The sequence below is a fragment of the Gambusia affinis genome, linkage group LG22 (genome assembly GCF_019740435.1).
Source record: "Gambusia affinis linkage group LG22, SWU_Gaff_1.0, whole genome shotgun sequence".
In the NCBI taxonomy this organism is placed as follows: Eukaryota; Metazoa; Chordata; class Actinopteri; order Cyprinodontiformes; family Poeciliidae; genus Gambusia; species Gambusia affinis.
This window is the reverse complement of record NC_057889.1, coordinates 18,534,750-18,774,397: the sequence shown is the minus strand read 5'-3', so window position 1 is coordinate 18,774,397 and position 239,648 is coordinate 18,534,750. Positions and strand designations below refer to the sequence as shown.

The 239,648-nt window shown below is 39.8% G+C and overlaps 2 protein-coding genes and 3 long non-coding RNA genes across 6 annotated transcripts in view; 3 read left to right on the top strand and 2 right to left on the bottom strand.

Annotated features, from left to right (window-relative positions):
* Nucleotides 1–12,307: 12,307 nt before the first annotated feature.
* LOC122825864 lies at nt 12,308–14,008 on the bottom strand. Its single transcript, XM_044107444.1, has 4 exons — nt 13,638–14,008; nt 13,326–13,481; nt 13,065–13,088; nt 12,308–12,613 (listed from the first exon to the last, which is right to left on the bottom strand). Exons 1-4 carry the CDS (start codon nt 13,998–14,000, stop codon nt 12,308–12,310), a joined length of 849 nt encoding a protein of 282 aa, XP_043963379.1. The 5' UTR covers nt 14,001–14,008.
* Nucleotides 14,009–75,395: 61,387 nt separating this feature from the next.
* Nucleotides 75,396–233,418, top strand: LOC122825337. Its single transcript, XR_006369618.1, has 5 exons — nt 75,396–75,539; nt 77,000–77,161; nt 191,221–191,347; nt 215,989–216,117; nt 232,560–233,418. It is a non-coding gene; the product is annotated as an uncharacterized LOC122825337 (long non-coding RNA).
* On the top strand, nt 90,392–105,024 carry LOC122825338. Its single transcript, XR_006369619.1, has 3 exons — nt 90,392–90,751; nt 103,108–103,319; nt 104,909–105,024. It is a non-coding gene; the product is annotated as an uncharacterized LOC122825338 (long non-coding RNA).
* On the bottom strand, nt 232,888–236,593 carry LOC122825339. The gene is made up of 3 exons (XR_006369620.1): nt 236,343–236,593; nt 236,206–236,276; nt 232,888–232,900 (listed from the first exon to the last, which is right to left on the bottom strand). It is a non-coding gene; the product is annotated as an uncharacterized LOC122825339 (long non-coding RNA).
* A 2,554-nt stretch (nt 236,594–239,147) lies between these two features.
* Nucleotides 239,148–239,648, top strand: part of zgc:153383 (uncharacterized protein LOC751751 homolog) — a 3,277-nt gene continuing 2,776 nt past the window's right edge. For both annotated transcript variants that reach the window (XM_044106699.1, XM_044106700.1), the window contains exons 1-2: nt 239,148–239,327; nt 239,512–239,648. The exon at nt 239,512–239,648 is cut by the window's right edge. In XM_044106699.1, coding sequence (XP_043962634.1) covers nt 239,181–239,327; nt 239,512–239,648 — 284 coding nt within the window. In that variant the 5' untranslated portion in view covers nt 239,148–239,180. The remainder of the gene's footprint in view (nt 239,328–239,511) is intronic.

The window sequence follows — 239,648 nt, the reverse complement described above, 5'->3', positions numbered from 1 at the left end:
AAAATTGCTTTTGTTTATATAACTGCGGCTTTTCACATCAGCCTTTATTCGGGATGTGAATCTGTTCTGCCGCAGGACGTTTGTTTAATCAACAGGTTTGATAAAGGGTGATTAATTCAAAAACAATCAAAAGGTGGGGAGGTTACAGTTCTTCAGGGGCAGTTTTGTTTTTTCAAAGAAACATTTTACCTTGCGATCGCACTTTCGTCAAATAATAGAAAACAAATAATCAAGCAGTCGACAATTCATAACCGTTCATGAAGGTCAGGGTGTTTCAAAAAGTCCTACTAATAAATTAACTTGGTTAAATCGACTCTCAGTTTGATGATATTGACCTTCGTGGCAAAATGTGTGAAGACTACTTAGGATAGACATTTACTAGAGATGCACCAATCCAGTATCAATATGTGTATCGGTTCAGATATTGAAAAGAATTCTAGACTGGGTATCAGTGACAATTCATAAGGCCAGATCCATTCAGTCTAATTCTACACTATGTGCTCTGAGCGACGTCGTTCTTTATTATGTATTTTACATTATACTTTGAATCCCTAATTGTATGTTCTGAACCATTTTTAAAGATGATTTGTTGCAGGTTTTTTTTTTTTTTTTTTGCATGTTTGACCAACTATTGTATTTGTCAGTTTCTTTATGATTTATTTTACTGTTTTACTACTAAATGCCCTGACTGAACAAATTGAAGTTGATTTTACATGTCTGACCAACCAGTGGAGCTATTTGTTGATTTAAGTGTGCTGTACTGCTGCAGAGTTATCAGATACATTTGTAATAAAAAGAAACGTTTTAAGCACCGTTTTATCGGATCGGTATCGGCCGATACTAAACCTCAGATATCGATATTGGAAGGGAAAAAACGTGGAACAGTGCTTCCCTTCCATTTACCACACCGGCAAATTCAAGGTCAACTTCAGCTTTGTGCCGTTTCATGAATCTGTACTTAAATGTCTAGAAGGTAGCAAAAACAATTCTGAAGAGAAAAATTAGTGGGAACACTGATAGTGTTTTTACATCTGGGCTTCTTTTACACTGCTTGTTTGAAAAATCTATTGAATCTGTCCTGCAGAACAATTGTTTTAGATGGTAAATGTCAGCATATGTATCGATTTGGTTGGCTCTTATTCAAAACACAACTACTGATCTCCTTTCTAATTGTCTAATTCCTTTTTGTTTTGTGCTTTTTAGTTCACCAATAACAAAGGCAGTTGTCATAAGCAAATATTCCTGTAACAATATCTGACCGGAGAGGGTTAGAGTGAGACACTTCAAGAAAAACCTAACAAATTACAAAATTATTTGCACTTTTGTGAGACTAAACTCTGAATTCCTTTCATAAAGGTGACATAAATTGTATGGGAAACTGCTTTCTGACCAGCTTAATTATAACAGTGTTGTCTTTTTGTTTTGTCTTTGTTTTTTTTTTTGCTACCACCCAAACACAATCGTGATCAATACTTTATCTAGCAGCTCCCATTGTCTTTGTTGGAAGTAAGCAGCGATTCCCAAAGCAAATGGCTACAAATTGTAGATCGCAGGTCTGCTTCTGTATGAAAACAATCTGTTAGGCATTAAACTTAGTCATTAATCTTATGAATATATATACATCCACAGGGACTTTAATTTGGCCCCTTAGTTGCTAGACTACAAGCTATGAACTCGAGTTTTCTTGGAAGTTAGGGTATTTTTTGTAGTGTATACCGAGCCATGTCTCCTCATGTAGCTGTTTATACTATTTTCCAAAGAGTCAGACAGTTTTCTGCGTTTTTAAGAGCTACTGAGCAGAAGTTCTGCAGGCTTACTAAAGGTTGCCTGAATCTTTTGCTTCCTCTGGACAATGGCTGCTAATTAACAAATTTCTCACCCCAGCAACTGTGCCTGACCATTGTTCATTATGAGAAAAGCTCCTAACTCGCGAGGTTAAACGATGTTGAGTCTGCATGAAACAAAAAGAAATGATTAAAGAACCAATTTAAAATTGCACCTTCATACAATTTAATAGCAGCTTCCTGCAAAGACATTGTTCCCCAATATGAATTATCTTTCATCCTTTCAAAAATTCCTAAATAGATATAAGATAAAAAAGATATATTGAAAAAAAAAAACTTACTATACAGCAGATGATCAGCTGTGAATTGTCATATTTTATTTATGAATCAATCAGATTGTATTAATGCAGCACTACTATTTGTACGGTCTGTGAAGTGTTAAATGTTTTCAAGAAATCTCAAGGATGCACAGACAGCCACAGATGAGAGGCATTAGAGAAAAATTAAAAAAAACAACAGAACTTCTAAAACTCAGGAGCAGGAAAACGGGTTCTGAAATTTAGATACGTAGATGTGAATCAGAACATGAAAACAAAGAACAGTGAAAAATCAAAAGCCAACACTAATCTTTGGAAACAAAACTGAAATTCACGAAGAACAAAATGCAACGATGAACTAAGAAACTATTTTCAAACGTAATAAACCTATAGGACCTTCTGAGCAATAATTAATGTAGGAATATGAAAAGAATATGGTAAGATCTGAAATGAAATTTAAAAAAACCCCACAGAAGATCAAGATATGGGGAAAATCTAAAGCAAATATGTGGAACAGAAACAGACCAAGAAAGTATAAAAATAGACCTTAAGGGAAGAACTAATCAAACCTAAGGCCAAAAACCTAAGAACTGACAGCTGACAGTTTCAATTTGTATCATGAGTTTTTTTTTCTCTCTCTGTGAACCTGAATTCAATTTTTCTTTTTTTTTTTTTCCATCTATTAAACTCTCAGACAATAAATATCTACGATTTTGGTGTTATGTGTTTTCTGCGTAGCTTTGACTCTCCCCAAATGATAGGACACAAATTTGAAAAGGAATGGGACTTAACGTTGCGCCTTGCGGAACACCAAAAAATGTAAATCGTGAATATAACTTGTGGAGACATTTTGCTAGTTTTAGGAAGTAAATGTCCATGGATCCTCTTCAGATTGTTCTGTCATATGCATGTTTAATGTAACAACAATATCAATATCATCACCTTCTTAAGATAATTGGACAAAAAAATTATGCAGCCAATATTATAGCAAAGTGGCAATGTGGTAAATATTCTGTCTTATTCTATGAATAAGAGGAGGTACAACTTCTGTCTGAATCTCTATTGGTGTGAATCCAGAAACTCTTCAACAATTATACACACGCTGTAAGCAGTAAAGGCTTTTGCAGGCCTCCTAAACACATCAAGACCAGCTATAATACAACATAGGCCGTACAAACAAAAGTATCAGCGCTTGCTCAGAATGTTTCAACAAATAAATCTAAAGCAGTAAAGGGTCTGAAGTATTAAAGGAATACCAGAAAGACAAAGCAATGAATAAAAGACTTACTGTTAAGATGTGCTAAAAAGCATTGTAGGATTTCATTCTGTAAATCTGATCGTCGTACCTGCCAAATTAAACCAGCATGGAAATGTCACAAAGTCTCCGCAGCGCACAATACTTTACCTCCTCATAACTTGCCATCTTGAAATAACCACTTTTACAGGAAAATGCAATCTGAGCCAGTGAAGCTTGAGGTGAAAATGCCAGTGAGACTCTGGCCCTTGTGCCTTGTCTTAAGTTTCTCCGTCGTGAACTTTCAGCTCAATGGCCGGTCCCCGTCCACTTGACTGATGCCGGCTAAGGATTAACACTTTCATCAAGTGGCTAGCTGAGTACTTGAAACCTTGAGGACAAAAGACTTCTGTCCTCATGACTCGTACAGCTTCACCTTGGAGGAGTGGAAATCACCAATCACATTGCAGTTTTCCCAGCCTTAGCAATCCATTAACGACTGTTGAGTTAAAAATTTGTGTAAAAAAAGTTTATCGGCTCATAGAGGCGTAGGCTGAAATTCGTCTGGTTTTTAATGCCTAGTCCCACTTTCTAAATCTAAACTTAGGATGTGTCCACAACAGACATGTTTAGTCTGCTCTAGTTTGTTTGCAGAGGTGTGAATGCACAATCAAACTCAGACCAGGAAAGAGAACCGTAGTGCACCTACAAACTGTTTGGTTAAACGTTCTTGGTTCGATTAAAGCAGGGGTTTTCAAAGTATGAAAGGGTGAGCCCCCCTCCAAGGAGCACAATGCCTGCTGCGCCCCCCCTCCCCCCCTCCCGTGGAGGGGGGATGAGGGGGGTGGAGTTGTAAAAACTCCACCTTCAGCCCCGCTCTGGCCAAAACCAGTGTTGGCATAGTTACTTTGAAAAAGTAACTTTAATCGGACTACTGATTACTCCTTGAAAAAGTAACTTAGTTATATTACTGACTACTTGACTTGGAAAGTAACTAAGTTACATTAAAAGTAACTTTTTAGTTACTTTCAGCAGCTGCTAACAACAACAACGCTCCGCCTCCTGTGAAAATCACATTGATCTTTGCTAATATAATTGTAAGCTATTTTATAATGGTAACATCAACAATGTGTCTCCACTTATAAGGTTGAACTGAAGAGGAGATTGTACAAAAAACAGTACAAAAAATAAAAAACGTGAGTAATTTGTGTGGTCCACTGTTGTCTGGAAAACTCTTAAGAAGAATTTTAAAGCCCCCCTCCCCCCAGACTCCAGATTCTGCGTTACGCCCCTGAGTTTGATGTCGCAGCACAGATCTCCTCCTGCAGCTCCACAGCTCAGATGGCTGCGACACTTACCGTAATATTAATTATTATAACGGTGCTAACTTGCTATTATAACTATTGCCAACTACGGACACGTTTATTCGTGGCAGTTTTCACGTTTATTGCGCTGTTCATATTGGTCTCGATGTTTGCAGTTTTCTGGAGCGCAACGCGAAGCTTGACGTCATTCAGAGGTAATATATTAACTTGACATTAACAAAGATATAGCGGGACGGATCATCCGGGAAATGATGAATAGGGAGAGACTGATTAAAACTACCTTAATGACGGACAAATTCTGGGATTTATTATGAGTCTCTGCTTATTCCCAACCCCAAATGAGTAACTTCACGTTCAAAAACGAGCCCAAAAAGGCGCAACCAGCAACTCGTTAAATCTGCAAGCGACTTAAAAAAAATGAAGCCCAAAGCCGCTTGTAATAATCGGACTTGGCGACAGAAACTGAAAATAGTTCCAGTTTTTCCACCAACAAAATGCGCATCTCCCTCCATTGTTTACTTTTCTGTTGCATAGAGACGTCGGTCACTCGACCAGACACGTAGAGGAAATACGATTAAATAACAAAAGAAGATAGTAACGCAGTAACGCATAAATGATTTTGATAAGTAACTGTAGTCTGACTACTGGATTTGAAACAGCAACGCGTTAGATTACTCGTTACGGAAAAAAGTGGTCCGACATCAGTAACGTTACTGACATCATTGGCCAAAACATCCTCTAAGGTGGGAAACATTTCCACTGATCCCCACTCCACACGCGCACCCCACAGTACCAACTTTTTCCTAAATCCACAGAGTTGATCGGGTGCGTAAAAGACGTTTCTGTCAGCTTTTCCGGTTTACTTTTTCCCTCGCACCGCGCCTCCCCTAAAGTGCTCTGGCGCCCCCCAGGGGAGGCGCGCCTCACACTTTGAAAACCGCCGGATTAAAGTGAACCCTGGTTTGGTTTGAATGCATGTGAGAATGCAAGCGAGCCAGAGACCGCTCCAAAAGCAGGACATAGCGAGTCGAGACAGCAACAAAAAACCTGCCAGAGTAACATTTGAGGGAGAAGTGGCTTGAGGTGTTTTGACAAAGACAAAAGAGAAACCTTATAATGACGAAGCTCTGCTACTCCAAAAAATGTGACAAAGTAAGCTCCGCTCAGTGTCTTCTTCTGAGGTTTTCATGATGTTTCCTTTAGTAGTTCTTGGTGCAGCGCCACTACAGGTGAAGAGGGGAACAGATGTTTTAATAGTTTGTATCGTTTGACGAAGTGCAGCGTGAAATCAAACCACACCAGCTGAAAATGTAACATATGTTGCAATATTTCTCCCCAATCGAACCGAGTCTACCGGACCATCAGGTAAAAAAACATCTTTACTTCTGTTTCAGCTGAGATGGAACAACATTTACTCAACATAATATTTAAATCCAGGACTTTTTATGTGTGCCGGTCTTGGTTTTATCTTAGTCACTATAAATTTTTTTTTTTTTTTTTTTTTGTCAATACCAATTAAAACACCCCTCTTCATCTGGCTCCAAGATTATCGTACTGCTGCATCATCTCTGCATTAAAATATGGTGCCAGCGCTTTCCTTTTCCCTTTTTTTTTTTTTTTCTTGTTTTTCTTTAAAGGACCAGGACCATCAGTCATGGTTGGTTCCTGCTGACTTTTCTCCAGTCAGCCAGACCTGCAGCAGTGAAGCTGTGAGGCAGAGATTCCTGGTAGGAAACCTCACTACCTATATTATCCTATTTCAACATTATTCCTTCACATAGATGTTGCTATTAAAACTTTTGGGGGACATTTTTTCAGGTCAGGATCTCGAATCATTTAAGTAAAATAAAATAAATTGGTCACTAGTTAGATTCTACTTGCGTTTGAAAGAAGAACTACAAACCAAAAAACAGGGGCAATTCACTCAATTCCTGGTCTCTTTGGGCAGGATTGCTCTCGGGTGCGTTCAGGGCAATCTGCTTTGTGAATTCGAACTGACAAAATGTTGCAAAAGGGAATCTGCGCTGCTTTCTCGATTCCCGCCACGGTTTAGTTCCACACAATGATAATGTCACGACTGAAAGACGGATGAAGGAAGTTCGTTCAGACTGAGATTGTTTTCAATTTGTAGATTGAAAGCTTATGCTCCAGCTCAACCACAGACTTTTGTTTCATCTAAACGTAGACAACACAGCTTTGTCTAACTCATGTGCTCACTAACTCACTAACTCATGTCTGAATGTGGTCTTACATGGAGGCTAAACGCTAAAAACAGCTCTGTATCTGTTCAAAACTCATGCCTACTACCTGAAGTGGGGGAGGGCTTTGAGAGACGTTTTGAAGCCAGACCTGCAGATTTTGTTTTCTCTTTCCTCGTAGGAGCGCACCGCTGCTAACTGAGCCAGCTTTGCTAAGTGGGCTTTAAAAGCAGATCCACCTTCCAGCCGTGGAATAACTTACCACAGAGTGCAGAAACTTCTCTTGATGAGCTTCGTATTGATTACAGGTGGCCATCACCCTTCAGGGCTCCGTCTCGAAACAGGACCCCTCCTGCAGATTTATGCTCCTTTCCCTGAGGTTTATCTTGGCCTTAATGCCTCTTTGTTCAGCACTGTATTGGTGTTTCTGTCACGTTGTTGAAATCTATTGTGCAATATCGCTTGCTTGGAATGGGCTCGTGGAGGTGTCGGGCCTCACAGATCTATGGCTCAACACGGCGGAGGGGAAAAAGGTAAAAAGGAAGCCGTAAACTCGTAAATCCATATCTTCCTTCAGATTGATGGTGCTCGAGCTTTACACAACGAGCGCAAGCAGACAACAAACAGCTGACATTTCTTGATGAATCTCCGAAGTGTTCTGCGAAACAATATGATGATTGTTTGATGCTTGTAACCGGTGTTCCCATTTTCCTCCGACCTAAGCATTTTCCCGTGACACCTCCGGCTCGTGATACCACTCCTGATGGTACTCAGGAGTGATTGATGGGTTGTTGTTTTTTTTTATATATATCTCCACCATGCAGATGCTTTCAGACATGTGTCAGCTGCTCAAACCTGCTAACCATTTTTTGGCTGAGCTTGTTTGAGTCAGCTACTCTCTCGTTGATTGCAACACTAGACTGTGATTAAGGCAATCATCAAGCCACTCGTGCGGTTTGGTTATTCTTCCTCCAGCTGGCCCGTTTGGTTCCACTGCCTGAGTTTGGATTTAAATCAAGCAGACAAAATATTTTGGCTGGCATTTTGTGAGATGTTAACTCTGATGTACGTAGTTTGAAATAAACTACCCAGCATAGCAAAATGTCAACGAGGGGTGAAGTGTTATACTTTTAGAAGTATTGCTAACAAATATATTAGCTATGTGTTAATTGGAGGGTGTAACGCTCGGGTTGTTTAGGGGAAGAGAGGAGGCGGCAGACTCGTCAGAACAATCAAATACTCACAGCCACACTGGTACTGGGAATTCCACAGTGTTGCCCTTTAATAACACTCTCTTCATCCAACTTTACAAAGCCCGGTTGAACAGCTGCTATATTGTCAAACAGCAGAGTCCAAACAACCCGTAACGTTACTGAAAGTTAAGGAGCTAACATGTCCGTCTCGGTTCATGTGTCGATCTGAGACACATTTCTTCCACGCTCTCTACAGAGAAGCAGTGGCGCATACTTGTGACATCATTAGTGATGCTACACTATCTTAAAGAGACACAACAATTATGGCTGTTACAGGGGTCTGTAATTAATCAAACTTAATTGAGTTTTATCTAAAATGATCTGTGGATAAAATAAGCAACACTTTTAAATCAGGAATTCTTTTTGCTGTTAGATTATTGAGCAAATAGACATGAGAGTTCAACAACAAAGATATTAATGTACATGTTATTCAGGTTATCCGACCTCAACATTGACATTAACATTGGAGACGTCAACGCTTAACATATAGACAATATTTTAGTTTTGAAAAGCTTCGGTGATAGGCTAGCGCCTTTTAGCACAACTTCAACTCAATAGTAGTCTTTTTCGGTGTTCCCTCAGATTATTTATCGAAGCAAAAATTAACCCCAGTGGGCCGAGAGAAGCAGCTTTATTGTCCATCGCTGTTGTTCACAAGTGTTTTTTTTTTTTGTGCGCCAGAATTACGCATCAATACTATTCACGTTCCAACAGCAACACGTGAATAGTTACTTTTAAAACTCATGTTAATTTTTTCTGCATTCTTAGCTGTAAACATTTTTCAAAACACCAATGTAGCTTAAAATGTTTTAAGTACGCTTTATAAAGTTTAAAAAAGCATAAATGTAAGCCCCAAGAGAAATAAACACGTAAATACTGATCAGCAGTATGAGCAAGACTTGACACGAAAATGGAAAAATGCTGTTTCTTGTTTTGTAATTGCAGTGGAGGATTTCATCAGCTCTGCTGCATGCTAAAAAATTAAACACTAACACTTTCAAGAAATGTGCAAGTACAATGATGCCAGAAGTTATTATATAATGAAATGGTTCTCCAATTTGGGTTTTAGATTGTCCCTAAAAGGCCTCGGTAATCACAGAGGGTACATGAAGTTCTCTTTTGGACATTTGATTTACATTTGAGAGAAAGCAGTTTCATGGGCAGATGCTTGTAAAATTTATGAGCTTGCAGGGATGACATTCCCGAAACAGTAGTTTAAAACTCACCATGCTTGGAAAAAAAATAAATAAATAAAAAAGATAAAAAAAAAAAAGATTCCTAATGGAAATGTCTGATATGCTGTTTTTTTTTTTTTTCTTATTTCCAAAGACAAATGGTAGAAAACAATTCGCTTTGTAATCACACAAATAGCAGTAAAAAAAGGGGCATAATAAATCAGAGATGCTAAAAACGACAAGAACCCCTCGACTGAGAGACCTGGCTGTGCTTTCACAGCAGGATGAAAGAAAACAACTTTTATGATGTAATCACTGCGGTGACTGTTTCTATAACTTATCACAGTTGTAACAATGACTTCAGCTCACAAGAGGAAAAGAGTGTATAAGAGGATACACAACATCAGACTGAAGAGCACCAGAGGGAAAAAACAAACAAAAAAAAACAAAAACGTCTGAACATCCTCAAACTGTGTTTAAAAGGATTTTAGAATTTATCCAGTTTAGGTTAATAAATGTTGGAGCTGTAGATTTTGTATCAGAGAATGTCAAGTTCAGTGTAGAATCCTTAAAAGCCAGAGATACAGCCTGTTAGCTTCAAAGGAAGCTTTAAGATCATTAGCGGCTAGCCATGGAAGGGTTTCTAACAGCGCATTCATATCCTCTCTAGGTATTTTTGTTGCTCTCTGACAAATATCTAAAGCCATGTTACAAAAATTACTTAAACCAGACAGAGGTTTTTTCTTCTTCTTTTTTTTTTTTTTACCACAGTGTTGCTAGGCAGCCATGGAGCAGCCCTTATTAGCTGCTTCTGCTAACAGAACAGGAGAACACAAGATCCACTACTGTATTTTTTTTTTTTTTAAACGTGCTAGTAATAGTAGTTTTATTTGTTGTGTAGTTTGGACCCAAATGTAGACAATAATTGTGAAACGTGGCATTTCTCAGCGAAAGAAGCAAAAACTCTACTTACAGCAGTAATGGCCGGTTAACAGACACACTAGCTTGTTCATTGAGAGTCAACAACAACTTCTCTGGAAATGTTAGACCACACTAAAAAGAAAACAGGTGATCCATCTTAAATATATTGCATCAATTGCTCACAACTAATCAAATAAAGTTCATCCAAGTAAACTTATTACGTTTATTATCTTGATAAGTTAAACATAGATAAAGTAAGTTTGACAAACTTCATTAGATTACAGGTTACAAATAACAATTTTCTTACTTGGAACTCTGTTCTTTTTTTTTTTTCCATCGGAATTACACGTTAGTTGTCGGACACCACTGAAGAAAGACGTTCAGTTCAGATGATGAACTCACAAACCAGGGCTTGAAGAAAACGATGACATTGTCCTTTGCTGGCAGAGGGAGAATGAATTTTTCCGATTTTTTGGGACCTTGAGAAATGAAGGCGGCAGTGAATCCAAGACGATCATAAGAGCAACCAGGAGGAGCAACTACAAACAGGAACAACGACTGGATCAAAAAGATAGTGAGTGAAAGAGAGTAACTCACCAGAATGGTGGATCAACGAAGAGGTGAGTGTAATTACCCGAATGTGCAGCAGCATCAAGACAAGATCAACAGGACGTACTGAGGGAGGCTGACACCAAGTAAACGTTACACTGGTAGGAGGACGAGGCGACATGTTTTTGTTTTCTTTCTTTTCTTTTTTTTTAATGACTTGTCACGTTTGATTTCAGCTGCATTTCTTATTTAACGGAAATACTGCAATGGAAAAATTGTGCGGGGTTTTTTTTTTTCAACATTAAGCAAAATATCAACAAATGTTTTGCGCTCACTTGTATTGGAAACGCAGCAGGCGAAGCACAAGACTGCCGTGTTCACAGAAACAAACTGAGCTGTAAAACAACGTAGAAATCCTGAGAATAGTAAACAGGAATAATAATGCCGAAAATCAAACATCCCAGAGTTCTTGACTAATTTGGCCTTTCACCAGATATTAGCTGATATTAGCCTACACTGAAAGAAAAAAGCTGTTCATTTTACTTAATTTTATTGTGTACATCCGTCCCACACAATGCAAATAAGTAGAACCGACATATAACACCAGCTTATTTTTCATTGCCAGTATTACTCAATGAAATTGTGTTGGGCGAACACAATTCTGTCATGTTAATGGAACACATGTTACAGCTTTAAATCCTACTTAATTTTTTCAAGTTCTCTATATGCTGTTCTACTGTAAAAAATTAAAGACTGATATTTGACAAGAAAGACAAAGAAAGCGAGTGCTACTGAACAAATTAGTTTTATTTGAAAGAAAATTTAAATCACACCATTTTGTACTTAACATTTTAAATTGAAGAGACATAATTTTTTTAAATTTAGTAAATATAATTTTTATGAACATGAAGGAAAACCTGAGACATATTTCTATAAAAGATGTACAAGATTATGAAAAGTATGTCAAATTTCTACAAACTGTTTTTGAACATGTATTCAAATGACATTAATTAATGCTGCAGTACATAGCTTTACAGACTTTTTTAACATATTTGTTAAAACTATCAGTATGTTATGTCAATATGAGACAAAGCTAAACTTTTTACACCAATTATCTGTCACATGTCTTACTGATTACTATTTAATACCATAGTGATAGTCTAAACAAATGTGTAAAAACAAGAACATTTTTTTTACAAGGGAAACACTACAGCTTAAAAGTTTATCTTTAAGATATTAATATGAAAGACAAAATGATTTAGAAAAGTATGTCAAATTTCTAAAACAATTCTGAACATGTAATTTGCATGACAATAAATCCGTGTAATGTAACTTTTATCAAATTTCTTTAACATATTTGTAACACTAAGTAGCAGTAGAGTTATAAGTAGCACTACATACTGGAACGTAAAAGCTGCTGAAGCCCAGTCTTTCAGGTGAACGTTCCTCATTAAAAAAAAATACATTTGTGTCCTCCAATAAAGAATACAACAAGAAATACAAAAACTGAACATGAGAACATTACCAAATTAAACATGAGAAAATCTCTATTCACTCATAGAGGTGGTTTTTAAGGGACAATGCCTTGTTTGACAGTTTACCTCCATCCAGTTCCATTACTATTTTCTGTAATACCTCGAAAGTGTAGCGGAGGTCAGCAGGGTAGGCGAGCTTCATTGCATATATCAGTCCAAAAAGCATTGCAACAGCTGTTGGCACACTATCCAAATTGGACAACACTCTGATGCCTTCAAGAACGACCCCGATGTCTTCATCTGCTGAAGAACAGTCTTTAAGATGAAAAACACCGATGGTGGTGGCTCCAATACCCTCTTCAATATAAGCTTCATCCACACCCTATGTGAAGAAATGACAAATTAATCTCTTTCTCTAGACCTAGCTGTATCTAGTTCTTGATATATAGATATAGTTAACATAACATAGAGAAAGAAATAGATATATAGACAGATTTATATAGATCGACAGTTTTAGAGATAGATTTTGAGAAATAGATAGTTTTAGATAGATAGATATCTCTAGTCCTTTCTCTACAGATATCTCTAAGTATACCTACATGTAGATATAGACAGATCTATGTGTCTATTCATGTAAAGATAGATCTATCTCTAGATATCTAGAGACATCTAAGTCTATATAGATACAACTATATGCAGATCTAAATCTATTTCTATATTTAGATTGATTTATCTATCACTAGGTGTAAATACACATTAAGATACATACCACATATTTATGGATGAGCTTGGCTGGATCTTCTCCCATATATATGCAGACTCCTTAATGACACCCGTGCAACATCAACATCTTCACACTGAAGGAAATTCAGTATGAAAAAATTTGAATTTTTTTCAAGCCTTGTGCTTCACAATGAAGTTTAATAATGTACTTTACCCAAATGTTTTTTATGGTGAAGAGATAGAAACTAATAAAGTTAAAAGTAAAGTTTTAAATAAAAATAAGCAAGAGTAAAAGTCCAAGTTGACAACATTTAAAACAAGAAAAATGTAATTTTCTATATTATTAGTTGTGTTATGGCTACATCACTTACATCATCCATTTGTGCAACAATTTGTCTAAGCTTTTGTCCGAGCTGTCCTCCTCTTCTTTTGAAGAGCTTCCTCAGGTTGTCACAGTGGAGATCCAGTTGAGAGAAGAACTTTGAATGAAGCGGTATGGTCGTAGTTCTCTTAAACTCAGCATTTATCTGAAAAAATGGGCACAAAGGAATGATTTTCAAATTATAAACATCTGGAAGGAGGCCACAATCACTCGTGTTGCCAAAGTGAACAGTGAAGTAAATGTGCCTAGACATCTTAGATTAACGCAGTATCCAAAAAAACATGTATGAGACAGGTCATACCTCTCTAATGTCAAATAGACCAGGCCATCTTGACATGAAAGCCTCCACCATCGGTGCATCACGAACAACTTCATGTCTTCTGTATGCAAAAGTTTTTTTCATCTGGCGTTTCACCAAGTCTCTGTTGTTCCTCTTCTTTGTCTCCAAGAGTAAAGCATTCCGCATCGCCTCTAAACTTTCCTGAGTTTCTTCTGTTGGGTATGGTGGACAAAAATTCTCTTCTGCTCTCTTTGCCTTTTTGACACCAAAGGCTGAACTGCATCTTCCAGCAGGTTTGTTCTTTAAAGAGTTCACAGTCACTTCTGGGCATCCCAGTTTTCGTAGATGGGTTCGATAGTTGGAGAGCTTATATTTTAAGCTCATTTTCCATGCTCCATAACCAGTGCTGGATCCTTAAGGATCAGCGGAGATCCCATTTTGTACAGTTATTCTGTGGACAGAAAATAAAAATTAGACATCTAGAAAGGATAGTTTTAAAAATAAGACATTAATATAGCAAATTAATTATATGCATGTGATCAATTAATTGAATTACGAGTCATAACAACACACTTTCTGCATACCTTGTATTTCTATATGCCTTTTCAAAGTCACCATGCGGACTGACCCAATCTTGTAGTCAACAAGTGGATAAGTGTCAAGGAGTTCACTAAGTGAAACAAGAGTGAATACTCTTGTGGACACTGACTTGAGCTCAAAAGCTCTGAAATGTTCTCTGTACCAGCCACCCAGCTCTCTGACAATGTAGTATATGCTGTGGTTTACAATACAGATGTGTTTTATTTCACAGAATTCTGGCAATCCTCCTGTTGCCCTGTGAGAAAGTACCATTCCATTTCTGCAAATTATGCCCTTTATTGTCACACACTGTGCAAGGTTGACCTCTAGTATGTCTGGGAATCTATGCCTAATGATGTTTGCTATCTCTTCTTTAAGCAAATCCACTGGAAATGTTGTTATAGCTGAGACCTCAAGTTTAGACTTGCCAAGTGATGGGGAGCTTAGATGGTATGCTATCATCATGGATGCTTTGAGGCCAATGAGAGAGGTACATTTTTGAAGCAGCTTGTGTGTCTGATGACCTGCTTGAAAAAGCTATGCTTATCTTCAAAACGCATTGTGTTAGTGTTTCATAAGAAGGCTGTGACATCTAACAATTGCAGCACTTCTTAATGATTCAAAAGGCAAATCTTACTTCATCACATATAGAGTGCACTGAAATAAAGACTGATGTTTTTATTTTTTAAAGTAGCATTGGGCTGTGATGCAGACTCCTGTAGTTTAGCTAATTAGCCACATTTACTAGCAAGTGCAAATGGCTTTAAGATTCCTTTTCATACTTACTTTGAAGAACAGTGAATCTCTGATTTATAAATTATTACATAAAGAAGTACAATGAGACTTTGGTCTCTTTTTTTTTCTTTGTTTCTGTGCTCTGGCACTGTGAAACAAATGGGAAAAGAAGTGGCTGATATTTACCGTACCGGGAGAACAAGTGGGAAATTGGCTCAGAACTGATGGTTTGTAATTATCACCAGGCAAATATCACCCATCTGTGCTTTCGCGTGGCCTTCAATTTTTTTTTTTAAATTTATTTATTTATTTATTTTTCTCCCACCAAAGGGTAACATTTCTGAAAAAGACTGTAATTACTTTCTACTCAGCTGAAAATGTGGGTCCCATTAATTTTTTCTTTGGCTTCAATATCGCTTCCTGTATTCTCTCAGTGGCGCAGCTGAGATTTATTAAAGTTCGGCTGCTGCTGTTCAACAGTGATTATCATACTGGGATGGCAATTGTTAAGTTACAGTGTTTGCTTGGACAGAAATATTCTTTCACTATTACAATTATATATATATATATATATATATATATATATATATATATATATATATATATACCTAAAATGACTCGCTTTGAATTACTGCAAGGCTTCTGTAACATTGTAACACTGTGACAGAGACTCGAGCAGCTAAACAGGAAATTCAAACTTTTGTTTATTTTTTTAGTCTGGAAAACAGGTGATCCTGCCAAATTAGAATATTGTATTTATTGATTTTAACTTGATTATGAAATTGCAAAAAAAAAAAAAAAAAAAAGTCTCAGACACATATGATTGTAAAATTGATTAAATTAAACTTAAACTTATTGTACTTTTGGATAATTATTGATTAGTTTTTTTATCTTAAATATCTGAAATACATGATGTCACCTTTCTGGTTTTATCCACAGGTTTCTCCGTCCATCCATTTTCTGCACACCCTTGTCCCCTAGAGGGGTCAGGAGGTGCTGGTCCACACATACGCAGGGAGAACATGCAAACTCCATGCAGAAAGACCCCGGGCCGGGAATCGAACCCAGGACCTTCCAACAGTGCTTCCAACTGCGTCACTGTGCAGCCCTTCACAGTTTCCTGTCGAGTTGTATTCATTTTCTCCCGTCACTCCGCGCCATTTAAAAAAAAAAAAATTTTAAAGCAGCAGTGGAAAAAACTGTAACAGCTGCGCAAGTTATTCCACGGGTTGTTGCTAGGTAACCAAAGAGAGTGAGTTAGCTGATGCCATCGACTTTGGCTAGCTAGATATGAGAAGTTGAGAAGCTAACGCCTTCTCTCTGCCTACATCCCCCAGAATGCTGTGCGGCTCTAGCTGGGAGTTCAGTGAAAGTATTTCTATTGATGTCGATCACGTCTCTCTCAGTATATATTGTTATTGATTTATTGGGGTCACTTTGCATGTGCCAAACGTTTACACATTCTTGTGAGATGATAATCTGTAATAAAACTGAGATTTCTGGATTATTAGAAAACATTACATAAGTGTCACTAATACACACACTAATAATATGATTATGTTTCTGGTTACTAATAGTTCAGTTTGTGTGTCATGTAATAACATAATCAGAACAGAACTTGTTCTGTTTGTTCTTGGCCTAGCTTTGCTCCTTTATGCACAAAGCAGAGCAGCTTCAGTTTGCTACAAGCCGAAATACTAAACAGAGGATAAAGGATTAGGGTGACTGATAGAAGTATGGCATTATTACTGCCTATAGGAAAGTGGTGCATGTTAAAGCATATTGAGGAGGTTCAGCGGAGCATTCATTTTGAAATGCGAGGTGAGAGATGAACACCTTCTAGACTTTTTCTGGCAAGAAACCCCTACCGCGTCACTTTTCTTATTGATTTAAAAATCATTGTCTGACTTATAGGTGGAAGAAATGTTTTGCTGAAAGAGCAATCTTCTGTTTCCAGGCTGTTCTTTAGCTGAAATTCAACTGAACTCTTAAAATTTAATCTTTCAAGTTTTGGTATGTGGCAACAGTTACTGATCTAACTACTGCAACATGGTATATTGGTAACATTTAAATTTGGGCCCTGTGAGAGGTCCAAATTAATTAATTCAATTCTTTTCTGTTTGACAAAGCCTATGCAGAGGAAGATTTGAGCCTTAAATTGTGCAGAATCTGTCTTATGTAGCAGCGTTTAAATCACATACAGCCTTATCACTGTCAAACGTTTTCACCTTTTGTCACCAGGTGATCCACTGGGCTGCAGCCTGGTCTAGTTTTGAGCATTTTGGGTCAGAAAAAAAAGTGCAATTGAATTAATTTCTGTATTAAAAATGTCTTGGCTGCCAACGTCATGTGGCATTAGTCAAGGTTTAGCTCAGTCTGAGTCCAAATTTCCAGTTTACACGTTTTCTTACTAGCTAACTAGCGGTTAGCACCAACTGTTTTACCTGACAGACGTCCTCTAAAACGTTTTTTGACTTAATGATGAAGTTTAAAATACAGAAGATGGATGGTGAGGATCTACGCTCTGGAAGTGATTCTATCTGGCCCAATGACAGATGATAACGGTACAATATGACTTTGGTGTAATTTTTTTTTCTTTTTTAATTTAGAGGACAATCTTTCTCTGTCAATTGTTGCCGTTTTACACACTAGTTCTGGCTGCTATCAGATCATATCCATAAAATTAACCTTATAGTGCATTACATGGCACCAATACGGAAATACATCTAAAACAAAATTCTAATTTTTTTCATTTATCTTTTTTCACCACTCTTATTCAACGCTTACGACACAAGATAATTAATATTTTTACTGTTGCAAATTGGTTTTATTGAAATATAATCTTGACCAAAACCAAAGTCACTGCTGTACGTTTCAAAACATTTGCTGCATCGGCACTTTCTCACGAGTTTATTGGCAAATTCTGCCAATTTTGAGGGAACATCCCATTGCGGAGAAAAGATACCTGGAATGAATTTAAGTGTTTTTATTGGGTAGTAAGTGAAAACTACTTAGCAGATATTTAGAGAGAAGAGTTGGGTCATGTGTGCCTTCAAGCTGAAATGAGATTAAGCAAATTTGTAAAAATCCAGTAACATTCGAGATCCCAGAGACTGTAGAAAAAAAGAAACTAACTGTTGTTAGTCTTTGACTCAAGGATTAATTATTTTTTCCTGACCTTTTATTGGTAGACTATCAATCAATCAAATTTTATTTGTATAGCACATTTCAGCAGCAAGGCATTTCAAAGTGCTTTACATCGAATCAAACACAAAAACACAATGCAACGTAGAATCAACAATCAAAACACAACATTAAATCAGATTTCGTCAATAAATTTGCAATTGATTACGTTTCAAATAAACTCTAAATAAGAGGGTTTTTAGTTGAGATTTAAAGGAAGTCAGTGTTTCAGCTGTTTTACAGTTTTCTGGAAGTTTGTTCCAGATTTTTGGTGCATAGATGCTAAATGCCGCTTCTCCTCGTTTGGTTCTGGTTCTGGGGACGCAGAGCAGAACCAGAACCAGAACCAGAAGACCTGAGAGGTTCTGGAAGGTTGATACAAGAGCAACTATGAAAACATTCAATTGAAAGGACATTTTAGGACTTTTAATAGAGAGCTTTTATTGTTACTGCACTGAAATAGTACAAGAGGAATACAACCAAGGAGCGAAGTAAGACATTAAACAAATTAAAATAGCAAATAATGAAGAAAGAAATCACAGCAGATAAAATACATTCACTCAAGATGAATAAAATCAGTGGCTAATTACAACAGATGTGTCAAAAAAGCTCTTAGAGAATCTTAGATTTTAATGGCTGGCACAATGTAACAGTTTGAACAGGAAATAGCCAGGATGGATAATATCCTTGATGTGTTATTTGATTTATTTTTTATTTTTTCAACATTGAGAATGAAGTTGCTGACCTTCATTCACGCAGACAGGTTCTGGATTTCCTGTCTATACGGAGATTCGTTATCATCAGTAATAAGGCCAACCACAGCAAGCTTAATAATCAAAGAGTCTTTAACAACTCTGTCGGCAATAAAGACAGAAACCTTATAAGCAGTCTTGGTTTGTTGTGATTTGATCAATGCTTTTCTTCTTTTTTTTGTGGACTCTAGTGTCCCTTATTCGAAAGTAGGCTGACAGGAAGGAGGAAGGAAAGGGGGGAAGACATGCGGCAAACGTCAGCCGGGTCCGGGAATCGAACCCGCGACCGCCACGTCGAGGACTGTGGGCCACGCTTTCCCCTATGCCACCACAGCACGTCCTGATCAATGCTTTTCATATGTAGAATATAATTGTTAATACAGCTCTCACTCATACACCAGTTGCTGCTGGTGGGGTTTTCCTCCTGCATGCCTATCATGTCTTTTCCAATTCTCATTTTTCTTGCCTCTCTTGCTTTCCTCTCAACTTTTCATTCGCAAACGCGTTACATAATGGAATTATGTCAAAACACCGCCTACTGCCTTTGTCAAAGACCTCAAACAGGAGGACATAAAGAGCATCTAATAGAATCAGGCTCTCATTTTTGATTGTGTCAGGCAGGACATAGTTTGGGTACAATAAATCACCCACTGACACGCTATGTAATTGGCCATTTGATGCCATGAAGTACGCTGGAGTATCTGCCGGCCAGAGGGCCTGTTCTTAAGATAGTGTTCACATTGCTCCCCAGCATACCGTAATTACTCTGTTTCCCCACCGGCTTGCAATCCGTCTCCGTAGCGATCCGTCTTTTAACATTCAGGCAGCGCAGGTTCTTACATGTAGGTATGCACACACACGCGCACACACCCATTTATACAACATTCCTCCAAGCCTCCAATTAATCTCTGCAGTGGACCTCTCGCATCCCCCCATTTTGCCGGTGTTTGCATTCCCGCATATATTACAACACTAAACGCACATCAACTTCACACTCCACTTGTGTAAACGAAGCATTCGGAGGCAGGAGGAGGGAACACCACGAGGAGATTCATACTGAAAGATCTCTCGGCTTTCCGGCTTGCCGTGAACTTGAGTCCTCCTGGCTACCCTCAGACGTAGCGGCTGCTGGCGAGTTTTAATCCATTATGCATCGGCGCGTACTCCTGGTCCCTGTGATCGAATTAGATCCAATCACTCCCACTTGATGCATTTTGAATATTCAAGGGAAAGAAACGGTGTAATCATAACCTCATGATTTAAATAGAGCGCCATTACAACCTTTTACATCTCATTTACATTTCACAGCGAGATAACTTAAATGACGGCCTGGGGACAAGCTTAGCGCTTGTGTTCATCATTTATAAGACTGCGCAGACTTTTGAGGGAAACTTTTTTTCGAGTAATTTTCTTCATTTTAAAATTATTGCTCTAGGGTTTTGCCGTGCTTTTATTGTTCCGCTTTCTTGGAGAGGCCCTCTTTAATGATAGGTCATTTGCTGATATCCTGAGGATGTGGCTGTCAGGAGAAGCAGCAGTCTTTCAGCATCAGACTTGACTAATTTACTTGTAGCTAGGTAGAGCATCAAAGGAGGCTTTAACAAAAGGGGAACGGCAGGTACTGTCTTCAACCATTGGATCTAGTGGATATTATGAGAGTAAAGGGAGCTGAACCCAATATTCATGTGATTTTTTTTTGTAAACCATGTCTCCTTTTTCTTTTCCGTCACAATTTTCCATCTGTCCTTCATACAGACAATGTGGAGTGACCAATTAACTTAAAAGTCATGTTCTTGGACTGAGGGAGGATTTGCATGTGTAGGTGCTTCAAACAGATTGGTTTGGTTTTCAGTTGAATTGTGTAAGATGGAACATTACACTATTTGTGGAAAACCTTCTGAAATTAATTTTGGGTTCTAAAAATCTGGCATTTGTGCAAACATCTGAGAGCCACTCACAATTGCAACCTTTTAGGTCACCATGTCATCACAATAGCCATGGATTCTCTCTCTCAGTGCTGTCATGAGCTGCAGGGCCTCTGGAGTTCTGGCCCTAACATGCAGTGGTGGGACAACTTTGTTTCCGTCTTCGGACCCGCGCAGTGGGGTGGAAAATTTCTGCATGTTCGAACAGACTTTGGTGTATCTGTGCAACATACTACGTCCGGCTGTGGCACTCGTTTCAGAAGATGTGATTGGCCATAGCTGAATGGCAGCTAGGTACAGGACCGCTGGCCATCTTTTCGGTGTGAACATCTGCATACCGGAGTTTCCAGGAGTTTTGTGGCGCAGTCAATACTCGTATCGGACATTATGAATGTTCCATTCTGACATCAATACAGAAAGATGGCTGAAATATTTGAGAATCGATGAGGTCTCCCTTAGTGTTTGGGTGCTATTGATGGGTCCTACATACCCATCATTGCGCTACCGCAGTTTCTCACAAACTATTTCAATAGCAAAGGCTGGCATTCCATTATCCTCAAGGGTGTGGTTGATAGAAAGGGACAATTCTGGAATGTTTTTGCTGGACTACCAGAAAAGATTCACAATGTCATACTAGTGTCCACATTGTGGGAGCGAGCTGGCCAGAGCAACCTAATCCCACCTCACCACAGGGACATAGATCCTGTTTTTCCTGGCTACCATATCCTGGAAGACTCTGCCTACCCACAGAAAAACTGTTTGATAAAAACATTCACGGACACCGGACGACTGACAGATGAGCATCAGCGCTTCAAGCAACAAGTCAATAAAGTGAAGGTGGTGGTGGATCATGCTGAAAGAGAGATGGAGCTGCCTTTTAAAGTGAAATGACTTGACCTCAAACTGGCAAAGCGCATGGTCCTCACCTGCTGTGCTTTGCATAACTTGTGTGAGGACCATTATGCAGCCTATGAACCGTTTGGGCTGGACCAGCACTGGACCAAAATGTGCCATTGGCAGAGAGAAGAGGAGGAACAAAATGTAAGAGATGCACTTGTGCATTACCTTGCAGGAACTGCATACAATGTAAATAAAGCTATGAAACTTGTGAAATGTCTTGTTTTTCCATTAGCCATATGCTGATTAATATTCCAACTATATCTTAAGTTGCTGGCAAATGTCATCTTCTAGTGTCACGGCACTGTTTCGATGCATGCGTGTACCCTTGTTTGACCATCATTTCTTGGTAAATTTGTTTCATTTCAAGTGGCTTTGTCCAGTTGACGCTGGAATTGACCACGGAATAATATGTTTGGAGCTCGCCATCTCTCCTTTAACTCCTATCTCATCGTTGCCCTCTGTTACTGAAGGAGTTTATGGTCCTGCTGTCACTCTTACAGTAAGTGACATAAATCAAGGGCCAATCAGTGAATCACTTCAGTGTCATACCTCGCTTGGTCTTGTTAGTACTACACCTGACGCAGGTACTGAAATCTGAGAACAGCCACGCAGAATCTGGTTGGACCAGGATTCTTCCGATTAGAAGTTGTCTATAGTAGAAAAACACCTTCAGAGTAACGTCTTCACTTAACATGCATGGTTTTGTACTGCAGGAGGCCCTGGAGAAAATTTATACATGCTTATAGGGGAAGAACGCTGCACACAGAAATGTGGCAAACTCGTGGCTGTGAAACAAGTTCTTTCCACGCACAGTCTTAAAGAAAAGCAAACAATCTCGAAATAAATAAAAAATGTACATTTATCTTCAGCTGCTCATCCTCGACAAATAAAGCCAGTAGAATGTTACAAGATGTTACAAAGCAAACAGAGCAAAATATAACCTGGGACATTTTAAAGTGACTTAACGCAAAAGGATGTGTCAGTCATTAACGTCTAAGACAATTAAAACAGAAAGTATAGAAACATAAAGGGAAGTTATCTTCTTGGTGAGGTTTTGAGATTAGGTTTTTCTACTTTTGGAGGGGCATAAAATTGCATTCACATGATTTGATAAGAGTCCAAGCTTGACAGAGTTCTCGTCAAAGGAAGTGAATGACGCAGTAACGGGTGAAAAATGTCAGACGTTGCTCTTGACTCCTTGAGGCTTCTTATATGAGATTGCATTAGATCTACTCTTTTGTTCGTTTCAGCAGTTTTTGTATCCTAGGCTCAGATATGGTGCTCACGAAGAATATCAAATCCCTGAAGAGCAGGAGGCCCTGTGTGTTCTGGCAAACGCCGACAAGTTCGCTCTCCTTGTGGGGTCTTTGAGATGTGACAGTTTGACAAGAGGAAACCTCCTGGGGGCTGGGTGGATGTGAGGGGGGACGCTTCCCATAACCCACAAAGACATGAAATATGGCTTGTCAGGCAGGATCCAGGAAGGACGATGCTGACCAGACGCCACCGTCTGTGTGAGCGGGGAGAAATTAGTCGCTCAGCCTGAGACAGCAATGCATCCTGAATCTGCTGGTTTTATACATTTGTTCAGTGCAGTAAATGTTTGTGTTTACTCAGAACCCAGCTGAATAGACCACTCATGTAAGCCTTCAGCAGCAGCGGAGAGGACAAAGAGGCATTTAAAATGGCCATGCTTTCAAACTTAAAGCTTCTGTCCAAACACAATGTCACGAGGAAACTCTCAAACAGTATTTATAATTTATATTCAGTTCCTTTTTGAAGAGCAGATCAAAGGATGCCAAGGTAAGTCTTTGGACTCTGGTACAGACAGATGTATCTTGATGACCATCAACATGTAGAGTCCTTCCTCCAAAGGTGTGAATGTGCATTATCATCTGTCCTCGGTGTCGCTACATATAGGCACCAGTCACCCTGTGACCCTGCAAGGATGAGTAGGTGAAGAAAATGAACACACGGATGTCTGACCAACACAAAATAGTGAAACTTTGTGATGTTAAAGAAAAATTCTACATTAAAAAAAGAAAAATCTGTTGCCTATTCTTTACAAGCTCTGTCTGTTTAAACTGGGGGGAAGGGGAGGTTCTGTGATCTGTGATTTTCAGGGCTTGTCTCAGATTCTCAGCTGGATATAGGAATCCTCTTGGACTGGTTGAGTCCCAACTCTAATCCTGATGTAATAAAGACGACACTTAATGCCATCTTATAGTACAATCAAGTGACTATGTTGCTTTCAGTTGTTAGAAAATGCTAAATGTATCTAACAGAACTTAAAAGAAAACAAACGTCAATGTGACACATTGAAAATGACAGTCCGTCTCTCTAAAGGCCCCAACATACTCGGGCAGACTCGAAGTGGACATGTCCACGTACTCGGTGTCGCACAGTAAACTGCCCGGCGAGAAAACTGTGTTCACATCGAACTGTTTCGCATGCAACACCTACCGTTGTCAATAACGGCTGAGAATTGGCGACATCCTCTGGACAAAATGAGCGATGAAGAACGTCTCATTGAGGAAGTCAGAAAATATAGTAATCTGTATGACACGTCTTTGAGAGAAAAAAGATGAGGGGCAAAAGTGGGGATGGAGCAAAGGGAGGTGTCCCACCTATTTTTTATATGTTGTCCTGGTTGGACAACTTCGTAAAATGCCGGGAGACGGAAACTAATGTGCTTGTTGACGTGAGTATTTGCCAATTTTAAGATGGTTAAGAATTTAAATGGCTATCCAAAAGTTGTCATACAATTATTGATAAAGTAAATTGCATTTTTTTAAAATCAAAATTAATCAAACAATAATCCATTGATTTGATTTATTGTCTGCCATCAATATGTAATCATTCTACATTGTGTACATAATTAGGACGTCAGTAGCAGTTCCAATGGGGTGACTTCACCTGCTTGCTCCAGCATGAACACCACCCAAGGTGATCCATCTCCACCAGCCAGTGTGTCCGATGCCCAGGACAAAAACACTGCCAGCCTTCTCCATGGAGTCTGATGCCCCAAGAGAACCAACTCCCCGCTCTGCTCTGACCAGAAAAAAGAATGGAAACAAGAGGGATCGGAGGGATGATGGGGATGATTTGAAAAAGAGGCTGGAAGCCATTGATCAGCGTAGAGAGGAGAGAACCCGGAAAGAGGATTCTGAGGAGGCACGGTTTGCCTCCACGGTGACAGGAGTTATATGTCCATAGTAAGAATATGTCCATCAAAAAAAACTTACATTCATTGGAGCCACTGCAGTATAAATACTAAAAAATAAATGCTAAAAAAAATGTTTTACATCTGATATTACTGGATTCTACATAGTCAAATGTGATTTATCTAGACATTTTAAAGTGCGTTGTTATGCTTTTTCTGCTAAATGTATAGTTATTTTGCACATTGTTATGAAAGTAGGTGTAAATGTAAATAAATTTTGCCCCATGCAAATACGTATATATATATATATATATATACGTATATATATATATATATATATATGTATATATATATATATATATATATATATGTATATATATATATATAGATATATATATATATATATATATATATATATATATATATATATATGTATATATATATATATATACACAAAACAACCTGTATATATATATATATGTGGCTATGTTATAGGCATATAGACCATATGTATATATAGAAATATGTTCCTATATCCTGTCTTGCTTGTTCTTCTTAATGAAGATTGCAGATCATACATATGTCTCCATTCTCATAGAGCAATATATACATATATACAGCAAATGTTATAATGGCTTATACATATATATATATATATATATATATATATATATATATATACACACACACATATATATATACGCACATATATATATATATGTGTGTGTGTGTATATATTCATGCTCACTCTTTTCAATTCCCCTCTCTGTCGCTCCTCAGGCCTGAACATCCGGCATCCTGCACCTGCAGATAAAACACATTAACTCGGTGCACATCGTTTACTCCTCTCCCTCCACTCGGATTCCTCAGTTTCCCTGCTCTCTCGGATTCAGCTGGAAGGCGCCAGTGGTTTGTAGCGTGAGGAATGTTCGGCGACGACCCGCTTGCAGTGAGATAAGTGGCGTTTGCGTTTCCTCCCGTGCCTAATTATGCTATTTATAACGCGCTAACGGAGGAGACGCTCCGAGCCGGTGCACCAAGATTAGTGTTTTCTCTAACATTGCTTTAAGTGACGGTGGCGCACACTGCTAGCTTCAGGGAGTCGCAGCTGACGGAAATGTCACGCAGATAGACATTAATGCTTTCAGAGTTAAGTCAGTTGCTGGACCTTCTGTTGAACTTTAAATGTTTCGGCTCGTCTGAAGGAAAGAGACGAGAAGCTACATTTTTCTACAGGTTTCTAACTTGCGGTTTGAATGGAAATAAAGCTGCAAAATGTAACCCGTGCAGCGCTGCAGAAGACTTATTTACTAAATAAGTACTACGTCAATGATATGGAAAGTCCCAAAGTTTGAACCAAGTTGCTTTTAAAAGCCTGTTGTAGCTATTTTCTGCAAATTTGCAGAAATATTACCTGAAATGACCATTTCTTATTTTCAAAAGCAATCCAGTTTTTGGTTTTGAAAGAGCCCCAGTACAGGGGCAAATTTCTGATATTATTGTGCATATTTGTGAAGTGGAACAAAAATAATACATGGGGTTTTTTTTGTTTTTTTTAAACTAATTATCTAACTAGTGTGTTACTCTTTTGCTTTATTATCCCACCAACTTTACACATCCGGACACATTTTTTTCTTTGCAAAACGGCTGAAGATCAATCCAGCTGGACGGAGAGCCTCTGTGTACATCAAGTCTTGGAATCGGATTGAGGTGTGGACTTTGTTTAGGCCGTTCCATCACAGAAAAAAATGCTGGTTGTATGTTTATGGGCCAATTTATGCAACTTCTGGAATTCCACTGTAATTTATTTATAGGTGTCTGATTAAATCAGCTGCATACAAATGCACACAATGCTACTTCATTAAAAAAAAAGATAACATAAAGTCCTAATAAAATATACGTCATCATGACAAACTTAAAAATGTCAGCAGATATGAATACTTCTGTTGTCAAAAAAAATCTTTTACTTACCTCCCCCCCGTTCAGAATTTGCATAACATTCATGCATGTATGCAAAAGTCTGCTTAGTCTATTTGCTAATGCCGAGTTCACAGCCGTCATAAAAATGTGTCCGTCCCAATACTTGGCGGCGTGAGATTTAAATCCGCAGCAGGAGACGGTGCAGAGCGTCCTCGGCATGCAGATGTGACTCCTGGAAGACGCCCCGCTTCTTCAAGATAAAATCTTTGAGGTGCTTCTCCTCCCCGAGGTTGTGACGCATCGAAGTCGTTTCGGAGAGTGTTATTGGAAATCCGACTCCACTAAAAGAGCCGTAATAAAAATGAATGATAAAACAAAACAAACAAACAACAAAAAAAAAGATCATAACTCCTCTAGCCTCTCGCAGGTGTGTCGATCTGTGGTGGGAAAGAACTTCCTGCCGCACAGACAGGATGTGAGGCGTGTGAGGAACGTGGCTTCAGGCCATTCTAAATGAATATTTCATCTATGCTACATGTTATGACCATCTGAGGAATCCATTTTTTCCCTCTATTTCGACGCAATCAATATTGTTTCTTGTGAAAGTTGTATGTGTAACCTGGTTGTTATAATTACACAAAATGTCTTCTTTTTTTTTGGTTGTTTGTATTGTTCTCTACCTGACCGAAAAGCTGTCATTGTTTTGAACGTGTTACTTTAAGAACGGTAGCCCCTCCTTTTTATTTCTTCTTTTATGGTTTTGTCTTTAAAATGTTTTGCCCTTTGTCATGTTGTCCTGCGGGAGAGGTGTGTCCTATTTATTTCCTATCTAAATACTTCCAGTTTATTTATAGATTTATTAAGTTAATTTCTGTTATGTATTTTTGTTTGTGTAGGACTTGGAGCGGGCAGCTTGTTAAACGATTGCTTTTCTTTTTAATATTTGTCAGGTATGTTGTGTAAAGAAGGTTTATTTTGTTTAATGTTGTGAGACATGATCCCCCCTTTTGTCATGTTGTCCTGCGGGAGAGGACTTGGAGCGGGCAGCTTGTTAAACGATTGCTTTTCTTTTTAATATTTGTCAGAATAAATCGAAGAAAGCCAAACCGAGTCACGGCCTGACTAATTACCAATAACCAGCACAACGCAGAAGGGATCCGGTTACATATGTTTGTGCATTTCGTGGATATAATTGAAGCTAAAAGTGTTTAATTTGTCCAAATGCAGAAAAACTAAAACGGAAAACAGACATGTTATTTATGTTTGCCCTCAGGCCTCAGAAACGTACACATCAGAAATCGCACGTTATCAAAAAAAGCAGAGCAGAATAGAAAGTCAGAGAGCGATCCAGAACGTCAAAAGACGTTCAATATTATTTAATTTTAAGGAACACGTACTTAACGCTCAAACAAACAGACACTTATTGATATTTTAACAGTTTAATTGTTGTTATCAGCACATTCTGGGACAACCGGCCCTTTAAGAACGTTCAGATTTTTGAGATGGCCCAAAATGAAAATGAGATCCACTCCCATGTCCTCTGCATGGTCACCCATAGCAACAGTAATAAAGTTTGTAGCTTGAAATTGCGTTCAAACGTCGGTGTCCAAAACTTTAAGCCACGTAAACCAAAACCGCTCAGATCAAAACAGCTGAAGGCCACAAGAAACAAAAAAAGAGAGAGATATTTCTGTTAAAGACACAAAAATAGAGATTTAAAAAATATATATTTTTGCCAGGTTAACGGTCAAACAAACTTGCAACGTTTTAATGAGACAAAAAATGCTGAATGAATAATCTACCCACAAAATCCAGATATATTAGCCTATATTAATCTGTAAATTTTTTTCTAAATCTTGAGCTGTGGGAATAGATTCAGGACGGATTTATGCGTTTGTTGTTTTTTTTTTTATTTTCCCCCCACTATGATTTGTCCGAATAAGCGCTTCTCCTTCCTCTCCGTCTGCTGCCTTCACACTGCGATGTGCTCAGTATGAATCCGTGTTTCACAGCGTGACACATGGATGTGCAGTTCAGGAACATATGAACAGTGTCAGCCACTGAGTCTGGTTGGCACTCCTTAAAGTCGCATTACGTCCGCAAGAGTGAAAAACCTAATTCTGTCCGACACCGAGCGAACAATTCGTGTTCTGACAATTCCTAAATAAATCGCAGGACCTTTTGTGACAGGAATCCTGCTGGTTCATTTTTTTTGGTTAATCTCATAGCACCGAGAAGACGTTAATCAGGACGTAGAAACAGAGCAGTGGAAAAGTCAAGAGCTCATATGATCAGGTGAAGCACACGGAGATGATGAGGCAGCGCAGGTGAAGACTGCTGGTCTAAAGAAGCTAAAATGAAATGCACGTAGAGGAAAATGCAAGAATTAACTAAAAAACTTAATACAAAGCAAAAAAAAAAAAACATATGGAAAGACCTTTTGAGCAATAAGATGGCAAGATTGGAACTAAAATAAACATACAAACATCAACTTGAAATTGGAACCTGGTTAAATTGATGAAACCTCTTAACCAATCACAATCAAGAAGAGAAAACAAACCAGTGGGCCGCATGCAGTCAGCACAGATTCCTCTTTCCGGTTAAATAATAAAGCCTGGTTTGTAAACTTGATTGCTGAAACTTGTATCTAAAGCACCATCTGATATCCAAGTCCATGTCTTGGCAAAAGATACTAAGGTTCTGCATTTGGTCCATATGGGTTAAAGGGGCAGCATCATGTATTTTCCCAGACACTTGGAACACTTTCATAACACAATCAGGTAACTATTTTACCTTCAGGTGGCATCAAATATGACTTAAAATAAATTGTTCTTTGTAATTTAACGCTTTGAAAGAGGGCCTCTGTCTCTTTAAGAAACTCCTGCTCTTTCTGCAGGCTCCCGTATTAACCCTTTAAGAACGTTTTTACCAGTGTTGCACTAAGAAGTAGCTCCTACAAAGATGCAGTTTGCTAATTGCTGCTGGCTAGTCTGAAGGAACTGAGTGGGGGATGGTTGCTCTGTAAGGCGGAAGCTTGAAAAACTTGAAAATTCAGAGGAGGAGCTTCGTCTTCGAAGGTGGATCTAGGTCCACTGGAGATTGAAGGATTTCTCAAACGTGTGAAAGAATCAAAGCAAAACTCCAGGTTTGTTTTTGATGGGGGAATAACATTATAACATAACGTATAGCTGAAAAAGGTCAATTTTACGTGGTACTTCCTCTACCAGAAACTCTTGGTGTTTTTCCACCGTAGCTCCATTGAATACTGACAAACAGTTTCTGTGTGCAGTTCTCCAGAGGATCATCTCTGCGACCCAGAACAGTTCTGGACGCCCTCTTCCCTCTTCTGAACAGCCATTGCAGATCCTTATGTTTGGGGGAAGAAAAAAAAAAAACCTTCTACGGGATTCATCTGACGCTGAACATTTGGTGTTTGAACGTTTGCCCTGGAGCAGACGGTTCAAAGCCATTAAAGCCAGAACAAACAGACTCAAGAAGCAGCTTCTATCTCAGTGCCAGTGCTAATAAGGGAAGAAACAATGAACACAGTTTCTGAGAAAGTCAGTAACACAAATTTGAGATTGATCTGATCTGTTGTTTTGAGGGAGTTGATTTTTTTTGTTGTACTTTTTAACAAATTCATGCTGCTGCCTTTTTTTTTTTTTCACTTTTTTTTTTGCTCCAAACAATTTAAATATTGCATGATTTTATTGTGGTGGTAATGCAGTACGAAAGTGTTCATTAACACAGGCTATTATTGGTGAAAAATACACAAAAAAACATATTTTTAGCAGATTTTATTTTTAAAACTAAAGGACTGTACGAAGTTGAGGCCAAACTCCGGAGTCAAGTTCTCTTTGCTGTCGTTGTTTGACGAAAATTGTGTAATTTGGTTCGGAGAATCATGTCATTCATTCCATTTTGTCACAAAACCTGCGGCAAACTTTTAGCCCACCTTTTGTGCAAAACCTTTGTTTGACAAGTCAAGAGTTTAGTTCGTTTACGTGGAAAACGGCCCCAACTACGTGACGTCCAGAAGACGATTTTACAGCCAGAGGGAAGGATGGAACGTTTTGAGGACCAGTTTGTCGAGGCCAGAAGGAAATATTTACTGTTGGACCAACATGACAAAAGAACAAAAACTCAATTAGTACGGAAAGGAGCAAGTACTTTGATATAGTGCGCTAATTAGTTATACCAAAATCAAGCAGCTGTTGCCTTCAGTTGTTATATAAAAGCTGGATATGTCAAATAAGACTTTAAGAAAACTGACTTTGTGATTTTTGCACCTGGAAATTGGGCCTCTGTCTCTTTAAAAAAATAGTTTCTCTTACTGAAACTCTGCCTTCAGGAAGTCATCACAATCCCATTGCTGCCGGCTAGTCTGAAGGAGTTCAGGGAGGTGGAATCTCTGAATTTTGGAATCTGCGGCTCAGAGGAGGAGCTTCATCCTCAAAGGTTGAACTACGTCCGCCTCTCTGTTTTGGCCAGCTGAACGGTTGCCACGGGAGATTAAAGGATTTCTAAAACATGCACTAAAGAATCAAAGCAACATTCCAGGTATGTTTTGTGAGGGAGTAACATTATAACATGATGTAACGCTCAAAAAAGTCAATTTTACATGTGACTTCCCCTTTAAGTAAACCAGAACTGGCAAATTGTTTGATAATAGGAAACCATACCAGAGGATTTTCTCTCTGGAAATGAGCTTTTGCAATTTTCACACTCTTTAGTGCTTGTCTTTCTTTCATAAGTAGTCGAGTTTCAAATGAACAGTTACAGAAAATAAGGTGCTGTGAAACGGAGATTGTGACTCCTTTCTGGAGTAAATATCTCACTTTCTAACTCCAAAATAAGTAATTTTACCGTTCCAGTGTACACACAAACAGAAGAAAAAAGTACATATCCGATCCTTTTATAGAAAAAAAAACAGCGTCAATGCAAAGACGTCACCGCATCTTTCCACACAGCTGTGCAAAATCTACGTCTGAATTCGTAGCTCAGGACGGAGCAGGACAGTTTCCATCAAAATCAAATCTCCTTTAAGTTCTCCATCTCTCTTTTTTTTTTTTTCTCCCCATGGCTTCTCATTCTGTCAGAGGCTGTATTGAAGGAGCCAGATAATGGATTCTGCGGCAGCGTACTGTGATAAAGAAGAAACACAGCTGAGTCATGTGCTCTTATCAGCCGCGTTCGACGTTCAGAGCAGATCGTCTCGCCGCAGCAGGAGAAAGCCCCCATTGTCTCTTTCTGTCTGAAAGCAAATTCTGATCTCGAAGGTCCAGAACGGGTTAACTGGGACAATCTCGAAACAATATTCCCCATTTTTCTCAACAAATGAGAATCAGAAGAAAGTTTTAGTAGCTCTCCTCCGCCGGCCTTTCATCCAAACGTTACGGAAGAGTTGGGTTTTTCTGAATGCCTTTTTAAAAAAGAAAAAAGAAAAAAGAGGGAAACGTGACCGGGTCTGGCCGAAATTATAGCAACTCGTTCGTAAAATTAAAACTGTGACAATGCGGCGAACACAAATTAATTCTGTGTCAGGGCCATTAAACTGTGTCCCTCTGCTGAAAGAGCCGGGTTTGTTTTTAATCAATCATTGCAGGTGCAAAAAGAAAAACAAAAAGAGGCAGCGATGCTTAGGAAGACAAAGGCAAAAACACACAAATTGAGTTTTCTGTTTGCTTCTGCAATTAAACATTTGGGCTTCTGATTAACACTTTTCAATTTGCTCTCGACTGCAGCTGCTCTCGTGTGTCCGTCGCAACGTCTGGTTTGTAATCCACAATTATTGAGTCAGGATAAAAAAAAATAAAAAAATGGAGTGAAGTGAGACTCTGTCTGCGAACCATAAATCTCACAGCCTGATTTAAATGTCACATGTCTCGATGGTTACGGATCTGTGGCCATCACACCGCACGGCGGCTAAATTCCTGGAAAAGCTGCTCATCAAAACCACGTTAGAGCCGGGGATACTTTGGTTCTCACAGATTATCAGAAAACAGACCAGCTGCATCAGCTTCGAGTGTCTCAAGATGTGATGTCGGATGCAAAAAAAGAAGTTATCCCTTGAGTCAGTTTTCAGGTTTCATTTATTTATCAACAGTTTGTAGCTTTTATGTTGGAAAAAAAAGTTTTTTTACATAAGAGAAAAGACATAATCTGTGAAAAGGTCAATCTCCTCCAAGTCCTCCCTGAGCTTCTGTTGCCGTCTGAAGAACCTGATCAGAAACAACCAATCAGAGCCAGGAGGCGGGTCTTCGCGCTGTCAATCAACCCCACATACTCGTTGATAAATGTGCTAATGGCAGAAAAACAACTTGCAGTTACAGAAAAAAAACGTTTATGTGACTAGCCTGAGCATTCACAACAGGCTATGCTAGCTGCAGCATAGGACAGGGTGTGAGCAGCAACACGTGGAGGTTGATTAACAGCACGAAGACCCTCCTCCTGGCTCTGATTGGTTGTTTGTAGTCAGCATTCGAGAAGGTTGAGTAGCTCAATTTTTTTTCCACAGATTATCTTTCTCGTACTGTACCGTTACACGTTGACAGCTCCAACACATATGTAAAAAAAAAACACACATATTCTTTCTAAATGTTACATGCTGCAGCTTTGACCAGGTGAATTATTAAGAACAAATTCCTATTTACAATAACCAGCTGGCATTTTCAGACAGCATCTTCTTAAGAACATCTTAAGCTCCTATTAAAATCCGGCCTGTCTCTTTAAGAAGCTCCTACTCTTTCTGAGAAGTCATCATAACATGGCTCCTCTTTTAACCCTTCAACAACTTTTTTTTTTTTTACCAGCGTTCTGGGGCCAGATGTATTTTCTGCTGCTATTTTGTGTTTGGCAGCTGAAGAGTTAGGGAACCACAGATCTAATACTCGCTTACTTACAGAACGTGGAGGATTTGTAGTGAACCCTTAAATATTTAATAAATTCCCAAAGCTGACCCAGCTTTCTGTACTGATTAGAGCCATCATGCTGAGTGTAGAGGGCACTTAATACTGTTTGAGCTGTACAGCTCGCTATGTTCAGCATATTCCTTACACACACACACACACACACACATTCACCCATTCTCTTAGACAGCCGTCCTTACAATCTCCAGAGGTTGTACATGCACATCCACACACACTTATATCCAGCAGCTCAACGAAGGCTGCCAAGACACACACTCACACCCGCTTGGATTTTTATTTTTTTTTTGTCCAACTATGATAAGAATCTGGTGAAGGTCGTGAGAGGGATCTCATTCCTAGCAGAGATGAGCCTGCAGATAGCGTCAGCCCTGTGGGCAGATTAGCCCAGTTTGATTCCAGTGCCGCTTCAGTCGGCCCAGTGGTGTCACAGCCACAGCACCGATGCTATCGCGCCCAGCCAGCCAGTGATGACCCTCGAAGTCCATTAAAGATTCCATTTAAGTCAGCGCATGTACGGGAAGGGGGAGGCGCGCCTGTGTGTGTGTGTGTGCGCGTATGTATATATATATATATATTTCATCAGGCTTCTGGTTTCATGTGTGCTGGAGATCACGAGACTTTTTAAAACTCAACTAAAAGTTGTCAACAAAGAGCATTGAATTGTTCTGACGCAGAGGAAGAATAGCAAAAATAGTAATGTGTTGTTTTTTGTCTTTACATCATATTATAATGTTAATCCCTGATCAAAACCATACCTAGAGTGTTGCTGTGATTATTTTATGCATGTTTGAGAATTTTTTTTAATCTCCATGGCAACCATTCAGCTGTGCAAAACGCCTGGGTGGACATAGCTCCGCCTTCGAGGACGATGCTCCTCCTCAGACCTGCAGTCTCCAAGTTGTCAAGGCTGACTCCCCCACTCAGCTCCTTCAGACTAGCCAGCAGCAATTAGCAAACGCCTGGTGGAACTGCGCATCTGCTGAGCTCATTATGGGAGCCACTTCTCAATGCAACACTGACACAAACGTTGTTAAATAGAGGAATGGTGTAGAGACGACTTCCTGAAGGCGGGGTTTCAGAAAGAGTAGGAGTTTCTTAAAGAGACGGAGGCTCAATTTCAAGGCGATACATCAGGTACTAAATTGTTTTTTATCATATTTGTTAGAAAAATAAGTTCTATATAAAATATGTATAACAACTGAAAGTAACTATGTTACTTCACTTTGCTATAAAATGATACAAGAGGCCTGGAAAATACATAATCTACCGCCCCTTTAAGGTCAGAATTATTAAAATGGTGGAAACATTCTAGTGCCAGCGGTCCCTGCATCCATTTCTGTAGACTTTCCTGATTAAAATTGCATTCCTTTTTTCTTTACTTTGACATAAAGCCTGAAAAAGTCGTGCTTGAGAACATAACTTATTTCATTCAGACGAACGTGACAAAAAGCCAAGGCAATAGATGAAACGGTGGCTAGACGTTGCTCATTAGAAATGTTTCTACAGAAAAAGATCTGTTTCAATAACTCAGCTCTATCTCTCTCTCTCCCTTTCACAGCTTGTCAGTAATCAGACTGCATTCATCAGCCCAGTGGGCATTGATGTTCAGAATGGGGGAAAAAATTGCTTCTATTAAAAACAAGTGTTATGAAAAGACGTATGTAATATATAGGCTATATATTTTGATCCTTTAAGCAACCTTGGAAAAAGTATTACAGACGTTTGTGGACCGCTTGGATGAGTTTTCTGGTTTTAATAAGTTTATATTTTTATTCAGACGAATCCTTTAGTTCTGGCTGTATTATGCTTTTCTCTTTTCATCTTCATGAACACAAACATGTTAGCATTTAGGCTAAGCATTAACCGCCAATCAGAGCACAAAATGAATCCATATATGTACTTTGTGGTTGCTCAAGGTCACTGCAGCAGCATGGCTTAGCAACCGTTCACAAATGACATATAATTCATAAATTACTTAAAATACCCTGTAGTAGGAATCAGTTCCAATAATAATCATTTACAGAAAATGGCATAATGGGCATAGCTAGGAATAGTCCCACACCAGTTGTATTTTTTTTGTTTCCCCCTCCCCTTTAAGGACCTTTCCTCTCAGACATTAAACTTTTGAGTCAAGGCCTTTTCCTATCCTTAAGATCTCTGAAAGCCGCTTTGATCTTTCCACCTCTCTAATTAATCATTAGCTTGAATCTAAAGGAGGAACTGTGTAGCGTTTGTCCAACATGAGACTGATCTGCTGCAGAAATGTTATTAGCTGCTCTTAACCTCTTCATTTAAAAAAAAAAAAAGAAGTATCCCTTTAAGAAATAGAACTACATGTCTTACTGGGGTGAGGATCAGGAATTACATTCTTGTTGAATAGTAATAGTATTTCTGAAGTTTTAATTAAAATTACTAAGATTTTTTTTCCCCCAGTGATTAACTCAGAATACCCATAGAATTTCAAAAGCAGCTGATAAATCAGTGTACCTCTTTCCTTTTTATATATCCAGCTTTTCCTTTCAAGCTGTGAATAACTAAAGGAACATGTAAACATGTGACAGTCTGACGTAATTAGTTGCTGAAGAAAAGTAGTTAGTTAGTTACAGACTTCTGAAACAGAAAAGTGACCCTGACAGCAACTTTAATTAGGCTTTTGAATCTTGGTGCATTTGTGTTTACAGCAGCTGAGAACAATTATACAATCTATTGTTAATGCAACATTTACTCGATGTCAGAGTGCCAATATTTTTGCTGTCTTCAGAGAACCAGGTCAGTTTTATTTCTTTATAACAACTAAGAAAGTTAATTTCCCTCAGGAAACATGGAATCTTAAAGAAATACGCCGCGATGTCTCAAAAAAAAAAAAAAAGATTATGGTGCATAAATGTCTCATGAAGTTACACCATTCAATACTGTTCAAGTCAGCGATGAATGTTGTTTGACGACAAAAGCTGTGTCAAAGTATTGTAGATTTTCTCCAATCCACACAATGTTAAAATAGTATATACACGTGCCATACACAAACTCCTAGCATAAATCTGAATGGACACGGAAATGGTGGTGTCCAAGACTGAAACGTCTCCAGAAACAAAAGCTTCTTTTATCAACTCCAAAACCAGTTTTAATGTCTTTAGGATCGTCGTCTGGTTGGGACGGCCAAACACAGTAATGATTTTCAACCATTGTTTACATCTGGATTTACCGCGTCTGGCTTCTGCTGGTTCAGAATTATGATGCTCGTCTCTCGTCAGTAACATAAACAGTCGGATAAAATGCGACATGACTGCAAAGGTTTTGTCCCACCATTTGGAAGTGGCACACATTATTTTTTTGGTGGTGAAAACAAATCAAAATCTGACTGCTGTGACAAGATCAGACAGGTTGCTTATGGGTCGCGTTTGCCTGCTTTGTGAACGTAACCTCAGTTGCCCTCCTACGGTCTTGTTTTTATCTTTGCTTGTTATTTAAGAGACCTTTATTCAGTTACCGCACAGTTAACCTCTCCATACTGGAGTTACAGCAGTCGCATAAGGAGCTAAAGAACACTATGTCACACCGCCTTCAAAACCTAATCTAACTTTACTGCGTACATTAGCACTGGTGCTAAAGCATGTCCCGGTTTATGATAGTCTTGGAGGTTTTTGGGTTTTTCCTAAGCATCTGATTTCCATCTTAGAGTGACAGGTTAGGCCAGATAATTAAAACATGAAACAGTGATCCCTAACAGATGTTAAAACTGGTTTTGCTATGGATAAATCAAGCTAACATTAAGCAAAGCTGCATATCGTCACTTTCCCAAAATAATGGCCTAAGCCGATTTTTTTTGGCAAAAGTGATTGCCAAAAAAATGACTTAGGCCATTATTTTAGGAAAGTGACGATATGTTGTATTACTATCACAACTTGAAACAGAAATTGAAATAAAGAACTCAAATAGATAATTAAAAGCTACAAATAAATGTCTATCAAGCCGATGACGAGTGGATGTAAAATCCTAGATTTACATTTCAAAGTAAAACTCTTTCTTTAACCTTACAATCTGTATAAGTCTTCTTTACAATCTGCATCATAAGGTAAAGCATTTTTAGATATATCAACAAATAAATTGTAGAATTAAAACCATTTTTTCTGTCAGACATACAAGTTTGAACAAGCGCAGCTTTTCCTTGCTGCTGTATGAGACGTCACCTTCACAAGCAAAGCTGCTTTCAAAGGAAAGGTCATTTTGTTGAAAACGTGATCCTTTCCTAATTCTTTATTTCTGTGGGTTTTTCCTCTTTCAGTGAAACTTTTTCATTTTCAAAAAAAAAAAGGAGTCTTATATGTGTTTCCCTGAAGGGCGTACTGCCTCCGAAAGCATCTCATACCAACCAGTGTTGGCGGCGTGTCGGGCCTTCACGAAGAAAACAAATCTCTCACGAAACGCTGCCTCATGAAAACTTCCGTGCTTCATGAACACATGCAGGAACAGCGAGCAAGACTCTAGTGCAGCTTCATTTCTGAAGACTGAAAACGATAGGAAAACGCAGAATGCACTTATCCGTTGTTCGACAGCGCATGGTGAACGCCACTCCCAGACGTCTTTCTCATAACACGCATTTGTCTTCCCAACGGAACCCGCGAGTATTTCGCTAATTCACACGTAATTGGGCTTAAGCAACGTAAGCCATTTTGATGGAATAGTCGAGGCAAATTAATACTGTTTTGTGTTTCGTTGTGTGTATTATTTACTAGTGGTGTCGGAGTTTGACGTGATTGCGCAGGGGGTCAATATCACTCCGCCGTTGCTAGGAAACGACGGTTGTGGAACGGTAGTGGATGTGTTTTCTTTTCCAGCGGCTGTAAAAAAAACGATACCGCTAACGGAGTTACTTTGTAACAATTATTAACTTAAAATGTTGCGGACTCAATCTCAATATCTCTTTTGATTGTTTGGCACCGTTACACATGCAATCTAACAATGCCCACTTAGCATTATTAACAAGATCTCACCTAATGTGCCAACATCTTCAGTAATGTTAACCTTACATAATGACCGACAGGGTAAACGTTTCCCCTGCTGTTTTACCGTGGTAATGTTCTCAGAAGAGCAGAACTGCCTGTTCGGCTTTAAATGGTCTCTCTTTTTTTTCTCTTTCTTAATATCTCACTCTCTCTCTTTTTGCCTCTTGTCTGTTCTGCGGTGGTGATGCAAACCATACCAGCAAGCAACTCGTGAGAAGCTATTCAAAATATTGGGTCTGTGATGTCCGCTCCAATGTGTTCACTTATTAGTCACCGTTTCCAGAGTAACGTAAGCCGAGGTGCTGAATTATTGACTTTTGCGCGAGAACGCCGTCTGCAAAATACAAACGCAAACACACAGAAGACAACATTTACTTTGATTGTTGTTGGGTTTTGTTTTTTTCTTCTTCTTCACTTCAAATAATTTTCCGGTATGTAAGAGTTGAAACTCGGGGCAGAGTGTGCTTGTACAACATTTTCCCACTGAGGCGACAGAATGATTTGGTAAAGTAACGACACACGTTGAACTTTTACACGTTTTGTAACGTCGCAGACACAAACTTCAGCTTTATGTGACAGATGATCACAAAGCGGTGTTTAATTTTGAAGTTCAAACAGATACCGCCTACCCTTCGATGAGCGCAAAGAAGAAAACCATTAGACGTTTCTCTATTTCCAGTGTTCATCTAGTCTGTCGGGGCGCAAAGCAAACAACCAAAAACCTGTTGGCCGACACACAAAAGGCAACAAGAATTAGAAAACTGACGCTGCATATCACCCTACACCAGTGTTTCTCAATTCCGGTCCTCACGCCCCCCTGCCCTGCATGTTTTAGGTGTTTCCCTTCTGTCACACACCTGGATTGAATATGTGGGTGATTAACAGGCTTCTGCAGCACTTGATGGTCATGCAATCATTTGAATCAGCTGCTCTGGAGTAGAGGTACATCTAAAACATGCAGAGCAGGGGGGCCTGAGGACTGGGATTGAGAAGCGCTGCCCTAAACGAACATCATCATGCTGTGGTGAGTCTTTTCTCCAACGGGGAAATGAAGAAGGCCCAAACTCAAGGCCCGAGGGCCCAATCTGGCCCGCCGTAGGTTTTTATGTGGCCCTCTGTTGTCTAAGTGACATCAGTAAGTCCCTCCAGTTTTTCACAAATCCGCAAAATTCATACAAAGTCAACAGATTCTCACATTTTTCCTGATTTTACTGAAACTTTTCTCACAATTGGCCAAAACCATTGACTGCTGCCTCAGTTGTGGTCCATGACTGATATGACGATCAATTAAAAAGTCACATCTTAACATTATACATTTGCGCAAATATCATAAAGATTCCTTGCATTTGTTTCTAAATAAGCGCCACAAATTCTGTGATTTTGATTGGAAAAAAACCCACAAAAACAATCAGGGACTGATCAGTGTGAAAAGATGTTCAATGTCATTTAATTTTAAGGACCACTTATTGAATGCTTAAACAATAAATCAATAAATGCTTATTTATTGATATTTTTAGCAGCTTAGTGTGTTTGATCAAAACCGGCCCTTTAAGAACATTCAGATTTTCAATATCTTGCAAAATAAAAATGAGGTTGACACCCCAGACTTGGAACATTCAAGGTTTATCACGTAAAGTAATTTTTTATTTTTTATTTTATAAAACACGTTTGGTTCTTAGGGGCACTAATGGTCTTCATCTTCTAGTAGCTGAAGGGGAAGACATTCAGCAAATGACCTGAGGCTGGGAATCGAACCAGGGACCCACTGTGTTAGGGACTTTAACTGACTTGTGGCACCCCAGAGCAAAAGTTGTTCTCTACTGTAAAGTCATCAACTCATTGTAAAGCAACCTTTAGTATTTCCTGTTCCTTTCTATAGGCTAGTTGAGGGGTGCCCACAGTGGGTCCTGGAGGGCCGGCATCCTGCATGTTTTAGTTCTCTCCCTGGTTGTACCAACAACCTTTTCAGCATGTCAATGTTCTTCTTAGGCCTTCTAACGAGCCATCATTTGATCCAGGTGCGTTAAACCAGGGAGAGAACTAAAACATGGAGGATGCCGGCCCTCCAGGACCCCCTGGGCTGGTTCAAAGTGGAAATCTGGAGAATCTTAAACCCAACAAACTGGAACAAAATGTCTGACTCCACGTGTGACTTAAAAAGCTCAATATCTTTCCAAGTAGCATAAATTCAACACTTGGTCTTAGGAAAGTTGTTTTGAGCGTGCAGCAGCTGCAATAGCAACCTAAAGCTGAATGAAAAAGAGTTCCAGTCTGTCTCGGAGGCGTTCACTGACTCTACAGATGTTCCCGAAAGCCAGGTGTCAATTTGGGGGTTGTTTAATTCCCTCGGGTCAGTCGACTTCTGGACGCCACATAACAGAACTGCTAAAGTTTCTGGACACGGATGAATCGACTGGTCTGGAGCTTGATTTAGCTCTGAAGGAGGAAAGCTTAATGTAAATAATCCACTGATCCATTTAATTGGATTCTGAATCAGCAAGCGGGTTCAGCTGGACTCTAATCAGAAAAGCTCAGAGCATCCCAGTCCTTTGTTAGACTCACAGTGAAGCCCATTTATTGCCCCATATGGTAAACGGAACGACAAAATAAGAAGCACATGCTCTTTGTTGACAAGAATTAATGATGTTCTTTCATTTTTTCTTTTTCTTTTTTTTTTGTCCGTGCCCTTAAATACTGTGGAGTCCTGACAAGGCAACATCTTGTGCACTAAACTGTGAACTGAGCTACACAGTTGGAGCTGACGATGCACATTAGGAGAGAAGGAGAGAATGAACCTGCACTGTGGCTTCTAATAAAGTGGGCAGAAAAAAAAAGACATTACGAAATACAAGGACGAACAATGTATTGCTCCCGGCCGGGCGAACTGCACATCCCACTCCAACTGAGTTCTTCAGACGGGAAGATGGGGAACGGGTCAGGAATTGTTGATCAGCAGAATTCGAACGTAAGCCAGCGGAGGTAAGCTACTGTGTTTGTAGACGCACGTCGCAATCTGTCATTTAGTTACATTGACAGAAAAGAAAACAACATCCACCGAAGTCCCTCACGCGTGACGCATACTCACACTTTCCCTCGCATTCATCATCCTGACAGCGTTCAAATCCAGTACATTTATCATTAATAAAGTAGCTCGCAGTGGTGACGGGTAGACGGGCTGAGGGCCATGCGTCCATTCATGTGTGGTCTGTGGATTCCTTTATTTATTTTTTTTAAATTAATTATTTACCAGAGAATAGAAAAAGACAGAAGGACGGATTGGAACGTGTGTGTTTTTTCTGATTTTGTGTTTCGTTCAATCAACAGGAGCTACGTTCTCTGTGGGACACGGCTGACATTTTGAGAACAGCCGGTGGGACTCATTTTGCAGGCGTCGCCAAGCTTTCGTCCTGCGGTGTGTTTATCCGGGAGGTTGTTGGTGTCATGGCGGCCATCTGAGGAGGTGAGACCAATGAAGGGCCGGATCATAATTGTCGATCAGGCCCTTCATTGGTCTTGTATCATATCCCTCTTTAATTAGGGATGTGAAAAGAACATTGGGTGTGATGAATAAACTCTCTTCATGAATCACCGTGAGGATGTTTAAACGCTTGGTTTATAAAGGACCCATCCTTTATTTGTCTGTATTTTCCGTTCCAGGACCCAAACCTTCGCTTGTGGTTTAAATCTCATCACAGTATTGAGTATCTCTGGTAAGGCTTTCTGTGTTTGTGGGAATTTCTAACTATTCTTCCAGAATACCGCTGAATTTACTTGTCCTTATGTGGAATCTTTGTAGAACAGCTCCTTAGTATATAAAGTCCTCTCTGACATATAGTCAACTCGCAATTGGTAACAACTTAAAAATTTGACATGTTTTTAATTAATCCACTTTTTACCGACTACACTCATCCTACTTTTAAAATCATACGAAACAAAATTAGACAATCATAAACTTTGCAGACTTGGTAAATGAATTGTAGTCCTAATGCAAACTTTACGAAGCCCATCGCAACACATTCCTCTGCCAGTTAATCACCAGCTGCGAATGATTTATTAAGACATAAACAAAGGCACAAACCCCATTGTAGATGTGATGGCAATATTTAAGGTAACTCTGGGTTTTTGCTTAATTAAAATGCAACAATGTGACTGATGGAGAATAATAGCGGCGCTGTCTTTTCACCAGTTCCAAAAGCTGCGCCTCACGTTTGCATTCTCCAACCTCTATTAGCCTATAAAATGGAAAGAGCTCAAGGGAGAGGGAGAGATCCAGAGCTGCGTACGACAGCATTTTGACAGAGGACGCTCGCCGCGTTCCGGAGGGAGTCATTATTTATGCATTAGCGATGTGAAACTAATTGCATTCATCACCAGCTCACAGGAGCCCACAGAGCTGACATGCATTTTCACTTTAACATACAGTCATTTACACGTACCTGCCAAGTGTCCAACAAAACACACACACCGAAAAAAACACAAAAAAAAATGGACCTGGGGGAGTTAAGGTGTTTGAAATGAAATTCCAGAACTCTGCTTGTAGATTGTTTATTAGTGCGGCAACACTTTGCGCATTGAGCTTTTGGGGATTAAGGAATAAAAGCAAAAGGATTTACAGCCATTCATCAAAAATAAATTGCATTACACGGCCCTAATGCCTGTGAACAAAAGCAATCTTGGAATGCGAACGGCGCAGGCCTGTGTCTCTCTCTCTCTCGCTGTTTATCGTCGGGCTGTTTCGTTGGCCTTCGCAGGCGGCGGAACGTCAACACCAAGGTGGAAACGGTCGCCCCGCGTTTCACTCAAACCACGTAAAAAAAAAAAAAAGACAGCAAATTATTATTACAGTGGTGATTTTTTGGCAAAGTCGGTCATCGCAAAGGCTTGGCAGACGGGCGGGCGCTTTGCTGGAGCCGTATATCTCCAAACTAGTGGCCCAGAGCTTCATCTGGGCTGTGGACCGTGTCTGGCAGAGCGTGTTGGAAACAGGAGGGGGGGAGAGAGGAGAGACAATGGGATGAAATGTGTTGGCACCAGTCGGGGAGCAAGTTTGGCTCAGAGTTTCGTCCCCCCCCCCTGTTCTGCTTTCAGCTTCAGCACCCACCTCCTTCCCTCTGTCATCCCACTTGTTCCTCTCTCCTCATTTCTTTTCTTTTTTTTTTTTTTTTTTAACCCCCTTGATGACGTTTCTCCTCTTTCGCCACAGCACAATCTAATCTGAGCAGTTTCAGCGCCCTACGATTGGCTGAAGAGCATCGGCGCTCTTCCCCCCAGCACTACAAGCAGTCTGCTCAGCTGGAGTTGGACTCTGATCCCTTTAGAGGTTGGAGCTGTCTGGGTTCACTGCGACAGGCTGCGAGGGCCCGGGGACGAGCAGAAATGATCTCTTTTCTGTTAAAAACAGAAGGCGGGAAAAAAATAAAAAGTCAAAACCTACGCATCAACATTTTTAGCGCCGTCACTTTCAGAGGGGTGTTCGCTTGACGCTAGCTATAATCTAACACTACCTGACACTCTGTGGCAGGATGGGGCCGTTGAAAGTGTGTGTGTGTGTGTGTGTGGATAGAGAGGGATGTAAGCCACCCCCCACAATAACAGCGTCCTTTGAAGATTAGACTGACTGGGGAGCGTGGTAAATTGCTCTCTACGTGTTGCAACGGTTTGTGGAACATTTGTCAACAACCTTGTCTCCACGGTGAAATGTTGGGCCTTCTTATTGCTGGAATGAAACAGGAAAACCTGTTCAAGCTTTCATTTCCAGAAAATGTCCTGTCTTCCAGTCACAACAAGCAGGGCTGGAGCTGTTGATTATTTCAGTAATCATGAGTTCTGTCGATTATTCTGATCGATTAATTGTGTAACAATCGGCACATTCTGTAGGTTCTATATTGTGCAATATTAGAAACACAAACGTGCATAAATGGTTACATTTTTTTCTAAATAATAAAATAATTAGCTAACATGCAACAACACAGCATTCTATTAGGATATGCTTGATAATTATTTTATTGGAACTCTTAAGTCTCTATTTTGGTTTTAGTTCAAGTCTGTCCATGTAGCCTTGTTTATGTAGGGCTGTACTGATCATCCCAGTCTCAGTTTAATGTAAAGTTTCTCTTGTCAGAAGAATTTGCTCAGTTTAGCTAAAATTAATCAACGTATGCTCCTAAGTCTGCTCTTAAAGGGGATGTATTATGTAAAAGTCACATTTAGCACATTTTTGCACTTCCATGTGGGTTTTTTCTGCTAATAAAAAAAACAAAAACAACCCAGGCTCTTCAAAAACAAACACCCAGCCAGCATTGGTCAAAATGTTGATGTTTTTTTGGTGTCTGGAAAACGACCCACTTCACAAACGTCACAAATCAGCAACACAAGTGGCTCTTCAGCACGTTTGTTCAGCTGGTTTTACCGCTGTACAATGGCTGCTGGAAAACTCAAGTGTTTTGTTGCTTACTTACCATCTTACCAACCACTTGTTGCCTTCTTGTCGGTTCTGCAGGAGGTGCCACTTCTGCTTGTGCATCTCTTTGCAGCCATTTTCACACGTGACTGTAAACATCGAGTTAGGGGGCGTGGCCAGAAACGGCTTATTTGGATTTAAAGTGGCAAGACGCCCTAAAACAGTTCATGCTGAAAGGAGCAGAACGTTTTGTTCCTACGTATTCTGAAATTAAAATTAAGCATCGACATGGATGATAAAAGGCATATACTTTTAAACATTTAAGCTAAATAACAAAAAATTATTTGTTGGTGAAAATTTACCACTTTAGAAAATGTTAAAAATGTATTCTTTTCCATCAAATGCCTTTTTTTTTTTTTAAAACCATTCTTCAACTTGGGCCGGGGGCCGCACAAATTCACTTGAAATGGCCCTTAAATCACACTTTGGTTCTGTGAAGCTCTTGGTATCGGTACTCAACTCCTCGGTGCAGATAGTAAATAAATCCTTGGAGTGGTGGAAACAACCAAATTATTTAGATATGATGTTGCAAAAGTTGTTGGGTTTTTTTACCACGATGACTTCATCATTTTCTTTCTTGTTTTTGACTGTCATCTTGCACAGCTGTCTGCCTCCAGGCTAAATTTAATTTCAGTGTGTTGTGCTGCTCTGTTATGAGGTCGTAAAACAGATTGTCGCTTTTTTTGTTTTTAACATACTGCCTCCTTTCCAGAATTTTTTTTAATTTTTTTTTAAAATTCAATCACAGAAGCTATTTTACAACTTCTAATTTGTTTTCTCGTCACTCGTCTGCGTCGGCTATGAATTCACTGAAAGCAGAGATAAAACTCCTGGAATCGATAAATCTCCCCGGTTAAAACCAGCAAGAAGCAAAACGGTGGAGCCGTTTAGAGCGAGTCGGAGCTGGGAAAGCGTTGGCTCGACTTAAACGCGCTTCTTTTGTTTACCCCTTCAACGGGATCCAGCTAATTACAAATAATTAGTTCAACGCGCTCCTTCTGAGGCCGTAGAGATCACACAGCTCCATGTTAAGCATTCCTTTTGATACCAGCATAATTCTGGAATGACCCGATCCGAGATCCTTCCTATATTATGTTACTGCTGAAAGATGGGGAAAATATGTTGTTAACCTTATGATCATTAAACATGCTTAAAATGTAAAAAGGTAGGGTTAAAAACAATACACAATATTTAAATCGGGGACCTAAAATCACAGGTTCCATAGGATTAAATGCTCTCTTTTTGTTTCAAAAGCGGGTAAGCTCCAGCATGAGCGTGAAATCAGGACAGAACACGAACCAATTCATCCCCGGCTCCGACGCGTTGTTAACCTCTGTGGAAAATGCGGCTTACAGGAAATAAGCTGTAATATTGCAGCAGTGCAACAGCAGCACTATCCATGCTATAAAGCGATTTCCGCAAATCCACAGTTTTATCGCTGCAGCAGGAATCCACACTTTCAATGTATTCAAGTTAAAAGCAGTTCTTTCAACTTTCTTTCTTTTTTTTTTTTTACCTTGTGGAATAGATGCAGACACTGAACCAGTGTTGATCTGGCCTGAGGAAAATGCGTGTGGAGGAGAGGTGAAGATCTGGAGGCTCCTGCAAAAAAAAAAAAAAGTCTATTAAATTTGAAAATAAGCAGACGAGTTAAAAAAAAAAACTAGCTTCCATAGAATAGATATGGAGACGTTTGCAGGAAATGTGAAGCTGATTAATTCAGCGTGAATCACTCGGCTACTTTATGAGGCGGCGCACCTGTTGAATTGGTTGTTAATGTCGCGAATCTCCAGGTGAGCAACTCGAAGGTATTTAGGAATTAAGATACGGTGAAAGAGACTCAACAGACTGGAAAAAATGCTTCCTGCTTTGATGACTTTCAGCTGATTAATGTCAGAATTTGACATTAAAAACATAAAACCAGGAATTTACTTTGTCTTCCATCAACAATTTATCCCAGTGGGGTAAAATTTATTCTCGCACTTAGGCTATAATCACACAAAAGGAAAATGTTAACCCAAATCCGCTTATTTTGCCTGCATGCGAAGTTTGTCTGAGCAGTCCAATTTGGGTCATTTACGCCCTACCAAAAAAAAAAAAAAATATATATATATATATATATATATATATGCAGTGTTGGCATAGTTACTTTGAAAAAGTAACTTTAATCGGACTACTGATTACTCCTTGAAAAAGTAACTTAGTTATATTACTGACTACTTGATTTGGAAAGTAACTAAGTTACACTAAAAGTAACTTTTTAGTTACTTTCAGCAGCTGCTAACAACAACGCTCTGCCTCCTGTGAAAATCACATTGATCTTTGCCAAGACTTTTTTGTAAGCTATTTTATAATGGTAACATCAACAATGTGTCTCCACTGATTAGGTTGAACTGAAGAGGAGATTGTAGAAAAAACAGTACAAAAAAATAAAAAAAACGTGAGTAATTTGTGTGGTCCACTGTTGTCTGGAAAACTCCAAGAAGGATTTTAAATCCTCTACTACAAATCGATTGGCAATGAGTTGCTTCTACCTGCATTCACAGAAACAGATAGACGGCAGGATAGCTGCAGTGTGAGGGGGATGCCTGTCGCTGGGACTGGAGGAAAAAACTTATCCAGAACATCTAAAGATGATTGATTCATTCTGCGAGTCTTGGGCTAAAGAAGAGTGAGGTATTACTAAAGGTGCTTTGTGACTTGAGAAGTTGGAATTACCAAGAAGTGGGCAAATCCTCCTGTTGGTCTTGAGTTTTCTTCTTCATTTGGTAGTGAATAGTTTCAAATAATTCGTACAATTTGAACTTGTTAGTTCTGACCGGTATCTTTCTGAACATTGGGAACTTATCTATGAAAACCTGCTGGAAGAATCCGCCGGGCAGCTGGAGAAAACTCACATCAACTCGGCTCCTGTTTGTACAACTTTAATTTCTTTTAGTATCCATAGCTAAGACCTGTAAGTGCACATCCTGCAAGTAAAGCTCATAAAGTGTAATCTTTATGCATCACACATAAAAGCTTGATAATTAGTCTATCCAGTGTGCAGAAAAAAAAAATCCTGTTTGCTCTTTTTACTGCTTTTTCAAAGATTTAGCTGTTCGAAACAGAGATTATCCTACTGATGTAGCTGTCCTGCTTTCACAAAATGCTAGTTGGTTCCAAGCTCATTGCTTCTTTCTGTGTAGGTGGCTTACCACTGCTGACTAGTTTATGCAAAGTCACCTTTTTAGTATGGTTCAATGAAATGTTTTGGGTGTTTTTCTTCTTCATTCAACAGTAAAGGAAAAGTTATAAACATTTGTACTGTAATTAGATTTTATTGTAATGTTCCAGCATTTCAAAACGTGGCCTCTGATTTGGTTTCATTTCTAAATCTAAAAAAGATAAGTGGGCAAGACGATAAGGACTGTATCACCGTAGAACCGCTTAAAAATGGTCGTGTTCTTGTTTTAGGACTGCGTATTAGAATACGAAGTTAATAAAACGATGACAAGTCAACGCTGATTAGAAACGGTGTCAAAACAAGTAGGTCAATATATTGGCACATTATTTGTTGTAAACTGGAATCTGTTTTCCCTTGCATATACGCAAACACAATATACAAACTTTTCTGAAATCTTCACTTTGGAGTTTATAAAAACAATCATTTTTAGTGATATGAAACCAGAATACCAAAAGGTGTACAAATGTATTTCTTTTTCCATCTATCTGGCTTAATTGCTGTATACTTTATAGTATGTCACTCATGAATTATTGTCATTACCATTAACATTGGTTGTTTCCTGCTGAATAAAGGTTTCTTTTAAACAGGGCTTTTAATGTAAACCTACACCTCTATTAGACAGGTTCCCTTACTCACCACATCATGTCTCACCCAAATATGAAAATGTTAGCCTTTTGTGCTTGAGAGCCCGAGTTATCTCACCTTCTCTCCTTCCAGCTCAGTGGAGCAGGAGCAGAAGGTAATTGATAATCTCTGTGGTCTGGAGATATTTATATATTTACAAAATTCCCTCTCAGAGAGAACGAAGGCGAAAGGCAGTGGCCGATAAGAGGACATTGTTTGGCCTTGTCAGCTCTGTCAGAGGAACCTGTCGGTGTCGTTCTGCGGCTCATCGAGACACCAGGCGGGTTTGGATCCTTATCTGTAAAAAGAGGAGGGACGCGTCGAATTTCGCCGCCGTCAGCAGCAGGTTTATCACAGCAGACGGTGAGAGAAGCGCCGCGGCGTCGCGGGCATTAATAACTCGATGGGCTCAGTGTCTTCGCCTTAATGTGCGGTGGATAGTTAGCATGCTCCGGCTTCGCCCCAAGCCAGCTCGAACCGGGCCGGAGTTCAGGTCGCAAGGCATGAATAAAACATGCTCAGCAATATTCACCCCCAAGGGCATTATGTGTGAGATCCAAATTGCAGATACGTAACTTTTCACAGAGGGGAAACGTCTGATAAATGAGCTCTCGGAGGCCTCACTGTTTTTATGATCACCGCTCTAAATAAATGATGCTCTTTGTTCCACGCTGGCTTGATTTATTCGGCCGAGTAAAAAAATAAACGCTGGCAAGGACGCGAGTTTGCCCAACAGGAAGCGTTCAAGAGACGGGTGCAAATAAATGCTGACGCACTTGCACTTGTGCTCGTGCGGTGCCCGCGGGTTTTTAAAGCTGCATGTTCCCAGCGGCAAGGTGAGAAAAAAACAGAAAATGGCTACGTTATGGACGTATCGATTTCAAAGCCTGGCGGTGATGGAAGCGCTGCGCGCTCTCTACATTGAATGGACTAAAGAGTAATCTTCCAATTTAATCTGGCGGGTGGGTGGCGCAAATAGATTTAGCAGAGGAAAGAATTGCCAATGATTTTTTTTTGTTGTTGTTTAGGGTGGAGAGGGAGGAGCTGGATGTTGCATTGTGGTTGTTATTGGAGCAGAGATATGCATGAGTACGGGCAGTGCCCACATGGGTAATTTCTAAAGTGGGGGGGGAAAAAAGCACAGGGAGCCCATCATTTTCAGTTAATTCTGGCCGAGGGCGAGCGTAAATTATCTTTGTTGCACTATTACTACTGAGCCGGGAATAGCTGCTGTCAGCAAATACGCACTCTGATGCCTCACAGTGTTAAAGGCACGCACTAAATACTTATTTTATGGGATAAAAAATACTCCCATTTGCATCCCTCTAAGTGTGACACATGCGATAAATCCGATGTAATAAAAATCTATACTGGACTGTGCCCTTATTTTACCAATAATTACTCTGTCTGAGGCTAATGAGATATAAACGCACCCTAATAAATACAAACACATACACACACAAAGCTCTGCAGGCCAAGCTAAACTCTTCAGCCATTTAGCATGATCTCAAATGACTAAACAATCATGCGGTTTCTCTATGAAATAATCATCGTGGTAATTCCCGGAAACCTTTTGAACCTAAAATATACAAAGCAGTTGGTTTGTTTTTTTTTTGTTTTTTTTTAATTAAATCGCAGTAAGTCTACGTTTTATAAAATTACTACCTCAAACAGTTATGATTTATGTTTGGGTGCATAATTGTGATAGAAATTAGAGGATTTTCAAAATGTTTTACAAAAATAAAAAATCTAAAAAGTGTGGTATGTATTCATTCGTGTTGAGCCCCTTTCACTTCAAGATCCCTAAACAAAATCCAACTCAATCAACTTCCTGTTGAAGTCCCGGAGGTAATTCTTCAAAAGTAATCAGTGAATAGACCCCACCTGTGTGCTTCTAATTTTAAGTCAGTATAACACATTGCAGAGTGATGCCAACAGCAGTATTGCTACCCACCGATTCTTCCACTTGAGCTCAGTGCCTCTGTAGCTTCTCCAGAGTCACCATCCGCCTCTTGACCTACTTCTTCCCTGACCTACTGGTTATTTCAGAGGTAGCTGACGTCCTGCATAATCAATGTTTCCCTCCTTCACCACGTGATTAAAAAGCTAGTGAAGAACTTGGTGATTTACGAAGGAGATCTTTTAGTAATAAAGTTGACTAGATTTGATTGAGGACCAAAACTGCAACATTTTTTTTAAAGTTTTTATTGGCTCTAGTGGCCTTTATTAGAAAGTTAATTGACAGGAAAGTGGGCAATGAGAGAAGGGGGAAGACATGCGGCAAAGGTCGCCAGGCCGGGAATCGAACCCGCGACGGCCGCGTCGAGGACCAAGGCTTCCTTATATGGGTTGTGCTTAACCCCTGCGCCACCACAGCACATCCCAAAACTCCAACAGTTGTCTGGTGCGGTTCGCTTTCACACTGCATTGTGTCAAATGAACGAAACCCTTTGAAAAACTGGCTCACCTCCTCGCCTGCGGGGGCGCTGCTCCAAGAACCACTGCGACCGAGCGCCGCCTTCGAACACAAACAACGGTAAAAAAATGTCACTAAAGGGTTAATAGTGGAGCCATGTTGTGACAACTTCCTGAAGGTGGAGTTTCAGAAAGAGCAGGAGCTTCTTAAAGAGACAGACGCTCAATTTCAAGGTGTCAAATTTCTTTAAAGCCACATCTGGTATGTACAACATTGTTATAACAACTCTGTGTTGTTATAATATTTTTTGGTAGTTGGAATAATTAAAATAAAGTGTAGTAATACCACAGTTTGCATAATACACTATTTAAATATTTTCTAAGAGTCTGCCAGTGAGACACCCACGAGGAGTCACAATAAGTTTTCTGTACTCATCCAATTTACCAGACATTAGATCAACATCTCATTACACAGATCTCTTATGCGACCGCTAATTGTAGGTGCAAATATGAAAAAGTGACGTCTGTTTATTCCTGGTTTATTCTTTCCACATGCCAAACGGAAGCCAGTCCACTGCGTTGTTTCCAGTGCGTTTAAAGATGAATGTGAAAATGACGGGTGGCAAAAAGAAACCCTTCGAAGAGAAATTAAACATTAATATTTATGCCATGCAGGGGAGCAATATTGGATGTTTTCACTCAAGCAAAAAAACAAAACAAAAAAAAAAAAACGAGGCAATAAAAGTCAACAGCCAGGATCTCTTTTAGATCCTTGTGTTTTTTTTGTAGCAGGCAGAACAAACACCTAAAGGCTGCAGAGAGATTTAAAACGGATCTGTGAATTTTTCCTGTAAATAATCACTTTGGTTTTCTTTATCAAAAATTTTGGATTTCTATTGTAATAATAGAAGAGCACAGATTTTATTGCATGTTATGTTAATACAATATGTTGAGATTTTTTTTCTCTCTTTTTTTTTGCATTAAACAAAATCCATATAGATTTTACACAAACAAATGTGATGAAGGACATCAATAAAGTCGTCATAACCCTCGTGATTTTCCACTCCAGTCCAACAGATGGCGGTAATTCAACTGCCCGGCGAAACACGATGAATACAGTACAATCTCTGAGGGATAGTACTGTATTTAGTCTTGAAAAGCACTTTTCTTTTTTTCTTTGGAGCTTCTTTTTATTCCACATAATTATTTTAATTCTGGACTTTTGTGAATTCATCAGTAGCAGGAAAAGTGCAAACATTTATATCTGGTAGAAAGATATCAAACAGAAGTACATTTAATCCACAAATCTGACTATTGTTAAGAATTAATCTGATTCCTGTAGTAAAGGGATGTGTAAGTTATTGTAGATCTGGTTTCAGAATAAGAAAAATACACACACTCACGACAATACTCAAATTTTGGGGTTTATGGTTTTCTATCGTCTAAGTTTAGGTCGGTTGTGTTTTTTCAGTAACAAGAACATCATCTGGTCATACGAACCCATCATGTTTAATAAACAAAAGCTCAGCTTACGTTGTACCTCACATTTTTAGTTTGAAGCTGATTTTTATTTTTCTACATCTGTTTTTTGAAAGGTTCTGCATCGATGAAATTTTCAACCCAAAAATGCTTTTGGAACTGCATCTGCCATTCGTCAAACACATCGTGTCCTCCTTGGAATGAAAATGATTTCGACAGCCAAACTTGCAAAAGAAGAACCTGGAGCAGATTGAAGAAACAATTTTAAAGGATTCAAGAAACAAATTCCCTGACCTGTGTTAGTCCGGAAAAGGATTCAAAGCCGTTCCTAAGTCTTGGGGATTCCATTAAAAGATAGTGGAGAAAACATGGAACCGTGTTAAACCTTCCCAAATTACTTCAAAAAAGCACAGGACCAGTGATCCGTCTTTTGGGAAGATCTGTCACCTACATCTGGTTTAGTACAAACTGGATTTCAAAACAGGTACAACCTGACAGTCAAACACGGGGGTGGTAGTATAATGGCAGCTTTCGTCATACCTAACCGATGGAACCAGGTTAGTATTTCATCAGATTAGTTTTGTCTGGTGTTTAAGTTTGGCTGATGATCTGAAACATTTGCAGTGTGACAATCAGAGGAAACCTGTGACCAACTGTAAAGCACTGTGTGTATAATTCTGATTAGGGGGATATTCACCGATTTCTTAACACTTACGTAATCGTTCCACCCTAGAAAAATAACTGTTCGTGTTTAATCAACACGATACAGTATTCATATCATGATGAGTGGAGGCAGGAATAAGAGTAGAAACGGCCAGGCGAAGCTCTATGGCAACATGACCAATAACAGCCTCTGCTTTATCCTCCACAGCTGCCTGGGTATTTTGACAACATTAACCTTTGAATGTTCAAGAAGATGCCACACAAGTAAAGGCCGATTATTGTAGAGGGTTTCTTGAGGACTATTTGAACAAAACGAGATCACTCAACAAACCCGTTCTCTTCCTAGCACTGCATGACACGGATCTTCCCACGAGCGGCGGGCAGCCAGGCGAGAACAAAAACAAACGGGCACAGCCGCACTCCCTTATTGTCCACACGATCAAATAGCGTGTTCTCATGCTAGTTTAACACCTTCTTCTTCTCCTCCATATTAAGTTAATCTCAGGCATGCGAATTGTACGGAGTCGGTGTGTGGCCGGCGCACACCTCGTTTCCCCCAACAGAGAACGATGCTCACTTTTGTAAAAGTGCCATTTGCTTATGCGAGTGGTGTCTGGAGTCTGACTAAATCAAAGCCAGAAGGCAAAAAAGAAGGCATGCATAGCTTAAATCCCAACTTATTTAAGCGAAAGGACGCCAAGGAGAAAATGCGGCGGAGTTATCAACCATCTGCACACGTCTCACCCGCTGTGCCTCGTTGCACACTCCCTGCCCCTGCCCTCCCTTTGTGCACAGAGGCTGTCGTGTGATGCTTCGCCAACTCCATCCGATCGCACACATCCCCATCCAGGCAGAGCCAGATGTGACCCCGGCCCCCGTGCACGCAGGTTTGATCGCCACCGACAATGCCAAGGAAACCTCAGCATGTAAGTCTTGAGGAGGAGAAACCAGAATGGGCAGTGACACTCTTAGATCATTCTAAGACTTATTTGAAATGGTATGCGAGTGTGTGTGTGTGTGCGTGTGTCTGTGTGTGTAATCAGTGGTAACTTTTTGCAATCACGCCTTTACATTTCACAGGCAAATGGAGGAATCCCCTGGGTTAGTATGTAATAGGAAGCTTCATCCATCTCAGTCATTTTGACTGCTGGCCTTTAAAGCCGTGAAGTTTTGACCTTTAATAAGTGTCACCAAGAGAAAAATCTGTCTAAGATTTAAATGTTGGGGCAAAAATTCATCTTTCTCCAAGGTTCTTTGGGAATCAGCGGAGGTGTATCTTCTGACAGATCGACTCAAATCAACCTGTCGACTGTGCAGCATTCGTACGAGTTTCTAGAACGATCATTTTTAAGTTCATTCGACCGTGAACTTAGTTGTTAGCATCTATCTGTGACTTAAATGTGAATGTTATCTGCGTAGTGTAATGAGAATGTTTCCATATGTCTGGTGAAACATATTACTGAGAGCACACTTGAAAATATTTATAAACTGTTGATGTCTATTGACAGCCATCTGTTTTGAAAGAGTGAATAAATCCTTTTTCAATGCAACATGTTTTACACCAATTCTGTTCTAAGACAGAACATTTTATTAATCAACTGCTTTTAAAGTAAAGTAGAAGTGTACAAGTTGAAACTGATTTGACTGAATTAAAATGTTAAAAACATTTAATCAGCTCAAAATGTCTAGCATGCTTCATCTAAATGTTCCTGACAAACAAAAAAAGTACCACCTCCCTACCAGAGTCTTTTTTTTTACGGTAAATCTTTGGTTATCTTTTCTTTACACTAGTCAATAAATGTGAATAATAACGGCTGCTAAAAACTACACTGGTTCCAGGAACGACTTACTGTAAACAAAACAAGCTTCTTGACCACACTGAAGTAATAGTCATTATTTTTTTGTCTACTACTAAAATGTTAGCATTAGTGTGTTAGCATATAACATTGGTTATCTATTTGTCTGTTACTAAAATGTTAACATCCATGTGTTAGCATTTAACGTCTATCGTCTTTTTGCCTCATACTAAGATGTTAGCATCTGACTTTAGTTCAAATCAAATCAAACTTTATTTGTATAGCACATTTCAGCAGCAAGGCATTTCAAAGTGCTTTACACCAAATCAAACACAAAAACACAATGCAACATAGAATCAACAATAAAAACAACATCAAGTCAGATTCCGTCAATAAATTTGCAATTGATTACGTTTCAAATACAACTCTAAACAAGTGGGTTTTTAGTTGAGATTTAAAGGAAGTCAGTGTTTCAGCTCTTTTACAGTTTTCTGGAAGTTTGTTCCAGGTATTTGGTGCATAGATGCTAAATGCCGCTTCTCCTCGTTTGGTTCTGGTTCTGGGGACGCAGAACAGAACCAGAAGACCTGAGAGTTCTGGAAAAGTTGTCTTTTTGTGTTTTACTAAAACATTAGCGTTAGTGTGTTAGCCGCCAACATTAGTTGTCTTTTTGTCTCCAACTAAAACATTAGCGTTAGTGTGTTAGCATCCAACACTAGTTGTCTTTTTGTCTCCTACTAAAGTGCTAGCATTAGTGTGTTAGCATCTTACTAGTGAAGCAGCACCAAGTTTCTGAGTCACCTTGTCAGCTCCTTTATCAGTTCTCAGCATTAACTTGTCATTGCAGGAGAAATAGCTGGCTTTGACAAAGAAAGCTTCCCCAAGCCTGCCCAAATCCTTCATTTTTGTCCATTAAATTGCACCACATAACAGATTGGTGTTTAATAGGCAGTATGAAAAATGTAAGGGTTTTTTTTTCAAGCTTTGAGTCATGAAAAGCTATTCTAGTGTAGAGCCAGAATAAAATATAGAGTTGAAATGAGTGTAATATATCTGAGGATTTTACCAACCCTACGCAGCGCGCTTCCCTTCTCACTGCTTCAGAATTGCCTCAGGAGCGTTTCTGAGTATCTTGGCCATATCTATAACGCTTTATTTTTCTGTCCACGGCGTCCGTCCAACCACTGCTATCAACAGAGAGCACGTCCTCACTTCTAAGATGGAATAATCACTGCAGCTTGATTAACTATTCAACGATGACCTAATACAAGACTGCGCCATTATATCATTGTTCCTATAGCTGGCAAAGTTTGTCACAGAAAAACTAATTAAACCTCTGAAGGAGGCCATTAGCTTGCCAGCGTTGGCCAAAAGCCTAAATCTGACTATTCCCATTCTATGAGCCGCTCCCACACTAATCCTATGGATTGCGCAGTGTTCTCCGCGAGGGGTTTAGGCGGATCTCGAGCACCATATGTTGTGTTTCACCACCTTAACCAGAGGCATTTAAGTGTCTGATGGTGTGGAGCGCTGCTCATGTACAAGTGCACAGATGTGCTCGAGCGTGCACGTGCTTTCTGAGTGTTAGATGTTTGGAGGGATCGGTACTTCAAGGCTGGAACGGAGAAGGAGAACAGGTGGCCTTTTAATGACTCGCTTATGACTTGGTTCGTTGATGAAAGAAAGGAGCTCTCAATCCACTCCCTAGTGTCTGACAGGATCCTCCCCTGACTGACACTGTAGCAGTGACTGCTAAATGACCAGGGTGGTTGGGGGGGGAGGGCCTCTCTGCAAACCGCTGGCTTCAATCTACATCTCTTTGATTTGCTGTCCTGGGAGCAGTGTCAGCCACGCTCAGACCTCGCCGCTCACAGCCAAGGTGATTGGACCCCGGTAGGGTACAGGTAAGGCTGAATTTTGAACATCCCAAAGACGTGGCGAGAGAGAGAGAGAGAGCGAGCTGATTGTCACAGTGAATCAGCCCACACTTCAGTGTGATTGACCTCGGCAGGAAATCTCTAAGTCGCTCACGCATGGATGGAGAAGGAGAGACGGCGGCACATCAAAGCGTCAGGGATGCAGATTGCTCATGCATGCTAACGTGGCAGCTAAGGTCAGGAGGAGCTGCTAAGTGACTGCTCCTGATCCAGCTGCTGGGAATGAAAGTGGACACTTAGGTAATGCTTCTGTCGCAGATGTTACATCGTTACAGCTTTCATGCATTTCTTGTTTATTTTGGCTCGTTTAGCTCTTTTGTTTATGGTGCTGAACATTGAGATCAGTTGATCTCGCTAGTACAGGTCCAACTCTGTAAATTGTCACATTTAATGTCAGAATGTGCTGATTTTTAAGAAAGAAAGTCTAGGTCGTGGCCTATACAATCATGAGGATTGATGATCAATATGACCTTCTGCAAGGAGGTTAAGCTACAACTGGTCAGTGCTAAAGTAATTAGCTGCTCAAAAACATCCCACTAAACATAAATGGGATGTTTAGTGGAAGCAAAAAGTGTGGTAGGAAAATGTACAGAGGCAACAGGAATAACACCTGCTTTAAGATTGTGAAGGAAAATCCACTCAGGATTTTGGAAAACTTTCAAGGAAGGATGGCAGCTGATTTCGGAGCCAAATTCAAGACGTAGGATCCATTTGTCACGTTCCTTATGTTAAACATTCTTGAATCAGAGATGATGTCAGATGTTTCTTACCTGGTACAAGGAGGAAAAAAGGGATGAGATTGTTGATCAGTGGTGGTTTGGTTAAAAAAAAAAACAGACCCTTCTTATTCACTTTGCTTTGGTGTGGACCTTGAAGTTTGAAATGATCAGATCTGATTGTACAAACCGGAGGTTGTTGCGCTGTGAACAACCTCGTGGGCAGTGAGGCCATCACATCTTTGCCATGATGAAATTCTCTTAAATATTCCTCTTGCTGCGACTTTGATTGTCCAGTATTTGGAAGCATGACCGACATGGACTCAATGGTTTTCATTGACGTCCTCTGCTGCCATTACCAAAATACAAACCCACGTAGGCAGACTCCAATTCAAAACTGGAGGAACAACTGGAGGAAGAGTCTAGGCACATCTTGTTTCCTCAGCCAGTGGCGATTTGATGTTTTCATGCTCGAGTGGTTTAACGTAGATGCTGATTTCATTTTCCAGCAGGACTTGGCACCCTCCCACGCTCCAACCATATGTATCTTTTTTTTTTTTTAACTACACCTGGCCTGTTTGACCAGGAGCCAACTACAGGCTGGCAACCCAAGCAGATAACCTAATAAAGCGGCCATAACGTTCTTAGACTCGTCTCACTCTATAAGGAGCAGAACGGCAGAAACTGTTGGGATTCTGCTCGAGATGTAAACTATGTTTACATTTACTATAGTGCTGCCAACCGCGCCACCATGCAGCCTCCCTGATTATCAAAATATTTTAACTTCATCAATAATTATTGGTGTAATGTTTCAGCATAAATATAAATAATTGTTGTTTTTCTATAATAATTTAAAAACTGGTTCACAGTGGACTTTAAATAAAAGATAAAAAAATAAAGATTTTCATGTAAACACACTCAAGGTAAGACTATATCCACTATAGTGACTATCAAATTATCTAACTCCTCCTTATTTATACCAGTTTCTAAGGATTCTTGTCTTAGCTTTAGGAAAAAGACAAAGGAAGAGCGTCTGGAAGCAGCAAGAGAGCCAAGATTTGGAGAAAGCCGCCAGACTCCAGGTGGGAGGAGGTGATAAAAATGCTGATTTGTTCATCCAGGTCACCTTTACGTATTACATAGCTTTCAGTAATTAGGTTTTACAAGGAGCAGTCTGTGATTTACAGATTTTTCTGCTCGCAGTCTCACCTCCGAGGTGAAGCCACCACTCGACCTACACGAAGAGAGTTATGCCGCGGCAGCCTCCGAGGAATATCTGCAGACGGTGCTCAGGACTACCAGACTGTGAAAAGGCTCTTCTGCAGCCTCTGTCAGAACAGGAAAAACACATTACTCTATAATTAAGTCATTCAAGTACAAAATCTAACTATGCACGTAGGGAGATTTTAGATTCTGCATAGGATTTGTCTCCTGGGATGTTGAACAACATCGTTAATGAGAAATTGTACAGTATACAATCCTACGTCTGTGCGGCCTTTGGGCTGGTACCGTGGTGTTTGTGGAATACAGCATCTTATCCAATTTACTGGATGATCGCATAACCAGTAATTCAAGGGTAAGCACTCTTACCAGTCAATACCATCATACGGTACAGCTGAGAGTCCTATTCATCAGAAAACATTCAGTTCAGTCTTCAGATCAGATGAAAGCACCACCGTGGATAGCGCTTCACCACTGCAGTGATTCCCCTCTGTGGCCGGGTGAGTCCAACATCATCTGACGGGAGGCTTCGGAAGACGTCGTCTGCGGATCGACGCTCGCAGAATTCACTTCACTGTAAGTTATTGTTGTAAATTTATAGAACGCGAGACTTTTTCTCTTTATGAAAGTAAGATCAGCAACTCCCGAGTCGGAGTGAGCCTGCCACTAGCGGTGGCCTACATGAGACGAACTGCTCAAATGCTCGAGGAAGCCAATACTCCCTTACTCAAGTCCTAACATTTCTGGGAACATTATCACTGAAAGTGTAGTGAACGTTTTCGTGACATAAACATAATCAGGGTACCCACATCTGTCACAGACAGTGATGTAACGCATTTGAAGAGGCCTTTTAGAAACTACGACAGAACTGTATGCACTTGTATGTCTGATCCTGACCGTTCCCATGTCTACTGCGTCCATGGAGCGTTCACTCTTAACTCCCAAACGGATAAAAACCCATGCAAGGAACACCAGTGGACAAGCGCGACTCTCTGTGGCATCCAGTGTTGGCATAGTTACTTTGAAAAAGTAACTTTAATCGGACTACTGATTACTCCTTGAAAAAGTAACTTAGTTATATTACTGACTACTTGATTTGGAAAGTAACTAAGTTACACTAAAAGTAACTTTTTAGTTACTTTCAGCAGCTGCTAACAACAACACTCCGCCTCCTGTGAAAATCACATTGATCTTTGCCAATACTTTTTTGTAAGCTATTTTATAATGGTAACATCAACAATGTGTCTCCACTGATAAGGTTGAACTGAAGAGGAGATTGTAGAAAAAACAGTACAAAAAAATAAAAAACCTGAGTAATTTGTGTGGTCCACTGTTGTCTGGAAAACTCTAAGAAGGATTGTAAAGCCCCCTCCCCCCTACCCCCCCACCCCCTCACCTCCAGGTTCTGCGTTACGGCCCTGCGTTTGGTCTCAAAGCTCAGCGCACAGATCTCCTCCTGCAGCTCCACAACTCGGATGGCTGCACAGATTTGTGACACTTATCGTAATATTAATAATTATAGTGGCGTTAAATTGCCATTATAATTATTGCCAACTCCGCACACGTTCATTCGTGGCTGTTTTCACGTTTATTGCGCTGTTCAAATTGGTCTCAATGTTTGCAGTTTTCTGAAGCGCAACGTGAAGCTCGACGTCATTCAGAGGTAATATATTAACTTGACATTAACAAAGACACAGCGGGACGGATCATCCGGGAAATGATGCAGGGAGAGACTGACTAAAACTACCTTAATGACGAACAAATTCTGGGATTTATTATGAGTCTCTGCTTATTTCCAAGCCCAAATGAGCAACTTCACGTTCAAAAACGAGCCCAAAAAGGCGCAACCCGCCACTCATTAAATCTGCAAGCGACTTTAAAAAAAAATGAAGGCCAAAGCCGTTTATAATTATCGGACTTGGCGACAGAAACTCAAAATAGTTCCAGTTTTTCCACCAACAAAATGCTCATCTCCCTCCATTGTTTACATCTCTGTCGCATAGAGACGTCGGTCACTCGACAAGACGAGTAGAGGAAATATGATTAAATAACAAAAGAAGATAGTAACGCACAGTGATTTTCATAAGTAACTGTAGTCTGACTACTCGATTTGAAATAGCAACGCGTTATATTACTCGTTACTGAAAAAAGTGGTCCGACGTCAGTAACGTGTTACAAATTAACGCGTTACTGACATCACTGGTGGCATCTCTGTCTATTGAGAAGGAACTGAAGCAACAAGGCTTCATCCAAAACGACAGACGCATGGATTTTATTTTTAAGCAATGGGTCAGTGTTACTTTTCTATTACATTCTCATACTAACTTTGCTTATTATTGTTTCTTTTAGTTGTTTGCGCGTGCTATTTGAACAGTATGGATTGATGTGGAGCTAAACTGGAGAACAAAGAAAAGTTTTGCTAATGGCTGGCTGTTCAATTATGTGCGCTGTTGCCTGTATAATTTGTTAAAATACTGATTGCTTGATATATGCATTGTTAGGCTGCATTGTTGCTTTACTTGGCGTATTTTTATTTATTTGTACATTATTGGATACCTGTGACTTGGTGTGGTGCATAGTTTCTGCATTGTCCAGCGCAACGTGTGTATAGTTCAGGTATAGCTGACATCTATAGGAGGCCCTGACCCAACCGCACACCACTGCAACATGGCAACGTCTTCGGCCGACGATATTCTGAGAAGTTTGGTTTTAAAATGACCTAACTAATGACGTTAAAAAAAATAAAAAAAATCTATGTCCTAGAGAAGTAATTATGAATTGCGTGTTACTGCGTTCAGATCAGTGGCTTATCTGATGTTAGCTTTTGTGACAGGTGCTTAATAAATAATGAATTGTTGCTATGCATTCTGGGTTTCTCCTTTTGTGTTCTGAATCAACAAAAATTGATTTTTCAGCACCGGTCCCCTATCTAATCATGTTAGGTGTTTCTGATAAATAGAGTGCTCTCTCTGTGTGTGTGTGTGTGTGTGTGTGTGTGTGTGTGTGCTAAGTGTGTTTGGAGTGAGCTGGTTGGTTAACAATTTGCATTTTGAATGCTTTCTACCCCAACGGGTTTTAATATCAACCATAAATGAAGAGGTGGCGAGGAAAGCTGGGGATTGAAGGAGACCTGTATTTGCCATGACCAGACACAATTAATGTATTCATTACCTTTTAAACATCCGTGATAATAAACATTGCAGGCTGTACATACTAATGGGTCCTGTTTTTGCTTTTGGGGTTTATACTTAAAGCCAAGATAATGGTGAAAAACACAAAAGGTGTAGGATTTTACCTTCAGTGCCTGGCAAGTGGAAGGAAAATTAATGTTTATACAACTTTTTTATTTTTTTTATTTCAAAGCTTCAAAATATTGCTATTAAACTTCTGGGTCAACACTGTCAACAGCAGCTTCGCATGAGAGACAAATTTTGTAAAAAAAAATTAATTTATTCTGATGATTCCTCTGTTAATGTTAATTTACAAATTCTGTCAGATTCTCATTTGACTTAAGATGTAGACATTCGTAGGAGGTTGAAAACGCAACAGCCAGGAAATAGCTGAAATCCTCAAATACTTAAGATCCTCTCTCTTAATGCGCTTAAGAGTTAACAGTTCAAACTACAAATATATTTTAATGTACATCCATGTGCACAGTGGGAACTGTTTGGCATTTCCCAAGTTTATAAATTTTCAATAGTTTAGTTATGCTCTACAGACAAATCTGTGAATGGGGAGTTCAGCTGAACTGAATTGAATTGAGATGATTTCAGACCAGATGATTTTGGCCCGAAGCCCATTGCCTGATTATAAACTCTGGTCCCAGAACCAGAGTGCTAAACCCAAAATCGTTGCTTTGGAGTGATTGACTGTTTTATGGAAGTTCTCTTCTGAGGGAGAAATCACACAACGGTGCCTGAAAAATACAATTCTCATTTATTTACTGGAATTACAGTACATATATAGTGGCACAAAAACCTTCCCTCTCCCAAATAGGGGAACGGTTTACAATCTAGTGGTAAATCACAAACAGTTGTGTCTCGGCGGATTCCACACAGCGTCACGTTGGAGAGTCACATCCTGTTGACTTTCTAATATCAAAGAGATTGGACTGACCACCCGTGGGCATCTGCAACATTACCAATTGGCTGTGGGGGGTGAAAGCAGGATACAACATTCTTTAACACTCCATTTTGGAGTTACGTTCCCCAGAAAAATCAATAAAGAAGTGCAAAGATTTGAACAAAAAAGCGTCTATTTCCATCTACCTCACAGTTATGCACTCCTTTGCGTCAGCCTGCCACAAATTGCCAATAAAACACAATGAAGGTTGTAAATATTACGTGACAAGACGGGACAAGGTTAACGTCACTGTTTGTGCTAGTTGTATATATGATGCTTCACATGAGGATCTCGTTTTTCTATCCTCAGCTTCAGCAAGGATGAAGCTGAGGATAGACGACTGTTCAACCACCCATCGTGTCATTGAACGGTGTCTCTGCATGATTGGCTCCACATGCCTTTGCCTCGTGACACAGCGATTTCCTCTACTGTCGCCTTTCCCTGGAACTCCCTCTGCAGTTGTTTCTCCAAATGAATATTCCTGTTGTTCCTCCCTCACATCTTCAGGAGCCCTCAACCCTGAACACAGAGCTCCTTGAGTTTACTTCAAGTTGCGCTACCAATCTCTACTGGGTGGGTGCGTGGGGGGGTGTTAAGGGTTTTATTTCATATCATGCTTCATAAACCAGCACTAAACCTGGAAGGGTGGGCAATCAGGAGGTGAACACATTGTGGACCTGTGGGGACTCTCCAACATGGCTGTACCGCCGACTCCCCCACCCGCGCGATTCACGCCAAGCGTTAAATCAAAGATGGGGGAGCCGGTTATATGCAGAGCTGTGAGATTAGTTCTAGAGAAATGACTCCACACTAATTGGAAAAAGAAACCCGACGACACTATATAAGCACAAAACCTATTATGCGGCATCCAGGAGCGGAGAGGGAGGAAGAAACTGAAGGAATACAAATGACGACAGGGTTTAAAAGGCGAGCCCTGTGAACTTGTGACGGACGGATCAGAGTAATAGGAGATGAAAGTGTTCGGAATGGAAACTACAGAAGGAGCTGCATTTGGAAGAACAGTATATTGCTAAGGGATTAAAGGTTAGCCCCGCCAAACCTGATGGATGCTATACCCCACCTGTTCTGTGATTCCAAAGGCTGACACTAAAGGACAAATGATTTCAACATTTCACATTGTGGCCTTCCGCGGCGACCGTGGGTGAAAAGGAGTGGACAGAATGTACTGAATTGGGGGTGGGGAGCAGGAGCTGAGAGGGGCTTCTGGGAAAATAGAGAACCATACCGACAGTGTCGCAGCTCGTAATGGGGCCGAGGTTCAGCTGAAAGGTTGGGGTTGTGTACAGCTAATTCCATCTGACAATATAAGGAATAAAAATGGGTTTCTCCTGCGCAGCCAACTAGAGGGCACAACCCCGGTCCAATCTCGGTGATAGAGTGGGGTATGCGCCAGCCCACTTCCCCTCCCCATACCTGGGAAAGGATGAAGCAGAGGCAGGGAGGAGGTGCTTTATTGAAGGTGAGAAGTTGCAATGTTTTCTGACTGGACACCCTCAAGGGCAGCTGGCAAGAGATTAGAGGATGTTATTAGAAAGCAATAGGCTGTACCTTCCACTCATAATCCTCCCACACAGGCTGTGCACCTGCCTGCCCAATTTTCATCTATGGCAACTGCTACTGAAAACATTTTTTGTCATAATTCATTGGACGACACCCATCAAAGGGGTAGTATTATTTAAAATCAACTTTTTTGAGCTGTACATGTTATGCTACAGGGCTGCACAGTGGCGCAGTTGGTAGAGCTGTTGCCTTGCAGCAAGAAGGTCCTGGGTTCGATTCCCGGCCCAGGGTCTTTCTGCATGGAGTTTGCATGTTCTCCCTGTGCATGGTGGGTTCTCTCCGGGTTCTCCGGCTTCCTCCCACAGTCCAAAAACATGACTGTCAGGTTAATTGGTCTCTAAATTCTCCCTAGGTGTGAGTGTGTGAATGGTTGTTTGTCTTGTATGTCTCTGTGTTGCCCTGCGACAGACTGGCCACCTGTCCAGGGTGAACCCGCCTCTCGCCTGGAACGTTAGTTGGGGATAGAAACCAGCAACCCTCCTGACCCCATTAGGGACAAAGGGTGAATAGAAAATGAATGGCTGGATGGATGTTATGCTAATCCCCCTTTAAAAACATACCTGGATTGTTGTATTGATTATTTCATCTGTGTTTCAGAAGTCCTTTAATCTCTCATGGCAACCATTCAGCTGTGGACCTAGCTCCATCTTCAAGGACCCAGCACTTATTCGGAGCTGCAGTTTCCAAACTTCCTCACTCAGCTCCTTCAGACTAGCCAGCAGTAATTAGCAAACATCTGGTGGATCTACGCATCTGAGCTCATTATACAAACTATTAACGTCGTTAATGTGAAAAGTAATGGCACCCTAATTTTAATTACCAAATCTTGTGTGGAATTTTGTACATAAATACAGAACTTTATAGAGTAGAAAATTAAATTTAACACAAAAAGTTTCAGAATGCAATGAATCCAAAATGTCTTCATGTGGATATGTTTAGAATTATGCTCACTGTTGCCCTATTAGGTGTGAACAAGAGGAAAGACTTCCACATTCTCCAAGCAAAAGCGGAGGTATAGATGTTACATTTCTATCAATCCTGAATTACATCTCTGCTTCTGTTACCTGTCCCAAGGTGTGACCAGCTTCCTTCTCATTCTTCCTCTTCAGTTTACACAAAATTGAAAAACTACAATTATTAGACTTAGAGCACAAGAGAAATGCTTATTTTTTTAAAATAGATTTAGCTTACTTAATTTGATATAGTTTTACAATTACATACTCTTTTGTAGTACGTTAGTTACAGATGGTTGCATAGCCGGGTTTGAATAGCTTATATTAGGATACTATTCAACCTAATATATCCTATTAAGTGTTCTTGTCCTCATATGAAGTGAACTTGGAAATTAAAAATTTAAGCCACAGACCAACCCAATGCAAAGTTAACTGCGATTTGCAGAAGTAGTTTTCATTTTAAGTTATACATTGCATTGAGTAACAACACCTTTCATCTTGATTTCCTATAGTAGAATTTTGATTGTCACTCTGGACCAACCAAAGCTCCTTCTGTTCATATTAAAGTGCTACATCTAAACATCTAAAATATTTCAATTCATTTTGCACGGAGCGCCTTGGTGCATTGAAAACAACTTCACCTTCAACGTTTTAAAAGTCCTAGCAGGTATTTAATGTATAGATGTAGCTGTTCTAGTGTTTTTGTGTCCCACACAAAAGAGGGAAAGCATCATTGGAACAGCCCTGGGTGTTACATAAACCAAATGAGGTGTATTTTTTCCATCTCTAACAGTGTTGTGAAAAAGGACAGTTGATGACACTGTGAGAATGAGGTCAGCTGGTACTCGGTTTTGTGCACCATGGAACAGCTGCCTTGAATATCTACTATATTTTGCTTACATATTGCATAACCATGGCTGGTTCTACTTTTGTGTCATTGTAACGGCTTTTAAGTTTGAAAACATGTTTTGTTGTGATGTGTAAAGAACTTGTCATTGAATAGAATGACACCTAAAGTAGACAGAGGTTAACGCACTTAAATCACTTGGAGAAACCAAGATTTATGACAGAATGCTATATGAATGTAGTAGACAAACGTCTTCACTTAACCAGTAGTCTTTTAGAGTTAATTCAAACAAACATCACAACAAGCTGCAAGATTTAGTGAGCAGATGAGAGACAGCTGGGGACAGTTGTCGGCTGAAAACACCGAGGACAAAATATAAGGAACATCAGGGAAAACCAGTAATATAACAATGGCAAACACAAAGAAGATGAAGTGTGATGTGTCCTTGTGTCATTTTTGTGAATGAGCACCTCATTCATTGTTGTGCTTTCTCCTTGTAGCTGATTGGCTGGAAGGGGTTTAAAAGGAACAAGCTCCACCCATCAGGCGAGTGAGGGAGTTCAGACGAACATCTCCCTATTCGCATTGCGCTGAGCCTCGCTCCTGCTCCTGCTCCAGTTTTAATTAATGTCATCTTTTGTTCTTGAAAGCTAACTTGTTTGACGTTTTGGTGTGGGAGATTATGCTTTTAACAGAGGAGTTAAAAGCATAATCTGGTCTGAACTCTGTATGTTGTGTGTCCTGTGTGTTCACATAAAGACCGTAGCATATTGGGGGCTCGTCCGGTACAATAAGATTATCCAGAAACTCTAAATACTACAGATTGTGACATTCACATGTTTAACAGAATATACCAGGACCTGGGGAAAGGGATCTAGAAAAATTTACAAACCAAAAATAATACAACTCAATGCAACAATAAATCAAGATTTTGTTAAAAAGGTGATGCATATATATTCAAGAGCAGGAACAAACAAGAACTATGGTCCAATGAGAACTGAGATATTTATTTATATAAAAAGTAATTGAAAACAGTCATCAGTTTCCTTTCATTTCAAATTTAAGCGCTAGTTTGTGTTTTCACATAAAAACCTCCAAAGAAATTGTACTGTGACAAATTCAGTTGAATTGGGTGAAATAGATATTTCTAAAGTATTCAAATATGTAATTCTCTGCCACATTAATCGGAACCTAGTTGATTCACTAACTAAAATTTTTCAAATTTCCTCTGCAAATACATTGTACAATCTGGAGCTTTGCCCTTCTAAGTTGCATATTAAAGGTCACTTGAGCATAATTCAGATATCCATTCCAGTTACCTCCATAATTCTCGTAAAGGAGCTTCAATTGCTCTTGATGAAGTGGCTATATTTAATATCTTGTGGGGGTAAAGAAAGTTTATCACACATATTCAAACTGGGGTTTCTGTAACATTACAGAAACATAAGGTTTCTGTAATTAAAACACATCAATATCCTAGCAATAAAGATTAGCATAGATTTTCTTCCTGCATGTATGGAAATCTGTATTGCTGCCCCTGAAGATCGGTTCTCCACTCTGTATTCTTTGCCGCTATGCCAGGCAATACTTCCAAAATGCAATAAAAATACTGCAGCTGATGATCTCCCTTCATCCATAATACACCACCAACGTGTCGACACGGTGATAATTATAAGTAATTTAAGTGGAAGGCTGTATGGGGAGTGGGTGGCCGTTTTTGCAGCTATCATAAATGCTCGCTTTATTACCATTCTAAAGTATTCATGCGCCGCCGAATGTTTCACGACAGAATCGCTGGCGTACGGCGTGACGGATCAGAGCAATAAAACCCCGGCGCAGAGAAGAAAAGCAGCATGATTCGAAGAGATTCGGCTCAGCCACAACCCGTCAGACTTACGAGAGAGTCGTTGTGAACGCTGAGACTTTACCTCTTCGCCGTCTGAAGTTGGAACAAGGAGATGTTTGTCTTGTTGGAGTGTTTGTGGCTGCGAATGGAGAAAACACAATTAGCGGGAAATCAAACAGAATTTTCAAAGCTTGTTCCTACTCTTTCAAGGCAGATACATTTCCTCTGTATTTCTTTTTATCACTTTACCTTTTTTGTGTGTTTGTTTTTTAACAGGGCAACCTGAAATCTAAATCAGGTTGATTTCAAGTTGCCTGAAATCAAAAGAAGAACATTCAGGAAATGACAAGAATATCTATAAAAACATTTTTTTTAGTTGTGATTCCCTAAATGTATGTGCTGCAGCAGTTTTGGTGACTATAATAAAATACAGTAATATAATAAATTTGGCACTCCGTCAAACATGTTGAGCGCATTTGGTGCTTTTCTGCATATTTTCACTGTTGCTTGCAGTTTAAATTGTATAATTTTCAACAGTATATGGAAATATTCCTAGTTTAGTTTTTACAATCTGATTCTAAATCAGACTAAACCTTCCCAGTTTTAGGTCAGTCAGGATCACTGTCATTACAGTTCACTAAAACTAATGAAATAACAAAAATTGAAACTGAGAAAACATTTTTGTTAACTGAAAGAAATAAAAGAGGATTAACTATAACTAACTAGAGCCATGATAAGTATGGGAAAAAAAACTAAAATTGCTATTATAAGTAATAAAAAGTCAAACGAAACGATATTTAACAATGACTGATAAAAACAACCAAACATTCTCTAAAAACTACCTGAATAATACAAACAAGAAGTCAAAACCTAAAACTACTACAACCCTTGTTTGGATTAACAAAACTAAATTTAGTTTGAGAAAACTCTGAGCTCATGCTGATATGAACCATTATTAGCCCACATCTGTAGATCAGAAACACTAAGTGTGTCCCATCCAGTGCTTTGGCCTGTGGCATGGCTACCAGATTACTTTTTTCCTCAATTACTTGAAATAACAAGTTACTTGGACTTGACGTCTCACTAAAAATATTAGTCTTTAGAGCGTGGTTGCGAAAAAAAGGGATTTTGATTTTGGTGTTTTTGTGTTTTTAGACTTGAACTCGACATATTCCCAAATCACAACCCCTTCGCCCTAATGAGGTGGGAGGTGAGAGTCCCACACTGACAGGTATGGAAAACGACGTAACTACAGACTCATGAAGCAGTTTTCAAAAAAAGGTGTTTTTTTTTTCTACACAAGCTTTGTTTTGGTATCTGGTTTTATTTGTCACTTTTTCCGCACTGACTGACATCAGACCCGACACGCATTCCAGTGGGACCTCGGATATGCTAAAGTTGTTTTCTCGTCTTCCTCCGACATGCTATCCACTCGCTCGCCGGCACAGACTGATCGACGGATCGAGTGCGGTATCTGGTTCGGTCTGTTGCTCAAGGACGCTTTGACATATGAAGTGGGGAAGCAGGAATCCAACCCTAATCTTCTAACTGCCAGATGGCCGCTCTTCCTCCTGAGCAGCAGCCACCCCAAAAACCGCAAAAAAAACCTCTGAAGGCAGACAAGAAGGCTGTGAGTCAGAGAGGTAAAGTAGAGGCCATGGGCTCAAGGAGCTTCGGCAGGGGAACATTCCCCGTCTGCACAGGCAAGAAAACCCTTTTTCTTTTTCTTTAGGGACTTGAGATATTTGGAGGAAAGCAAAGCGGTGAGAACATGCAGCTAAAGCTGGACTTTTACGATACTTGAGAAAGTACAAATGCTTGCACATTTCTAAATATGGAAGTGGGTGACTAGAGAAAAGAGAGTGCTTGTAGACATCAAGAAGAGCAAACTACAACAAGAGATGTGGAAAGGTTTCTGAAACCCACAGAAAAAAGAAGTAAAGTGCTGGTTGGTTGTTCAAAGTTAGTTGTGTCAGAAATCTCAGGTAAAATGTGAAGGGAAACGTCGAGGCAGGAAAGGAAACGCAACAAGGCATCAGATCAGAAAACCCAAAGCCTCAAACAAAACGGAAACGAAAGCCATGTGTGCAGAAACCGAACTCATTAGAGGAGCTTCCATCCAAATTTTGCGGATGTTCCGCTAATGTCGAAAAAAAAATACAGTTATAATCACAGTTAAAAACGTTGTTAAAGGGTGAATAGAGAAGCGATGGGATGGTTTCCTGAACGCTTCAGAAAGGGCAGGAATTTTTTTAGAGACAGAGGCCCAATTTTGAGGGGTTAAATTACAAAGTCAAATTCCTTTTCAAGTCACACTTGACATGTATGGAATTTTTATTTAAAAAAAAACTGGATAGAAGTGCACCAACAAATCAGCACTGATTTTCTTAGTTTTGGGAGATCAGTGAAGCCGATCTTATGCTGTGATCTTATCTAACTCAAGAGAGAGTAGTGCTCTTTCTTCACATTGCTTCTGAATAGTTTGGAGTTATGGATTGAGAAATGAGGGCATTTACAGTAGAGGTAATGAGTTTCTAGACCTTTGGCGAGGAAGGTCCAGATCAGCTCAGTGACAGGACTAGCAAACATTTGGGATCTCAATCCGGGTGGAAGATCTGTGTTAGAAAGTGCAAAAAAAAAAGAAGAAAGACAGAAAATTACTTTCTGAACATCCTCCAAGAGTGGTGGTTAACAACATATACATGTGGTAAACACATGCAGAATGAATCATATATTTGTAATGTAATTGATATAAAATACTAATACTTCTGTCTCTTAGAGAAAACAACAAGTTGATATAATTCAGCGCCATTATTTTGTGTATCCTGTGTCAGAAAAGGACAACAAAGTTCAAGATAATAAAAAGCAACAGATGATAGTTAGACATGGTAGAAGCAATGCCATCGAGATTGAAGTGTAACATCACAAAGAGCCGACTCATTTAGTTTACCACCAGAAAAGTCTCTATTGGCTCCTGTGTGTGTGTGTGTGCGTGTGTGTGTGTGGGTTTGTATTGGTTTTTTTGTTTGTTTTTTTAGCTTCTCTGCCAGGGAAAAAACACCGTCATCAAATCTGACGCAACCACACCCACCCAGCGAGCGTTAGAAATGAAGCAGCTGACTGTTGATAAAAGTTACTGTGTGAAAATGTTGTTTTCTGTCAAAAGGCTCAGTTTTTCTGCATCATTTATGGGAGAGTTTCAGATTAAATTGCACGTTGATAAGTGGGTTGTTTAGTTTTTTTTGTCCCACCACATTTACATCCAGGATATAACACTTTTCAGGACAGTTATTTTCAAAACATTGCCACAACAACATGCTAATTTTCCTTTAATGCATGTTATTTTAAAGCCACACTGTAAACCAAAAACAGTTTGTTTTTTTGTTTGTTTTTTACGCCCAGACAGTTTCATCCTATTGTCAGAAACATTGGAGATGCTGATTGAAAACTCTGAATTTCCCCCGAAAAGCCTCAGCAGCACATCCCCCCGGCGCTCCTGAGGCTTTTCCATTTTAAACGGCTGCATATCGTTCAGACTTGACTTTACGGCTGAGTTTGGACCTGAATGGAAATGTTACAGGTCAGAACTAGCGAGACTGCTGCGGTGGCTTTTACACAAAAGTGGCCCGGGCTTCCTGTTGAGAACAGCCAGATTGGCATTGGATTGATGCGAAGTTGCGTCCTGCTTGGGTTCCTGTTGGTCTCCACAGAAAACCTGAGATTTAAAACCAGGTGTGTATCTCTAAAAGTCTGTCAGAATGTGAACATGTAATGTAGCCGTGCATATAGGCGATCTATGAACTCCATGACAGCGATGTTGAAAAGGTGCTTGTCGTACTTTTCAACATTGCTCTTCAATGGATGAAGAGCAGGAATTATTGCCGCGTTGCAAAAGATATCAGTTTCTTTCGATGTTAAGGAAAAAAGTAATCACAGGTAATGTTTGTGGATACGTCCATGAGAGATACCTAGCTAAACACAGGTACTCTGAACCAGGCTTATAAACGAAGGTAATAAAACCAAAATTACCCTCATTAGCTCCTTCAATGGCTTTGTCAAATAAGAACAGGCTAAACACTGTATGATATGGCTGAAATAGAGAGAAAAGCAGTGTTAGCCTCCTAGCCAGGAAGCCACCTCAGCTAAACAGAAAAAATAAACCCAAACATTTCATGTGGTACTTCTTTGGAAAAAATCCAGAATTTAACCTTGTGCTATTCAACGCAGACACTCTGTCTGCACTAATGAAAAGTCACTCAGATAAATACGTTGAATGCTTGAGGCAGCTTCCATTGACCGTAGCACAACTAATTTGTCCAGCTAATTTGACCGCTAACTAATGTGCTGATACCGTAAAATATTGAATTATATTCACAGTACCCAATAAATGTTTAAAAACATTGGCTAAAATCAATCATTCATTCATGTCTTCATTTGCTTAAGGTTGGAGTGAAATGACAACACATGTGGATGACAAAAAGGGCCTTATTTTACAAATGTGTAATTGTTTTATTAGTATTTTGTACTTTTCTTTGTGCTATTATTTGCTTATTGTTCTGTTTTACTAACCTTGCTCTGTTTTTGACTTTGTGTCCTGCTTAAAAACTAAATTTTCCATGTGTGGCATCAAGAAAGTCATCTTCTTTTATGTTAAATACATAAGCAAGTCTAACCTTTTGGATCATGTCCTTATTTGCACACCTGGCGATTAAAGAGTTTGCAAAATATCTTTAACTCAGACAGTAAATGACACTTTTTGCAATTAGATATCAGCCTGGTCTTTGACTGGGCCAATCTACTATCAAATATGCATTGATGCAAGCCTTTCCAGTGTATTTTAAGCTACAAATTGAATTTAATCACATTTTATATCAAAATGCAAAGCATGTCACACTTTTCAGACTGTTTGTAAAATAAAAAATATAGATTTTTTTTTTTTTGCATTATATCAAGGTGAAGTTTGTGGTTACAACATGACATCATGTTACAAAGCTCAAGAAGTCTGAATCATTTTGTAAATCACAGCATTTTCCTTGATGCAACATAACAGTTTTGGGACAATATAAAATGACCTGAGATATGCAACCAAGTTTCTTATGGACCAAACAAAGTACTAAGGTCTTGTAGCCTCAGTGTTTTGGCTCTCTTAAAAACAAGAGCCTATTTCTCTTTTCTAGCCCCAATTATTGCTTAGTGAACACGAGCGCACAAGGGCTACCAATCTCGAGATTATTCACATTACTAAATCAAAGGGAAACCAACACACAGTGTTGCGGTTCGATGAAAGGAGGTGAAGAAGTGACCCCTTCATGTGCCGTCGGGGTTTACGGCGCTTGTCTTCGCTGCCTCTGACAGCGAACAGAATTAAAAATGCATCAATCAAGGAGCCGTTCAAACAGCCGCCGCTCTGATCTGGTGCATAATTTGGAGGTTATCTGTCCTGCCGGAGTTTTAAACATCGGCGAAACGCTTTACGCCTCTAAAGCCACCGGGAGGGAGAAACGACGAGACGCGGCAATTTGGGGGAATCACACGGAGCCAGAAAACGTCTCATTAGGTTGTTGTGAAAGTGCCGGTGTGATAAACACATGCGCTAATAATTTACCGGGCCTCGACTTATTCTTCCGTACATTCAGCTGGGCCTGCGTTTATACATATATACACATGATGTGAGCAAGACGTACCCGAATGACCACAAAGTTAGACACAGATGGAGTCGGCCTGCGGTGTAAATAATTTAGCCGTTTTTGGAGAATTTCATTTTAAAAATAAATAAAAAAATAATGTGATGAGGACCAAGAGGGTAGATTAGCAATCACCGATGAAGTTCCTGCGCTCGCTAAGTGCTGCTTGGTGATTTGATTAATTGGTAATTTTCTGCACTGAGGGCCACATCATCAACCACAGCAGGTCCATCTGTAGAACATAAAAAGACCTTGTCCTCCAGTGGAACTCAATAAACCGGGGCTTAAGTGCTGCGATGTGTGCTGCTTGCTTTTTTTTTTCTTTTTTTTTTTTTTATATCAGCTGCTTTCTCGTTGAGTTTTCAAATGAATTCAGAACATGAGCTTAATTGAAGCTGATGCTAATCAGCCTGATTCAGCTTTCTCTGTACTTTTGTTTTGTCTGGATCGCTAATGCACGTAGGAAGCACAGCAGTTTTGTTGAGCGGGCGCTTTTATTTCTAACTCATATGCCAAAGTGCTGTAGATGAATTTCAGTTCTTAAAAAGAAGTTGCCTTCAAGTTCCTTTCAGTTTTTAGTTTAGTTTTTAGTGACTTATTCTCTTTTATATACAGCAAGTCCCATTGATCCTTCATATACAGTAAATACGAGCAATGAAATGCAACTCCTATTCTGTTGTTTGGGGATGGGGGGGGCTTTTAATTCCTCTTGAACTACCTAAACAAAGTAGTATGTACATTAATTGCATGGAAGGAAAATGATAACACGCCTCTTTATGACACCAGTCACAGCAATAAGTGTGATTTGAATCACCAAGCTTCACTCAGTTTACTTTCTAAATTATTTATATTGAAATTCTCATTGAACAAACAGTGGAGGAAGTAGCAAACCAACCAAGGCCCGTCACAATAACAGGCCTAGTCTAATTAATCTTCCTCAGGAAAACAGTAGTTCTCTATGACATAGTCATGATAGTCACGGTTTCCTCTGTCTAGTCAGAATTTTTTGTTTTTGTTTTTAGGGGTTTGCATCAAATACATGCAATATGAGAAATCAATACAGATGTTAAAAGTCCGTCCGTTCGTTTAGCACTACATTACCCAGGATGCATCTGTTCACTTTCTAGTTCCAATTTCGCGTAGGTGAGCAGGTTGTTTTCTGTGCTTCTGTGTGGCTCTGTGGCATGAAAGTAGCATCCACGGACCGCATCCGCCATCAATTCTTCCTTAATCCTGTGTGTATGAAGCCTGTGCGCGTTTTTATTATGTAAGTAAACATGTCCGATATTTGTGTTTATGTCAGTTATTAGCCCAGGAGGTGAAGCCGTCCTCGTGTTTTTCTGGCTACCGATAATGCAAGAGTTTACTTATAATAACTCAAGTTCTGTGCTATACTTGCTAGATATATTATCATTCTAGTGGCATATAAGGAAATTTACCGTTAATTCATATTTTCTGACGGTTTTTGTCATTTGTATGTTTATTGCGTTTGATCGATAATTCATGTGTGGTGTTGTGGTGCCCTCTATTGGATTTCTGTGATACTACAGGTCATTTTCATCCTATGTGTCGCCGATTTTGCCCGCATGGCTATTAATATGCACCTTTATTGCTTCTTCTGTTTCAGATAACCACACACACACACACACGCACACACACATACATATACATACAAAACCAAATATAAGCGCCTCATTACTATCTCTACCTCATCATCATCCGTACCTTCATCTCACATGTACCTGCTATTATTCCATCAATAAACCTTCTAAGCTGCACCGGTGGAGTTGACCTATTCCTTCTGACCGAGGAAGATTCAGTTGATTAGAAATCTGAAATTAGCGCATGTCAGTCTTCTACAACAGAAATAAATCTTATTCTAACAGCCCTCCATAGTTCCTGGTTCTGCATTACATGTCATTCATCGTTCTTTTTTTCCACCGACTTAAAGTAAACGCTTCGGCAAATACTGAATCATTGTTCGTTTCCGGGAGACTCCGCCACAAAAACATTTGGGAGAAATAGAGAGGTAGGTGCTCCACTTGCTCCTGGTAGATGCCTACTTTATTTTGTGCCCTTCAATTAACCCAAGAAAGCAGCACACTTACCTGAGGAAACACTTAAAACATGCTGGCATTATATAATTCCTAATAGTCGCCTTCCATTAATACAGAAATAAACATGTCTGTTTGAGGGGAAGAAGCGGTCTGACCGACGACAATGTGGCTCTCAAATATGACGAGTCGCTTCTGACCCAGACAGAATAATTATTTCTCTTTTAGAGTAAAATTATTACGATTAGCTCTTATCTCCCATTTTGCTGCCGTCCCTCTTTGTTACGTATTTAAATCTCACCTAAAAACCCACTTGTTTAGAGTTGTATTTGAAACGTAATCAATTGCAAATTTATTGACGGAATCTGACTTGATGTCGTGTTTTTATTGTTGATTCTATGTTGCATTGTGTTTTTGTGTTTGATTTGATGTGAAGCACTTTGAAATGCCTTGCTGCTGAAATGTGCTATACAAATAAAGTTTGATTGATTTGATTGATGATGGAGGAGAAAAAAAAAAACATTCTCGGTATCAACCAAAGCGAGAGTCAGTCTGTGTAAAACCTTGAGTCGCTTCATGAAACGAGGTCACAGACTTCCTCCTCGGATTCTAATGTCCGTTATTGATGTCTTTAATAAGTTTTGCCCTCTCTCTCTTCCTCTCTGTCTCTCAGCCGAGTATAAATGTACGGCGTGATTCCGGGCGGGGCCACGAGAAACTCAACAGGACGGAGAGAGAAAGAGAAAGAGAGGGAGCGTGCGAGACGGGCAGGGATTGAAAGAATGTGGAAGCGATCCCAAGAGTTCTATCATACTAATCCCTTCGGCCATGAGCTGTGAGTCAATTATTCTTCATTTGTCTTTTATCCTGGCACTGCTGTGTCTGAGAATGAAGCTCCTCTGAGGACTGTCAGGCGCTTATTGATGCCGTCTGGCCTGAAGGGCTCACACTATTCTGGAGACAGAATCGGAGATGTGCAGGGTCCAAGAGTGTGATTGTGTCAGGAATAAAGGGTTGATCACGGAATGGATTCCTTTCTCTGCTGCGGCACTCGGCATGAAACGAAGCTACGTCTCGAAGGCTAATGTTTGCTAGGCGGAGTTTGAAAGAGCTGAAATGAGTTTGGTGAAGTTTGAATCTGTTACTCAAGGAGCAGCCTAGTGTAACCAGCATCCCAGACTCTTTGTTGCTTTTTGTCATGTAAATTGTGAAAAAGTTTAATGTATTTTGCATTTTCTTCAGCTGGACCATAACCAGGTTTTAACTAAAGCTTCAAAAATTACACAGATCCAGTATTTATACAGTTGAACTTCTTGAAATTTCATGAATTGACAGAAAATTGAAAATCACGACGGTGAAGCGATATGGCAGTGAATAAGCTGATGTTTTGTTCTGTATATTTTGCTTATTTTTGTGTATTTGAATGTCTGTAATAGTTCTTCTGAACTGAATTACGGAGAAATTTGCTTTGAAAGGAGAATTTAATTTCTTTGTCCTCAAAACTTGTAATACTTCCACTCAGATCTTCTGCTTTTTCAAATATTCCCTGCTCTCTCTCAAATCTTTGTGCTCACGCTCAGATTTTCTCCCCGCATGCAAAACGTCCCTCCGCATGGAATACCTCTCCTCTCGCAAACATCTCTGTTCACAGGCAAATTCTTTTCTGCTCTCTCTCGAAAGAAAAAAGTACTGTCGCCTGGCAACGTCCCAGCCAATTGAATGAAAGTGTTATCCTGGGCTGTGGGAGCTTCCTTGAAGGTCTATCTATATTGATGTGATTTTGTTGTGTTTCCTTAATGTCATTAAAGATTTCAGTTGTTCAACTGTCTGTCTCAACATGTGGGTCCTCTGCAAATCCAAAATATCACTTTTCTTGTTAGTTTTACAGTCTCTGCAGTGTTTATCTTGAATAAAACCCTGTTTCTGTTTAAGGAAATCAGCTGACAAAATCTTGAATCATCTAAATTAAAGACATTTATGCTGTTTTTTCCAGTTGCTTACCTGTAAGGGCAAAAAAAAAAAAAAAAAGCTTTAGTTTTTGATGGTATGTATTTAATCTCTTAGTTGAATTTTTCGCACTTCAAGTGAAGCTGAATGCAGACTCAAATTTAAAGTAATGGGAGAAGGATGCTGGATCAACGTTGGGTTCCCATGAAGATCGCAAAAGTGTCAGCAAAAGCTGAACTGCATGCACAGATGCAGAGCAATGACCTTGAGGGGGAAAATTTTGTTGCTCTTTTCTGCATTAAATACCCAAAGTTTTCCCCTGAAAAAATCCAAATGGAGCAACTTGCACTAACCTTTGGTTGAGCTGCACAAAGGATTTACTCTTCCACACCAATGTAAACATGTAAAAAAGAATTTGATATTTTCTCCAAACCAAGCAATAATCATAATGCTTCGGCTCGCAGCTAAGCAGTTGTCAAGAGTGAAGATGGATCGCTTTGACTTGTAATGGTTCAAGTTGAATTGGACCCATAACGCCGACAAACAAAATAAATTTATTTAGAAGCTTGAGAACATGCTAAGTGATCGGCAGCTTCTCTTTTGATCCGCTTTGTGGTTGAACAAAACCCTCTTTGGTGTTGCTGCAGCATATGAGACAAATCTCAGTTCATGACCAGCAGTTTTTGCTTATTGAAAACAAAATGCACAGTAGAATCCTCTCTGTTTCTTTTACATGTTCGTCTGACCAAAAAACATGGCTGGATTGTGGTATTGCTTTGCTTTAGAAGCTGTTATTGTTACCCATCTTAAAATGTCTGGGACTCGGCGTTTTGACTTCTCGCTTGTTCACGGTGTGCAAAATAAGCGGACAAAGTAAGCATGAGTAGTTTGGATTTTAACATGACATATTTTCGGCTCAGCAGACTGCTGGCTCAGGTGGATATACCTCTACAGAGCATGTAGAGGTATATCCTGCACAAAAACAAAACATGCCTCAGGCTTCGCTCACACGCCATGCAAGACTCGGGCAAAGCAGTGGGAGCAACTTTGCTTTGTGCTAAGACATCTCTGCATGTGGAGTGCCCTTGGGACTGAAGTGCTGATCCAAGGATTCAGCCAGCAGGATGAAATGTTGGTATTTTACCTTCTGGGAAAGCTGGGACATGTGTAAGCTAAACATACAGAGCCTTCAGAGAGTGTCTGTAACCTCTTGAAGATTTTTTCCACATTTTGTCACAATCACAGGCATTAGTTTATTCTATTGAGAGGTTTCTTACTTTCTTTCTTTTTTCTTTTTTTGGTGCACGTAACTCTTAGTTGTGCACTGCACAAATCTGACTTTTGGGGGGAAATGACAGTATTTTTTTTTAACTATAAGAAGTTTTGTTTGTGTTGTGGCACCATATTTGTGACATGTGGCAAAAATAAAATAAAAAAGGTGCTCTGGTTAGATAACTGTCTACCACTTAGTGTTGTTGGTCTTTCTCATTACATTCCAATAAAAGGTATATTTATGTTTGTGGTTGCAACACGACAAGATACGGAAAATACAAAAGGGAAAATACAAATACTTTTGCAAGCCACTGTATGTTGCAGAACAAAGCTGGTGTCAGTGGGTGGCACAGTCTGCCAGCCAGGGCCTGGAGGTTTAGAACGAGGCTTTAAATGATGCAGTTTTGTCCCAACCTAGCCTTGTTTCTGCTACATGTTCAGTTATAATAGATGTATTAAACCAGTATGTAAACTGTGGAGCTTCCAAGATCCGTACTGGGTGACGTGTAGGTCTTCAGTAGCCCCTCCCCCCGTGTGCGCTCGTCAAATCCTACATGCATTTGACAACACATGAGCAGACGTGAAGCTAAAAAGAAGCTATGCTGACAGACAACCAACAGAATGATTGGAGGAGGGCAACAAAAAAAAAGAAATTTGAGTAAAAGAGGTACCCCAATATGAAATATCTCTTTGATGCCACAGTACATCCTGAGATGAGAAGCCTGGCCTTTCAGCAGCGTTTTGACAGAAATATAGATGAAAAGTCTCCATCTTTTGAAATCGATACAAGTGTATGTTTTTGACGTCAATTAGAGGCTGTGGAGAGAATGTCGGGGAACCCCCAGACTTCAAATGTTGACGCTGAGAACCCAGTGAGTACATCACAATGCCTTATCTTGATGTCAGCTGCCAACTTGTTAATTCTTCCGAATGTACAACTGTGATGCTTCAAATCCGATGTCTGTCCACAGGCGGGACGAGCAATGCTGACCGACAGCGAAGTTAGCCAGCTACAGGAACAAGATGGATTATTTACTTTGACCTTAGTGGGGAAAAACTGCTCATCAACACTCAACAGCAGTGGAGCAAAAAAATACCTATGGGGTATCCAGACTGTAACAGTTACCCACTCAAGCTAAATGTTAGTTGGCTGACAAGTAACTGGCGACAATTTTGGAGCACAACATCCATAGTTTCCAAAGAATTTACTAAGTTTGGCAAATATTTTCTCACTGCGAATAAATGTACGCTATGTATACTATCTGTTACTGCTGCCACCAACTGCTTTGGAGGGGAACTGCTGTTGAGTTACCGCCCCATGGGAACAACCATGGCCACCCCTTTGCTCCGCCCCTGCGACAGTATTAGAGCCAGCAACAATTAGCAAACACCTGATGGAACTGCGCATCAGATGAGCTCATTATACATACTACCTCACAGTGAAACGCTGGTAAAAATGTTGCTATCGGGTTAATAGAGGAGCCATGTTGTGATGACTTCCTGAAGGTGGAGTATTAAGAGAGCAGGAGTTTTTAAAGAGTCAGAGGCCCAACTTCAAGGCGTTGAATTACAAATTAAAATTTCTTTCAAGTAATTTGAAATGTAAAGCATTTTCATAACAGCTGAAGTTGACATAGCTACTTGCTTGTGCTCTAAAGTGACACTATATGCCTGGAAAATACAAAATATTCCCCCTTTAACACCATAATGGTTTATTTTTTTATTTGTTTTTTAAAGGTTTTGTTGATTCTATTGGCCTTTATTCAAAAGTAGTTCAACAGGCAACAGTGTAATCAGAGAGGGGAAGACATGAGGCAAATGTTGCAAGGCCGGGAATCGAACCAGTGACCACCGGCATGAGGACTCAATACACAGGTCGTGTTTTGTCCCTGCGCCGCCACAGCACCCCAAATGCTGTATCTTTTGACAAAACTTGTTTTTCATCCTTTTTTCCTTTCTTGTGCATCCTCTCTAGACGAGCCCTTGTGTTCTGAAGCCGTCCTACGGGAAGACGTTTGTTACTATTATCGTTAAAAGGTGTTTTTCAAAGCTGGTGCTAACAGCAGTTGAAACTGGAGGCAAATTTGGCTGGTTTTTTTGCTTTGTATGAAGACTCTCTTCACAAAATGACACCAAATGTCATATCCACTCATGTTTCCATGCCAACAGCCGAACTACTCCATCAAGCCCCAGTGCACCGGAGAGTTTCCCCCCACCCCCCAGCTGTTCCTCTTTGGAGGTAGCCAGCTACTTCATGAGCTTGTATGGCTTCAAATGACTCATGACTGAAGAAGGAACCAGGTAAGATGTCACTATGACCGATATCATTTCATAGCAAGTCTTTGAAGGTAGTTTTTTTACCAGGTGGATACCCAGATACTTCTGAGTTATGTAGAACTACGGAAGCGTAAAAGGATCCACTGGTATAATATCTCAGTAGATCACAATATTTCTCACTAAGGAGAACCCCGTCTTGTGAAGCACTATTTGACACATGGATATTTATTCCTTTTATAATGTTTTTTTTTCACGTTTTCAATTCAAATCCTCTTTTTAAAATCTGTTTACTTGCAGTGAGATGCTAACACAAAATCCTTATAAACTGAAGTCTGTCTTGAAGAGAGCTGTTAAGTTGTAACTTGCTCAAGCAATCCCTTTTTGTCATAAACCTCCAGATATGTAGTTAATTTCTACAACCTCTCCTACCCCCCCCCCAAAAAAAAAAAAAAAGCTAAACGTAAATACAGTTTTGTGTGAATTTGTAGCACTCATTCAATATGTTGTACTTTTATTCTCTCAGATGAGACATTTTGTTTTCGTGAGGCGTCTCCTCAAAAGAGGTTTCCAACTTTTGGGCGTAGATCACTTTTCGTGAAAAGTGTAAAAAAATAAACAAAAGACTTGTTAAAAGAGTTGTTGAGAATAGACTAATTTTATGATTGGATATTGTCATTATTTTAGTCACCTCTACAGCTTTTCCTTTTCAAGATTTTGACTTGAAATCTTCTTCTTCTTCACTGCTTCTGTTCTCTGGCGCCCCCTTGTTTCATTTTTCACAATCTCCCACATTGCCATTAGCATGATTTTTCTTTTTTTTCCCAATTAACAGTTATTTTTGTCTGTTTACAATCAAGATGATATGAAGCAATCCTGACAAAATGTATGACTAGAAATGTTCATATTTCCTATCAGAATAATAAACTGAGTATGAATTGAAATGGAATCTTTGTAATTACCTTTGAGTCTGTCTGTATGATTGGATTGGATTAAATATTTCTGTGTATAAGACGGATTTTCTTTTCTCTCTCTCTTTGAACTGGATCTTATTTATGTATAGGATTAAACTTCATGTGCAGATAAAACTAAACTGAATGGTTCACTGTGACATGCTGTTGATTCCAATAAAACAGTAAAACAACGTGGAAGTGAATTTTTAAAAAAGTACTTTTTGTTGCCAAACAAGACGGAAAGGTAGAATCGTGGCATTTCAAAGGGAAAAGTAGAAATAAAGACACGATGACAATATTTTTCTCTCTGTAGCATCCACTACAACTGGACGCACGTGCAATATTCTGGACTGAGGTAGCGGCATCATTAGGAGACTTCTGCTGACAGTTTTGGACATTCCCCAGGCTACACTCAGCCGCACTGAGTGTAGCCTGTCTAATTTTCAATATTTCTTGCCATTAGGATGTAGAATTAGTCAGCCCAGAGGACTTCACCGTGGATTTTTACCAAACCTCGGATTATTTTACACTCATTACAGATTCTTTTGAACCCAGGTGGGGATTTTTTTCCCCCTGTTTTTGTGAAAAGATCAAAATGGAGACTTTTAGCTCTCCCATTAATATTCCATGTCTTTTCTTGTGAGTTGGATGTATTGTAAGTTAAATCTGTCCAAACTTCTCTTGTTTTAGGTCACTTAAAATTTCTATATTTTGAAGACATTGAATGAATCTGACATATTCTTTCATTAGTGTGGCACTCAACAGAAATAATTTTTGTAATTCTGACCAACTGGAAGAAAAAAGTAGTCTGATTTAACTTAATAGATTAAAAAAAAATAGAAGAAGTAGAAAATTAGGGGTATGTAAACTTCTGGTTTCAACTGTGCTTAAAAACTTTATGGAAATCCTGTTAACATTGATATGTCTAATATACCAGAAGGTGCCGGAAGGCGTTTCTAAAAATGAACGATCCTCTAAGAAGCGATACCAACTTTCCACTGTCAGAGAAGTTTGGTTTTTTTTTCTTTCTACATATTTAATAAGCAGGCAGCTGAAACTCCAGACGCCAGACTTTTGCTTTTGTGAATTAAAAAATAATACTTTTTGCTCTACTGTTTCCCTCCGTGTTGCATTCCTTAATGAAGTATTGATTTCTCTGGGATTCAGAGGAATACCCCTCAGTCGATTCGGGAGCTCGCTCCGAGGTAAATCTTTGCTGTTGTTGGGTCTTTATGTGTGACCCTGTTCTCCATTGTGTTAAAACAAAAAAACAAAAAAATGAAGAAAGCGCTCAGACAGGTATTATTTATTATGTAAGAAATCTCACATTTCTCGATCAATAAGTTAAAAAGCTCTCTGTTTACAAACTCCACCTTATCCATTATGTGGTGGCCTGTTTGATTTATTCTGCTACAGTAAAAAACAAAAAAAAAACTTTCAAAAAGTCCAGTGGCTACAAGGAACGATTTTATGCTGCATAATTAAAATTCTGGAACCTGTGCAGCCAACAATGGCTTCCCAAGAGGTAATGTCAGTCTCCCACAATTGCAGCATGTGATAACACTCAACCAATTAGTGTCTCTAAACTCTGCCGTTTCCTGCTGCTAATTGTCTGTCCTCCTCAGAGTCTACCTGGCGGTTCTGGATGTTCTTTTCACACTTTTATATAAGATAAGCAGAACAAGTGGAGAAGTAATGATTTGAAACTGAGTAACGATTAATTGGTTTCAAAAAGGCTAATTCGGGGTTAAGCATAGCAGCGTATTTAAAGCCAGCCTGTCAATTAGGCAGTCAGTTAAACACGACCTGTGTGATAATGTGTTTCGGATCATTAGAGGTTTGTGCTGAAGGGTCGAAAATCTATTTACTATAAACAATATTCAACCTCCTGGGTATTTTATCTTTTTATTCATTTCACAAATCAACAAATTTGGCTTTTTGACAGGCAGTGATTGTAGCATAAAGACACGTGTCTGCAAGTCCATTCGCTGGTTAGTTAGTATTCCTGGCTACCAGGAAAAACAATCCAAGCAAATTAGAGAGAAAAGTCATGGAACGGTATCAGTCAGGGGAAGGATATCAAAAACATTCCTAAAGCCCTGAACACAGCCCGGAGTTAAGTTAAATTCGTCATCAAGACATGGAAGAAATGTGTAAATCTGCCTCGAGGTCGTCCTCACACACTGAGTGACGGTGCAGGAAGGAGATTAGTGAGAGAGGATGACAGGTTACCATGACTACACTCAACTTTCAGCAGCTGAGATGGGAGAGACTCCAGACAACTGTTGCCGTCGTTGCTCTCACTATTCAGACCAATGAGAAAGTCACTGTTGAAGGAAACTCAGGTCAAGGCTGGACTAGGGTTTGTCAAAAGACTCCATGATCAGGTCCAGTGAAAGAAGTTCTTTGGTTGGACAAGACTAAAATGGAGCTTTTGGCCATTAGACAAGATGCCATGTTTGGCGAAGAACAAACACCACAAGCACACCAGGTACTTCGTCGTAGGCCTTGGAAGGGTGGTAAAGATAGAACGTAAAAAGAAACCAGCAAAATGTGTTTATGGAAATCCTGGAGGACAATTTCTTCAAGAGAACAACATCTTTATTTTCCATCAAGATAACGACCCGAAGCATCCAGGTAAAGCTTCAGAAATGGCTTGAAGAAAACCAGATGGACATTTTGCAGTGGGCCAGACCTCAACGCCACAAAAAATTTGTGGCTGGACTTTAAAAGATGCAGTTCACAGCTCATCCCTGGCCAATCTGACAGAGCTTAAACAGTTTTTCAAGAAAGAATGGAGGAAAATTGTCTAGATGCACTATCCGCCCAGACTCTGGGATGCCTATCTTCAGCAGTGGTGGGGCACAGCCTGGTCAGGTCGCAGGTCCATCATAGGGCAATATATATTTAATGGCCTGTTCTTGTTTAGCCCCTTGTCAAGGCCTAGGACTCCAAAGTGCTTTACACCACAATCTCTCATTCCTACACACATTCATACACCGAAGCTACAGTCTTGTCCCTGGGGCAGACAGACAGAAGTGAGGTTGCTATTTAATTGGGACCACTGGGCCCTCTGATCACCAAGACAGGACAAACAGCCATGCTCATACTGAACTGCAATTTTTGGACTGTGGGAGGCCGGTGTCTCCAGAGAGACGTTAACACAGGCATGGGAAGAACATACTTACTCCATGCAGAAAGGCAGGAAGGACTTGAACCCACAGCTTTCCTGTTTCAAGGCAATAGTTCTACCAGCAGAACCACTGTGCAGAACAAGGATCGTACAGAAACGTACTTTTTACCCTCCCTAATGCTAATGTTTTTTCCACTTTCTGTAGACTCAGAGCAAACATACGTTTTCCTAATATTTCGATTTGGATTACAACGTGCATACTTCTAATAAATTTGCATGCATAGAATTGAAAGGTATAAGGTAATTTGCTTCACCTTAGACACACTGCTATCATATGGATTACGGAACTAAACTGTATATTTTAAAGGAGATAGCATCTTTCTGTCAACCTCAAGTTGCTTGACCGCATTGTGTTCATTCATTGTTTTAATCTTATTTTTGAAATATTGCGTTAAAGGAGCTCTATTATGTGTTTTCCAGCCACATAGTGCCATTTTATAGCAGAATCAGATGACTGTTACATTCAGATATTATGAAAAATGCTGTTGTGACATTAATTATCACTTAAATCTTTTTGACTTTGTAATTTAACACCGTGAAATTGGGGATCTGTCCCTTTAAGAAACTCTTGTTCTATCTGAAATGCCGCCTTTATGAAGTCCTCACAACGTGGCTCCTCTATAAACAGCATCAGTAACGTTTACATCAGTGTTGCACTGAGACGTAGCTCCTGTAATGAGCTCAGCAGATGCGCAGTTTCACCGGGTGTTTGATAATTGCTGCTGGCTAGTCTGAAGGAGCTGAGTGGGCGGCATTGCCTCACAAAGATTCATCCTCAAAAGCAGCGTTAGGTCCACTCAGGTGTTTTACACCGCTGAACAGTTGCCATGGGAGATTCAAGGATTTCTCAAACACGCATACAAGAATCAAAGCAACTCTCCAGGTTTGATTTTGATAAAGGAATGTCATTATAGTATGATGCGAAGCTTTAAAAAACATGATTTTACATAACACCGCCTATGTGCTTAATCAATGTAATCCTGGGCTGAGGCATTGATAACATGCGATTTGGCATTTTCCTAAATGTGCCAGTTTCCAAGAATTGTGAGCAAAAAGAAAAAACTGGCAAAGAAAGGAAACATAAGGGCTGTGAATATGCTAGTGTGTTAGCCACCCTTATGTCCAGTATCAATTCAAAATGCAGCTGGCTGGGAAGATGTGAGAGCCACACTGCCTGCTTTCTGGGCTTCATCTCACTTCGCGTACATCTGCAGTCACGCACACCTCCAAGCGCTGGAACGCAACTCATAATGAGAAAAAGATTAAATTGGACTTATGGAGGAGGCAGCGGCGTTTCCAGCCAAGTGTGTCTCTTAAAAATGCATCAACACTCATTACATTGTGCTTAATGGGCTTCAGAGAAATTTGTCCCTTTGCCATTTGGTCACAGCCAAGGGAAAGCGGTCATAATAGATACAAATTAAGTCATGAGAAAAGCTGGCCTCACAAGCTGAAAGACACACACACCGACACACGCACACCCACACACACAGTCTGGGATTTTGCTTCCGGGGAACTGTGCAGTTCCTCATCCATCATCCGCAGTTTGATGAAAATGTTGCTGTTACATGATTCAGTGGAAACAGCAATAAGTAATAATTAAAAACGGCTGTCTCCCCGTTAGATTGGACCCTTTTTGAAAATGCTGGATGGGACTCTCTGCAGCGCTGATGTTCCAGACATATGTGACCGAAACGCGACGAGCCAAGACTCGGGACACTGAGGCAGCGTGAGCCGGTTCTGTGTTGCTGTTGGATTCAGACTCATGTTTAGCAAAGTCAACTTTTAATCGCCAGGAATAAAAGGGGAGAAAAGAAAAAGAAAAAAAAAAAAACTTCAGTTCTGCACAAAGACTTCTGTTCAAGCTACTCTACTCAACCCCATTCAGTCAGAGTTCAGTATTAAACTCATTTTAGAAGCAATCCAATGAAGCCACAAAGTGACAAAAGCTGGTTAGTGAATCTAATGAACAAAACTATAATCATCTACTTTTCCATCTGGCCATTCGGCCTCCTGGGCCAGGAGAGAACACTCTGCTGTGTGTCGCCTCAGCGCGGCCAAACACTCGTATGCTTCTGTAACGAGGGCAGCCGAGGTTTGGGCCGTCTTACCAAGATGATCTGCAGTCTTCAGCTGGATTGATGCTAGCTGCAGTGCCATGGATAAGTGTTTATATTCCTGGAACCTTTACAAATAGGCCGATGTTTTCAACACCAGTTTCTATGGATTTTATTGGAATTTGGTGCAATAAAGCAACACAGTCAAGTCTGTTGTTACCTCCACCGGGTTTTTGTTGAATACAGTCCTGTATTAATGTGTTCAGATCAACTCTGACCAAGCTAATTTCCCTTTGGGCCATCTGAAGAGGATGAATGTTCTCAAGGGGCATTTAAAGCAAAATTAACAAATTTCTAAAATGTGAATAAATAGTTATCTCTCCATTCAATGAGTACTACTTAAAATATAATACTGTTGAACATCTTGCCGCATTGTTAAGTCCCTACAGGATTTAATTGTTAATTTATTAATTTATGTGGTGTTCATTTTTAAGTATTTGTGAAGAATTTTGCAATATTTGTGCTTATGTGTGACAGTAAGTGTGACTTTTTGTTACTCGCTATATCGATTATGGACTACAACTTAACATCAAGTGAGGCTGAGGCAGATGTGTCTTAAAAGAAAGAACACTGCCACCTGCAGTTGGGAGGTCGCAGTCACTTACACCCAATGTTTTACCTTTTCTGCTGAAAATATGCAGTACACTGAGTTTTTTTTTTTTTTTAAAGTCATGATCTGTTGATTTTGTCCAAATATTCGTAAAAATAAGTCTATAAAACTAGTCAAAAAAGTTACGGCGAGATGGCTGTGAGCCTTGAGGAAGTCATAACATTAATAAAATTTTCACCAGTGTTTCACTGAGAAGTATCTCGTGTAATACAGGTTGTATTTCATGTTTTGACGAGCATTTGTGTCACATCATTGAGAAACAAAAAAGCTTTATGTCTGATCAGCGTAGCTCAAACATTCTTTTTTTCTTTCTCTAAACGTTCACCCTTTAGTCTTAAAATATTTTCCTAGATCTCTACCAAGAAACGTCAGGGCTACTGTACAATCACAAAGTGCTGCAGTCTCTCTGAACAGGCAGCTTGTCCCACCCCGGCTCTTGTGGATTTTGCTTGAGGCGATGGCCTGGCCTCCAAATTCCCCAGATCCATATCAAAGCAATGGGCTGGAAAAAGTCAAATTCACAGCGGCCGACTGGACAACTCCGGAGATCCCCCAGGAGGCACACGTCCACGTCTGTCAACTAAGACTACATAAAGTGTACATGACTTACATAACACTAGATTGGAAGCTTTTATCGCTGTGGAATCTCTTGCTAGATTTGTTTAAAGCTGATAACTACAGGAATGTATATCCAAAGTGGTATAGAGCGCTAAAATGGGGTAACGTAAAGTTAGGTGGAAATAGTAAGGGTTGAGCAGACTTTCCTCCATGTCACTTTCAGAGCCTATTGTTCAGATGAAGTCCCAATGCAGATGCAGCAGAAGCAGCGCTTTGTCACTGTTTGAACTGCTTTTCTAGTGGAGGAGCTGTGCAGGTCTCTGAAGCTTTGGAAAAGGAAAATCCCTGATGACCAAAAGCAGAGGTGAGTGAGAAACTCATTGTTCATCGTCCTTCTGCAATATTTTTTATTCAGGGTAGCTTCAGGTGTAGTTGTTGCATCAGATCTGGCTTAAACCTTTACTGTTTTCAACTGCAATGTGTTGGGAATCAACATTTTCCTCAATGTGACTTATGGGATAACATCTTTCTCTAACTACTGATGTGGATGTGGCTACCAATGGAGACGGCAACAAGAATGTATACTCGATAATAGACAAACTATAATATGAAATTAAATTATGGAAAATAACTCAAAAATTAATTAATTAACTGAACAAGACACACAAGTGAGAAAAGTTAGCATAAACTATATCGGAGGCATATGAGGATGAAAAGGGGGCACAGAGAATGGATGGATGGACATGGACCTGAGATGATGTCCAGATTTTGTGAAAAACACAATTTTGCAATTCTGGTGTTTCCATTAAATAAGAAATGAAATTCAAATCACGCATATTCATGCTTATTACACGCCTGTTCACACGTTAAATTCTGGTTCTGGTTCTTCTCTGCATCCCCAGAACCAAACATGGGAGAAGCAGCGTTCAACTTCTATGCACCACAAATCTGGAACAAACTTCCAGAAAACTACAAAACAGCTGAAACACCGAGTTCCTCTGTTACCAAATGGGTTATTTAAGTATTTCAAGAGGAAGAAGTATTGTTAGTATACTAGTATGCAATAAGCCAAACGCATCGTGCTTTATTTTTGTCTCGTCATTTGGTCGCTGAGACGGACTGTCCGGCGGGCTAGCGGGGATTGGTTGTGAGGTGTGTGGGGGAGGGACAAGATAACACGGAAGAAGTTTTGCGCAAACAGGGAGCGGTAAAGAAAGAGGAGAGAAAACATTTTGAGCCGAGCTCCTTATATCAGTAGGTGGCGATTTGCCAACCGCCAATAAATTTCAAGAAGAAGAAGAAAGAGCAAAGAGCTGGGAAGAGGTACAGAGAGAGAGACTCGGTTGGATGGAGTGGCCAAGACGAGAGGCTAAGCTAAGCTAAGCTAGCTGGCAGATTTTAGCGCACTCAGTGTTTTCCTTGGTGACTCTCAGCGCATTCAATGTTTTCGGGATATTTCAACGCTCTCAATGTTTCCCCCCTGCGCCCCTATTGAGGTCTTGTGAGTACAAAACTTTCACACGTTTCTTGCTTTTATTTGAGTTGACACTAAAGTTGCACCTTCGCTAAACGGCAAGGAGTTTCAATTCAGAATACATTTATTGATTCTGCCTGGTTTAATGAGGTACTTGTTCTTCCGAGTTGTTATTTCCGGGGCTTTCGACTTTAAAGTTTGGTGATGAATAAAAAAAAAAAGAGGACGGAAAATACAAATTCAGTCATAAATTGTTAGACATAGATTTTTTTTAGTACCTCCTTCTTTAATTGATTTGTTAGCAACTTAAAAATAACATTATTATTATTATAAAATAATGCAAATGAATTTTTGTAAATATAGTCCCCTGCTGCAGCAGGTGAAATTGATAAGACCATAGTCAAACCAGGAAATCGTATAGAACTAACAGCAGGTGAAGCAATCAAGTAATAGAGAACACCTGTTGGAGGAAGCGAAACCAGGGTTTCGCTTCCTCCAAAGAGGACTGAGGAAGGGAGATTAATTACAGTTTTAAGGTTTTGTTTTATGGCTATCGTGGTCTTTATTCGATAGTGGTTACACAGAACAACGGGTTGAGAGGGGGAAGACGTGCGTGACAGGTCTCGGGTCTCGGACTGGTCACGGCTGTGTTGAGGACCGATGCCTCCGTAAATGGGTCGCGCATCGCAGGTGTAACGGAAGTGAGCGATGGCGTCATTAATGGCGCTGAACACACAGGAAAGGCTAGCATAAACAGGAAGCAGAAACTAAATCCAAATGCAAGAATAACAAGATGAATAAAAACTATTTTGTTTACTTTTGCTTATAGTTGATTTTAATGACTGGTCTTTATTAATGACAAATTATTATTATTTTTTAAGATTTTGTAATAAATCTTGTTCCAACTTCCCAAAGCTAATATATATAGGCTATATATATATATATTTTTACATCTGACTTTTTTTTTTGACAAATCTTTTGCAGTTCAGATAACTGATCATTTAATAGATTAAATCTAAGGAGCCTGTTGTAAGAAGGATCATGCACTCTGATGCACTTTATGATTTAAGTAGAAATCAGACAAAGGTAACGGATCAAAGAACTGGCACACATTTTTTCCCTCCACTACCAACAACCCAAAGGTTCCAGAATTTGAATTGACAAGGCTGTCCTCAAAGAAAATCGAAAATTAGTTCCCAGCATAAAACAAAAACCCTGATTGATGCTTTTTTATTTTTTTTTTATTTTACTTTGTTTGTTTGTTTTTTCATTTAAAATGTGTGAGAACAAAAAAAGGTTTTAGTAGTATTTGACTAATTTTAATTAAATCCCACTGCTGATTCTTTTTTTGGAAGTCTGGTAATGGAAGCTGAAACTTTGTTGGTGCCTGTTTGGTTTTCGCCTGTTTTAGTTTTAGTAAATTTTCTTGAACCCGTATTGTGCGTGGGTGTGACAGTTGACCTGATGACACACGCCTCTCCCTCCAGGAGCTGCTTCCTGAGCACTCTGCTGTGACATTTCCAGGCTGTTTACATGCCGCACCATAACGCATCGATTCCATAAGATCAATCCATCTGTATTTTGCTCGCTGCCGGCGCTGAAATGAAAACAAGACTTCAGCTGGTCTCAGGCTCGATAGCATTTCCTCTGGTTAAACGATTCCCCCGTGAGGGTCTTGTTTCATTTGCACACCGCTGTCAATGCTACGAGCTATTACGAGCTGACCACGCACGTAGCGATGGCATCAGATAACTCGCCGTTGTTTTCTCCTCCGGAGATGTAAAGCATTTATGAATGCGTAAAAGATTCAGTTCGTCAGCCAGTCAGTCGTTCACTCCGTTCAAACAGTCCGCCCCACCCTCCCTTCATCCACACTGTCCAAACATGTTAATCCACCTACTTCATCCTTATTCCCATGGATTCTGGCGGCTGGCCGCCACGTTGCTCCTGGATCATCCCCAGGGAAGCGCCAGCACTTCCAGCCAGCCTCTAGGAACAAATAATATTTTTTTTATCCACTAACGCCATGGGGGTCTTTGAATGATATGGGAGTGGGAGGGAAAATATGGGTGGATTTGTTCTTTGGAAACTAAATAGACACGGCTGTTGGGAGGCATGCTTGCATGTCTCTTTGTGAAATCACCAACTTAAGCTAGAGATGTGCCGATCGGCCTGTGACGACAAATTTTGATGGGTGATAAATTGTCTCAGAAGTTATTGCAATAATTGGTACCGTTGTTTTTCAGACTATTTCCAAGTAATATAATGCCAGACCACATTCTCAAAGATCAACAAAGTTTAAATTCTAATGATCATTTAACACTGGGAAAGGTAGACATTTTAAATATCCAAAATTGGCTATCAGTCACAATGTGCCCGATTGATGAGGGCAGATCTATTCAGTCTAATTCTATGCTTTGTCCTCTGAGTGACATCATGCTTAATTTATTTTATGCATATAATTTATGTATTTCATGGGAATTCTGAACTATTTCAGTAGTTCACATTCTTTGACAGTTTTTGTTATATTTACATATTTGACCAAAGTAGTCAACCTAATGTTTTTGTCAGGTTTAGTTATACACCTAATTGCACTTCCTGAACAAATTAAAGTTGTGTTTTTACATGTTTCACCAAGCTGGTGAAGCTATTGGTGAATAAAGTGTTCTGTACTGGTTTAGAGTAGTCAGATAAATTAGCAATGAAAGAAATGTTTTCAGTCAATTCAGCACTGCTTTCCTGCATGGGGTTGGTATCGGCCTATATTTAACCTCAAATATCGGTAACGAAAGTGATGTCGATCGGTGCATCTCTACCTCAACAGCAGGTATGTACAGTGTTGTGACTGTGCTGAATAATATGCTTATTTTTTCCCCCTCACTGATGTCCCGCTGGTGCAGAAGTCAGTGCTCGGTTCAGACCGCCGCCATCTGTTGTAGTGATGCTGATGTTTGAATATGCAGCCAGATGTATAGTTAGTCATTTGAAGTGTTTCTGGAGAGCCCTTTGTACGGCCCTGTCGTAAAAGAGGCAGCTCCCTTTTGATGCCACACTCTCTGCGAGGAATCGATGAACTTTACTGGATCTGCATTTCATATTGATTGTTGCGGCATGTTATATTTACTGTACTTTAAGAGAGTTGTGTTTAATAGTTGCCGGGGGTCAGTAATATCTCACATCTTGGCTACAATAAAAATACTGGCGCTCATTCTCGAAATGCCCGCCCCCCCTTTTCTTCAGAGTGTGGTTTAGTTTTAGTCTGTATTTGTCCTGGGGGCCCAGCTACTGTAGATGTGGGTATTTTTGTGTCCTTTTGAATGTTTTACTTTATGTTATTAGATTTGTTTAACTTATTTCTTTAGCCTTTGCATTCAGACAGTGCTTGTGGGTATTGTTGCACACATATTAATGTGGGCAGTGTGTTAAATAAATGAAAGTGCTGGTAATTTTTCATTTGATACGACATGTAGTGATGATTCTTGCAGAAACAGCATTTCCTCAGTATTTGGTAGCATTGCCTGTGAACGTCATGTCTTGGGTCAAAGCTTCTGGGTTTTCCTCCACAAGTTTGACATTCTGGCTCATTCCTCCTGACAACACTGCTGGAACTGAGTCAGGTCTGTCTTTGCAGATGCCCTCAAACTCATTAAATTAGCAACACTGAATTTGTCGTATACTTGGGTCATTGTTCATTGGGAAGACCCATTTTCACCTGATCTTTAACCACCTGGCTGATGTGTTGCTCCGATATTTCCACTTTGTGTTGCTTTCTCTTGATGCCATCTGTTTTATTAAGTGTACCAGTTCCTCCTGCTGCAAAATAGGTTGAAAACATTGATGGCGCTCTTATACTTTAGAGTTGGGATGGCGTTCCCAGGTTTTCAAGTTCACTCTTTTCCCTCCAAAAGAAACGATTATCATCATGGCCAAACAATCCCAGTTTAGTTTCATTGGACCAATAGACATGTCCCTAAAAATGAAAGCAAATGCAGGCCAGTGTGTGATTTACAAACTTTTCTTTCTTTTTCTTTTTTTTTTTTTTTTTGACGTCTCTTTTGGAATAAAGCCTTCATCGTCACTCTTCAGCTCGAACGGGACGCGTTTCTTATGCCTGGTTCTCATGGTAAGATATTAAAATTGTCAGCTGATTTCTTAAAAAATGAGAGACCACATAAATAATGACTAAAAACCCTCGGGTCTAACCTGGTCTGGTTGTGGTTTTGAGCCACACATGAACCGATTTCACTCGCCAACATTGTCGGATGAGAAATCTCTCAAAACCTCTTGAGACCCAGCATGAGTTCAGAGTGTACAAATATGGCTGACTGGGAGGAAGCAATGGCAATAGTTTGTGGACTATATTTAACAGAGAAAAAAAATAATATTAAGACGTCTAAAATGTTTTTGGGACGCCATGGCAATTGCTTTGTCTTCTATGTATTTTGGATTTCCCTCCGTGTTTCTGTCACCTCGCTTTCTGACTGACAATGCACCACATTCAACAGGCTGCATTCTTGCTTCTCCTTGGGGAACACCACACATGCTGCAATATCAAACCAAGACAATCCAATCCTTAAGAATATTCTCAGTTTGAATTCAGAAGTGTTGCTGCACCAAGAAGAAACGTCTACAGGGATTATCTTGCCATCTTATGCATGCTCATGCACATCTACAAGAACTGTAAGGAAAAAAGCCCCTAACAGCCATCCATAAATGTATACTTTTCATGAATCATACATCACATCTGTATTCCCAGGCACCACTTAGCAAGAGTATTTTGAGCAATTCTGTAATGTTCTAAGTGAGGGCTCTTTGCTTAAAAACCCACGGTGGTACTTAAACGACATGACGCCAGGCTAGTCCTTTTACAAAGAAGTCTAACTTTACCTTTTATTATAGTAAAGTAGTGTGTGTTCACATGGAGAGCAGTTTCTGTAATTTTAATGTAATGTTCCTAATGCCCAAAGGTTTAGTTTGCAGATTTGCCTCAGAGCCATTAAGAAAAGCAAACAGCTCTGACTGATGTAGTTTCAGCCAGCAAAGGAATTTGCCTCTGCATACATGAGAGCTGGGACTCAACAAACAGCATAATTGTTACAAATAAAGAGCTGGAAAGAAATCTCAGTTCCTCCAAATCTACACTTTGTAGAATCATCTTTTACTGCAATTAAGGTGCAAGTCATTTGGAGTACGTCTCTACCAAATTTTGTACGTTTAGAGATGGAAATTTTCCCCATTGTTCTTTGTAAAACGCCTCAGCTCACTTTGTAGCAGCTTTTCTTTCTGAATTGAATTTAGCTTAATTTGTCAAATCAACTCTGACCAGCATGCAGAAATGACAATTCATAAGTATGAACGTGTGTATACGAGACACTTGTTCAGCTAAAGAGCTGCTCGGATTAGGCTATGAAGGCACTCAACATTTCCACTAAAATCAATTTTACATCCAACAACTCCAGAACATGCAGACGAGTTGTTGCCAGCACAACATGCTACGGTAGCATTGGTGATATTTATTTCACTAATGCTAGTGGTTTTGAAACCGCAACTTTTTCATATTGTGGTATACATTGAAACCTGTAACCGGCCCATTCCTAGTCCTGAGTATTCACACATTTTACCTAATTTCAGGCTACTGTGGTGCCTAATCCATGAACCTTTGCCTTCATTGGATTCCTAACCCATGAACTACAGTGACCCTCGTCCACTGTAGTCAAGTTTAGTCTTATCTGACCAGGGAATCTTGTTCCACCTACATTAGTTTGGCCAAACTGTTTTGTGACTGAACGACTGACTGTCCTCTTGACAGTTTCTCCTACTTAACTTGTGGCTCTCCTCTTTACTTGGACTTGTTGGCTTCTTCCCTGAATAAAGCCTGCCCAGACTATCGGTGCAGGTGGACTGTAATTTTTCTGTTATGCTTTACATTTTCCATTTCATATGACTGAACGGTTCTGTCAGTAGGAATACTTTCATAGCAAACCAAAATGTCCTTGATCTTTGCTGTGGGTGGTGACACTTTGCGGCAACATTTTCTTTCTATATGAATTTTTAGACTCCGGACAGGAAGTGAAAAACGAGCACTGGGGCGAATTACACTGTCCTCGGGTCTACGGTGTTGTTGGGTAGGTTTTTATCTTTGTCTCCCCGTGTGCAAATAAAAAAAACAACCTTTGGTCAGCATCCAGCTTGCACTGCACACCTCTAAAGCCGAGGATTTCATACTTGCTGATGGAAATAGGTGAGGGAGAGAAAATACAGTAGAAGTGAAGTGGGCAAGAAGGAGCCAACTCACTGGTTTTTATATTATCAATAAAAACCAGTGAGGTTTCTTGCTGTGTGACCTTGTGGGTATTAGCAGATTTTTTTTTTTCTTCTCCCTGTGGTTTGGTTTTCTGCGGCCCCTGCCACCAGGAAGAATTATTACAGTGACTTCACAAAGTTTGGCAGCTCTCCCTGACATGCAGAGAAATCACTGATCTTACTGATGAAAAGGAAGGGGGAAAGTGTTCTCCCATTGATCCCCTCAGGTGTAAACAAAAGCTGTAATTGCTGTGGCTGGTTTTGATGGGTTCCACTGATTTCCAAGAAACAGAGTTTGAACTTTATCAGGAGCTTTCTGAAAGCCTGTTGTTCTTTAATTAAATGTCCGCGTGTATTCACAGCGAAAGAAATTTGATGTTATTTGTTATCGGCTTATCGTAAAGTAACACTGTTTCCTCAGTGCTTACTGGAGCAAAAGGTGGAGTATGTAAATATTTTTAAAGGTTTCTCACTGCCCCCCAGATTTTTCTAAGGAAAAACAGGTGAAATTGAAACTTTGGAAAGAACGAAAATGAATACAGGCCTCTTTCCGAATTTCCTCCAGATGAAACACGCTAAGCCCTGTGGATAGTCATCCAGTGACCCACAGCGTTTCTGAATTAAAAAATGTTTAAAGTTGACGCTAAATATGTCGTAGTAATTATGTGTTTTTGGATGACATTATTAAGAAAACCCAAACACCAACTGCAAGGTCTTAAAAAAAGGCAAACATAAAAACACATACTGACCATACTATCCTGCCATTGTGTGTCCAACCATTTCACCAGAGACTTTGTAACCCGTCTTTGCTGTCAGTTACTGGTATGAAAAAAAAATCCTACAATAAATATTTTTTAAAAATGCTTAGCCTGGTGGGGTCACAAGTACAACCTGGTAGCCCGCCAGGCTGAGAATACTCTGAGGGAAACCTCGCTCTTCTCTCATTCATGTTGCAAAGACAATTTTATTTTTGTAACAATGGTACCTAAATTTCAAAAGCCATAGTTACTTAATGTAAGATTGATCCTTTTAGAGAAGGATCTTGGAAACTGTCAGCGTGCTGAATTTATTTATTTTTCTAAAGCTTCAGCATTTTAAACTGAACACCCATCAGTCACATACACAAGCTTATCCTTGCAAGGTCGCTGGGGGTTGTTGCCTATCTGTAGCAGCTGTTGGGTGAAAGGCAGAGAAAAAACCCCGGACAGTTCGCCAGTTCATCAGAGACGCTCACAACAAGTGCCTCTGATGTTTATGAGCTGGATTAGGTTGCACATTAGGTTAGGTTTTTCTTATTTTTATTTTTTTATCCGGCTATCCACGGCATGTAGAAAGAAACTTTCTCTGAGCCTGTTTTTGTGCTCTCTTTGTGTCCTCAATCTGCATGATGGAAGTGTAGAGAAGCAGAGGTTCCTTAGACGTGAGAGATCTTCTTGGATGCTTTTTGCCCGATTATCCAAATGGACTGAACAGATGTCGTCTATCTTCGACAATGGGGATCTAAATTATCCATTAGGGCATTTTTACCACCTGCGGCAGGTTTTGCCTCTTCGCTGTGTGTACTTTTAGTACCACACTGTACAACAATAAGTTGGCGTGAACTGAATCGCACCCTGGTAAAACCTGGTCAGCTGCTATTTTTTTGCCTGAAGGTCCTAAAGTAGAGCCTCGGCTTGGCTTTTTTTAATTCCACATGTTGAGGTGGGGGAAGGAAAAGGTGAAAACAAAAATGGACCTGTAAATTGAGATCTTCACTTTTTTAACACAAAAGGCCATCCGAAGCATTACCGGACTTGAGGCACTATTTCAGCAATCTATTCTCCATCACTCATGAATGAGAAATCAGAAGACTGATCCCAACCTGCCAGAAGAAGAGTTGCCAAACCTTGTCTGGATTGGGACACCAACCTCAGGCCAGGCCTGGGGGACAAACTCAGTAGTGAATTTGGTGGTCAAAGCCTAGCTTCTGAAGCACAACTGAGTCAGAAAAAGCAGGAGAAAAACTCCTCAAAGGAGCTCACCACCTGAAGGGATGCATGTGAGTCGGGTGGAGGGCGGGGAACTGGACCATGCTGATCCGATACAGAAAAACACTGTTTAAAATTGTTTTGTTTTATTTATTTTTCAAACAGACATAAATGTACTGAATTACAGATTTATTTGATAACTATTCACCAGTACGGTACACTTGCATACACCAACACCTTCACAAGCTTGAATTTTTTTATTTTTTTATTTTAGAATGATGCAAATCTCAAATCAGTGCATCTCTACTAATTACTAACAGTTTTAAGTGCTCTCCCATTTAGAAATATGCTACTATTAATTCATCTCATCTGCATTTAAGATTTAGTAGTCTTGTAGATTTAATAGTAGCTTTAAAAAGTTAACATCCAACACTCTGCACCATGTGATAGTTTCATGGACACAGTTGAGAGTAAAATAATTATCGCTGAAGTTAATGTTTCTGTAAAATATCTAACTCCAAAAAAATGGTTGACTTTTTCTGATCTGGTTAGCAAACATGAGGTCCAGAACCCAAACCTTATGGGAACGTCTGTAGCACAGTAATGTACAACAAGAATTAAACCCTGATGTAAAAGCAAGAGAGTACATGTCAATAAATCTAAATAAGTACAATTTCAAATGTGTTCAAGCATTCCTTTCACATCGGGGAAACATTTATATTAAAGTACAGATTTCAGCCGATAAGAGATGATTTTAATCAGCTACTAAGATGAGCGCGGCTAACCTCAAGTTCTCGTCTTGACCTTTTCCGAGACTCAAATGAACTTTTATTAGATGTTGATGATATGAGCTGTCTGGGGCCAGAGGCAGAGATCGACGGAGAAACTGAGAGGAAAGAGAGAGAAAAACACTCTGAGCGAAAAGTTAAGCTCAGAGAAAATGAGAGTGGAATGAGAAAAGGGCAAAATGGAGATTATTAAAAAGAGAAAGTCCAAGTGGGGGGGGGAGGACTCTAATCAGTGCAGATATCTGGCACAGAGAAGTACTTTGTCCTCACCTGCTCTTCACTCTCAAAGTGATGGGTGGAACCTCGTCTGGTCAAGCCTAACATTAATCCACACTTATTCCTTCTGTGGAATTACAGCCTGTTCGCTGCCGGTGGTTGTCCCGCGTCACGAAAGCATCCAAAGCGTTTTCTTCAGTCAGGCCTGGGCAAGCAGATGACTGAGCAACTGGGGTCATTATTTAAATCTAACAGGGTTTGATAATGTAGGAGGAGGAGAGTGATATGACAGCTATATTTGATATTTAAAGTGCAAATAACAGTTTCAAGTACATTTTTGAAACGTCACTAAATACAAATATGTAATATTAGCAAGATTAAGAATAGGTCATAAGTCTGAACAGCAGAGGGAAACGCGACTCTGGACGTTGTGAGTTTTGTCAGAGTATAGAGACTGTGACTGACTCTAGTATCAGTCATTGTTTGAAGAGCGTATTGGATTGGGGATCCAAATATTTTCTGTCTTTCCTGTGGGTAGCATGACTATGAAGCTTTGAGCAGTCATAGGCTCTCGTCCCGATAGGTGGCGATAATACACCTGATGTTATGGACATAAGTTGCCGTTAAGCTCCACAGAAGAAGAAGGAGAAACGGAAAGCGTTGAGTCGATTGGTCAGATTTGCGTAAAAGTTGTGATGCAAAAAATTGGAAGTCGGTGCAAAATTTGCAAATGAGTGAATTTGCATTAATGGTTGAGAACGCAACATTACAAGGACTGATTATTGCTCTTTTCAAAGACATTAATCTAAATTAACCTGTAGTCACTTTAGAATGAACAGGCGTTAACCAGATGAAGCTCAGCAAGGAATATTTGCATTCTTGCACTAAAGTTGCTCAAATATATTTGAACCAGATTACCAATATACAGAGCTTATACTACATCAAGCTATGCTAATGTACGTAAATAATCAGTGTCATTACGAGCCTCTTATATTTTAATATATGTTTTAAGAAATAAGGAAGCTCTTTGTCTTCCATTAAATTAATTTAGGATTACTGAAATTATTACAGTATTATTCAAGCAGAAATAATTGTACCATGTAACTTGGGTTGTTGAAATAATCGGTGTTGGAGTGTAAACGCTGACAAAAAAAATGTTTGAAAGAAATGAAATTAAAGTGTGTCCTTTGTCCCAGCTGCATGAATAAGTCACAGTTGTCTTCAGGCTCTGGAAACCTGCAGTGTTTGGCCACGATGGATTCAAGTCTTGAAATTCAAGGACTAAATGTGATGCCGTCTGTGAGGAAACTGAAGTTCGGACATCACTAGACCTTCAAAAAGGACAATGACCCAAATCACATTGGAAAGCTCACAAAGGTGGGGCATGCTGTGGTGGCGTAGGGGATGGTGCAACCCACATTTGGAGGCCTTGAGTCCTTGACGTGGCCGTCACGGGTTCGATTCCCGGACCTGACTGACCTTTGCCGCATGTCTCCCCCCCTCTCCTTCCCCCTTTCCTGTCAGCCTGCTGTCATATAAGGGACACTAGAGCCCACAAAAAAAAAAGACCCCCTGGTGGGGGGAAAAAGAAAAAGCTCACAAAGACATTTTAGAGGAAATAACGGGAGATTCTAGAGTGGTCATCATGGTCTGAGTTTTCATTGACCATATGGTTGAGCAAATTAGAATTACAAAATTAAATTTGTTAATGGAAACATGTCAATTTTGAAAAAGGAAAAAAAAACACATTTGCACTAGGACGAGGTGGTTTTTCGGCTGTCCTGAAACTGCAATGGAAATGCTCTTTTTGCATCGCACCAGTCATGTGATTGTCAAACGGGTGGAAAAGATGAAGAATATGACGGAACGTGGTAGAAAGGCCTGTTTTTAAAAGACTTACTGCATGAACAAATTTATTCATGTGTGATTTTAACTGTTACACAATAGGAACACCACAGTGGTGAAAAAGGTTTTATATTTTTATTATTACTTCTTTTTACATTAGCAGAATATTGACAAAGTTTGTAATAGAAATGCAGCTATAGTCAACTGAGTATAACTCTACTTATGTTACTAGAGGAGTTTGTCCATGAAGATCAGGCAAGGCAGCCACAAGCTGCAGTTTCACTATTATTCAGGTCTGAGGTCGGCCAGAAGAGTGAAAGACTTTTCTTCAAAGTACAAAAGATGATCGTCATGAAGTGGTTAATTTGGAAAAAAATCACTGGAATTATTGGGTTTTCTAATCTATTTGAATTATTCCTGCTTGGTGTGTTAATTTGGATTTTTTTATATATATATATATTTTTTTTTACCAAAAATCTAAATTGCAGAGGAGGTTAAAGAAGTTGAACAGAAACTATATTGCAACGAGTGAAACTGGATAGCTTGTTAAATTCTGGAAGATAAATTGTCATTTCAATGTCATGCAGAAGGTGAATAATCTGAAGTCGTTACCAAACCACTTTTAATTGGCGGTGAAATAACCAAGACCTTGGTCACCTAACTAAACGCCTCTACTTGTTGGAGTCCAAATGTTTTCATGCTTCCTCCTCATTAGTCGCCACTCTACTGATCTCAGCTGGATAAATTTATTTGGTTCTGACAAATGCTTTCTTACTAGTCACCTATAAAAAGCTAATGAGTTTCTGGACCAAGCACAACTATTTATGGTACACTTGAGATAATAAACGGCAAAAAAAAAAAAAAAAAAAAGGTTGGCAGGAAAGTTTCCCCTACTAGCTAAATGATGCATTTTACCTGACAAAAAGAATTTAAATATAGCTCCATGGCACCATATAACTGTAGATCATTTTTAGTAGGAGTTGCCGTCTCTTTAATTTCTTTTGCAGCTCTAGTCTCCATAAATCTGTGTTGGAGCTCAGATGGACTCCAAAAGCCAACTAGCGCAACAGGACACCATTAGTCCTTTTGTATGCTTTCTTTAGAGCAGTATCCCTGGCAACTGCACTACCTGGGAGGCACTGATTAAACTTGTCTTCCTCACTGCCAAGCTTATGAGAGCTCAACATTAGCAGGCATTGGGGTTACATTGTCAGCCCACTAATGAAGCCAGCATGCTTTTTTTTTTCTTTTTTCTTTTTCTAAGTGTCATTCTGGATTATGGCCATGGTAGGGAGGTAAGAGTGGATCTGTATAAGCGACTCTGCTGGACGTAGCAGCGTGTGTCCTACACTCTTCACTCCGCCATGTTTTCCACAAACACGCCACCGACGCATGTGGCCCTGGGCGCCTGGACGGCCGTGGACCCCCGCCGTCGCCTCCTCAGGCAGCGGGCGCTGCAGTAATATCATCTGACAGGTGACTTAACAAAGCTTTGGTCCATGGTGGGCGGTGCACCAAAGGCTGGTGGGTATATGTTGGGCAGGTCAGCCTTGTTTTCTACTGCAAGCAGCATGATTTGATAGTCTTGAGATTTGCAGCCAAAACTTCTTCTCGATTATGAATCACAAAAATATACCAATCATCCTCTACATCCCCTCAATAAATAGTCTCATGTAGTGCCTTGCATGAATGTTTACAATTATTAATGTTCTTAGTACTTTGTCACATTATAACCAGGGATTTAAGTTGTCGATTACCGAGTTAAATCAATCTTGATAAGCAGCCATTTTCCTCTTGGATCAAGAGAGCTGACCGTCTTTCCATAACGAAAGGGCTACATTCTTCATAATGATAAACAAAAACATCCTTTAATTTTTTATATTATTTTGTGTTATCTGAATTGAATGCTGCCTGAACAAACAGAAAATTGCGGTTTTCTAACATTACTACGCTTACACTTTTATAAACCATTACAAAAAGTTCTTGGGTTTCTAAATAGAAGAAATAAAAAATTAAAAGAATAAAATGCGTGAAGCACTTAATTTCCCCCAAACCTCTGAATGTGAACAGCTAGTAGAGACTTACCTTAAAATATCTGCAGCTGTAATCACAGCATATGAGAGCACTTCACTTTTACTATGTTTTTAAAGACTAGTGAAAACCTTTTGCTCTCTCCTGCATGCAGCGCTCTGGCTTAGCCTGTCACGTAAAACTCTGATCAATCAAAATTTTGTCCCAAAATATGAAAAATGTAGCAAGTATACATTTCTTTTGGAAGACATTCTCTTTCTAAAGACGCCAACTTCTCAAACGGGCCAAAGTAGGAGAAGTCGTAACATCCTGATTTGCTCTGTTTGAGACGGGACGAACAATAGGCTGCGGACGCTCGTCATGACAACAGATGAGATTTCCACTCTGACATTAAATGCGTGTTTAGTGGGCCTGGAAAAATGAAAATATTGATGGATTTAGCTCCAGTAGCGCAGACTGAAGGAGAGACGGGTCACCTCAACAACCCTGACGCCGCGGAGTGCAGAAGAACACGTCAAGAGTCCTAACCAGTTCTGTCACCATACAACCGTCTCATTACGCCTCCAACAGGAGCAAGTAATCATATGGCAGGTGTTGGTAATTACATGACAGCAACACAGCCAGTGAGCACTGTTTGTGGCGGCGCGGCCAACCGGCAGGGAGCGCGTGAAATGTCATAAAATGTAATGAAAGGAAATGAGTTTTCCCCTCACGTGCCGCTTCGACAATGCGCCCGACATCCGTTTACAAATTCCACTCAGTCAGGGATGAGATGCTTCCCTCTCTGGAAGCTGTGCTCCATCACCATAAAATATGATTTTAGCGTTTCAGAAATATTCATTTCCATTCATTTGCTATGCAGATGTCTTCTTTGTCTTTTAATTTGTTTGCCAAAAAGTGCAAAAGCCCAAGCAATACCCAATTTAAACAAAAAACAACAACTCGCAAGTGGAAAATTGATAGCTGACATTTAGCTGGTCCCCCCCACATTCAGTGTTATTGTTTGTGTTGCATTTTTTCTCTTCATTTGACAGATGACTGCAGAAATTGAAAGACAGAACTAGATGGATGACATATCAAACCAAGGACAACATGTGAACATTGGAGGTGACGGGATAAATTGGATCAATCTTCACATATTCCCTTCACAATAGAGGATTGTATTTGTTTTTAAACTAACCCAAACAGAAACCAGAACTTTGCCACCGCTCCTAATGATGCACTCAGCTTACGCGTGTCTTGCAAACTGTTTCATAATCTGTCGACGTTTTTGACACATTATTGAGATTTCATGCGACAGATCAACACAAAGTAGATCATCATTAGCTGCGTTTTGATTACAAATATTCGCTAGACTTTATCGATATTCAACCAATGTTGAAAAAATGCAGTTTAGCAATAGTTTCCGTTAAATAAAATCTGTTAAAATCACACGTGAATGTGGTCGTTCACACAATAATTTATGAAAAAACATGCCACGCCATCATTCTCCCACCACTTCCTGTTGTCTTTGTCATTTCCATCAGTGGTAACATCTGGTTGTTCATTTACAAAGTGCTTCCATTGCAGTTTTGCAAAAATACACTAATTTCAACACAGCTGAAAACCCACCTCATGCTATGACAAAAACTTATGAAAACGTACATTTCTTTGAATTTGGTGCGTTTCCATTAAGCGGATTTATTTTTGTAATTCCAATTTGTGCAATTATGTGCTAAATGGAAAGGCAGAGACTATGAAGTGGAGGAAAAAAAACAAGTAGTTTTCAAATAGCTTTAGTAGTGATTTCTGCCCGCTTGGCATTCAGATATGGATTCGAACTGCACCAGAGTTCACTTCCTCTGAACATGGATGTAGGTTTGTAGGCGGACCCGAGTTCACTGTCTTGGTCTGCATCAGAGTTTGATTGCGCATTTACACCACTCCAGGCGAACCGGACTTTCTATGCCAACGAGCTGGAGACAATGCACCTTAAATTAAACGATAGCTCCTTAGCATTCCTTTGCAGAACGTTGTGAGGGAGTTGGACCGTGTGAATCAGCTGAACTGGAGCAGAGGCACGTCTAAGCCAGCAGGAAATATCTCCTTCAGGACTGGAGTTGGACTCCTGTGCTGTAGGGGTTTTCAGGGCTGAACGGTTACTGAAAACTGTGACTTTTCCAGCTAATAATGGGAACAAGCTTTATAGGTAAGATTAGCAGTCTTTTGAATCAACCACAGGACTTTGATGGAACTATTTTTGAAAGGTTTTTTTTTTTTACCAGGGTTTTTTTTTCTCTTTTTTCCCCCCCATATTAGGTCTGATTGGTACATTCTTGTTTTGAATCAGCCTTCAGCTGTAGCAGATGAGGGATCCACAGTGTGAAACTGAGCTGCACACAAGTTCAGCCCAATGTTTTGGGACAAACAAATCAACTATTTCAGTCCGACTCCCAGGCTTGGTGCAAATACCTTTTTGTATTAAGAAAAAGGTATGTGTGCTACAGAGTGCTAAAGTATTGCTTCTAACACACAATGGGATTGTACAAAATCAGGTTGTTTTTTTTGTTATTACAGAGGAATCAATGCTTTACTACAAGAGAGGTGTTACTGCATTTCAGCCAGAGGGATTAGACGCTTCTGCGGCGCTGACACAACTCACGGAGCACACAGAGCCCGCCGGCGTAGAAATGGGGGTTGGGATGGAGGTTGGTGACGAGCGCTGGGGTATAAATCAATAGTCGGCATGCAGTGATAAATCCCCCCAGCTCCAGTGACCGACTGGCCCTCACACTCTCGCACACAAAACAATCTCGGTCCCCCATGTCACACCAGCCAAAAGTTATCACTGCCATGGATCACCGGCTGGCTGATGTGTCAGCTGAAAGTCGGTTTAAAGTGAGGCTAAAAGAGATAGTAGGTCCTGGGGGCGGATTGAACCATTTGGAGTAGATATTTAAGGAAAACAAGTGAAACTGGTCGATGCACAGCCCACATACCGACCTGGCTTGTTGGCTACCTTTGTAGTCTAAAAAAACACGCGTAGAGAAGCATCAAAATGATAGGTGATGATTTAAAATGAGGGTTTATTGAAAGGATGTTAAACATTTAGAACCTATTTGAATGAATCTTTGGCTTTTCTATCTGTATGGTGGATCCCACACATTTTTGGTTCCGTATAGGTGGATGTTTCTGTAGAACTTCACTCAATTATTTGTGAAAATTCAAGCAATATTCCAGGGCATATCTAAATTATTCAAAAAGTATTTTGGAAAGCTGAAATATCTCAGCTCAACACACCTTTACCCTAAAAACACTTTCCATGCTTAACGCCTCTAGTGTGGCTGAATGAAAACTACTTTATTTTGTATTCAGTCTGGTTGTCTTTCTCTGATATTAAGTTTGTTTCATGAAACACTGAAGTGTGATTAAAAAGAAAATAAAGGAAGAGCAGAAGAAATCTCTAAGGGAGAAACCCCCTTTTTCACAGTACAGTACCTCACATAGCCTATAGCTAACTCTCACTTCCAAAATCTCCTGAACTTCCCCTTTAAATCATCCTTTTTGCCTCCAGTCACACGGCTCACACTTGCACAGTTCAGAGCTTCCACTCCGTTAACGTTGACGCCGAGTGACAGGGTGAAGAAGCCATGTAACGGGAGCGGCGTTTAGGTCCGGCGACAGTGACGAGTCGATCTGTCCAAACGCGTTTTTCTTTTCCCACCCGGCCTTCAACCGGAGACACTTTTATTAAACCAGACGAGATCTGACATCATTCCTCTTCTGTGCGTCCCATCGCTCAGAGACAAGACTAAAGCCCACCTAACCGGCCCAGTGTCGTTGGCGTCAGGAATGCGTGGGAGCGTCAACGCAACCCGGGCTTCATCATTCACACAGCGTGTGGGTTTATGGTGCAAGGCCACACCACCGGCAGCCGTTTGAGAAACTCAATAGGAGCCAAGTCATTTATTTGTGTCTGAAAGGACGAGATCTGCTGCGGACGGTTTCTGCTGAGGCCGGGAGCATTTAGTTTTCGGCGCACAGATTGGAGAGATCCGACCAGCGGCATAAACTACAGAGGAAATACAGCGCCGTGTGTATTTTTACAAACGGAAAAGCTCACGGCCATTAATTTGGACGTTATGTCCAAACGCAGGGCGCTTGGCCCGCTGCCTCCCATCGAGCCTGGCTAAGCCGGCCCCAATGGAGGCTGCGGCGTTTTTTTTTTTTTTCAGCTGAGTGATATACTATTCTACATTCGCACAGCTGATGCATTTTTTATGTTCCAAACCAGAGGGGCTTTCTCACCTTCAATTTTAAAACTGTTTACTCAGCAGCGGTCCTGAGAGCTGATAAAATAAGTTAGGGCGGCTGAATTAAAAATGATTCTTCTGCGAGGAATCTGAATCCTCACAGCGGTTCGTTTCAGGTCATAATGTGATTGAGGAACAACAGAAGGAAAAAATGGGTCTAGGCTTGACAAAAACACTGGCCTAGGATCTCTGACTTTTATTCTGTCTCCATATTCCTCATGTTTTTCTCTCTTTGTGTATTTTGGCTTCTTTTCTGTAAACACAGATTAACCATAACATTATCTCAGAGTCTCTCTGTTGGTAAAACTAGCTCTATGAACAAACTAACTCCTGTATGGATCTACAAATGACAACACTGTCTTCTTTCAACTGATTTCCTGGTAAATACAGTAATTTCACTTTTATTTAGATTTATTTATTTATTTTATTTTATTTTTTTTAATTCATCAGACCATTTCTGACTTCTGATCTTGATAAATTAGTGAGTCATCCCTAAAGCTCAAATGACAGAAATAAACTCCACTGACATTTTAAACCTAGTTCAATAAATATTTATTCTCTCAGGGTTTTGGCAGCACATAAGCAAGTAGTATTTTACAATTTAATTTTATTGCTCTTTATGGCTCCCGTTTTGATTTGCTTCAGTGGTGATTTAAATTAGTCAAGTCTGTCATAAAATCTCCTTTTCGGTCTGGAATCCTGTGGGATAGGAACTTTATCAATTTAGTCGCCTTTTCTCGTTTGTGGAAGCCTAATCTGGATTTCTCGACGAGTTTATCAACAAGCGCGTGTCTAACCTAACGTTTTTGTCAAAGACGGCTGAAGAGGTTTTTCGTCACCACCCTCCAAGGAAGATTTCATATCGTATCAGAGCACAGAAGGGGGCACTTTTTAAAGTTTTAAATGACATGTCTTCACAGTGAGGTATCAAAAATGTACGTCTTACTATTTCTGAATGCGTTTGGCAGAGTTCATCATAACACCCCATTTTCAAACGATGTTAGACCTTCGGAAAATCTGTCCTAAGGTCTAACATGGAGGATTTGCTTGTACGCATCCTGTTTATCTCAGCAAGAAGCTTAATGTCTTCAATCAATCACTCAACTGAAAGTCATCTGAAACGTTGCCGCCTCGTATTGCAGCAGAAATGGCTTTTTAGAGTTTTGTTGTCGGTCTATATCGGACTGAGTGGTCCGGAGCCTGATTACATTTCAGGACCGCTGGTCAGATCTGGAGCATAAAAACACCCTCCGCTCATCAGAGAACGGTTTACTCCGACCGGAGCCAAAGACAGAGAGGCAGCATTTAGTTTCTGTTTTTCAGCACCAACTAACTCCTCTAAATCAGGAGGACAACTATTAATATTTGCAGCAGGAAATAATTTTATCACTCACCAGTTTTTTTTGTGTCTTTTAATTTCATGTGTCTTTTAATATTTGATGATACTTGTTTAACGTAGCCTTACGGTGTGGATGTGGTGTGACTTAAAATTGGCGCAATTAATGAAAATACAGAAATGCACCTGGGGGCGGGGGAAGCACACATAAAGCTTCACTTAAAGAAACTTATTGATAATGATAGTGAGCTAGTGGTGTGAAACAAAAACTAATTATCTTTCAAAATATGTGAGACAATAACAACCAAAGTCTGTTTACGTAGTAGGATCATTTATATTGTGGAACTTTTTTCTTTTTTTTCAGCTTTAGCAAAATTGTCTTATTGGGACAAATGAAACGAACAAGAGGATTTTATCCCGAAGGGAATAGGAAACATGAAACAATCACTCATGTTGCTGTCAGTTGTCTGTCTCTTATTTGGGGCAAAAAGCTCTGAAATATTAGCATTCAGATCGTTAGCAACAAATTCTGGGCAGATGAATTAGTTTGGAGCATTAATCTGCATTTTGTCCTGTAACTCCTGAAGACAGAACTCGTTTTGTTAGAGCAGCAAAGTGCTAAAATCACAGACATCAATCAGAATTTCTTCCACCGGCTTCGACATTTCTTTATATGGCTGCTGCAGCATTATTGCAGCCATTGTTCTGGATTTGTTGATTCTTCCAAATCTTACTTTATTTTGCGTTTGCGTAATTTTAATCACATGTTTGTATTTAAGAAAATAATAATTAGGATTCCAGAAATGAAGCTGTTTTAATCTGAAATAAATTAACCAGAACCGAACTAGATGAAGTGTGATTGAGATAATAATAATAATAATAAAACACTTGACATTTCTTTCATTGAATCTAACTGAACTGGTTCTCAACTGGATGAAACAAAAAGCAAATTGAACTGAAGTTATTGAAGTTAACTTGAACTGAATCAAATCAAATCAACAGTTAGACTGAACTGAAGTTGTATTGATATATATATTTTTAAAATCTTCATAAGTGTAGCTGACATGAGTTGAATTGAACATAACTGAGCCAAGTAGAGTTGATGAAAATTAAAGTCAAATGAATATTTAATTGAATCAACACAGAATGGATTTAAATCAACTAAATAAAAAAAATAACAAATCATGAAAGTCAATTACTATAAATAATTTTGTGTTAATATGATGTCTTGTAGATTTTTATGACTTTTGCTTTTCACAGCGACTAAAATAAATTTGTATAGAGTAAATCTGACATAGAGGCCTCCTTTTTTTAATGAGACTGAGTTTACCTTCCTGTTGATGTATATGTGACATTTTTAACAATCCAACTAGCTGTAAACCCAGTGAGCCCAACATAATACTGTGAACAGATCTGATGGACATCCAGGGCTTGTAGTCAGAGGTGTCGGGTTCACAGGAGCGACTGACAGCTCAGTTCACACCTCACTGCACTGAATGGCAGCAGCTATAAATAGCTCCGTGTGTACGAATGATCCCAAACACTGGAAGTCTGTGTGTGTGTGCGTGTGTGTGTGTGTGTGTGTGCGTGTGCAGTTTTACAAGCTTACTTTAGCTCCAGCCTCAGGCCACTCAGAAACAGCAAATACAGATCTGCATGTAAATGTAGTGTAACATTTTTCCGTTATTGCGGTATCCGAGGCAGACCCGTTCTCAACAGTCTTTTGACTTCAGTGCTAAAGTCAAACAAACTTTTCAGCGAAATGAAACTTTGTGTTTAGAAAAATAAAAAAAAAGAAGAAAGGAGCAGAAAATCCCATTTACCCGTCACTTTTGGCACCTAATAAAACTCCATTTGGAAGACGAGGAGTGATGTTCTTCAGTTGGAACCTGTCCCCAAGATGGCTGCCTCAGGTCAATGCGACACCTTTGGGGAATTTCACAGTGAGCAAGATGAATCGCATGTTAGCCCGGGCTCGCACGGGCCCCAGGAAAGTAGCTTTACTTGTGTGAATTATTTACGATGATGTATGGTCCTCGCTGCTGGGAAGCCATTCTGTTTTTGGCCACTACCTCATCTCTGTTTTCCAAGACGTATCCGTCACTTGGAGAAATTGTGAAGAAGGAGGGGGTGGAATGGTGGACTTGATGTATGTTTTTGTCTGCTTTTATTGTACAGGACACTGAAAGTCTTGAAATAAAGAAGCTCAGGCAGGATTTCATAATACTCTTAGGAGGATTAGGGAAGTAATGCATTGACTCCTGAACTCAGCCAGACAGGAAACAGAAGAAGAAGAAGAAAAGAGAACTGAATGAAAACTTGTGTGTTTCTGTCAGAGAATTGCTGCCTTTATGTGCATTAACAAGCTGCTTTTAGGACAAAAAGATTCTTGATCCGTGAGCGTCACACTCAAACAAAGTTATTATTCTACACTTATAACATTACATTTTATTACACTGTCTAGTGTAATACACAAATTAGAATATTTACACAGATTTATTTCAAACCTTTATTTCTGGAAAAAGTTATATTTGTGGCTTACAGATAATGAAAATTTACAGTTAGTATCTCAAAATTAGAAAATTGCATCACATCAATAAAAAAGCATATTTTGCAGAAAAACATCAGGACTGAAAAGTTGTGTTCATTTCACCCCCTCTTTGTATACAGTCAGTTAAGACACTCTAGCTACCTGTTCACGTAGCTTTCTGTCTAGATATCTGTCTAGCTATTTAGCCATCTCTCTAACTATAGGTAGCTTCATAGCTATCTATAGATGGCTAGCTATGTAAATAGCTAGACATGACTAGCTATTTACATAGCTATTTGGCTAACTGTCTAGCTATCTAGGTACTTGTCTAGATATTTATATAAAGTATCTAACTATCCAGCTATTAATCTAGCTATCTGGCCAGCTAGACAGCTATTTATATAAAGTGTTTAGCTGTCTAGCTACCTTTTTTTTTTTTTTTTAAACCAGTTATTTGTTTTTTTTCTCCAGGGGGTCTTTTTGTGGGCTCCAGTGTCCCTTATATGACAGTAGGCTGACAGGGGGAAGGACATGCGGCAAATGTCAGTCGGGTCCGGGAATCGAACCTGCGACGGCCGCGTCGAGGACTCAAAGCCTCCAAATGTGGGTTGCGCTATCCCCTATGCCACCACAGCACACCAGCTGTCAAGCTACCTAGCGATGTATCTATTGAGCTAGCTCAGTACGTTATGTTTAAGGTAAACTTCTCCACAGGACCAGTTTATTACAGTTCATCCTCTTCCCCCACCATGTACTGGTATCCACTGAACAAATCCTTCATGTTTACTTACAATCAACTCTAGTAAATGACATTAATCGAAACAGATCTTGACTACAATGTCTGACTCTGGTTGAAACTAGCTATGACTTGCAATTTTGCGCCACCTGGTAGCTCAACTCTTAATTTGCAACTGCATTGGCAAAGACTATCGCATAATGGATACATTACCTAAAATTCACTTAATTCACTGGAAGCATGCCAGTGAACGTATCGCACAGAATATTTGCATATCTCACAGTAAGTTCTTAGTTTTATGTTTTGCCTAACAATGTTTGCTAGCTTCTGGCTAATCTTTCTACATTTCAAGCAAGGTTTTAGTTGGAGTTTTTCAGTTTTTTTTCTAGTTGCTTCGTTCTATCAGAGATGTTACAGCAACAAAGTTTTTCTACAGTTTCTCATGCGACTCCATAAAGTATTGTGTTCATTCTAACAGTGTTGGACCGTTTGGTCGTTGACGGTTTGAAAAGGGAAAGCAGGTCACAGAAATTTGGAACACGAGCTGTTCCCAGAACTTAAAAAAGGCAATTTCTAGCTTTACAGGTTTATCTTCCAGCTTGTTTGAAGTTGGGCTTTCAGGTCATTGGCATTCAAGCACTGGTGGGCAACAGAGATGGTTATTTAGTGTCTGAAGGTGACTGGCGGTCCCAATTAAATTTAATTTTGAAAGTTAAATTTAGGCGGTGGATACCATTGATCTTGTGATTGAAACGGCTCGACGGCCCCTGGTTTCCTGGCCCAAACCATTTAAGCTCCCTGAAGAAAAATGTACTGGTTTGAAGCCGAGATCAAGTAAACGGCAGAATAAAAATACCATGCACAAAAAAAAATAAAAATTCGCACTGAACCGTTTCCCGGCGTTTCTATAGCGATTGATTGCGAGTTGAAGGAATGAACAGATTGCTTCAGTTCTTGGTGGAACAATAGAACAAAGGTTTGCCTGGAACAATAACGTGAAGGTTTTTAATTAAGGCAGTTTGTCCGGATTAGCTTATTTCAGTCCAACTTCTATATATATTTACAGTAAAAATGTTCAAACTTACCCGTTGTGCAGAGGGCTAAAATTATTTTTACGCTACTTAAAAAAGATTGTAGAAATACAGCAGTGTGGTTAACCTATTACCTATAACTGGAAACGTCTAACTATCCGTAAAGTTTTATCCAGGCACAAATTTTCATCCTAGTCATGTTTGACAATCCCCTTGTGGACTGCCGTCATAGCTGCACTTCAATACTACTGCCATGGTTTTGTTTCACGTTGATCAATAGTTTCTTTATATTTTTGTGGGAAGTTTCTAAAAGCTCCTGGATTTTTAAATGCGACATTTCTCGGTATTTCATATGACTATTTTTTTAAACATTTGTAGTTGGACTTTGGCCCTTTTCCAAACTCCAATAGCTTTGCTCCAACTCCTGCCTTCTTCTAGTTGTCCACTTTCCTATAGTTTTTATAACGAAAAAGGAATGGACTTAAATTATGTAAATAAGGTCATAAAAGGTATTCAAAAAGCTAGTAAAAGATGGATATTGGCGTAGAAGAGGATAGCTAGCACTGCCGTGATAAGAACGTTTTTTTCTTTTCTTTTACGTCTCTTCTTCTGTGAACGCACCTGCTTTGTTGTTACAATTTGTAGCGACATCTACTGTTTAGGAAGAAAACAGCAAAGACTGTAGCAAACAGGAGAGGAAGGTTAACCAAGAAGTATTTGGGATCTCATCACTTCTGTTCACCTTGCTTAATTTCGATTAGCATTTCTCAATCAATCAATAGATTTATTCACTCAACAAAACCCATTACATCACCAGTGTACAAAAACATTGCCTAGCAACAATTTATCTACATGAGTGAAAAGGAGCGGGAAGAAGAAAGGCCTTATGAAAACCTGCATCTTTCTCAGTAATTACAAAATAACCCTTTTTGTTTTCATGGACTTAAATTATGCAAATAATTTAATAGGTACTTAAAATGAAGATTAGAACTTGCAAACAATATATCTTTCTCCTCATTAAGTCAAAAGTGTGTAAGACATAATTTTTTTTCTTATAAAGAATTTTGAATTGGTTTAATGTAGGACATTTTTTCAAATCCTCATCCAAACTAGTCCATAATTTGACTCCTTGCACCGAAATGCACATTTGTTTTAAAGTAATCTGCACAATTTTACTTTTGAAATCATAACTTCCTTCAGTTATATCCATCACTTGTGCTTAAGTAAAACAAAAAACCTTTTGTAAATTAAATGGCAATATCTTTCTAGCTTTAAACATAACTGATAAAATATTTTTAAAGAACCAAATCCCTTAATTTCCAAATATGTGATTGAATAGACAATTTGTTTGTTTGTTTTGCAGGATTCACTTTGTGCACTCCGTTGGTTAAAGTGGAAACATAAATAAGTAATTTTATCTAAACTGTTTTAATTTCATACAAGGGGATTTACTTTTTTTAATTTCTGTTTTTATTTAAATTCTCACTACAGCTGAGCAGTTGTGTTTAATTTAGTGATGTAAGTGAGGTTATCTTCATCACTATGTACATGTCTCTAAATATGCATTTATTCCACTTACAAACAGTTGGAAAGACCCCTCTGTGAAAGCTTGTCAGTTTTTATTGTTCCCTCCCTAAATATTTTCTTTCTCACTGCTCCGATGCTGACAAACCGATATGCAAGTCTGCTTCATGGGAGATTTTTATTATTGCACTGTGTGGTTGTGATATTAACTCAGGTGTTATGAAAATGTGCAGGAGTTATGAGACGAGTTGTTCTTGTAAATTATATTGAGTCAAGAAATGATGATCTTCATTCGCTGCATTGTGCCATGAGAATATTTTGTCTTAAGATACTGGACTTTTAACTGGGTTGTACACATTTCTTACTGGTGGTAGGGGTGCTGGGGCAGTCCACCATGTTTTAGTGTTAAAAAATGTAAAGTTGGGGCGTGCTCCGGTGGTGTAGAGGTTAGCGCGCCCCACGTTTGGAGGCCTTCAGTCCTCGACGCGGCCGTCGCGTGTTCGATTCCCGGACCCGACGACATTTGCCGCATGTCTTCCCCCCCTCTCCTTCCCCCTTTCCTGTCAGCCTACTGTGGTATAAGGGACACTAGAGCCCACAAAAAGGGCCCCCTGTTGGGGAACAAAAAAAAAAAAAAAAAAGTAAAGTTATAAAAATCTGGAGCAAGCCTCATAATTTGGGATGGCTTGTGAAGCCAACAGACAAGTACAGCCTGGTGGCCTGCCAGGCTTATAATACACTGGGGAGACCCTGCTCTGTATCTATACTGACCTCTCAAAACATAGGGTTATTTTATAGTGTGTGTTTTACTCACTATTCGGACCAACATGTCAGATGTCCTAAATTTGGTCTGCAAACAAGTGTGAAGATGTCTTTGACTGTTTTTTTTTTTTTTCTTCTGTCGTATTGTTGTTTTGCTCCTGGGGGATAACAAAGATAACTTGAGGCCTTGAACTTTGACCTGTGTGTGAGCTGCCTACATGATGGCCTGCTGTGACCTCTCCAGGATGCATTCTGCCTCTACCCCAGTGGTGAGGCATCGAGAGATTCTGCTTTTGGTCTTTACCAACATCTCCAGATTCAATCACTGCTTGCTTTTCCTGCCTCTAATCCATCTGAGATTTGATCCTGCACCTCTTGGGTTCTATCTGTTTCATCTACGAAAAAAATATTTTATCCATGGTCGTCTTCACCCAAATTAAACCCAAACATCAATGGCTGTTTTCAAAATTACAGTTGCCCTAAATTGCTAATGTCAGCTGAGAAAATGTATCTTGAATGTTACAGTTCTTCTCAGAAAATATATTCTTGATTAGGTTGTTGATCTGGAATTCACACAAGATGTTAACAAGTAATCAATATACACAAAAAAGGATAGAAATGAGTCTATAAGTTGTGTGTAATAGTGTTAAGATTCCAGCTGGAACAGTTATAGCCTGTGAAACAGACGTGTGTAAATCAGATCCCAGACTTTGTGCCTGACTTTCTAAATGTACGACCAGACAGAAATTTAAAGAGGAGCAGCAAAAGCAAATGAGGTGGACCAGCAGTGCTTGCCAGCAACTGATGGCGTCGTCCAGGACATTTTGCTGTGGAGTATCGTCTGTGCTGCCCAGAAATTGAGTGTTGGCGTGTCATGACCATTAACAGTCTGGTCACTGGCCTCTGATTGAACCCTGTTGCTTTATGAGTGAAATCCTTCCTGCCCTCGGCAGCAAAATCCACATCTGCTCTTTGAGGAAACGTTGACGATACGATTTACGACAGCATTTAATTCCCCTTTGCGGACAAATTACGTATTTTTGAATTTATTTTGTTCTGATTACTTTGGCTGTTGGCTAGAAGAAGATTTAACAAAAACACAGGTGGCACGTTTTACCCGCTGCGCTAACAGCAATCTATCAAGTCATCAAAATTTTAAGGAGAACTCAAATTTTCTAAGCTTTGCTTCCCACCAGCTGAAACAGACTTCTACTGTTTTTCTGTCTTTTTAAGACATTACTCAAGGTGATTTCTCCGGATCGCTCATCCCGAGCCCCGCTCCCTGCTGTGCTGTAAAGAAGCATCTGAAAGGAGTAGCGGGGCGCCCTCATTGAAGCGTTATGAGAAGATAATGCGAGGAGATGGAGCAATCCGGCAAGCATGACTCCGCCTCTGGCTGTTCTTCTTGATTACCAATCGTTTTAGGCCGCTTCTTTGGCCTCGGCGGACCCTTCGCCATGGAAACTACTTGTTTCTCGCTTCACCCCTCGTGGCTCATTATTGAGCGACCGCCTCAAGCGCTGGTCCAGGATCAGCTCGCCAGAGCTTTAACACGCTGGCACACGCAAGTCACCTGTCATCCTTGGCTGATCGGAGGTCAGGCAATTGAAAGCACGCCTGTTTGACAGCAGGTCGTCTTCTGGTCAAGGTGAAATCGAATAGAGTTCCTGGCGTTATTGGATCATCTTTGTAAATGGATCATCTTGGATTGTACAATCACAAGGCTTATGTCGGAGCAGTACAGCCGTGTCACAGACATGATCTTGTTAGCGGTCTGCTGCGTGGTTGATTCATTACACGTTTAGACCAACAGCCAGAACTGTGAAGGCAATGCCAACAGAAGTAAAGGAGGTTCTGAGCTTTCATCTCGTTTTCAATCCACATGACGGTCATAACGCCTTTGGTTTGTCACAACTTCCTAATTTCACATCAAAATGTAGATGTGTTTGGGTTTTTTTGTGTGTGTGTGTTTTTGGTAATTCTGAGGAATATGAAAAGATACACAGTCCTATACAAAAGTCTAAACGCCGCTGGATTTAGTTTTACAGATGATAAAATTAAATGAATTTCATCCATCAGTCAAGTTTGTTTGTGTTGCACATCTCAGCAACAAGGCAGTTCAAACTGCTTTACATCATGGAAACATAAAATATGTATATATGTTTTACGTTTGTAATGTAATAAACATTATAGTTTGTTGCCTTCCATCAAAATCGTCAATACACATCAAATATGTTGATTAATTTTCCAGCTATTCTGGTTCAAAAGCAACTCAAAACAAGTGGATCAAAAAAAACTCGGTGTTTCAGTTGTTTTGCTGTTTTCTGGAAGTTTGTTCAAGATGTGTGGTGCATAGAAGCTGAAAACTGCTTCCATTCACACACAATATAACCTGATTGCTAACATATACTTATTCATTTATTTTTTTTCTAATTTTCACTGATTCTGAATAATTGTTTCTGAGCAACAAGACAAAGTTCACTCTAATGGAATGAATAATATGCTTTCGATTTACTTCATCCTCTAAAAGGAATAAAGAATGAGTGTGTTCGGGTCAGTAAGCCAACCAGAAGTGATTTTGTATAAACAGCCTGTTTAACAGGTTTAAGGTTTTCAATATGAACCGCTGAGTGAATGCTCTCTGGACATGCCTGACTTCACAGGTCACAAAGAAAGGGGAAACAAGTTGATTCCTTTATTGCTGTGCTGTTGAAATGAGCTCACAGAGCCTGTGGGCAAAAGCAAAGAAGACGATGAGGGCAAAACACGTCTGGATCCCAGACGACTGCTCGTGTTGCCTATGGGTGACTGGTGCTGCCGAGGTTCACCTTCCGCCCCAGCAGCGTCTCCCAGCTGCGACACAAACCGCCCGAGGTGCTGATTTGTCTCTGCAGCCGTCTTGTTGTTTCCTTCCTTCTGCATGCGACTACATCTTTATTCATCCGCAAGGCAGCAGAGACGGGCAGTGGACCCGCATTGATTTACAGAAGCGCCAGTGCAATCCATACAGGATCGGCTTGCTAATTCAAACACTTATTAATTTGTTGCATCACTGGAAAAGATGAGTGAGATTGATTAGTTTGATCCTTGAGCCTCATGTAAGAGTGTAAATAATTGACTGAACAGTGCCGATTTCCTTAATTTTGGGAGATCGGTGATCAGCCACTACTCACATGTGAAGCCAATCTTATTCTCCGATCTTATTTACTTCATCAAAGAGCTGAAAATCAACCACTGTCCTCTTCTGCTCTCCTGTTAGAGAGGTTGGATTTACAGTCCCACCCACCAGGTCATGTCTGCACCTTTGCAATTAACAATAGTTGCCATCTCTGTGACTTTCTTGCTGCATTTAGCGACATTTCGGACAAAAAAAATAAAATTGGTCTAGGCCAGGGGTGTCAAACTCCAGTCCTCGAGGGCCGCTGTCCTGCAACTTTTAGATGTGCCTCTGCTGCAGCACACCTGAATAGAATAATTAAGGCTCTGGAGAACTGATCTACTCAAGGTGGAGGTAATTAAGCCATTTCATTCCAGTGTTTTGTACCTGTGGCACATCTAAAAACTGCAGGACTGCGGCCCTCGAGGACTGGAGTTTGACACCCCTGGTCTAGGCCATAATCTCATTCGGCAGGTTAGGCTTTTTAAACCTGCCGATTACCTTTGTAATCGGTGCACCCGTAAAATAAATTCATAGGCTGGTGTGAAGGTGTAAATTAATATATTGCTGGCAAAAAAAGAAGCTAGATGAAGTAAAAAGTGTAAAAAATAAACACCTTAATACCTCAAACTAGCACATGTGTCAAGTGGTATAAATAAACCCCTAATGCCTGTTGATGCAAATAGGACACAAACCAAGGATCATGTTCGTTTTTCAATATAATTTATTAAAAATTGGCTATTTTTAACGATCAATATAGGAGTCTAACAGCATTAAAGCAAATCCTGACCAGCTGTTTGTATGTTTCAGCTGACATTTTGACGATTAATCTTTGGTGAGGAGTTAACAAGTCTTTAAATCCCGGAAGGTCTCTTTGCAATCACCCTAATGTTTGACTCAAACCAGATTCATGTCAGAACTCTGGCTGAGCTACTCCAAAACGTAAACAGTGCTTCCAGAAGGAAAAACGTATTTCATAAAACTGAGTTTAAACTTAAACCTGCCAGAAGTATGAAAATGTTTGTCCTTAACGTTACATAAATTCAGGCCATAAGGGGGAGGCAAGGAGCGGCTTGCAAAATTATCCACACCCTAGTACATTTGAAATCACAAATTGTCAATGTATTTTTTCCACACAGTTTTCCCAGTTTACCGTTTGTACATTTTGGTTTTAACTTCATCAGAGTCCTGCTTCATTTGGACCATCTCGGTCTTCCTCCCTTCAGTTTGCCCCCTCAGCTGTTTTATTACTTTAGGTCTCCAAACTGTTTTCCTGTGCGTCCCATTAACACCAGGGTGTTTGACCACGTTCAACGTGTTCAGCATCGCAGAAGAGCGACGAGCGGATGCGGCCCGGGTTGCGCTTTAGCATTTCCGACACAACTTGAGCGCAGATGTACCTCATAATTAAGAGCCGAGAATTCTCAGTTGAGAGTGACATAAATAAACGGGAGCGGGATACACCGCAACGCATGACTAAACCGCAGGTAATGGACAGCTTGAGGACGCCGGTTCTGGCTGAAAACAGGTTGAGATTAACATCATCCGTCTTCATAACACCGACATGAAAATTAATGATCAAAATGTGATTTAACTTTTCTTTCTTTTTTTTTTGCTGTGCAAAAAACGTGACTGTTGCTAATCAATGCCTAAAGTCCATAAAAATGATGAATATTTGAGGATTTCAAACCAAACCAACGGTTTTGAACTTGTAACGTGCCAAAGAAAGAAATGCATCTTCGCTTATTTTGCAATATATAATAAGATATATATATCTTACATATGGCTTCATACACATTTTTCAAATAGGAAAAATATGCAAGTCAGCACACATACATGCATCGGGATTGCATTTTCTCCAAAACCTATTATAAATGGCAGTAGTGAATGGAAGAAGCTGAAAGTCCCATTTTTTTTTTTAAATGTATTTTTCTTCACAAAATCAGGCCATGTTCTCACATTAAGGTCAAACCTCTTTCTACCCGAATTCATGACTATATTTTATTGTGTTACACAAACATCACACAATTATTTAAAATGTACTGGTGTGTTTGCTTTCGAACCAGCTAATTTATCTACAGAATGTCATTTGAATGCAGCACGTACATTATTGGGATAAAAAATGGCATCTTTACCACATCAGGACTGGAAACACTCTTTAGCGAATTCACCATAATAATATACAAGAGGTTATCTGCACAACAGTGATATTCCAAAACAATTATTTGATGTCTGCAGATATTTTTTTTCAGAGAAAGAGAGCATATAAAAGTTAAAACATGAATAAAAGTTTCTCACTTGAAACACTTTATGCTCACAAACAAGAGCATAGATGCCCTTAATGCTGGCTGCTGATTTGCTGCCATAGCTCTCCTTCAACCCTGAAGGCTTTGGTTTCTTCAAGCAAAGTTTCAAATTCTTTCACAAGAAAAAAAAAAAAAGCAAAAGTTTTGAATAGAGGCTCAGAAAAAATAATCTGTTTTCTCCTGTTCTACTACTACAAACCTCACCCACGTTTTGGAAGTAAACACACACAATATATTTCCATTTTAGTGAAGCATGGCTTCAGACACTTACATGGTACAAAAGTGTGTACTGAAGTACTTATCTGCTTTCCGTGGTAAATGAAGAAGCAACCCAATACAAGAGCTGCAGCAGGTTGCCAGTATTCAGACTTTCCTGTGTAAAAACATGATAAAGGTATTTATTGCCCAACAATTCTTTCTATATAGTTATATTAAAAATGTGAAGCCAAAGTCAAATGTCTTATTGGTTTGCACAAACCTGGCCATTAAAGCTGACTCTTATTCCTTGAAAATAGAAAAGCTGACAGTAAATTATTTTATACTTTCAAGGTTTCTAGATTTTCTGGCTCTAAAACCTCCTGAAAGTTTCCCCTGTAACTCCATTTCATGCTCCTCATCTCTCCTTTCATGTCCTTTAGCTTTAGCCTCCAGCTACCATCCATAACTTCATAGCAGTTTGTGTTTTATACAGTAGATTTCATATGAAATGTCTTAAAAATAGATTCTATTGAAGCAGAACCTTTACTTCTAGGAATCCAAAATAATTTTTTGGGGGATTGGAAATAAAATTCAGATTGCCTTTACAGCACAAATATGACCTGTTAAAGCAAGAACTGAAATCAAACTGGAGGTTGGGGTTTGTTTGTTAATCAAGGAGTGTCTGAGAGGGATAATCAGTCAAATGTCAAATGTAATTTTCATCTGCATTCCCTGATCAAATAACAACTTCCTGAAAATACAACAGGATAAAGTGCTAGAAGAAAGAGTCTCTTCCCTCCTTTTGTTTTTTGTTGTTTGCAGGAGGCTAATTAGCTTCTCACTTCTCCCGGGGAAATTTGAAAGCGCTTGTACTTCAACACAGAGTGCGGTTTAAGAATGGACACGATGAGAGGGGCTGAAAATGAGTCCCAGCCCCGTTATTGACTGTGATTAATTTTCCCTCTTGCTGAACCGAGCCCGCTTAAAGTCAAATTGTTGAGAATCCAGAATTCAATAAGATGCTCAAAAGCATTTCTGCTCGCGATGAATTCCAATTAGTTACAACTAGACTTCTCGGGAACGTGGGGTACCTTTTTTTTTTTTCCTCCTCCATCCCTCCCAGCTGAATGTTTTGCTGAGGTTGCCCCGTCTGTCTCTCTGGGAGCCTGCGGTTCCTGCTCAAGTAAACTGGTGTGCCCTCACAAGCATATTCCCATTTTCTGCTTCACTGAACTGGCGGTCCCCAATAATCCTAACACCATCATTTAGTTAGGCAGGCTGTGGAGTGTTTTTCCCCCCCCCTTTTTTCTCTCCCCTTCTATTTTCTCCATCACACACAGTTGGCTTGGATTCCCTGCGCCTAGCAGAGGAGAATTAATGTGTATAGTTTGCTGGCCCTCTTCTTTCAGCCTTCTTGAAAAGAAGGGAGAAAAGAAAAAAGTAGAATCAACTCAAGTAAATGTGTTTTAAATTTATTTGGAAGCTGAATACTTTTATTCTGTTCTGGTTTCCTCTTGACTCTGCCAGTATTCTGCCGAAGCTGCTAGACGGAGCTGGTCGGTCTTCCTAAAAAAGCCGAAAAAAAAGAAAAAGGCTTTCACACACAGGAGCCAGGGTGAAGAAGTGCTTTTCCATCATCTCTCTGGTGCTCTGTCATGCGGACAAGCAGCTTGGAGCAGAACAGCCGCTGTGCTTTTATACCGGAGAGAAAACCAAGAGTGAAAAGAGTGGGAGCGATTGAACGAGGCCCAGCGACGGAGAAAAGGAACACGGCAAGGAAGGAATTGGCAGAGTTGAGCGTTGCTTTGACACTGGCACTCAGTCAGGTGTGTTTTTTTTTTTTTTTCTCAATGTAAAGCGAAGAAATGAAAGGGGAGTACAATGACTTCATAGCAGCTTAAACGCTGAGAGAAAGAGATGACCTCAAAAAGACAGTAAGTACTCAACGAAGACAATGTGGAAGCAGGAGAAATAATAGTTAAGCCTCTTCGCTTGTCCTTTGCTCCATGTCCTTTAAGACAGCAGAATTTTTCCTCCTTGGAGATAAGGATTTGATTATCTAGGACGAGCTTTGCTTAAACTCAGACCTCTTCATTCCACAGGCGGGAAAACGTCACATATGAAACAATATGCTTAGGATATAAATCAAAAAGGAATCTTGCACAGTTGGAAGAGTGAAACAAGCATCTTTTCAGAGGTCGGCGAAGAACAAAGGCAGCCGGGGCTTAAGATGATGGACGCAAATCCTGAGTCCTGGTAGCTACGTGCTCCGGCTTCCATCTTAAGTACGGCTGACAAGAACTTTGATCTCACACACCCAGTCACCTGGCTCTCCTCCACCAGCCTGGATAAGTCTAGACAGATAACGCACACTAGTTTGTTCCCAGAATTTCAACGGTTTGCACTGTCAGACTCCTTCTCTCTGAGGTAGTCCAACCTTCCACATCAATTTAGGGTACCGGACGGAAAAATAGTACGTACCTGAGCTGGTTTTCTCAGATCGCTCGAAAAGCTTAACTTAAACTGATGCAAGCACAGTCAAGTGGAAGGTATTAAATGTTAAAGAGGGAGTTCTTTAACGTTGAGGTTATGTGAGGTGATTAATGGTGATCATTCTCCAGAACACAATGTCAACACAATGTGTTATTTGTTGCAACAAAAAAAACAGTTCTGGGAGTATTTTGAAAAGAAGGAGAAATTATGTCCCATATAAACTGCAGGGTTTACAGACACCGTCTCTGTTGGGGGTTTGGGGTGTTTGGCTCCGGTTTTCAAATGAATAGTGACAGTATGATCTGTGGCATGGGGGTTTTGAGCATTTAAGAGCAGATGTAAATAATTTTAGAACATCATAAAGACTAGCCTTGACAGAGTGCACTGTTTTTGTTGTTTTTTGTTTGTTTGTTTGTTTTAACCTTAGCTCCTAGGTCCTGCTTATCTAGATTAGGAAGTGGGTTATATGCTGCATCTGTGAGACAGACAGTAAATTCCCAACAATCCAGGCATTTGTTCTGAGACTGTAGTCCTCCTTAAAACTTCACGTTTGACTGGATTCACAGCTCAAGAAAACATATACAGCAAGCAAGAAAAAAACGTCAAGGACCAGAGAGGACGGTCTGTTATAGTTTGTGTTTGTGTGTGTAGCAGCTTGCTGGATGGAAGATATTGATTTTAGTGTTTTACATCCAGCGCCTCTGACCTCCTGTGCTTTCTCCCCTCTAATATCTTGTCATGTATGTAGGCAGAGCTTCTCCAGCAGTCTGACACAACACAGACCTGTAATTAATGTCAAAATATCTTCCTCCTTCAAAGTGAAAGTTGAAACCAGAAGTTTATTTTATACTGAGCAGAAAGACATGCACTTTTTAAATTTTTTTGCTTTTCTCCATTGTCTAAAGTAAAATCAGACCAGACTCCTCTTGCTTTAGGTCAGTTTTCTAACTGACCACTCTATGCAAAAATTATTTCCATTTGCTAAATGCAACAATGTTGTACCAGACGTACTGGTAAGCATAGTTTAGAAACATTTGAGCTACTGGGATTTTCACACACCAATGTCTCTAGGGTCTGCATCAAATGGTCTGGAAGAAGATAAAACTTCCAATGCGTAGAAACTTCAGTAGTTGTGTGGATGAAAACGACTTGCTAATGTACTGTGTTGAAATCAACAGTTCAAACAGGCAATGTAATGACGTACAGCGAAGGTGTTCAACTGTAGTCCAGTGGGCCGGAGTCATGTAACTTTTAGATGTCCTTGATCCAAGAGACCCGAATCAAATGGATGAATTACCTCCTCAGTAGGGAATCAATTCCACCAGAGTCCTGCTAATGACCTGATTATTTGACTCGGGTGTGTTGAAGCAGAGACTGATCTAAAAGTTGTACAACACCGGCTTTCAAGGCCTGGCGTCGAAGACTCGTAATGCAGAGGATATTTTCTTGGCATAATGATCTTGACCAGGTCCATCTCCTTTCAGTCTGTGTACCTATCTTTTTTTTTTTTTTTTTCCCTCCAGGGGGTCTTTTTGTGGGCTCTAGTGTCCCTTATATGACAGTAGGCTGACAGGAAAGGGGGAAGGAGAGGGAGGAAGACATGCGGGAAATGTCTGTCAGGTCCGGGAATCAAACCCTCGACGGCCGCGTCGAGGACTCAAGGCCTCCAAATGTGGGTTGCGGTATCCCCTACGCCACCACAGCACGCCCCATGTGTCCCTGTCTTGAGGTGGCTACCCCTAATTGAATAATGTACTTAATTGAATAAGTACATAATTCAATCACATATTACATTATGGAGAAGGTATGCATCTCATCAGTAATGACCATGGATAGAATGGCTCACCATCATGTAAGCATCTAGACTCTTGTACGCTTTTAAGTCTGCTCCGGTGTAAGAGGAAATGCCATTTATAACATAGTCGTATAAAACGTGGTTTCGATTCAGAGAAAGTCAGCAATTTGATCAATGCATCAGGAGGGAAGACATATAGGTTGAGTTCTAAGCTAGCTTTACTTGAACAAGTAGAAGCCATGGCTATATTGGCAACATGGGAAAACAATCGCAGTTGTCCTTTCAATACTCCCGTTCTTACTTTCGACATCCGTCATGATGCTTTAACACGATTAGGTGATGTAGCTGCAAAAGGTCATTAGCTAACGCTTCTGCAGGAACTGTATATCAGTATGGCCTAAGGCAGTGGTCTCCAACCTTTTTAGTACAGCGGACCGGGCCAAGCCTTCGTAAATTTCCTAGAACGGACATATTTAATTATTTCTTGCGCGGCCCGGTGGTTGGGGACCACTGGCCTAAGGGATGTACTCTGAAGGAGATCCAAGCCACTTTTTAGGCTGGTAAAAAGAAGCTGGTGTAGTTTGTGTTTATGCTGTCCTGGAATGTTCTAGATGAAAAGGTAAATTGTCTCAAGCCTTTTTTTGTTCAAAGCATACCTCTACAGGAGTTCATGGGAGGTTGTGGTTATTCCATACATCATATGTAGGCGAGTCGGATGCTGTTTACCGAAACCAGGTTAGTTTGCTGCTCCAGGTTCCGTCACGTCTCATGGAGTTTACTTTAAGGATGGAAGAACTTAATTTGACATGTGTTCAAAGTTTATTTAGCTTTCAGTAAATCTTGTAAGGAATATAGAAATACAAGTATTACATAAAATCAATTTATGTTAATCAATTTGGTACCCACATTTCTTGGAAAATGCCTTGAAACCGCAGTATTTGTGCTCAAGCCGTTTATAATGTGAGAATTTCTACAACAGCCTTGTTTAAGATTAATCTGCAAATATCGTGTGAGAAGTTTTGGTTTTAAAATGTGATTTATTTCCAATGGCAAAGTCAAACTTTAGATGGCAGGTGGCAAAAATGTGGTAAAGGAACGAGTTTATCTGAAAAGAAGCACATTTCATTGGAAATCTCTATTGAATTATTTATATGTTTGAAATTCTTACAGCATTTAACCAATGTTTTCTTGCGAGAAACAAGTAAAAAGAATATATCTGAAGAAAAGCAAATAATTTACCAATGCCTACCTGTCTAATGTGTTGTTGTAGAGTAGATGAATAGCAGGCACTGGGTTTACTTTCAGACCACATTGATTACCACTAAAAAGACATGCTGCAATCTGGCTGGAAAGTTTGTGAAAAGTTTTGTTTGGTCAAGAGCCCAACATATGAAACTAAATAAATACCAGTCTGTTCAAATCCCCGAGCAAATCTCTACATCACATATGTCAGAGTCAAGGCCCGCGGGCCACATCCGGCCCGTGAGAAGATTTTTTACGGCCCCTGGGATGATCTTGATTTATTATTAGAACCGGCCCGCAGACCGCAAGCTGGCACCCCGTCTGGAAAAAAATATCTTCCTTATTTGAACTGTAAGTAGTTTTTTAAATGTTCTGTGAGATGATGTACTTCCCCATGTATTCATAACAACCGGAACTTTCAATATCCACCAAGTTATTGCCGAAATATACCGTCTATTAAACGAGTGCCCCCCGGATTAATTACACTCTCTGCAGCTGCAGCTGCGAAGTTACCGTATTAACCCAATACTTGCTGGAAAGTGCAACGCCTCCCCTTTCAGAAACCGTTGAATTTTTCCACTTAGCGCTACGTGTGGCGGAATTACGGTACTGCAAATGTAGATGTGTCGCCGGCGACGCGTCCGGTCTAGAAGGGTTATTAGCACAGCAGTGTCAGCATAACTGTAAAATTAACTTTCAGATACCCATCAAAAATGGCAAAAAGGAAGGTGGACACTGAGAACTGGGGATTTCCTCAGCTCAGTGCCTTACCCCGAACATTGATGAACTTGTGGAAAAGATGGGACACCACCAAGTATCACCCTCAACCTCAAACAAGTGAACATTACTGTGCAATCACATATTTAGAGTTTTTACTCAGTTCAAGTTTAAAAGTTAAAGTTTAATATTTGTTTTCACTGCATGTTACTTCTCCTTGATGAAAGTGTTGTTTTTGATTAATAGATTTTTGCACTTTATTTTATTGTATTTCAATCCAATTATATTTTAAAAATATTTCAGTTGTGTCTGTTGAAAATTAAAGATTACTGACAGAGCCATAAGAAAATATTGCTTTATTTATCTGATCATATTGGAATATATTTGTTAGGTTTTCAGTAGGTTCAATTAGGTTCACTAGACTATATGCGTCATTTAAAAAAATTTCAATGAACATTCGATCAGTCCGGCCCTCGGCTTGTAGCTAAATTTTTTATTTGGCCCTACGTCCATTTGACTTTGACACCCCTGCTCTACATCAACAAGTCCAAAAAATGTCAGAACAGTCAATTTATAAACCACACTGCCACTGCTAACGATGTTATCTTGATTAAAATTCACTGATAATTTGTCTAAGAAATAAATGGGCCAACTTAATATCAGTTGTATTTGTTAAGCTTGGAGAAGAATCATATTGCAATGAATAATAAAACCACAAACTGTATCTGCAGTTCTTCTCAAACTGCTTCTTTGCATGGTTTATATCGGAAATGTCAGAAATAATTGAGTGACATGCATCTGGAGAACCGAAATTAGTAGAGGCTAAATTGCCTTCAGGCCTGAATCAGTTTATATAATCCATTTCCTGGCCTTTAAAGCAGAAATATGGCAGATCATAGAAAGTTTAAGCTGATTTCCTCTTTATTTCTGGCATTTCCTTCCAAAAGGTTTTGATGATGTCATTACTGAGAAATCTGGATCTGAGATTTCATCTGTTGCTAGCTAGCTAAAAATAATTCAGGCTCTTCCATAGGTAAAAAAAACTATTTTATTTTTTTGCTCGCCATGCATCCCTGTTGTACAAAATGAAACCTGGGAATGTAGGTGTTATTAATTTAGGGCAGTGCGCCACAGTAAAAGGAAAATAACACGCTGAACAACTCAAACCCACTTGTCTTAATTTTTCTCGTTCTCTCTGTCAGCTACGCTACACACACTTATTGGCATCGCAGCTGACTGACAACGGCTCTAATTTATCAGGATTTGACACTAAAACAGGCAACCATTTCCCACACGAAGAAGGGAACATTCAGCAAGTTGCAGTGTTATGTTTTCCAGCTTTGATGTTTATTTTGCAATTATCAAGTGATCGTCTTAACACAGCTGTGGTTGATTAGTCAATTTAAACACCTGTTCTACTGATCAGTTCCAGTGTTAAATGTTCTTTTCAAAATAAAGTGTATCTTTCTTTGGCAGGAAATCGCATGCATCATTACGTCATTTCCATTAAATCAGTGTAAAAGGTCTTCAAACAATATTATTCTTTGTTGCAATAATTTTTGAGACAATTAATTGCTCAGTAAAATTTATGGTGACAGGCCTACGCTTGACAGCTAACATCAGTGGTAGTTATCGTCAGTGAGCAGGTTTTTTTGCCCATGTGTGTTTGATATCACGTTGCAACATGTCTACACACGAGACGTGAGAGGTGTGACGCTCATCTCCAAAAAAATCAATATCAAGCTATTTTATGCTGTGATCAAATGAATGGCAGTGTTAAAAAGAGTAAGAAAGCAATTTGGAAGTGCTATTTCTGTATGGCCAAACAAAAGATCATGTTACCTAAAGTAACTGAGGTATTAAAGTTAAAGAAAAACATGAAAAATCTACAGCTTGGTTGTTCTCCATAAGAGAACGTGGAAAAGAAACCTTAAACTAAAGAATGTGGTAGAGTGGGGGAAAAAAATCAAAAAGACGTCAAAAATACTGTGATCAAAAGCTTAATAAAGGCCTCCATCATCAAACACAAATGAGTAAGCTGTGTAAGCAGCGGTTTGAGAAGTGATCAAATAAAAGTAATTGCAGCCATTCCTGCACCTTCTTAATCATTCTTTCACTTGCGGGGTCAGATGGGTTAGTAGGATTCGAGATTTCCTCTTTTATCGTCCCTTTGTCACTGAAGTCAGCTAAATGGAATGAGGAATCCACCAAGTTAATTTAGAGACCTGCAATAAACGAGAGCCGGCGTGGACGTCCCCCGCAGTTTAATTAATTAGATCGAGTGCGTATTTGGAAAAAACCAGTGAGACGGAGAAAAGCTGATGTCACGTCTTCAGTGGAAAGTCGGTTACTTGGTTAGCTCTGCCGACGCTTGTATTGGAGTTTAGGGAGCTTTGGTTTTATATGCAAACATCAGGCTGATAAAGGTGGAATAACCATGCAGTGCTGAAAGTGTGGTGCAGTTTATGTCGTTGTGTAAAAGCCAGTTAACATAATTGATGCCCCACTGAGACATTAAAGTTTTATATCCCTGCATAACAGACTTGGTCAAACTTTGTACTGTAAGCCTTTGGGAAACTGCACTGGAGCAGAAATGTTGATATCGGATCATTTTCAGAGATCTTATACCTTTCCCAATATAATTTTTGAGCAGTTTCCCTGCATTTTATTGAAAGGTTTTTGTGAGATTTTACTACACCTTAACGTGTGTACAGTGTGAATAAATTGTCGTCTTAATTGCATACTTTAAAAAGAAATGTGCTTTAATCAGCTAAAACTATGTTGCGCGAGAGTAAAAAGTACAATTTAGTCCTTTTATCCTCCAAAATCTTGTCCTATTATGACTTTTACTCTCAAATTTGATTTTCCTTTAACCAGATTTAGTTCAGTTATGTCTGCAGATTGAATCATTGAAAGTGAATAATGAAAGCACAAGTTTGAGAAAAGTAGTTTATTTTTTGAGGATTTCAATTCATTTTTGTTGCTGAAGTGAGATAAGGTCCTTCCTTTGTTGAAATTTAATTAATTGATAAAATGATGAAAAAGCTAATAAAAAAAAAGAGCCATATCTGAAATAAAAATATGGCCATTTACAGACTTGGTCAAACTTTTTACAGAGCCATTTACTAAGTGTTTCTAAGTAAATGATCTTTGGGCACTCTTCTACACAAACACAACGCCAGAGTCAATTCATGAAACATAATCCCTGAGACAATATTAAAATAGGGAAGAGAAGCTTAACACATAAAGCAATCATTAAGAGAAATGGTTGTAATAAAATGAAATTCCACACATGGAGGAGCATCGATTTTTAAAACTCCCAGCACCTGTAGGGGAGTTCAGTCCAACATCAAACGCCCCACAAGATAAAACGCTTCCAAGTGTAAAGTGCATTAAAAAGCATCTGCCTTTCTACGCAATTAGTCAAACACAGCAGGCGGCCTGCAGCGCCAACATTAGGGTTTTGAGGAGGAGGACAGCTTTAGAAAATGAGCAGCTCCACTCCCGCTGCCTTTCACCGAGTTGAAATGGAAGGAAATGAAGTGGGTTGTTAGCCAGGTGAGGGGAGGATCCTTCACAACTCCAAGGCTTCTCTTTCACAAACTCGTCTCAGACTCGGCGTTTAATAAAAAAACCAGAAGAACCATTTGGTGTACTTGTTTCTTAAAGGGGCAGTGTTGTGTAAAACTGACTTTCTTTGAGCTTTACGTGTTATGATGTCTTCCCTTCATCAAACCAAACCTGGAGTGTTGCCTTGATTCTTTCATGCATATTTTAGAAATCTTTTAATCTCCCTTAGCAAGCGTTCAGTTGTGCCTGAGATGACCTAGCATTTCTATAACTCCCCCCACTCAGCTCCTTCAGACTAGCCAGCAGCAATTAGCAAACACCCGGTGGAACTGAACTCGTTATACGAGCTACTTCTGAGTGAAACGCTGGTAAAACTTTGTTAAAGGGTTAATAGAGGAGCCACATTGTGACAGATTCCTGTAGGTGGAGTTTTAGAAAGAGCAGGAGTTTCTTAAAGAGACTGAGGCTCAATTTCAAGGCGTTAAATTACAAAGTCAAATTTCTTTAGTCATGTTTGATATAGACAGCATTTTTGTGGCAACTGAAGTTAACGTAGTTAGCTGGCAGTCATTTTATACAATGTGTCGGGAGAAAGGCATAATACTGCCCCTTTAAGCTGACATGTTGCCCAACCATACAGTTCCTATGCAGATCTGAAGGATTTCAGGCACAGGTCAACAAAACTACACCATCTAGCAATATGATTGCCAAAAAAATGTTCCCATCTTTGAATTTCCTTGTAATATCTTGGGGACATCTAGGATGCGTGGCACTACAGTGTTTCTGTGGGAAGTTTGAGTTTTATTTTCTGACATTTGAAAGGCAACACATGTTGGGGTAACCGATGGTACTAAATTACCATCTTATACGTATGCAGGTTAACCTTGTCATGGACTGGTGACGGGTTCCAGGAAGTGCTTAGCCGCCCTACTAACCTTAGACACATCTAATATTATATAATACACACTTCAGTTGTGTGAAAACTGTCCCTAATACACTTTTCCATTTGTTGCATATGAGCGGCCCACTGCAAAACTACTTGGACCTCTTTCACACATTCTGCCACATTACAGCTACAACCTTGTTTGTATTTTTGAAGGCTTTTCTGTCATAGACCAGAATTATTACTCTACCGGTTTTGCACATAAAAATGTTGCGGTGTTTGTCCATTCTTCTTTTTTGTACAAAAGGACCATTTTCAAAAAAAATTATTTCAGAAATATCAAAGTAGATCAAGTCATTGCAATTCTCTGATTTGATTCGTCACAAAAAACACATTCAATATTGCGGTTTGAAAATAAATAATTAAAAAGTTGGAGGTATGAGTACTTTAAGATTTTTAGATATTTTTTTTTCTTGTTTTAGCTTCTCTAGTGAACAAAGCAAATGAATAAAATGAGGGTGTATGTTACCAGTATGCTGTGAGCACATCATAAAATTAGAACCCTGTTCTTTATCGAGCACAAAGATTACACACACACACACCCACACACACAAACTACAATTAGAGTAATATTCATGGCTCCCTGGAAAACATGAAAAACTTCTTTAATATCTCTGGATTTTTCTCAGAGGCTGTCTTAACTGTTCTTAGATGTGACCCCCAACTTGGAGGTGCAATTTTTAATAACCACTTTAACTACAACACAAGGGAAAAAAAAACAAAAAACTGTCAGCCTTAAACAAATGAGCACAGTGTCTTTTTGGAAGCATTATCTCATGTTGTGTGCTGAGTAAAAACGCCTGTGGGCCAAAAGTTCCTCATTTGCGGCTATCAAAGGAAACACCTTGTCTAACTGCAGGCTGCAGCGCGCGCACACACACACACACACACACACACACACACACACACACACACCCACCATGCATCTTTCAAAGCAAATCAAGAGAATGGCGGAATAAGGAGAGATAAAGAGCCAAAGTCACTTTTGCGCTCTCAGCAGCAAGGCGCTGGTACAAACCCAGAAAATAATCAATTATTTTCCAGCACCATGTTTGTCCAATTGTAGCCGGCATCAAAACCTGATTGGGCTGAGGACGGTGTATTTGGTTTCATGTGAATAATAAATAATAATTAAAAAAAAACAACTTTGATTTTTACCATGCGTTTCAGCTGCAGAAGCTCCTGTCTTTATCTGAGGACACAAGCACCTCGTCTTGAGGGAGGGGGGAAAAACAAAAAAAGAATAAAGCGGCTCAGCTGCTTCTGTAAGAACAACTTTGTTTACGTCGTTACTACCTCAGACTTTGCAGATAAATTTGCTTTACGCCTTGAGCCGTTTGGTGTGCTCATTCTATCACTTTCAAGTCTTGTCAACGGAAACTTCAAACTGTCAAGCTTTGACGGCTTCAGACTCCGCAAGTTGCAGGCAAACAAAACGAACCCGGGCGTTCTCGTCCAAGATGTCATTTAGCTTGAATATCAATTAGAGCGAATGCAAACCCCTCAGTCTCAGACGATGAACTAAAATTACTGTAAAGACGTCTTTATTTACGAGGCAACAGTGCACGTCCATGTCGCAGCACTTTGTTGTTGTGCTTCCATCTCATTCCAGCGGCCCGTCATGCGCTGCATGAATTGCGTTTGTGGACTTCCACACCGGCACTTTCACACTTAAACAATCTCTGACAGAGCAAATGCATATGAAAACAATCATGTAACATGAAATGTTGCTATTTAATCCAAGTAATGGAATCTCAAGTGGAACTCTATCTTTCAAGATTGGGAGAATGACTCTGGTTCGGTATGCCACTAATGGTTCATGTTTATTTTTGATTGAAACAGTGAGTAAGATGTACAGTACAATGACGAATTGACAAATCATTGAATTAATTTTGTGAAATGTAGCATTTTGATAAGGGGTCAGTATAGAACAAAACACAAAACAACTCAAATAGATAAAAAAAAAGTTAGGGGTGTACATGTATATAAAAACCCAAAATAACCCTGTTTTTCTCATTGTTTGACATTGAATTAATTTGAATGCTTCCTTTTTCAGGTTGCTTTGGACCAAATATATTTGCCAAATTCCGGAAGAAGTAAACTGTGAATCATAATCCTAGGACTTTTGTGTTTTGAGTTTATTTCGGATTGTTGATTTTTGTTAGTGTTCTGTTAACAGCTCATTTGTGTCCAGACTCTTAGTCCCGTCTTGTATTCTAATCTTTGCTTAGATGCTCACTTTAGTATTAGTTTAGTTTTTTATTTGTTTACCTCAGCGGTTCTCAATACTGGTCCACAAGACTGGCCTGCACCTATTGTGTGTTTCCCTGAGGAGGCAGTAGACTGATTTCAATCAGGTGTGCTGGAGCATCTAAAACCTGAACATCTGTGAGAGCTGAGGACCACTGAGTTGGATTTGTTGACTTTGTGTTATCTTGTGACGAACTGGCAACCTGTCCAGGTTGCACTCTCCTCCCATTTCTCCAGTTTTGTGGCCTGTCTCTCTTAATGCTGGGTTTTTTCTAGTTGCTTGTTCCTGGATTTTTATGCTCCTAATAATAATTTGCTGAACGTACAAGATTACTGTGCTTTTACTCAATTTGGGGAAGGCCAGATGCTTGCGCTTATGGTTAATTCACAACAGAAGCACGCCTGTGGGTGCATTTTAAGGCACCACCTAAAACGTTCTGCTGTTTTGATGTCATTGAAAAATCTAGAGAAATCAATGTGGGAGAGAAATATGGACTTCAGCAAGTATGGTCCAGAAGAGATAGCTGCAGCTGCTGCATTCAATTGTTCAACATAAAAAAAATTTTCAGCCATGATTGTATTTGGTAGAAAAACAAATTTGGTGAATATGATTGGGTGTGAAATGTGTGTATAAATCACAGAACAAAAGCAAAAACCTTGTGAAGACGTCTGCAGTCACAAAGAAGGCGAGTCCTGGGATGAGAGGCTCTGTTAAAGAAGAAGCCCTTATTTAAAGGGGCAGTGTTATTTAAAGGGGCAGTGTTATGTAAAACTGCCTTTTTTGAACTTTACATTATGTTGTAATGTTATTCCCTCATCAAAAGCATATCTAGAGTGTTGCTTTAATTCTTTTATGCATGTTTGAGAAATCCTTTAATCTCCTTGGCAACCATTCAGCTGTTCAAAACGCCTGGCTGGACCTAGCTCCGCCTTTGAGGACGAAGCTCCTCCTCAGTGCTACAGTTTGCAAGCTTCTGAATTTCTGCCTGCCAGAGCAGGCCTCCCCTCCATTCAGCTCCTTCAGACTAGCCAGCAGCAATTAGCAAACACCTGGTGGAACTGAGCGTCTGCTGAGCTCGTTATGGGAGCTACTTCACAGTGAAATGTTGGTAAACGTGTTGCTAAAGGGTTAATAGAGGAACAAAGTTGAAATAAAATGACTTCCTGAAGGCGGAGTTTCAGAAAGAGCTTGAGTTTTTGAAAGGGCCAGAGGCCCAATTTACAAAGACAAATTTTCGTTTAAGTCATATTTGATAAATGCAGCATTTTTATAACAACTAAAGTTAACATAGCTACTTGATTGTGCTATAAAATAGTTTTATATGCTTGGAAAACACATAATACCGCCCCTTTAAAAGCAACACAAAAAGTCAAATTACAGTTTGCAAAAGCAATCAGGAAGCCTATAATCTTGACTCAGTTACAACAGCTCTCTCAGGAGAAATGAAGCATATAGTAAAGGCTGTAAAACAGGGTAAAGTCCTTATCAAGACCCCACACAGATACTTTGAGTCGCGTAGGGAGATTCCTGATTACCAGGGCGAAGGCTCTCCTTCTAAAAACAATTAAAAAGCAACAGCAACCTTTGACCTCTCTTTCAGACAGTAATTGCATCCTAATTACACCCTGGTTGTAGATTTCCAAACGTCTGCCTGCATCTTTAATGACGATCTTGTGAAGTGTTAATGGCCTGTTTGCTTTGGCCAAGCAGGAGACCAAATTAATGAAATATGATTTCAGGACCAGGAAGTAACAGTTGAGAGTATTGATTTTAAAAAAAAAATATATATAATACTGCAGAGAAAAGTGCTAGCATAATGTACAGCTGCTTCCCCGTTGCATGAAAAATCAAGGATGAGCCTTGAGGAAAATAAGCCAGGAGGAACTGTACTGTAAACAAGTCTGCACATCGTTTATATTGAGAATATGTGCAATGAAGAAAAAAAAAAAAGCCACACTCACAGGTGGATTGGAAATGTTGAGCAAATGTCAAAGGTGTCCACATGGCAGCCGGAGCTCCTGTGGAAAAGAACACTGTGGATTTGCAGATGGATTTCTGTGCCCAAATAGATGATGGGAAGTCCACTGCATACGTCTCTCCATATCTCCCATTCCCAGGGATATGAGACGAAACAAATTCATTGTGTGCTTAACCAACAAGAGATGATTCTCGAGGGACGTTTACGCTTTTTTAAATTTTTATTAAGTAGAATAATAACACAAAATCAGGCATGTCTCTCCGAAATAATTCAAGTCACGGGGGAGAAACGCAAACAATGTTTTAACACGTCCCCGCATGACGACTTGCAAATATCATATGGAAAATTGAAAATTCATAAGTAAGCCCAGACTTACTTATGATTTACGGTATTTCCCAAAAGGTCACTTTTAACTGAAAATCACTTAGCAACTATTTCCTCTTCAATTTTCTGAATAGTTCCTGTGTTTTTTTTTCCCCTCTCGTCCAATAATTTCAATAACAAAGCCTCACAGGCTGCCAAGGGTGAAGGAGGAAGATTTGGCACAAAGCCGCATTCTCTCCCGTTCTGCTCCCGTTCTGCTCCATCCAATGCTTATGCTAATGCTTAAAGTCAGAGTTGGTTGCATAACTTAAATCATAAAGCATATTAGTGGTAAATATATTCAAACTGGTGTTGTTAGCAAAGCACAGCAAATGTCCAGGAAAGTTGTCTTGTTTGTAAAGCTCCGGTTACTCGACACGCACTCGGAAAGACATGGACCATCTTGTCTTTAAATGTGTAAAATAAATATTAATGATAACAGAACTTGTATAATGAACTCTTCTCGGTGAGATCGCATCTCTGCAGTTTATTTTCACTGCAGAGATCAAAGTAAACAAGCACGATGGATATATTTTTAATTAGCATCTGGAATGAAAGGGAACATTACATTATGAACTGTTCAAACTCGTAAGAAGTCATGAATTAATTACAGAAGCTGCTTTGCCTAAAATTAAAGCTGGAAAAGATGAATTTGAGCAAAGAGTCTTAAAAATATTGCCAGTAAAGATTCAATATGTGGTGCTATAATTTATTGACTGCTTATGTGTCTAGCAGAGATGTTCTCACTTTCCTGTGAACACCAGCTGCATATCTTACTTGTAACACTTTAGCTATTGAGGCTTTCATAGCTTCGCTTTTACTATTTAGCTTCTAATGTCATTTTTGAACCAAAAATCCTCCAACTAAAACTTCATAAATGTTTTTTCCATAGAAACAGATTAATACTAAAAACCTTTAAATGAAAAATGTGAAAGTGTTTACTTTTCTAACTTCCAAAGAAAGTTTGTTAACCAGTGTCATTAAATAAATTTTAAAAAAAAACACGCCTCACCATAATCCTACAATCACTTCCTGTTGTCTTCTTTGTGGTTTTCGCCAGCAGTAACATCCTGTTGATTATGTGACTATTGTGATGTGAAAAGAAATGTTTCCATTGCAGTTTTGTGGAATGAACCAAACGACCACTTCATCTGAGCACCAAAACTTTACCAAGAATAACTTTATTTTCAAATTTGCCGTGTTTCCATTCAGCAAATTTATTTTTGAAATGTCAAATTGCACAATGACATGGTCAATGGAAGCACAACTAGAGATAGAAAACAAACCAAAAAAAAAAACCCCACACTTGTAAAATTAAGGCTAAACTGCAGTAAATGACATCAAAATTTTTGGTAGTTTGCTGTATACTGATGTGTTGGTGAAAAGACAAGGAGAAAATACAACAAAAACTACTTTAGAGAAGTAAGAGTTGCTGCCCGTTTATTCAGTAGGGTGTGTAGGACCAATTCTTAGCCAGCTGAAATCTATTATTCACAAACCAGCCACATTTAGTCCACTTTAGTCCAACTCTAGTTTGTTTGTTCAGTTGCATAGGTGTGGAGGTGCAATTGTACTCTGATGTAGACTAAAAAAAACCAAACTCTGGCCAACCTGCAAACCTTGGTCTCGGATCAGTTGAAGTGAACTCTGGTGCTGTTCATATGCATATGTGAACGCCAAGCGGACCGGAGACCGATCCAAAGGCAGGAAGCGGACTATAGCACAGGGCATTCTGGGTAAATCCAACCAAAACAAACTCAAAAGTCCTAATGCTAGCAAGAGAAATTAATTGTGGTCTTTTTCCCAAAAACAAGAGAAATCTTCCAGCTGCTGACGTCTGACGCTACTCTACTTTTGTTTACATTTTGTGAAGAAGGAAGTTGTGGCGTGTCTTCTTCAGAGGTTTTTGTGTCATTTCCTTCCGTGATTCTTGGTGCAGCGCCTCCACAGGCGGAAGAGGGAATATGTTTTTTGAAGGATTTGGTTCATTTGACAGTGTGAAAGCGAACCGCATCAGCAGAAAATGTTAACAAACGTCACAATTTTGGTTCCCGATCAAACTGAGTCTGCCGAGCTGTGAGCTTCCGCACCAGTGTGGAAAGGATTATTCACTCATGGAAAACACGTTAGTGCTTTGTATTTTTCTTGCGGAAATCTCATGACACTAACTTCAAGTTGAGAGAAAAAGATGAGGGACACCATCTCGGACTGAGCAGGTTGTAATTAGCAGATTGAATGTTAAAGTTTTGTGACAACAAATTCGGAAGAGTTGTTACAGTGATCCAAACACAGCATATCTCACACCAACTGTCAGGCACTCTGGTGATAGCGGATGTTTTTGACCACAAATTCACTAGTAATAATCTGGAGCCTTATGTCAAGGAAGCAATTTGGTCATTTAGATAATGACCCTAGCAGACCAGCACATGTCCAACAAAATAAGCAAAAAGATAAAGCCATCAACACCCGCAAGTCCAAACCCCAACTTTCAATTAATTGAAGCAACGGTATGAGAAACATTCACAAGTTATTTCTGCTAATAATATATCTATAAACTACCGAGTTATGAGATGTACATAGTTTCTACTCTGACTATAATGATGGTCTTTTACCCATGACTGGCACTTTAAAGACACTGCAGAAAAGTGACGTTACTGTAATCCTGGTGTATTTTAAATAAATTCATTGCAGACACTCCATGAAAACCTCTGAACATTATCATGAAATCGGAACATAATTCATCTCCTTTCTAAAGCACACCCAAACGGCTCTGAAGGACGTTATCCGCAGTTACAGTTTAGTAAATGTACGTCTCGTGTTGCCATGGAAGCCCACTTGTGTGCCTGATTTCACATGTCAGCTCTGTAAGATATGGATTCATAAACTCCTGGACGAGGACAAATGTTTGATCGGGAACATGAGCAAACATGCTTGTGTATGGTTTAATTAGTGAGAAATACATTTTTGACCTGATTCTGCAGCTACATGTCATTTCTTTTGCTAAATATTATATTGAATGATTATGTTTTGACCTGGTTGAAAACCAAAAAGCTTTCTGGAAACACATCCAGTTAAACGTTTCAGAAGCTGTGGGAAGGAATGACCAGTAAATATAGCAGTTTAAGTTTTACACCACTTAATTTTCTGCTGATTTTCTCTTATTTCTTGCAATTGGATTACACTTTAATGCAATATTTTTGGCGTATTGTTCAGTGCTGGCGTGAGTACAGTCAAAACTCTTATTCAGAAGATGGCAAAACATGTGAATGGGACATTGTTTTAAGATTAAGTTCAAATTTGTGTTGATCAAACAGATCTTAGTTCACTCCAGAATTCAACAGGCTTCTTTGTGGTTGCGTTCACACAACAATTACCCTTAAATAATGTTAAAGAGGCCATATGTTGCTCTTTTTGTAATTTGTACATGTCAAGCAGCAGCAGCAGCTCAGGGACAGAACAGCTTGTGTTAGCTCTCCACCAGCTGGATAATCTGAGTGACAACGGCATTGTTGGTTGGAGCGTTGCGCTGCGCTCGCTGTCGCCCACATGGAAACCACCAGTCGATTAACTTTGACTTTTTTATATTGCCTCTGTAGGAAAAGAAAAGTACAAAAACGTGTTTAAAATGTCCAAATGCGACCATACAAAGACATATTTTTTAAAGAGTTTTCTCATTAAGATGAAACGATTGACTGGAATTTTGTACTAAGAGTTAAATCGGACATTTTCAACAGTGTGACTTTTTTTTTGTTTGTTTGGGGTTTTTTTTCCCCTCTGGGGGTTCTTTTGTGGGCTCTAGTGTCTCTTATCTTACAGTAGTCTGACAGGAAAGGGGGGAAGACATGCGGCAAATGTCGTTGGGTCCGGGAATCGAACCCGGCGTGATCGCAGTGTTGAGGACTCAAGGCCTCCAAACGTGGGTCGCGCTATCCCCTATGCCACCGCACCACGTCCCAACAGTGTGACTTTTTGTGATTTTTTTTTTTTTGTGTCCTTATTCTTCCTGATCAATACAAAGGAGCCTGTAAACCTGGTCAAATTTAAAACTTCACTATCTGCGTAGAATTACACCACACATGATCTCTTGATTTAAAAAAAAAAAAAAATCCAATCGTGAGTTTACATACTGTCGTAATATTCTTAGACTCGTGTTGATTTAAACATTTCTTTGAATCCTGGATTATTAACACAACAAATGACTTCTACTATTTTCTTGTTGCAAGAACTATTAGCATATGTTGGAATCTGTTTTAGAATTTTACTCATTCACACTGAGTGAAAATTATACAATCAGGCTGAAATCAATGCCAGCATTCTCACACACCCCTATTGATATTTGGTTAAATTTCTCTTACTAGGTTGCAGAGACCCCACATGCCATTAAAAAGATCCTGCTGTATCAGATTTGGTCACTCTTATATAAATTGGTACATGCTACATTATATGTAGTACAAACAACCTTTTGAGAAAATATTTATTTTTTTTATAAATAAACAACGGTTCTGGTTTGAACCTTTATATTTAGGTGTTTCTGGTATGCATGTAAATCTGACACACAAATGGCAGTGGATGACAAAACCACCTGTCTTGGCCCACTGGGGCTAAATTTCTATGTCATAAAATGATCTTTTGGGATCCTGGAAAAAACTAAAGTTGTGTTCAGTTTGTGCTGAAAGGAGTTGGCTTATCAGTGAATCTACTAATGCTAAACATGTAGCAACACCACATATGCTAATATCGATGTCAACATTTCTAAAGGAAATTTTTTCAAAGATGTTACATGAATGGGTTTCTGAAACACTTGAAAGCTGAATATATAACAGCACTTTACACCAACCTGTTGGTTGAAGGTTTGAAATAAACAATAAACATATTTGTTGTTGAGTTTCTACGTTCATTTATCTAGCAGCAACATGTCAGTAAATTTCTTCCCACTGAGGACCTGAAACCGCTTTGCTCATGCAGCATTGTGTGTTTCAGCCGGTCAATATCCAATGATGATTATGATCCTTTTTTTTTTTTTTTCCCCCTGAAAGATCTGGCCTGTCTCAGCCAACCAACAAATTCACAGGAGCTCTATTATTTGTGTTATTCCAAGTTGTCAAATGTCCATCCAGAATTATACCAAAACCTTGTTGATGGCTACAACAACAATATATTTCATCATCCTAACGCCCCAAACTTGCATCATGCTATGATGCTGCATGTCAGGTTCTGACTGGACCTGTACTGCACATCATGTTTAGTTAAGTTCTTTTTGTAGGAGCCTGACTGACAGCATCAGGTTTTTTTTCTTCCTGTACGGTGCCATTATATCCATTTTGTGAACACTTGCAGCATGAGAACGTTTCAGTAATAAATCTGAAAGCTTTTCAGTCGAGTCTGTGTGGTAACACGCGTAAGAGAGCTGTCATGTTTTCAGAATAGCCTGGAAAATGTTTTATATTAAATGTGAGGCACATTTCAATTGTATTTATGAAACCTTTTCAGATTTATTTGAAGCATGTATGCTAGGTTTTCAGTGGTTGCATCCATTTGTGAAAAGGTACCTATTCATGGAGGTAATTGTCAGAAATGTCCCCCAAGTATTTCCTAGAAATGCTACATGAATGTACTGATTTTACAACATTCTGTCTTCTGTGATGGAGGAAAACAAGCAACGTGTCTACATTTAATTTTAAGTTGATGAGCATGAATAAAGTGCCACAAGTTCCTATGAACCATAAAACTGAGATGTTACAGTAGCCTATTGCCACAATCACAGCATCTAATCATGTAATCACAATGAGTAAGACATGGCTTCACTCATATTTGTTAAATTTCATAAGCATTAACTAATTTGATCTGCTGTCTTGTAAACTGCAATCTACTAAAGTCTTTATTGCTGTATTTGTCTTGAGATTCCCTCCAAACTCCTCTGTTGTCTGTCATGACTGTTGAGATGACATGAATAGTGGATTGACATAAGGAGAGACTCGCTCTGAGTCAGAATTTGTCAAAGTCATCGCAATTTGTTTCATAGCTGCATGTAAATTGAGCTGATGTTTTCCTTAATAAAAAAAACATTCTGTCATGGTAACCGCACCTCACCCGTGTCACTCTTTCTCCTTTTTAGCTCAACATTAAATAATTATTATTCTGTAACATCACAGATACTTTAACTACGCTACTGTTCAGACAAGAACAAACCTTTGTTTCAGCTGAGTCGCATTTTTTCGACTTCACGTTGTTTCGAAGCTCATTCATGCTAGAAATTAGCTCGCTAGTTTTCCGGAAAAGTAGCGAGCTAGGTAGTTGCGTCCCTCACAATTTATCCTTCCTTGAAAACTTGCTAGCCATCTAGTTTTCAAAAGAATTGGCAAACTAATGGAGATTCAAGGGCTAGAAAACTAGCTAGCTAACTAATGTAGATACTAGGGCCTTCTCTCACTGTGGTCTGTGGAAAACTGTTCTCAGTACATCTTTAGTGTGTTCTGACAGTGTGTATCTAAGGTCGTCCAGACAGCAATGAGTCACTCAGAGTAAATGTAATTGCAAGGTGTGAACAGGGCTTTAGACTCAGCAGTACCGAACAACAGCGCACCACAAGCAGCTGATACAAACTTGTAAGCCAAGTGTGTGATGCCCCTTTCCTACTGCTGCTAGCTTCAGGGTAATCAGCCAAGAGTCACCCCTGACTAATATCATCACTCCCTTAATCCTGGAACAACTCAAGACTGGTTGAGCATCACTGAGGACGTCTCCTAACTAGCTGCTGCAGATGTCCCATTAATCCCCGCTTCTTCTCTCGCAACTTATCCTTCCTTGAAGCCAGAGCTAAGGCAATGAAGAGCTAAAGAACTGCAACGTCAGCGACATTCATGTGGAATAAAATAATGAATCAAACCAGTTCAAGCACACCATGTTCCTAACCTTAAGATTTCCTTTACCCTGCAACTAAACCAGATTCAATTTTGACAATTCTAATATTGGACAAAAGAAATCCGTTTCTTTGAAAAACCCACATGCAATGATTGAAGTACTGAGGTTTTTATTTTTTTATTTGACCTTCATTCATACAGGTTGTGTTACTGAAAGCCAAAATCTGATTTATAAGAAACCAGTTTGGAATAAAACTAACAAACAAAATTAGAAATACTGCAGCAAAACAAGCATTTCAAAATGACTGGATTCTACAAGCTAATCAAATATGAGCTAAAAACAAGCAAGTTTCATAACATTTCACTTTTTGCTATAAAAGTATGAAATAGTATGTTATATGCTATTTTATAGCCCAGACCATCTTAAAGAGACAATGACATTCTCCGTAACAGGATAAGCCCAAAAAGTTCAATACTAAAGAAGCTAGCTGTTCACAGATGAGCACAGATATAGTAACAGAAAATTTAGAGGAAAAACTGTTGCATGAAAATATGCATAATTAACAGGGCTAACAGAAGCCTTTAGAGCACAGAGAAGCAAAGCTCATTTATTTGTTTAGGGAGGATTGACGAGGTGTGGACTGCATCTGGAGACCTTCATGAGCCAGCACACAGAGACATGTCTGGAAGAAAAGTTACAGCAGCTGTGTTGTGTCAAGCCACTCTTGAACCACAGATGGCATCAAAAGCATTTTTATCTGCACTAAGGAGAAAGAGGACTGGACTGACGCTCAGCGGTCCTGTTTTAGGACAAAAGAAAACTTGGAAATCAAGGTTTCAGAGTCTGGATTACGAGTGGGGAGGTACTGAGTGCAATCTGAAGTCCAGTAAGATTTGGGAAGCCATGTCAAGTGCACAGCCAACTACCTGGAAACCTTAGATCACTTCTTGACAGGCATGAGTTCTTCTCCCAGGTGGAGATATTTGGTATTTCCCAACTCTCACAAAAGTGCCAGTACTTGCTTTAATGACCACCGTCTGACTTAAACCCCACGCAGAATCTTTTGAGTATTGTCCAGAGGAAGATTAGATTCACCAAGGGTTCTGTTGACCTTGGTGAATCCGGACCCTAACCCCAACCCACCTCAGCAGAGCCACAGATTGATTACCTCCATGAATGTATGTACTGTACATTACATGCATAGACTGACATTTCTTTATCAAAACTTCTTTTTTGACTGCATAACAATTTTTTTTCCCCTTTTATTAGCTGTAAATCATATTTGTTATACAGCAAACTTGCATCTGCTATGCAAATATAAGTTCATTTGTATAGTAGATTTCAGTGACAAAGCAGTTCAAAGTGTTTTACACCATTAAAACATCAATTATGAAACAAGCGAACATTACATTTTTACAAAAACTCATCAAGCAAACGTACATGAAATATATTGCTCAATACTCCAATTGCTATTAATCAAAGGCAACTCAGGACAGGTGGGCTTTTAGCTTTGATTTAAAGGAACACAGTGTTTCAGCTGGTTTGAAGTTTTCTGAAAGTTTATTCCAGATTTGTGGTGCATAGAAGCTGAATGCTTACACTAAATTATGTGATAGACATGAATTATATCAATCTGTCTATAAATATATAAATTTTTTTTAGATCGTATTCCTGAAATAATCCAAACTTTTAGTTGAGTTTCTAATTTATTTAAATCCACCTTGATGTCGGTTTGTTTCAGATACTAAGCCAAAGAAATTCATCCAATTGCTTTGTAATGAAAGGTAATTTTTAGCTTCCACACCTTTTATTGCAACTCTGTGAAGTTTATAAAATGATCATAAAATGTCTTTCTTTTTTTTTATCCTCCTGTTTCTGTTTACCTGAGTGTTGTGTTCCTCCACAGACTTGTTTAGCTAGTTTCACTCCATCACACGACATCAATCATGGAGCTAGACTGAAATCTCCGATTGTTTCCCCCTTTTAATTAAGGCTCATTTGTTCGAACATTATTCCTGTATCTGCGGCAGCCATGAAACCAAGTCACCTGCGCGCGTCAAATCAGAAACGATCGTCTGCTGGCGACGGATCTCTGCCAGCTCTACATTGAGTTTGTAATCTAAAGCCAACCACGATTTATTCCACTACAGCCAAATAAATTACTTTGAAGATCAGATGTGGAAATAGGTCGGACAAGTCCTTTTAAATTGCTGTCAGTATCGTCATGGTGACTTCAGATCCATGTTTGCATCTTTGATAAATGGGTATTATTAATTAAAATATTTCAAAGTTGTGTGTGTTTGCTTTGAACCTAAATGAACAATAGGAAGCAGACGCCCGGAGAACATCAGTACTGATTCCTAATTGAAAACATTTACATATCAAAGGCTTCAAATGTGATTGCTGACAGTAATTCAACAAACTCCTTTGGCATAATTATGTTGATATGTTGTACTATGGGTTAAGAGGCTGATGACATACAACCAGACTGTAGCTGTTAATGTTCTACAGATAACGCCGAATGCAAACAAAATACAAAAAAAAAAAAAACAGCCTTGAAGGGAAAAATGAAAGGAAATATTAAATTTCTCTTTGTTTGAATTCATTATTTCCTCTTTGTGCATTGCCCCCCCTAATATAGAAATATGTTTATTGTGTTTCCAATGGTTTCAATCTGGAAGCGAAATGAACAGAAACAAACCTGCCTGCAGTCTGCCTTCATCACCATGTGCTTCATGCAAAATTCACAAGAACTTCCAATTGATTTGCTGAAATTAGTTAATTTCTTTAGCTAAGCTTTCGTAAAGGCCATTCCCAAATTTCTCATCTTGACCTTGTTGAAAGTTCATGGACGTGTTTGGGTTCATGCCAGGAAACCATCCAATTAAAGCAAACCAATTGTGCCAAGAAGAGAGTTCAAACATCCTACCAGAATAACGGCAGCTTGCTTAGGGACTAAAACAGTTCCATGGTTTAACACTGCAGTTATATTGGTTCCAGTTCTTGACCTCATTCGACTCCAATTCATGGTAAAGAAAAACCTTTCAACTAGAAATGAGACGCGACAAACTCTGAAATCATGTTAGAATATTTTCTAGAACAATTTCTCTTATTCTGTTCCCAGAGGGATGTGATACTTATTTTTCCTACTTCTCGGTCAAAGCTGTTAGGATTCGGCTCGACCGCCTTTTGGCAGAAGCGAAGCAGCAGATCTGCATGTCTTGGCTGGATATCATCTTTTTCAACCAGCTTCTCAAAGCAACCCGTAGATCACGCCGTATGGATTTGATTAAAAAAAAACTTGGCTTATGATTGCCACGCTTCTTCAGTGGTGGTGTCTGGCCAACACCGTCTGCAACGGTTCACTTTACAAACCACTTTCATGTGTAAATGGTCCTGGAATCCAAGCATTCTTCTCATACACACCAGACTTCAAGTCAACATCTCTAAAAGATTAATGGAACCAAAAATAAATACTTTGAACAATCAATGAATAATTTAAACCAACGTGGTAAAATAAATGCAAAGATTGACAATGGAGTGCAGCTGTTTAAGTTAAAAACTACATCAGTAGCCTCCCTAACGTAGGCCTGAAGGGGAAAACATAACATCTCTCTGTTTAGAGATTAAATACATCATTGGGAATTTTGTATGTATAATAAATAAGATTGTATTAATCTGGAAAAAAGGTTAGAACTTCACAGTAAACTACTTGAATATTGAATAACAATGACCCTTCAGTGTGATTGTACATTGATACACACGTAGAATGTCTCCCTTGTCTCTGCTCTGAGATGTACAGCTAACCCTGCCAATGCTAGCCGACGGTGTGTCAAGTCTCATTGCACCACCTTCTTCCCAAGTTTCAATATTTTGTTTTTAATATGTTTGTGATGGACTGTATGGAAAAAAAAAAAACAAATCTTCAAATAATTGAATTTTCCACAAATAATGGGTTAATTTCAACAGAAAAATCAGTAAATATCAAAGCGCAAAAATGATTAACAATTAACTGGACTTGGGGCGTGCTGTGGTGGTGCAGGGGGTTAGCACGCCCCACGATTGGAGGCCTTAGTCCTCTACGCGAACGTCGCGGGTTTGACTCCCGGTCCCGACGACCCTTGCCTCATGTCCTCTCCTCGCCCTCTTTCCTGTCTGCCTACTGTCGCAAAAAATACAAGCCACTAGCGCCGCAAAAACTCTTCGGAGAAAAAAAAGAAGAAACAATTAACTGGACTTGCTGATTGGGAAGGGCTTTAAAATAGATGGCTTTGAACATCTTCATGAGATCACAGAAGCCCACAAACCAAACTATTCCTCTGAACTACACTTTTATAAGTATACACTTAAATTTTTTTTGGCCTCCCCAAAAAATTTGGAGTTGGTAGTTTTGTCCTCTGGACTGACAAAACTGCCGCGTCATTTCAGAATTTGTCAAACTTGGAGATGCCTCCAGGGTCACAGAGAACGCATATTTTCCCCCCTTCCCTACAGGCTGTTTTAAAAAAAGATGAATACGGTGAATTTTATGTGCATAACTGGAGCAACTGGGAGTGTTCGGATGGGAAGTGCTGCTCTTTTCTGCAGGTTTTCCCCGTTGTTGTAATGCAACTGCCAGCATTTCGGCTTTGATCCAGTGTGATACTGAATCCTCTCAGCAAGTTTCTCCAAGGTTAGCACAGGTACACACACCCCCACACACAAAGGCACAGCTATTTTTTTTTTATTAGTTACCTTCAGCCTTAAGCCGTTTCTACCTTTCAAAGGTGTTTGGGCCTGTCAGTTGTATTAAGGCTCTGCATTAGAAATAGGAGTCATTCTATTGCAGTGAATAGAAAATGAACAGGAACACCACAGAGTAAGGTGTGATGATGTGAAGGATATATAGGAAATGTAAATGGTTATATTAAACACTACGTGGCTACAGATGATGATTAAGTAGTAACTAAAGCTGCTTTTGGAATTTTTCCTCATCATGATCCTCTCTTCGTTTAGCCAGTTTTCTCCATTTCTCCTCTCTTGCCCTGCCTTTCTTTGAACTATCCCTCCACAACTGACTTTGACAGATTCTCGTCATTATTCCAGTAATGACTTTCAACATATTATCCAAAACAAAGAAATACCAAAAGAGTTTAACCCATGATTTCTTCGGATTTTTTTGGCTGGTCACAAAGTTGTGATTGTGTCTCCCATAATCTGCAAACAGGACTTCTTCTGTTAAGAGTAACTTCTAAAAACCTTGAATTAGGTCGTGTTCAAACATTTTTGCAACATGTGTCAGAATCCCAAAGTTAAAAGTATTTGGGAAGTGGGGGTCAAATGGTGTTTCCAATTTAAAACATAAAATAGTTTTGATGTGAATTTTTTCTTAATCTACTAATTTTTTTTCTCCTCCCCACCAGGGGGGTCTTTTTGTGGGCTCTAGTGTCCCTTATATGACAGTGGGCTGACAGGAAAGGTGGAAGAAGAGGGGGGAAGACATACGGCAAATGTCGGCCGGGTCCGGGAATCGAACCCGCGACGGCCGCGTCGAGGACTGAAGGCCTCCAAATGTGGGTTGCGCTATCCACTACGCCACCACAGCATGCCCCTTAATCTACTAATTTTTAAAGTAAACGTACAATATCGTAATGAAACAAGAGACACTGTTAAAGGTAGACACTTTTCTAATAATTGGGGTATTTCATTTTTCACTTTTCTTGGTCTAGAACATTTTTGAGTCTATTCCCAGCAACAAATTGGAAACTTTCTTCATAAAGCCATTCTATCAACATTTAGTGGAAGAATTAATGTCTACCATTTTTTTGTTTTGTTTGTAAAAGACACCGGATGTTTATAATCCCACTTTCTATGAAAGTAAAATAAAAGTAGCTTGTGCCTAGCATTTTCTGATACGCTGGTTTTAGAGGGGAGATGAGACTGGTTGCCGTAGAGAGGAAAGTCCTAGCGAGCGGCGCCGACGCCCAGCCCTGTCTCAGAGGTGGAGTGGTGGAAAGGGTTATCTCTTTCCTTTTCAACTTTATCTCTTGCAACATATTGCGCCCGAGTCCAATCCTCCCCTTTTCAACTTTGTGATAAAATCTTTCTTTCTTTCCTTTTTCAAGACGGGAGAAAAAAAAAAGTGCTTCAGCCTTAAGGGGTTTTGTTAAACATAAGTCATTACATTTCTCAGACGTTCTTCTTTCTGGTTACAGGGTTGTCCAAAAATGACCAAACCATGAGTAGGAAGTAAATGACATGCTACACACTCCTCTTGCAGCATTTCTACCCATTTCCCACATTTTGTCAAGAAAGTGTTCCTGTTGGTGTTTAATGTGATATCCAATACTAGATTATGCTTAATTGTGAGTTGGAATAAAATAATGCATAGCTTTCTTTCTATTTCAAATGACATGAAAAGCGTGATATTTCTTTGGATCCAGACGTCCCAAGTCGATGCTTGTGCTGACATTTTGTTGCAGTTGCACCTCAAAGTCTCTGGGAGTACGTCTCTTCCAGCTTCACACATCGAAGTCATGTTGTTTTACTAAACCTTATTTGTAAAACAACTTAAATTCAGCCTGGTTGGATGGAAAACACCTATGAACATCAATTTAAAAGTCTTGCCACAAAGCACCATTCGGTTTCCGGTCTGGACTTTGACATCTGCTTCGGTCTAAAGCAGGTATGGGCACTCCTGGTCCTCGAGGGCCGGTGTCCTGCAAATTTTAGATGCATCTCCACTTCAACACACCTGAGTCAAATAATGAGGTCATTAGCATGACTCTGGAGAACCTGACTGCACTTGGGAGGTGATTGAACCAAGTGCAGTCAGGTGTGTTGAAGCAGGGAGCCATCTAAGAGTTACAGGACACCGGCCCTCCAGGACCAGGAGGGCCCACCCCTGGTCTAAAGCATTGTATTGTAGCTCTGGCTGTAGAATTTATGCTGCAAATACTTCAGACTCAAGTCTTTTGCAACATCTAAAGGGTTTTCTTTCAGGATCTCTTTGTATTTAGCTCCAAGCGTACTTCCCTTTCTATCAACTTTGCTGTAAAATGTTACGTTCCATTCAGACCGTAGCACCTTCTTCCACGTATTTGTTTCATCGAACGCCAAATAGAACTTATGATGATCTTAGCAAAAGCTTTTTTTCTTGCAACACTTCCATAAAGACACAATGCACAACAAGTAGCTAACAGATTCTCCCACCCTATGCCTGTATGCTCCATGTCTTGGATGGTGTCCAGTTGTGTTGCACAGTGAACAGACCACAACGGTCCACCACGGTCCAACGCTAGTCATCAGGAGTAGCATTCACTTTGTGTCAGTCGGTCACATGAAATAACAGTAAAACACAAAGAATACAGTGATTGACACAAGAAAACATACCTTAGCGAACACAGATTTTCAAAAAATGAATAATAATGTAAAACCGATTTTGAGTCATTCTCAATAAAAGGAATCCAGAACAAACCTCCAGAAAATGCAGTTCCTGTTTTGTTTAGAGTTAATTCATAACTGTAACAATGATCAATAAATTTGCCTGATGATTCTGACGATAGCATTTGACACACTGCTTGATTCCCACTGGGCTACTGTATTTTATGTTGAACTCCCTAGTTGCTGAAGTTTTCTGCACAAATAAACTCGACTACATTCCTCTCTTCACTCCAGACGCAGCAGTCCAAGCATGTAGCAATATGTTTGTTTTGAGCCGGTCAATTGCATCACAAAATCTCATTAAGCAAAAGCAACTCGCACTAGCCGAATGTCCGCTGCCAACCAGAAGCAGAAGATTGGAAACCAAGACTGCTTCCCATGGACGAGAAGGAAGAGGGGAGCAAATGAAAAGTGGAAGACAGCAAGGCTGTTCATAATTAATTCGGCAGAGTTTTGGTCCTGGGAGGCCAGGGGAAAATGTATTGACGTTGGGGTGGTGGGGGGAAATGCTAATTAAAGAAAGCCGAACTCCTTGGTTTGGAAGACATCCGTCTGCCCAGGCAGTTTGAAATCTCACTGCAGCCCAGGCTAATGGTGCTAGTAATGCCTTGGGGGAAACACAGCATCAAACACAGAGGCGGGCGCTAATGAGTCTCGTGGACCTCTCTGGCACGCACGATGAATGAGCGCAATGGAGAGAATGTGCTGAAAGGCTAGAAGGAGCCGCGCTCGGCACGAGACGTTTCATATTTTTTCTTTTCTTTTTTTTTTTTCTTAATTGCACGGCAAATGAGGGAAGAGGGGATCCTTGGTGGGGGGGTAAAACTGGACGCAGCCGATATTGAGTCATTCCGAAAAATGAGATCGGCACGAAACGCACAATGAGCAACACGCGCTCCCGCCACAGGTTTTTCACACAACCGAACCGACAGAGACGGTCAAATTACTGGCATTTGACAGTAACTCGTACTCTAATATCCGCTTCTTCAATTCATGTGGGTGAACAGTAAGTTGCCGTTTTTATTTTTTTTTAAAACCGCTTTTACAGTTAAACACAGAGGACGAAAGCGACCGCTGAGTTTCTGGCAACTCCATAAGGGTTTTTTGCGAATGAAGGGGAAACGTATCGTCTTGGCATCGCTTTCTTAGTCTATTTTTCATGCACCCTTTACTTATATTTAGTAGCAGAGCCTTTGGCAACGGTGACAGTCTCCACATGTTTCCTGTGCCTGTCAAGGAGCCTCTTGTTGGTTATTTCTGCCAATCTTCTGCCAGCACAGGTTGGATGTATTTTAAATTTGCAGGAGTCCAATTTCCAAGGGAGGATTTTCATGGCCGTCTCCAGAGGTTTTTAATAGGATTTGGGTCAGGGTTCGCTGCTGGCCGGTTTAAAAACAGTACATCTGTTCAGGTTGCCTTATGTGCTGCTGGATATGTGTGTTATGCCTTTCTCCAGTTTCAGGACACAGCAACTTTACTTCAAATCCAGCTTTCTGACACTGTGTCTTGTCCTTATTTATTTATACCCAAAGTAATGATCAGTGTTTCTATACATTATTTTGTAGATTTTTCCTAACTCAACTTTTTAAAATGCTGAAAGTTTACTTCAAATTTAAGGCTAGTGTTTTAGACTGTAGGTAGGCTTTATATATATATATATATATATATATATATATATATATATATAAAGTTGGTTATAATCATATATATATGATTATAACCAACAAGGAGGCAAGGAAAGAAGTTTTATTGTAAAGGAAGGGTGGATGCAAGGAAAAAGGCTAAGAAAAAGCATAAGTAATAATGGAAAGACAAAAGGGGAGAAAGACATAAGAGCATCAAGGACAAAAGGACACCAGTAAAAGAAGGATAATATAGACAAAAACGTGAGGAAAGAAGGTCTTTTCTATTTACCATCTTCTCCATAATATCTCCATATCTCCACTTACATGTTGCATTTAAAATTGTTTTGTTTTGTTTGTTTTTTTTAGTTCCCATAATCTCCAACAACTTTGCGCAAATCAACCTTCAAAAAACATCAAAGCAGCACAGTTAAAAAAATAAATACATAATAAAATAAAAAAATAAACGTGAAGGTCAATGAGAGATGATGTAGGGTCTGTTTGCTTACTAAGGGGACCAGTTGACTCACCTCAGATTACATTTTACACCTGATTTTATGAAGTTTCTTCTTCTTTTTATTATTATTGAATTGTAGAAAATGTGTGGAAGGAGCTGAAGCTCAAACACTAAGTAGCAGCTAAGCTAAGCCTTAGGCTAAACAAATGGACCAAAATCTTGAAGTGCTAAAAGAAAATGTTCCTCACCGCAGTTGAAAGTTTCACGTTTAGCTTGAAGGACATGTAGTTTCAGTCACATGCATTGTTTTTTAGCGTTTAGAGACGGTTCTTTTGGGATTTTGCTGGTATTGTGTTCCTCTCCATTACAATGAAGCTCCACAGATGCTAATTTCTAAACAAAGTAAAGAAACAAAACCAAATATTAAATAATGATTCCATTCAGTAGCTGTAAGGGCTGTATTGACTCGACACATATTTAAACGAACACAAACAGAACATTCAGTTCACACGCTTGTTTTCTCCCATTTATCACAAGTGTGCGTTTCAGTTCCGCACCACTAAATACCCCCCACACCTGTGTACGTCCCATGATAACTGCAGAATAGCAAATAAATGACAGTCATTAAGTATTAATTTTCCAGGCTTGTGTGCTCTCTTGATATTTGCCCCGAGCAAATAAAGTGCAGTGAACACACAGAAGCTAATTAAGCGTCGCTGCATATGTTTCTCACGCGCTGTGGGTGTGTGTGTGTGCGTGTGTGTGTGTGTACACAAACTCAGACACGAGATGTAAACATGACCCGTGGTTCCTTTTGAAACCCAAAACAATCCAATCCTCAAGGAAGTTTGCACAACACTCGAAAGGCTTATTTCTGTTGATCGCTTTCATTTCCTTTCATCTTTTTTCAAAAGGCCTTCTGTTTTCTAATATTGTGTGAATTAATTAAGGCCGGGTAAGCTGACGGTAAATTCTCCAGCAGCGTGTTGCATGTACACTGCTGTTATCTTGTTTGTTAATAAAGGTGTTTTTAAGAGTTTCATGCAAGGGTGATCTTTAAAGTATAATGCAACTTTCACCCTCTGATTTTCTTCTTTTTTAAATGTGCTTTATACCTTTTCCTGCATTATGCTTCTGTTACATCGGAGATAGAAATCTGAGGTCGGAAGGGGAGATTCTCTCTTTGTAGCGGTGTAAAGTCAGAGAGCCGAGATCCAATCTTTCTGCCGTTCCCTCTCAGCTGGGGAAACACACCGCAGGTTTCACACATGTGGTCTCACCAAGCGCCCCCTTTCTGCAAAAAAAGAAAAAAAAAAAAAACTCATACTAGATTCACGTACGCGATAAGGTTTCCAGCCATGCTTATCCGGGTTGATATCTCATAACCAAGCTCACAACTTCTGGCAAAGATTAGAGTTTAAGTAGACTCCGAGATGTTCTATTGATCTGCGCGCTCCCATCCGTTCTGATAAGATCGTCAATTTTTGCGTTTCCCATTAAACATGGTAACCTCGCTGCTTAATGTGGAAATTCTCACTCGAGCACCATGCGTTATGCTGTTGGGTATTACTGCCACGTACATGAGGTTTTACTTATCATAAGAGTGCTGAAAATTTTTACTTTCATTCAGTTACTAAAAACAAGTGGGCTGTCAGATCAGACGTATTCATTTCACGGGGAGATATGGAAAAATTAGCATTTCCGTTTCAAAAATGTGCAAAACTTTGACAATATTATGCAAATGCAAAACCAAAAACACTATTTTGCAATTGCGGTGTTGTTAAATAAGAAAATAAATTAAAATCACACGTGAATAAGTGTGATTTCGTCCTCCCACCACTTCCTGTCGTCGTCTTCATCTTTTCTGCCAGTAGCGACATCCCACTGTTTACTACATGACTTATGTGATGCAAAAAAAGTGTTTCCACTGCAGTTTTGAGAAATACATCTATTTTAATAAGGCTGAAAAACACGTAATCCTAGCACAAAAAAAAATAAAATAAAATTTCTTTTTCTCAAAATTGGCAAATTTTAAAAATGTCAAATTGCTCAGTTTTATGTTTAATGGAAGTGGAGCTAATGTTGTGTCCACTGTCAATTACTCCAACATGTTTTTGGCAGAGAGCCATGTCTTCCATGAACAATAATGCACTGGGGAAACCCATAGCGATTTCAGTTTGAGATTGGACCAAAACGCGACCAGAACTTGGCAGGATCATATTGCGAAGACTTTTTAATGATGATAAACATGATAGTCACAAGCAGGCACAACAGAATCGGGTAGGAACAAAACAACGTGGAAAAACCCCTATAAAAAAACAAGTAGGAACAATAGAGCCAACAGAAGAATCCAGCAGGGAGTGAACAAAAGAGAGGAGCTGATCTACGGGGAGCCAATAGGCTGATTGGAAACAGGGTGCAGCTGTGAGGGGAGACCGGGCAGGCAGGCTGAGGAGTTGACTCCTCATGATGGCACATGAGGAGTCAACATAAACTTGAGAAGAAACCGTACATAAATCTAACAACAAACAGCAATAAAGATTCAACTAGATACCAAAGAATGATAAAACAGAAAAATCTAAACATAAAGAAAAGACTGATCTAAAATAGCAAAAGACGAAACCAATAACTGTGGCAGAACACACACAAACAATGATCAAAAAGACAACCCAAGAGAAACCAAAACGACCCGGAAACCTGACATCTTGAAGTCGGAGCCCCTCTGTATGTGGCAGACGCTAACCGCCACTCCACCCTGATGCCCTGGGAAAGTTTCAGTCCAAAAACATCATCACTGTTCCAGCACACATCGAAATACGATGGCTACATTCGATAAATGACAGGAACCTGTAGCTCTTTTCACCATGCCCCTTAACCCATCTCCACAATTTTTGTCTCTTTTCTTTCGTCTCTCGGTTGTTAGTTGAGCCAGTCATCAGTATTCAATCTGTGCCTCCTCCTGCCATCAGTCCCACTTCATCAGTTAAACAGGAAGCTTCTAATCGGCGCTGTGTTCGCTGGGAGCGTCCATGTCTGATAAGGGGCCCCTGTGATATGTCTGACATCATTAATCTGAGCGCAGTGGGGGGGCCCGGTTGAGAGCTGGAAGTATCACCATATTTCACCCGGGGAGCCTTTTCATCTCCAGCTTTTCTCACCGCTAATAGAGCCGGACACCTCTTCGAAAGCTGGAGCACCAAATGTACGCGGGGCTTGAAGTAAATAATGGTTTGGGAGCGCTTTAATCTCGTACAGAAAGAGGAAATCAGTATGCGATGTGCTTTTAGATGGAGGGAAAACCAATTAAAGTATGGGGAGGGGAGAAAGTGCAACTGCAAATGTCAGCACCCATTGGTAATTCCACCATGTTGATTTGCGTCCGTTAGAGGCAGTAAACACCGTGCTTGTCATATCGAACGGCAGTCTGGTGTGCATGTTTTAAAAATAAATGCGTCTTTTATCCAGCTAGTATGATCCCACAATGCTCAGTAAAAGGAGGAAACAATTCCACATCAGGAAATGATTGTTTTTAATTAAATCCCTTGTAGCCCAATGACAGAAAGAATGAAGACATTTGGATGAAAATAATGTTATTTTTAAAATCTTTCTATTCTCGCAGTAAAAGACACTGAAGTCAAAAGAAGAGAACCTTCAAGAAAAACCCCCAGTAAAATCAGAATGTTGTTTTACATGAGACTTTATGTTCCCAGTGCCACACACACACACAAAAAAGGCAAAAACTAATAAGTTAATCTAGAAAAATCCAGAAAATTATCTCACTTAATGATGGATTGTGGGGGTTTTTGTTTGGTTTTTAGTTTTTTTTCCACTAGTTGTTTTATCTATCTGATCTGTTTTGAGGTTTCTGGTGAAATCCAGATCCTTGTTTGAGGTTGTTCGCCATTAAAAGGCTCTCATGGCCTTTTGAGAGGGAAAAAGCAATACTCTTTCCCACACATTCATTCTTTTCTTCTTGTCAAACCCACCAGAAATGTCTGCTGCCTAAAATATACTGAAGACAAAACAGAGTTTAGCAAAAATCCAGTTTTACGTTTGTGAAAGTAGGACAAATCTTCTTAACTTTTTTTGTGGTGTGACTTTTAAGCAACCAATTAGCATGTAACTAGCTGCTAATGTTTTTTAATATTATTGTGACTGCAATGTACCAATCTTGCTTGCAGTTGTCTTATATTGACCTTTGGAGGATATTCTGACCTCCCTTAACTTCCTGCTTTCTGTGTATATTGGCAAGAAAAATGTGTCTTCACCAAATAGACATATTTATGCAGCAGGAAACAATTAACTGGATTACAAATCAAATGTTCCAATAAAAAGTTGCATAAATAAAAAGCAAGAACGGAGATGAGAAGAGTTGATTCGGTTACAATAATCATACAGAGGCACAATCTGTAATTGTGCCATTGGTTATTAATTGATTACCATAGGTTTTGTTCTTCACTGGACATGCCAACAACAGTCGTGTTTGAAACTTGGCTTCACACAGCACTTTAAATAGGATGTGATAACTTAAAAATGGAGTCTTTTCTGGTGGAAGCTGTACTTATTATTGTAATTCGCTGCTGGATTTTGGTTGTTTTTGTTTGATTCTGTATATTTGCATAGTGATAAAACACAGGAGAGATGCTCTGATTGCATAGGAGTAAATGCAAATTGTTTTTGCGCAGGTGAGATAATGGGGGTCCGGGGGAGGGGGGGAGTTATCCTCTATGCCACATTAGGCAAATAAAGAAAGCAGCCAGAAGAAAAAAATGTGTGCAAATAGGAAGAAAATTGTTATTTAGCTTTGTGAAAGTTAAGGCCTCATATCTCAGCACTAAACTGTAACCATAGCTGCTTGTGTCTCTCTTCATTTTTGGGGAAATAGTTAATAAGCACCACCACTAAAACAATTATGAGATGGATTTTTACAGAGTTGCATCAGCCAGAACAAAAAAAGAGCTCCTCATTATTTTTGACTTGGCAGTAATTTCCCCTCTGATAGATTTTTTTTTTCTCTAATATGCATCACATATTTAAGCTAATTTTCTTTTTTTTCTTTTTTTTTTTTCCCCCACCAGGGGGTCCTTTTTGTGGGCTCTAGTGTCCCTTATACCACAGTAGGCTGACAGGAAAGGGAGGAAGACATGCGGCAAATGTCGTCGGGTCCGGGAATCAAACCCGCGACAGCCGCGTCAAGGACTGAAGGCCTCCAAACGTGGGGCGCGCTAACCTCTACGCCACCGGAGCACGCCCCTTAAGCTAACTTTAATACCAGACATACATCAAGTTAATACAAAAGGATTTATTTTTTTTTTATGAGAAAGGTAAAGAAAAAAAGAAAAAACAAGTCAGACCCTTTTTCCAAGTGTCTATCAGGAAGTTGGTGAAAAGATGTCAAGAAGAAGCACATCATAGCCCAATCTAAAGGGATTGGGGAACAGATCTATGTTGCAGCTGATCGAACGGTGCATCCCGCACAAAACTCTGACGGATAACATTGAGTTCATCAACACATGACCTTAAGATCTAAAGCAACTTGGTTTCTGCAGCAGGATAGTGATTTCAAGCTTACCGTGACGTTCATCTCTGAGTGACTTGATAGGAAAACAGAGCCGATGGAGAGGCCTAGTCAAAGTCTGGGCTTCAGTCAAAATGTGATGCTGCTAATGAACTTTTCATAGCAACATACTAACTTAAAAAAAAATCACAATTTTGCAATTATGATTAAATAAGAAACTCAATTAAAATCACACGTGAATACGTTTGTTCATGCAATAAGTCATTAACAAACCTCCGCCAACTACCTCTTCCTGTTGTCGTCTTTGTCGTTTTTGCCAGTAGTGACATCCAGTTGTTGATCACGTAACTTGAGTGATGTGTACGAAGTGTTTCCATTGCAGTGTTTTTGAAATACACCAAGTTTGCTACAGCCGAAAAACACCACAAAAAGTTTTTATTGAAAAATGTGTGGGGGCTTTGTATTGGCGTGCTTCCATTAAGCACATTTATTTTTGTAATTCCAATTTCTGCAGTTCATGGGCAATGCAAAGTCTTAAAGCATTGAAAGCATTGAAAGCCCTACTTCTTCACTTAGAGACAGATTGGTTTGGATAGTTACATTCCCCTAATGAATGAACTCAACATTGGAACTTGCTCTTTCTATTTCTACTGATTATCTTGAGATGTTGCAGTTTTATGAGCTGTAACATTTGGCAAGAAACAAAACAAAAATATTTCTAAGGGCACAAATACTCATTCACTGCATGTTTCTCAGAACAAGAATGTTGGAGACAGAACAGATCTGGAAATAATAATAAGATATTATTTATTATCATTTACAGCGTCCTTTTAGACATTTCTAAAAGTTAAGCAACAGAAACTGAAGGTCAATACAGAGTAAAAGTTAATCAATTTGATTCATTTTGCCTTTATGATTCTGTTTTTTCCCACATCTAAAAAGTTTACACATCAGAACAACCCCAGGCACAGACTAGCAACAAATTAGTCCAAAGACTGTGAAGGTTTTGCAGTAAATAATGATAATAATGATAAAAACCCTGAAATTAAAATTGTTTCAACAACAATCTGATATGAAATGTTTCAAATATATATTTTCTTACATCTACTGCAACTTGAAGCTTTTTCTTTGGGAGCTCAGCCAGTTAGATGACTTGCCTAGGCTTTAGAGAGAATAAAATAAAAGGTCGATATTGAGCAAAGTGTGTCAGTCAGCCTGACTTTTCTCTTTTATTATAGTACAACCACACTATTGGGCAGTCCAGATATCCCATCTCTCTGGCGTTCTTACTCAGAACCAGGGAGCGCGCCATCTGGACTGAACCTCAAAACGAGTCTTAGAAATGCAGCACAGTGACTCATCACTACAGTCATTTGCATTATAAATCACCTTCCTCTGTTGTCAGAAAAGTTTGAGTTTACGTTGAGATGAGAATTTATTTTTTCTTTTACTACTACTACTCTTCAAGCTTAGTATAAAAATCTGGTTGTCATAGCAATGTGGCTTTATGACCAGGTGGTGAAAATGTTAATACCAGTGGTAGAAGACATCTTGTTAGTAGCAGGTCTGCTGCTGATGTTTCTTAAACCAGCAGTTTCCTTAAATTTGATCTTAAGAGACGGGATCTGTTGGATCCCGCAAGCTTTTTGTGCTGGTCCAGTGCTGTCACACCGACCTCCTGTTGACCTTTTGTTTGTGTGGTTTCGGGAACCGACGGTCTGATGGGACAACCGCCGTCCTACCATGACATCTGCTGCGCTCTTCCTCAGCACTAAGATTACAAGATGGTTAAACTGCTAAGCTGTCGAATTCAGATGAAGTTGAAGATTTTAGAGGTAGTCTTCCTACTTTATTCTCCAACCCACTTTTTTCCAAAGCACTGGTTCAACTGGGACAATGGGCTTTCACTATGGCATGCTGCCACCACCATACTTAACAAATTATAGTGTTCTTAGATTTGAAGGCCTAACCTTGAACCTAAAAAATAAAGCCCTTGTGATTTGTGACCAAGATTCATTTATCTTGACAATGCTAACGAACCACCAGTAGTGTGCCCAAATCTATTTGATCCAATAATGGAACCATTGCAATCTAGTCAGATTCTAGCTGCACAGCCAAAACATTGTGGAAACAACCATCATTTTCTCTGTGTAACTATCCTAATTAATTTGGGTTGAAATCTTCTCTGGCAGCCTTGAGGGTTGTAAAAGGCCTTGCAAGCCAAATGATCAATTCCCGTGCATGTATGCGCGTAAGATTAAAGGAGACAGTGATGAAACGAATCCCATCTACAAGTTAGCATGCCGAGAGAAAACAGACAGCAGAACGTTTGACATCTGAAACCTCCGCGCTGGTATCTCACCATGGGAGGGCACTTCGTCAGGAGTGAGTAATTGCATGTGCAAGTGCTTGCCGGCCTGTAACTTGTGAGAATTGCTGCCATAATTATTCTACACGCACGCATCCGGGCACCAAAACCTCATACTCGTATTGTTTCGATCTGTCTTTCATGCGTCCCAATTACTGGAATCTTGAACTGATTCGGATGTGCTGTAACATCTCCGTGGGCTGGTCTCGTGTTTCAACAAACAAGATGACCTTCTCTGGGTTTATAGGGTGATAGTTCCAGTATACACGCTTACACAAGGTATTGCTCCATCAATCTTTTTCAACTCTCAAACAAACGGCCTCTTATCCACTGCCGTTTGTAAATGAGAACGGGGTGTGGTTTGAGCGAACCATTCTCAAATTGCCTTGTAAGATTAACTGCAACAGAACGGGGCGCAATCGCGTCGCCCTCATTTCCAGTTCAACGCAATCAAATCCACAATAGCAGTCTCTGCTTTTAAACCTCCAACGTCCAACAAGGACGTCGTGTCCTGTTTTAACTGTCATGCTAAACAATCAAATTCAATTAGCGGGTCTTGAAAAGACAAGCTAAATCCGGCTGCTCTTGCATTAGGGATGGCGGCACTTCCAGTGAACAGAGAGGAAACTATGGAGGATGGGGGCTAGGCCGGGGGCAAAGCGGTATCGATCCATATGCATTGTCTCATTAATTTTGCCAGAGGTGTGGATTGCCGGTGATCAATATCCGACGAGTGCATCTTTATTCTTCTGTGTAACCTATTACTGTCTGTGAAATATGAGGACCTCACCACAATTAGACATGTGGAGCAGGCAAGGCCAATCAATAGCAGAGATGTATGATCCGTTCAGCAGGAAGCAATAACTAGTCAAAGGTACAGCGAGTGTTCTTCCAAGGCTAAAGGCTAGATTGGTTTAGTGACTCTGTCTATGTGAGAAGCTTCCATGGTTTCCATTATAAAAACACAGGACATCGAGGACCTCAGACTCCATGGCCGTTTCCATCCATCTACTGCTATTATGAAAGCTAACCTTGTTTTCTATGGCCAGATTCAGCGAACAACACAAGAAAAATCTGTTCTTATGAGCAAATTTATAGTTCTGATGTCTAAAATGTATCAATTTGTATTCATGTATGAGGGGGGGAAAAAAACATCGATTTGAAAAGAAACTCCAGTTTTTTTTTTTGAAGCATAGTCTGAGTTTACTTTGCCTTTGCAATTGCAAATATTCTGTAAGACCTTTGATGAAGTGAACATGAACTACATCACATTCTCTGACCGTAGCTAAAGCAGCGTAAGGCAATCCAGTTACAATATAATTGGAGTTGAAATGTCAAATAGTAGACAGCATTTTTGTGGCCGACTATCTTTAAAAAAACCTGACCTGCTAATTCCAATTTTGGCCGCATTTCAGACCAATATTTCTTGTCTGAAATGTCACTAAATACAGCAAGAAAGTCCAGTTTAGTATTTTGCAGAGGTAGATAAGATAAGGGGATAAAATTGGCTTCAAATGTAAGTATCTGCTGATCACCAAGCTCCTAAAATGAAGTTGGCGCTGATCAATCAGTGCCCCCATTGATTAGGATTGATCCACATTTTTCTCACTGAAAAATCAGATTAATTCTAAAAACTGAATGACCACCTCATCCTAGCGCAGAATTATTTTAGAAAAGTTTGTTTGCTTTTTCAAAATTGCCGCGTTTCCATGAAGTGAAGTTATTTTTGTAATTCCAGTTCATGCATACGGTCAATGGAAATGCAGCTAGTGTCTTTTGCTGGTTTATTTCTTGAACGTTTCCCACTGTCTGTGTCGTTTTCAGTCTGTCTTTTAAACATCTACTCCTTCCTGATCACGCCTGCCTGCCTCCTGCCTTCATTTCGGTCCAATTCGAGGCTAAAACCAGTTTTGGATGAGAAAAACAGATACGTCAATGTCATCGCGAAACTTATGAGCCATTAAAATGTGATTCTTGGTTTTTCGACCGGCAATCCCCTCTTATTTTCAATAAATTTGACTTTTTTTCGTTTTCCAAATGGAGTCCCAACCGCCACACCGTAGAGGGGCCAAAGTGCAGAAAGTATTTGACTAATTTCATTTAGCTGACAAGGTGAAAGCTCCTAACTAATGATGACGGATATAATGATAATACTGGCAGCGAAGGAGATTATTAGAGCAGAAGCACCATCTTTCTTTTCACCCTTCAGTGATGTAAATGTGTTCTTGTCATTTGTCGCCAATGACAGGGTGGCGCCGCAACTCGGGGGTGGGGGGCCTCGTCGGGGGCCAGCTGTGCTCCATCGGCACTACGCCGACGGTTAGCGTATCAGCCTGTCCTTCTCTGCCAGTTCTCTTCCGTGGTTTACAAGTAAACGGAACGACTATAAATCACTGCTAAACTCAAGCGTAAGATTATGTTTAGAATAATGACACAGCTATAAATCTTCCGAGCTGCCGACTGCAACGAGACAAAAAGCGGAGTTTATTCTGGGCCTGGTAATAAAATTTCCAATTCAGATTTCCCTGACGTTGATGGATTGTATCGTCATCCCGTTAAAAAATGCAATGTGACTGCTTTTGTTGACAGACTGACAATTTGACATCAGTTTATTGTGCGGGTGGGAGGCTCTGTCAATAGCCTGTGGAGGGGCGGGGATATAAATAAATAAAATCAATTAGCGTGTCATGCTAAGAAGTTTTGTATTAAATCCAAAAGTTTGGCTGTGAAACTTTTGGCCGCCTGTCGTATGAGCACGGCGTTCTCGGCGTCCCGTTCCCGGGGTAATAACACAAAGCAGCTTATGGGGGAACTGCATGTCTAACAGCATCTTCTCTTTCTCCTTCAGAGTACAGAGAACGGTGATGGCCGCTGGTCATTTGTGTGTGGATTTCACTGACACATTTGAGAAGCTGCTGCTATCAGGCAGTCACTGCAGCATGAAAAGTCATAAATAGCAGAGCTATCTCACTGTTAAAGTCCACCTACCTCCTGAGGGCCCAGTGCTTTACATGTAAATGAGACCACACACACACACACACATATTAACTCCCTCATTTTGACTGAGGCGCACACACTGATTAGTAAAGTGATTCCGACGGTGTTTGGCCTCAAAATCCTCAACGAAGTCCTTTCCTCCAGTGAGTTGGACACGAGGTGACTGCGTCCGCCAACGTTTTAGACGTGTTTTTTTTGTTGTTTTTTTCCGCCAGCCCCCGTCCTCCCGCTCACATTCAGAAACAAACAAATTAATCAGCCAAGTTCACAATCACTCGACGCCGCGGCGGTCTTTGTTTGTTGGGAGTCCACGTTTGTTTGTTCAAAGTGTTTTCTTTCTTTGAGCTTTCGGCTCCAATATTCGACGGGGGAGATGAAAGCCCCGCCGGCTCCACCCGTCTGAGGTTTGGGACGGACCTCAGGAAGTCGGGGCGTACCACCAGCTAATCGCACACATCAGTCAAACTAAAGAGAAAGGCGCCGCTGACCCGGCGTGACCGCAGCGCATTCCCGTGGCGTCGTTATGACACGGAGGGCCGGGGCGAGGAAAAACAAACTTCAGAATTGACTGGCTATTTAATTAACCATGACAACTTAGTTGGCTTAACGAGCATTTCTTCCCCGACGCAAGTCTGCCAACAATCCTCTACAGCTTCCCTCAGTTGCTCGGGGCAACTTGACATCTTTGCCAGTTAGCCACAAAAAAAAAAAGAAGGAAAAAAAAAAAGCGGGAAGCTTGCCAACACTGTAAATATACACAGAGATTAGACAGCACTTCCAACAACCCTCTGGAACAACATGGATAAAGGTTTATTGTAGACTTTTCCACGCCAACCATTTTTAATGGAATCATTCAGAAATTATTCATCATTCAGAGAAACATGTTCTGATCATCTTGCTTCCGTTTAGTATTGACCGATTTTAGCCTTGCGTAATTTGTGAAAATGGGGGAAGCGAAGAAGAAATAATAATAAGAGTTGGGTTGGGTTTTTTTGTTGTTTTTTTTCCAGTTCTTTCCAAAAGTACGGAAGCATTTAACTGCCAGAACTTGGAAACAAATTCAGGATTCGTATCTTGATAAAATGAGGGAGGTTTCTCATTTTAACAATGTAAAAAAAAAAAAAATTGATTTAAATCTCATTGAAACCAAAGTATCTACTCTTTTAAATAGGATAACAGTAAAGCAGCAACACCGTTTGCAATTTTTTAGATGTTGTCTGTAAGATACCGTGAGGAGAGCCACAGGACCTATTTATAAGTGTATAAATATTTTTGGGCAAAGTTTTTATACTTTCCGGCTTGTGTGCATATTTCCGAAGCCTCTTGGAGAAAATTCCTATGAAATTCTGAGTTGGTTTTATATTCTACGGTTGAAAAAATATTAAAGATTTTTAAAAAAAGAGAGTGGTTCAAATGCATGATTGTTTAACCCAGACCCAGAGTTAATCACACTGAGTAAGTAGATGTAAACTTCTGGCTAAAAATGTAAAATGTGCTTCAGCACCAACATACAACTAATTCTGAATACTTATATAATATCAATATCTCAGGGTTTATAATGTTGTAGATCAAAGGTTATTTTCTTTTGTCTGTGAGTTATTATTCATAAAAGTTATAGTTTTTTTTCCCCCCTTAGGCAGATCATTTTCCAGAAATAATCGGCCATATTTCCAGTAGCTAGCTGTTCAATAATAACAAAAAGAAGAAACAACCCTCAGTGGTTTTAGTAGTTACTGTTGAATTGCTATTGTAGAAGAAGCAATCCCCTCGAAGGTTAAATTATTAATCCTTTTTTCTTTCTTTTCAACCTTCTGGCAATTCCACTTGATAGTATTCTCAAGTGGAGCGTTTTATCTCCATGCAGCACTCTTAAGATACAACAATGTCAATGGAAAACACAGAAGGATGTGAAAAAAGTCCTCGCTCTAAGTGTTGCTTGAGGAGGTCAATTGAGCAAGATCAGATATTGTCTTGAGACGCTTTCTGGTTTCAGAACGAGGCCGTTCATTTTCCACAAATCAAAATGTGTGAAACGTTGCAGTTAAAGGCAGGCCTCAAACTCATGCTAGGTGCTAATGCTAACAGCATATAGCTTCAACATGATACTGATGCTGATTCTCCTCCGTCTTGCTCCATCAACATTTTTTACTAAATACAAAAAGGTTTAACAGTTTTTCTGCAGCTGTTTCTTTCCCCCCCCCGCAAAGTGAAAATCTTGCCTGCGGATATTCACACGGACAACAGAAACGCCTCTCTTCTGAAAACACAGATGTAGTAGCCCAAGCTTTAACCTGACCTATAACCCCGAACTTGGCTTACATAACAATGATGGTAGATTACATGTTTGTCTTGTGACGTGTGATTCCACGTTAAAGAGGACGTGCGTTTTGTCGTTTGTCACTCTTGTTTTCTTGTTGCATTTAGCGCTAACTGAAACATAGTCAATTTTTTCTAAATAATAAAATGTTGGAAACATTTGGTTTGTGTCATATAAAATCAATTATAGTTTGACTTGCAGTTGAACAGGAAGTGGAGAACTGCTCACTGTAGATAAGAAGGTGGATGTAGGAAATGCACTGAAATCCTGGAAGAAAACCTGCAAAAGACGGGAAACGAGTGCAGAGAATCCGGCCCCGTCCACTTGAGAACGTCTTTTTTTTTTTTCTAAAACGGCTTGTCTGTTTCAAAAACTACTGTTTCTTGAAATATTTTCATCAAACGGTAAGACAGAGAACACACCAACACACTGCTTTTACTCCCGCAGACCTGTTGGTGGCGCTAAACAGAGTTAAAAGTTAGTTAAAAAAGGAAAAAACAATAACACGTTTCCCCTTCATAGTTATTCACTATTACGTATGCATACACACATGCATACAGTTAAATTAATTGAAAATATAACATGATTTTTTTTTCTTTCAATTCTTTATTTGGCAAAGGTACACAAATTTCCTTTTTGTGGTTCTAATTTACCTATTGTAGATTACGAGTAAATTATAGTATATTTCCACTAGAACTAGTCTTAATGTCTGTAAGACGCTGTTTACATGAAACTTTAAAAACCACAGAAGGTGAAATAAAAAAAAAATGCTTAAAATTCCCTCAACCAAAACAGAATTTATTTTTCTTCCGTCACATGCCAAGTTGAAAAATGGATTTTCAGCATAGATTTAAGTTTCCAGCCAAGGTCATGGTCCGTTTGAGAGGGTAAACTATGGAGCAGACATGGTCAAGGCCAGATCACCTTTACTGTTACGTTTCAATCTCTGCTACTTTCACCACTCGAGAAGGATCCCATACTAGTTTATCATTCCATTCTACATTAATCTAATACGTCTGAAGCTCACATGTAAGAAAAATTAGCACCAAAATTCATTAAAAAAAACTATTTGCCTTACACATTTTCAAATATCTTGTGGTTGATGCATTTTTTAAAAAAATGACTGAAACTGCTGAAAAGGTAAGGCGCCCTCTGCTGTTTTTCAAGGACATCAGTTTGGCATTGATGTCGCACGCTGAGCCTCACCTGTGTCTCTAATCAGTAACTTTGTTTTTTTAATCAAGGACCAACAGCAGGAGCTCATTACCAAGACCAAATCTTACTGTGTTCCAAAGCAGAGATCATTAAAATATCCTGAAATGCTTGTTGTCTTTTTGAAAAAGAAAATAAAAGAAAGAAAATGCTCTGATGAATAAAGTGATTTGTTGTCTTAGAAAGGTTGATGAAAGTGTGAATTGTGACAAACTTGGTTTAATTTTAGAACATTTTCATACTAAACTTCAAGTAGATGCAGCCTATATTTTTGTTTGAATGAAATCATGTTTGCATCCAATTGTGATCCAAATTTTTGAAAAATCTTGCAAAAGAGAGACAAATTGTTTCAATCTAGAAGTTTGAAGTGACTGAAATAGCCGCCACGGGCTTCACCATTCTCATCCTAGTGTATAACAGTGCAGTTTTAACTAAAGCAGAGCTATGCTAAACCAGTTCTTAACTAAAGCAGAGCTATGCTAAACCAGTTCTTAACTAAAGCAGAGCTATGCTAAACCAGTTCTTAACTAAAGCAGAGCTATGCTAAACCAGTTCTTAACTAAAGCAGAGCTATGCTAAACCAGTTCTTAACTAAAGCAGTGCTATGCTAAACCAGTTTTTAACTAAAGCTGTGCTATGCTAAACCAGTTCTTAACTAAAGCAGAGCTATGCTAAACCAGTTTTTAACTAAAGCTGTGCTATGCTAAACCAGTTCTTAACTAAAGCAGAGCTATGCTAAACCAGTTTTTAACTAAAGCTGTGCTATGCTAAACCAGTTCTTAACTAAAGCAGAGCTATGCTAAACCAGTTCTTAACTAAAGCAGAGCTATGCTAAACCAGTTTTTAACTAAAGCTGTGCTATGCTAAACCAGTTCTTAACTAAAGCAGAGCTATGCTATACCAGTTTTTAACTAAAGCTGTGCTATGCTAAACCAGTTCTTAACTAAAGCAGAGCTATGCTAAACCAGTTTTTAACTAAAGCTGTGCTATGCTAAACCAGTTCTTAACTAAAGCAGAGCTATGCTAAACCAGTTCTTAACTAAAGCAGAGCTATGCTAAACCAGTTCTTAACTAAAGCAGAGCTATGCTAAACCAGTTTTTAACTAAAGCTGTGCTATGCTAAACCAGTTCTTAACTAAAGCAGTGCTATGCTAAACCAGGTTTTAACTAAAGCTGTGCCGTGCTAAACCAGTTCTTAACTAAAGTAGAGCTATGCTAAACCAGGTTTTAACTAAAGCAGTGCTATGCTAAACCAGTTCTTAACTAAAGCAGAGCTATGCTAAACCAGTTCTTAACTAAAGCAGAGCTATGCTAAACCAGTTTTTAACTAAAGCTGTGCTATGCTAAACCAGTTCTTAACTAAAGCAGCTATGCTAAACCAGGTTCTTAACTAAAGCAGAGCTATGCTAAACCAGTTTTTAACTAAAGCTGTGCTATGCTAAACCAGTTCTTAACTAAAGCAGTGCTATGCTAAACCAGGTTTTAACTAAAGCTGTGCTATGCTAAACCAGTTCTTAACTAAAGCAGTGCTATGCTAAACCAGGTTTTAACTAAAGCTGTGCTATGCTAAACCAGGTTTTAACTAAAGCTGTGCTATGCTAAACCAGTTTTTAACTAAAGCTGTGCTATGCTAAACCAGTTCTTAACTAAAGCAGAGCTATGCTAAACCAGTTCTTAACTAAAGCAGAGCTATGCTAAACCAGTTTTTAACTAAAGCTGTGCTATGCTAAACCAGTTCTTAACTAAAGCAGTGCTATGCTATACCAGTTTTTAACTAAAGCTGTGCTATGCTAAACCAGTTCTTAACTAAAGCAGAGCTATGCTAAACCAGTTTTTAACTAAAGCTGTGCTATGCTAAACCAGTTCTTAACTAAAGCAGAGCTATGCTAAACCAGTTCTTAACTAAAGCAGAGCTATGCTAAACCAGTTTTTAACTAAAGCAGAGCTATGCTAAACCAGTTTTTAACTAAAGCTGTGCTATGCTAAACCAGTTCTTAACTAAAGCAGAGCTATGCTATACCAGTTTTTAACTAAAGCTGTGCTATGCTAAACCAGTTCTTAACTAAAGCAGAGCTATGCTAAACCAGTTTTTAACTAAAGCTGTGCTATGCTAAACCAGTTCTTAACTAAAGCAGAGCTATGCTAAACCAGTTCTTAACTAAAGCAGAGCTATGCTAAACCAGTTCTTAACTAAAGCAGAGCTATGCTAAACCAGTTTTTAACTAAAGCTGTGCTATGCTAAACCAGTTCTTAACTAAAGCAGTGCTATGCTAAACCAGGTTTTAACTAAAGCTGTGCCGTGCTAAACCAGTTCTTAACTAAAGTAGAGCTATGCTAAACCAGTTCTTAACTAAAGTAGAGCTATGCTAAACCAGGTTTTAACTAAAGCAGTGCTATGCTAAACCAGTTCTTAACTAAAGCAGAGCTATGCTAAACCAGTTCTTAACTAAAGCAGAGCTATGCTAAACCAGTTTTTAACTAAAGCTGTGCTATGCTAAACCAGTTCTTAACTAAAGCAGAGCTATGCTAAACCAGGTTTTAACTAAAGCTGTGCTATGCTAAACCAGTTCTTAACTAAAGCAGTGCTATGCTAAACCAGGTTTTAACTAAAGCTGTGCTATGCTAAACCAGGTTTTAACTAAAGCTGTGCTATGCTAAACCAGTTCTTAACTAAAGCAGTGCTATGCTAAACCAGGTTTTAACTAAAGCTGTGCTATGCTAAACCAGTTCTTAACTAAAGCAGTGCTATGCTAAACCAGGTTTTAACTAAAGCTGTGCCATGCTAAACCAGTTCTTAACTAAAGTAGAGCTATGCTAAACCAGGTTTTAACTAAAGCAGAGCTATGCTAAACCAGGTTTTAACTAAAGCAGAGCTATGCTATATCAGTGCTAGTCTAAAGACGTCCTAGGTGAAAACATTGTTAGTCTACATTAGTGCTTAGCTCAAGCAGTGCTAGCCTAAAGCAGTTCTTAGCTACATTAGTGCTGGGCTAAATCAGTGCTAGGCTCAAACAGTGCATAGCTAAAGCAATGCTATGCTAAAGCATTGATGAAAACACAATTTATGAGAAACAGAATCAGTTTCATTTATCTCTACTCTACTTTGTGGACGATGCTGGTGACAGGAATCCACTCTGGAGCCAGTGGGTTGCCAGTTCCCTTCCTTCTCCGTCGTTGTGTCCAGACACTTCACCTGCCTTTCCTGCTGGTGTTGGTGAGAAGGGCTGATGGCGCAATACGGCACCATCATCAGCATATGAATGTGTGTGCGAGTGGAAATGATGGATTTCGTTGTACAGTGTCTGTGAGGGTCTGTTGTCGCATCATTTCACATCTTACTGACCAATAGAGTTGTTGAGCGCTTTTAGAGCAGCCTACCAACCCCTCCTAAGCCTGTCCTGTTGCCGTAAAGGAGTGCATTAGAATCGCAGCTCATGGCCAGCTCCATCATAAATGAAAGTGACTTTGAGAGCAAGCAAACAAACGGAGCTTAAGCGAATCAGTTAGGCAGAAAGAGGCATGTGGCAGGCAGGCAGGTGATGGATGGCGGCGCTTAGGAGCCATGACTTTTGGGTAAGTGACAATGACACACATAAAGGCCACCATTACCCGTTTTAAGACGCGGTTAAAATCCTTATCGACCCGACCGCCTCACTTGCCAATATGCCAGAGCATCACGCCAGCTGGAGCTCGGCGGCAGGCGGGGAGTGATTTGCATTGACGAGAACCAACCCGCCTCCGCCCCCACACTGCCTATAACACTCAAGCGCACGTTTAATAGACAGCCGAGGCCTCCCTCCGAGCGGGCGGGGGACCCAGAAATGGAAGAAGACCAGCGGCATCGAATCGTTGATGGATTCCAAAACGCTGCACTTTGCAAATTCGTCACAAGCGCACTTCAGAGCGAACGGTGCGCCGGCGGAGTCAAATGAATACCTGACACCAATTCGGTCGAGGGCGGCTTTCTTCCACGTCCCTCAACTCTGCCAGAGACACTCACATGTGGCGAATAATTGCGTGAAATTGCCGCCTCTTTTCACACTTTACAATCTGCGCTCACGCCAGGTTTAATCATCACATAACACATCAATACATCCAGCAAAATGATGTCTTTTTTTCTTTTTTTTTCTTCCTATTTCCAAGTGAAAACGCACATCTGTTCACCTGCTGCAGCTTGGGTCCATCAAACACTCTCTGGATTCACTCACAGGTTGACAGACACACCTGTCCCACATATTTGCATGGGATGTTTTGCTTATTTACTGAAAATTACAGCTGTATGTTTCTCTCTGTTTTTTTGTCAAACAGGATCCAAATCAGAAAACTAGAAAGTCAGTCTAATCCCCCCAGCAGTTGTATTTTATTCTGTTTTGTTACCTCTGCGGGGTCTTCTAAACACTCTCTCTCTCTCTCTCTGGCCTAAAAACTGTTTCTGTCAACAAGCCGCCTGCTTACTTGATGATCATGCAAATTTTGTTTTCCGCTCCGACAGCTGGTGGAACATTTGGGGCAGCTAAGTACTGAAAATACATCACAAAGTCGGGGAGTTTGAAAATTACAGATGTACGTGTCGAGGAACACGCGCACTTCTTGTTTTAATTGCAGCACTTTGAATTAACGTGTTTTTATTCCCGATGAATAAACTTTACTCCTTCCAGCTATGAAAGCCTTTTTTTTTTTTTTTTTTTTTTTTTTTACGCTAATGGTGACAATAGATGAAGGAGAAGCTACAACTGCTGCTTTGTGACGTATTTCAAGAATAACTCTGGGATGGTTCTCATGGGATCCGTCAGAAGTGGCTGAGCTACTCAGAATGTGTTACTGTCGATTTACATTTCCTGCTTTTCGTGGTTGCCTTGTGAGGCTTCCTAAAGCAAACAAAAACTAAAACAATGATTGTTGTTTGTGTTTGGACAAATAAAAGCCTTTATACATCTCAAACTGAAAGTACTTTAATGTTTGATCAGTCCAACTGGTTTTAACCATTGTGGTCCAACTGACTAAAAATAACATCACTGGAGTCTGTTTGAAGTGCCTTTATTTCAAGATTCAAATCATCCCCACATTTTCTTAAATATGCAGTATGCAACTTTTATTTTTAAAAATATATATATGTATTTAAAAAAATATATTTGTTAAAACTGTCATGTCTTGAGAGAATGATATGAGATCATCTGTGAAAAAATGTAGCTCCTCCTCCTCCTGTGGTCTTATTGCCATCTGCAGAAACACACCGCTCTGCCAGAAACAACCAATCACATCGAGGAGGAGGGACTTAGCGCTGTTAATCAAGCTTGTGTATTCTTGCTTATTCAGTGGAAACGCCGCAATTGTGAAATTGTAGGTTTTCGACGTTCGCAGAATATCGACAAAGATTTGCGCACGTTTGTAACGAAAACGCAACTTGTTACAAATTCCATCTATAACGGAACATTTCTTCTGGATGTTTAACTTTGTTGCCATCGGTTATTTATTACATTTTTGTAGACCTTTAATTGACACTCTGAAACAGAAATAACATTACTGCCTCTTTTTGAATTCATTAAGAGCACCACCACTTTCCTCCTCAGCAAATCATTTCAGAGGGAGTAGGACCGGGCCCAAAGGCCCTCGGTCAACACCGATGTGGGGATGAAATGGATAAAGACGATGAATATGATCCCATTTCTCCCAAGTGAGAGCATGACACGAAGGCGCCGTGGGGAGCGAGGAGGGGGGAGACCCGGAGAAAATCCATAAATGCAAATGGTGCTTTGGATGCGCTGCGGTGGCTGCAGGACACGAGGAACTTCATATTACAGCCCGACGGGCTCACTGGTTCATGAAGGGGGCTGAGCGGGAGCCGCATCGATTTCCAGCAAGAGTCGTGATGTTCATTTACACATTTTTATTTATTTATTTATTTTTTTCAGTTCTATTCATTTGACTAGGCTCTGGCTCACCTTGTCCTCTCTCGCTGACGCGGATCGTGCTTTTTGTTTTGCCACAATAAGCTGCCGGGAATTTACATGCGGGATGCGGAAAATTCTGCCGCCGATAATCTCATCATACCTTGGTATTTCAATTTTCCATCGCGGCCCGTGGGACAATATTACAACTCGGAAAAATTGGATGAGTCATCTTTAAAGTCTTGTACGATCCAGAAAATGATGTATCAAAATTATGAGAGAGGATATTATTCTCAGCGTGCACGCCTGCAGGGACAGGTGATGAAATGCTGCATTCTAACTTTTGTGCCGCATATGCATATAAAAAGTGTGGTAATAAAATAAATTAGAGTTCCTTTGAATAGGGATCATATTTCTCCTATTATCGGATTACATCCACAAACTATAAAGTATCTCGTTGGGATTTAGTGTAATAAATATCACATTTCTGAGAAGTGTCAGGTAAAGGATTAATTGTTTTAACATCCAATTGTCCCATTGGAAGGCATTTATCCTCTGGCGTCTGAAATCTTTTGGCAGTCTCTGATATTTTGTCCTGTATTTGCCACCGTTCATCTTCCCATCAACTCCGAGCAGCTTTCATGTCACTGCAGAAGTAAAGTATTCCCACAGCCTATCGCCGTGATCGCCATCTTTCACCGGTCGGACGGTTTGTTCAGGGTGATGTACATGTAACCGGTGTATACTACTAGTGGTGTATACTACTAGTGTTCTTCACCGATAACCTAGTAGTATACACCGGTTACATACAGCATCAGCTTTCTGCCAACAATCGACAAATGACATTGTGGTTACATTAGACCAGAGCACCTTCTTCCACTTTATTGCCTTGTTCCCTTCATAGTCCTTGCCAGTCTAACACAGAGTGTCTCTATCTTTTGTCTTGGCGCTCTTCCATGCCGTCTGATGCAAGGCTCTCCTTGTCCAGCCTGTCAGGTTAGGTGGGTGATTATGCCATGGTAGGTTTGAAAATGCATCACCCTCTTTCCGTTCGCAGAATATTGACTGAACATTGCTCCGTGAGATGTCTGAAGTTGAGGATATTGCTTTTGAATATAACTCTGATGAAAACTTCTCCAAAACTTTCTCCCTGACCTCTCTGCTTTGCTTTTTGGTCTTTATGATGTAGTTTGTTCCCTAATGTTCTCAGTAAAGGTGGCTCTCTCTTTGTGATAACTTTTAATAGATCAATACTGGTTGTTTTTTTTTGTGTGGTTTTTTTGGGGGGTTTTTTTGTTTTTTTTTTACACTGAAAACTTTGATTTAGGACAGGTGATCCTAAGGTCAATAAATGATCTATTCAGGAGTAAACAAAATACATAATCTGCATTTTTCAGCTACAGAAACCTTTGGTGCTTCATGTGGAAATGTACCACAACATTTTTCCCTCTCTGGTAAGTGCAGGGTGACTGATGTGTATTTATCAAAAGGACAGGCAAACCCATGGTTCAATTGTTATGAACACACAGACGGTCTCCAAGGTAACTGAGGGGACACAATGTTAATGAATGCCGCTACTATAGTTTTGCTTTAAATGTTAGCTTGCCTTCTTTTTCCTTTGGACAAAAAGTTTATGGTTTCTAGGCAGGAAATGTGGCAGAAAAATGAAACTACAGCTTAATGTTTTCTGTCACTCCTTTGACTTAGCTAAACATTTTCTCATTGTACGTAGGGTGCAGTCAAGATGTTAATTTCTGTCAAAATTCTAGACTTATCTTGGTTTTTGACATCATTGATGCGTTTTTGTGTTAGAAATTCAGCAACAATAAAAGTTTAGGAGAGTAAAGATAAGAGACTAAGGGATATACCGTATGCAAGCCAGCAAAGATGGACATTAAGATGCTAGCATGCGGATTACTTCATCACCTAGTAAATGACTTCATGATGTTCAAAGACCTTGAACGACCTCTGTGTTGGGTTGGACTCAGTCATATTGTTCTCGGGAATAAATAAAATGAATACCATCCATCTATTTCCTTCCCCCTTCAGATTAATGCACTGAATTATCTTCCACATAGCATATAGTATAATATATTGTCACCTTCGTAAAATAATTACTTAAATCAGTTTTTGCCAAGTGATTTTGGTGAGGGAAGCGGGGGAAAGAATCACCTTTTTTTTTTTTTTTTGCCAAAAGACGATTTAAGCAAAAGAACAAAAAATGCCTTCGGCCATTATTTTCATGAGGTCACAATATTCAAGTCTGAAGTTTTTAACAAAATGTGGCCTGTGAATACATTTTGAAGGCTCTGTAAACGTCTGCGACCGGCTTTTCAGCTGTCAGCCGTACTGAAGAAACATTCAGAGATACTTCTATGAATAGAGTGTTCTCCTACTCCAAGCAAAGCGTTTGACACATGGAGAGACGCGGCCAGGAGAAAATCCATACATGCAAATAAAGCTCCGCTCATCCACAATGCAAAAGAAAGAGGTTCTGGGGAGACAGGGTCTTGAAATCGAACTGTGATATACTAACCGGTTGCTGCACACTTCAGTGGCTTCCATATTGATTCAGCTAAGATATCCTTTGTGGATGCAGATGATCTCATTCCAGCTCGTTTTTAAGTAAACTCTGAACAATTTCCACTCCCACACCAAGATTTCAAATACCTGCCTCGGCTGGCATAAAAACCCTGACAACTTTGGAGAGAGTCTCGCAAGACTAAGCAGCCACAGCTGAAAGATTAAATAACAGACACGACAGACGACCGGCTATAAACCCGCTCTCGGAAACATCACACCACCGCTTATTTCCTATTTTTATTATACGCCGCGCTCGGCACGTCCCGTCTTGTCGGGATGCGTTTTCCCTCTGTTTGCTTCCTTAAGTGCGATGAAGATGTGGCCCTGCGCTGACGGCTGCAGGGATCACTCCTTCTGCAATCTTACCCCTTGTCCACACCTCGGTCACATGTGCTTAGAGACTTCTTTATCACGCACGCTGAATTACAGGTTGCGACGTCCGACGAAATTACGTCCTTGGAGTCGCTTGCCGTTGCTCTCACATGAAAAGAAAAATAAATAACCGCTGAGCCGCCAGAGATGAGAGATATGGAATGAAGTTATCTGAGTGGCTGCAGGTGGAGAAATTCAAAAGGAACGGTGATGGAGGTGACTGTACTGGTGAAATAAGTAATAATGTACACAATACTGTTGTTTACTGCTGGGTGGGTTGTTCTGTATTTCTGCAGTATGGATTTTAATCTGAATTACTTGAAATTCTAAGAATTGTGTTATGAAGAAAGTGACATTTCTACTTTCTCTGTCTGTTTGGTGAATATATGTACATACACGTATTCACATCCGGCCTGTGTTATCATGTATGAAAAATTAAAATGTATTCTAACAGAATAAATGGAGGTCAGAATTCTATGTCATACCAATGCATTGCATTTTTCATTGTAGCTATGCACAGTTAAAACTGGAAATTTACATACACCAAAAATAAAAACATACAATTTTTTTCTGACTGAAATTAAATGAGACCAAACAGCTAGTTAAAGCAGTACCAGGCTAAAGGTACTGCCTGGCAGAGCTAGATTAAAATAGTGCTAAAACGGTGCTTAGCTAGAACAGTGCTAGGTTAAAGCAGTGCATTGCTAAAGCAGTGCTAGGCTAAATTATTGCTAGGCTAAAACAGTTCTTAGCTAAAGCAATGCTAGGTTACAACAATGCTATGCTAAAACTATCATTAGCTAAATCAGTTCTAAACTCAAAAATTGCAACTTCTATTGTCAGTGATGCTGCTCACTATTTCTTTCCGCTCACTTACTAATTCAGAAAACAAATGAAGTTCAGTGGAAACAACCAGGAAGAAATTGATGGAAGAAAATGTTTTAAAATTATTTCACTGTTGTGGCTTCTAGCACTAAGTGGGACAGCGTGCATCCACAGAGTTACATTATGTCATTGCTTTTATTCATCTCCAGGTATCCAGTCGACATATTTTTTTTTTTAACTCAACTGTACTTAATATTATTTTGTGCCAAAAAACCTCTTAACACAGCAAGTGGACATAAAGTGTAAAATCACAGCAGAGAATCTCCATTTTCCAAAGATATCCATGTTGGTTAATCCAGGTTTAGATAGAAAATGATCAAAACCTACAGTGTTAGCATCACTCTGTAGGTGGTGAAAAGGTGGGTTAACACCACCTGTCTAGGTGGTGTTAACCCCACCCGTAAATCCTTACATGCAAATAAAGCTCTGCTCATCCACTATGCAAAAGAAAGAGGTTCTGCTAACATGGAACATGTTTAGCCTCACTTAAACAAGTTCCATGTTAGCAGCATGCAAATATGTGCTCATCATCTCACCACTGGATCATTTACATTTAATATACACTCACAAACACACACTCTGTGCACTTAGTGTCTGCTGTCACCGACTTGCTGCAGCACACCACGGTGACAGGCAACAGATCCCACCCACGCTCAGGAGATACTGTCTGCAGTGGAAAAGCAAAAGGGAGAAATGAAGCCAAATTGAGCTCTTCCATGCAGAAGAAAAGCTTCTATAGATAGTGGATCATGCTGGACAGGTGACCAGTCAATCTCAAACACATTCAAGGACAACAAAGTGTTATTTTAGTAAGAGTACAGGTATTACCCTGTCTTTCTAGGGTAAAGAAAAACAGTCAGAGACCAAGCCAAAGTTATTTCTTTCAAGGTTGGAGGACAAAACTAAATATTATCCTTGTGTCCGTTCAGCAGTCCATTGTCTGTACCTGCAAGGTCAGGCAGGGTCGACCAGGTGACTGGTGCCGTTAATAAGGCGAAGGGCGTTGTAGACCAGCTGGTCCATCACAGGGCATCAAGGAGACAAACGGAACTAGAAATTCTTCCACTCTCTCCTAACTGTAATTTATATCAACTGGTAGCCTAACATACCTGTCTTTAGGTGGAAACTAGAGTCTCTTAGGAAACCTACAGAGACACGGAAAGAACATAGAAACTCAGAAGTCACCGGCTATGATCTTGCTCCAAGAGATTCTTGCTGCAAGGAAACAATGCCATTACGTTTGCGTTTTAGTAGGAGGAAGTTCTCTGATTCAGACACTCAATTGCAGTGAGTTTGTTCCACTCATTCGAAAATTCCTTGTCTTCAGGACGGTTCGCCTAAACGAGGTTGGCGTTGTGAACCTTACATGCACAAGAGACATTATAGCTAAGTTTTGATTCATTAGCGCCTAAAATTTCCACTGGGGAGAATTACTGCTGCGTTCTAGTTGTAATTGGAACTGGGAAATTCTGACCACCCGGTTGAAACATCAACTAGAACGCCCTCCAAACTCAGATTTCCTTCCAACTAACTGAGAGCAACTCTGACTATCCCCAGTTATGTCTTGTAAGGGCCGCTCCTCGCATCAACAATGGTAAGATGCGGCGGAGACATTTATTTTAACGACACACATGGAAGAAAGCGTCTCATATCAATTTTGAGCGTAGCACCAGCAACTTAAAAGTATGTTTGTAGGAAAACATGCCAGGACTGATGAAGCGTTTGCATAATATTTTTTTAAACATAATCTTCAAAATGCCAAGTTATTCTGGTAATGAAAAATCAGTCTGATCACTCTGGCCCAAAATGTTCAGGCACACAAACAGAGAGGATTACTTTTTCCACCTTTTGATGCATGAAAGCAAAACAGATGCAATTATGGGAAGCATCAATCTCCTAATTGAGGTAAACAACTACGCCTTAATTTTGCACTCGACAAGAACAAAGAGGAATAATAACCACAGGACCACTGGGCCTGCAATTATAAATTTACTGAATAAAGTATTTTTAAAAAAACATGCTAACGAAGGGAAAGTGATTCAAAGCAGATTGTAAATTGGTTCAAAACCGCAGTTAGCAAACAGCTTCAGGCAGAAAAGAATCCATCTGGATTGTATGAGAGATGAGATTGAAGTGTGAACAGATGCAACGGGTGCAGGAGGATGCTGATTCAGTGATTCGGGTGTTTTTTACTTCAGACTGTAGATTCTACTTAAAGATGTAGTTGCTCACTGTACTTTCCAATTGTCATCAGCATGTGGTTGTTTAATGGAAGCACTGGTGTGTATTAACATGGCTGCCAGCTTTCACTTGCTCCCTGCAAACGCTATTGTTGGTATGCTACTATAGTTACCTGTTAAGTTGCTTAGTAACACTTTTTCCAGTGTGCTAGTATTGTCACTTTTATCACTTTGGAGTTAAGTGGCTACACTTTTGCCTTTGTGTTACCATGGTTGCCAGTCTGCGGCTTCTTTTTGGTAGCTCTGTTGCCGGTGTGGTATCAGGTCAACAAATTGCAATTGATAATTGGTAGTGGTGCTGCACGTGTTCTTATTATTGTTACTTGTTTTGGAAATTTACTGACAGTTACTGGCACTGTTGCTAATGGTCGCTAATTTTAAACTTCTTACTAGCATGTTGCGGACGTGTCACCATGGTTGCTTGTTCAAAGTTGCTCTTTGGCAAAGCTTTTTTTAGGTGGGTTCCTATGGCAACCCGCATGTAGTTTTGTATGAGCACTGTCGCCTTGTGCCAGTTTGTTTTGTTGTACCGTTATTATTCGTTTGTTATACTGACAATACTGTTGCTAAGCATGGTTGCTTGGTTACGATTGCTTACTAACAAGGTTGTTGCCAGTGTGTTACCATGGTTTCCACTTTGAAGTTACATATTGTCTACACTGTTGCGGACATGTTACCATGGTTGCAGTGGTTCACTGCTGTTTTGGGTGGGTTTCTATGGTTACCCGTTTGTGGTTGTGTAGGAGCTGTCGACTTTGTGTTAGCATTGTTGCCAGTTTGTTGTTTTCTTGTCAAAGTTGGACTCTTGCTGATATGTTAGCGTTGCTATTGGTTATGTTTACTGACGGTACTTTTGCTAATGGTTGCCAGTTGTAAGCTACTTACTGGTAAATGGTTGAAAATGCACCACAATGGTTGCTTGGTTTTGATTGCTTGCTAAGAGTATTGTTGCTAGTGTATTACCTTAGTTACCAGTTTGAAGTTATGTATTGTCCAAACAAACCCTGGAACATGTTAATATCATATCCATGCTGACACATATCTGGAATCTGCTTTTACAACATGTCGTTACCTGCACTGGAAATCACGCCATCTTTAACCACAAGCAGCATCTTCAGCAGGTTGTGGGGAAACGTTAGCTTGTCGGAGCAGGACTCTGGTGTACTTTCCAGTTCAGTTCTTCCTGTAGTTTCCAGTTTATGATTTATCAAGGCTTTCCACAAGGTTAAAAAGTTATAGCTGAGCTGCCACTTGTCTTCCATATTAATTACATAAACGGAAAACTGTGGGAGGCAGCGACGGGCAGCAGTTTTCATTTCTTTTCCCCCCCTGATGCTCCACAAATCAATCAATATTGATCAGCTATACCTTGATGTATGGCAACTTCTCAAGCCGAAGACCTTGGGTAGCTTGAGTGATGATGGCATCCAGAAATAGCGCTGCGTCTAAAACAATTGCCCCAAAACAGATGGGTGTAACCGAGAGCTAAGAAACACACACCTACACACACTGCTTTCAGTGGTTCATCCAAGTTCTTATTCTCTCAGAAATTCCCTCGCATGGAGCCTCCTTTTTAAAATGTACGTGATGAATGCAAATCAAACCGGATGTTTTTGTCAATAATGATGCCCACCATCTCAGATCTGCAGACATTTTAAGAGCGAGCTAAAGCTGACGAATAGCACAAGCAACCAAAGCGGAACGTTACCTTATAGGTATGCACTTTAAATGAACAAACATGAGTCGGACTGTGCAGGACAGTGATGTTTACTCATAAGAACTCCTGCTTCGCTTAAACACGTTTTCACCCTGACACTTCAATTTAACCGGGTGGCTTTTATTTAAGTCAAATCAGGGAGGAGGAAATGGAAGGAAAATGAGTGAGAAAGAAATGGTCGGGAGTGAAGAAATGCACACAAGCACACGCATCTATTTCAGTTCAGGCTCACACACACACACACACACACACACACCCAGTCAAGGACAGAGGGGAATTAACAGCAGGCGGAGGCAGGCCTCTCTCCCTGGATGCTTCAGGCTATTTCAGGAGGATGTTTAAGGTCTTCTGTCTTCTTCCAGTGTCTCCTCTCTCCACATATCCATCTCGCTGCAGCTGTGGGAGGGCAAAGGAGTATTTTTACAGCTTTGTCAACAGCTCTGGTTTTTTTCTTTCTTGTACGTTTGCTCTCAGTTTACCGCTTTCTGTGCAACAAAATGGCAATAAGGGCTCCCTAGCATTTAGCTGCAAAAATAGTAACTTTTGGCCAGCACCGACGCAAAAAAAATCGGACAGGGAGAAGTTCTGGTTTTACACGAATTAGGACAACATAAAGTAAATTTGTGTCAATTAGGACAGAGAGTTAGCTTAAACAGTTTTTTGACAAAAGACTTGTGCTACACAATTGAACGCAGTAGAACCCCTGGAGAAGTCACCTACCAAGAAGTAGAACTGATTCGTTTGGTAGTTTCATCTTGGTATTAAGAGCTTTGAACGTCTTTCAGAGCATTTTTCAATCTACCGTCAAAAAATATGCAGATTCTTGAACAAAAGCGAACCAAGACATGTCAACGAAGAAGTAAAAGACAAAGAGACTGTGATGAAGATTCACTTTCTAGGATGACATTGGCCCTAAACGAGCAGCCAGAGCTACAGTCCAAACAAGAATGTGCAGTAACACCTGAAAATTGGTGCTCAAACATCCTCTATCTCCAATCTGACTGAAAGGATAGTTTGTAATGGTGAATAGGCAAAATTACAAATGTGTAAGTTAATTTTAACCATTTAACAACGTTTTTACCAGCGTTGCACTGAGAAGTAGCTCCTGTAATGAGCTCAGCTGATGCTCAGTTCCACCGGGTGTTTGCTAATAGCTACTGGCTAGTCTGAAGGAGCTTGAGTGGGGGAGACACTGCTACACAAACAACTTGAACTATTTTGCTGTAAAAATTGGAAATATTTTAGTCTCCAAATGGACAAAAACTTGAAAATAATTTAGGACTCTCCTTCCAGATCACAGCAATGACCTTCTTTGTCTTTGTTCATCTCATGAAATTCTAATGAAATACATAAAAGTCTGAGTTTATAGCATTAAAAGCGTAGAACAACTTGAACTGTTGAAAGACACAGGCAGGTGCATCTTATTCATCAATTTGGCGGCGCAGGTTTCTGCCCAATCAAGTTTAGTTTGGTGCACGCCTCACGAAATGCACGAGTCTGTTTTTCATGTTTAAAAAATGTGATACTGTCTGGGGAAAAACATGAAATAAAATTCAATAATCTGAAAACTCTGTAAATACCTGATGACAAAACCACCACTCGCGGTAAAGCCATTAATTGATTTTGCTCCATGTTAGCGGTGTCGGTCGATGTCGCTCTCTTGGTCCATCGCTTCAGCCCACATTGGATGATGCCATGGAATACCACAGAGGATGAACCTTCGACTGTAGCTGGCATTTATGGGATTTATTTTTGAGTTATATGACCAGATAACTCCTGACGTCCATATGTTTAGGGCTTTGCTGTTCATTCCATCTGTGGTACGTCCGTGTTTCTGGGTTATTCTTAGAAAGGCGGATGGGTTTTTGTATCCAAGCTGCCATTTCATTTGTGGGTCAACCCCAGAGAGGATTGAGGTATCACACATGAACTATCTCCTTCTTATAATGTAATTGTCAGCTTGGTGGGGGGTTTCTATTCTGTTTTGGGCTCAAGTTCCACCAAGGAAGTTTTCCAGTGCTGTGTAAAGTATGTTATCCGTTTGGGATTTTCTTTCTTTCATTTCCTTTTATCGCAAATAAATGCTTCAAATCAGATTTCTTGAAAGGAACAAAGTTAATCTAAGACATTATGGTTCAATACGAACTTGCAACCCTTCGCCTGATTAAATATTGAATTGACGGTGATTAATTTGACCGAGATTTTTTATTTCAATTTTAATAGCCAAACCCTGACCTACCTAAAGAAACTCAAAAAGCGACATTTCATGCATCAATCTGAAGAAATTTAACAGGTGAGGAAAAACAATGAAATCTATCACCCTGGATATGGCTGCAGAACCTTTCCCAAGAATGCCTTCCCACCAGTCCGGTTTAGTCCGCTTTAGCTAAACTCTAGTTCGTTTGCTCAGAACGTCTGGTTCATTTGAGGAGGTGTTAACGTTCAACTCTGATGCGGAACAAAAAAATTAACTCTGGTCTGTTTAAAAACCTCGGTGTAGGTTCAGTGAACTCTAGTGCCGTTCAAATGCATATGTGAACGCCAGGCAGGCTGGAGACCAGAATCGGACTATAGTGCAGGGCATTCTGGGTAAATACGACTAAAACAAAGGTTTTAGTTTAGCACTAGAGGGAGAAACTGCTTGTTGTCTAAAGACAAAAGAAAAAATCCTGCAACGCTAAAATCTGACGCCAGTGTCGTCGTCTTCAGAGGTTTTTGTGTCGTTTTATTTAGGGGTTCTTGGTGCAGCGCCACCACAGGTAAGGGGTGGGAACAGGTGGCACAAAGGGTTTGGTGCACTTGACACAGTGCAACTGAAAACGTAACAAATATTATAATCTTGGTCCCCAATCTAAGAAAAAAAAAAAAACGTCTACCGGACTATAAGGAGTGAAAATACCCTGTGGCCTTGGGACTACAGGAACCATTATCCATAGAGGAAGAAAATACGGTATGCAACGTTCCGAAGTGAACCCAGCAAGGGTTGTCTTACATTTACTAAAAAAAAACAATAAAACTTGAGCTTAAAGACTTTAGAGCAGCATTCTGTTGACTGACCAGAAAACTGTAAAACATTCCGAAGATGAACATCATACCGAAAGTCGAACATTGTTGTGGTAGACCTGGATTGCTTAAAGTAAGGACATCATGAATTATCCTCTCTACCATAAAATCCTAAAGTACCAGAGCCTCTTTTCCATACATATCTCAGGAACTACAAGGTGTATTCGAATGGTTCAGGTATCAAAATAAAGTTAATATTCCAGAGTATACTAGAGGTATAAAAATCAACATTTGTATTACTGAGAAAGAACAAAAATAAATGGCAGACAGCGGAAAAAAAATACAAAATAAAAATGTGCCATTTTTGAGATTTTGGCACCATGAGTGCAATCACAAATTTCTCTCTCATTTATTTATTTTTTTCCCCCCAACCTATATCTTGCTAATATTATTTGCAATTAATAACAGTGATTTTTTTTAGACAATATAAAATGAATTGCTACTAAAAAGCACAGTCCTGGGCGCTCTGGTATTAAAAGCATTGACCATTGAGTCGGAAATCCAAACCCACAGGGGAGATTTTCTGCAGCCCATTGGTTGATTTGGGTGATTGACACATCCAACATGGATTATGAACGTGACACACAAAAAAGGTAGGACTGAATTTATGGTTTTAGCTTCTTGAAATTAGCTACGAAATTACGTAGCTGTTTTTTGTCTTCTTTGGCTGCTGGTTCAGTGCGTTTTGCACATAGCATGTTGATTCTGGTATTGCTGGAAACAGCAGAGTCTGGGTTTTAATCTGATTGGTACGAACAAAGGCAATTGTGGGTTATCTTCTGTTAAGCGGACAGCAATTTTTTCAGAGTTTGGAGGTCTTATTAGGGTTAATCAATAAAATCATCATTTAAAAAATGCTTTTTGTGAATTGACTTGGCTCATATTTGACTAATTTCTTTTTTTAATTATTATTCTGTTTGATGATGTGAGCTATTCAGAAGGGGCAAATACAATTCCTCACCCCTCAACCGCCAAAGACCTCACGGGATCCGTGTTGTCGCCGAGGTAACAAGCGTTTGACTGAGGCATACTTCACATCGCCCAGTTTCAGGCTTTCCAAAACAAACAATATAACCTGTGGGATTCGGAGAGTATCCGTCAGCGACGACAACACGCGCGAGAAGTCCTCTGTGCTGCGGACCAAGCTGTAGTGGAAGCTGGAACCTCTCGCCAGGAGAGAACCCTGAATCAACGTGTCCCAGACCTCGTTTAAAGGACTGCCTACTCAACTTTTCTGGTTTTGCTAAAAAGCTTGCGACACCGTGGGATCCAGTTCATTTGTCTGTGCCAAACAACTGGGACAAGGTTGTGAAGTTTGCAGCAGAGGCAAAGCGCTACACCTTCTCTGCCAGCTGTACAGCCAAGTGCATGCTGGGGGTTTTCTCTCTTTTTACCTCTACTCTATTTTGCAGCTGCTGCATTTTCGCATGTTAAGCAAAGTGATCAGATTTCACTCGAAAGCAACCTGAGATGTGTTGTGATGCCAGGTGTGAACTAAATGGACAGAATCAAATGCTATCTGCATGCAAAAAAATACCAAAATGAAACACAAAGGACTTCGCCTTGGATGCCTGCGTTTTTCCTCATCTTCTCCCTATACGCTCGCTATTCATCATTAAATCATTTCGTCTAATTATTTCACAGCAAGTGTAATAAAATGCCCCATTGGGTGGGGGCGGCGGGGAGCTTCACTTATCTCGGCGTGTCACACAGTCATGTTGCGACTCCACTGTGACAGTCTGATGTCTTTGAGGACGATTATCGCTCATTTTCTTGCGTCGGATCACAATTTGGTTCAACTTAGGCGGCGTAATGCCGCTGAACGGCAGAGCGAGTCGTACTGTCACTTTTTGTTTCTGCTGTAATTTTTCGGTGAAACGTCATAATTAGCAAAGGAAAGTCCACAGCTCCACATTAGAGATATTATAGTTAGAGGAGAAAAAGAGTTTGTGTTCTAAACTTGCAATTTTATCAAAATCATATGAGGAGTAATTCTTGTCTTCACTTTAAGAAGAGTCTTTCTAAAGATATACCTTGTGCTAAACCTTAATGTTCAATGTATGTTACTGAAAAATCAGCTATAATAGAAACAATCTATTTAAAACAAACTATACCGCAGTCAGTTCCCACTTTGTTGGATTACCTTTGTTTTAATACTTTTAGGGAGTGGCTCTAGCAGCACTTCTACTAGTTGTGTTTCCATTGACATTTCCAAAATAAATTTGCTTAATAGAAAAACGCCAACTTAAACAAATGAATTTTTTGATAAACATTTTGGCGCTGGGATGAGATGGTTGTTTTTGGCCGCATCAAAATTGGTTTATTTAGCAAAACTGCAAGGGAAACCTTTTTTTTTTGCAGATGTTACCGGTTGTTAATCAGGTTTTTCACTAGTACATACCGCAAAGAAGAAGACAGGAAGTAGTTGGTGGGGGTGATTGGGCAGTATGTTTTTTTTAAATGACTTATCGTGTGAACAAACGTATTCATGAGATTTTATTTGGGTTTCTTATTCAACTGAAACGCCGCAATTGCAAAATTGTGTTTTTTCAGCATTAGCGAAATATTAAAAGAGAGGTGTAGTGAAGACTTCCTGAAGGAGGAGTTTTTAAAAGAGCAAGAGTTTTTAAAGAGACAGAGGCCCAATTTTGAGGTGTGAAATTACCAAGTCAGATTTCTTTTAAGTCATATTTGATATATGCAGCTTTTGAACTGAAAGTAACATAGTTGCCACTATATGCCTGGAAAATACTGACTTAAAACAAGCTCGTATTTCTGGCATAAATACGAGCTTGTTTATGCAAGCTAGTAACTTTGTAACTTACTAAGTTACTTGTAAGTAGTAAGATATTTCCACCAGATCTAGACCAAAAATAATTTGTAAGATTCTGTGTTTTTGCAGTGTATTCAGGTGAGACTAAAGAGTACAGTTATTTGGTTGCATTAATTTTCTTTTGGGGTATGCCCATAAAAGGGGTTGCATACATCCCCTTCTTTCATTTACTAAAAAACAAAATAGTAAATTAAAACATCTATTACTGCTTTGTCTCTTTACAGCCATCCTTGTGTTGATCACATAAAATCACCTTAAAAATACTGAAGTATGTAACAAGACATTTAAATGGTGCGGATGTTTTTAGGAGGCGCCGTACCTAGACAGTCTTTGCACTGGTTAGTTTCCTTGTGTTAAATAAAGATTTCCATAGTTCAATATTTGAGAACACAGACATTGGGTGGAAGAGGCAGGCAGCTGATGGATGAGGACGGAGTCTGCGCTTGTACAGCTGCTTCATGGAGCTCTGCCATTTCTTCACATTTCCCCACGGACCTGGTGACAAGCTGACCAGAAAAGAGCAGAATAGAACATATTGATCACCAGCTAAGAGCAGAACAGAGCCACTCAGGGCATCAAACCCCCAAAGAAGAGAGGATGGAATTGGCACCTTTCCCCCGAGAGCATGAAGGACTCCAAGGAGGGGCTTTTGTCTCCGATCTGACAGGGCCCCTTGGTACCTCATTACAGCCTCCCTGTCCCCCATCTCAAGTTTTTCACAAGACTCTTCTGCCTTTACTCGAGCCTCCCAAACAGTTATACCGTTGAGGGATTTGGGAGTCTGTAAAAAATCTTCGACACGAACGCTTCGCCCTTTTTCTCGGTTGAATCTGTTCGGTGGATCAGGAACGGAGGCGACCGCGTTCGCTTTTGGAAGGTAATCGGCGTGTCTGCGCTGATGGGAACCACGGAAGGACGAAAATAATTTTCGTCTTCATAGCAGCACCTCGCTTCGGCGGGCACTGCCCTCAGAGAGGTGCCAGGAGGAGCGACGGCGCGCCAGATTAGCTGTGTGTGGTTTGTCTCTCACCTTGGCCCACCTTGTAATTCGGCCCGACACTGGCACAGGCCCGCACCATCCGCCAGGATCCTGGGCTTGGAGGCCTCTGTTACTTTCTTGTTGTAAGAAAAGAAAAAAAGATTATTCCAGCACAGAGGAATGGAAAGGTAACCAGTGAAAGGATTAAACATTCTTTTGTGGGCTCTAGTGTCCCTTAAATGACAGTAGGCTGACAGGAAAGGAGAGGGGGGAAGACATGCGGCAAATGTTGGTCGGTCCGGGAATCGAACCCGCGACGGCCGCGTCGAGGACTCAAGGCCTCTAAATGTGGGTTGTGCTATCCCCTACGCCACCACAGTACACCACAACCAGTGAAAGGATTAATAAAGACTTTAAATGCTGGAAATTTATCAGGACGTACATTTAATACTCAAGAAAAAGCTCTTGAACGAACAATCGTCAACGGGATCATTTCAGCGCCTTAACTCTCATCCTTGTAATCCATACACAGTTCATGCACACATCAACAATAGAGATGCAACTAAACTGTGGAAAATCCCGAATGCCAGTCGGTGCATATTCATGTGAGTGTTACGCCCGTTGAGTAAATTGTATCTGAAAAGTCCTAAAGAACATGCAATTGTGATAGAAAGCCGAAAGTTGATATAATCATCTCAATAAAAACATTTACTGAAATCTAAATGTGTTTGAAAGGTTAACAGCACTGATCAAATGGGCCAAACAGGCCTGACTTTGATTCCCTGGATGCAAAATTCGAATTTGATTCATGGTCAGATAAAAAAAGGCAATTTTTTCCTGCTTATTTCTTGAATGATCAACAGCAAGAACCAGGCAACCTTATGTAACTACAGTGTAAGAAAAATAAATCAATAAAAATAGGAATCATTTTCATAGATGTCCAACGTTTGCATTATGGATTGTTCACATCCCCCCCCAGCAGGAAGTGCGAAATGCACGACTGCTGGTTTCAAGAACTCTCTTTTCCCACTGCCGTAAGACTGTATAACTGCTACATTGTGAACTAACTCATTTCCATTTGCACTGGAACCAAAAATGTTCTTTTATATCATTGTTGTAAATTATCAGGTGTTGTTTTACATCGGGCACCTTGTTGGGCAGCTAAAGGGATCTTCAGTTGTTAACAATTAATCGTCTGTTACGTTGATACCCGTCTGCGTTTGTAAAGAGGTGGATTACACCCACTCATTAATGATCACTTTGATATGCAAATGAGGCGCTAATTTTAGATAACGTTCCCTTCTAACTTGTTGCTCTCATAAGCAAGGGTTCCCTTGGTAACAGTGTGTTTAGTGTTAATGGGCTAGCCTTCCAATTCTTATTTTTCAGGTGAAGCTAATTAAATTTAGCACCAGCTTCTGAATTCTGCTTTGCCTTTATTTTTAATCACTCTATTTATTGTCGAAAATGTATATTACTTTCGTCTTGGTATTGGTACTTGTAGATGATATGTTGCTATTTTTATATTTTTATTTTTAAGTGTCATTCTTGCTGACAGTAAAGTTCATTTTTCATCACAAAAATGTGTTTCTACTGCGCATAAGGCAAGTAAATATTGAACTTGTTCTGAGAGTTGGGTCTGGTTTATGACCAAACACAAATATTATTGCCACTTCTGGACAACCAAAGATGTTGTTCCAGGCATTTCCCCATTAAAATGTTGACAGTGGCTCGAATTATAACTGAGCACAATGCACATTTTATTTGTTGTGCATTGCACAATGCATTTTACTGACGAGAGTCGTGTAGCACTCGGCAGAAGGAAACATGAAAATGAGCTTTTGGTAGATTTCCAGTCAGAGTCAATAGACCCACCACAACTGAATTGCTGCAGCATAGCTGTGGGTTTAATAAGAGAGTCTGCCAGAATAGTCTTGTTAGAAAGCCTGATCTTTGAGGGCCTGGTCCTGCCAGGGGAGCCGGTAGAGTCTACTGAACCTCTGGGCTGGTCTGGAGTTAATCGCTCCTGGCAAAGTTGGAAAAGGAAAGGGAGGATCTGTGATCAAATCAAATCAAATCAGGCCGGAGGGTAAGTTTTACCTGCGGGGCCTTGGCCTGCTGCATTACCCAGAGTTCAGTCAGACTCATAAACAGTAACATGGAACGGTCCAGCTCTCGGGATCCAAACCAGGAAGTTGGTCAAGTCTCTAAACCCAGTCCCACCACCAGGATACATTACACACGAAGGTTAAAAACTGAGAATTTAAAGAAAGTGTAATCCATTAAAAGTGGACTGTGTTGCACATATGTATTCCTAGGTTTAGCACTATAATTGTCGATTTAATCCTGTTGTTGTTTAATAATATCTAAACCAAACTTGTGTACGTTATCGACATTTCAAAAGTGAAGAGGGAAATTGTTAAAAACTGTTGGATTTCAATGAAAAAGTCGTGGAAGAACCCAAAACCCAAAAAAACGTTTAGCAGGTGTTTCTTTTCTGTATTTTCTAGCTCACGTCAATGTTTGTGAGATATACTGTAAATAATACAGAACATTTGCATTTTCAATAACAGAAACGCTTGTAAAAATGCCAGCAGACTTGCTGTAGAAATATGGAAAGTTTCAGATTTGGACTAGCAGAAATGAGAAAAAAGTAAACATGAAAAAATTTAAATCAGTGTAAAAATCCGTTTCAGAGTTGAGGGAAATGTTTGTACAATTAACTGAAAACGTCCTGGTAATTTCCTGTCTGGACATTTCCTGTTTTTTATTTAATTTTTTCTTACAGCGCTGACCTTCAAGCCTGATTAATACCCTTGGTGACGCTGACTGCAGCCCAACAACCATACTAGGAAAACAGTGACAGATGGGTTAAACGAACAAAACGTCCACGTCGAAGAAGACGACAGGAAGTGGTAGGATGGTGGCTTGTTTTTGTTTTATTCTGACAATTTCCAGCTGGCTCCACCAGAACTGTCACAGCATTACACAGTTCATAAAAAGTTCCGTGTGATTTTAAAGTGTTGAATCCAAAACGCTAATGTAAAATCGGCAACTGCAATTTTCCCAAAATGCCGCATACATTTTGGGGAACGTTTTGTTGCTCGCCAATATCTCCTCTGATTGGCCAATAGTTGATGTCTAACACCGTGGCTCAACCATGAATGTAACTCATGTAACCGTTTACATCCGTCGGTATTATGGTTTATAATGATCTATCTTATTAGGCTCTTTCACGTGACTTTAATTTCATTTCTTACTTAATGGAAACAACGCAATTGCAAAACAGTTAGTTGTTGGGTTTTTTGGACATTTGCGGAATATAGACAACGATTTGCGCATTTTTGAAATAGAAACGCAGCTACTGTTTCACAGAGGTCTAACAAACAAGTTCCCTTTTCCGCAATTGCCGGTCTGCAGGGAGGGGCCACCTCTGACTTCCAATCAATACACACACTCGTATAAACATACAGAAGTGCCGCTCTCTCAACCTCTGGTCCCCTACCTCCTACGTTGCACCAGAAAGCACCTTTCAGAAGAGCTCGCCTTGCTTGTCAGAGAAAGCCACAGCTTGCAGCCACTGGTGCAGATGGATGGCCATGGACATGCTGGGGAGAGGAGAGGAGTGGTGTCAGGGAAGAGAGGGTAGGGGGGGGGTGGGGGGGAAGCGTGTCGCCACGGTGATGTACATGGTGCAGAGCTGCCCTTCAGAGCAGCGTTTGACAGTCCACATTTCACAGACACTGACATCAAACAAAGCCAGGTTGATGTGGGAAGTCTTCATTTGTCACTTGGGCGCTCTCCTTTCAGCCGCTCCAACTTTTTAACGGTGCACCTCCAGGAGTTAACGTTCTCGCTTTTTAAATCAGCATTTCAAAAAAAAAAAAAAAAAGAGCACCGTAGTTCTTATTCTTATTTGCATGTCATATTGATTGTGGTCTTTTTTTCTTATCAGTAGTATAAAGTAGCTTTAAGCTCTTATTAACCATAAAAGAGCCTAAATCAGTACTTTCTCAGGCTGCAGCATAATGCGCAACATATTTTAGATGGAAGTCAAAGCATTATTGCTGATATTAAAGTAAGTTGCTGCTCTTATTTAATTAATGTTGAATTCAACGTTGACATTTTGTCTTGACACATTAACCAAAATGTTCATATAATATATGCTCCCGGGTCACTTGGTATCCCATAATGCACTCGCTATTTCCTCTATAATCCATCAAACATGTTTCATCAGACCTGTGTACAAACACTGAGTCTTTCCCTGGGAGGTGACCTTTGCCAAGTTAAAACTAGAGCACCTATTTATGTTCGAGTGTAAACATCTCGCTATTATTTTGTTGTTATACTGGTATTGTAATGGGAATAAGAACGGCAGGTTTGCTTTAAAACCTTTTTAATTAGACATTTTGGTTTTCTCTTTGCTGTCCTTTGAAAACTTCCAGAAAGTCAGAATCCACTCCAGGAAGTTTGGTGATCTACATCTTCTAAAGTAGCGTGTGTTATACTCTGTTGCTGTGTACGTTAGCTTCCACAAAGGAAATGGGAAATATCCAGTGAGCAGTAATTGTGGGAACAAGATATTTTTTGCTAATGTCAGAGGAGAATAGGACAACCAGTTCAAGATGATGGAAAGACTGCAGAAGATCTTAGGGAGCGTTCTCATGCTATCTCAGAACAAGCTACCGTTCACACAGGCTAACATAAGTACAACAGATTCACATACATGATGTGAATCTGTTGTAAATCTGCATCAACAACATGATGTTGTCGTGTCAACATCTTCTAAATAATGTTTCTGAAACCTTGTCGGATATTTGCCATAATGAATGAAAGCATAACGGGTCTAAATTGGTGCTACGAAGGTTCACGTAACGCGACCAGGACGTTTGTCTTTAATTTTCCCCAGAATTCAGAGCTGTGTCGGATTCAAGAGCTAAAAACACAACAAAGCTTTACAACACAGACTAATAGCTGGCAGCAAAATCTTCTGGAAAACATCTTCAACCACCTATGTTGACATTTGCATCCGTTTCTCATTCCTCTCCACTCCTTCCCTACATTTCCCTCAATAAATATGAACGACTACCAGTTGCAATTTTGAGTTTGCAGCGTTAGTGTGAAGGTGGTTTATTTTTTTAATCATTCAAAAGTTCAAACACGCAGTAAAAAGGAGGCCTTTATTTATATTTTCCCGGGAGGTCACACGGTTGGCAGCGTTTGTGTGCTCTTGTTTCCATAATTACTCAAAAAGGCTGCAGACAGATCGGCGTGAGATGTTTACCAGATGTGAGGCGGGTTTCGGTCGCGAGGCTCACGTCGGCCCGCGAGTTTAGCCGCTCCGCGTCGGTCGAGGCCTGATGTATGCGGCCTTCGACTTCTGTTTGCAGTGCGGTCGACGCAGCTCACCTGCAGTTTCTGGGAGGCACAACCGCGATGATGGCCTGTTTTTATTAAGAGATCACTCCAAGACGAGCCTCGGTTTGTAAAAACACACAACCCGGCCGACCGGTTCCTCGTGCGAGGCTTTATGCAGAATGATACAGCCATTAAAAAGCTATTTGACTTGGCGCTTCCCGACTGATGGATTTAATCAGAGGCAATTGGAGGGTAACCTTATTCACAAGGTTGTTTGACTATGAGAGTGCATTTTTATCAAGCTGCCGGTCCAATGAAGCAAACAGCATAACAGTTTGCTCATGTAAAAACCTCTCGCCCGATCATGTGGGGATGCTTCTCGACTGGAGAGGGAAGCAGCAGTCAAACGAAGTGAATTTAGCCTGGCTTTTATGCTGTTAGCGACAGAGTACGGCCTCATCCAGTTCCACTTCACCTCCGAATGCTGTTTATTGATGCAATCTTCCTATGTCCTCGCCAGCTGCTTTCGTAAATATCTATTTGGATAAATTCAAACATGGCCTTTATAGCCTTGAAACGTTTCCCCATTTTGTCACATTTCAACAAACCGAAACGTTTTATTGGGATGTTTTGTTTGTCTCAAGTCTTTTCCAGGATTTGTTGGGGTATTGTCTTGGATTTAGCTCCATCCATCTTCCCATCAGCTCTGACCAACGTCCTGTGAGAAGATAGCAGCATGAGGCTGGTGTGTTCAGAGTGTTTTCCTGCCCTACATTTCGCACATGGGCCAAAAAGTTTAACTTTTGGTTTCATTATTTTTTTTTTCAGTTTAATGTGTTGAAGCCCAACAGATTTACTTTCACAAGTGGAGCGTTACAGCTATTGCTAATAGGGTTCGCATTTTAAGCACAAACTATATATCAACAAATTAAGCAACATTTTTAGTTCAAAAACGCTTCTAGCTGCTGAATTAATGAATAAATAGACACTTGATAATTTAGGTTATTTATGTTATTCAACCATCATATTGGTGTAAATTGCTATTATAGCCATTTAGCTTTCAAGTGTTTCACTCATGGAATATCTTTGAAAAAGCTTTAGAAATGTGGACTGTAGATGCTAACATTAGCTTTGGGGGATATTAGCTTTGTACTACAGCAACATGTTTAGCATTGAGATGCTTGAATAGTTGCTGTGATAGGCTAATTGATTTTTACATACTACAATAGGCTTTACCAGTATTCAATCAGATGGTTTTCCAAAAATTAACCCCCAGTGGGCTTTCTCACCAATCAGTGTTTGTGGATGTTCCTTGTGCGTCAGATTTATGGGCGTACCAGAAACACACCAATACAAAGGTTCTGGTCGGACATTTTGTATTTTTTAATGTGTAAATTAAGATTTACACTGCTCCGACTGCTTAATGGAAATTGCATTAATTTTAAATGCAATGGAAACTAAAGCAAAAGGAAGAGAGGTGGGGTAAAAAGTTAAAAAGGGAGAGTGGCCGATTAAAAGAGGGGAAGGATAGAGAGGATAAAAACATTATAAATCTGCTTCTACATCTGCTGAAAGAAAGAAAAAACAAAGAAGTGAGGAACCACAGCTTGTATATATTTATATATATATATATATGTATATATATATATATATATATATATATATATATATATATATATATATATATATATATATATAAATAACAATGTTTAGTGCTTTTTCCCAACTCCTACACACAGGTTTACTGGATTTTAAGCAGAGATGAATACAAAAAATACTGAAATTCAGTCAGTATTTCCTTTTACCTAATTATGCACCACTTTGTGTTAGTCTGGCATAAGAAAAATCTTTAATAAAATGTATAGAAATTTGTTGTTGTAACACAAAGAGAACACTTCTGTAAGACATTGGACGTATGTTTTGACAATATTTGGAAAGTAATGATTTGATTTGGGTTTTTGTGCCTTCCTCTTCCCACTGATGTTCAGTCCAAGGACTGCTTTGATGGATATTGACGTTCAGAATTTATTCATGGAGACTAAAGCTACAAAAGATTGTATTCCGAGGAAGAAAATTGAAGCACGCACGTCCATTGTGCTGTGCTGTATTTGCTTTCTTCTCTTCCGGAGCCCAGTAAAAAAAAGTTTACTAGGGGAGGGCGGGGCGGTTCGGCTCCCTTCTGCTTTCATCAGCATATCACTTTGAGCTCCTATTATGCAAATGAAATCACAGCTCTATAAACCATATGTAAATGGAAAACACAAGCATGTCCGCGCAAAATTACAGCCGTAAATTTGATCAGCGGCACACTAATAATCAGAACAGTAAGTGAAGCCTTCCCGCGCCGCACTGCTCACTGAGATCCTTTTTCCATTCATCAGCGAGATGCGCCAGCCGAGACGTGTCAAATTGCCGGAGTCTTGAAGGCCCGATTGTCAGGAAATTTGTCGCAGACGTTCCGATTGTTTGCTGCATCTCCAAATGGGCTTTCAGAAAGCTCAAAGTGTTATTAAAGCTTGGCCCACAGAAGATAAAAAAAATCTCTCAAATACATCGACCATGCTTGATTCGGTTCTTTGGCGTTTTTGCTTAATCTAAAGGCGCGCGTGCAAATTCGCCCCCGTGTAACAAGTTTATAGCGTATCAGCTGGATGCAAAACGTGCGTCAGCTCGCGTATGAAATATTAATTCTTCACAGCGGACGGCGATAGGAAGGCGGCACATGAAAAGCAAAGAGCAGAAGGAGACGAAGAGCCTGATTTAAAGCCATGTGGACTGAGTTGGATCCCATCAGCATCTGATGCCCGACGACGTTATGAAAAAAAATAGTCGGGAGTTGCCATTAGTGGAGGTCCAAGCCCGTGAAGTGAGCGCTTTGACAGCAGGACCGTAAAACAGATTCATTTTGCATAAGTGCAACATCTCTGATGTAGGAAACCATGCGTGATGGCGGCTAACAGATAACCGTTTAAAAACTTGCCAACTTTCCTCCTGGATGCAACCAAATGCAAACAGACACACGTTTAGGGCCCTCAGAGAAACATTAAGCAGTGCTAAATTATGCAGCAGCTTCTCTCCAGGTGCTTTAATTTAGTGTGTGTTCCACTGTAGGTCCCTGTGAGAAGTGTTACATGAAACAGTTTGGAACATTATGAGTAGTTGTAAAAAAAAAAAAAAAACCTGATAAATTATAGTGAAATAAACATGCTAAAAAAATTTACCGTGTTTTTTTTTCTTCAAAATTGTTCAAATGAAATGTAGCTACTGCAGTTGTCACTGATGGAGTCAGTTCTCCCATTCAACTAGGGGGCTCTACGGTTTTGTTTTTTCACATTGGTTCAGGTGACAATGGACCTTACCAAGCTCCGCCCACAACCGACCCACGTGACCGCAAGTCTCACAAGCAAAGCCTCGTAGCGCATTGTTTCTATGTAAACATGACTCCATTAGTGCATCATTTCTACCGGATTTTCACAATTTATCAGCTACTACAATGGACAGAGGAACTATCAAGTTCATGTCATCATCTGGGAGGAGGTTACTGGTTTTTCAGTCACAAGCTGGTTGCAAACCTGAGGCCAGCAGGTGTCAGTCAGTCAGTTATGGTAGATCTGAAATTTGGTTTGATGGCCTCAATATGAGAAGCTACAGACTGTTAAGAGGAACCAAAGAGCTCTGTTAAGGTAAAGAAGCCATTTGTTTGTTAAAAGTTTATGAAATCTATTTGTTCTATTTGATGTTTGTTATGAATGACGTATAATCACAAACGAACGAGGTAATTAGTCCAACGTTTAGAAACTACAGCGGCTGTAATGCGCCACAGCAAAGGTAAACAAAGGTAAAATAACCCGAACAGGTGATCAACTCAAAACCACTCGTACCTTTTTACTCTCTCTCTCTCTTTGTAGTTTAAGCACACCTGTTACCGTATCAACCGCCTGCGCCCCGCAAGACGAGCAAAGATTACGTTAAAAACATAACATTCAGTCCGTTACGATATCAAGTTTCCAGGCTTGATATTTATTTCTGGATTATTAATCAGCGCTTCCCTGAACACAGCGATGGTTGATTGACCAGCTGTACTTGGTGCTAGAGTGGCTAACACGAGTAACAGTTTAGTCCAAAGCCTTTTCTGCTAAAATAAAATCTTTAGTGTGTGTCAGATACAGTACACGTTGCATATTGATCTGTTTAGCTAACGTAAGACTGTGTAGCAGACAGTCTTCAAGGTGTAGAAGTTGTATCAGAACTGCTATTATGCTGTACTTAGCTAACGAGAAGCGTGTGTTTGTGAGACGGCCACCCACGTGACCACGTAGAATGTGCATCAGCCAATGAAAAGCGGCCCCTCTGGTAAGGTCCATGCCGAAAGCAGGAAGTGAGTTGACGGCAGACCGGAAGTAGTGAACAAGCTAAAACAAGTAACCTTTAAAATGCTTATTACATATATTCTCTAACGTTGCCCAAAGTGGCGAGTTAATTTTGAATGTTATAACCCATTGAGAAATGTGTTATTGTCCTACGAGTGTGTTAGTAGATTAGCTTTTGGCTAATGCTTGTGATTTTCATGGGTTATTTGTACATTAGCAGCTAGCTAGCACAGTGCTAGCTCCTGTTTATTTCTCTCTTTCCTTCATATTTGGCTGAACTTCAGCTATTTTGTGAAGAATTCCAGTTAAGAAGAGTCATAAATGAAAGACTTGGAGCTGTAATTTCAGAGTAAATTTGGCTCTACATAGTACTGAATCAGAGGGAAAAAAAATCATGTATGCCACAACTTTCCACTTCAAGGACAATTTTTTGGAGGGGCGTAGTTTTTGAGCCCTCTTCCAAAAAATGCATGCAGTTGTGTGGTTGATGTTTGGATAAGAAATATTTTACATTTGTAACGTCTAAAAAAATACTTTGTTGTCGTGCCATTTTGTGCTGTGGCAAGGTTTCCTCAACAGCAACACCTGCTGTCTAGGACGAGTACTGCAGTTACGTGTTGCGCCTCCCAAGCGTTTGCTGTAAAGACTATAGCTGTACAACTGTGTATAAAGCAGCGAGACGTCAGAGAAGTTACATCATCATAAAACGGTTTTGTCAACATCATAAGTGATGTTCACAGACCAGAGGAGCGTAAAGTGCTCTCGCGTGTGGCACCGAACAGAGGGAAAATTATCAACTGTTACTCAGACTCTGTGTTTGGGCCCCTTGCTGCGCTAATGGGCTCGGCTCCACGTCTAAAGCGCGACCAGCCCAGCATGAGTCCTGCTCTGTTAGCGCTCACAGAGACGGTGACCCTGTCACCTCCGCAGAAGCTTCACATGTCACTGACCACCGTGTTTTTGTGCGGTTTTAGGCAAAAGGAGAGTGCTTTTGTCTTCCTCCTGGTAATTACACATGCAGCGTTAGCCAAGGCGTGCTCTCCTGAGGAGAGGCGGGAACTGTGGGTGTGCTTTGGATGGTTTCTACATATTTCTCTCTTAGTGTGCAACAACCATGGGGAAATAAAAAAAAAAACTAATATATTCATTTAATAATTTATTCAACATTTAGGATGCGATTATGGCATTTTAATTGGTTTTATCAAACAAAGATTGTGAATAAATGAATAGTTAGAAGGTCCATTTTCTCCTGTGGATTATCAGCACGGAATAGTGGGTGTTTTTTTTTTTTTTAAATAATTGACTAATAAGAGTAGCTTTACACAGTTTTTGTGGGTTTTTTTGTTGTTTTTTTATTTGCACGGAGAATTCTAGCTCCTTTTTAAGTAGTGGTTGATTAAAATAAGTTTGCATAAGCTATTAAGAGAGAGTTTTAAACAAACACTTAAAAGCTGTAATTGGTTCAATGACAAATGTTTCATTAAGCCTTCCATTAAAAAGAAAATTCTCTAAAACAGTTTCAATTATTGTCACTTTTTTTATTCGTTGACTGACAAAATAAAGGGTCATTACACAGAAGTCTTAAGTAATTCAATTGCTTTGAATTACTTACACGGGTTAATGGATTTTCCAGGGTTTTTTTTTTCTTTCTGGCATATAAAAGCCTCATAAAATAAACTTTCCTTTTTTCTTCCTTATATTGGCATGGAAACGCTTCCAATTTATTTATAATGACACTTCACGTCGATGAAATGAGAAGTTATTTAAACCGTTGGCGTGTTAATGCTGCTGAATGCAGCCGCCTGACGTCGATTCTGATGCCACTGCATGGGGCCTGCGGTACGTTAGCAGTCGTAGTTATGAGATGTGAACAACGTAGCAGCTGTTTAAACCTCGTTGTCAGTGTTGGGTAAGTTACTTTAAAAATGTAATCCGTTACAGTTACAAGTTACCTTGTTTAAAATGTAATTGTAGTGTAACTTTTTTGATTACTTTTAAAAAGTAATGTAACTAATTACTTTTGATTACTTTTTGATTACTTTAAGGTTTTAATGAGTATTGACCCATGTTCAACATTTTATTTTTCTTAGTGCACTGCAGGTTAGTGCACCGCCACAGGCAGTGCAATAATATGATTCTGCATTATCTGTTTCTATCAGGTTAGGGAACTGCACAGCAAGGCAGTTTATTAGCATTAGCCTTTTAGCTAAATAAGCTATTACCTATTTTTCTGACTTAATAGCCATGTTTAGTATACTGAATGGAGTAAGTAAATTATAGAGAACATTCTAATGATACCCCACATGCTGCTGAAAGTATTTAGGCTTACATTAGCATTTCGGCTAATTTCAGCTTATACACTCATTTTAACAGACTCCAGCTTACTTAACATACTTGTGACTTTCCACAAGCTAATGACTACTATTCAGCTAAGCTTAGCATTGATGCTAATTTTTAGCATCAGAACCCTGGGTCCAAACCGACAGGCACACTTTGGCAGGCCCCAGTTAAATTTCTTCAAGAATTTTCTAGTTTACTTTATGTTCATGAAAACCATAACACTAGCACATTGCATACAATGTCTCATGATTCCAACGTTTGTCATGCATCAACACCAAACAGTCAAATATTTGTAAAACAATACGCTTCGTCTATCAGTGAGCTGCAATTACCTCTAAATGTTTTCTCAGGTTTGACATAGATTGCTTCGACGTGGACAAGTTCTTGATAGCTGGCAAACACTTATTGCACTGCACGGTTAAATTTGAGCCATTTTCACAGATGTAAATGTAAAGCAGTGCATAAATGTTACAGAAGAGGGTACTATTGTTTTCTGTAATTGCTGGTATTACCACAATTCCGAGATGTTTGTCCTGTCGGGGACACCGTAGTGCAGGGGATTTTTGCGCGCGAGCTGCTGTATTCCTTACAGTGTGTTTACTGCCTGTAATGTAAGTAGCAGCTCCGCTAGCCCGGTGTAAAATATACATTGCGTTGGTATGCCGATCTTTTTTTCTGTTTGCTCAGTGTGCCAGTTGTCTGCAGATTGCATCTTGTTTTGCACCGAACACACCCCACTTTCACGAAAAGAAACACAACGCAGAGCCCATAGGGTGTCTTCCACCAGCTGCAGGTCTGAAGAGGGAGAGCCTGGGTTACATAAATGAAATGCTCCTTAAATTTCCAGTGATGGAAGGCTGTCATTTTTGATGCGCTGCTTGAGCTGAAATGGAACCGTCCGCTCGCTTGCTGTTCCTCCAGGAGGCTCCGCCAGCACAGGATGGAACATCAGAGTGGCATTGCGGCTATGAGAGAGACAAGGAGCCGTAGCGGGAAACGGCGATAAAGGGCGCAAAGCAATAAAAATATCATTACATATTTCGCAAAGGTTTTTGTTTATATATTTTCTTTAAATGTAACTAAATTTGTAATTCTTAATATTTTCGGAAGTAACTGTAACTGGATTACATATTTTCTCATTGTAACTGTAACGAATTACAGTTACTCTTCTTTTGTAATTAAATTACGTAACGTCGTTACTTGTAATCCGTTACTACCCAACACTGCTCGTTGTACTCTTCTATGACAAAAGACAACATCAGCCATATTTAACTATAACTTCTTCATAACACCCAATATCTCTCAAACTACTCCTGACTGAGCAGAAAGTAAAATCTAACTAGATCATATTGGCTCGTCTCAGCTTTCCTCTTCTCACTAATAGAGCTACTGCTGCTGTCAATTTTAGCACAAGACAGATGTGCCCTCAAGGGCATTTCCAAAATATCATCTGCTTGTTATTTTGAAACCTTCACCTATTATGCGCCGTGAAACTCTGCTGTTGTATTGAGAGGATTCCTCCTTTTGGTCTGAGAGGGAGACTGCTGTTGTGGAAAAAATTAGGGTGTGGAAAAGAACCGCTTGTAGTTTGTGTTGACCATTAGTCAGACGCAGGCTGCTGCTCATCTGAAAATTAATTTCAAACATGTGTGTCGAGCATAAAATGACACCATGTGTCAGTGACAACTCAAAGTAATCAAAACAAATGAATCCATGAAAAAGAGTTGCGTGTAATAAAGCGATACGGAACAAGGATTTGGTGTGGTTTTTAGTGCCCGAAATTAAAACTGTTGCTGTGGCTGCATCCTTGTCGCAGGTGGCTACATCGAAGTTCAACAAAGAACCATATTTATGAGTTCACAAGTCAATTAAAGGTTTTGCAAACCACAAACTAGGTTTAATATTCTGATTTTAGTGTGAAATAATTTAGTCTGTGTGTGAAAAGAACATTAAAGTTTTTAAACTAGAGCAAATGGAAAGTTTGTCTCTTTTCACCCACTCTTTATCATCAGTATTCTGATATTTTAGCTTAACTTAGCAAATACGAATGTCTAAATCCTTTTACATTTAGTGTTTTTATGAGAGGCCTTACACTTGCCTAATTTTATGTTTTATTAACACCTAATAAAAGCAGGTGTTACTTTTGTGTAATATTTTCATCAAACATTTTTTTTATTTATATGTAACAAAAAAAAACCAACAAATTAACAAGTCACCGCTAGCAAATCTACCAAGCAGAATCATAAGAGTAACAGAACCAAACTCAGTAACTGTAGTATTTCCTTAGTGCAGAATACAAAAAACTTAATGCCTCAGGTTAGACAGACTGATGCGGTTAGTTTTTCACTGCTTAACAGTTCTGAGCAGGGCGGAGCCACTGAGAGTGAGAGCTGAGCAGCGAAAGGGAAACAAAAGTTGGAAGCCGGCTCTATCGCTGAAAGGTAGTGAATAAAAGTTTTTTGGAATCACCGGTTAGCCATTTGTCAAATCGGAAACCTACTTCCCCTCCATATTATGAAGTACGTTTAAGCTTGTTGTCACGTTGAACTACAGTAAACTGTCAAAAAAAAACACGTGAATACATCTAATGAATGTCGGTTATAGATTTTGTATGCCAACCATTTTTCTTACTAAAGCTTTCATTAAACAAAAAGGACTCAAGTGAGTAGCCTAGACATGCCAGATGTCAGCATATTAAAGGCTAATATTGGCCTATCTGTGCTAATGAACAGTAGAGGAAGTGGGCAATCCAGTGAGCGACCAGCCTAGGAATGCTAGTCGTTAGCCTTTCCAAAGCTATCACAAGTGAATTGTGTTCTTTTCCTTTGCCAGCACCAGCAACTCATTTAGCAGTTCTGACGTATCATTAATCAGATCAGTGCCTGGATACAGCCTCCTGCGACAAGGCATAGCCAACGCTGGCTGTGCAACAGTCTTCAATTTGGCACTAAAAACTGTACCATGAAAGGAATGAGCTCAGATCAAATATGAGTGAAGGATGAGTGAAACGACACAATGCAAAGAAACCAGTTGAAGTCTGTCGTTAATTAGAAAACACTCTTGTTATGTGAAAATAAACGTGCTGATTTAGCATTAAGTGATAGCCAATGCTAACCAGAAAAGGAATTAGACCAGAAGATACTTACTTATACTTATCTACCAACTCTGAATAGCTGTATCTAGTTTATTTATTTTGGATCAACATGATCAGCTTTGGCTCTTTCTTTTGGTTTATTTTGTTTGCATTTCCTTTAAAATTCCTGTAAAAAACTTTGTACTCCCCTGTTGCTGAAAATGTGCTATATAAGTAAAATCACCTTTACCTTTTGACCTTCAGCCAATGAAACTGTTGTGCTACGATTGATAAAAAGCAGTGAGACCTTCATAACAAAGTCACTGGAGAAAAAAAATTGAACAAAGGTCTTGAACTCCAGTCCTCCATGGCCGCTGTCCTGCTTCTTTTAAATGTGTTTCTGCTTCAACACACCTGAGTCAAATAATGAGGTCATTTAACAGAATGACCTCATTCTGTTAATGAATGTTCTGAGTTTGGAGAACTTGACTGCAAACTGAGAAGGTAATTCAGTCATTTCTTTCAGGCATGTTGGACCAGGGTCACATCTAAAAGTTGCAGGTCAACGACCCTTAAGGACTAGAGTTGAAGACTCTTGGCATAGAACATCACTTAACCATAAACCAGCTGTTACCAGGTGGCCCCAACACAAGAGTCAGAAGAACAACTTAAATAGTTGACCAAAAGGCCAAGGAACTCTCGCAAAGTGCTTCGGAAAATCTTTGATTTAGCAGGTACAGTTTTCCCACAAAACAAGTCATGGCCAGACAACCGCCATTGGCCGTTACGCACACTCTGCACAACACTTGATCTCTTTTATAAAATCCTAATAAAATACATTGAGGCTCATGGTCGTAACGCGACAAAAATGTGGAATAAGTTCAAGGGCCTGTAATTAAAGGCAAATAAAACAGTTTGAAGCAGATGTTTAAGGAAAGTTGACAGGAAAATTTAGAAAATATCCACCATTAGACGCATGAAAAAAAAAAAAAAGCTAGCATTAGTAGCTTTCTTTTTCGTACGAGAAGCGCGCACACGCTCAGTCACATGAGAGTTAAACACGGGGAAACACACTGTCCTCCGCCACATGCCAATCTCCTCACACACTCTGCTCTTTCCACTCAGTTTCTGTCTAGCCTGAGGGCTGATCAAAACCGCTACACAGAACTTGTATTGGTTCCCAGAACACAGACTCGCTCGGTCTGCGTCCTCCGAAGCCCCTGAACTATCCTGGCCTGCCATCCTCCACATCTGAGGCAGCCCACAGATGAAACAATAATTACTCACATATTGGGGTTACATGTCACATATCAAACAATGCGGATCTGGCAGGTGGAGAGTGATCAGATATTGGCATCCTGATAGAAGTCCCTCTCCCTCCTCTTCACCTCACATCGAGTCGCTGATCTCTCAAACACCCCCCTGCACCCCGACTGCCGTAGTGGAAAATTACAGCTTTAAGATTTCCCCACATCGTATCAGACTGCATCTTCTCTACAAGCCAGGCTTTCTGTCTTTATTTTTTTTTTCTGTAATCCTTCAATGCCCGTCCTTTCTTCATCACAGAAAATGATTTAGTCTTTTTTGCAAATGTGGTGTCTTTTCGGCAGAAGTAAATTTGATCAAACATCCAGTAATGAAACTGAACCCCGCCGGGGTTATTTGGCTGCCATCGCAATGCAATTTCAGATACATCAAAGCGAGGATGACTCTGTCCTCCTCGGGATGAGGACAAGAAGAAGAATAAAACGTCAACCTCAGAGCACATCACACACAAAGGCGCAGAATTCACTCCGAGTGAAAATAAAACTCGGGCCAGCAGTTACAAACAAACTCGTCGCTTTTACTCCCGTCTGGTTTCTGTTATTAATACGACACCCTGGAAGCAATAACTTCAGAGACAATACCCTGCAGATAATTTGAAGGTATGGGTTTAGAGTAATTGAAAAGTGATTCCATTTAAACTGCAGAACAGATATTGCATCAGTCGCATACAAGAATTTGAAATCCGCAAAAGTTCAAAAGTTGTTTTTTTTAAACCATTTTTTTTACAACTTCAGTGCACTCCACCTAATAAATAACTAGTTTTTAATTTAGCACTTTTAAAGATCGTACACACGAGCTTTGGAAAGTGTTTAGACAAGTTTATTAGTGTCTCACATTTCAGCAACAATGCCCTTTATGCCACAACCAATTATCAAGCAAGAAATAAACATCACATTTAGTCGAATGTCATCATTGCACCATTTCTGTCATCTTCCCATCATTTTGGGCCAGCTTTGCTGTCCACTCTGTGGAAAAAACGTCTGAACTGAGCATAATTCAGCCACCAACATGTTTCGCCATGGGGTGTGGTGTGTGATGGCATTTTAAACAATTTATTCTTAAAATAATAAAAATGTCCCAGCGTTTTTGGCAGATCTTGAGTTCCAGTGAAAAATATTGACATGAAATCTCTGGAAAAGAATGAAGTACGCAGAACATTGTGATACTTGTGGTCTGTAGAGAATCCTGGGTGGTGGGAGAATGGGCGATCAAAGGATGATGAAGCAATGGAAAGGGGAAAATTGTAAGTATTTGGTGTTTGTTTCCATTGCAGATTGGCGGCGTGACAGGTGGAAGGATGTGGACGTGGTGTAACTGTGGTGTGAAATGGTGATATCTTTGACTCTGTGTAGGTCTATGACATGAAATCCCAACTGAATCCCTCAACAATTCGGTTTGTAACGATATAAAGTCTAAGAAAATCCAAAGGCTGTGAATATTTTTTATATTGGATTAAATCCTGAATGTTTTTGTCAGAGAGAAAGCAAAGGCTTGTTACGACGTCCGACTCCCAAAAGGTTTAAACAAAACCCGTCCCTCTGTATCACACACACACACACACACACACACAAAAATGCTCCCAACCAGCCAAACCCACTGACAGGCTGTTTAAGGGTTCCATGATTTATGTCGGGATGTAATTCTTCCTGTCTGCACGTCGCGCCACACTGCCAGGAAAAATCAGAGCCAATTGTGCGTCTTGTATAATGTCCAGTTAAAAACAATAAATAAAAAAAGGTAAATAAAGCTCAGGTAAAGTCGGTCCCATCGGGGTTGGCAGCCTGGGAATTGCTGGCACAGATCCGCGTGTCATTTCTTCTCGCGGTAGTTCGGTTTTCAACCATCTGCTGAAATTGCGATTGAAAGCAGCGTTTTACTCCCAGCAGAGATCGGGCCGAGCTTCCGTCGACGTATGGATGGCGGCTGGGCCGACTCATAAATAAATCAGAAACATCTGTGACTTCTCCAAGAGACGTCTCCCACCCTGTGTTGGTGAGGCAGTTATTTCTGGGGGAAATGATTGCAAGTCTTTGTCAATCGGACCAATGATCTGCTGTGAAAATGTCAGATTCTTAATTCCTGGTTTACAAATGTAGGTATGTGGGAATATGAAAGCTCTAAAAATATGTCTGATATTATATTTCTGAGAATATGCAGCTCCAGTTAAGGATATAGAAACACCTTTTTTTTTTTTTCCCAATATGAATGACTAGATGTGGGTTGAAGAGAGCAGCACATCTGCGGTTTGGCTTTAGCATCACAGCGGCACTAATTCACCACTCGTTATGTATGTGGCTCCACATCATCCACTCATGAGCCGAATTGTTCTTCACAGCCAATTTTTAAGAAATAAGAAAATACAAGAATCCACACCAGGTTCACTAAAGAGCATAAGAATCAGAAGGAAACTTGTGGTCCGAGTCAAAATGGACTGGAAGGGCAGACCATTTTGACCCGCTGAGGACCGTGAAGACGTAAAGTAGCCGACCCCGTCGGGAACAAAGCCGGAGCTTTTACTCCGGCGGTCCCACCGGCGCCGTCGTCGAGAGTGAAACCAAAATTTGTTCCGTCTTCTCCTTCTTTGCCCTTGAGTTAGTTTCAGGAAAGAAACATGCACTTTGATCTTGTTAAAGAAAAAATAAATGCTTTCTGTTCTTTTCCCCTCCAGCAGTCACCTGCTCTATGATCTCCTTTTCATGCAGCAACCTTCCTTAAACACAAAGCAAAATCTGCCAAAAGCAAATCTTTTTTTTTTGCTCATACTTCTTTTTCCTCTTCTCTGCTATATTTTACTGTAAAGTTAAGGCCAAAATTATTCTGACTTCTGGCAGATCTAGATTTAAGATCATTTTCGTTCAAACAAGAAGTTTGTTTGCGATAGGAAATTAGTTAGGCAAGTTGTAGAAATGAGTTGAAGAATAAAGTTATATTCGACTTTATTCTCTTATTATTTAAACTTTATTCTTATAATATTGATTTTGTTTTTGTAATACTATGATTTAATTCTCGTATTTGCTCTTGTAAGACTTTATTCTCACAATATGACTTTATTCTCATAATTTTATGCCTATTTTCATATTTTTATTTTTTCATATAATGGCCCTAACACTCTGTTGTGTAAAAATAAAAATTCTAAAACTCAATTCACGGGAAACTTTTGGCCTTCCAGGTTGGCTTTTGATGATTTCTATGTTTCTACAAGTGGAGAAACTCCGTTCTTCAACATTTAGCAAATTCAAACAGTAATTCCTTATTGGGAACTGTGTTAAAGGGATCATTTATATTTACTTAAATGGCTCTCTGCTGGGGTTATGACTAGTTAGTGTCAAGCAAAGACATACAAGACCAACAGCTAACTTGTATGTTCCTGGACTTTGGGAGGATTTTGCAGTACCTGGAGAGAATCAGTGCATGCAGAAAGATCCTAGGCAAAAATCATAACCACCAAGTCCTCCTGTTCGCTGATTGGCCCGGTTGGAATACTACCAGGAGAAATCTTCGTCTGATCTGTGATGCGAGATTAGAATCCGTTGTGTAGGAAGGCACTGGCCAGGCTATCAGTAACCCAACCCTTTGCCAAAATGTAACCTTCACTTCTGTCCATCACCTTAAACACAAACTACTTTTGTAAGTCAACAAAACTCATATTGCTTACTCTCCAGAAAAAGAGTTAGCCACTTAAAATCTTGGAGGGGGTTTTCTATGCTCATGCGTCAACCAGAAAGACCCTCATCCCGTAGACAGGAAGTGGTTTGGGCCTGCTGGGTTGAGTTTCTGCTGCCCTATAATGTTTCCATTCTAACTTCTTGTTCGCAAACAGCAACAGTTTGAACTTTTTTCTCTTTCTCAAGGAGATTTTAAAGAAGCTACCTTCTGCCACTCCTTACCTTTCCATAAAACCTTCCTTCAAACATCAGAACCATCCTTTTATGCCAACAACTGTTTGATTGGTGCCAAGAGAAATGCTTGAGCATCACAGTCCTGTGTGCTCTTGTGATTACGAATATGTGCTTATTACGCCATAAACTATTCTTTTTGCCTCCCTTGCGTTGATTCCCTATATTCATACGTTCCACTTTTCACAAGTGTGAGAGCCCTGAGACGCATTTAACTCCACACAGGCCCGCCGCCAAACGGCAAACTCGAAGCAGATGCCTTTATAAGTTCCTCTGCTGCTGTTCCCGTCAGACTGTGACAGCAGCTCCAAGAGATAATCGCAGCCTGTCGAGATCAAATGGCGAGACATTAATGTTTGAGTGTTTCAATTGGTGAGAAAAGAGAACTCCAGAGGAATCGGCGGTAAAGCCCGGAAGGACCCCCCGCTGCAGCGGCCTCGATCAGATTAGTTTTCTTTTGAACGCGTCATCAAACCGTCAAACCTAACTATTGTCAATTTCAAATCCTCCCATTTTATTTGAACTGCTTTTCTTAAAATAAACAGTTTTATGAATTATTCCCCTGAAAACATTTGTGGGTTTAATACAGTCTCTAGTGATATCACTGATGTAAGAACTACCGCTGCAGTTTGTCTCAAGAAATGGCAGCTTGAAGAATAAAAATCTTTTGATTGGACTAGTTTTGTTCCTTTTCAAGCCCCCGCAGTTCCTCCATCCCTTCAGTCTGCTTGTTCTACCACGGTGCGCCATCATGCTTGCCATGCAAATTGTGGTTTTTACTTAATGCAGTGCTTAATTGCAGGCACATGCTCCAGTGGTTGTGGTGCCCCATCAGAGGCACAACCCCCCACCTCCCCAAAAAAAACCCAAGCCACAGCAGCACAAACCTAGATTATTCTGGAATCGGCAGCAGCAGTGCCTGGCTTCGACTTTAAGCTCCGCAAAGCAGAGCTGAGTCCATCTCTCGGGCATCGGCACCAGATGGCAGTTCCAGTTACAGAGCAACGGGACGGGAGGCTGATGGTGAGGAGGGGTGGGGGGAGAAATGGAAAAGGATGAATGTGGAACTGAGAGAGGAAATGAGAGAAAAGACAGAGATTGGGGGGAAAAAAGAACTCGCATTCAATCTGATGGTTAGATTTCTAAACTCAGACGGCTGCGGATGGATTTGCATAGCCTTGGGTTGGCAGTGGCCCACTTTTCCCCTCTTGCTGTCTTTCTGAACCACTGCCAGCACATTCCGTTATGTGTGTCAAGGCGGGTTTTGTGATGAAGAAAATAGCGGCGCTGGCAAGCAGTCAGAGTTTACGGCCTCTTCCCCTCCCTCCACCCTGTCTTTAACTGTGACTGGCTGATTCCTGAACGCATCCCAGCGTCACCGCTGAGGAGGGGAAGGCCCGGCACCTAGTGAGGGTTAGGGGGAGAGAAAGAGGAGACAGTGGGAGATTGTGGGTGTAGGAGAGATGAGGGGGGAGGATAAACGAGATCGGAGACATCAGAACTCGAGGCCCGGCTCACTCCGTTGACTGAGGAACCCTGCTGGCAGACGGCTCCCGCAGTTCAGTTGGCTTTCTGATACTGTCCTTCCTTGTTGCTCTTGTGTAAACAGAAACAGAAGTACACAAACCCACCCGTGCTTGAAAAGAACGACGGACAACAGCAAGAGCCTCTGCAAAGCGATGAATTAAAACGATTTGTGAGCTTTTGTTATGTGTAACAATGGTTTGTGCAGTGTTGGTCCAGCTAAGGCATCGTGAGACAGCATTTATTTCTGCATCCAGTGCAAATTAGTCAGATTATGGTGGCTTTGTTTATCCAATGCAGCGAGGTGTATTAGATTAGAAAAAAAGCTTCTCACTTTACATGCCTAGACCCTGAGCACTGCCTCGTGGACACTGGATCTGCTCTGCCTTCCCTACCTGATTGTCTCTCTGACCTTTGTTAATTGGATTGTGGACATTAAAACCCCCGTTTTCCCTGTGATAAGCTTTAATCGTTGGATTAGTTTGTGTAAACCCTACTATTGGCGTTTCCACACTCCGTGATGTCATCATTTCTGTTTCCTAGCATATGCAGGATTTTCTCTATCTGGTCCCGCAGGTGAAACAATCCCCAGTAACAGGCCAATCTCCTATCGTAATTTCACAGAGGATTCAAGTCAAGTTTATTTGTATAGCACATTTGAGCAGCAAGGTGTTGCAGCATAAAAACATAATATGGTAACCAATTATAAAACAAGCTATAAACATCACATTTTCTCAAATGCCATCATCAAAATCATCATCAAGCAAATATACATCAAATATGTTTACCAATGTTCCAGTTATTAACCAAAGGCAGCTCTAAACAGGTGAGGTTTTTAGCCTTGATTTAAAGTATCTCAGCGTTTCAAATCAGTCTAGGTTCGAGTCTACCAAGAGGGTCGCCATGGAAACCACCTTTCCTGAGGAACTCAGCATTTCTCAGTTCCGCAATGCTTTACATTTGCGCCATCAGTCGCTCAACGTGTCTCCTTCACGGAGTCTGACCTGAACACAGCTTCAACGAGACTCATCACTCACATTTTGATTATTGTGGACAAACTGTAGCAATTAATACCAACATTGACATATTTTTGGACACGAGAACAAGAACACACAACAGTTTTGTTCAGTCAGTCATGAAACACACACCATATGATGGTCCTTTTTTTTTCAAGCAATAAAGTGTAGACATACTAAAAAAAAATTCAAGTGACATAAATGAACAAAAAGATGAAAAATGTCAAGTAGAAAGTGAGCTGTTGTGGGAAAACAGTATAAATCTACACCTGCTAAAATGTTAGCTTCCAGCTAACTACATTATCTTGAAGGTAATAGGTGCTTGTGGTATACAAATCCTTTGTAGTTTTCTGTGTGTGTGCATGTTTTTGGAGATGGTGTGTTCAAGGGGATGTGTAGTTTTATTTCTGATAAATGTTCTAGTTCTCTCTTAGTTATTCTCTTGAGCAAACTGACAAATGTTAGCAACAAGTGAACTCTGCTAATCAGTGACGTCTAAAGGCAATAGTTGGCACTGGATTTTATTCCTCACTTTTCAGATTTTGTAAAAAAAAATTTAAAAAACAACCTTGTATCATTTTCCTCACTCTTCAGTCAATAATACAATCCTAATTCTTAGACGAGTAGAAGAAAAATGAAGACAATAGCAACAATAAAACCCTTTCCCATCTTTTATTTTGCTTATAAAATTTCAGGTTTTTGAGTAATTTTTAAAAAAAAAACAAAAAAACTAAAAGTCTTCTGACATTTGTATGTATGACAATGAAGTTTCTTGCGAGTGTGAACAAATACGTCTGCGTGCATTATGTCCACACATGGCTGACGAGTCCAACTCGTTGTCCTAATCGCATTGCGGGTTCTAAGCAGAGCGGGTTGGAGCCTCTTCCCTGGATCTTGTCGAGTGTACTCCACACGGGAGGCGTTTTGTTCCAGCCTATTGTTATTCATAAACAAGGTGTTTTCACCATCTCCGCATATTTCCAGGAATTTAAATAACCGTCCTCCCGTGGGCTCGGATCTGCTGACCTAATGAGCCAACCTGACTGATTGACACAGGAGAGCATCAGAGCAGCCATTCATCATCTTGTGTGCTGAATAAACATTAGGCATTCCTTTCTCCCAATGTATGTTTGCTAATGGATCATTTTAATCGTGTTTGAGATAAATTCCTCTCCGGGCTGCTAACACATGCCCGACGGCGCCTGATTGCTTTCGCCTGCTTCGTCGGGAATGCACAAGACGAACGCGGAGCCTGTCGAGAATTTCAAAAATGTGAAATTATGACGGCTTTTTTTGGGGGGGATCATAAAAAAAGCTAATTCTTCTATGAAATTGCTGGTGGCAATACAAATCTGGAGTTGGGAAAAGTGCTATCTTTCAGAAAAGTAACTTCACTTGACAAGTCTTAGAAGGGCGCAGTAAAGTGTCGCTTATAAAAAGAAAATTTAGGGAATGAAGTGCGGTGGGTGCTCTTGTTTTTTTTTTCTTTTTCTTTGTTTTAAATTGTTCCTGTCATTTGTGTGTCTTGACGAGACGTTTCGTATAGACATCTATGCGATCCTGGCATCGGCCCAAAGAGTGCTTCCCACTCTGGCATTATCCTGTCAAGACCGAAGATTGTTGGAGAATATCCATAAGCTGGGCCCGTTCTTCATTTATTTTAGTTTGGCAAAGCTAAACTCCACACAAACAGCTGAAAAGGGGGAGGCAGTCTGAGATGAGAACACAGCAATTAAAGTGTTCACTTCGACTTGAATAGAGAAAAGAAGTTTTAGACGGTATAGACGCAGTTAAAGGGAAGACAGTAACAGCTATCTTTGTAACATGGACATGTAGTTATTTGGTTTCTTGCTAAAAGCTGTGAAATGCTCCATTGCTGGATTCATTAATGTCAGAAATCCGGTTCGTCATTTTATGTCCCTTCTTTTGGTCGTACGTTTATATTTTGATATCCACGTCCCATTTTTTTTTGTTTCTGGCTTATCTGAGACTATGTTCACACAGCAGGTAAAACCGACCTGATCCAACCAATGCGACCCATGTCCGAGTTTTTCGTGGCAGCCCAACTCCAATATTTCCACCTCCCACTTTCATGCAGGAGATTATTGTATCGTTTTTTTTTATTTATCATGAAAATTTCTGTATCACAATAAGAATGTTGATTTATCGTTGCCTCTATAAATTGCAGTTAGTGATCTTCAACAAAACCCAAACCGACAGTGGTATCAGAATTTACATTTTTACTATTTTCGCCACCATTTGTTCCAAGAGAGCATCAATAAAAATCTGTAAATTAAAAAAATTTAATTAAACACTCTTACTGTGTGCAGCTTAGTGATGTAAATTACACCTCTGGCATTCTGAAGAAGCTTATTTGTTATAAGTATTATTCAAGAACAGCATTTTTGGAGCAATGCATTCAGAACCATATAGTTACATCAAAAAAAGAAGAAATAAATGTAATCCGTTTTATTATTGTCACAATAGTACCCTGAAATATCATGGTAAAACTTTTAAGTCCATATTGCCATAGCTTACAGCAAATCCAGACATAAACAATAACTGAAAATTATAATTCTGAAATTTTAAAAACGGTCTCACTGAAGTGCGTCACATCACAATTTTATCACTCTTAGCTCCGACTACATATCCAAACAGGCTTCTCTGCAGATGTTGTCGTCAGTGCTCCACAAAAGGCCGTTGCTATCAGTTGTGCCATAATGAAATGAACGGCTTCATTCTCCTGCCATTTGCTCAGAAAATTCACAGTCGTCGTTCACGACTTCTCCTTCTGTTTGCTAATTGTGCAGCAAGGCAGTAGCCAGGCTAGCTGTTCCAGTTGCTCCAGCTAAGTCCTATGCTAATAATATTTAGTATAGTTATTGATCAAATCTGACTTTGCTAAGCACTATTAGCGACCCAAGCTAATTCCCATCTATTTTTCTGACTAATCTTCACAAAAGAAACATCTGTAGTATTTTGTGCAACACTTTTTATAGCAATTATCATGAGATTTTGGTTTATTAAAAGCTAACACACCTTTCACGGGAATTTCTGGTGATTTTTTTTTTTTTTTTTTAAGTTAAAATTTTTTCCCCCCCAAGTTTAAATTTGGAAATTGCTCCTTTTGAGTAAAATGGAAACTCCATCCTCCACTTAACAATGCAGTAGCAACGATTCCAGATATTTTCCTTTCCGATTTTAAAATGTGACGATGGATTTCCTAGGAATGATCTACTCTGGTGGTTATTAAAGCACTAAACTAAAGAAAAAAGGCCTGTGTGTTATTTCTTTCCAGTCCAGTTGAGGTGACCAATACTTTAAGCCATTTGGGAATAATAAAATAAAAGCACTCCAATAGCTGTTTAACTGAACTCTTAAAGGAAGCGTCTGTTATTTTAATTGTGAACCGTCTCTAGCCCAGCAATCAGCTCAAAGAGAGCCAATTCACATGCTGCAGTTTTGAATTCTTTCACTGTTTACCATATTGTAAATATCAGAAATGATGTATAATAGACGTTTGATGGTCTGTATTTCTTCGTTTATTTTTTTCTCATTGTGAAACTGTTTGCTGATATCAAAGCTAATCCAAACAGAGAAAAGCCAGGAATATTTCAGCCAGGAATATGCAGTTTAAGGAATATTCACACACTGCTTATGCTAAACCTACTTTAGTTTCACCCTTTATATTTTTCTGCTGGTAAATCCGAAGATCCCTTCAGGAGGCACATACCCAATTAAAGGCTTTTAAACTATGATTGATGATACATCCTCATAATGAGCATCCCCCCTCCCCCCTCAGGCTACTTTGGAAACAATCTGTTTTCCTCCCAAACACCAAAAGCGCGGCCACTTTACGGTGCAAGACCCCCTAATTTTTTTTCTGCAGCAGTGGTATGGGAGTCATTAGCCGTCTAAGTGACAGCAGAGGGGCAAATTATCCAGAAATGGAAAGTCCTCGTTGTAACTTGAGGTCACACTCCTGCTAGTTTGCTGTAAAACCATAAAGGGTTTCACACAGCGATGACTCCTCTGAAAAGACATCTTTAAAACATTTAGTTTAGAAAACATCGTTGGAATGAAACCAACCGAATGGCGCGTGCCAAAATAGTTCCCACAGTCACCGTCATCAAAGCTGCCTCGTGCTGATTTGTTGCACGTTTTACGATCGAATTTTGTGCTTTGCGGTAGCAGCTTAATATCCCGAGACCCACAATGTGTAATTATTACCATTCAAGTTATGGATTTAATATGCCGTAATTCTAGAGCAAACTGTACTGTAACTATATTACTTTGACAAAAATAAACAAGCCGCAAGCTCAAAACGAGCTCTTAGGTTATTAGCAGGGCTCAACACAAGGAGGAGGTAATGGAGCCATTTCATTCCAGTGTTTTGTACCTGTGGCACATCTAAAAACGGCAGGACAGCGACTCTCGAGGACTGGAGTTTGACACCTGTGGTTTAGGTGTTCTTTGTGTCCACCTACTAGTGAACTACATCATAATATGAGTTAGCATGAAAGCTAACTCCTCAATCAATGCTAGTTTTTTATGTAAATTGTAATTTTAGATGAAAGCCCCGCTGTCATCTGAATGTCTCCAAGTAATAGTTTTACAGTAACATAACTATTTTTATTTTTTTATTTTTTTTAGCTTACCACCATTGCAGGAAGGTAATGTCAGCACTTGGGTTTCTCACTGCCATCAAAACTGATGCGGCCTTGAAGGGAAAATTGCTCGGCTTGGAGTCGAATGTGGCAAGACACAAACAACACATGAGAGGTAAAGTGGCCTTTTCCCAGCGCTCCCAACACTCAGCGCAGACCATGAATTTACTGCCAATGATGTTCGTCCCACTTCATTTCAGAAATAAAAGAAATCACATCACGTTGGAAATTGCAGTACTTTGGAATGACTGCGCAGAACATGACTTGAGTTTTTGTCTGTTTTTTGTTGTTGTTTTTCTTTTTTTACCTTGAATACAGCTCCGTGTTCTCATTATATTGCTTTTAGGTCTCTCTTTTGAAAAAATAAAAAAGCGTGAACGAGAAAACTTTGAAAACCAAATAATCAAATATTACGCTTGCATTTCCTGTTTGAGTTATTTTCTTTTTTTCATTGAGGATTTGATTTGATTTGATAGACAAACATAAAAATGTGTTCATTTAAACTCAGCCTTCATGGAGTCAAAGATACTTTTCACATCTTTGGAGACGCTGCCAGTGATTTTTATTTAACCAGAGTACATAACTATGCTCTGTTTTTGAAACTTCATAGAATTAGCAGGTTTTCCCCAAGAAAACTTGCTGAGCCTGGTTCTCGGGGTGCTATGGCAGTCGGACGGCCGCCATGTTTTTGAGTTAAAATATGTTTAAAGTTGACAGGAAAGGGGCGTGCTGTGGTGGCGTAAGGGATAGCGCAACCCACATTTGGAGGCCTTGAGTCCTCAACGCGGCTGTTGTGGGTTCGATTCCCGGACTCGGCCAACATTTGCCGCATGTCTTCTCCCCTCTCCTCCCACTTTCCTGTCAGCCTACTTTCAAATAAGGGACACTACAGCCCACAAAAAGACCCCCTGGAGGGGAGAATAAAAAAATGTTGACAGGAAATTTGAAAATATTACTTGATAGTTATGGATTTTTGGAAGACCCAAAGATTAATACCTAAACACCAATTATAAAGTCTTTAAAAAAGGCAATAATTAAAAAAAAAAAAACAAGATAAATTAACAATGACAAAGCCTCTAATACACTTAGAGAAAACCTGGAATTAATCATTCCCTTATAGATTTTAATTTATACTAACTGAGCATTTCAGAAAAAGTATATTGCCTTAAGAACGTACCAAACGTCTAACATGGTGGTGGTAGTTGGATGGCGTAGGGTTGTATTTATGCTAACTGGATGACTTCCACTTACAGCAGCTAACTTGTGTTGCTCTATTAGATAAAAAACCTGATAAAATACATAGAATTTTGTTTTAGCTGGTGCAAGACAGAAAACATGTCTTTTCTGTTTGGTTTTGATGTTGCTTTGAAGAAGCTCAACAAAGATTTGATGAAAGGAAGGTGGATCATTGATTGAGACAAGTGCAGCAGATATGGCTTCAAAAAAAAATCCAAGATGAAATCAACACAGGAGATACATTTTGATTCAAGGCGCACCGTCTCAAGGAGAATTGATTGTCAGGCTGCTAGTTTCATTCCCTTCCCGTCGTAATAGATTGTCCACTCCGGACCGCTATTGATGGCCCTCGCTGCAGAGGTACAATATGTGAAAATAAGGCGCCGCGATGGAAATAACCCAAAGGATACGGCAGGGAAGAAGAAACAAAAGAAAGTGAATGAATTTCACAGGAAGGATGAATTACCAAAGGCAGAAACAAAGGCAGGAGAGGAGTAAAGGAGCTGAAACTGACCTCGCACCCCCACATCGACTCCAGTTGTGTGAAAACTCCAAACTCTTTAAAGGATTTTCTCTCATCAATGCAGCCGACACCAAATGCGCTGACTTATCAGGCATGAACCCACCGGGCCCTTTGCCCTCACATTACAGATTTCCTCCTAAGAACAAATGGGAAAACTCCATCCTGTGTTTCTGGCCTCTGCAGGCTAACAAATCTTTTTCTCTGAGTGCTGTGTGTATTTGGTGTTGGTGGGGGGAACCAATCCCAGCATTGGGATATTGTATTTCCCATTACCGGAAAAGCCATCGCATCTGTGAACATCGACACGAGGACATAGGGAAAGAAATCTAAACAAATGAAATAAGTATGCTTGGTTAGCTGCTAGCATGCTATTGACTGAATATAAGCTACATAAATAAGGAGGCAATGCTGTCCTTGTTGTGTTAAAATAAGTTGGTCCTTGTTTGGTTTTAATTTAATGTACAAATCTTGTCATTTTACATTAATAATGTCATTTTTATGTGCAGGAGACATAAGCTCTGATGTATTTTCAGTAGAGCTCTATGCTGGGGCAGTAACCCAGGGCCCAATATTTTGGGGGAGGCCCAAAGATTTTATTTCTTTTTTTTTTTTTTTTTATAAATGGGTGTTTTACTAACATTGTAGTTTATAAAAAACTTATACTTTATCTTTTATCTCACATAAAAGATACATTTGACTACTAAACATTGTTCAAAAAAACAACTTAAGAGTTCTAAGTGGAAAAAACTCATATAATACAGTGAGTGTTTATCAGATTTGGTCAGAATTTCTTTCGTATGTATCTGTTTTCATAAAATCAAACCTTGCAGTTTAAAAATGGCAAAGTCTGTCAGGAAAAATAGATTTTTTTTTTTCCTACTTGCATGCTGTATTTCAAATCACCCCTGTCAAATTTGCTCTTTATCCACATAGTCAATAAATTCAGACTCGGTTCATGAATAAAGCAGAAAAAATAAAAAGCATTTCGCCACATTAAGTCATAAAGCTCTTCAACAGCTCAGGGCTCAGCCAGCAAAAAGAGGAAAACTGTGACGCCGTTGTCGGAATGTTCTGGTTTTCCACTGTGGATCAGCCGAACAGACGGCGAGTCGGAAACCCGCTGCTCCCTTTGTTCCGTACGCCTACTTCCCTTCCACCTTCACCGTTTCCCGCTGCTCCTCCTCACCTCAGCAGCAGGAATGAAGGCCGTGGCTCCAGACCCAGAGCTCACATGAGGCTTCACGTCGGAGCGCTGCCATTCCGATCACGTCAGATTAGCCCTTCTCCTCGTTTGACTCGGCCTCTCTCCATCCCATCCCTCGGGCTTCCCCGCGCCGTCCAGGAAACGTTGGAGTTCGTTTGAAACATTCCTGGGTCGAACAAGGATGCAGAAAGAATCTAAAGTAAAGATATCTGTATTTCCAGATTTTGCTTGCTTAATGGAGTCATGGCAATTTAAAAAAAAAAAAACTTTTTTTTTTTTTTCCCCATAAAAGGTCTTTGCAATAGGAAGACGTGGTTTTTTGGTCATATGTTAACTGCAGTGGAAACATTTTTTTCAGGTCACATGATCAACAGCCAGATGTTACTACTGGTGGAAACGACAAATAAGACAACAGGAAGTGGTAGGAGGATGAATGTTTGCTTCATTCTTTTTGATTCCTCCTTCTTTTCATTTCCTTTTCTCCTTCTCCCGTCTTACTTCTATGTTGGCTTGTTATCTTGTCATCTTTTCCTCTTTTTTTCTTTTTCTTTCCCTTCCTTTTCATATTAACTCTTTCCTCCCTTTCCTGTTTGACCTCTTCTTTACTTTTAGTCTTTTGTTCCCTTCATTCTTCCCTTGCATTGCTTCATCTTTGATTATTCCAACTTTGTTCAAATTTGTCTTTCTTATCCATTCTTTCATGCCTTTTTCTGTTTTTACTGTTCTTGTCTTTTCCTTTTTTCTTTGTTTTTTTCATTTCTGTCTGCCTTTCCTTCTTCCCTTGTTACATATTTAGTTCCCTTTTCTCTGTGTCCTTCCTCCTTCCTTTTCTTTTTTACCCCTTTAAATTTTTTTTCTGTTTCTTTGTTTTTTGTCTTTCCTTGCTTACTTTTAGTTTCCTTTCCCCCTTTGCTCGTTTCTTTGTCAAGAAACAAAATAAACTCCCTCTGTGAGACGGAATCGTGGGGAAGTGTATAGAAGCAGCGACCAGGTTGATGTGAACAGCTAACATGTCCGCCATTATTGAATGGTGACCAATTATAACCTCTTTGTTTCCACGGTTTCAGCAGGTGGAAAACCTCCGATTTCCAAAATTGCCAGGCCCCTCGCTGCCCCTGCCTGTCAGCCTCTTCATCAGCAAAGCGTCCGTCATGCAGAGCCACGCGTTGCTTCGGTTTAGCGTTCAGCCTGAGGCCGTTGGCCTCTGCTCACGCTAAACGACTTTCATTATAATCGCAGAGCCGCTTTGATGACAGTTCAACGTAAAAAGCGGCAGCAGCAAGGAAATGACGAAAAACTCCCGTAATCTGGCATAAGGCTTCCTCTATGATGCAATCCAATCAAAGGCGTTTTTAACATTTGTCATTTTGACACTTTTTATTCTTCTCTCTTCAGGTTAGAATCCTAAATTCAAAGTCATTTACAGGAAGAACGGGCTCCTTCTCTGAGGGCTTACTTATCATTGCAACTCCTGCTATGTCAGGCTGTTTTTTATATATATTTAATTTTTACCAGAACTGGAGGTCTTGAAGCCTTTCCACTTTCCTTATTCCAACTGCCGATGATATGCTTCGTTCTCTTGAAGCTGCAGGGAGATTCAGGTTAACTTGTTGAGCGTTGCACCTCTGAGACTTTGCAGGTGTTGATTTATTTCCTAAGACAAGCAATGCTGAGGTTTTTTTTTACGAGCAGTACTGAGATTGATATAAATATTCCAATCCCAGAAGTAAAATGTAAGAGAAAAAAAAAACAAACAACTTCTTCCTTTCTCCTGCCAGGTGTGTGATTCCAGGTGCAGCTCGTCTCTGCACCTGTCTCCTGTTTATTATCTCCACCCTACAGCAGCCAAGTGTTGCTTCTGTCATTGTCCTCTTTCCTCAATGCTGCTTCCTACAATACTTATTTTAATTTGAGATCTTTTTAATTGAGTAATAATAATAATTATTTTTTCTCTGATATGTTAGATGTTGGCCTGGTTTCAAACTTCCGTCTCTGTAGTTGAGTTGTGCTGCCGGAGCTTCGACGTCCACATCTGGCTGAGAGAATTTTTGATTCTGTTCATTGGAAGCGTCAAATTAAAAGCGTATTTGTCCAAAGATAATTAGCATAATCCTCTACACAGTTCATGTTTTACATCGGAAAAGTTAAAGCACCTCCATCCGGTTCAATATGAAACGTTTTCTTATGGAAGAGGATTGGGACCAGTGGAGAAAAAAAAAACAGTAATTCAGACTTTTTCTTAGAATTCTGACTTTAATATTCTGAGAAAAAAATTCTGAATTTTGAAGAAAATTATTCTTTTTTTTTTTTATTCAGTGGACCTAATTCTCATGTAGTTTTGAATCACTTTTAGATATCAATCAAATTTATTATGTAGTTTTTTTAATTTCACATGTCCACTTGGATGGATACTCCATCTTGTCTGTTTTTCTGTGCTTTTCCTCATCTGCCCTTGTCCAGTTTCTGTCTCCGTTAAACTCTAAATGTAAACTGTGGATGTTAATGACTGAAAAACAGACAGAAGTTTGGGGAAGATCTTCTGCGTTTATGTTTTAACATTTACGCCAACGTTATCGCCACCTGCTGGTGCGGCAGAGGTGCCACTGGTATTTCAAGTAGGATCCCAGAACCAAGTAAACACATTTTATTGCATAGAAAAACTAAATAAATCTAGAATAATTCTCCTCAGGCATTTTCTGTGGACGGTTTATGGGCTTCTTGCATGGGAAATATCTAAAAAGAAAAAAAGAAAACCTTTCTTGTTTGCTCAAAATTGCAAACAAAAAAATGAACCTAGCTTCTTTCTTCCTCTCATTTGAAAGTTTGCCACTTCACAAACCATCAGCTGCCATGGAGATGCCGGCTGCACTGTGATGATTCCCGTGTTTCTTCTTCTTCTTCTTCCCAGCTGCTTCTCATTACTTTGTATCAATACAACCCTTGCCTTCTCACTGGCAGAAATTAGATTCATACATGCGCCCAAAGTCAGGTGCGCCGCTTCAAAGTGTCATCCGTGTGTGGAATTTGTGACAGCGGCGGTGTGTTTGGGGTCTTTTTTGTGACGTCGGTTATTTGGAGGCGGCGGGCGGGGGGAGACGGTCCCGCGTGTTACTGTCACACTGCTTGAGATTTGAAAAGGAAATGAGGAGCGCACGCGGTTTCACACACACAGGGGTTAATTAGTGCACACTCTGCTTCCATCCAGCAGTAAATCTGTGTTGGTATGTTTTTATTATTATTATTATTTTAATAAGCATTAATTTCAAAGTCCCAATGGATTCACACTGCTCAACTATTCATTCAGAAGAAAAATATTTGAGATTCGATTGTTTTTACCTGCATGCAACTCAATTCTTTGCATTTTATTCATAACAAGATTCCGATGGGACGTTTTGTATGTCGGACTCCCATTTTAGAAAAACAAGAACGTAGTTTCTGACACTATTCCATCATTAGAACATTTATATATATATATATTTGCGAACATAGTTACTTAATGTGATTTTTAACATTAGTAACAAAAGCAACTGTCACCTTGTTGGTACTTCAATGACAATGAATTGATTATGGTTAACTATAATTAATCAGTTAATCATAGTTAACTAACTAAATAACTATTCATTAGTTAACTAATAATAATTAACTACTGGTTAATTAGTATTTTAGCAATAATTAACTATTAATAATGAACAGTTAATTAATAAAGTAATAAAAAGCAATGAACAATAAAATTCTGAAGAATACAAATCTTAACATTATCTGTAAAATTGCAATAAATATAAGCAGTAGGGAACAGGTTAACCTTAGCTGTTACACTGACTAAAATGCTGTTATGTTTTTGTAAATTAACAGGTTAACATCAGCTGTGATGCCATAAAACATAAATAATTCAGAAACAGCCAAAGGCAAAAGAGAAATCTTACAACCACTAAAATCTGACACTACTCTGTTTTTACGGAGGAGGACGTTGGGCTGATGTGTTCTTCAGAGGTTTTTGTGTTGTTTCGGTTACTGGTTCTTGGTGCAGTGCCCCCACAGGTGAGGAGGGGATCTGTGTTTTTCAAAAGTTTTGGTTGGTTCGACACAATGCAGTGTGAAAAAGAACCACAGCAGCTGAAAATCGAACAAATGTTGCGATTTTGATCCCCAATCGAACCGAATCTAAAACACCTTTGGAATGGTGCTGGAACAAGAACCACTGCAGGAAATGACTCAGAAATCTCAGAAGACACGAAGCACAACTTTCTTCTTCACAAAATAGAAACCAAAATGGAGTAGCATCAGATTTTAGCGCTTGATGGATTTCTCTTGCTAGCACTAGACTTCATGAGTTTGTTTTGGTTGTATTTACCCAGAATGCCCTGTTCTATAGTCCACTTCGTCCTGATGGAGTGGGTCTCCGGTCCATTTGCATTTGAACTGCGATAACGTTCACTTCAACCGAACCAAGACCAGAGTTTGCTTTTTGGTCCGCGTGAAAGTTTGTTAGTGCGTTCACACTTCTCCAAACAAACAAGCTAGAGTTCAGTTAAATGAACTAAACAGCACTGGTGTAAATGCACCCTAAATGTGTCAGACATATTTATTAGTTGTATTATGGTAGTTAAAAAACATTACAAAGTAAATTTAGAAAAACAAACTAAAGTTCTTGAGCAATGTTTCATCTCCTTACTATTGCAAAAACAAAGCTCCCCACGCCGACCCAATCACCAAACCTCTCTCTCCCTCCCCCTCTCTAGTGATTATGATTGCTCGAGAAGCATCGTATAATATCACAATTGCCTCGCCTGATTAATTGCCCTCCAGATGCTTTCTGCATATAGGCCGGCACTCAACTCAAGGGCAGCCACCTGGCGTCTGCGGCGCAGTGTGAGGAGAGAGCTGCCTGCTCATCACTGTTTGATCCTGCCAGCCGAGCCGCGTTTTATCAGGACAGCTAATTACAGGCAGCGAGCGATGCGGAGGCGGCGTCCTGCCTCCAGGGGCACGCCGCGTGCCCACGCATTCGTTTCCAGCCGAGCGCCGAGAGGCATCCGCCGCGGCGCGATCGGTCGACAGACGTTCACCACCGTCCGTTCAACAGGGGAGGGGGGGAAACGGCTTGGCTCCCAGCCGCCGTTGGTCAGCGACAGAAACGTTTCTCCCGCCCCAGTTTGAGGTTGTTGACCGCTGCTGTTTTGTTTCCAAAAGTGTTTGCTACAAGGATTGATCTAGTTTGGAGGAGGAAACAATGTCCCTGAGAACTTCCAAGCAGAGGTTACCTGAAATAACACCATGATTCATGATTCTATTCTATTTTATTTTATTCTTTTTGTCTTTTTAATTTCAAAAACCTATCTTTTCAGGGGGAATAGTAGCTGGCAGCTATGACAGACCAATGAGTTTCTGCAATGTTTGTTAATAGAAAAAGCACAGCCTCAAACAAACAAGATTCATATCTGCTTAATCAGTCATAATTAATAACTGCCTCATGTTTTTCCCCCATTTTTTATTCATTATCTGAAATTTATTATTTACAACAGGAAGTGAAAACAAGCTGATATCCTCCTCAGTTTGTCCCAATAAGTTTGACTGGATTTCAGTTGTAATTCATGTGAGAAACACAAACAAGTAAAAACACAAATGCTGGACAAAAGCATTTCTGTATGATAAAAGTCCTGCAGCCCGGAAACTTTCCACATTTTGTCACAACCACAAGAGTCAACGTGTCAAAACTGTTCTGTTGTTAGATCCAAGAACCTTCAATAGTTTTGTCCAGAACCAGTTCAAGGAATTTCAATTGGATCACTGAGGCTTTCTAACACATTCAGAGACCCAACCTATGCATAGCAGTCCAACACATTTTGGTGAATGATAAATTGTCCCAGAACGATAATATTGTCATTTTGAGACCATTTTCAACTAATATAAAAATAAGTAATTGAATATTAATATAGGTTTACCCTCTCAAAAATGAAATAGCTTTTTAATTTAGAACATTTAAATATCCCAAATAGACAAACAAAACAGTCAAAACAACAATAATTGAAATGGATTATGTAGTCTATGTAACCAAAATGACCTTTCATTCGGCTTCGACAGGGAAAACAGGCAAAAGAGGCAGGAAGTGCAAACTAACGACTTCGTACCGGCTGTCAAATTTTTGCAGCATTTCTTAAAATGCCGATTTTCTACGATATATTACAGGAAAATATTGCGCTCATTTTAACTTATCATGCGATTAATCAACTTCTAGCTTATTGTGGTAGGTTTAATTGTATCATGTTTTCCACACAGAGAATGAATGGATGAGCCCAGGATGGAGCTGCCTGTGTTCGAGTCTTTATCTCAGTCTCCTTGCAAATTTATTACATCCAAAATGTTCAGTCGGCCACAGATCTAGGGGAAAGAAAAATAAACGTAACCTGTGACGTAAAGGTTTAACGGCAGTCGAGTGTGGCCAAGACGTTGACAGTTTCAGGAACAATCGTATTTATACAGAAAGCCGTATTACTTGCAAAAAATGAAATGTTTCCCAGTAATCTCTGTTTGACGCAAAGACTTAATCATATGAAAGATTGAAAGTATGATAAAAGAAGAAGTTATCATACTTACATTGGCTTCTATTTATCAGAAAATAAATAGTTTAACATAAATCCACATATTGTTCAATTATTTGTAGCGAAAGAAAAGATGGATACCATTTTACAATACAGAGTAGTTTGTGGTTGTGGCATCACTAAACGGGGGGATGCATATGAACACACTCTTGTCTCCAGAACGTCAGCAATCAATTTTCTCCTTACACAGCTTGGTGTCTTTCGTCCGCTCAATTCTCCTTCGGGGTTTTATCCATCTGCAAATGTCCACCATGTTTGATGTCAGTCGCAACGTAACAGTTTTCATAAATAATTTTTCCTGTCATGGCAGAGCAGAGCAGCTGAGGTCTCGTCACGCCACGTGGAAACGTTCGTCTTTACCTTTCATCTTTATGCCAGAGATGTACTGTCAGGACTCTCCAGTCTGGGACTGTGAGCACAAAACACTACATTACAGGTATATTATTAATAGATGATGCTTCACACCCCTAAAACGATAAAGAAAGAGATGGTTCTTATTCGCAGCGAGAGCTCAGAAGCTGCAGATGTTGGAAGTGATGGTTTGGAAATCTTGCTCTGTTTTCTCTTCTTCCCTCCTTCCTATGACATGCGAACACACAGCTGCTTCACATAAATGCTACACTCAAATGCTTATAATGTGGCAACAATTTGAGGTTGTATGACTAGAAAAAAAAAGAGATTGTCAAAATAATGTCGCACTCATGGTTAAAAAAAAAGTAACTGCTGCCCTTTTATTCACAACCAAATAAGGTGTCATTTTGTTTTCACCCCACTTATATAAATGAGACAAATATAATCTGATATCAACAATTACACATGAGATGCTAGACACGTTTCCATTACAAATGTGCACAAATCTTTGTCTATACTCCGCAAATGTCGAAAAAACACAATTTCACCATTGCAGTGTTTTCAATAAATGTGGAGCTTGGAGGAAATTGTTGTGGGCAATTTTACGGGAAGAGTTATGGTTTCAGCACGTTAGAATGGCGCACACATTCTTATGAACTGTGTGATGCTATGAGGGCGACGGTTCAGCTGAAAATGTCAGCAGAACTCAGCTGCACATTGACTGAAAAAACAAAAACAAACCATCATCCTCCTAACCCTTCCTGTTGTTTTCTTTGGCGTTTTCACCAGTAGTAACATCAGGGTGTTGATCATGTGACTTATGTGATGCAAAAATATTTATTTTACATTGTTTGGCAAAATACATATATTTCAAAACAGCTGAAAAATCACCTCCTCCTAGTACGAAAACCTTTAATAAAAACCATGACTGACCCCCACGCATGCGTTTTTTTAAATTGTGGTTTTGGGAATTGACGATCTCACGGGACAACCTGACCGTGACATCTGTTACGCTCCTCAATCCTTACTTTACGTCCTTGTCCATCCTTACATGTAAAAATTCAGTTTTCTGTTTCTTTAATAAAAGTCTAATGAATCTTGAGTGTTTTAAAAGAAACTTTTTATTTGTATCTTGAAGACTGACCAGTGTAACAATCAAACACTGTCCAAAGTCCCCAATGGTACAGTAGAAATCTCCTCGTACTCCAATTTAAGTGTCAACAGTTTTATTTTTACCTTTCTTGGCACACATTTGTCCTTGGTGTCTTCGTCCGCTCAATTCTCCTTCGGGTTTTATCCATCTGCAAATGTCCACCATGTTTGATGTCAGTCGTAACAGTTTTCATAAATAATTTTTCCTGTCATGGCAGAGCAGAGCAGCTGAGGTCTCGTCACGCCACGTGGAAACGTTCGTCTTTACCTTTCATCTTTATGCCAGAGATGTACTGTCAGGACTCTCCAGTCTGGGACTGTGAGCACAAAACACTACATTACAGGTATATTATTAATAGATGATGCTTCACACCCCTAAAACGATAAAGAAAGAGATGGTTCTTATTCGCAGCGAGAGCTCAGAAGCTGCAGATGTTGGAAGTGATGGTTTGGAAATCTCGCTCTGTTTTCTCTTCTTCCCTCCTTCCTATGACATGCGAACACACAGCTGCTTCACATAAATGCTACACTCAAATGCTTATAATGTGGCAACAATTTGAGGTTGTATGACTAGAAAAAAAAAGAGATTGTCAAAATAATGTCGCACTCATGGTTAAAAAAAAAGTAACTGCTGCCCTTTTATTCACAACCAAATAAGGTGTCATTTTGTTTTCACCCCACTTATATAAATGAGACAAATATAATCTGATATCAACAATTACACATGAGATGCTAGACACGTTTCCATTACAAATGTGCACAAATCTTTGTCTATACTCCGCAAATGTCGAAAAAACACAATTTCACCATTGCAGTGTTTTCAATAAATGTGGAGCTTGGGGGAAATTGTTGTGGGCAATTTTACGGGAAGAGTTATGGTTTCAGCACGTTAGAATGGCGCACACATTCTTATGAACTGTGTGATGCTATGAGGGCGACGGTTCAGCTGAAAATGTCAGCAGAACTCAGCTGCACATTGACTGAAAAAACAAAAACAAACCATCATCCTCCTAACCCTTCCTGTTGTTTTCTTTGGCGTTTTCACCAGTAGTAACATCAGGGTGTTGATCATGTGACTTATGTGATGCAAAAATATTTATTTTACATTGTTTGGCAAAATACATATATTTCAACACAGCTGAAAAATCACCTCCTCCTAGTGCGAAAACCTTTAATAAAAACCATGACTGACCCCCACACATGCGTTTTTTTAAATTGTGGTTTTGGGAATCACGTCACACTGTCACGCTCCTCAATCCTTACTTTACGTCCTTGTCCATCCTTACATGTAAAAATTCAGTTTTCTGTTTCTTTAATAAAAGTCTAATGAATCTTCAGTGTTTTAAAAGAAACTTTTTATTTGTATCTTGAAGACTGACCAGTGTAACAATTAAACACTGTCCAAAGTCCCCAATGGTACAGTAGAAATCTCCTCGTACTCCAATTTAAGCGTCATCAACAGTTTTATTTTTACATTTCTTGGCACACATTTGTCATGCAAACTCAAAAATTATAACTTTCCAGTCTGAAAAAAATCAACTGGAATGCCCCCTGGAAGTCAGACTACCCAGAGTTAAAAATTTTAAGTCTTATTTCATGTTTCAATATGGCCGCTTCTCGCATCAGGAGGTAGCCGTGGTGGAAATGTTTTGTAATGTTACATGTAGCACTTGCAACTCCAAACTGAAGAAATTAAAAATGGCTTACGGACAACACAGGTTAAAACGATGTTCGTACGAGGCGCTGCGAACATTGGCTACTTGTCATTGTCATGTTAAAATCTCTGACTCTGTTATCGGGAACGTTGTTGCCTCTGTTGTGACATCAAACCCAGTGACTTCCGAGGCGAATGGAACTATTTCGGCAGCTTTGGTTGAAAAGCAAAAAACACGTCTCTGTATTTACCGTTTCACAGCTGCTTCTTATCCAGTGATTGAGTTCAAATGAGTAAAATGGCAGTAGCTGTGGCTACCCCATGTAGCGTTGATTTCACATCCCAGCTCTGCCTCTGAGCATGCGTCACTATCTCTCCATCTCTCAGTAGGCAAAAGCAGCTTATCTGCTGATAAATGGTCGTCGTAAAAATGGATACCTTGACGGAATGATAGGGTACATAAAACGAAGCAAAATTAAAAATATCTTTGTTGTATTTCACTTTTTTATGTGCACTTAGTGCAGTGATGATGTTTTCTATTTCTCTGTCGCTCTTCCAGAACAGCTTTGATGGCATAGAACCGAGCCATATGGTTCAACTACAGTTGTGACCACAAAAAAAAAAAAAAAAAAAAAGGGATTTACCGACTGCTGAGAGCTTTGATAAGGCAGATGTTTTTATGGAGGATGTCGCCATCGCTTTCTGCTCCTGTAGCCTTGCTGCTTCATCCATTTGACTTTGTGGATTCCTGCATGACGAGCTCAGTGCTTCCACTGACGACACTCAGGATAAATAAATCAGAAGGGGGTCAAGCTTGAGATCCAATTCAAGAGCACATCTGGACATAAATCCTACATATGCATTGGGTATAAAGTTAAACTTTACGACTGCTCAATCCGTTTGGTAGAACAGACAGATTTCCATGTGGTCCTCCTAAACTTTCTCAAAATCTATTCATACCACTTAAACTATTAAATTCTTTGCCATTCGAAGTCAAAGGGACAGTGTTATGTACATTCAACCTTTTTGAGCTTTACATCATGTTGTAACGTTTTTCCCTCCCTCTTGTTTGAGAAATCCCTTAATCTTCCGTGGCAACCGTTCAGCTGTGCAAAACGCCTGAGTGGACCTAGCTCCGCCTTCAGTGACAAAGCTCCTCCTCTGAGGAGTCTGATTAGAATATTATTCAAATATTTATTCCAGTAACTCAATTTACTAATGAAACACATAATATAGAATACTTCTATGTTTTCAAGCCTTTATTTTTGTTAATTATGATGGTTTTCTGCTCACACCTTTGAAAACATGACATTAAAGACTAGAATATATTACATCAGGCCATCAAACTGACAAAAAAAAACTAAGTTTTAATACAGAAATATGAGCTTTGTAATTTGAGTATGACTTTAAATACAGAACAGATATTTTGGAGGAAAATCCTAAATCATTTTCTTTTGCTTTGCAATAATGTGCTATTTTATGTTTTTTAACTCCTACAATTCCACTGATATACATGGAGGGTTTTTTTTTTGTAACGTGAAAAAAAAACCCTACAAAGGTGGAAGAGGTGAGGCGTTACAAACCCGTCTGCTGCACTTAGGTAATCGCTGGAATATTGAATATAGATTATGACCAGTAATTACTTTATGTAATAACAGCGCTGAGTTCTCGGGAGGCTGCCACGTCGGGGATTAGCCTCACGCTCAACTGTTTCAGGTCTTTATTTGAGAATAATTCCAGCCGACGTTCACCATCACACCTTCCACAACCATCAATAAACGTCTGCCTGGAGCCTGCTGGATGACTCATTTACTCAATCAGCTGATAAAAACTGTCTGAGTTCACCGCAGACGCCAGAGATGAAGGTTTCCGAATGCAGGGAAAAAAATAAATAAATAAACAATTCAGACATCTACAGGTGGACGCTTCAGTTTCTCCAACAACACTTCACTTTTAGAGGATTTCATGACCTCTGTACTCTGTCCACCCTGTTGGTTCTCGTATAATGAGGCGCAGTAACTTGTCCGTGCGAACACGAAGGCCTTCGTTTAATTGTGTTTTTGTATTTTAACATGTGGGCTCCGAACGCAAACGGGGAGAGAAATGAATTTTCTGAGCCAGGCAATTTCCCTGGGAGGGTGATTGAGAAGAGCCGAGAAACACTTTGAAGAGTCGGGAGGCGGCGATTAGGATATCCAGAGGAAAACACTTGATTGTTTTCCTCCCGTAAAAACCAGGTCTCGACGAGTGCAAACACACGCTCCCCACGGCGCTCCAAAAACGAGCCGTGACCCCGACTCGCTCGGACGGGCGGCATCGCAGGTCGTTTGTGTTTCTGCACCGCGGCTCCGACTCAATTAGCAATGCAAATGCCTCCGCTGGCGCCGCGTGTGTCAGCAAACCGCAAAAATACACATCCGGAGTACAGTACTTTAACTCTTCGTCTGCCTAAACCTTTCTTGGTCTTGTTACATTACACACATCGGGGAATTTTAGTTAGACAGACCAACACAATGCAGCGCAAAACTGCGACGTGGTGGGAAAATGATAGTTTTCACAAATAAAAATGTGACAAGAGTGGTGTTTTATTTTCTTTGCGCTTATGAAAGAAAACAGACACTTTGAGTGCAGACAGTACAAGTATTGAAAAGCAAAAGTCCAGTATCAACCAATACTCACCTTGGGTTTTACAGTATCAATATTTAGATGGATACATCCAGCCCTAATTAAGACACATCGCTCTAAACATAGCATCCCTGCAGTAAAACATGGTGGTGGCAGCATCATGCTGTTTGAGAGAAATAGAAAAATAATAAAGTGTAACTTTAAAACATTGCTATCTTAACTATATTGATGGGTGGCACAAACTGATAAATTTGTCTTCTGTCTAGAAATGGAAACCCATCAGAAGAATCTCTTCGCCAGTTGACCTGCAGTGTGCAGCAACAAGTGGAGGAGGGTTAGAGAAACGTTACTTCATTCAGCCAGGGAAAAGTTTGGTCTTTTTTTTTTTTTTTTTTTTGCATGTCCTGAAGAGAAATTTAAGCCGTAGAAACTCTGTGACGTAAAACCAGTAAAGCATCCTGTAATTGCTTTGCTTCTTCACGTTTTTCGTCTTTGGCTAAATCGAGTTGTGCCTCTTGTACTCTTGGAAGTCTGGTCTGAACAAGATCTGATCAGATTTACCAGCAACAGGCTGGCTGATGTCTGAAAACAAGCTGGCAAGAGGTGGCTGGGTTCAGAGCCTTTTTGAAAGAACTTTAACATTAACATTGAATGAGGTTCATACTGGAAATGTACGCTGATTTTTCCTGAGATATTTTGAACTTAATGACAATTTTTCTCTATGACCGACTGTTTGAATAACATAATGATCGTTGTCCATCTCTATCCTACCATCTTTGGAAGAAAAAATAGTTTAAAGGTTTGGAAGCTGCTGGAGAAACTATCACCTCATTATTCCTGCAGCCTGCTTGGGTTTAATGATCAACTTTCATTCGAAGGCCATTCTTTTCATCCTGAAAGGTAAAAACCTACTTCAAATTAAGAAACTGCACCATGAAAGCGAGGTTAGGTTTAAACTTTCCTCTCCTAATTGGACAATTTTCTGTCTGGTGTCGACTTAAATGGTCAAGTAGTGGTCTAATAGATGGCCAGTGAAATTCTTGGAAAAAAAGCCTACAGAAGACCAATAAAAGAGTGCAACTTGACTGCAACCTTCAACCCCGAGGCTGAAGGACTGTTTGGCTCCTCCTGCAACTGTTGGAGTCGGCTGTAACTTTTCGTAGAGTCCTTTCCTTCTCATAACTCTGGATTTCTGTTGCTGTTGCACATCCAGTGGGCGGCCGGAGTTCAGCAGCGTGACACATGATGGAAGCCTTCGCTGCTTCTGCCATTCAGCGTGAGCCTTACCTTGAGCCGGAGTACAGGAAGAGCACGATGACTGCAGTATGAACATGGAGGCGTTTGTTAAAAGTGTGGCACTCTGAAGACCTGAAGAGAGCTGAATAAAAAAAAATATAATTTTAAAAAGCAATTGATTTATTTTGAGTCTGACTTTCATTAGTAAGAATGGACAAAGAGAGAGAAAAGACAGAAAAGATATTTACTTTTTTTAAAACGTTTTATGTCTTTCGACTTACCTTAGGAAATGTGTTGTTACAGTAGCTTTATCTCATGCTGAAAAATTTAGAAAAGGCAAGTGGGTTCTAGTCCTTTTTTAAAAAAAATACACACACACACACACACACACACGTGTATATATATAGTGTAGGTATTAATCCAGTGCAGTGCGCCACAGCAAAGGGAAAAATAATGCAGACAAATTGTTGAATAACTCAGAACCACTCTTATTCTTTTTTCACCCCCTCCGTATTGGCTATACTACACACAGTCTTTGCCATAGCAACTGACTGACAACTACACGCCACTAATGTTTCAGGATTCAACACTAAAAGACACACAAAAGTTACCCACACAAAGAACAGATTGTTCAGTCCATTAGAAGATCAGACTTGATATTTATTTTGCATTTATTAATAAGTGATCGTCTGAACACAGCAGTGATTGTTTCAGTAATTTAAACGCCTGCTCTGCTGATGATCTGTCAGAGTTGGTATGACGGTCACCTTTTTTTTTCTTTTTTTTTTTTTTACTGAACTGAAACACGGCGAATTCCACAGCCCTTCTACATGTTAATGCTGTCATAGTCAAGCTAGCATTAATTAAAACTCTCCTGTCCTTGTTATCTAGATGTCATAGTGTTGCCAGTTGCAAAGCACTGTCGCTTTTTATTCTACATGTTATATGTAAATTTATGATTTAGCATGTTATGTTAATGACTTGACAGCTAAAACCAATGCTAGTCATTGTCAGCTAGTCTTGCACACATGGTGTCAGATTGTAGTGTGTCTATTGATGCAACTAGATTTGATTTCTTTGAAAGAGGTCAGATAAAAAGGTCATCTGCATATAAAAGAATGTAAAAAGACATTTTAATTTTTTTCAGAAGTTCATGTTTTTATTTTTCAATGATTGGATAACTAAATAAAGTCTTAAAAATCTCACACTCCGTTTTGCTTTTTTACATACTTACATACTTAAAAGCAAAATGCTTAAATTTCAGATATTTGAAGACTGCCTCCATCAGGTATGGTGATAAATGAGGACATGACGAACAAGAAGACATTTGATGAAGATACATCCCTTAGTGACAGCAGAAACTCTGTTCAACGGTTCTTTCTCATCCAGCCTATTAAAACTCAAACATGGACCAATTCATGGCTGATTTTGCGTCTCAACATGGCGAATTCCACCGAGAGACATTTACAGATCTCATTGCCGTAAATCTGAATCTATCCCAACGTCTCGTAAAGACTCGCGTCACATACGTTTTTAAGTGACTTCCACCGCCTTTTATTTCTCTGCTGTCTTTCATTGCCTCCCGAGGCTCTGTCGTGTCTGTTCCTGTGTTTTACAGAGCTGTTAACAGCACTCCTCCAGCCTCAGAGAGCAGAGTGTGCGAGGCAACTCAGACCTGTAACTGTCTGTGAGCAACGGGCCACCAAGAAGGATGATTCACGTCGACAGCAGAGCACACATCCCCCCTCGATCCCTGAGGTGTGAAAGGGACATCACCGAGAGGGAACGTACCGTAATACGGACACAGTCGTCACAAGCTGAGGAACTCAAAAGCTGAAAAACTGGCTCACGACGTTTCATTTTTTAAGTAAGTGCAGTCTGAAAGTCACCGTACAGGAACTGATTTCCTCAGTGTTTTTTCTTCAATACTGGAAGTTTCACTAGCAAGACTTTATTGAAACATAAAGTAGGAAATATAAACACGCAGTCTGTTCAGTTTGACAGCTGGTTGTGTGCCGATTCATGTTAGAATCCAATTTAATAAATGCTCTGAACAGTGGCGCAATTGGTAGCACTGTTGCCTCCTGGGTTCGATTCCCGGCCCGGGGTCTTTCTGCATGGAGTTTGCATGTTCTCCCTGTGCATGGTGGGTTCTCTCTGGGTTCTCCGGCTTCCTCCCACAGTCCAAAAACATGACTGTCGGGTTAATTGGTTTCTCTAAATTCACCCTAGGTGAGTGTGTGTGTGAATGGTTGTGTGTCCTGTATGTCTCTGTTTTGCCATGCGACAGACTGGCGACCTGTCCAGGATGACCCCACCTCTCACCTGGAATGTTAGCTGGAGATAGACACCAGCAACCCTCCAGACCCCACTAGGGACAACGGTGTTAGAAAATGGATGGATGGACAATATCCAATGTTTTTCATAAATTATGTATAGCGGTATACGGTATTAAGCAAGCGTATGTTTAACTTTTTCCCATTTTGCCATGTTACAACCATAAACCTGGTTGTAACATGATTTGGAAAACTAAGTTCTCTTCACAATGACATGTAAAAAAAAAAAAAAAAAACGAACAAAAAAAACATCAAATAAACAATTGCAGTCCACTACTTAAGATTTCCTTTTTAGTTCATTACTTTGAACAACATGGCTTGTTGGTACTAAGGGGTATGGTGGCCCAGAAGTGTCAAAAAATATCAAAAACCATAACAAAACAAAAGACATAATGACATTTATGCAAAAACTAAAGTTATGCTAAATTACGTCAACATCTGTTATAGCATAGATTTTTTTTATGTGGTATTGTGGCCTTTGTTGTTTCGTTGCGACTTTTGCATTTTGGTAGCCTGACCATTATCTTCCCACGAAATTCCATTTGATTCTCATTTCCTGTCAATGATGCAGGTGGGATTTCTCCCACTGAGTTCAATTTCGCTGGTAGGATTTCGACCGGGCCAGTCAGCGAAGACAAGGAGGAGTTGTGAACGATAACATCAATTTTCTGCGCTGTTTTCAAATTGTAGCTTGACTTTGGTTGCAGCAGAGGAAGTGAACGAACGAAGTGATGCGTGGGCCACACTTCCACGTGTTGAGAAAACAAGCTTGGACCAAGAGTAATATTCAAGACATTTTTATTCCTGGCAAAGATCTTGTTTGTTTTTTGCATTTCTCTTTTTGAAGAGTTGGATGGTTGCTTACAGCTCGCACAATTTCTGGTCAGTTTCATTGCGTAGTTTCCTTCATGGACGAGCTGGCGCATTTCAAACGTCACGGCTAAAATTTAGCGATTGGGTAAAATCAGATCTAATCATTTAAAGCTTCAACGAAGTCCACATCTCAAGCAAGCAATCATTTCTTAATAGCTGAGGGTTCGGTGTCTCTTAACGAAGCAAAACATTGAACAGGAGACTGGTTTCTAGCATGTTAGCATTTTGTTGACCCTTCTGGGCCACCGTGAAGAAAAACTTTTCACATATGAAATGCATAAATTTAGTGCTGTGATTTAAGTACACTTGCAGCATTCAAGTGTAACTCACATTCAATATCTAAATGTGAGTTTATTCATTTTAACACTATTTGTTGATTTATCACAGAAAATCTGAAGAAATTGTAACAGTTACCTGAATACTTGTCGAGCAACGTCCCAGTTTTAAAAACACAACAAATGCCTCCCTGCTGTTGTGACTCCAACCTGTGAAGAAATCCATAATTTGCAACAACCCAAGATTAATAATCCTTTGCTCAAAGAGCAGCTGACCTGAGCAGTCACGTCGCAGATTACAAACGGTCTGCTAAAATGCTATTGTCAGAGCCTAATGTGACACAACAGTGAGCCAATAAAAAAAAATTTAAAATTAAAACCAATGGACCCATCCAAACAAACCAAGGGAGAGCAGGTGAAGCTGTTAATCTTGGCAGAATAGCAAGAGAAAAACTTCTGTGTGAGAGAATCCAGGGATTTTTCTAGATCCAGGGAAGTGTATTCTGGCAGAGCTCAAACACAACAAACCTGTATTCCTTCTACAGCAAACATTTGCACAGAGGCACAAAATATGAGACAAGCATGCATGTCTCTCCCCCCCTTTTTTTTTTTTTATGCTAAGAAGCTGCAGCTTTAACATGACATCATAGCTCTAAGATTTAGTCCTGCGGTTTGTGGCCTCCAGTAAATCCTTCCTGTTGAAGTTGCTTTGTAGCCCTCCAGGGTGAGAGTATCTAAACACAGTGAATGATTATTCAGTGTGCGGATATTCAGGTTCCCGTCAGTGATTTGTATAAATAGCCATCCAGGTCCAAATAATTCACTACCCACTCAGTGGCACAGCTGTCTCAGGGAAAGCTCAAAGAGTTGGCTGGCGCTATACTGACATCTAGTGGTCAGAAAATGTATTGGGGAACTTTGATTTCCAAGCAGAAAGTCAGTCATACCACCTATATGAGAGAGAGAGAGACAGACTATTTCCAAAGAACTTCATATCTAAATTTCTTGGTGGTGTGAATCATCTTGAGCCTCACTGCAGATTTAAAGTGAGAACATGAAAAATACAAGTTTCACAAATCACAAACCCTGTCTTAAAGCATTTGATGTTTTCACCAATACATTAAAGGTTTTCTAAATGTGTAATTGCATTTTCAACCTCTCTGCCCATGTTTTGTGTTGCTTGTCTTTTGGCAGTGAAGGCATCCTGATTCTGATGTGAGCACCTGGAAAATTTCTGATTTTGAGCAAGAGATGGTCAAACGTTTTCCCGTAGCCCATTTAATATTTTCCAGAAGCATCTTCAGCTCCCCCTGTTGTTCAGAATTATCCTACAGTATTTAGTGGGCAGTGCCTATTCCCTTTGACTTTATATGCAAATAACCAATAAAAAACACTGTTCTGAATGCCAATTGATTTTTTTTTGCCATGTGTTGCCTTCTGCCACATTTGAAAAAAAATATAGCAATGTTTTACATCAAAGCAAATTTATGTGCTAAAATGCAAAGTCCAGACCTGAATAACGTTGAGAATCAATAGACGGATTTTCAAATTAATTTTACAGCTGTGTTCTGTCCAGTCCGACTGAATTTCTTGGGGGTTTTTTTTGCAAAGAAGAATGGAGAAACATTTCAGATGTGCTAAAATGATACATACAGAGATATAATCTAAAAGACTGTAATTGTAAAGAAAGTTGGTTCAACAAAGTATTGATTTGTGTATCATTTTCTTTCAGCTTCACATAGAAACAAGGCTTCTTGGTCTTAAACACAGATTCCCAATTAATTTACATCTTTATATTGTTCCAAGTTTATAGTTACATTGTGACAAACTGGGAGAGTTTTCAAGCAAGACGTCTGTAAGGGACTTTGAGGTTGGCTAGCTACAGCTACCGCTACCGCTACAGCTACCACTTTTAGCTACCCAGAAATGAGAATCAGTTCAGTCCTGGGGGAGTTCCCCACCTGACTGTTTCGCTGTTCTTGCATGTGCAAATAAAATGTAAGCCCTTTTCTCCATGCAGCTGTATCCTCTAACGAGGGGTCTCCTGGCTGTGTAAATGTTTACTGCTAAATCTTAAGTAAATAAATAAAAACAATCTCCCTTCTTCCACGTTCAAGCTGTTTCTTATTTTTAGAACTTTATGCAGCGTTCATCTTAGGGTGATGAGCATATCGGGGGCAACGCAGGGGCTCACCGTGTTGCCTCGGGATGTTTTGGCGCTCGCCAGGGTTTTATGACACAACCTGCTTCAGGCACAAATATGTAAAAAGCAGCTTCTACTCTCTGCTATTCTGCGAAGGGACCAAGATCGCAAGAGTAGGAGAGACAAAAAAGGCACAAACATGGTGATGGACTGTGGAAACTGTATCTCCAAGAAGGTTTTTCTTATTTTGCATGTCAGCTTTTTATTTATTTATTTATTTATTTGGTCATTTTGCCAATGACTTTGTTTCACTTCTTAAGAACAGGGAATGTTGTTTGTTTTTTAAGACCGTTTAGCCTACTTGCTCCAAGATGAGATTATATTACAGTGATATTCATTAAAATAGAATAAGGATATAATAACATATTGAAGATTGGTAGCCTTTAAGCAGGTATGAAATTTACTTGAGGCTACTTTTCTGTATTTTTTTTTATATCCGTTTGATATAATATTCTGATTTCAAATCTGATGTGACAAATGACAACCATCAGAATTAACAGAAATTGAGACTTTTAATGTATATAATGTGTTTCACCTAGTGATAAAGTTCCTGAAATAAATTGACTTTTCAATATTTTCATTTATTGAATATACCTGTAGCAGTAATCAAGTTTGAGTGATTGCTGTGACATTTAACTTGGCTTTCTATAAAATATTACTAAGTAAAGTTGATTCATTCTTTACCTTTGGGTGCAGACAAACAGCTGGACAACTTTAAAGGACTTTAACATTCTGTAATGCTTTCAAGTCGCGCCCAGCGACGGAACCTACGTTTCGGCTGTACAAATAGATAATATAATCTAGTTATATCAAAACTATTTGTATATTTCACATTATAGTTTTTTTTTTTAATCGTTTCAAATAAGAAAAGATGAAAGCGTGTTGTCAAAAGGTGTTTTTAACGTAACGGTATGGGCGTTACGTATGGTACTTCCGGGTTTGACGTCAGCGTCGGCGCAGCTTGCAGAGATACAAAGAAGACGGCAACAATGGCTGATGTTTCTCTGTATCTCGCCAATGTTAACGTGTCTCTAGGACGCGCCATGGACACGGGGCAGGTAAGAGTGTCGCTGCTTTTCTTCTAGCCTAATCAGTGTGCCGCTCGCGGTGTGTTTACCGGTTTGTAATGCCTCCGGGTGTTTTGGGGCTTGTCAGCATTTAGCCGCAGCTGTGTCATGTCGGACGGATCTGATTGAATATTACTACTGAATTTGCCTGGACGCGCTCGTCATGTCCTCCCAGGGTCAGAGCCCGAACCCGGGGAGGGAGTTTGAGAGCGTTGAGCTGGGAGAGCTGGGCCAGAGGGCGGAGCCGAAGGAGAAGGCTCCCCGCCGCATCATCCACTTCTCCAGCGGGGAGACCATGGAGGAGTACAGCAC

Coding starts and splice junctions, on each gene's coding strand:
- LOC122825864 (XM_044107444.1), bottom strand. CDS start 14,000: ATGAGCTTAAAATATAAGCTCTCCAACTATCGAACCCATCTACGAAAA. Junction 13,089..13,325: donor TTGTTGCACAAATGGATGAT/GTAAGTGATGTA, acceptor AATTTCCTTCAG/TGTGAAGATGTTGATGTTGC. Junction 12,614..13,064: donor AAGATGTTGATGTTGCACGG/GTGTCATTAAGG, acceptor TTCTTCACATAG/GGTGTGGATGAAGCTTATAT.